This window comes from Oncorhynchus masou, chromosome 16 (assembly GCF_036934945.1).
Source record: "Oncorhynchus masou masou isolate Uvic2021 chromosome 16, UVic_Omas_1.1, whole genome shotgun sequence".
Taxonomy (NCBI): Eukaryota; Metazoa; Chordata; class Actinopteri; order Salmoniformes; family Salmonidae; genus Oncorhynchus; species Oncorhynchus masou.
The window spans coordinates 7,411,069-7,678,497 of NC_088227.1; the positions used below are offsets into that span (position 1 = coordinate 7,411,069).

Consider the following 267,429-nt stretch of genomic DNA (forward strand, 5'->3'; position numbering starts at 1 on the left):
GAGCGGGAGGTTTTACCGACATAACCGAGCCCACATGGACATTTAATATTGTAAATAACATGGGTGGTGGAACACGTAATAATGTCATTTATTTGGAACCGTTTTCCTGTCTGGGTGGCAGAAACATTCACACTTCATCATGTTGTTGCACTGTGCGCATCCTCTGCATTTATAGCTGCCATTTGGAAGAGGGCGTTAAAGAGTGTGGCCGGCAGTTGGCATGAACCAATTTATCGCGTAAATTGCGACCTCTCCTATACACAATAAGTGATGGATTTTTAAATTTGTCCGGCAAAGCTGCGTCCCATTCTTTAGCTTTAGCGGGTCCTTTATGTAGCAGTTCATCTCTGTTTTTCCCAATGCCAAATTAAGAGCTTTATCCACACATTGTGGCAAATAGCCTCTTCTTAGAAACCTCATGCACATCTTCTCTGCTTTTTCTATAAAATCCTCTGTGGAGAGGCATATACGGCACAGTCTGAAAAATTGGCTTCTTGGAAGTCCCCCTGCAATAGAGTATTTCAGTTAGTTTCTTTTCTATACAGAGTTGTAAACAGGGTTCCATTTGATTTCTCAATCCACATATCGAGGTAATGAACACGTTGAGTGTCACATTCAATAGTGAATTTGAGATTGGGGTCAATGTCATTGAGTCGTGACATAAAATCTGACAGCTCTTGTTCAGTTCCTTCCCATATGCAACAAAAATGTCGTCAATATATCGATACCACTTCAGGACTTCATTCAAAAATAGATTTTCCTTTTCATTATCAACAATACGTTCTTCAAAAAGACCTATATAGAGGTTAGCATAACTAGGAGTGAATGTGGAGCCCATCGACGTTCCATTCATTTGGAGGTAGTATTCATCATCAAACCTGAAATAGTTGTACGTCAAAACATATTCAGCTCTAGAATGAAGTGTGTTGGTCGGTATTCATTAGTATCTCTGTCTCCCAAATAGTGTGTTAGTGCTGCCCCCCCCCCCCCCCCACACACACACACGGGGAATGCTGGTATATAGACTCTCGACATCTAATGTGACCAGGATACAGTCTTCTTTTAAACCCGTTATTGGTGAGATCTTGTTTATGTAGCCTATAGAGTCTTTTACATATGATGGCAATGCACGTGAGTTTTAATAAAAGAGTCAACAAAGTTCGAGAACGGCTCTTGCATTGAGCCTATTCCTGCAATCACTGGTCTGCCTGGATAGTTGCCTAGTTGTGTTTTAGGTTTGTGTAATTTCGGTAAAATGTACAGGCATGGACGTATGGCACATTTGCAGCAAAGATATTCATATTCAGGTTTTGAGATGAGGTGGTTTAAAATAGGGCTCCAGGTTAGAGCATATATCCATTTGGAACATCTGCGTGGGATCAACACTCAGTTTTCTATAGAAACGTTCATTACTGAGTTGTCTCTGAATTTCTTCTTTATATTTTTCATAGTTAAAACAAGCACAGCACCGCCCTTGTCTGCAGGTTTAATAACCAAAGATGAATCTTTCATTAATTCATTAAGTGCCTGTTCTTCTGTTCTAGTGAGATTCTTCTGAATGTGGTTTGTTTGTCTCGTATATATTGACATGGCTTCTTGTTCGACTAACCTACAATAGGTATTAATCGAGGAGTTAACCATGGGACAGAATTTGTTTTTGGGCTTCAAATGGGTACAAGTTCTTTGATGTGTTTCTAGGCCCGAAACAGTGTTTTGTGAAAACACATGCTTAAGTTTAATCTTGCGAAAGAATTTAAACAGATCTACTTTCGTATTGAATGGTTTATCTGTACATGAAGGTACAAAAGAGAGGCCCTTAGATAAGACTGAGACTTGAGCTTCAGTGAGGTCTTTTTTGGAGAGGTTAATTATCGCGTCCTGCTGTAGCTCCGTGTCCACGGCCTGTGTTCCTGGTCTCCTCTTCGACTGCTTGCCTCTCCTACATCGTTTCTTTTCTTTCGTGGAGCCTTGTGTTGCTTCCTGGCTAAAAAAACGGACTGTGTGCTATGGTAGCTGGAGTCACTGTCTGTGGGGAATTCACTCTCAGTGGATGCCTCTGTGTCCAAGTTTCCATGTCCTCCCGCTGCTGCGTATGTGCGTCCCCCGATCAGTGGTGCGTCCCTACGTCTGCCTCTCCGTGCTCCTGTCCTTGGGCCTTCCCATGCGTACAACTGGTTAAGCTGGTAGTCCTCTATGTCTCGATGATATTTCTTGATCTTTATTGCTTGTAGAAAGTCTCTGTATTTTCCAATGGACTGGCTGATCGTGTTGTCTATGGCTATAAAATTAGGGCCTAGAATCTCCTTCATTATAACCTCATGTTCGCTAATCATAACTTCAACTTCTTTTGCTTCCTTCGACACATGTTTAACGATTAATAGCATTAAATCTAGTGAACATTTGTTGAGTATTGCTCTGACGAAGGCCGTGAGGCCGATACGTAAGCTTATTAAATATCAGTGATACTACCAAGAGCAGTGTGCGGTTTCCTATTTCCGACATTTAAAAATAAATAAAAAATATTGTTTTATGACAAACCATTTTCTACAAATCTATCAAGGGACCTTGAGAAGGTTTAAAAACAAAGGTTTCAAACCAATTCATGAATGTAATTGAATCTAGGTATGTTTAGCCTTTAACGTAATGGTATGAAAAACATTGGCTGAATATTATACAATGACTTATCAGTGGTAACAATTTGACCTCCACAGGAAATCTTCACTGGCAATTCAAGAATATACTATATAGCCTAGAAATCTGGTTAAACTATCATTATGACATCATGGATGAATTCTAGAATATACTATATAGCCTAGAAACCTGGTTAAACTATCATTATGACATCATGGATGGCCAGTCCTTGTATTCATAGTGTAGTGAATTCAGGTTGTAGCCCTGAGCTGAACTCAAACCTGGGTCCAGCGACTGTCAAGTCAAAACCTTATAACTGTTATGCAAAGATGTCTGAGCTTCTTGACGAGGTCGGTAGGTGTTGGGTTACGGTTGCTACAATAGCTTTCTCTATGCATTTGAGAGTGGTTACATTTCTCCAGCCCCCATCCCTCAGCTGTTTACCAAACCAAGTCTCTGGGCAGCCATTTTGTTGCTGTTTAATAAAAAAACATCAATCAATCAACTAATCTGCAGTTCAAACACTGTTTAGGTAATAAGATGATGGGGTTGGAGAAATGTAACTAATTTCAAATTCATAGACAGACCTATGGATGCAAGGGCTGACCATCCACGATATCAACATCATAGTTTAAAACCATGTTTTGAGGCTATACAGTGTTGATTTACATAGTTTCTAAACATTGGAGTAAAATAAGCTTATTTAGGGTTCTGAAGGGGTACAACAGCTGAACTAAGCTCATGAGGCATGTGTTATATTCTCAAATACTCAATGGCTATATATAAATTATTTAACCCTTTCACACGTACCATCACACGGGTGTGATCATTCTACAGTGGTCCCTGAAGTGTACGATTACACCAGTATGATTAGAATACTCATTTAGAATGCTCGTTTAGAACGGCAGTTTCGAATGACCAACAATCAGTGTTTGAGCTGGCCACACTTTTTTCAGAAACTATTTACACAAACACAGTCCTTACAAAGTTAGGTCCAGAATGTCAGCAGTTCATTTTTGGATGCAATGTTCAGATATTCACAGAAGTGTATATATAGCATAACACAATCATCCTAACAGGAAAAATGTAGGCTACATTTGTCCTAGCGCTGAGGAAAGACTGACCCAACACAAGCAGTCATATTTTCTAACTCTCGGCTGACATAAACTACAATATGAATTAGCTAATAGCAATTACTATGTATAATTAATCACATCACGGGTGAGCTCACCATTGATCGAAATAACTAGGTAAAACACTTTATAGAAATCGAAAGTAATCCGACGATTAGTTTCAGCACAGCCATGCATTTTTCCGAAGATAATAAGAGAAGACGAGATGAGTTTGGTCTGTTTATAGTATGCATGTTGAAGGGGTGTGTCATCTACCGTCGTTCACATCCCACCATTAATGTCTAGAAGTCCTCAAAAAATTTGTGAACTCTTACTCACCTCATTTTGTTATAACATCTTTGGTCAAACAGACGTGAAACCCAGAATTCATTGTATGTCAACAAACATGGCTACACAGCTGGAATTAGCTTAGCTCATCATAATCAGTACAACCTTCAAAAATGTATTTTACACACATAATATGTGCCCATTACAATCTGTGCAAGAATCAGAATGCATGATTTGTCACCTCGAATTGAAAACGTGAATAAAACCATAAATACACAAATAATTGCCACACAAAACATTGTCTGATGGTGATTTATTGATACAAGTGGCTGGCACGGCAGTCAACCACGTAACCTCCCACTCTGCTCCAATCAGTGTTGTTGTTTATGTAAGTAACTAGTGAGCTAAGCTTTAGCATTAGCAATCTCTTTCAAAAGGAGACAACTCACAAATGTGGAAATTCTGGAGATTCTGAAAAATTCTGAAAAAATTCTGACAATGAGTCTGAGTATGAAAGTCAGGCATCAGATTCTGACAGTGAGGAGCTGCCCCCTAAACCTTGTAGCCATTGAGAACCCTGAATCTGAATTTCCCTTGTCCACTGACGAAGTCCCGGTGGTGATGGAGGCAGACCGAAAGTGGATGAAGTATAGGAGTTCTGTGGTAGCTGGAAGGCCACCAGTCATTTCACCCCTCCTGGCCCTGCTGTTTGCTTTGAAGAGTCCCAGTCTGGAGTGCAACGCCCCTTGCCATTTCCCTCTGAGGCAGAGTTCTTCAAGTTGTTTCTGACAGAGGAGTTGGTGGGAAACATAGTAGGAGACCAATCGCTATGCCTTGGAGCTACATGAGAAGAGAGAGCCAGGAGTGAGGGGGAAACTCGCTAAATAGGTGACAACTACAATTAGTGAAATGTATACCTTCCTGGTCACAGTCCTTCTCATGAAGAACTCCCTAAGAGAATACTGGAGCAAAAGATCCTATGTTTGCAACTCCCTTCTTTGCCCCCGTCTTTTCCCAAGACCGCTTCCTAGTTCTGCTGCGATGTCTGCATTTCGTCAACAATGCTACTGCCCATCCTATGTGACCCATTATACAAAATAAGAAATGTTCTTATCAGCCTGACATCAGCATTTGGTCAGGTCTTTGTGCCATACAAGGATCTATGCATTGATGAGACCCTGATGTTATGGAAAGGTAGGCTGGCGTTCCGTCAATATATTCCCTCCAAAAGGCACAGGTTTGGTGTCAAGTTCTTTGTCAAATCGAATCAAATCAAATGTATTTGTCACATACACATTGTTAGCAGATGTTAATGCGAGTGTAGCGAAATGCTTGTGCTTCTAGTTCCGACAATGCAGTAATAACCAACAAGTAATCTAACCTAACAATTCCAAAACTACAACCTTATACACACAAGCATAAAGGGATAAAGAATATGTACATAAAGATATATGAATGAGTGATGGTACAGAACAGCATAGGCAAGATGCAGTAGATGGTATCGAGTACAGTATATACATATGAGATGAGTAATGTAGGGTATGTAAACAAAGGGGCATAGTTTAAAGTGGCTAGTGATACATGTATTACATAAAGATGCAGTAGATGATATAGCGTACAGTATATACATATACATATGAGATGAGTAATGTAGGCTATGTAAACATTATATTAAGTAGCATTGTTTAAAGTGGCTAGTGATATATTTCACATCAATTTCCATCAATTCCCATAATTAAAGTGACTGGAGTTGAGTCAGTGTGTTGGCAGCAGGTACTCAATGTTAGTGGTGGCTGTTTAACAGTCTGATGGCCTTGAGATAGAAGCTGTTTTTCAGTCTCCTGGTCCCACCTTTGATAAACCTGTACTGACCTCGCCTTCTGGATGATAGCGAGGTGAACAGGCAGTGGCTCGGGTGGTTGTTGTCCTTGATAATCTTTATGGCCTTCCTGTGACATCGGGTGGTGTAGGTGTCCTGGAGGGCAGGTAGTTTGCCCCCGGTGATGCGTTGTGCAGACCTCACTACCCTCAGGAGAGCCTTACGGTTGTGGGTGGAGCAGTTGCCGTACCAGGCGGTGATACAGACATTTACATTACATTTAAGTCATTTAGCAGACGCTCTTATCCAGAGCGACTTACAAATTGGTGAATTCACCTTCTGACATCAGTGGAACAGCCACTTTACAATAGTGCATCTAAATCATTTAAGGGGGGGGGTGAGAAGGATTGCTTTATCCTATCCTAGGTATTCCTTGAAGAGGTGGGGTTTCAGGTGTCTCCGGAAGGTGGTGATTGACTCCGCTGTCCTGGCGTCGTGAGGGAGTTTGTTCCACCATTGGGGGCCAGAGCAGCGAACAGTTTTGACTGGGCTGAGCGGGAACTGTACTTCCTCAGTGGTAGGGAGGCGAGCAGGCCAGAGGTGGATGAACGCAGTGCCCTTGTTTGGGTGTAGGGCCTGATCAGAGCCTGGAGGTACTGCGGTGCCGTTCCCCTCACAGCTCCGTAGGCAAGCACCATGGTCTTGTAGCCGATGCGAGCTTCAACTGGAAGCCAGTGGAGAGAGCGGAGGAGCGGGGTGACGTGAGAGAACTTGGGAAGGTTGAACACCAGACGGGCTGCGGCGTTCTGGATGAGTTGTAGGGGTTTAATGGCACAGGCAGGGAGCCCAGCCAACAGCGAGTTGCAGTAATCCAGACGGGAGATGACAAGTGCCTGGATTAGGACCTGCGCCGCTTCCTGTGTGAGGCAGGGGCGTACTCTGCGGATGTTGTAGAGCATGAACCTACAGGAACGGGCCACCGCCTTGATGTTAGTTGAGAACGACAGGGTGTTGTCCAGGATCACGCCAAGGTTCTTAGCGCTCTGGGAGGAGGAAACAATGGAGTTGTCAACCGTGATGGCGAGATCATGGAACGGGCAGTCCTTCCCCGGGAGGAAGAGCAGCTCCGTCTTGCCGAGGTTCAGCTTGAGGTGGTGATCCGTCATCCACACTGATATGTCTGCCAGACATGCAGAGATGCGATTCGCCACCTGGTCATCAGAAGGGGAAAGGAGAAGATTAATTGTGTGTCGTCTGCATAGCAATGATAGGAGAGACCATGTGAGGTTATGACAGAGCCAAGTGACTTGGTGTATAGCGAGAATAGGAGAGGGCCTAGAACAGAGCCCTGGGGGACACCAGTGGTGAGAGCGCGTGGCGAGGAGACAGATTCTCGTCACGCCACCTGGTAGGAGCGACCTGTCAGGTAGGACGCAATCCAAGCGTGGGCCGCACCGGAGATGCCCAACTCGGAGAGGGTGGAGAGGAGGATCTGATGGTTCACAGTGTCGAAGGCAGCCGATAGGTCTAGAAGGATGAGAGCAGAGGAGAGAGAGTTAGCTTTAGCAGTGCGGAGCGCCTCCGTGATACAGAGAAGAGCAGTCTCAGTTGAATGACTAGTCTTGAAACCTGACTGATTTGGATCAAGAAGGTCATTCTGAGAGAGATAGCGGGAGAGCTGGCCAAGGACGGCACGTTCAAGAGTTTTGGAGAGAAAAGAAAGAAGGGATACTGGTCTGTAGTTGTTGACATCGGAGGGATCGAGTGTAGGTTTTTTCAGAAGGGGTGCAACTCTCGCTCTCTTGAAGACGGAAGGGACGTAGCCAGCGGTTAGGGATGAGTTGATGAGCAAGGTGAGGTAAGGGAGAAGGTCTCCGGAAATGGTCTGGAGAAGAGAGGAGGGGATAGGGTCAAGCGGGCAGGTTGTTGGGCGGCCGGCCGTCACAAGAAGCGAGATTTCATCTGGAGAGAGAGGGGAGAAAGAGGTCAGAGCACAGGGTAGGGCAGTGTGAGCAAAACCAGCGGTGTCGTTTGACTTAGCAAACGAGGATCGGATGTCGTCGACCTTCTTTTCAAAATGGTTGACGAAGTCATCTGCAGAGAGGGAGGAGGGGGGGGGGGACGGGGAGGAGGATTCAGGAGGGAGGAGAAGGTGGCAAAGAGCTTCCTTGTTATGTACTTGAGTGAAGACCCAAAAGCGGTTTTAACAGAAAACAGAGTTCTTTAATGAAAAAACAGGAATGGCATAAATCCTCTTCCAACGTAGTCAATGGAACAAAAAGAACGTTAGTATAATGCAGGATGCACCTGCCAGGCAGACTCCGACAGGATAGGACAAGGTGGAAGCAAACGCGACGACAGCTTGCTTGGCATCAAAAACACAAACAAGAATCAGACACTGAAAGTAGCAGGAACAGAGAGAGAAATAGAGACCTAATCAGAGGGGAAGAGAGAACAGGTGGGAAAGAGTGAAAGAGCTAGTTAGGGCAGATGTAGAACAGCTGAAGAATGAGAGACAGAGAAGGTAACCTAAAAAGACCAGCAGAGAGAGACAGAGTGAAGAGAAGACAGGAACAGACATAACAAGACATGACAGTACCCCCCCCACTCACCGAGCGCCTCCTGGCGCACTCGAGGAGGAAACCTGGCGGCAACGGAGGAAATCATCGATCAGCGAACGGTCCAGCACGTCCCGAGAGGGAACCCAACTCCTCTCCTCAGGACCGTACCCCTCCCAATCCACTAGGTACTGATGACCACGGCCCCGAGGGCGCATGTCCAAAATCTTACGAACCCTGTAGATGGGTGCGCCCTCGACAAGGATGGGGGGGGGGGACGAGCGGGGGCGCGAAGAACGGGCTTAACACAGGAGACATGGAAGACCGGGTGAACGCGACGAAGATAGCGCGGAGAAGAAGTCGCACTGCGACAGGATTAATGACCTGAGAAATACGGAACGGACCAATGAACCGCGGGGCCAACTTGCGAGAAGCTGTCTTAAGGGGAAGGTTCTGAGTGGAGAGCCATACTCTCTGACCGCAACAATATCTAGGACTCTTGGTCCTACGCTTATTAGCGGCCCTCACAGTCTGCGCCCTATTACGGCAAAGTGCCGACCTGACCCCCTTCCAGGTGCGCTCGCAACGCTGGACAAAAGCCTGAGCGGAGGGGACGCAGGACTCGGCGAGCTGAGATGAGAACAGCGGAGGCTGGTACCCGAGGCTACACTGAAAAGGGGATAGACCGGTAGCAGACGAGGGAAGCGAGTTGTGGGCGTACTCTGCCCAGGGGAGCTGTTCTGACCAAGACGCAGGGTTACGAAAAGAAAGACTGCGTAAAATGCGACCAACAGTCTGATTGGCCCGTTCGGCTTGACCGTTAGACTGGGGATGAAAGCCGGACGAGAGACTGACGGAAGCCCCAATCAAACGGCAAAACTCCCTCCAAAATTGAGACGTGAACTGCGGGCCTCTGTCGGAAACGACGTCAGACGGAAGGCCATGAATTCGGAAAACATTCTCGATAATGATCTGAGCCGTCTCCTTAGCAGAAGGGAGCTTAACGAGAGGAATGAAATGAGCCGCCTTAGAGAATCTATCGACAACCGTAAGAATAACTGTCTTCCCCGCTGATGAAGGCAGTCCGGTGATAAAATCTAAAGCGATGTGAGACCACGGTCGAGAGGGAATGGGAAGCGGTCTGAGACGGCCGGCAGGAGGAGAGTTCCCAGATTTAGTCTGCGCGCAGACCGAACAAGCGGCGACAAATCGACGCGCGTCACGTTCCCGAGTGGGCCACCAGAAACGCTGGCGAATGGAAGCGAGCGTACCCGAACGCCGGGGTGGCCGGCTAACTTGGCAGAGTGGGCCCACTGAAGAACGGCCGGACGAGTAGGAACGGAACGAACAGAAGGTTCCTAGGACAAGCTCGCGGCGACGGAGTGTGAGCGAGTGCTTGCTTTACCTGCCTCTCAATTCCCCAGACAGTCAACCCGACAACACGCCCGTCAGGGAGAATCCCCTCGGGGTCGGTGGAGACCTCAGAAGAACTGAAGAGACGAGATAAAGCATCAGGCTTGGTGTTTTTGAGCCCGGACGATAAGAAATAACAAACTCGAAACGAGCGAAAAACAGAGCCCAACGAGCCTGACGCGCATTAAGTCGTTTGGCTGAACGGATGTACTCAAGGTTCCTATGGTCAGTCCAAACGACAAAAGGAACGGTCGCCCCCTCCAACCACTGTCGCCATTCGCCTAGGGCTAAGCGGATGGCGAGCAGTTCGCGATTACCAACATCATAGTTACGTTCTGACGGCGATAAGCGATGAGAGAAAAACGCGCAAGGATGGACCTTGCCGTCAGAGAGAGCGCTGAGAAAGAATGGCTCCCACGCCCACCTCTGACGCGTCAACCTCAACAACAAACTGTCTAGAGATGTCAGGTGTAACAAGAATAGGAGCGGATGTAAAACGATTCTTAAGAAGATCAAAAGCTCCCTGGGCGGAAACGGACCACTTAAAGCACGTCTTAACAGAAGTAAGGGCTGTGAGGGGAGCTGCCACCTGACCGAAATTACGGATGAAACGACGATAGAAATTAGCGAAGCCCAGAAAGCGCTGCAGCTCGACGAGTGACTTAGGAACGGGCCAATCAATGACAGCCTGGACCTTAGCGGGATCCATCTTAATGCCCTCAGCGGAAATAACGGAACCGAGAAAAGGGACAGAGGCGGCATGAAAAATGCACTTCTCAGCCTTCACATAAAGACAGTTCTCCAAAAGGCGCTGGAGGACGCGTCGCACGTGCTGAACATGAATCGAGAGAGACGGTGAAAAAATCAGGATATCGTCCATGTAAACGAAAACAAAAATGTTCAGCATGTCTCTCAGGACGTCGTTAACTAGTGCCTGAAAGACAGCTGGAGCGTTAACGAGGCCGAAAGGAAGAACCCGGTATTCAAAGTGCCCTAACGGAGTGTTAAACGCCGTCTTCCACTCGTCCCCCTCCCTGATGCGCACGAGATGGTAGGCGTTACGAAGGTCCAATTTGGTGAAAAACCTGGCTCCCTGCAGGATCTCGAAGGCTGAAGACATAAGAGGAAGCGGATAACGATTCTTAACTGTTATGTCATTCAGCCCTCGATAATCCACGCATGGGCGCAGGGACCCGTCCTTCTTCTGAACAAAAAAAAACCCCGCTCCGGCGGGAGAGGAGGAGGAGACTATGGTACCGGCGTCGAGCGAAACCGACAAATAATCCTCGAGAGCCTTACGTTCGGGAGCCGACAGAGAGTATAATCTACCCCGGGGGGAGTAGTTCCCGGAAGGAGATCAATACTACAGTCATACGACCGGTGTGGAGGGAGAGAAGTGGCCTTGGAACGACTGAACACCGTGCGCAGATCGTGATACTCCTCCGGCACCCCTGTCAAATCGCCAGGCTCCTCCTGTGAAGAAGAGACAGAGGAAACAGGAGGGATAGCAGACATTAAACAGGTCACATGACAAGAAACATTCCAGGATAGGATAGTATTACTAGACCAATTAATAGAAGGGTTATGGCGCACTAGCCAGGGATGACCCAAAACAACAGGTGTAAAAGGTGAACGAAAAATTAAAAAAGAAATGGTTTCGCTATGATTACCAGAGACAGTGAGGGTTAAAGGCAGCGTCTCACGCTGAATCTTGGGGAGAGAACTACCATCTAAAGCGAACAAGGCCGTGGGCTCCCTAACTGTCTGAGAGGAATGTCATGTTCCCGAGCCCAGGTCTCGTCCATAAAACAGCCCTCCGCCCCAGAGTCTATCAAGGCACTGCAGGAAGCAGATGAACCGGGCCAGCGGAGATGGACCGGAAAAGTAGTGCGTGATCCAGAAGGAGAGGCCTGAGTAGTTGCGCTCACCAGTAGCCCTCCTCTTACTGATGAGCTCTGGCTTTTACTGGACATGAGGTGACAAAATGACCAGCGGAGCCGCAGTAGAGACAGAGGCGATTGGTGATTCTCCGTTCCTTCTCCTTGGCCGAGATGCGGATACCCCCAGCTGCATAGGCTCAGCATCCGAGCCGGCGGAGGAGGGTGGCAGTGATGCGGCAGGTGGCAGTGATGTGGAGAGGGGAGCAACGGAGAACGCGAGCTCCTTTCCACGAGCTCGGCGACGAAGATCAAACCGTCGCTCTATGCGAATAGCGAGAGCTATTAAGGAGTCCAGACTGGAAGGAACCTCCCGGGAGAGGATCTCGTCCTTAACCTCGACGAGGAGACCCTCCAGAAAACGAGCGAGCAAAGCCGGCTCGTTCCAGTCACTTGAGGCAGCGAGAGTGCGAAACTCAATAGAATAATCCGTTATGGATCGATTCCCCTGACATAGGGAAGACAGGGCCCTGGAAGCCTCCTCCCCAAAAACAGAACGGTCAAAAACCCATATCATCTCCTCCTTAAAGTCTTGATACTGGTTAATACACTCAGCCCTCGCCTCCCAGACTGCCGTGCCCCACTCACGCGCCCGTCCGGTAAGGAGAGAAATGACGTAGGCGATGCGGGCTGCGCTCCTGGAGTAAGTGTTGGGCTGGAGAGAGAACACCACATCACACTGAGTGAGGAATGAGCGGCACTCAGTGGGCTCCCCAGAGTAACACGGCGGGTTGTTGATCCTGGGCTCCGGAGACTCGGAAACCCTGGAAGTGGGCGGTGGATCGAGGTGGAGTTGGTGAACCTGTCTTGTGAGGTCGGAGACTTGGACGGCCAGGGTCTCAACGGCATGTCGAGCAGCAGACAATTCCTCCTCGTGTCTGCCTAGCATCGCTCCCTGGATCTCGACGGCGGAGTGAAAAGGGTCCGGAGCCGCTGGGTCCATTCTTGGTCTGATTCTTCTGTTATGTACTTGAGTGAAGACCCAAAAGCGGTTTTAACAGAAAACAGTTCTTTAATGAAAAAACAGGAATGGCATAAATCCTCTTCCAACGTAGTCAATGGAACAAAAAGAACGTTAGTATAATGCAGGATGCACCTGCCAGGCAGACTCCGACAGGATAGGACAAGGTGGAAGCAAACGCGACGACAGCTTGCTTCTGGCATCAAAAACACAAACAAGAATCAGACACTGAAAGTAGCAGGAACAGAGAGAGAAATAGAGACCTAATCAGAGGGGGAAGAGAGAACAGGTGGGAAAGAGTGAAAGAGCTAGTTAGGGGAGATGTAGAACAGCTGAAGAATGAGAGACAGAGAAGGTAACCTAAAAAGACCAGCAGAGAGAGACAGAGTGAAGAGAAGACAGGAACAGACATAACAAGACATGACATTCCTAGGGTTAGAGGCAGATGCTTGGAATTTAGAGTGGAAGAAAGTGGCTTTAGCAGCAGAGACAGAGGAGGAAAATGTAGAGAGGAGGGAGTGAAAGGATGCCAGGTCCGCAGGGAGGCGAGTTTTCCTCCATTTCCGCTCGGCTGCCCGGAGCACTGTTCTGTGAGCTCGCAGTGAGTCGTCGAGCCACGGAGCGGGAGGGGAGGACCGAGCCGGCCTGGAGGATAGGGGACATAGAGAGTCAAAGGATGCAGAAAGGGAAGAGAGGAGGGTTGAGGAGGCAGAATCGGGAGATAGGTTGGAGAAGGTATGAGCAGAGGGAAGAGATGATAGGATGGAAGAGGAGAGAGTAGCGGGGAGAGAGAGCGAAGGTTGGGACGGCGCGATACCATCCGAGTAGGGGCAGTGTGGGAAGTGTTGGATGAGAGCGAGAGGGAAAAGGATACAAGGTAGTGGTCGGAGACTTGGAGGGGAGTTGCAATGAGGTTAGTGGAAGAACAGCATCTAGTAAAGATGAGGTCGAGCGTATTGCCTGCCTTGTGAGTAGGGGGGGAAGGTGAGAGGGTGAGGTCAAAAGAGGAGAGGAGTGGAAAGAAGGAGGCAGAGAGGAATGAGTCAAAGGTAGACGTGGGGAGGTTAAAGGGCCCCACAAGGGTGCGTTCTGAGCCCTCTCCTGTACTCCCTGTTCACCCATGACTGCATGGCCATGCACGCCTCCAACTCTGCTTTTTTACAGCCCGCCAGGATGCTCTCGATTGTGCATCTGTAGAAGTTTGTGAGTGCTTTTGGTGACAAGCCAAATTTCTTCAGCCTCCTGAGGTTGAAGAGGCGCTTCTGCGCCTTCTTCACGATGCTGTCTGTGTGGGTGGACCAATTCAGTTTGTCTGTGATGTGTACGCCGAGGAACTTAAAACTTACTACCCTCTCCACTACTGTCCAATCGATGTGGATAGGGTGGTGCTCCCTCTGCTTTTTCCTGAAGTCCACAATCATCTCCTTTGTTTTGTTGACGTTGAGTGTGAGGTTATTTTCCTGACACCACACTCCGAGGGCCATCACCTCCTCCCTGTAGGCTGTCTCGTCGTTGTTGGTAATCAAGCCTACCACTGTAGCGTCGTCCGCAAACTTGATGATTGAGTTGGAGGCGTGCATGGCCATGCAGTCATGGGTGAACAGGGAGTACAGGAGAGGGCTCAGAACGCACCCTTGTGGGGCCCCAGTGTTGAGGATCAGCGGGGTGGAAATGTTGTTACTTACCCTCACCACCTGGGGGCGGCCCGTCAGGAAGTCCATTACCCAGTTGCACAGGGCGGGGTCGAGACCCAGGGTATCGAGCTTGATGACGAGTTTGGAGGGTACTATGGTGTTAAATGCTGAGCTGTAGTCAATGAACAGCATTCTCACGTAGGTATTCCTCTTGTCCAGATGGGTTAGGTCAGTGTGCAGTGTGGTTGAGATTGCATCATCTGTGGACTTATTTGGGCGGTAATCAAATTGGAGTGGTTCTAGGGTGTCAGGTAGGGTGGAGGTGATATGGTCCTTGACTAGTCTCTCAAAGCACTTCATGATGACGGAAGTGAGTGCTACGGGGCGGTAGTCGTTTAGCTCAGTTACCTTAGCTTTCTTGGGAACAGGGACAATGGTGGCCCTCTTAAAGCATGTGGGAACAGCAGACTGGGATAAGGATTTATTGAATATGTCTGTAAACACACCAACCAGCTGGTCTGCGCATGCTCTGAGGACGCGGCTGGGGATGCCGTCTGGGCCTGCAGCCTTGCAAGGGTTAACACGTTTAAATGTTCTCCTCACGTCGGCTGCAGTGAAGTCGGCGGCTGCAGTGAAGGAGAGTCTGCAGGTTTTGGTTGAGGGCCGTGTCAGTGGCACTGTATTGTCCTCAAAGCGGACAAATAAGTTATTTAGTCTGCCTGGGAGCAAGACATCCTGGTCCGTGACTGGGCTGGTTTTCTTTTTGTAATCCGTGATTGACTTTAGACCCTGCCACATACCTCTTGTGTCTGAGCCATTGAATTCTGACTCTACTTTGTCTCTTTACTGACACTTAGCTTGTTTGATTGCCTTGCGGAGGGAATAGATACACTGTTTGTATTCAGTCATGTTTCCGGTCACCTTGCCCTGGTTAAAAGCAGTGGTTCGGGCTTCCAGTTTCACGCGAATGCTGCCATCAATTCACGGTTTCTGTTTTGGGAATGTTTTAATCGTTGTTATGGGAACGACATCATCAATGCACTTTCTAATGAACTTGCTCACCAAATCAGCTTATTCGTTAATGTTGTTGTTGGACGCAATGCAGAACATATCCCAGTCCACGTGATGGAAGCAGTCTTGAAGCGTGGAATCAGATTGGTCGGACCAGCGTTGAACAGACCTGAGCGCGGGAGCTTCTTGTTTTAGTTTCTGTCTGTAGGCAGGGAGCAACAAAATGGAATTGTGGTCAGCTTTTCCGAAAGAAGGGCGGGGGAGGGCCTTATATGCATTGTGGAAGTTAGAATAGCAATAATCCAAGGTTTTACCAGCCTTGGTTGCGCAATCGATATGCTGATACAATTTAGGGAGTCTTGTTTTCAGATTAGCCTTGTTAAAATCCCCAGCGACAATGAATGCAGCCTCATGTGTGATGTGAAGACAGGATTTGTCCAGGATATTATAGTTTACACAGGGTCCACCACTGACATTAAACATTATGAGGGGCTTTGGGTGTCAGGGTCCGTGGTGATGACCATGCTGGCTCCTCATCTCGGCAAGGGACACACTTTGTACGTGGACAATTGGTACAGCAGTCCCACACTCTTCCAGCATCTGCTCTCCAACAGCACAGGGGCCTGTGGCACAGTCAGGTCGAACAGGAAGGGGATGCCGGCATTCGGATGCAGGAAGATGCAGATAGGGGAGATGGAGTTCCAGGAGAGCGGTCAACAGCTGGCAGTAAAGTGGCATGACAAACGAGATGTCCATGTCCTCTCCACTGTCAGCAACCATGTCGGCCACAGGGAAGGTGGATGTTACTGTAATTTAATTATACCCATGTGTTTTCATTAATTGAATTCCCTTAATCTATTTTATGAGAATTTGTAAGATTCTTGTTTGCATAAAATAGACGGAGACCAGTCTTATCAATAATAGGTAACAGAATTTATTCTCAGAGCGCGCTGCCACATTACCACAAGCAACAGTTTATATACAATAACATGACGTCATTTCATTGCTCCTAAAATGAATCTCCTCCTCCAGACTGGGTCAAAGGGAACTTTAAAGGTTCATTCTGAGTTCATTCTGACCCCCCAGCACATACACAGGACACACAACACAACTGAATTAACTTTTGACCCCTCAACATTATCGATCACCACTTAGTTGACAGTTCTAATTAACAGAAAACCTAGGAATGCACTCACAGCCTTATCTAAAACACCCCAGAGCTAAGTTTCGTCGGTTCAATCATAGGTTAAACTCTTGATACTCCCCATCCCGGATCCGGGATCGTGAATAAAGCCTTAGGCTCATTAGCATAACGCAACGTTAACGATTTCTGAAAATTGCAAATAAAACGAAAATAATGCGCCTGCTCTCAAGCTTAGCCTTTTCTTAACAACACTGTCATCTCAGATTTTCAAAATATGCTTTTGAACCATAGCAAATCGATCATTTGTGTAAGAGTATTGCAAGCTAGCTTAGCATTTTGAGTAGCATTTAGCACGCAACATTTTCACAAAAACCAGATAACCAAATAAATAAAATCATTTACCTTTGAAGAGCTTCGGATGTTTTCAATGAGGAGACTCTCAGTTACATAGCAAATGTTCAGTTTTTCCTGAAAGAATCTTTGTGTAGGAGAAATCGCTCCGTTTTGTACATCACATTTGGCTACCGAAACGAACCGAAAATTCAGTCACCAAAACGTCAAACTTTTTCCGAATTAACTCCATAATATCGACTGAAACATGGCAAACGTTGTTTAGAATCAATCCTCAAGGTGTTTTTTCACATATCTCTTCATTGATATGCAGTTCGTGGAAGCCTGCTTTCCCCTCAGAATCGCATGGAAAAATACCAGCAGCTGAAAAAGACGCACCAATTTCGACGGAGGACACCGGGCGGACACCTGGAAAATGTAGTCTCTTATGGTCAATCTTTCAATGATATGCCTACAAATATGTCACAATGCTGCAGACACCTTGGGGAAACGACAGAAAGGGCAGGCTCATTCCTCTCGCATTCACAGCCATATAAGGAGACAATGGAAAACGGAGCCTCAAAAATCCTGCTGATTTCCTGGTTGCCGTTTCATCTTGGTTTTGCCTGTAGCTCCCGTTCTAGGGCACCCACAGACAATATCTTTGCAGTTCTGGAAAATTCAGAGTGTTTTCTTTCCAAAGCTATCAATTATATGCATAGAGTTTCAAGAGGTTAAACCCCTTACAATGATGATCTGTAAAGCTACCTTATCTGCTTACTTAATCCACAACCCATTCGCTTCTGCCTCGTTGGAATGGTGTTCATTAACTTTAATTACTCCTTGTCCCTTCTTATGAACTCATATTGGTTAATCAGATATAATAAAACAGAGTATAAGTTTACTTAGTTACAGTTCCATTTAAAATGATTTGTTCAGTCATTTAATCATAATTTTCCTAACAGTGGACCACCTGATGGGAGAGAGAAAGATCAAAACAGATTATGTGCTAGATTATAACCTCAAAATGGGGGCCGTGGATAAGGCGGAAATGATAAACAGCTTTGTGGAATACACTCGGAAAACATCCAAGTGGTATAAGAAGATATATTTCAAGCTGATCGACACTGCTGCCCTCAACGGCAGCATAGTTCACTGCCAACTAACGGGTGAGATGATTACTGAACAAGGTATTTTTGGTAATTGGATGTACAGTTCACATACAAATCCATTATGCAATTATAGTGACAATATCTCACCCACCTACCCACTGCCTCATCATCCTCTAACTTTCCTCATCCTCCCCACTCCCTCAGAGGTAAAGTAATTATCTACCAAAAATACAGAGAGAACCTCATGAGAGAGCTGCTGGAGGAGCACCACACCCCTCGGCGCCCATCCACTGGGGGTCGTCCTGCTGTAGACAATCCCCTACGCCTCACTGCACGGCATTTTCCCTGCAAAGTCCCTCAAAATGCTTCTCAAGGTAGTCGCACACGGAGGCACTGCAAAGTCTGCCTGTCTGGCGCCAGGAGAAGTAAGCAGAGGAAGATGACAAAATACGTGTGTTTAGCTTGTGATACACCTCTAAGCATTTCACTATGCTTTGAGGAGTATCACATGCTCAAGCATTATTGAGCACATCTGCAGCAATAAGTGACTGACTGACCTGACAGGTGACTTGACAGGTGACCTGCCATACAACTATGCCTTTAGAGATGGGGGTGGAAATGCAGTAGTTGTTCAGTCACTGCATGGATATTAAATATGGGTTATGCATATTCAGTTTTTTGTCCTCTAGTAAAACAAGTTGTTGAACCAACTACCAATACTACAATAAAATAGATGACTATTACATATTGGCATATGTGTTTTCTTGCTGTGTTTTCATCCAGTAAAACTGTTAAGGAGTGTATGTTAGCGTACAAAAGCTGTCCTCATTCTTCAGCTCCAAAGATGTCCAGCTCCAGTTATGATATTAGCAAATAATGTTTGTGGTTTCTGAAAGTACAGAATAAAGAGGAATTATTCATTAGAATACAATATAAGGATATAGCAATAAAACAATACTACAAAGAAGTAAGATAATAAACACTGCTATAAAAAATTGTTTATTGCATTGACAAAATTACAAATTTGAGTTATAACAGTAAGAAACGAACTTTTGAGCTCCACAAGGGGGCAAGGCAGGGCAGAACAGAGCTATGCTGAATAGACCAAATAAAGAAACCATGGTCATATCTTTTATTTATTTAACTAGGCAAGTAATTTAAGAACAAATTATTACTTACAATGATGGCCTACACCGGCCAAACTCAGACTACGCTGGGCCAATTGTGCACTGCACTATGGGACTCCCAATCACAGCCAGCTGTGATACAGCCTGAATCTGAACCAGGGTGTTTGTAGTGACGCCTCTAGCACCGAGATGCAGTGCCATAGACCGCTGCGCCACTTGGGAGTCATAAGGCCAGGGTAGCTTCGAAATACAACACAAGATAAAACTTCTCTGACACATTCAGCATTGTTTTACAGAGCTAATAGAAGAATGTATCTACATAAGCACAATTGACTATAACACCATAAAGGTTATAAAATGAGTAACAGTATCTCACGTGTCCACGGTTATAAAGAATATACACAAATATATTATGCTCCATACATGCAGTACGCTACAATAGAAATGTGGAATGGAAAATGGAAAAATGTGAACACGTGTGCAGATCCTGTTCTGACGGGAGATGAGCAAATGTCTGCAGACGTGAACTGCACAAACAATTGGGAAGTGCTTGGGGAATTTTGTCCGTGTCAGAAATGTCCCAAAAATGTAATTGTCCGCAAAAGTAAAAAGGACTATTTTTATGTGAATGAATGAGGAGGCGGAACACACCTAAATTAAAACTGTTTTTAGAAAATAAAAACTTGTTAGAAAATCATTTGAAATTGAAGTTGAAACAGCCTATAAAAATAAACAAGTTGCGTGCTTTAGTTTGAGGGCAGCGCGGATAAAATGTACTGTTATGTATCAATCACATTCTGGAATGGAGAGAACATTCTATCACGTGCATAAAAAAACTCACGCATGAAAGGGTTAAAAGTCCAAAAACGGATGTTGCAATTGCATATTTCCCCTTTAACACCACACATCAGTTCAACAACTGCAGAGTTTGTGCCTTGGTATTTAAGACAGTACTTACTAGTATTAATCAGGGCCCGGTTTCTCAAAACCATCTTACGACTAAGTTCACCATTGGATGCCTTAAGATGCATTTGGGAAACCGGGCCCGAAATCCAATTCCCTCCTCTTCTTCCAATGTGACAGTCATCTTCCCCTCTTCCTCTTTCACTCCAAAAACTGCATCCTCCTCCTCTTTCACTCTGAACGCGTCTTCCTTTTCTTTCATTGAAAATTCTTCTCTTCTTCTTTCACTGTAACAGCCTCACCAACTTGTTTTTGAAACAGCCTCCTCTTCCTCCTCTTTGATGAGAGCTTCTTTCTCCGTCCAGCAGCCCCCCTCTTATTTAGCAGGAGGAGAGTAGCTTAGTGAACTCATGGTCGGAGATGTTAGCTAGCTAGGCCAATGCTAACTTAACCAGCCGGCTAGCTGACTAATAACAACACTGTAAATATGAAATTAAATCGGATAACTAACTAGACGACAGAAGTGTGTTTAAAACACGGTGGCTAATAAACACTAAAGCATGTAAAGAGCTTTATTGGTTCGTCTATTTTGTCTAACAAGCTACGGAGGTAGCTGACTAACTGTTGCTGCTGTTGAAAGAAGCGTTCCGTCCTCTAGATTATACCTCACACTAGCAGCATTGGCTTAATTAATGTCCCACATCGCCATCTGCTGACTGGAGTGGGTAATGCAGTTGAGTAAAATGTATATTTTATCTTCAGTCAAAAAGTTAAAGTGTAGGAAGCATGAGTTTTTACTCACCAGAGTAACAATACCGTGTGGTTAAAGACTTAATAAGCTGGTTGTAGTCACTTCATGGTTACGTATAATTACAAACATGTTTTTGTGTTATTACATATTTATTAACACATTTCGGGAAATCTTCTAAACTACCCACAATGCCCTATTTCCCAAGGTCATATGGATGATCAACTCTGTGCTACCGAATTTGTATGCTAGTGTAACGGTGTAATGAAGTTACATTTTTAAAATATATTAACCTTTATTTAACTAGGCAAGTTAGTTAAGAACAAATAATTTTTTACAATGGCCGGCCTACCACGGCCAAACCGTAACCCAGAAGATGCTGGGCCAATTGTGCACAGCCCTATGGGACTCCAAATTTACAGCCTGTTATAATACAGCCTGGTTTTGAACCAGGGTCTATAATGACACCTCTAGCACTGAGATGCAGTACCTTAGACTGCTGTGCCGCTGGTGTGTTTACATTACACTCACTGTAATACACTCAGCGATAAAGGTATGGGATTCTGGGTAATCCACAGCAGATTTTTGGACAATTTGAAAATTGAATGGTCCTGGGATAGAAATGTATAAAGTTGACATTACATCATACAATCCACCTTTTAAATCATACATTAGTAATGTTTTAGTAACTACTGTTGTTGGTTTGTCGTCAAATAAGCCACTCTTTATGTTTTTGCTGAATCTCAGTTTTCCATGTAGGTTATATGCTAAAGTTCCCTCTTTCAAGTTGGTAGCTAACTGGAAAATGCATATTCTGTAGGAGTGCTATTTTTACACTGAAGACTACTGATCATTCATCCACACTGTGTGTCCAGTCATTGCAGGTAATTTAAAACAAATGTATGAAGTATATGTTTTATAAACTCATGAACATTAGCCGGTTTATTAGCCCGGTTTTGTTAGTTGATGTGTATTATACTTCCTTGCCACCAGAGAGGGACATTGAGTAATTTTTAAGGTTAATTTGATATATTTTGATGCTAAAATGGATGGTAGTTTACTCTGCTGTAGTGAATATGAGACACATGGAAATAATGTATTTATTTTTATTATAGCAAATTAGGAATTTTTGGGAATTGTTAAATCCACTATACGATCACAATGATTTTTTTTTTTGATAGACATTTCAATTGTTTTTTTGTTAGTATATTACAGGGCAGATTTATGTAGAATTGCTGTGGGAGTGCTATTTATATCCCGTCACTACTAATCATTCATCCATACTGTGTGTGTCCCATCATTGCAGCTTTGGAAATAAAATAACTGTCCATTCATTGCTCCTTCCTGTGTTGACTCACTGACTTGAGGGACGGGACTAGGAAGGTCACACTAGGTCCATATCTAGCTCAAGTTTGCAAATGTTAACCACACCTCATGCTTTTCATGAACTGTGTGGTTGTGTTATCTAGTGGGAACCCGTTAGCAGGGTAGGCTCTGGTGCCTTCTTGCCGTGGGCTCAAAACGCCAGAGGAAATCAACTCGATTCATTTTGTCGAACAACCACCTGATTGGTTTGGTATTGGGCTTGTTCGACATTGCAGCCGAAAGTGCAGGTGACTGCTGACTGACTGGTCTACAAATAACCTTGCATCATAAATAACTACTCATTATTATTTATAAATCAGTCAGCCAGTAACTGTTAACCCACAATGCAGCATGGATGTGATGCCCTCGAACACAGTCAGTGGTTTAGTAGATGACATAAAGGCTACGCTGTGCACGCGCTACAGTGTGGGACGTCATCTATAAAAATGTGGCTGTTCTAAACTCTGTGTTGCTCAAAGCCTTGAGTAATGAACCTATTTTTGACACAACAGGCTGAAAGCGGCAATGCTTCAGGAAGCTTTGTTTCCCCATCACTACTTTTCAGCATGTTCTCTGTGAAGTAGACTACGGGAGTTTTGCAACTTTTTCCACCTTGGCTTACTGCGCTAGCTGACTGACATCTGGAATCTATCTATTTTGGATGTTACGGATTTTCCCTGCCATCATTCTGTATGTGTCTGCTCTTTTGATCTGCAGTCATGTTTTAGTTGAGTTTTGTTAGTTGGGTTCAGCCTGGTCTCCGGTAGTTGGTGTTCCAGCTCACTGACCATAGCTCATTGGCTAAATAGTAATGTTAGCTAGCTGGCTAAGATAACTGCATTTTGCTAACATTCTTTGATATTTGGTTAGATGGCGTTATGTATTTCCAAAACTTTGATTTACTTTAATCACTCAAGTCATGAGTGTAAACGATTGGATTAATTTGAAGTTCTACATTTTAAGTTATTTCTGTTGTGGTTTACATCATAGGGAATAGGCTGGTCCTCCATATTACATCACACCTGACTTTGGCATTATTCTGAATTCTGATTGGTTTAATTTGAAGTTCTACATTTTAAGTTATTTCTGTTGTGGTTTACATCATAGGGAATAGGCTGGTCCTCCATATTACATCACACCTGACTTTGGCATTATTCTGAATTCTGATTGGTTTAATGTAATAACTCCAACATCCAATGCCAAGAGGGTGCAAAGCTGTAATCAAGGCACATGGTGAATACTTTGAAGAATCTCAAATATAACATATGTTTTGATTTGTTTAACACTTTTCTGTTTACTACATGATTCCATATGTGTTATTTAATGGTTGTGTTGTCTTCACTATTATTCTACAATGTAGACAATAGTTAAAATAAAGAAAAAACATTGAATTTGTAGGTGTGTCCAAACAATTGACCGGTACTGTGTATGCATTGTGAAGGAGAACTGATTCTAGATCTGTACAAAGGCATTACATCAACAGCAGGAACAACTGTGTGTGTTAAAAAGGCCCAGGTGGATTGAATTGAGCTATTTAAAATGACATATTTTAATGTCAAATTATTTGTTCTGTTTGTCAATACAAGACAGGGACCGTGGAGACTTGGACTATTAGTGGTAGATTTGAGGGAGAATTTGACATCAGTTGGAATGGTGAGGGACCCTTTCACTACAGCCAATCAGTGAGCAGCTTCCCTTCCCCCACATCTCAGGCAGTTCTGTTACTCACAACACTTCTCCTGCTTTCCTCAACAATGGCCTTGACATTTTTTACAATTAGGAAATAATGTCATTTTTTACTCGTACCTCAGCCAGCATTGTGAATGGTTGTCGTGCCCGGGGTGTTGTGGAGGAAGAAGTCAGGCGCAGGAAACAGAGAGTTCAGGGTAGCGATACTTTTTAATTCACCACACCGGTGAAAACGACGCCACCCAAACAAATGCTCCAAAACACGGAGAACTAAACAGTCCAGAAAAACACACATACACGGACAACCGTGACTTACAGGCACAATAGTACACAGAAAATAATCCCACACACCCAGCAGGCGGGCCGGCTGTATAATAAAGCCCAACCAAATAACCTAACTAAACACAGGTGTAACTAATACAAGGGGGGGAAAGGATCAGTGGCAGCTAGTAGGCCGGTGACGACGACCGCCGAGCGCAGGAAGGGGAGCTACCTTCAGTAGGAGTCGTGACAATGGTTTCTGATGCCATACTAGACCATAGCAGTAAATCTAATACGTAGGTGTTTTTAGTCATGCATGAAACTTCTGGGGTGATTCTGTGGTTATAAGTTACTGACCTTGGAATACATTTCTGGCCATGCTGGCAGGGTCTGAATCAAACCCAATGTCCACCAGGCACACTGGCATGGTGTGAATCAAACCCAATGTCCACCAGGCACACTGACAGGGTCTGGATCAAACCCAATGTCCACCAGGCACACTGGCATGGTGTGAATCAAATTAATTACCTCAACACCGTGTCAGCACTTTCACGCTGGCCGACTGCCCTCTAGCTGCCAAGCTGTCAAAGTACAGCAATGTGTGTAGGGGGAAGAATAGTAAGAGTCGAGCATCCGCAGCAGAGTGCTGGCTGTATGTCTCTCTTCCTACCTCCTCGCCCCCACGTTTCCATGGCATTGCGGCGGGTGGTCTCTCACAGGCAGCCAGTATGCTTTTGTTCCATGATGGGGGGTGGAGCTGCGGGCCCTTTGATGTGTTGTGTGTGTCAGCCACACACACATGTACACACACACACACACACACACACACACACACACACACACACACACACACACACACTGGTGCTTTACACTCCACAGTGGACTGACTGCCTTTCCCTTGATGTCACCCAGCAGCATCCTAGGATATGAGAACAAGTTCATCATCTCAAACCGCTTTCCACCACCTGGTCCCATGTTACCTCGGTGCGCACAGCATCCTGGGAATGCTCGCCCATCACAAACCTCATCCAAAGCATGCATTATTTAATATAAGCTCGGTGAACAAGCAGTAAAGCTAGGTCACGTGAACTCTTTTATGTTGATACGAAGAGGTGAATTGGCATGTAGTACGTATCTATGTCACGCTGCTGCTATAGGCAGCGTGAAGCATTTGTAGAACGTCGACTGTGCAGCTGCAGTGTCAAAGGGTATCACAGTATGTACTGCATGTATCTTTGCTCCTGGTCAGACCACAGCTCATGACACTAGTCCTCATCCCTAATATTTCCTTGTGTGTCCACCAGGTGAACGAGAAGGACAAGCTGCTGACAGAGAGGAACCAGCTGAAGGAGTGTATGGGTGAGCTGTGGGAGAACTTCTCCTGTCTGTCCCAAGAAGTGTGCAGGGACGTGCAGCTGAGCCCCGAGTAGGTCCAGTCCCTGAACCAATACTGCCCGGTCCTGAAGCCCGGCACCAACACCATCGACATTACCGGCAATGCTGCCTCCAACAGCATTGACCTCACCACCCACTCCGGATCAGCCACCCCGGAGCCCAGCTTCCTCAAGTCCCCCGGGCCCTCAGAGAGCGAGCTTGACTCGGTCATGGGGAATGGGGCTGACGGGGGGCCGGGCAGCAACGAGGCCGAAGGCCAGGAGCCGAGGTTATACATGGAGGCGGGGCTCTCGTTCAATGAACAGTCCAATCAGACAGTGACGGTAGACTTCTGCCAGGAAATGACTGATAAATGTACAACCGATGAACAGCCGAGAAAGGACTGTACTTAGTAAACGGTGGTTTTAATATCTGTATTTTTATTTTTTAATTTTGATTTTCTTCTGACAAACCTCTTTCTCGGGGTTGTTGAGATGGTCAGCCTTGGCCAGTGTTCTTTGAAAATATTTTTTGTTTGTATGTCTTTTTAAAGGTTGACACTACAGTTGTCTTAAGAGCAGCAATACTGTTCTCCAGGTATTCTCCTCTCTGTAACCATGACAGAGTGGGAACTTCTCACACAAAACTCCTCTTACAATGGTGCTACACCGTGTCCAGGCAGGCAGCGATCTCCACAGTGTTCTTTATCCATGTATTACAGTCACAGGGATGGGCAAAGTTCACATCTTCAATTCAAACCTCAATGGACCTAACAGCAGCTCCCTCTGTCTCTCGATCAACCTACAGTTCTCCCTGTCTCTCCTCTCTCTATTTCTCTCTCTCTGTCTCTTTCTCTCTCTCTTTCTCTCTCTCTGTCTCTTTCTCTCTCTCTTTCTCTCTCTCTCTCTTTCTCTCTGTCTCTTTCTCTCTCTATTTCTCTCTCTCTGTCTCTTTCTCTCTCTCTTTCTCTCTCTCTCTCTTTCTCTCTCTCTCTCTCTGTCTCTCTCTCTCCCAATCGCTCTTCTACTCTGTCTATTTCCTATCAATCTATTTCTACCTCTTAAAACACTTTTGCTCTCTGTATATTCTCTCTCTCTCTCGGTGGCCCTTGTCACAGCAATTCAAACTCAGGAAGAAATCTTCTGAATGTTCGATATGATTCATGAAAATAAGAATACAGCTTCTGTACATGAGAGATTTATGAAGCAGTTAGACTGTAAATGTTCATATGCAAAAAATGTCTACAGACAAACAATGTGTACAGACAGTACCTAAACATTCCTCCTTTGCCTTCCGCAGCACTGAAACGAAAGAGAAAAACTAACGATTTGACAGGTGGTTAAATAGCTATGTTCTCACCAGGGTTGGGGTCAAATCAAATCAAATCAAATTTTATTTGTCACATACACATGGTTAGCAGATGTTAATGCGAGTGTAGCGAAATGCTTGTGCTTCTAGTTCCGACAATGCAGTAATAACCAACAAGTAATCTAACTAACAATTCCTAAACTACTGTCTTATACACAGTGTAAGGGGATAAAGAATATGTACATAAGGATATATGAATGAGTGATGGTACAGAGCAGCATAGGCAAGATACAGTAGATGGTATCGAGTACAGTATATACATATGAGATGAGTATGTAAACAATGTGGCATAGTTAAAGTGGCTAGTGATACATGTATTACATAAGGATGCAGTCGATGATATAGAGTACAGTATATACGTATGCATATGAGATGAATAATGTAGGGTAAGTAACATTATATAAGGTAGCATTGTTTAAAGTGGCTAGTGATATATTTACATCATTTCCCATCAATTCCCATTATTAAAGTGGCTGGAGTAGAGTCAGTGTCAGTGTGTTGGCAGCAGCCACTCAATGTTACTGGTGGCTGTTTAACTGTCTGATGACCTTGAGATAGAAGCTGTTTTTCAGTCTCTCGGTCCCAGCTTTGATGCAGCTGTACTGACCTCGCCTTCTGGATGATAGCGGGGTGAACAGGCAGTGGCTCGGGTGGTTGATGTCCTTGATGATCTTTATGGCATTCCTGTAACATCGGGTGGTGTAGGTGTCCTGGAGGGCAGGTAGTTTGCCCCCGGTGAGGCGTTGTGCAGACCCCACTACCCTCTGGAGAACCTTACGGTTGAGGGCGGAGCTGTTGCCGTACCAGGCGGTGATACAGCCCGCCAGGATGCTCTCGATTGTGCATCTGTAGAAGTTTGTGAGTGCTTTTGGTGACAAGCCGAATTTCTTCAGCCTCCTGAGGTTGAAGAGGCGCTGCTGCGCCTTCTTCACGATGCTGTCTGTGTGAGTGGACCAATTCAGTTTGTCTGTGATGTGTATGCCGAGGAACTTAAAACTTGCTACTCTCTCCACTACTGTTCCATCGATGTGGATAGGGGGGTGTTCCCTCTGCTGTTTCCTGAAGTCCACAATCATCTCCTTAGTTTTGTTGACGTTGAGTGTGAGGTTATTTTCCTGACACCACACTCCGAGGGCCCTCACCTCCTCCCTGTAGGCCGTCTCGTCGTTGTTGGTAATCAAGCCTACCACTGTTGTGTCGTCCGCAAACTTGATGATTGAGTTGGAGGCGTGCTTGGCCACGCAGTCGTGGGTGAACAGGGAGTACAGGAGAGGGCTCAGAACGCACCCTTGTGGGGCCCCAGTGTTGAGGATCAGCGGGGAGGAGATGTTGTTACCTACCCTCACCACCTGGGGGCGGCCCGTCAGGAAGTCCAGTACCCAGTTGCACAGGGCGGGGTCGAGACCCAGGGTCTCGAGCTTGATGACGAGCTTGGAGGGTACTATGGTGTTGAATGCCGAGCTGTAGTCGATGAACAGCATTCTCACATAAGTATTCCTCTTGTCCAGATGGGTTAGGGCAGTGTGCAGTGTGGTTGAGATTGCATCGTCTGTGGACCTATTTGAGCGGTAAGCAAATTGGAGTGGGTCTAGGGTGTCAGGTAGGGTGGAGGTGATATGGTCCTTGACTAGTCTCTCAAAGCACTTCATGATGACGGAAGTGAGTGCTACGGGCGGTAGTCGTTTTGCTCAGTTACCTTAGCTTTCTTGGGAACAGGAACAATGGTGGCCCTCTTGAAGCATGTGGGAACAGCAGACTGGTATAGGGATTGATTGAATATGTCCGTAAACACACCAGCCAGCTGGTCTGCGCATGCTCTGAGGGCGCGGCTGGGGATGCCGTCTGGGCCTGCAGCCTTGCGAGGGTTAACACGTTTAAATGTTTTACTCACCTCGGCTGCAGTGAAGGAGAGACCGCATTTTTCCGTTGCAGGCAGTGTCAGTGGCACTGTATTGTCCTCAAAGCGGGCAAAAAAGTTACTTAGTCTGCCTGGGAGCAAGACATCCTGGTCCGTGACTGGGCTGGATTTCTTCCTGTAGTCCGTGATTGACTGTAGACCCTGCCACATGCCTCTTGTGTCTGAGCCGTTGAATTGGGATTCTACTTTGTCTCTGTACTGACGCTTAGCTTGTTTGATAGCCTTACGGAGGGAATAGCTGCATTGTTTGTATTCAGTCATGTTACCAGACACCTTGCCCTGATTGAAAGCAGTTTCACGCGAATGCTGCCATCAATCCAAGGTTTCTGGTTAGGGAATGTTTTAATCGTTGCTATGGGAACGACATCTTCAACGCACGTTCTAATGAACTCGCACACCGAATCAGCGTATTCGTCAATGTTGTTATTTGACGCAATACGAAACATGTCCCAGTCCACGTGATGGAAGCAGTCTTGGAGTGTGGAGTCAGCTTGGTCGGACCAGCGTTGGACAGACCTCAGTGTGGGAGCTTCGTTTTTTAGCTTTTGTCTGTAGGCAGGTATCAGCAAAATGGAGTCGTGGTCAGCTTTTCCGAAAGGGGGGCGGGGCAGGGCCTTATATGCGTCGCGGAAGTTAGAGTAACAGTGATCCAAGGTTTTTCCGCCCCTGGTTGCGCAATCGATATGCTGATAAAATTTAGGGAGTCTTGTTTTCAGATTAGCCTTGTTAAAATCCCCAACAACAATGAATGCAGCCTCCGGATAAATGGTTTCCAGTTTGCAAAGAGTTAAATAAAGTTTGTTCAGAGCCATCGATGTGTCTGCTTGGGGGGGGATATATACGGCTGTGATTATAATCGAAGAGAATTCTCTTGGTAGATAATGCGGTCTACATTTGACTGTGAGGAATTCTAAATCAGGTGAACAGAAGGATTTGAGTTCCTGTATGTTTCTTTCATCGCACCATGCCTCGTTAGCCATAAGGCATACACCCCCACCCCTTTCTTACCAGAAAGGTGTTTGTTTCTGTCGGCGCGATGCGTGGAGAAACCCGTTGGCTGCACCGCTTCGGATAGCGTCTCTCCAGTGAGCCATGTTTCCGTGACGCACAGAACGTTACAGTCTCTGATGTCCCTCTGGAATGCTACCCTTGCTCGGATTTCATCAACCTTGTTGTCAAGAGACTGGACATTGGCAAGAAGAATGCTAGGAAGTGGGGCACGATGTGCCCGTCTCCGTAGTCTGACCAGAAGACCGCCACGTTTCCCTCTTTTTCGGAGTCGTTTTTGGGTCGCTGCATGCAATCCATTCCGTTGTCCTGTTTGTAAGGCAGAACACAGGATCCGCGTCGCGAAAAACATATTCTTGGTCGTACTGATGGTGAGTTGACGCTGATCTTATATACTGTAGTTCTTCTCGACTGTATGTAATGAAACCTAAGATGACCTGGGGTACTAATGTAAGAAATAACACGTAAAAAAACAAAAAACTGCATAGTTTCCTAGGAACGCGAAGCGAGGCGGCCATCTCTGTCGGCGCCGGAAGTACTAGGGTCAATTCCATTTCAATTCCAGTCAGGAAGTACACTGAATTCCAACTCTCTTGAAGGCTTTTCAATGAGGAAAATGTGAAATTGGAATTGCAATTTGGTTTGCTTTCTGAATTAACTGAAATGGAAAAGGAATTAACCCCAATCCTGGTTCCCACACATCAGCAATACAATTGTAATTGGATGTTGTAATGGTAACTTTCAAGTGCTTGCTTGGGCAGAACGTATAATGTATATAGTATGGAGCATGGTGACTGTCACAGTAATATTATACAAGTAGAGGCTTAGACGTTTCTTTTCACTGGGGTTTTTGCTAAGGGGAAATATTTGCTTTGCTGTTTCCTGCCCAAAGGAAAATTCCCCATAAGGGTGGGTGTCCTTAAACTCAGGAAATCAGCTTGACACGCACACAAAACACACACACACACACACACGTACATTCATTTCAGAGCCCCTTGCATGACAATTGGATGTTGCTGGCACGGACCGTGTAAGTATGTTATTAACCAGTGGCTCAAGCCACATCCATTCAAAATTTGACAAATGTGAAAACGAGTTTCAGCTTGTTGTGTTTTTGAGGAAACTTTATTTCTCCTTATCTGTGTTTGAAGATGCTATATGTACGATGGGGAAAACTCTCACAGGCACCCTTTGGATTTCTTCAGTGTTATATGTTTCAATGTTGCCAAGGAATGTGTGAGTAGACATCTTCTCAAGCTGAGGGATAGCTATTCTGTCTGCAACAACAACAAAAACAGACACAAAGTATTTCTATTTACCAAGGATGCTTTCTCCTAATGGATCTGGGCTCAATTCAGGCTCTTTCCTTCCAGCACCGGATGCTCAGTTATAACTAGTTCTAATAGCACTTCATAGAGAAGCTATACAGTTTGTCAGGAAAGAGCGATAATATAACTGTATATATTGAGGAGTCTGCAAATTCCCATTGGCGTTACTCTGCTGCCCCCTGTTGGACACAGTTATGTAGTTCTCCAACCAGTCCTGACTGAGAACAAACCGTGTGGTATTAAGAGTGCTCTGTGTTTTGCGGTGTGGTTGCTAGTCTGATTATTTGGCCATACACATAGGTTTCCCTAAGGTTGCGGCGAGACTCATATACAGTCTCACACAGAGAACCACAAGCATACGCACAAATATGAATACATACACACACACACACCATGCATGTCGTAACGGCATCCTTGCTCGAAGGCTTCAGTCTCGAGCAGTTGTGATTGCCTGTTGAAATTGTTGTTTGCGAGGTTCTTTTTCCACTTTGCTCTGATTCATAAACCGTCACTGAAGTGGAACGGTATTCATCCCCATTATTAGATACAAAACATAAAACTAAAGATGGGTGGATTCAAGTGGACATTTGTGCAAACCATATGCAATTCCGACTTTTTCGTACTCGTTTTTTTGAAGTAAAAAGTGAAAAGCATGACGTTCCACCAGAAAAGCACTCATTAGGCTACACTTTGACAAATGTCATATTTTGGGAAAATGTATTGAAATGCATCAGGTTTATATTGTCCTCCATCAAAGCTATACCAATAGATATCCTTCTATCTGTTTGTAGATGTCCTTATAATGCTATTATGATTACTGTTGATGTTCTGTGCATAGCATATTTCTGGTGTGTAGGCTACTGTGCGTAACATTTCTAATTCCTCATCATTGTTTTTTGCTCTACCAAAAGAGCCCCCTGGATTCATGTAAAGGCTGGTTGGGTGGATGCAGATACATGAAGAGTTTTTAAAGCAGCACCATCCCTCCAGTCATTTGACAGTCCAGTCCATACCTCTTAGCCCTCTAGCCTTGAGAGAGCTGCTCCATGCCTGATATGCCATGTGTGGTGTTACTATGGTGACCAGTGGTTGAAAGTAGAGCACCCCCCCCCCCCCCCTCCTCCCCCAAGCATTCCAGGTGAAATAAGCTTGTTGTGTCATCATCTCAATTGTCTGGTTTAACTTTAACCAGGATCAGTCATTGCTCTTGTATATCGTCTCAGGGTGCCAAGTGTTTTATTTCTCAATTTCTGAATTTGAAGCAGATGTTTGTAACTTTTAGCTGGTTTTTATGTTTGCTTTGATGTTTTTGGCTTTGCTATGGGTGTGTGAAAGTATAGCTTTAAACTCTGGTTTTATATTCCCGAAGCTTATTTCTACCAATGCAAATACTGTGTAATGAGCTTGGCCCAATACAGATCAACCCCATCAAGAGACTGCAGAGAGTACACAATACATTGGAGTACAAATATGAATTATGTTTTGGTAATACATTTCATTATTGGTTGGATTTCTCTCAAGTTCTTTACCTCTGCAGTTTTTTTACAAGCCAAACACACAACAACAACAAAAATCCATGTAATTTGATTTGTTAACTGGCTTTGGTTATTAGTTGGTGGATATTTTCTTGTTTAGTTTAACTTTTGTTTGTTTTAGTTTTTCTGTGCTGCTTCTCTGGGGAAAAAAAACTGTCTCTCCAACTCCAAAGGTTGTTGTTTTGAAAAGACCAACAAAACTTGCCTTTTTCACAAATTGCTCAACTTTATAATACAGTATACTGGTATCCTGATTACATGCACAGGCCGAGACCATTTTAGGAGTAAAAGAAAAGTTAAATATGTTTACAAAAAAGTTGTGTTTATTCAATTTGCCATGTATATAGAAATTGGTGGCTTACAATTGGACTGATGGTTAGTGTTTTTACGTTTGTAAACAGAAAACAGTGTTTCCTCAACTTGTCTTTTCATTCAACTGGGGATGTTTCAGAGTTACACGGATACAAGTGCACCTCCGATTTTTGCCTTAGAACTTGCAGAGGCCATAGTTCACATTCAAGTGAAGTGAGTGTATGCAGGGGCCTACGCCCCCCATTTCTGAGTAACCACCAGTGCGGACGTTCTCACACTTATCTACCTGTGAAATCCTTTTTGTCCATAATTGGTCAATGACTGTATCAGCAAACTGCATCAGGTGTTTTTTTTACATGCTTTTTACACAGATTATATGGATTATTGTATTAGTAGATTTTGGTGCATCATTTTTTTAAATGTAATAACTCTTAAGCTTGTAGTCACAAAGTTGTTTTTCTCTCCCGTTTTTCTAGAAGACTGTTTTGTGTTAATATTGTCAATTTGAAATAACTGCTATTTGCTTATTCTCTACTTACCTTGTTCATTTTTAAATGCTACACAACCCCTAATGAATTCAAATGACTTTAACAACCATTGTAAATACGGTGTTGCGTAAACCCCCTTTTCATTAATTTCAATTGCTAGTGTTATATAAATGACATTTTTGTCTAGACACCATTTCTGTTTATGAAATAAAGAATCATATCGTGTACATTATTTTTGTCCTTTTTTTTATATCTGCAAATGCAAATAAATATTGTTTACTTCGTTGTATTCTTTCACTAAATCATAATCTGTACTTTTAAGGTGTAATTCGAAATTAATCAAAGGCATATGGACTATCTGATTAAAATCATATCAGATTTGAAATAAGGTGTAAAGTAGTCACATAAGAAGAGGGCCCAAGTGTTTCTTGTCCCTTTGGACAGTGAGAAAGATGGTTTGGGAGGCAAAGAAAAGTCCAAGAGCCACAGTTGGAGAGTTACAGAATGCCACCTCCAAGCCAAAAGGCTATTTGGAAGGGTTTCTATTTTTTTTTTTAAACGCCTGTATTGTGAGCAACCAACAATTGTAAACACCTGAAGTTTGCTAAATGGCATTGGCACTTGGGTTGGAACCAGGTACTATGGTCAGATGAGATTAAAATAAAGCTCTTTGGCCACGCCCACCAGTGATCGGTTTGGCTTCGAAAGAAGGATGCATATGCAGAAAATACCCCATACCTACTGTAAAATATGGTGGTGAATATTTGATGTTATGGGGCTGTTTTGCTTCCACTGTTACTGGGGCCTTTTGTTAATGTCCATGGCATCATGAGCTCTGCCAAGTACCAGGATATTTTAGACAAAAACCTGGTTTCCTCTGCCAGGACACTGGTCGCAAGTGGACCTTCCAGCAAGATAATCACCCAAAACACACCACAAAATCAACATCTCAGTCTCTGGACTTGAACTTCATTGAAAACCTGTGGTTTGAATTGAAGAGGGCTGTCCATAAGTACAGATGAAGGATATCAAGGGTCTGGAAAGGTTCTGTATGGAGGAATGGTCTAATATCCCTCCCAATGTGTTTTTCAATCTCATAAAACATTATAGAAAAAGGCTCAGTGATGTGATCCTTGCAAGGGGAGGGTGCACAACGTATTGAAAATGGGTGCCAATAATTTTGACACATACCTTTTTGAGATTTTTTCATATTACTTGTTAAACAAAATATTGTTCTCTGAGCAATTGTATTAGTATAAAATAAAATCATATTAAAATTCTCTTCAGCATACAATATAGCTCAGTATTTGTAATTATATAATTTTATACAGTCATTGTTTATCAAGGGTGCCAATAATTTTGGATGTGACATATTTGCATTTGAATAGTTGTACATCAGATCCTAGAAAAGCATTATGTATAAGCAAACAGGTTATAGATTTCTCAACGATATCAAGAAAGTTGAAGATATTGTATTACATTTTTTTGTAAAGCATCCAATGCAGGGTTCACAGAACATTTCAAGATATTCATCAATAAATTCACATTTTGTTCAATTTGAAGAGCACTTCCATCTCCAACTTTACCATCGTTCTGTAGGATAAACAATATCAAAGTGCTTTAATAAATAATCCTATTTACATTTTGAGATCAAATATGTACATGGTGGAGTTTATCATCATATCCCACAATGTTTTACATGTATTATCAATCAAAATGTTGAATTCTCATCTTATGAGAAGACTGTCTTTTAGCAAAATGTCACTACAAGTAGCTTGCAGTCATATCACTTTGACAAAAAAATATAAAATTCCACGAATGCAATTACATTTGATGCCACAGATATTTCTTGCAAAGATTGCATGTGACATATCAAAAATGTGAAATTAGAACTACCCAAGCAAACATACACTGAACAAAAATATAAATGCAACATGTAAAGTGTTGGTCGCATGTTTCATGAGCTGAAATAAAAGATTCCAGAAATGTTCCATTACGCACAAAAAACTTTAATTCTCTCAAATGTTGTGCACAAATTTGTTTACATCCCTCTTAGTGAGCATTTCTCCTCCCATTTAATCCATCCACCTGATAGGTATGGCATATCAAGATACTGGTCAAACAGCATGATCATTACACAGGTGCACCTTGTTCTGGGGACAATAAAAGGCCACTCTAAAATGTGAAGTTTTGTGTCACATCACAATGCCACAGATGTCTCAAGTTTTGAGGGAGCGTGCAATTGGCATAATGATTGCTGGAATGTCCACCAGAGCTGTTGCCAGATAATTGAATGTTCATTTCTCTTCCCATAACCCCATCACCACCATGGGGCACTCTGTTCACAACGTTGTCATCAGCAAGCCACTCACCCACACCAAGCCATACACGCTGTCTGCCATCTACCCGGTACAGTTGAAACCGGGATTCATCCGTGAAGAGCACACTTCTCCAGCGTGCGAGTGGCCATCAAAACTGAGCATTTGCCCACTGAAGTCAGTTATGACACCAAACTGCAGTCAGGTCAAGACCCTGGTGAGGATGACGAGCACGCAGCTGAGCTTCCCTGAAACGGTTTCATCAGCTGTCCAGGTGGCTGGTCTCAGACGATCCCACAGGTGAAGAGGCCGGATGTGGAAGTCCTAGTCTAGCGTGGTTACACATCGTCTGCGGTTGTGAGGCCGGTTGGATGCACTGCCAAATTCTCCAAAACAAGATTGGAGGGGGCTTATGGTATGGGTAGACATAAGCTACCAATACTTCGATGAGATCCTGAGGCCCATTGTCGTGCCATTCATCCGCCGCCATCACCTTATGTTTCAGCATAATACATGGCCCCTTATTGCAAGGATCTGTACACAATTCCTGGAAGCTGACCTCCAGTTCTTCCATGGCCTGCATATTCACCAGACATGTCACCCATTGAGCATGTTTGGGATGCTCTGGATCAACGTGTATGACAGCGTGTTCCAGTTCCCGTCAATATCCAGCAAATCCGCACAGCCATTGAAGAGGAGACAACATTCCACAGGCCACAATCAACAGCCTGATCAACTCTATGCGAAGAAGATGTCGTGCTGCATGAGGCAAATAGTGGTCACAACAGACACTGATTGGTTTTCTGATCCACGCCCCTAATTTTTTTTTTTAAGGTAGAGTATCTGTGACCAACAGATGCATATCCGTACTCCCAGTCATGTGAAATCCAGATTGGGGCCTAATGGATTTCTATCAATTGACTGATGTCCTTATGTGAACTGTAACTCAGTAAAATCTTAGAAATTGTTGCATGATGCATTTATATTTTTGTTCAGTGTAACTATACTAATGCGTTTACTGCTCATCCACAATACACATGTTATTATGAATACAATTAGAAGGGGAATGTTGCTTCGTGATCAGTGTCCCCAGATCCTTCTGGTCCCTCAGCCAATTATCACTTTTTCATGATTGAAGACAGTTCCAGAATCATGCTCTGAAAGATTGAAATATGCAACATGAGTTAGTCAGTAGTTATTTAATCCGAATCTTAGCCTTAGAAACACATGATGAGAATCCTACAATGCATCCTCCATTAAAAAAAATTGTGTTGTGTAATAGTTCTACTTACCATTGACATTCTTCGTCCACTGGCTGGAGGCGGGGTCATAGGTGGGCTCTCTCCTTGGGCGATACGCTTGGCCTCTGTGTCCGTCCCACTCCCGGAGTTCGGGCTATCAGAAGGACTGTCCAGGTTGGTCTGTGAGAGTCCTCGGGACATGAAACTAGCCTTCCTCCCCGTGGGATAGTGACCACTGTCAGGTGAATCACTCATGTCACTGTAATCCTGCAGAGCGCTGACCCGGCTCTGTTTGCGTAGCTGTTTCCACAGGGCTGCTGGTATCTCCATATGGCTGGCCATAAGGGAAGGCCGTGGCTGTGCTCCGCCGTGCCTGGGATGGCCTGAGCCTTTAGGCCCGTTGGAGTCGTCACTGCTGCATGAGTGGTTCCTCTGGTCCAGAGTGTAGTGGTGCTCCACAGTCCTCAGCTGTCGCAGGGACTGGAGCTCAGTCTGTCTGAGGTACTGCTCTGAGTCGTTGGTGCCACCACTATCGTTGTGAGGAGCTACCGAATGCAGGTACAAGGGGATAGCATCCACGTGGCTGTTAGGGACCATTGTGTAGGCCGTCTGAGTGAGTTGCATCATCTTTTGGGGTGATGAGTTTGTGAGGACACACACCTGCTGGACCATGGAGTTTTTCTTGGACCTGAACACTAATAAGCTTTCGTCATCTGTACCTTTATTTCCATACAGACTTTGCTTGACTTTTTTCACTCCCAGGTGGAATATCTCGAGGAGATTCAAGAACAAAGAAACCCCAGCGATGACGAGCATGAAGATCATGAAAATGTTCTTCTCAGTTGGTCTGGACACAAAGCAATCCACACTGTTCGGGCAAGGCAATCTCTCACATTTGTACAAAGGATCCAATCCAACTCCGTACAGCACATATTGTCCCACTATGAAGCCAACCTCCACCACTGACCTCGTCAAGATATGGAAAACATATGTGCGCAGCAAGGAGCCCCTGAGTGGAGCTTTCCTTACTCTCTTCTGTTCCTCCAGCTTCCTCAGCTCCCTCTCTATCCTCTGTCTGTCCTCGTGAACGGGCTCAGCGCCCTCTAGCTCCGCTTTCAGGAAGGCTTTTTTCTTGTGTCTCTCTTTTTCAAGGGCCCTCAAACGGTACAGTGCATGTCCCATGTATACCAGAGAGGGAGAGGACACGAAAATGATTTGTAACACCCAGTATCGGATAAGAGAAATGGGGAATGCATCATCGTAGCACACGTTCTTACACCCAGGCTGGTCCGTGTTGCACACAAACTCACTCTGCTCATCGTCCCAAACATCCTCTGCTGCCACACCAAGAACGAGCATCCGGAATATAAAAAGGATGGTTAGCCAGATTTTTCCCACGATGGTTGAATGAATATGTACCTCTTCTAAGATACTCCCCAACAAGTTCCAATCCCCCATCTTCTGAGTCACATATCCTTATGCTATAAAAAAGATTTTACATACATGAATTTCCACTGGGCCATGATATTTTATAAATACCTCACAGGATAAGCACATTTTTCATAGTTTAGTGTGTATATTTTTCATGATTCCAATGCAATTGTCCTCTTTCAAATGTAGACTGTTCAAGCATGCAATGTCAAAATAAAGGATTTAAGAGTAAGAAACAACTTACATGTCAACTCGGTTGTGTGTTCCACTTGCTTCAGAAATACCTGAATATTTGGTAGAATGTACGTTTAGTTTCCACCCATTGACGAGATAGGCGATCTCTGAGAATCGCTACAGTGAGTGTATCGCCAATCTGTTGCAAGCAGGATTCATAGATTGCGAGGATCGATCCACCAAGCGACGGGACAATGGCCTGGGGCTTGTTTTACCACACAGTTGTTGATGGCAGGACATGTAACGTTACCAACAGCGCCAATCAGCTGACGGCCTAGCTTTGAATTTCCAATACATGTCAAATGCATGCTATTTTTACTTTCCAAATAGCTCTTGATCTTCACTGTATGCTGGTGTTATGTTTATATATGATCTAAATCTGCTAACTAAATGTTTTCAAATGACCAAGTCAAACAATCTATTGGGCCAGACAGAATGCTCAACGAGTCATGCCCCATCTCATAGTTCACTGCACGGTGGGCTATTTGAGGCACTGGACTAGTCTGGCAACAGACCAACCAGACCTCCCCAAAAGTACTGTTAATTAAATAAATGAAAACTGTTAACAGATGACACAATTAGAACAACATATTCACATGGTTTCCATTGATATTTAGTAGCCCATTTAGATTCCTAGAAATGAGTTAACAATTTAATCATTGGAAAGAAAAATCAATTATGGAATGTATTGAATACTTACTTTTACATTGCGTGGTACTGTGTGGTTGCAATAGCCACCATTAAAGGGATTGTCCACCCAAATTATAGCATGGCATATTGGTTTCCTTACCCTATAAACAGTCGATGGACAAGGTGTGACAGCAATCTATGCTTTGGTTTTGTTTACCTGGCCGTTTCAAAGGCTAACTTTTTAGCATTTGTGGTACAAATCCAACGCAAGTCAATGTTACCTACATTAGCGGCCAGTTAAACAATACCAAAGCCCGGATTGCTGTCATACTTTCTCCCTAGACTGTTTACAGGGTAAGGAATCCAAAACATATTTGTGAAATATCCCTTTAATACACCCAAATGTGAGTCTCAAGCCCATGATCCCATTCCATGACATTAATTTCTCATGAAAGAGAAGGTGTCCTTACAATCACTCTGCTATAACCAACTTCATTCAACTTTGTTTCAGTGAGCTAATGCAAGTACATCCCTAGGCACTAACCTCAATTCCCATACTTCGTGGCCCAGTTTCTGGATATTTATATTAGAGCATGTATTACCTTGAAACATTGCCCTCCAGAAGGATTCATTATTAATGAACAATATCCCATGACAGCTGTTGCAGCAAAAATAAGTGTGCTGAACTATGACCATGAAGCTTCCATACTTTTGGCCAGAAGATATGCTGCCTGTTGCTAATAAAACCTAAGCAGCAGTTGAGAATGTGCCTAAAATATGCTGTACTCATTTGGGTGGTAAGTAGTCATTGAGTTCAATTTCCATTAATAAATCAAAACCAAGTTAAATAAATACACTTTATTTACAAAAACCAAAATATGCACAATATACAGTGTACCAGGTAGTCACTCATCCAAACCAACCAACCAAAAATCTGACAGGAAATGTTCCCCTTAAAATCCTTAATTTCTATAAACATATCACCTTGAATCGTACATAAAATGGAACGTGTAAGCCTTATTTATTCATTTAAACTGACCATCTTGAAGTCAGTACAATATATATCCAAAATAGAATACTGTTGACATACCGTACAGTAAAATGTACTTTCTGCCATGTGACCATACAGCATTAAATAAGATATAAATGTGACCTGAATTGTAGTTCCAATCTTTATTTCCAAACACCCCCCCCCAGACGCTGTATAAAATGTAACTTTAGTACATATGACAATGCTCCATAAAAGTATCAGAGACAACTCGCCATTTACTGCTAAAATGTGTCAATTAGTTCAGATTAAATGTATGATTACAGCAGTGTTTAACTCCACATACGATATAAACTTGCTGGGGCATATTAAGAGTTGTGAAGTTGATATGGGATATTGCCCAGGATCAACATGGTAGATTAGATTTAACGCAAACAAAAAGAAAAAAATACTAGTGCAGATGTACCAAAACAGCTTATACGAGCTGTATTCATTTAGGCTGTGGGGAGATGATACATTGAAGCCTGTGTGGATGTTACCTCAAGGATATTCTGATCCTTGCTGACCACCCATCAAACAAACAAAAAATAAAAAATTCAGTTTGAGATCTAGTTGGTTTGGCCTTCATATGTTCCAGGGCCATCAATTACAGGGATCAAATTCAGATGATCTGCTTCTGCTCATTCGTCAAATGGGAAATTCGAGCCTTGACCTTACGACATCTGAGTAAAAAAAAAAGCATAGTACATGAAATCTTCATTGAATGAAGAAAAATTCTACGATTCTGGAAAGTCAACTTGCCATCTTCTTCTTCTTAAAAAGCTTCATCAGCTGGGAAAATCTCTCTGCAATCTAAAAGATATATATATATTTTTTAAATACTCAAATATACAGAACCGACATTAATGCTCAGCAATAACTACTAGTCTCAAATCAAAAACATAGAATTCCATTACTATGAAAAAGAAAACTCCAAACACAGCATACCTGAGCGGGTGTCTTGTTCATCTTCTCCGATAGGGAAGAGAAAGTATCTGGAGAGGCACCTTTCATCTTCAGCGCGAGGAGAATATCTCGGTCTTCATCCCTTTAAAAGAAAATGAAGGTTTTCAGTGAACATCATGACACTTGACCTTGAAGACTCCCCAACAGCTAACATGCAAGATGGTACGTAAACAAAAAGGCATGAATGTTAAAACCCAACTCACCTTGTCCAAGTCACCACCACTGCCCCCTTTCTTATGATGATATTCTTGGCAGACAGGCTGTTGGGTGATGGGGTAGATTGGGGTGGAGTAGTGACTTTACTTCTCTCGCTCTTGGAGCTTCTAGTCTCCTTTCCTTTGGCCCTTTTTGAGGACTTCTTTTTATGCTTGATCTTCTCAGAGATCACCTCCTTTTTAGGCCGCTTTGCTTTCATTTCGACGTGGTGCCTTGTCCGCTTTTTCCCCGTCTTACCCTTGCTGTGGTCCCTCTCCGGTGTGTCTTCTATGATGGTGAGGCATGGTGAAGATAGCGCAGATGCTGTTTCGGTGCTTGTGGAAAGGTAGAAAGGAGGACTGGCCTTCGAAAAATGGGTTTTAGAAGGAGTTTTTCCTTGGTCTTTGCCATGTTGTTCTTCTCCTGGTGGTGTTTGAGGGCTTGAGACAGCCCTTGGATTGATGTCTGCACTTATGGGGTAGATGCCTGGGTTGGTGCAGTTGGCTTGTGGGCTTGTGGAGTTGACACATGGGTAGCTTGAGTTTGTGTCTTTGTTGGTGGAGTTATTTCCTGGGTAGGTAGAGTTTACACTTCCTGGGCTTGAAGAGTTGACTCCTTGGCTTGTTGATTTAATTCCTAGGCATGTGGGGTTGACCACTAGGCTGGTGGAGTTGTTGCCTAGGTTGGAGAAGTTGATGCCTGGGTTGGTGCAGTTGATGCCTAGGTTGGTGAAGTTGACACCTGAGTTGTTGGAGTTGATGTCTGGGCTAGTGTTTGCATGCCGTATCCTCACAATGAAATGATCATTTGACTTCTCCATCACTACTGCCTGCATGGGCAAGTGAGGCTTGAAGTGAAACAGGGGGTTAACAGGAGCCTCCCTAGTCCTGCCACCACCGCTTGACGCACCGCTGGAGTTGTCTGTGTCCAGAGCAAGGTGAATGTCCTGCTCTGTAGCGTCTTCCCCATCCATAAGAGCATCCTCACTGAAATGTGCACTGATGACACTATCTGGAGCAGACATGGGCTCCACGCTGGCTGGGTGCAAGAAGCTGAGGTGACTGTCAGACTTGAGAGGCGAAGGAATTGTGAGTGAGACAGCCAGATCTTCTGCCAAAATGGAATAAGATCTCTGCGAGAACACACTGGACTGCGATGTCATTTTGTCTTCTGGTAGGCTGGAGGGCACCTCTAACATGCAACTCTCATCCAACAAAGCTGGATTTAGTGGAATTTGGACTTTTGAATTTAGAGAGGAAAACTTGCAAGGTGAAATAGAAGACCATGTGGCAATGACTTTAGAGGGAGTACCAACTTTGGTTGTGGTACAAACTTTGCTTGGGGTGGTAACGCCTCGGAAGCGCTCTCCTTTCCGAGGAGTACCAAGAGGCCAGCCCTGATTGTCCCCAGCTGAGACATTAGTTTCTAGCAGATCAGACCCTTGTAACAGACACTTGAAGATCTCTCCCATCTGGGAGTCTGTCACCAGGTTGAATGTTAGGTTTGAGGCTTGCTGTTCTGTGAGGATTTCGAAGTCAGACTTGTCATGGAGTGAGCCATTTTGAGACAGCCGGCGAACATAGGCAGCTGTTTTCTCAGCAGACAAAGGGCTGTTTGATGATGAGATCTCTAACCCGTGTTGCAAAGGAGGTTGCATAAGAGGATGATCTGAGGTTTGAGGCTCTGATTCCTTGTCTTCTTCAAATGACATTTTAATATTTTTGCCTCTTCCAAGACCGGTTTTGCAAGGGGGGAGAGTCTGAGCCCTGGTTCTTTTTATGTTGGGTTCAACACACTCTGTTAATTCCTCTCGCGGTCTTTTACTTGCCGATGTTCTGGACACACAACTAGTTTTTTGTACCGCTCCCTGCGGTCTTTTAAGTTTAGAGGCTGTGGACACCGATGACATCACTGGCTGCTTGGGGGACTTCACTGGCTGCTTGGGGGACTTCACTGGCTGCTTGGGGGACTTCGCTGGCTGCTTGGGGGACTTCGCTGGCTGCTTGGGGGACTTCACTGGCTGCTTGGGGGACTTCACTGGCTGCTTGGGGGACTTCACTGGCTGCTTGGGGGACTTCACTGGCTGCTTGGAGAGACTCAAGTCCCTTTTTTCAGCTCCTGCAGACTGGTTTCCATTTGAGGATTTGCAAACACTTCTCAGAGCAGTCTGAATTTCCTTGAATAAGAAGTCTAACTGCACATTCACAAATTCCCACAGTTTCGACTTCATATTAAGTGGTTCCTGGTCAAAGATGCGGTTGACAATGCCATTATTTGATAACTTACTCAAAACAGACATTATGTTGTTCTTCAATTTCACTTTGAGGTCATCTTCTTGGCTGCATAGTTTAGTAAAGCTGACACTATCAACAAAGTCTGTAAAAGAGTCAAGGGACATGTCCATAACACCACAGAAGCGTTCCTTAGAGAAGGTTGAACGAAGCTTCATGTACTTTTTCCTGCATGCATAGCGGATCTTTACAAACATGGCCATAACCTCCTCCACGGTACACAAGGCAGCTTTGGGTAACAGAGGTTGAACCGTTTTATAGCGAGCTTTTGACATGGGGCTTCCAACTGGTGAAATCAAGGTTTTACTTAAGAGTTTAGAATTCCCTTTCTCGTCAAGCGACTTCTTGGAAAGCCTAGGGGATGACTTGGGAATTTGTTGACTTTTAACCGTGCTTGTGGGCCTAACCGTTTTGGCTGGAGAACTTGGCGTGAATGGAGTTTCTTCCCCTTCACTAAGAATTTCACCCTCTTCCAATTCATCCTCAGGGCTGGAAGAACGGACAGAAGCCCGATCCACAGCTTGTTGTGTAGCACTTGCAATGGAGCGGCCAGGATTCTTGTTCTCCATATTCACATCTAACTTCTTTGAATTGGGATCCCCAGCAGCAATGGTAAACTCTGTCAAATACAAGATTTTTGGTTTCATTAGCTAAGTAAAAGGCATAACCTGTAGGCCTATGTTGACAAAGTAAATTCAGTGTCATGGAATTAGGCAGATGATTACAAACATAGGCTATTGCTGCATCTTCTTAACTTTGACAATAATTAAACATTTTCATAAAATTAATAAAATCTTAACCATAACCATGGTGACATATCTTAAAGAGCAACTCCACCACTTTCCAACGTCATTTTATCATCTCCAGGACAATACCATTGTCTACACGTGAAAACAACTTTTGAAAGTTCTACCCGATTACATCATTCAAAATGGCAACATTTTAAACCTGAGATTCGCTGTGATGTGGGGAGCAAGAAAATACTCTTCCCTCTGGCTAGAGACTCCTTGCAGACTTTGAAAAATCAACTTAAAAAAAATATTATAATAATCCCACCCTGTTATGTCACAGAGAAGCATTTTTAGGACCTTTCCCATCTTTTTAACAACATATCATTGAAACGCGCCTTAGATGTACATGTAGACTCTGGGTATGGTGCTGTAATGAATACGAGGTTCATTGTCATTTAAGTGATGAATTGTCATCTAAGTGATGCTTACCTTTGCGAAGACTCTTGACGTAAGCAGGTTTGCTGTGACATGGCGGCTGATGGCTTTTCCTCATTGGACGGACTGGGCTTGTGAGTGGGCTGATGGCATCTGGAATACCTTTAAGGCTGCCCAGTGTAAGCATCATCGAGTTCTCATCATGGGCCAATGGAATGGAGCTAGAGGGCTCAACATTCATGTCCTCATTCTCTGTGTGACTTGGCTCAGAATTGAGGGACTTCTTTGGCGTTTGTGACAAGCCACTGTTGTGCTGTGCTGATGGTGAAACCTCTCCCGTTGTGCTGCTCACCTTAGACACTTCAAAACCGCTCAACGGTGAACCTTGTTCCACAACAGTCCTCTCTTTCTCACACTCCAGAGGTATCTCTGTGGCATCTTCAACGATCTCAGATGTAATGCAGATCTCTGGAATTACCTCCATGCTAATCGTACTGGAAACACCATGCTTGGAAAGACCTTGCACCTCTGCTGTCACGTCTAGACTAGAGGTTGAAATAACAGAGGCAGGCAGTGGCAATTGCAGAGATTCCGATGGTTCTTTTCCTGGAACACCTTCAACAGCAGGATGTCCCACGCAGACAGCAGCGGGTGGAACATGTGTCACAGTTTCAACAGCTTGACTTTCACAGACCAAAGCACTGGGAGTTTTACCGTTTGGCTTACACACCCAATTCTCAGTAATAAGAACGACATTTTCCATTGAATGGTCAGGGGTAAATCCGTTAGACGATAGGCCAGTGTCAGTATTTAAATTGTTTCCACAATTCCCAGCCACAGTAGGAGCAGTGACAGCAGCAGCAGTAAAATCATCAGACTCACTCACTTTATTCGCAGAGGCACATTCTTCAGGTCTGCTTTTCAGTGGCGTTCTCAAAACAATGGCACAGTCTGGAGCTGAAACACTAACCCCCTGAGAGGTTCTGGTGTGGTGGGTTCAGTCCTCTGATCCACTGTGGCCTCCGGCAGCTCAGGCTTACCTTCAGAGACACCTTGGACAATAGTGTCTCCCACTTCTAACTGGCACTTAGGTTGCTTTTTGGCCACTGTGGCCTCAGTCAGACCTTTGTTAGCATCCTGACAAGGTTCTTTGTCTGTATGTCTAAGGTCAATACTTCCAGGTTCTGAAGACATTGGGATTTCTGAAGAGGGCTGTACCACTGGGTCCTCGAAGACCTCGTCGGTCTCTACCACACTGCTGTTGATTTCGTCTAAGATGAGTAACTTGTCTAGATCAGGCTGTCCACTGTCTTCCGCTGACTGGTCTTCAGGAACTTCCTCAGGTGGTGTGCCCTCCCGTTCCTTGGTTTCAGCAAGCTGTCTTGGTTTTTTAACTGGTGACAGGGTAAGATTCAGAGTTTCCATGAAACTTAACTTTCTGTTTGGACCGGTTTCCTCTACAGAGCTTTTCGCAGCCACTTTAGCTTCAGATGGAAGAAATTCAGACTTTTCACCTGTCTTTTGCCCCCCGACTTTACTGTCGTCCATTGTCTTGTCCTTACTGCGTCGGCCACTTTCCTTTGTTCTTCTTCTCTCTGTACAAGTGCTTTTTCTTTCTCCTGATTTTTTTGATGTATTCTTTTCTTTTCTGACCTCATCCTCTCTTCTTCTCTCCTCTTTCCTTCGACGGTCCCTTGGAGGACTTGTCCCTCCCTTGCGATTAAAAGATTCACTGGATCGTTCAGTGACACTGGCTTGGTTCAAATAGGCATGCTTTCTGTTAGAGGAAATGTCTTTAGTACCTCTACTATGCCTATTACCATCACCCTTATCACGCCTGAGCTCCTGATAATGCCGACTAGAACCTTTTGATTGATAGGCTGCACAATCTTTAGACAATCCTTCGGAAGTGCGTTCAGAGGAAGCAGTGCAATGCAAAATGTCCGAGGTTGGATTTTTGGCCCGCTCTGATCTCCTGCGTACCTCAACATCTGAGAGACGAGGGCATCTGCTTGACTTGGAGTTATATTTTCGCTGCTCATTTGAGTCGGACAGCCTCGGATTTCCACCTCCGCCTTCTCTGTGCTTGGTTTGTTTCGGCTCAAGTTCACGTGTAGGGTGTCTATTCACAGAGTCCTGGCTGGAACTACCAACAGTGCGTTTCACTGGAGCTTCTGAATCTCCTTTAGCGGTCTTTGAAGTGACAGGAAGAGGTGGTCGGAAAACTGTTGCATCAGAGGGGGTTGGAGGGAGAAGGGGGTGGACCACATCTCTGTCTTTACAGAGGAGCTGGCTAAGATCCTTTACAACACAATCCTGTCTAGGACCCGGGGGTTGGCTTGGTGGAGGCTGCCCTGTAAGATTCTGTCTAGTTGGAACTAGTGGTTGGCTAAGTTGAGACGGCCCCGTAGGATTCAGTCGGGTTGGAACTTGTGGTTGGCTAAGTTGAGATGGCCCCGTAGGATTCAGTCGGGTTGGAACTTGTGGTTGGCTAAGTTGAGATGGCCCCGTAGGATTCAGTCGGGTTGGAACTTGTGGTTGGCTAGGTTGTGACTGCCCCGTAGGATTCAGTCGGTTTGGGACTTGTGGTTGGCTAAGTTGAGATGGCCCCGTAGGATTCAGTCGGGTTGGAACTTGTGGTTGGCTAGGTTGTGACTGCCCCGTAGGATTCAGTCGGTTTGGGACTTGTGGTTGGCTAAGTTGAGACGGCCCCGTAGGATTCAGTCGGGTTGGAATTTGATTTCTCAGGCAGTTCATCTGAGATTGATGGTGAACTACAGGACCCCTCCTTGGCCTGAAACTAAAAGTTGAAACATAATTTACTCACATGCCTAGATTTACAGATAGTTCATAGAAAGTATACATTTGACTAATGGGTACATAGAAAATGTGTATTTTTTGTTCTTGCCTGTCCCCGTTGGAGATCCCTAAATAACTGTGAGTACCCTGCCAACTACGAATTACCACTTCACAGGTGTATATGAAGGTCCAAGACACTTACCTTTGGCTCAACCTATTTATCTCCTCATCCTTCCGCACAACCTCCATTTTAGCTGTCTTGATGAGCGCACAGATGTTCTTCTTCAGGCGGCTGTTCTCGGTGTTCAGCGTTGTATTCTTCAAAGTGAAAACGCATGTCAAGCACGTAAGTGGTAACACTAACTTACACTAAATGTAATGTAATTAGTTCTGGACAAGAGCGTCTGCTAAATGACTAAAAATGTAAATGGGATAATCAATGTAATAATTTTGCCAATTTTGCATCGCGACAGAATCACATTCATGATTGTCAAGGAACATTTTTATTTGTACAATACTATTATTTCAAGTACTGGTTATTATTATTTCAAGGGGTACTACTAATACATGAGTGACACTTAAGACTTTCTATTACAAACCTGTGTTTCAGTCTGCTGCAACCTTCTCATTAACTCATCAACTTGGCTTTGTGCTGCATTGAATCTTGTCCTCAACTGTAATGAGATAGGGGGTACTGATGGTTATTAATTTCTAATGGGAAAAGGAGCTGTGTACCAGCATTCCATTTAAGACAAACCCAGGGGTTTAAAAAAAATGCATATATGAATTGGATAAGCATTATGGTACACACCTCATTGTAGGAAGACTCTCTGTCCTGCTGTTCCTCTGTTATCATTTCTTCATACAAATCCATATATTTCAGATTCTGTGGTGAGAGGAGTGTGTAATTCCTTTCTGTAATAAGATCGCACAAATACAAAGTATGTTATCAGTTCTCTTTTCAGCAACGTGGGTATCTTTTCTACTTATATATATTTTTTACATCTGACAGTCTCGTAAAGAACCAATGTGTGCGTTTGAGTGATGTTTACCTGCGCTCGAATTCATCTTTGGACTTTCTAAACCAAAATAAATATCCACAGAGTCTTCATTGAAAGCTGCTGTGGTATCTGTGGGGTAAAAGTATCCCAAAGTTATCCACATATTGCACTTCTGTAATTTCATCACATGGAATAATATTACTGCAGAAATGCCTTGTATTATTGGATACAGTACAGATAATATGCTTATGTAGTAAGGGATCCACATAAGATAGGTATGTGTATTTTCTTTGAGTGCATAAATCCGGTATGGCTTGACCCTTACTGAACAATACAAGAGAGAATAGGAGAATTCATACTTTTCCATAAGAGTGCTTTGTGACAGAACAGTTATACAATAAGAATACAGATCAACTCATGGCAGTAACTACACTGAACAACAATATAAAACGCAACATGGGAAGTGTTGGTCTAATGTTTCATGAGCCGAGATAAAAGATCTTTGAAATGTTCCATATGCACAAAAAGCTTCTCTCAATTTTTGTGCACAATTTTGTTTACTTCTCTCGGCTACAGCCAATTTTGTGAGAAGACCGATTTTTAGGGAGCTGACAAACACTGCTCTAGCTCTGTCAACTTTCACCGTAGATGTAGAAGTGCGCCATAGGCAGATACGGCAGATTGAGACGCATCCAATGAGACGCATCCAATGCAAAAAAACATCTCAAGCTTAAACTGATTTTTTATGGGGATTGTTTTTTATTATTATGCTAATTCGATTTTCAACCTTAGGGGGATGTATTAAAGTATCTGTGACCAACAACTGCATATCTGTATTCAGTCATCAGTAATCCACAGATTAGGGACTAATGAATTTATGTAAATTAACTGATTTCTTTATATGAACTAACTCGGTAAAATCTTTGCAATTGTTGCATTTATATTTTTCTTCAGTGTACTTTAGGGAAGTTGTACCATGTCTTTCAGAAGCCCATCTGTAAATAACCCACCCAACTACCTCATCCCCATATTGTTATTTATTTTTGCTCTTTTGCACCCCAGTATCTCTACTTGCACATCATAATCTGCACATCTATCACTCCAGTGTTAATGCTAAATTGTAATTGTTTCACCACTATGGCCTATTTATTGCCTTACCTCCCTAATCTTACTACATTTGCACACACTGTATATAGATTTTTCTATTGTTTTATTGACTGTACGTTTGTTTATCCCATGTGTAACTCTGTTGTTGTTTTTGTCGCACTGCTTTGCGTTGTCTTGGTCGGGTCGCAGTTGTCAATGAGAACTGGTTCTCAACTGGCCTACCTGGTTAAATAAAGGTGAAATAAAAAAAACACCATCTATGGACAGTGAAATAGGTTGTAGCATTGTACTCACTATGGTGGTCTTGGCTGAGGTCACCATACACGTCATCCATCAAATCCCCCTCCATTCTCCTGATGCTCAATCAATGGCTCAGAGATGTACCTGGAAGTAGCTGGAAGAAACGATGCATAATTTGTGAGGCAAGCCATGCATTACTTGCAAAAGAGTCCAGATATCTTGAAATTGGTGAGGTCGATTGGAAAAGTGATCAGCAACACATTTGGACCTTCTAGAGACTAATGCCTGGATTTTAAAAGAAGTAACGTTAAGTTATCTTGTAGCATGATCACACAACTAGCTAGCTCTTATAATTATCAGTAAGCTTTCTAAATGTCAACTACTTTAGCTAGTTATTCACAGTAAGCTGCCTAATGACAACTAGCAAGCTACCTAGGATCTAAGAAGCATAACGTTACAAAACATGTTACTCTGGCTGGAATGGCTAGCACAAGGGCTTCTGCTGGGTTGGTGGTAGCTACTAACTAGTACCAATGCCTAGATTGAGTAGCTAGTAAGCTTGTTTAGTTAGCCAGTCATTTAGTTAACAACAAAACAATTATGTTTGTAGTTCATTGAGCAAACTTAAAATCAGCTATGTCGGCTCCTTGTAACGTCACATGCACCAAGGGCAAGGATATGATGGAATGACACAAAATAGTTACCGTTACAATACTTTAGCTAGCGGACTGACTCAAGCCAGCTAATGTTAGCTAGCTATGGGACCCACACAAACGTACCCATCTACAAACTCAAGACACGGAGGAACATTAAATCATGAAAAAACCTTGGAATGTGAATTTACACAAAATATCTACTCACCATATGACAATCGATTCTAAGAATGTTGTTTAGCATGTTATTATTCTTTATCATGTGTTTACAATCACTGTCGCGACGACTCGACAACCTTCTTCAGGGAGCAGGAAATAACGACATTTTCCCGCGGTCTCTGCAAGACACATGCAGCGCCTCTTCCGGGACTTTGAAGCATTCAAAATAAAATGATTAAATAAAAAACAGCCTGTTGTTTAGGCCAGACGCAATCAAAGCCAAAGTCAATAAAATACTTTCTAATCATAGGACACCACAGTTTCACACCTCGAAAACGCTGTCATTAAATTGTGAATAATCTTTAATTGGAACCTCCCAATAAATATATTTATAACTATGTCCTTGTTCTATCTGTGCTGTTGGGTGTCTTTTATGAAATTTGTTTAGATTTATCCAAAGCAAAAAGCATCTATCTCAAGTAGGTATGCCTGTCGCTTCCATTGGCGTCATCTAAGCGACATAATTTGGACAATCGCCCGAACCGGAAGTGTTTCTGATTTTCTCACATGTGGACTGGATTTTAACAGTAACGGGAACGTGCTTGCTGTGTTGTGATACAACCTAGATAGACAAGTGATGTACCTCACGATTTGGTCAACGAGTAATATAACAACCTATTACAGTGTTTACCCATTATCGTTCATTTCCCTGTGGATCTCTATGTCCTAAACGACAAATGGTACGATGGAAAATTTAGAATTGAGCCTGTCATCACTTGGTACCATATCCAGACATATTGACAAAAGTCACAACGAACTCAGCAAGTATTTAACTAAACAGGTAAGATACTTTTCTCCTTGACTTGTTAAAACCATAGTGTCTGTAATATGTCTCTTTATATGACTTATTGATAGGGGATGCATCCTATCTGCATATTCCACCATCTTATATATGCATAGATTAAACGTCTTATTAACCATCCAAGAAATTGCACCACGCTGACACACCATCTTAATGAATGCAAATGTAACCCAATTACAATTGTCTTTTATCAGGACGCTATTTACATGACATTGATGGATGTCGCTTGAGATTGGAGGGTATAGATTTAGCCAATGCTTGTCTACAGTTGCCTGGAAAGTCCTAATGACTTCAATGTCAATCTTGACTTTCACCTGACATGTCTTTCTGTTTGTCTGTAGATATGGAGCCAGCAGGACAGACAGAGCATCCTGGCATGTTTGTCTCAGCTGCTGTTGGAGAAGGACTACACATTGCTGCTCGCCCGCCACCTCCGGCCGCTGATCCTGGACCTGCTGGAGAGGAACGCGCAGAGGATCAAAGCAGACGGCAGAATCAACCATGATCTCCACGAGCGCCTGTGTGTGGCGCTCAGCAAACTCCTCGGCGTCAGTCCCGATGCACAGGCGTAAGTGAACCCTCTGTGATCTCCGACGTGACGAACACTTCATAAACACTAGTTATCTTTTCTATTCTCGTCTAAGTGCTTGAAGTGGCATGAAAAAGCTGCCAATACTAACTTTATTTTTTACTGTACCAGAGTTTGTATTTTAGTGCTGGTATTCTGTATGAGGGGCTTGTACTCAAGCAGTAGAAAATTCACAATACTACCGGCCCACTTCAACCACTACTTCCACGCTGTTACACTCCCCTCTTTTCTTTCTCAGGTTTGCTGCGAGGTACTTCAACGACGCCCCTCCAGTGTTCCAGAGGCTCTTCTTCACCAGTGAAGAGTCCTCGTCTGTCCAGTATGGCCCCAGGAGGATGAAGCTGCGGGACCTAATGGGTGCTACCCTCCGCTTCCTCCAGAGCGACTGTGCCAAGTTCCGAGTCCTCTGGGACTGGAGTGCGTGTGTTTCTCAACTGCTCACCAGCGACATCATGGTTCGAGGGTGCGTATCTACCTTGTTCACCGAGTCTATCCTCTCTCGGGCCTTGCGACAGGCTAGCGTCCTGTCCGGAGGGGGTGTACTTGTACATCAAGCCGCCTCGCACCTCGGAAACGGGCTGAATGCTTTGATTGATGCTTTTACAACCGTCTGTTTGTTCAAATGAAGTCAACTTGAAGATGCTAACAGCGGTTGTCTGGGTTATTTCCTGTGTAGTTACACTGCCCAGTGTCTGGCCCTGGTGTCGCACATGACTGACAATCAGAAAACCATTTTTTTGAGGAAGGTGCTGTCGAGTGACGAGATTCAGCACATGAAGATAAAGTAGGTTAATTTCTGTTTATATTATTACAATATGTTGCAAATGCATGAATGATCTTTTCAGCGTATAACCTTTGCTTGTATTGGTTTATAAACATCTAGGTCACTGGAGGAAACTCAGCAGTTTGAGGTAGAGAAGGCCCTTGTCCTGGCTAATCAGGGCACTGTGATGTGGCACCAGGAGAAGGGGAACAAATTCACCCGGGGTCAGGTGGGATCAGAAGACCTGTCCCAGACTGTGGTGGCTGTCTGTGGGGTGGTGCTAACTAGGATCGCCCCCAAACAGACAGAACAGGTAAGACTTCCTGTTGAAATTAAGGGGCGATTTTTCTGGACACAGATTAAATCTAGTCCTAGACTAAAAGGCAAACTTAATAGGGAATCTCCATCAAATTCTTTATAGTTTTGTTAATTTGAAGAAGTGTATTTGATATATGGTTCAAACAACATTGGTAGTGTTGATTTGATTCATGGAAATATATTTCAAAATCTAGGGTAACCTAAAGGATCTGGTGCTGGTGGATTCGACCTGTCGCAACCTGCGGAGACTGGCCATGGCCGTGGCATCCCAGAAGGCTGTCCTTCTGGAAGGGCCCATTGGATGTGGTAAAACTGCCCTGGTGGAGTTCTTGGCTGCCGTGACCGGCCACACCAAAACACCAGAGATTCTCAAAGTTCAGCTTGGGGATCAAACTGACAGCAAGGTATAATATGGGCAACCTATGAAATCTTTTTCCAGTATCAGTCCATGTAGAGGGAGAGTCCAATGACCCGAGTATGACCTCAACCTCCTGAGAGCTTTCTAAACGTTCTTTGAACGGTAGCAAATAGGAATTGTCTCATCTCTTTTGCGGTCTTTTTTTTTTTTGCAGATGTTGCTCGGGATGTATCGCTGTACTGAAATCCCAGGGAAGTTTGTGTGGCAGCCAGGCACCCTGACACAGGCTGTCTCTAAAGGACACTGGATCCTGTTGGAGGACATTGACCATGCTCCTCTAGATGTGGTGGGTATTTGCACACCTGAATCGCACATGGAATTACATGAAGTGGCCTGTGCGGTTATTGCCGTAGGAGTGGGTTCAAGCCTGCAAGGTATTTTCTAGTATGTCATCCTATGAGTTTGTATGCCTTGCAGATATCTGTACTCCTTCCCTTGATGGAGAATAAAAAGCTGGTGATCCCAGGACGGGAGGACTGCGTCGAAGTGGCCCCAGGCTTCCAATTCTTTGCTACCAGAAGGTAAGAATATGATTATATGTGGCCCCACATGTGACTCTATAAATGTCACCCTCTTTTTAAACACAGAAACTAACTGATGTTTGTGTTTGTTTGTAGGATGTTCCACAGTGCCGGAGGTTGGTACAGACCACAGAACACCCACGCAGCTCTCTTGGACAAGTACTGGACTAAACTGCAGATGGGAAACATGGCACGAGAGGAGCTGAAGAAGGTGAGACGACTGAGGACTTGATCGAAACGGAGTCCACATCGATTTCCTGTGGTTTTGTATTTTGACCGTTTGTATCAAGCGTAGTTTCTGTAGCACGATGTACTACGGTACACATAATGCTCAGTACACTGATTCCGTTTCACCTTACTATACTAAAAGATGTCCCTGAAGCTACCAGTAGTGTTATTCTTTGTCTGTGCAGGTTCTGGTGAACAGGTACCCTAACCTGACGGTTGTTGTGGAGCGCCTCCTGGATATTTACTGCCAGCTGACTGGAGAGAGTGATCCTGACCCGGTGGCACTGGGCCACACAGACAGCCTGCAGCCCCCAGAGGTGTCCCATCACAGGCTGGAAGGCAAGACCACATCCCTTGAGGGGAGGGGACTGTCCCTGAGGTAATGCCCATTAACATGCTAACATTTTTAAATCTTAATATTTTGAGACCTGATACATGTTGAAGCTGGGGAAAAAACTGTTAAAGGAATGATTTACCCATTTTTAATGTTTTTTTAGTTTTTTTTAATAGTTTTGTTGCGTCTCTGAGTGATGTTCTATTGATACCCAGGGTCATTTCATGTTTTAATGTTTATCTGAGCTTCTTCCCTTCGTATAATGCAAAACGTGTCATACTGGGTGTATTTCTGCCCGCTTAAACGGCTAGCTCAGATACACATGAAAACCTGAAATTAAATTTCTTTTAAGCTTCATTTTATACTTTGTAGCTACTTACATTTATTAAAATGTCTTGTGGAAATGGATTTAACCAATCACAGCTAACAATGCCAACCCTCAAATTCCCACCAAGGGTGTCTACAACAATCTTTTTCCCCTGCTTTGAAAGATGACACAGTCCATCTGTCTATATGCCACTGTTAGCTCATGAACTTGTGATAAACTCATTGCCATAATTCCCTAGCTATTCAGCCCCTCCCATCATATAGAGAGTCAAACCCAGCAAGCCCCATCCATCCCACCACGTGTCCCAGAGCAGAGGAAGGTTGTGTGGTTTACATTTGGCTCTGTTGCGTCCTATTGGGAGATGAGATGACCAGCCAGCCCTGAGGACTTTAATTAGCTTTCCACTGGGTGCTGCTGCCTGCACTCTATGGCCCATTGATTGGCCCTGTCTTTCTATAGAGCTTGTTTCACTCATGCTAGACGTCACACCAGGACAGCCCTTATCATTAGATAACTAGTTCCAGCCTGACCCTCTCATTTGTAGGAGATCCCTCGTTGTTGGCAGCACACTTTTCCATATGGCCTCTGTGGCCCTCTTCAATGTGGTATATGGTTTAGCTGCATGGATCAATGCAATTAACTTACAGACTGAATGTATTTTTTCATTTGCAAAACTTAGCCTGGTCCTAGATCTGTATCTAGCCTGCTCCTAGATCAGTATCTAGCCTGCTCCTAGATCTGTATCTAGCCTGCTCCTAGATCTGTATCTAGCCTGCTCCTAGATCTGTATCTAGCCTGCTCCTAGATCTGTATCTAGCCTGCTCCTAGATCTGTATCTAGCCTGCTCCTAGATCTGTATCTCGCCTGCTCCTAGATCTGTATCTCGCCTGCTCCTAGATCTGTATCTCGCCTGCTCCTAGACCTGTATCTAGCCTGCTCTTAGACCTGTATCTAGCCTGCTCCTAGACCTGTATCTCGCCTGCTCCTAGATCTGTATCTCGCCTGCTCCTAGACCTGTATCTAGCCTGCTCCTAGACCTGTATCTAGCCTGCTCCTAGACCTGTATCTAGCCTGCTCCTAGATCAGTATCTCGCCTGCTCCTAGATCTGTATCTCGCCTGCTCCTAGATCTGTATCTCGCCTGCTCCTAGATCTGTATCTAGCCTGCTCCTAGATCTGTATCTAGCCTGCTCCTAGATCTGTATCGAGCCTGCTCCTAGATCTGTATCGAGCCTGCTCCTAGATCTGTATCGAGCCTGCTCCTAGATCTGTATCGAGCCTGCTCCTAGATCTGTATCGAGCCTGCTCCTAGATCTGTATCGAGCCTGCTCCTAGATCTGTATCGAGCCTGCTCCTAGATCTGTATCGAGCCTGCTCCTAGACCTGTATCGAGCCTGCTCCTAGACCTGTATCGAGCCTGCTCCTAGACCTGTATCTAGCCTGCTCCTAGACCTGTATCTAGCCTGCTCCTAGACCTGTATCTAGCCTGCTCCTAGACCTGTATCTAGCCTGCTCCTAGACCTGTATCTAGCCTGCTCCTAGACCTGTATCTAGCCTGCTCCTAGACCTGTATCTAGCCTGCTCCTAGACCTGTATCTAGCCTGCTCCTAGACCTGTATCTAGCCTGCTCCTAGACCTGTATCTAGCCTGCTCCTAGATCTGTATCTCGTCTGCTCCTAGATCTGTATCTCGTCTGCTCCTAGATCTGTATCGAGCCTGCTCCTAGATCTGTATCGAGCCTGCTCCTAGATCTGTATCGAGCCTGCTCCTAGATCTGTATCTAGCCTGCTCCGAGATCTGAATGTCCTTAAGCCAACTCCTCTGTCTATCATTGTCATATTTATGTAACCTCTGCACTATATTTTACAGAGACCTGCTGAAATGGTGTGATAGGATCAGCAGTAACTTTGACAGCACCTCGTCTGCCACCGCTCAACATGTCTTTCTGGAGGTAAGCCTTGAGTCACCGCACGGGCTGGCATTCCAGTGTTATCGCCCGCCTGCCATATTTACTTTGCTAATGAATCTTTCTGCCTTGAACCGGCTTAAATCAGATATCATTATTCACCACTGATCATCAGGCAAACTGTAACTTAGAACTCTGTGTGGAACTGAGGAGTTATAGAGACTATTATTAGATTAGATTATAACCCAGTCTTGGTTCAGAAAGAAAATCCTGCAGCTGCGCTAGCACTCGATGTCTTTCACACTTTTTCATAGCTGTTTTGGGTTAGCCTCGCGAACCAGAATGTACTGCTGATCGGGGTGGTTGAACAAGGCTAGTTTAGGATAGACTATGGATAGATTCATTGGCATAGCACAACGTATCTTTGAATGGAAAAATCAATGTAGCTGTAAAAGTCTCAGAAACATTGAACAGTTTGAACCCCCCTCCCCCGCTCTTCTTTACTGTACTGTTTTGTGTCTTTCCCCCTTTAAGGCTCTAGACTGCTTCACGGCCATGCTATCCCGACCAGAGAGTAGGCTACGCATGGCTGAGGTCATCGGGAGCAAGCTCAACATCTCCAAAGAGAAGGTAAGTGCAGCACCACTGGAAATGTCGGGCAGTGGCCCGTCAAGGTGGGCCATTTGGGACTCAGCCATTGTGACTGTTTGTTGTTGACTGTTGACGTGATGGCCGTGTGCCCCACAGGCCGCACATTTCTGCCAGATGTACAAGCCTGGCATCTCTGGGACGGAGCTGGAGGCCTTGGTGGGCAGAGTGACCCTGGAACGGAAGCAGAGCGAAGTGGTCCGCATCTGCAAGTAAGTCAGCAAACTGTGTGACCTAAAATAACATTTGGTGGCATCTGATGCATCCCAATTTGTTTAAGCCAGTGAAGTAGCCGGCCGCACAAGGGTTAGTAGTCAGTTATTTGGCTGGCAGCTGGGGTTTATGGAACGCACTGGGTCAGGCTGCCAGTATGTGCACGTAATCTCTCTGTTTTACACAATCTAGTCACTGTGCCAGGCCAAACACTTACCCAACCTGGGGAAACAGCCAAGTAGACTCCCCGCTGGTTGATGGAATAAACTTTTAATCGATCCCTACAGATGTCGGATCTTAACTTGATCCCACTTTTGTTGCTGAGAATTTTCCTGCTGCATAGGGAATTCAAGTGAGCCTATTGATTCCCGGGAAAGGTGTCAGTGTGGCTCTGATTCCGGCCCACACCCTTCTGGCACAAATAGCTCAATTCCCCTGATTTTACTTGATTTATTTACACCCTTCAAATATGGACAGTCCAGGGATATTTTACCCCCCGTTCCGGCTAAGAAATTACCACGACAGACACTTTTGGATAACATAAATAGGACACAAATAAAATAATAACAATAGGCTACACCAACATTAGTTTCCATTCACTCAGTGTCGGGTTAAATTGACACGGTAGAAAATCTAGCGCGTATTGATGTTTTAACAAGCTGGCGATGGTTGCAATAGATCCCTTGTTGTTTGATTATATTCTAATAGGTTACATTCTGTAGGCTACCCGTCAACCCGGGGCTCTCCAACCCCATTCCTGGAGAGCTAACCTCCTGTTGGTTTTCAATCCAACCCCATTCCTGGAGAGCTAACCTCCTGTTGCTTTTCAATCCAACCCCATTCCTGGAGAGCTAACCTCCTGTTGGTTTTCAATCCAACCCCATTCCTGGAGAGCTAACCTCCTGTTGGTTTTCAATCCAACCCCATTCCTGGAGAGCTAACCTCCTGTTGGTTTTCAATCCAACCCCATTCCTGGAGAGCTAACCTCCTGTTGGTTTTCAATCCAACCCCATTCCTGGAGAGCTAACCTCCTGTTGCTTTTCAATCCAACCCCATTCCTGGAGAGCTAACCTCCTGTTGGTTTTCAATCCAACCCCAGTTGTAACTAAGTTCATTCAGTTGGAGTGAAAACCAACAGGACGGTAGCTCTCCAGTAACATGGTTGGAGAGACCTGCGTTAGCCTGTCCATTGTCACATATTGAAAGGTGTAAAAAAACAACAACAACAACCTGATAATAGGCTAGTTGATGAGCTGATTTGGGCCATCAGTCGATTGACAGGTGTAGTGCTACTGTAGAAAGATAACATTCCCTCCCAGTGTGGATGCTCATCCACGTTTCATAGTCTTGTGTATCATTTGTCAATATAGTTTTGATCTTAGGCGTGGATTGAAGGCCTGTATTGTGTGAAAGCCTGTATTAATGTTTCGTAACGCTGCCAAGATGTTTATGCATTTGAATCGATCCAAAGACGATTTTGTAGAGCTGAAGCATTTTTCATTGTGTAAATTATTAGAATATTTTTTTTACTTCTTAAATGAATGCTATTTGCTTGCAGGCCTAATGTAAGCTACACTATATCGCCCAGCGCTGGGCGCGAACTCATGTGGCTCGCAGTTGGAGCGCGCGCTTTGACCACAATGCTACAGCAGGCACAAGAATACTGATTGAACATAGGCGGGTCGTTTAAAAAAAATGATTTTGTTTTAAGCGTTCCCCAAACCATAGATCCAACCTTAACCACTCGGGATGAATGCCTAAACTGTTAACCTTTTCTGAGTTGTTTTTGTTTTAACCCTGTAACTACGCGGAATGAATGCGTCAAAAATAGACCTTCATCCATGAGTCAAAGGTCAGTGGGCCGGATTTGAACCGACACCGACTTTTGGCATATGTGTGCCAGGGGGAAACCGTTAATTTATTCTGCCTGTTGCTTGTCTTCAACATACAGTGCCAGTCAAAAGTTTGGACACACGTTTGGTTTTTCTTTGTTTGTACTATTTTCTACATTGTAGAGTAGTAGTGAAGACACCAAAACTATGAAATAACACATATGGAATCATGTAGTAACTGGATTACTTTCCTCCTGCAGCGAAAGGGGTCAAATTAAGGGCTGACATCTTCAAATCAAATCAAATTTGTCACATACACATGGTTAGCAGATGTTAATGCGAGTGTAGCGAAATGCTTGTGCTTCTAGTTCCGACCATGCAGTAATAACCAACAAGTAATCTAACTAACAATTCCAAAACTACTACCTTATACACACAAGTGTAAAGGGATAAAGAATATGTACATAAAAATATATGAATGAGTGATGGTACAGAGCAGCATAGGCAAGATGCAGTAGATGGTATCGAGTACAGTATATACATATGAGATGAGTATGTAAACAAAGTGGCATAGTTTAAAGTGGCTAGTGATACATGTATTACATAAAGATGCAGTGGATGATATAGAGTACAGTATATACGTATACATATGAGATGAATGATTTAGGGTATGTAAACATTATATTAGGTAGCATTGTTTAAAGTGGCTAGTGATATATTTTACATCAATTCCCATCAATTCCCATTATTAAAGTGGCTGGAGTTGAGTCAGTGTGTTGGCAGCAGCCACTCAATGTTAGTGGTGGCTGTTTAACAGTCTGATGGCCTTGAGATAGAAGCTGTTTTTCAGTCTCTCGGTCCCAGCTTTGATGTACCTGTACTGACCTCGCCTTCTGGATGATAGCGGGGTGAACAGGCAGTGGCTCGGGTGGTTGTTGTCCTTGATGATCTTTATGGCCTTCCTGTGACATCGGGTGGTGTAGGTGTCCTGGAGGGCAGGTAGTTTGCCCCCGGTGATGTGTTGTGCAGACCTCACGACCCTCTGGAGAGCCTTACGGTTGTGGGCGGAGCAGTTGCTGTACCAGGCGGTGACACAGCCCGACAGGATGCTCTCGATTGTGCACCTGTAGAAGTTTGTGAGTGCTTTTGGTGACAAGCCAAATTTCTTCAGCCTCCTGAGGCTTCTTCATGATGCTGTCTGTGTGGGTGGACCAATTCAGTTTGTCTGTGATGTGTACGCCGAGGAACTTAAAACTTACTACCCTCTCCACTACTGTTCCATCGATGTGGATAGGGGGGTGTTCCCTCTGCTGTTTCCTGAAGTCCACAATCATCTCCTTAGTTTTGTTGACGTTGAGTGTGAGGTTATTTTCCTGACACCACACTCCGAGGGCCCTCACCTCCTCCCTGTAGGCCGTCTCGTCGTTGTTGGTAATCAAGCCTACCACTGTTGTGTCATCCGCAAACTTGATGATTGAGTTGGAGGCGTGCGTGGCCACGCAGATGTGGGTGAACAGGGAGTACAGGAGAGGGCTCAGAACGCACCCTTGTGGGGCCCCAGTGTTGAGGATCAGCGGGTGGAGATGTTGTTACCTACCCTCACCACCTGGGGGCGACCCGTCAGGAAGTCCAGTACCCAGTTGCACAGGGCGGGGTTGAGACCCAGGGTCTCAAGCTTGATGACGAGTTTGGAGGGTACTATGGTGTTAAATGCTGAGCTGTAGTCGATGAACAGCATTCTCACATAGGTATTCCTCTTGTCCAGATGGGTTAGGGCAGTGTGGTTGAGATTGCATCGTCTGTGGACCTATTTGGGCGGTAAGCAAATTGGAGTGGGTCTAGGGTGTCAGGTAGGGTGGAGGTGATATGGTCCTTGACTAGTCTCTCAAAGCACTTCATGATGACGGAGGTGAGTGCTACGGGGCGGTAGTCGTTTAGCTCCGTTGCCTTAGCTTTCTTGGGAACAGGGACAATGGTGGCCCTCTTGAAGCATGTGGGAACAGCAGACTGGGATAGGGATTGATTGAATATGTCCGTAAACACACCAGCCAGCTGGTCTGCGCATGCTCTGATGGCGCGGCTGGGGATGCCGTCTGGGCCTGCAGCCTTGCGAGGGTTAACACATTTAAATGTTTTACTCACCTCGGCTGCAGTGAAGGAAAGTCCGCATGTTTTGGTTGCGGGCCGTGTCAGTGGCACTGTATTGTCCTCAAAACGGGCAAAAAAGTTATTTAGTCTGCCTGGGAGCAAGGCATCCTGGTCCGTGACTGGGCTGGTTTTCGTTTTGTAATCCGTGATTGACTGTAGACCCTGCCACATACCTCTTGTGTCTGAGCCGTTGAATTGCGATTCTACTTTGTCTCTATACTGACGCTTAGCTTGTTTGATTGCCTTGCGGAGGGAATAGCTACACTGTTTGTATTCGGTCATGTTTCCGGTCACCTTGCCCTGATTAAAAGCAGTGGTTTGCGCTTTCAGTTTCACGCGAATGCTGCCATCAATCCACGGTTTCTGGTTTGGGAATGTTTTAATCGTTGCTATGGGAACGACATCATCAACGCAAGTTCTAATGAACTCGCTCACCGAATCAGCGTATTCGTCAATGTTGTTTGACGCAATACAAAACATATCCCAGTCCACGTGATGGAAGCAGTCTTGGAGCGTGGAATCAGATTGGTCGGACCAGCGTTGAACAGACCTCAGCGTGGGAGCTTCTTGTTTTAGCTTTTGTCTGTAGGCAGGGAGCAACAAAATGGAGTCGTGGTCAGCTTTTCCGAAAGGAGGGCGGGGCAAGGCCTTATATGCATTGCGGAAGTTAGAATAGCAATGATCCAAGGTTTTACCAGCCCTTGTTGCGCAATCGATATGCTGATACAATTTAGGGAGTCTTGTTTTCAGATTAGCCTTGTTAAAATCCCCAGCTACAATGAATGCAGCCTCAGGATATGTGGATTCCAGTTTGCAAAGAGTCAAATAAAGTTTTTTCAGAGCCATCGATGTGTCTGCTTGGGGGGGAATATATACGGCTGTGATTATAATCGAAAAGAATTCCGTTGGTAGATAATGCGGTCGACATTTGATTGTGAGGAATTCTAAATCAGGTGAACAGAAGGACTTGAGTTCCTGTATGTTGTTGTGACCACACCACGTCTCGTTAACCATAAACCATACGCCCCCGCCCCTCTTCTTACCGGAAAGATGTTTGTTTCTGTCGGCGCGATGCGTGGAGAAACCAGCGCACCGACTCGAAACCAGCTGGCTGCACCGACTCCGATAACGACACACTATGATAAACCAGCAAATATTCCAAGCCTCCGCAATCGACTAAAAACACGTGGATTCTTCCTTTCCAAACCTATCAGATCTATTGTACCCGACTCTAAAAACCCAGAAAAAAGCAAATGCCCATTTGTTTTTGCCTCCATGTTTTCAGTGAGAAACAGACATTTGCTGCCACGCGACCCTCTGCGGTGCTTTTGGAACAGCTAGCTGTGTGCGTTACCAAGGGAGAACCCATCCTCCTGGTTGGTGAGACGGGCACGGGCAAGACGTCCACTGTGCAGTACCTGGCTGGACTCACTGGTGAGACACAACACTGCTAGGAAGCTCCTCTCACAGACAACATGGTACAATACGGAAATCCACTAACTACCACCTCTGTTCTCCTCCTGTCCTCGCTCCCTCTCCTCTCTCCAGGACACAGGTTACGGGTGGTGAATATGAACCAGCAGAGCGACACAGCTGATCTGCTAGGAGGGTAAGTGAATTACAATAGAAGACCTAGCAAATCCTTTTCTTATAAGACCGTTTCACCTATACCAGCATATTCAGACTGGGAAAATGCCTGTGTTGGTACTGAGTACGCATATTCTCTTCCCCGATCTGCAGTTATAAACCAGTGGACCACAAGCTGATTCTGCTGCCCCTGCGTGAGGCCTTCGAGGACGTGTTCTCCCAGACGTACTCCCGCAAGCAGAACCTGACCTTCCTGGGCCACGTGCAGACCTGCTTCAGGGGCAAGCGCTGGCCGGACCTGCTCAAGCTCATGGACCACGTCTGCAAGTCGGCCCTCGGCAAGTCGGAGCTGCAGGAGAAGAACAATGGTACCGTCAGACACTTGTTGTCTGTGTCCTAAGTGGCACCCTATTCCTTTGGGGATCTGGTCGAAAGGAGTGCACTATTTCGAGAATAGGGAGCCATTTGGGGAACAACGACAGAAGTACCTTAAACCCCTGTCATCTTGAATAGCTTAGCCTTACTCTCACTGTGACAGCGATGTGAGTGTTGCCTCAGGCTATTCTCAGTGTGTGGTTTTGTTGTGTCTCCTCCAGCTGCCTTACTGCAGGACCAGTGGGAAGCCCTGGCCGTGAGGCTGGCTCAAACCCAGCAGCAGATCAGAGCCTGTGAGACCACACTGGTCTTTGCCTTTGTGGAGGTAATGGCTTACCTAAAGCCTCTCCTTTCTTATATACACACACACACACACATGCTACACATCCCTGTTGCTCACCAACCTGTTATTATGATGCTAAACTCTGTGTGTGTCTATCTTTCCACAGGGGACTCTGGCCCAGGCGGTGAAGAAAGGAGAGTGGATCCTGCTGGATGAGATGAACCTGGCTGCAGCAGAGACCCTGGAGTGTCTGAGTGGCCTGCTGGAGGGCACCGCCGGCTCTCTGGTGCTGCTGGACCGCGGAGACACTGGTGAGGCTCCCACTGCTCGCCATAGCATGTTATGACAATTTATCAAATCACATTGTATTGGTCGCATACATGTGCAGTAATATCTAAAAGAAAAGTCACAACAACTACCTTACACTTGTGTATATAAAGGGATGAATAACAATATGTACATATAAATATATGGATGAGCGATGGCCATGCAGCAAAGGAAAGATGCAGTAGATGGTATAGAGTACAGTATATAAACTCAGCAAAAAAAGACAAGTTCCTTGTTCAGGACCTTGTCTTTCAAAGATAATTTGTAAAAATCCAAATAACTTCACAGATCTTCATCGTAAAGGGGTTAAACACTGTTTCCCATGCTTGTTCAATGAACCATAAACAATTAATGAACATGCACCTGTGGAACGGCCGATAAGCCACTAACAGTTCTTAGACAGTAGGCAATTTAAGCTCACAGTTATGAAAACTTAGGACATTTAAGAGGCCTTTCGACTGACTCTGAAAAACCACCAAAAGAAAGATTATCGGGGTCCCTGCTTATCTGCGTGAACGTGCCTTAGGCATGCTGCAAGGAGGCATGAGGACTGCAGATGTGACCAGGGCAATAAATTGCAATGTCCGTACTGTGAGAAGCCTAAGACAGCCCTACAGGGAGACATGACGGACAGCTGATCATCCTCGCAGTGGCAGACCACGTGTAACAACATCTGCTCAGGATCGAACATCACACCTACGGGACAGGTATGGCTCAGGGGTCCTGTGTGGCTCAGTCGGTAGAGCATGGCGCTTGCAACGCCAAGCGTCGTGGGTTCGTTTCCCGCTAGGGCCACCCATATGTAAAAGTAGTGGCCCCAGCCGACTTGTAAGTCGCTTTGGACAAAAGCGTCTGCTAAATGGGATATATTATATTATATTAGGTACAGGATGGCAAATGGCAGAGCTACACCAGGAACGCACAACCCCTCCATCAGTGCTCAGACTGTCCCCAATAGGCTGAGAGAGGCTGGACTGAGGGCTTGTAGGCCTGTTATAAGGCAGGTCTCACCAGACATCACCGGCAACAACGTTGCCTATGGGCACAAACTCACCGTCTCTGGACCAGACAGGACTGTCAAAAATGTCTCTTCACTGACAGTTTTGTCTCACCAGGGGTGATGGTTGGATTTGCGTTTATCGATGAAGGAATGAGCGTTCCACTGAGGCCTGTACTCTGGAGTGGGATCGATTTGGAGGTGGAGAGTCCGTCATGGTCTGGGGCGGTGTGTCACAGCATCATCGGACTGAGCTTGTTGTCATTGCAGGCAATCTCAACGCTGTGTGTTACAGGGAAGACATCCTCCTCCCTCATGTGGTACCATTCCTGCAGGCTCATCCTGACATGACCTTCCAGCATGATAATGCCACCAGCCATACTACTCGTTCTGTGCATGATTTCCTGCAGGACAGGCGTGTCAGTGTTCTGCCATGGCCAGCGAAGAGCCCGGATCTCAATCCCATTTGGATCGGAGGGGGGGGGGCTAGGGCCTTTCCCCCCAGAAATGTCCGGGAACTTGCAGGTGCCTTGGTGGAAGAGTGGGGTAACATCTCACAGCAAGAACTGGCAAATCTGGTGCAATACTGAGTATCTGGTGTGGCCACCAGCTGCGTTGACTGTTACTTTTGATTTTGACCGCCCCCCCCCCCTTTGTTCAGGGACACATTATTCCATTTCTGTTAGTCACATGTCTTTTTTATTTATTTTAATTTTACCTTTATTTTACTAGGCAAGTCAGTTAAGAACAAATTCTTATTTTCAATGACGGCCTAGGAACAGTGGGATAACTGCCTATTCAGGGGCAGAACGACAGATTTGTACCTTGTCAGCTCGGGATTCGAACTTGCAACCTTTCAGTTACTAGTCCAACGCTCTAACCACTAGGCTACCCTGCCGCCCCTGTCTGTGGAACTTGCTCAGTTTATGTCTCAGTTGTTGAATCTTATGTTCATACAAATATTTACACATGTTAAGTTTGCTGAAAATAAACGCGGGTGACAGTGAGAGGACGTTTCTTTTCTTGTTGTGTTTACATGTGAGATGAGTAATGTAGGGTATGTAAACATTATGTATATCAAATCAAATGTTATTGGTCACATACACATGGTTAGCAGATGTTAATGCGAGTGTAGTGAAATGCTTGTGTTTCTAGTTCCGACCATGCAGTAATATCTAACAACTAATCGAACAATTTCACAACAACTACCTTATACACACAAGTGTAAAGGGATGAAACAAAATACTTCATAGTTTCTTTTTAGTTAGAACGCGAAACGATGCGGCCATCTCTGTCGGCGCCGGATGTATATGTGGATGTAAAGTGTCATTGTTTAAAGTGACTAGCGATACATTTTATTACATCCAATTTGTAATTATTAAAGTGGCTAGAGATTTGAGTCAGTATGTTGGCAACAGCCACTCAATGTTAGTGATGGCTGCTTAACAGTCTGATGGCCTTGAGATGGAAGCTGTTTTTCAGTCTCTCGGTCCCAGCTTTGATGCACCTGTACTGACCTTGCCTTCTGGATGATAGCGGGGTGAACAGGCAGTGGCTCGGGTGGTTGTTGTCCTTGATGATCTTTATGGCCTTCCTGTGACATCGGGTGGTGTAGGTGTCCTGGAGGGCAGGTAGTTTGCCCCCGGTGATGCGTTGTGCAGACCTCACTACCCTCTGGAGAGCCTTACGATTGTGGGCGGAGCAGTTGCCGTACCAGGCGGTGATACAGCCCGACAGGATGCTCTCGATTGTGCATCTGTAAAAGTGTGAGTGCTTTCGGTGACGAGCCAAATTTCTTCAGCCTCCTGAGGTTGAAGAGGCGCTGCTGCGCCTTCTTCACGATGCTGTCTGTGTGAGTGGACCAATTTAGTTTGTCCGTGATGTGTATGCCGAGGAACTTAACTTTCCACCTTCTCCACTACTGTCCCGTCGATGTGGATGGGGGGTGCTCCCACTGCTGTTTCCTGAAGTCCACGATCATCTCCTTTGTTTTGTTGTTATTTTCATGACACCACACTCCGAGGGCCCTCACCTCCCCCCTGTAGGCTGTCTCGTCGTTGTTGGTAATCAAGCCTACCACTGTAGTGTCGTCTGCAAACTTCATGATTGAGTTGCGTGCATGGGTGAACAGGGAGTACAGGAGAGGGCTCAGAACGCACCCTTGTGGGGCCCCAGTGTTGAGGATCAGCGGGTGGAGATGTTGTTACCTACCCTCACCACCTGGGGGCGGCCTGTCAGGAAGTCCAGGACCCAGTTGCACAAGGCTGGGTCAAGACCCAGGGTCTCAAGCTTAATGACGAGTTTGGAGGGTACTATAGGGTTAAATGCTGAGCTGTAATCGATGAACAGCATTCTTGCATAGATATTCCTCTTGTCTAGATGAGTTAGGGCAGTGTGATTGCGATTGCGTCATCTGTGGAGATTTGGGGTGGTAAGCAAAATGGAGTGGGTCTAGGGTGTCATGTAGGGTGGTGATATGATCCTTGACTAGTCTCTCAAAGCACTTCATGATGACGGAAGTGAGTGCTATGGGGCGATAGTCGTTTAGCTCAGTTACCTTAGCTTTCTTATGAACAGAAACAATGGTGGCCCACTTGAAGCATGTGGGCACAGCAGACTGGGATAGGAATTGATTGAATATGTCTGTAAACACACCAGCCAGCTGGTCTGCGCTCTGAGGATGCGGTTAGGGATGCCGTCTGGGCCGGCAGCCTTGCAAGGGTTAAAATGTTTAAATATTTTACTCACGTTGGCCACAGTGAGAGAGAGCCCGCAGGTTTTGGCAGCAGGCCGTGTCAGTGGCACTGTATTGTCTTCAACGCGAGCAAAGAAGTTGTTTAATTTGTCTGGGAGCAAGACGTCGGTGTCCACGACGGGGCTGGTTTTCTTTTTGTAATCCGTGATTGACTGTAGACCCTGCCCTGAGCCGTTGAATTGCGACTCTACTTTGTCTCTATACTGACGCTTAGCTTGTTTGATTGCCTTGCGGAGTGAATAGCTACACTTTTTGTATTCGGTCATGTTTCCGGTTGCCTTACCATGATTAAAAGCAGTGGTTTGCGCTTTCAGTTTTGCGCGAATGCTGCCATCAATCCACGGTTTTTGGTTTGGGGAAGGTTTTAATAGTCACCGTGGGTACAACATCACCGTGCACTTGCTAATAAACTCACTCACGAAGCCTCACAACAACATTGACGTATACGCTGATATCTGGAACATATCCCAGTCCACGTGATCGAAGCAGTCTTGAAGCGTGGAATCCGATTGGTCGGACCAGCGTTGAACAGACCTGAGCACGGTCTGTTCAACACTTTATAACACTATTCTATTACATGTAATAAATTAATATTCTCATGATTTTGGTCATAAAGTTGTTTGTTGATCATGACCTTGGAAATCACTTTGATGCTGACAGAATAAAACTTTTTGCACAGAACCCCTGGTTCGCCATCCAGACTTCCGTCTCTTTGCCTGCATGAACCCAGCGACTGACGTGGGGAAGAGGAACCTGCCCCTGGGCATCAGAAACAGGTGAGAACAAGAGAGAACCAGGCCTGGTGTGGGGCTGAAATGTCTTTAACTTACTGACAACCCTACTAATGGTGGTTTGACTTTGTGACCTTTGTCTTTCCCCAGGTTCACTGAGCTGTACGTGGAAGAGCTGGAGAATGAGGGAGACCTGCTCATCCTGGTAACTGACTACCTGAAAGGATTGAACCCTAATAAAAACGTCATCAACGGCATCATAAGGTCAGGGGTCAGAACACAGACTGTCGTAGCCATCACGTGGCTCACAAAGTCACGTTGAATGTCATGTCATATCGATTGCTGATTTGATTGATTCAATTTATTTTGTTGATGCAGCTTTTATCTGGCGGTGCGTAAGGAGGCTACCTCCAAGCTGGTGGATGGGACAGGACACCATCCCCACTACAGCCTGCGTACCCTCTGCAGGGCGCTGAAGTACGTGGCAGCCAACCCCTGCCACAGCGTCCAGCGCTCTCTCTACGAGGTAGGAGGCCAAAGGCTCTGTCACTGTTGATATCCTTAGTAACATGAACCAGAGGTTCAGACGTCACCAGATTCTCCATTGGTGTCTTTCTCCAGGGCTTCTGTCTGAGTTTCCTCACCCAGCTGGACCGCAGCTCCCATCCCATGGTCCAGAAGCTGGTGTGTCAACACATCATGGGGGGAAACCTCAGGTGTCTAAAGCAGGTAAAACAGCAGTCCCGTACAATGACTAATTAGGTCAGAAGACATTTTATGCGAGTGTTTTTGAACATTTTCAAAGGCACAATCTGGGGTCATTTCAAGTGCTTAATGAATCATGAGTTCAGGATTGAGCCGTGTCTCCTGATCTGTGTGTTTTCCCCCAGCCCATCCCGGAGCCCACTGGGCGACCCTGCATCCAGATGGAAGGCTACTGGGTTTCCCAGGGGGAGATGGAGCCAGCCCTGGACCCCAGCTACATTCTTACCACCTCCGTCAAGCTCAACCTGCGTGACCTGGCCAGGGTGGTGTCAGCCGGGTAGGAAAACCGACCTGCTGCCGTCAAATAACCATTTATTTAGTTGGGCCATTGAAGTTTCTGCGTTGTGATGCGTTTTCATGACACGTCAACGTTCTATGTCAGCCATGTTCTCTCCCCATTTGACATTTACATGGGAGATATTATATAAAAGTCCTATAAAACTGATGACTCTGGAAGAGCCTGTTCATTCATAGTAGCCGCTATCTGGCTGCTGTATTCAGGGTTGATTCTGTTTCTTTAAAGGGAAATTGTGTTGTCGACCGGAGCGTCACACGTGCTGTTGTTAGCGGAATATTAGTTGCGTCATCACTCGCTGCTGCCATAAAGACGACGTGGCTGGTTTTCGCACGTTGTCGCGTGTTTCCATGCCCGCGCCACACCGTCCTTGAAGTACTTGATTGTTTCTCGGCCCTTCATTAATTCCGTCCTCTCTGGGCACGTGGGTTTGCATTCCAAATGGCACCCTGTTCCCTACGGAGTGCACTACATCTGACCAAACCCCTGTACGCCATTTGGGACACGGCCATGACCGCTACTCTCGAGGCCGGGGGGGGGGGAACAATCATCTCCCCTTCCAAGAATTGCACAGTGGGACACCGCTACAAACAGACGGTGACCAAGCGCCAGTAGAAAGTGTTGTGTTTATGTATTTCTGTTTGTCCTTCAGGAGCCACCCGGTCCTGATCCAAGGAGAGACCTCGGTGGGCAAGACCAGCCTGGTCAGGTGGATAGCAGCCGCCACGGGGAACCAGTGTGTGCGGATCAACAACCACGAGCACACAGACATCCAGGAGTACATCGGCTGCTACTCCTCTGGCGGCAGGGGCCAGCTGGTCTTCAAAGAGGGTACGGCCAGTTCTACACTGTAGCCCTGCAGTGTCTCACACGGCCTGTAGTAAACACTCTGTTCATGAGTACGGTGTCATGTCTTGTGCCTCTGTGTATTCTTCCCCTATAGGCGTTCTGATTGACGCCATGAGAAAGGGCTACTGGATCATTTTAGATGAGTTGAACTTGGCCCCTACAGACGTGCTGGAGGCCCTGAACAGACTGCTGGACGACAACAGGGAGCTGTTTGTCGCAGAGACACAGGAGGTGGTCAAAGCTCACCCCCGATTCATGCTGTTCGCTACCCAGAATCCTCCTGGTTTCTACGGAGGCAGAAAGGTACGCGTCACTCAGGCCATAGTGGGATATTAAGATTCAATTGGAATAGTGTAGTTTGGTTATTTCAAGAAGGCACACAGATTTTCTCACTGAGTACGATGTTATCTCTCCCTTAAGAGAGCCAGAGCGTGATAGTGGTAGCAGTGTTAATTTCATTCATTCCGATTATACACATCGCCAGGCGACTGTCTTGCTTCCCCGTAGCTAACCAGTCACCGCCAGCCTTCTAGTTAACTACCCTTTGCCGGGTTAAGAAACACAAGCTGCTTTACAAAATTCAAAACCGATATCAGCATTGAGTTTAATAGTAAAACAACAGTGTAGCTCTGTGTTTCCCTCCCTTGAGTATAGAAAAGTAGGCGGTCTTTGAATTTGTAGTCTTGTAACCCTCCCACTTTCCCCACTGAATTTCATAGCCAGGATATGCAGCCAAATCTCCCTCTGTTCCTCAGAGAAAACATCTTGATTCTCGTCCTTACCATTCAAAAGATATGACTCATAATACCGGCGCTACTTTTCTTTTTTAGTCCTTCTATCGTTCATAAAGCATATCGTGGGCCATTCTGAAAACTAGGCTACTAGCGGACTCGGAACGTTAACCATTTGTTTAGGCTACGCCCGGTTCAGTCTTGTTACCTCATTAGCTAGGAATACCTAACAACCCAAGGCGCGTTCAGCAGGACGCAACGTTTTGGAATGTTCAGGTAGCATATTTCTTTCTGACATGTTGAATACGGAACAACTTTGGCTCTATTCATGGGATTTTGCAAAGAACGTGGCCCTGGTAACATGACCAGTAGCCTACACAGAAAGAAAGGAAAAGGGATAACAAGAAATGTATTGACTAAATCCCTCGAGCCAATTCACTATATCTGACTGGGTAAATCACTTTATGTTGAGCACTTGGTCCAGGACTCGAGCACTGGGACTTGGACTTCAGAGATGGGGACTCGTGACTCGACCGACTGTTGGTGACTCAGGGGACACACTTGCTCTCACTCTGCGCTTCTGTGTGTCCCTGTTTGTTTTGTATGTGATGTGCGGTATCTAAGCTGAATATATCATTCTTATATATGTTAGTCATTATTTCTTCTGTTGGGAAGAGAATAGAATGTTATGCAGAAAAGTATTGGTTGGACAAGGTTATGTATGTTTGTGCACATGGAATAACTAGACTAAATCATTATTGAAACATGATATTTTAGTCCGAATGATGTAAGACTGGGTGAAATCTAAAAAAAATAAAAATAAGTGTCAGAAACAAACTCTGCGGTGTAGTTTGACAGGCCGAGTCTCATCGATTGCAATGTAATCTTAACCCCCGTCAGGTGCTGTCCAGGGCCTTCAGGAATCGTTTTGTGGAGCTTCACTTTGACGAGTTGCCCAGTGACGAGCTAGAGACCATCCTCCAGCAGAGATGTAGCCTTCCTCCGTCCTACTGCTCCAAGCTGGTCAAGGTCATGCAGGATCTCCAGGTGAGTGTCACATATTTGAGCCTCCCTTTCACATGCTAACTCATTGCTTTGGGCGGTAAGTTAATGCTGTTGTGTGTGTGTGTGTGTGTGTAGTCTCTTCGCAGGGGATCCACAGTGTTTGCTGGGAAACATGGCTTCATCACCCTGAGAGATCTGTTCCGCTGGGCTGACCGCTATCGGCTGGAGGAGCAGACGGACGCCTCTCGCGATTGGCTGCAGCATTTAGCTGATGATGGTAACTTGGTATCTTACGCAAAAGGCACATTTTTGTTTTTTTGTCTCTTGCTTTTTCCGTGCTCTTTTTTTTAAATATCTTTTTTTATTTGATTGTGTCGATGACATCCACTTCATATAATGTAATCAAACCCTGTCTCTCTCTCTCCCAGGGTTCATGCTGCTGGCTGGGCGAGTGAGGAAGCCAGAGGAGGCCGCTACCATCCAGTCTATCCTGGAGAAACACTTCAAGAGGACGTTGAACCCTGACAACCTGTTCTCAGAGGAGCAGCTCACCACGCAGTTTAGTGAGTGGAGCAGAGCCTGGTTCACACAGACAACAATTGAACTACAACCCAACTGAGTGCATGACCCTGTTCGTTCACAGACAATTCCTATTGGAGGAGAGTGTCAACGACACAGGAAAGCATTCGACTAAAGCTATAATGTCAAAAGTGCAGAATGTGGTGTGGAGAATGTTCAATACAATGCACTCACAGGACATTCAATGTAAGAGTAACCACAGATTACCCGCGGTTGTACGTACTCAATATGTACTTCAGATGTTGAGAACACGAGGTGTCACTGTTGTCCATTATTTGGGGACAATAGTGTGTGAACATGAATATTGAGTGTGAAGTGGATGGAATGTATGTCACGTGGCGTTGTCCGTCTCAACTGGAATGACATTACGCACCTCCCTTTGCGTAACGTACTCAAATGATTTCCATCAAGTTTAGCCCGGCCATTTTTATAGGTCAGCGTGTCCAAAGAATTAATCTGGGTTATTGTGATTGGCAGGTCCGTCCGTGGACAGCATCGCGGGAGTGCCCGAGGAGTTCCGTCACGTGGTGTGGACGCGGGGGATGAGGAGACTGGCCGTGCTGGTGGGACGGGCCCTGCGCTTCGGGGAGTCTGTTCTATTGGTTGGAGACACTGGGTACGATTCATACGGAGTCCCTGATTGTCCATTTTGAATTAGAAATATAATTTCCAAAGCGAACATGGTAAAGTGAACGGCTCAGTAGTACCTACAGAATGACAAATCTCTGTGTCTACTTACCCGGAAGCCACTACATTAAAGTATTAGCCTCCAGAATGACAGATCAGTTAGAACGTACGTTCCCCCCCCTCCAGGTGCGGTAAGACCACCATCTGCCAGCTCTTTGCTGCGCTGGCTGGACAGAAGTTCTTCTCCCTCAACTGTCACCTGCACATGGAGACGTCTGACTTCCTGGGCGGCCTGCGTCCTGTCAGACACACTGGGACACAGCAGGTAGATGGATACCACACTGATATTGGGCACAATCTAAATGGAACTATGAGCGTATAAGTCTTAATGGAGCCGTCATAAACTCTTCATAAGGCATTTTTATCTTACTGAGGTCAAACAATAAATTCAATAAAATGATGCTGTATGGGTAAAGATCATGCAGTCACAAATGATAATGCAACAGATAATGCAGTCCCACTGATCCCCTCCCGTCGTTGTGCGTTGGTACAGGCGGACGCTGAGGACGGCAGGTTGTTTGAGTGGCACGACGGGCCCCTGGTCCTGGCCATGCGAGAGGGAGGGGTGTTCCTCATGGACGAGATCTCCCTGGCTGACGACTCTGTGTTGGAGAGACTCAACAGGTACACACCCTGACTATGCTCCAATATTGGCACTGGTATACGACTTAGGATCCTTCCCCGATACATGACTTCATTCTAAATGGAATGCTAGTGTGGATATGGGAATAGGGCCACTTCCTCACGAGAATTAGCGTATAGCACTTCATTAGACGGCATTGACCTCTAAGCTCTGACCCTGCTCTCTGATTGGCTCAGTGTCCTAGAGACGGAGAAGTCTCTTGTGCTGGCAGAGAAGGGAAGTGACGATGACGATGACGTGGAGGTGATTGCAGCAGGGCAGAACTTCCGCCTGGTAGCCACAATGAACCCTGGGGGAGACTTCGGGAAGAAGGAGGTGAACAGTCTATATTCTATTATTTTCTAACTCTGTCTCTAAAGGACCACAAGCACGTTTGTTTGTTAGGTGGATGATCAGTCCAACTTGTTAACATTTCTCTGCGTGTGTCCAGCTCTCACCTGCGCTGAGGAACAGGTTCACGGAGATCTGGTGCCCCCAGAGTAACAGCCGCAGTGACCTGGTGCAGATCATCCAGCACAACCTGAGGACTGGCCTCTCATTGGACGATAGCGACCACCAAGGTACTCCTCTCCTCCACACGCCACAGACATAATACAGCTATTCATCTAGGAGTAGCATTTGATAGTCTAGAATAGTCTGACTGCACATTTTATATAGTCTTCTCCAGTTTTGGTCGTGCTTTGCTTCAAATGTGTTGCACCCTCTGTGTTAATTTGGCACCAGTACTTTCAATATCCATTTTACTTCCTTTTTGTGGCCATCTCTCACCGTGACCCTTTGACCCCCAACCCAGGAGGACACATCGCCGAGCTCATGCTGGACTTCATCGACTGGCTGACCAACCAGGACTTTGGGCGGCGCTGCGTGGTCAGCGTCAGGGACATCCTGTCCTGGGTCAACTTCCTCAACCTGGTGTGTGAGCGCGACGCCGACGGCTTCATGACCATGGGGGAAGAGGGCGAGGAGGAGGCCGAGTGGGACCTCCGGCTGGACACGGTCACTGCCTTCATCCACGCAGCGTGCCTGGTCTACGTGGACGGCATCGGCTCAGGTCAGACACTGAGACACAGACTGTTGTTGGTGTGTGGGATTACAACAGCAAATGATCTGTTTTGCTTATGTGTGGCTAGAATACACAGCACGTGGAAGACGCTGGCTGCTGTTGTGAGAGGCTTAGTAACTACTAGAATCGTTTAATCACGCGACCCCTCCTATGGTGTCACAGGGACCACGGCGTCTGCTGCGGAGAACGCCCTGGTGGCGCGCAGGGCCTGTCTGAGCTTCCTGAGTACCAAACTGGCTGGGATCACCAAGCTGGACCAGGAGATGCTAGACGCGCTGAGGGTCTACGACACCAGCCTGTCCAGGGAGCCCCATTGGGGGGACGACTTCTTTGGCATCGACCCCTTCTACATCCCCTCAGGTGTGGGACGCTTTGATCCTAGACGAGAGCATGGGCCCATTGGTCAAAAGTGGTACACTATATAGGGTGCCATAGGAAGCAAGACTGGAGCGTGTGGTTTAATGGATCTGTTTTTGTAAAAAAAAACATCCTTCAGTTTGTGTCGTTGGTGTTGAATGTGTTGAACCTTTTTTCATCGATTTGTTTCCTTTTTCCATCCGTTTTTTTTTTTCGTCCTTTGATTCTGATCAGGCCCGGAGAGGGAAAGCAGGAGCCTGACTGACTATGCCATAGCCGCAGGCACCACAGCGGTCAACGCCCAGAGGCTCCTACGGGCCCTGAAGCTGCAGAGACCCGTGCTGCTGGAGGGTTCCCCTGGAGTGGGCAAGACCAGCCTGGTGGCCGCCCTGGCAAAGGCTTCTGGGAACCACCTGGTCAGGATCAACCTCTCTGAGCAGACTGTAAGACACTGTACACTAACTTTCACTGGGGCTCTTGTGTTAATATAGAAGGCTTTACTATTATGCCAATTTCAAATGTTACTTGAAAGTTTCTGGATTCATATTTTGTATATGTGTGTACTATATAGTATTATTATGTCATTTCTGAACCTTCAACTTCAGGTACATGTTGTTGTTGTATCGTTGTACTGGTATAAATTCACAAGATTGTGGAATTAAATGAGCAAGGAATTAACAACACAGTAAAGGACAAGTGGAAGCACTTTTAAAACCTATGTACGATGTCATATCCTTTCTGGACAGGATGTGACAGACCTGTTTGGGACCGACCTGCCTGTGGAGGGAGGAAAAGGGGGAGAGTTTGCATGGCGGGATGGCCCTCTCCTGGCTGGACTGAAGTCTGGACACTGGATTGTCCTGGATGAGGTGGGGGGGCTCTCACTGTTTTTTATTTTTTATTAACTCCCCAGCAAATAGACATTTGTATAAACTTACTTGAATTTGTGTTGTTTTAGGTGATATAAATTAGATGTTTCGGAGAAGAATGCGATTTTATGAACACGTCTATTTTTCTGTGTAGTTGAACTTGGCATCACAGTCGGTCCTGGAGGGGTTAAACGCCTGCTTTGACCACCGTGCTGAGATCTACATTCCAGAGCTGGGCATGAGCTTCCAGGTACAACACCAGAAGACCAAGATCTTTGGCTGCCAGAACCCCTTCACTCAAGGAGGGGGGCGCAAGGGCCTGCCCAAATCCTTCCTCAACAGATTCACGCAGGTAAGTGATTAAGAGCCAGTGTTTTAGATATATGTAATGATACGTTGAATAAATATTATGGTTGATTTGAATATATTTGAGTCATTTGGGGGGAAAATCAACAGACATTTCACCTGTTTTCTCAGGTGTTTGTGGATCACCTGACCAGTGACGACATGGAATTCATAGGAGACTCCATCTTCCCGAACATTGATAATAAGATCATCTCTAAAATGGTGCAGTTCAACAACCGGGTAGGTAGAGCAGTCCTGTTACACTGACTCCCCCTTCAGCCCTTTTCAACGTTTTGTTTTTCTGGCTCTCTGTGACCGTTGGGGAGGTGACATATTTGACCTCACAGCCAAGGACAATGCCCGCCAGCCTGTAGAGCTGCGGCCGATGTTCCTCACATTTAGTGCCATTTAGTGCAAAGTGACCAAAAAACACGTTGTCCTTGTCAAATCGGTCACGATAGTCCTTCTGATTTATGTTGAGGACTTGTTTGAGAGAGAATCAATTCTGTTTTTGTCTTTTCCACCTGTAATGTCATGAAATGACTGAGGCCCCGCCCCATTTCTTAGTTGGCCACCATATTTCTCCTAATCCTTTTTTGGCTGTCTTAAACGCCATTTTGTCTAGCCACTCATATTCCTTAACTCTGTTCCCCTAAAAAAGATTTCTGTTTTTAATGGACTGAGTTGTATTGCATTCTTATTTTCTCACAGCTGGTCCATGAGGTGTCTGTGGAGAGGAAGTGGGGTCAGAGAGGAGGCCCCTGGGAGTTCAACCTGCGTGACATGTTCCGCTGGTGTCAGCTGATGCAGGCCGACCAATCGCCAGGGTTCTTCAACCCGGGTCAGCATGTGGGGTTGGTGTACGCTGATAGGATGAGGACCGAGGCAGACAAAGCCCAGGTATGTAGACTACAACTCCTGTACATCTGTAGAACCTTTACTCAGTGGGTTTGTGTTCAAACTTCCTTTTTTATTTATTTTCTATCACTTGACGTGTTTTGCGTCTTCAGGTGCTGTCTGTGTTCAGGAAGGTGTTTGGTGAGGACTTCGAGCCCTACACCGGATCAAGACAATTCCACATCACTCCACTCAATCTGCAGGTCAGTCATGTTGCAAACTCCATCCAATTTTCGGTTGAAAGATATTAATATTATTATTGAAAGGTATTATCAAGAAATGTTTTGATTGTACTGATAAAATGGTGTCATTCAGAGCTAATTATCGAGACAGTGAATTGGCCCTTCTTCTCTGTCCCCCGCCTCTCTCCCTCTCGTCCAGGTGGGCTTCTCTGTGCTCCAGCGTAGCGGAGGTGCACCTGTGGCCCTGGACCCTCCTCTGTCCATCACCCACCAGGCGCTGCGGCCCCTGGAGTCCCTGATGAAGTGTGTGGAGATGGGCTGGATGGCGATGCTGGTGGGCCCCACGGCCAGCGGGAAGACCAGCCTGGTGCGCCTCCTGGCCCTGCTCACCGGACACCGCCTCCGCGTCATGGCCATGAACAGCGCCATGGACACCACCGAGCTGCTGGGAGGGTTCGAGCAGGTAGCCAATCACAGAGAGACTTTTGAGAGGATCCGTTTAAGCAAGGCGATGAGCAGATTATGTGATCAAGACACCTAATGAGTAGTAATTAGGAACACAAGGTGATTTGTAGATCAGTGATTCCGTGCAGTCCGACTGCAATTTAGTCAAACACGCACACTATACACGCTTCTTTGTAGGGCCAAGTTCTTTGTAGAGTTTGTGAGCTCTTAGTATTGAGTGTTGAGTTATAGTGTTGGTTGAGTTGGGATTGCAGCACGGGTCGGGTCGGCTTCCGTTTTCCTTCCCGGAGTGCCGAGTTGGGTCCGTTCTCTTTCCAGGTGGACATCGTGCGGCCCTGGCAGCAAGTGCTGGAGAACGTGGACTACATCGTCGCCATGGTGACGCGGCGGGGCCTGATGTCGCTGGACGGGGCCGGGGTGCAGGACACCGAGTTCCTGTTGAAGACCTGGAGCCTGTTCTACCGCTGGCTGAAGGAGGAGGGGCTGGAGAGGACCGGTGGGGCGGTGACCTCGGAGGCGCTCAACAAACTGGAGGTCATCATCCTCCTGCTGCAGAAGCTCAACACCAAACTCAAGGTGTTCACAGGTACCGGTATATTTGTGCACTTTATTTTGATTGAAGAACACAAACGGGCAGGAAGGGACAAGTGCATCTCCCTCCAGGTCATGTCAGAACCAGGCAGCTCCCTCTGGAACAGACGATCATTATCATGATGACTGAGTAGTTGATTAATGAAATGTTTGACGCAAGTAGTAAAGAAGGACGACACTGGGTCGTTGTACACTGGGTCGTTGTACACTGGGTCGTTGTACACAGGGGCTGTGGGGAAACTCACCATAGCATTTTGCTCACGGCACATATCGTTGCTCGAGGAAATTATCTACCCGTCTTCATGTGATAAACTCTGGTTGAGTAGTGTAAACTCTGTTCTGTGTCCCCACCCTCTCTCTCCAGACATGTCCAAGCTGCAGATGGACTTCACCCTGCTGAAGGAGCGTCTGGCCCAGCTGCAGGACGGCTGGAGTAACGGAGGCTTCGAGTGGCTGGACGGCATGCTGGTGCAGGCCCTGCAGGCTGGGGATTGGCTGCTCATGGACAACGTCAACTTCTGCAGGTGAGAAATGGCCTGCATCTGAAATGATCACATTGAAGGAAAAGATACTGTTATATTTACAGGGAGTTCCTGAACCCCTTGGTTTGAGTTGACCCTTGGTTTGAGTTGATCCTTGGTTTGTGTTGACCCTTGGTTTGAGTTGACCCTTGGTTTGAGTTGATCCTTGGTTTGTGTTGACCCTTGGTTTGAGTTGATCCTTGGTTTGTGTTGATCCTTGGTTTGAGTTGACCCTTGGTTTGTGTTGATCCTTGGTTTGTGTTGACCCTTGGTTTGAGTTGATCCTTGGTTTGTGTTGATCCTTGGTTTGAGTTGACCCTTGGTTTGTGTTGACCCTTGGTTTGAGTTGACCCTTGGTTTGTGTTGACCCTTGGTTTGTGTTGACCCTTGGTTTGAGTTGATCCTTGGTTTGTGTTGACCCTTGGTTTGAGTTGATCCTTGGTTTGTGTTGATCCTTGGTTTGAGTTGACCCTTGGTTTGTGTTGACCCTTGGTTTGTGTTGACTCTTGGTTTGTGTTGACCCTTGGTTTGTGTTGACTCTTGGTTTGTGTTGACCCTTGGTTTGTGTTGACTCTTGGTTTGTGTTGACCCTTGGTTTGTGTTGACCCTTGGTTTGAGTTGACCCTTGGTTTGAGTTGACCCTTGGTTTGTGTTGACCCTTGGTTTGTGTTGACCCTTGGTTTGAGTTGACCCTTGGTTTGTGTTGACCCTTGGTTTGTGTTGACCCTTGGTTTGTGTTGACCCTTGGTTTGAGTTGACCCTTGGTTTGAGTTGACCCTTGGTCTGATGCAGGATGCCACCAGAGTGTGTTGTAGATGGTAAATGGCTGTTGTCTTTCTGTTTGTGTTAAGTCCCTCTGTGTTGGACCGTCTGAATGCCCTGCTGGAGCCCGGCGGCTGTCTGACCATCAACGAGCGCGGGGTCATCGACGGAACCACCCCCTCCATCACCCCACACCCCAACTTCAGGTACAATACAAAAGGTTACACACACACACACTCTGTTTGGACAGTCCGGTCTCAACTCATCACGTCTCCCCATCTCCTTTAGGTTGTTCCTGACCATGGACCCAGTTCATGGAGCGATCTCCAGAGCCATGAGGAACCGAGGGGTGGAGATCTACATCCCAGGGGAACACGAGGGGGTCTGCTGGGACACGCTGGACCTGAAGACTGTACTCCACACCGCCGGGGTGACCGGAGACTGTGTGTCTGACCTGCTGATCGAGATACACACCGACATCAAAGCTAGCATCTGGGGTAAGCCCTGGGCACTGCGAGAAACCTCTCCGAAAGATGGAGGATATCAGTTAGATATCAGCTGGGGTTGGCACGTTGCTCGTTTCTTCCAAATCAAAGGTATCCGTAGGAGGAGTCATCTGATCCGAATCTCTCTGTCCACCCAGACTCCCCTGCGTCATGCGTTTCCTCCCTGCTCCACGCTGCAGCCCTGCTGTCCTGCCAGCTGCAGAGAGGGGTGGACCTGCCCAGTGCCCTACAGCACGCCTGTGGTGAGGCTTACTCCCTCTGCCAGCGCACCAATGCCAGCCAACAGGTACCAACCAACACCACCTTGTCTATTATAGACCACCGTATGAAACTCTCACCCTCAGCCAATCAGCCTCTCCCTGTTACTCTGTGATGTAGGATACCCCGGCGACCAGTCTAGATCTACGTAGTGACATCCCACTGTCCAATACGACTTTTATTCTCCTACATTTATATTCTATCATACTTATAAGCTTTACATGTTTTGTCCCCTGCTCTGTGTTGTTCCAGCAAGCCCAGGAGGTGGTTGAGCGTCGCCTGTCCATCCTGGACACAGAGGACTGGGGCAGCGGGCTGCTGTGTGCCGGGGTGTGGCCCGACGGCTTCCCCTCCGCCCTGCTATCCACAGAGGACTCCTGCTTCTCCTCGGTCCTCCGCGACGGACAGGTCCTCTCCTTCTGCCTCAACACGCTCAGCATGCAGGGCAAGAGGTGAGACTCGTAGGTCACAGGTCGGGGTGCCAGGAGTTTTTACTGATCATATGATCAGAGGCCTGGAGAAACAGATTAGAAGTAGGCCCCAGAGTTTTACCGGGTCTTATTGTCGCTATAATGCAAACCTTTTGGATTGACGTGTGTCACCAGGAGCCGTCCGCTCAGCCTGTGTGACCTCCAGAGGGCGCTTCAGAGCGGGACAGCGCTGCACGAGGGTCTGGTGTTCTCCGGCGGCGTGGTGGACCTGGTGGAGGACGGTGATGCCCTACGCCTGCTACCCACCGCCGTCAGGCTGCTCATCGAAAGGGCCTCGCACTCCGACTGGATGCTCCGCACCGCCTGGCTCTCCAGCCTAGCCAAGAGCTACAAGCACGCGCCTGGTAGGAGAGCTCCACTCACGCCATTATTCCTTAGTTAAACAAAACAATCCTTTATGGAGCTTTGTTGCTGCCTACCAGGGGTGTGCGTTTGGTGTATGTTACTGCTTGTGTCAAGGGGACTACTCTGTGGTCAGTGGAGCTTTGTAGCCGTCTGTCTGTGGTGCAGGTTACTCTGAAGGACTGAGATCCGTTTGTTGTTTCAGAGGTGGCACTGGTGCAGCTGGAGGCAGGGAACAGAGCTCTGAAGGCCATGTTCAGCAGCAAGCTGACTGTGAAGGGGAAGTGCCTCACTGAGCTGCTGCAACCACACAGCACAGGTAGGCTAAACAAACTCAATTCCTCAATGTATACGTTAGATACCGATTGTACAAAAAAAAAACTCCCAACCCTCCAGCTCTTTTGCACAGATCTTACATACCATAACTCGCATCAAAACAATCCCTTTTCACAAATTTGCACAATTGACGTTAATGGTCACGTCTGTTCTTGTTAGATGACTACAGGATTCTGGTGGACATGCGTTGGAACAAGCAGTACCTGGACATTCTGGCCAACACGTGCAACTTTGAGGACGAGGAGAGGTACATGGAGTTCATGGAGGCTCTCAACGCAGTGGCCAACAGGTATGTGTCCGGCTGTGTCCCATATTGGACCCTATTCCCTATGTAGTGCACAGATTTTTTTGGACCAGGGCATATTGGGCTCTGGTCAAAACTAGTGCCTTTCACATATAGGGAGCCATTTGGGATTCAACCCTCCGTCCGGTCGTCTGGACGTTTAGTGACTGGGTTTACACCGGGGGCTGTGGTTGCTGAGTAACCTGGGTGTGATGTGCGTCCTAACAGGATCATACTGTTGACGGACAGAGAGGAGAGGGCTGCGGTGGGGAGCTGTGCTATCAAGACATCAGCACACAACAGCGCGTTGAGGCTGGCCACTGCTTTCTCCAAAGGTACAGCATTCGTCTGGACAGTACGCCATGTTGAACAAAACCCAGGGGAAGTCCTCGGTCAAGTATATGGGAATTGGGGGGGGGACTGTGGAAATATGAGTTTTAATATTGATGGAGTTTTGTTTTGACCGTTAAAGGGACGGTGGACATTGGTCGTCTGCCTCACCCAGTGTTGATGCACCTGCGCTCCTTCTTTGACCTGTGGGACACCTTCACACTGCAGGCCGTGCAGACTGGACAGCCCTACATATCTGACCACCTCATGTTCGAGGTTCGTCGTAATACCGTCGTAGTCATTGCAGTTGCGTTTTAGTTGCTCTCGTTCAGCAACCGTCGTCAACCTGTGTGTGTGTGTGTGTGTGTGTCCACCACGGAATGAAATAGAACGATGGTAATTAACAGGATCTATGGTGTCCACAGATCCTGCAGCTGCTGCAGTGGAGAGACCGGTTCTGGCAGGTGTGCAACTCGCTGCCTGCCGACTCCCAGGGAGTGTCGGTCCTCTCGCTACACTGGCAGTGGGTGCAGAAACACCTGATCCTCCGGCTGCCACAGCTGCTACTGGGAGATGGCACCCATGAGTGAGTGACGTCTTCCTTTCTTTCTTTCTTTTTTTACCCAGGAGTTTCGAATCCTCCGACGGACTTTCTGGACATTTAGAATCAAACACTTTGACTTGACAGAAAAAGTTGTCACGTCACCTATTTCCTACATCGTTCACTACACTTGACCGGAGTCAGCGTACTAACATAGGCAATTTGTGGAGGCAGACTTTGTGTTTTCTGGCTGCAATGTAATGACTGACAACTGCCCTGTGCTGCCCTGCTGTTCCAGTGGTCAGCAGGAGCTCCAGACGGTGTCGGCTGCCATCCAGACCGTCCTGTCCACCTCTGTTACTGTGGCCACCGCCCTGAAGGGGATCCAGAAGACCCTGGGGAAACCCCTTCCATTCAAGGTACAGAGGAAGAGAGCTTTCAATCCACTCTGACAAACACCTTTACACAGCCCTAACTGTTATTGGCACTCAAGTGGAATAGAGGTGCTAACTGAAGTTGAAAAATCTCTGATTTATTTTACAAGTTAAAACATAACGGTATTTGTCAGACACCTTCATCGGGTAGAGTTCATGGAGATCGTCCATGTGACATGAAGCTGTCTCCATCTCCCATAGCTGGAGTCTGTGGCTGAGTGTGCTTCCCAGCTGAGGGTCCTGAGCAGGGCCCTGGACGTGGGCGACCTGAGGCTGGACAACACAGCCTCCCTGTGGAGACAGGAGCTGGTCCGCCTGCAGGGAGCCGCTCTGGGCCTGGACACCAAGGAAAGACTGCTAGAAGCCTGGGGCCTGGTCCTGCTAGCCAACAACCAGCTAGAGCCCCAGAACTCCGGTAACCTGGTGCTGCAGAGTGAAGTGTCTATGTGTCGATCTGTGTGTGTTTGCATCTGTGTAACTATTCATTATTCCATTCTATCCAGGTGTCCTGGAGAGGCTGGTGTCATGCGTCCAGCAGCAGCAGGATCACATGACCTCGTGCGGCCTTCTGGAGGTACGCCCCTCCTCCGTGCATGACGCGGGGGACCAGGGGGACAGCGCGCCTCCCTGTAGAGAGGTGCTACAGCAGCTCAGCCGCAGGGCCCAGCTCTGGCCTCTCATGGAGGAGCTGGCCGTCCTCAACCAGCTCAGGCTCAGCACCGACCTGCTGCAGCTGGCTCTCACACAGGGGTAAGGGAACGGCCAAACTGGGTCAATGGAGGAACTTCATGACGGACGGAGGACTTGTCTCCCTTTACTGAATCAGATTTAGAATCATGCCTGAAAGTATGAGGCATTTGAAAAGTGTCATCTTTGGCATATTAGACACCTCACACACAAGCAGCAATAATGCCATCAAAAATATGTTTGTCGTGCCATGTAGTTGTATCGATAACTAACCTGTGTTTACTTTTGCCCACAGGGACAGGGAGTCAGAGGACAGCCTGCGTCGCGAGGTCTCCCAACACCTGCGCTTCTGTCTCCAGTCCACCCCCATGAACGTCACCCAGCTCCAGCCCCTCTGGTTCCTCCTCAGCAGTGACCGGGTCAGTGGTTCAACCAGTTTACCCTCAGTGTAATTGATTTATCATGTTGTTGTATTGTCCTTCAAGAGGACATCCCTGTACCTGTGCCTCAAACAGAACAGAAGAAGTGGTTTTGTGTCATGTGTTGTTGACTGTTGTGCCTGCCTGCATTTCCCCTCCCAGCCTGTGGAGGAGCTGCAATTTGTGTGGTGTGATCTGCTGTCGGAGGCCCTGTCGGCCCTGTGGAGCAGCAGTGTGACCGCTGACCCCGAGCGCTGGCTGAAGTGGGACCCCCTGTGTCCTGAGGGCCAGATGATATCATCCAAGTCACCTCTGGGACCTGATAAAATGGTAGCTAATGTAACATGTAGGATATTAGAGAGGCTCACAGCTTGCCAAAACAATCTCAATGTGTGTTGATGTCAATGATGTTGGTTTGATTTGTGCATCAGGATTTGGACCCATTTACATCACTGAATTGAATTCCATTTCCTGCCATTCCGATTCCAATATGTTACTTCTTAACCTTCTTACTCCTTAACCTCAGTTGTACCACATACAGAGCCGGCTGGTTAGTTAATTATTTAATTGAATTGGAGTTTTCCATAAATGAGGCATTCACTCTCCTTGCGTCACCTCTAGGGTCCTGACATGCTGAGCAAAGCAGTGTGGTCCAGGTGCATGTTAGGGGTTCTTAGCAGCAGCGAGACAGGGGGACGTTGGGACCCCACGGGGACGTCCCTCCTGTCCTCGTCCCGGGTCACCCTGGGGGAGTGGAGGGAGAGGACCGAGCAGCTCCAAGACGTCACCGCCGTGCTGTGGAACAACATGGCTGTCCCGGCCCTGGCCGAGTTCAGGTACACGCGCTGGAGAAAGACACGCGCACCCCAGGCTTATAGAGAGGAATCACCGCATACGACATAGAACGCCGACCTACCCTTACCCTTACCTAGCCCTTACCCTACCTATATCAAGAGTGGTGCACACAATCTATGGTTTTGGTGCATATCTACAAGGCCTACTACTAATATCCATTTGACTCGGCTAGATTATCTCTGCCTCATCCTCTCTTTGTTGGTTCTCTCAGGAGAACTGACCTGCGGCTGCAGGGCGTGGTGCTGCGCAGGCAGCTACAGGCCCTTTCAGAGCTGCTCCCCCCGGGGCTGCAGGAGGGCTACACCGAGACCTGCGAGAGCCTGGTGGAGGACCAGGACCCTCTGGTAGCTGCCCAGGAGGTCCAGACCGCCCTCAGGGACTTCCTGCCCCCCAATCTGCTCCCCGAAGGCCTGCTGGACGCCCTCCTCACCTGCCTGCAGCAGTTTGTCCAGAACAGGGTCCAGGGCTCCATCCGCGTCCAGGGCTTCAGCCAGCTGGTCCGCTCCGGGGTCTTCTGGGTCAACATGGGCCTGCTGCAGATCAAGACCTGGACCCCACAGACCATCTTCGACCCGGCCGTGAAGAGGGCCTACAAGCTGGACTACGCCCAGGAGGAGGTGGGCCACTGTCAATGCAGCAGTCTCTGAATCCAGTTGAATCCAGCAGTCTCTGAATTCAACCTTGTATAGGGTAGTAATGACAGGAGATATTATTTCTCTGGTCTTGTTTTAACATTGGAGTTGAGGGTCATTCTCTTCCCCTATTATGTGACGTTGACAGAGCCCCTTTCTTCTCTTTCCCAGCTGGCTTTGCTGCAGGAGGAGTGGCGAGGACGCAGTCTGTCCTCTCAGCTGCTGACCGGAGCTGAGCTGGAGGAGAGCAGCACCACCGACGGCTTCCAGCATCCTCGCATCAGGTGAACAACCGTCCACAGTATCGGAACTCAACGTGTCCACAGACACCATGGCAATATATGTTCTGGTTGACTGGTTTTTACCAGATGGGGTCTTTTTAAACGTCATTGTCTCTGTGTCCGCAGGTACCTGTGGATCCGTATGCAGCAGGTGAAGGAGCAGATAGCAGAGCTCTCCAGGAAGCAGGCCTGCAGGCCCAACGAGCCCCAGTATGGCAGGCTGTTCCAGGAGCTGCAGCACTACCTCTGCAGCATCGGCCAGCCGGCCGCTGTGGAAGACCTGCTCTCCCACCTGCTGAAAGCCCTCCAGGGGAGTGGCCCCAAATTCAGGTCGGGGACTCAGAGCTTGCTGAAGGAGGAGGCTGTGTGGCAGGCATCGCAGCACCGCTTCGCCCAGAGGCTGGTGGAGGAGTACCCGCTGTACCCTGACGTGGTGGGGCCCCTGAGGACCGCCATCCTCCAGCTCCGGCACGGCATGAGGCTGGTGGCATCCCAGGTGGACTCCTCCCTAACCCCCATTCCTGGCCTGCCCAAGCTGGTGTCCTGCCTACTGGCCTTCCCTTCCATCTCCCCCAGTCTGCCCTCTTACCTGGCCAGGGCAGACTACCTGTGCTCCAGGGGCTGCATGGATGTTCTGAGGGGCCTAGGGAAGCTCTTGCCCCAGCCGGACCCAGATCACGTGGTCCCAGAGCCAGGGACGTTACTCCTGAACGCTCTACTGTACCTGCAGTGTCACGCCCTCTCCACAGGCCAGCTCAGCCAGGACACACTCAAACTCTTCAGACACATCTGTCAGGTGGGCGTCACACGTTTTGATTGGATAGCATTAGATGTCAACTTTTTGATTGGCTTTTGTTGATCTTATTCATTGATAGTCAGGTGGACCAACCAGTGTTCATGTTGTTTGTCATGCGGTATGTCCAGGCTCTGGTGAACGAGTGGGACGAGCAGGAAAGACGTGCGCGGGAGAAAGAGCAGCTTGAGGCCAGTCTGTACCGTCACCGCAGCAGACTCCACGGAACGGGCCTGAGCGAAGACGAGCAAGAGGAGAGAGACTTCAGACGCTGCTTCCCCCAGTTTAACAAGGTACAGTCACGTCAGGGCTAGCCAATGGATCCAATGTAATCTCTCTTTAGTTTGTTACATTTCACTATCACCTAGTCAACTTTTGCAACCATAAACAACCTGCCTCTCTAACTCTCTCTCACTTTCTCTTCTGTCTCTCTCACTTTGTCTCTCGCTCTCTCTTTCTCTCATCTCTCACTTTCTCTTATCTCTCTCTCTCCTCAGGACTTTTCTGACATCACTGCCCAGCCCAGTCTAGAAGGACCGGCAGACAGGGGAGAGCCAGAGGAGGAGGAAGTGACCGAAGATCCCAGCGAAGCTGGCTGCCTGTCTCCAGCCTGTATGAACACTGTGGTACAGGTCCATCAACGCCTCTGTCTGGGCTACACCCAATCACTGTGGTACCAGGCCAGTGCTCCAGCCATTCACAGCAGAGATCACATCCGAGCTCTGGTTTCCTCCTATCAGACCACAGCCCCTGTGATGTCACGCTTCTACCATCTCATGGGTGGGTAGGACACTTAGTCATGTCATGTCTGTATTTATATCTACACAATTACACAAAACCTGAAATTGAGAGGTGTCGGGACTTTTAAGCCCTTCCTACAGGCATGTTATCCTATGATTTAACTGAGTCCTGCTCTTCTCTTTAGAATTGAGAGGTGTCGGGACTTTTAAGCCCTTCCTACAGGCATGTTATCCTCTGATTTAACTGAGTCCTGCTCTTCTCTTTAGAATTGAGAGGTGTCGGGACTTTTAAGCCCTTCCTACAGGCATGTTATCCTCTGATTTAACTGAGTCCTGCTCTTCTCTTTAGAATTGAGAGGTGTCGGGACTTTTAAGCCCTTCCTACAGGCATGTTATCCTATGATTTAACTGAGTCCTGCTCTTCTCTTTAGAATATTTCCATAACTCTACTGTTTACAACTTTGTCTAAATCGGTATTTCCCCCGCGTGGCCCTCAGACTCTGAGATGGACCAGCAGATGACAGGCACCCAGCTGCTTCTCAGCGCCCTGCTCCAGAACACTGTCCAAGGGACCCCGGGGCCCCAGGGCCTGACCCTCCAGCCAGACGGGCCCTATGACTTCTACCAGCAGCCCAACATGAGCGAGGCCCGCCTGTGTCTGCCTGTACTGGAACAGCTGGCCCTGGCTGTCAGACAGAGGCTGGAGGAGTGGCCCGAGCACCCTGCCCTAGTGCAGGTAAGAACCATGAGTGACCCAACCTATGGGCTTATAAAGTGTCTCGTATCTCATATCCCCATGTAAGGGTTTGGTGAACTTAGTAGTTGAGTGCTATTTTAAATGAATATTACTTGTTACTTAATCCAAAGGCTTTCACAAGAGAGAAATTTAACATGGGTTTGGATTCGAAATGTTGAACGGTTGAACGGTGAGATATTAAAGATATTAAAGACACGATAGATCAGACACATAGTACAGTGCCTTGCGAAAGTATTCGGCCCCCTTGAACTTTGCAACCTTTTGCCACATTTCAGGCTTCAAACAAAGATATAAAACTGTATTTTTTTTGTGAAGAATCAACAACAAGTGGGACACAATCATGAAGTGGAACGACATTTATTGGATATTTCAAACTTATAATATCCAATAAATGTCGTTCCACTTCATGATTGTGTCCCACTTGTTGTTGATTCTTCACAAAAAAATACAGTTTTATATCTTTATGTTTGAAGCCTGAAATGTGGCAATAGGTCGCAAAGTTCAAGGGGGTTGAATACTTTCGCAAGGCACTGTATATAAAGGCGTGAGATCTGTAGAAAGACAGAGCGGCTGTGGAATGTGCTGGGTGGACGGAGATCAAAGGATTGCTGGGAAGCAGATGAACATCTGTGGATTAGGCGAAGGAGAGGTTGAGGTCAGATCCCCTGAAGGGAGTAATATGGGTTTTACTACCCTCTTCCAGTTTAACCATAAGATGTAAGGATTGGAGAGAAAGAGGAGTGTCTTAAGATACATACATACATACATACATACATACATACATACATACATACATACATACATACATACATACATACATAACATACATACATAACATACATACATACATACATACATACATACATACCTGTGATGGTGAGAAATGTCTGGTTGTCTGAATTACAGCTGTCACGACCCTTTTGGGAAGAATTAAACTTGGTTAAAGTGTCTGTAGTGTCCGTGAGTTATTTACTCTGATAAAATAAGAACCTAACAGTAGGTTAATGCATCGTGCCACCAGCGTCAGTAAGCATTCAGGTGTTTAGTGTTGCTGAGCTTGTCTCCGTCTCTCTGTTCCAGTTGACGGTGGTGATGGAGAGGATCATGGCCTTCAGTCTGGCCAGCCCACTGGCCAAGTTCCTCAACGGCCTGGAGATCCTGCTCAGCAAAGCCCAGGTGCGTCCTCCTGCCACTACTGCTGTTATTCTCCCTCTCTTAGCCTAGTCCTAGATACAGTATGTTTATGCTGACTATAGGAGTTGGCAAGAACCATACAAACAGACCTGTGACCAGGCTATCCAGCGGCGGCAGGTAGCCTAGCTGTTAAGAGCGTTGGGCCAGTAACCGAAAGGTCACTGGTTAAATCCCCGAGCCGACCGGGCTCCATACCCACTCCCCAAATGTCTCCCTGAGCCCTAGTCAGAAGTAGTAGCCTTATAAAGGCAATGGGGTGCCATTTGGGATGCAGGGCCATCTCTTCCTACAATGGCCCTAACCCTGTTCTAACTTCACCCCTTTGCCCTCCTCAGGAGTGGGAGAACAACGCCAGCCGCAAGGTCTCTCTAAGGAGGGAGTTGGAGCCTGTCACTAACCTCATCATCCAGTGGCGCAAACTGGAGCTCAAGTAAGGAACAGCGGGCAGGCAGGGTTACACTCCTGGTTATGATACTTTTTTTTCTTCTTCATCATGCGTATAATATCATTTTCTGTTAAGAGTTATTGTGGTGTAGACGTGGTGAGCAATTGGGATGTATTTTGACACTATGGGAGAAAAATGGATCCGGTTTCCCACAACCCGCTAGACTTTAAGGTCTTTCTACTTTCTTTCTACGTGTCAACAGCTGTTGGTCCAGCAGTCTGGACAACGCCTTGAAGCGTCACACAGAGAGATCCACCAAGCACTGGTTCTCCCTCTACCAGCTGGTTGAGAGGTACCTGGAGGAGCAGAGGATGGACACCGGCACAGGTATGAAAATGTTGGGTCACATTCATATGGTACCGAACGGAAGTAAACAGACGAAAACAAGGAAGGGACTACCTGGACCTGTCCAATAAGAAACACACATTTTTTTTTTGTTTCCGTTGGGAAAAAAATGTTTGGACGCCGTTTTCCATTGCCCTAATGAACAGTGGAGTATCAGCCAGCTAACTCTCCCTGTCCTCTGTTGTCTCCAGTAGAGGGCGATCTGTCTCTGGAGAGTCTGTCCCTGTCCACGGTGTCGTCCACGCTGCAGGCCTTCATGGAGGGTTCCACGCTAGGGGAGTACCACACACGGCTGGCCATGCTTCTCAGCTTCCACTGCCACCTCCTCCTGGCCCCCAGCCAGCACGGACAAGGTGGGACCCAACCCAGCGTCCCCTCGCATGCATACTTTTACAGACACACAGTAGTCTGCGCTAAGTCCGTTGACTTGGTGTTCACCTTTTTCAAACATGCAGATGTAGTCCTGACTAGGAAGTCCTTCCTGCTTTCACAGAAACTCTCTGCAGTCTCCTCTGGAATCTGCACAAGTACTACACACAGTTCTCAGAATGCATCCAGACCAAAGTCACTCAGCTCCGCCAGCCCATTGAGAAGGAGCTCAAGGACTTTGTGAAGATCTCCAAGTGGAACGACGTCAGTTTCTGGTCCATCAAACAGTCGGTGGACAAGACCCATCGGTAAGACTGCCTGTTGAATAAAAGATCCTCATTTTCTTGTGTATTAAAAAAAAATGACCGTTACGCCATACCATTTGACCTTTGATCCCCATCCAGTAAATACATGACAATATCCACCACTCTTATGGTTTCCCAGCACCCTGTTCAAGTTTGTGAAGAAGTTTGAGGCAGCGCTGAGCGGGCCGTGTGCCCCGTCACTGATGGAGCAGGGGGGCAGTGCCAGCCTGGACAGTGTGGATGCCAACCGAGAGAACACCCCGTTGCACAGGCTTCACCATGCCCTGAAGAACGCCCTCCCTGGCAAGGCCAGAGACCTACCGGTGCAGTACAAACCACCCTCTAGCCACAATCACTCGGATCACACAGACGAGTGGCAATAATATACAACGTCAATATGGCATCAAAATCAGTGTTCTGTTCTGACACAAAAACATTATTGTTCTGAATCATAAAATGACAGTTTGGACCAGAATTGCTCTCCACAAAGAGCGCTTTCATTACATTCTGATGAGGTTGGCAATGACTGTGCTTGTGTGTTACAGGGTGAGTCCCCAGAGGAGGGCCCTGCAGGTGTGGAGCCCTCATCTCTGCAGGGCCGTCTTCCCCTCCTCACCAGGAAGATGAGGAAGATGTGTGTGACCCTGGTGAAGAAGAACCCCCTGCCCGAGCTCTCTGAGGACCTGGACGTCTTCACTGGTAAGAGCTGGAGAAAAACTATGGCCTCTCACAGGTTCTAGATGAGAAGCGTCTGCTTGTGTTGCCTCGTTGAGAATCCATCACGAATGGCAATGAGAAAAACAAAAGAAATCAAAGGTTTTGGATGAGAAGCTGAAGTTCTACTGCCTCGGATTAGATTGTGGGAAAAGTCCCTCTATGATTATAGTTTTGACTATAGACATGTGTTTTTTATTTCAGGGGAGATCATCAGCAACCTGCGTGACCTCCAGAGCCTCGCGATCGACCTGAAAGCCGAGAAGGAGAAGCAGAAGTCCGAGGTCAAACACATCCTCCAGCAGAAGCAGAGGGCCCTGTCTGACCTCTTCAAGATGCTGGCTGAGATCGGTGAGTCCCTCCACATAGAGACTTTGTATCCCAAGTACATCTTTATGTCAGTGATGCTGATGCTGTACAGTATTTTATGACCGACGGGGGCTCTGCTGTCTTTGTGCAGGTCTGTCCTACCGTAAGGGCCTGAACTGGAACAGGACAGCGGACCCAGAGGAGACCCTGTGTCTGCAGCCGCTGGAGCTGCACACCGCCCTGGCAGCAGTCAGGACCCAGGAGCAGGCGGAGAACAGGTAAGACAAGACGCACCCACCTGGCTGCTACACACCACATGTTACAAATATTATACTTTGAATAGCCGTGCGGCACGTCACGGAGTACCTGGTTGACTGTGGCACGGAACCGTGTCTGTTTCAGTTTGTTTACTGAGATGAACGCCGCGTGGGACGGCTGTCAGAGGTACTTCTACCGCTCGTGGGCCCGCAGAACGGCCATGATGACTGCTCTCCAGAGCGCTGCTAAGGTGAAAGACTGACATGGAACGACCGACCGGTTGACTTCGTTGCAACTGCGAAATATTGGTTATTTTGTGTGTTCTAAATGGGGCCTAAAACACTGAGTTACGTGCCAAATGATAAGATATCCATGGCCTTAACGGCGTCTGAAAAACCGTGACGTAGTTTGAACTGTGTGTGTGTGTGTTCCAGGAGCTGGGGATTGGGAACATTGATCGGTGCCGAGGCTTCTCCTCCCACCTGTTCAAGCTGCTGCTGAGACAGAGGCGACTCCTGGCCAAGCTCACAGAGCAGTGGGTCCACCTCAGGTTAACTTTACCTTCTAACCTATGACCTTACTCCTCGGAGCTTACAGTTTGGCTAGAGGATCTGTGTGTCTCTTGGTATGGGTGCGTCCAAAGTGGCACCCTATTCCCTATATGGGACCTTATTCCGCATCGGGCCCTGGTCAAAATCAGTGTACTATATAGGGAATAGGGTTCTATTTGGGAGACAACTTGAGTATCTCTATCTGTAGTTGTCCTTCTAACACTCTTTTTGGCTTGTATCCTCTAACACATGCAGGAGGCTAACAGTCAGTGTTCAGGGCATCCAGGCTCACCTCCGGGCCCACAGTGAGGATGCTGGTGGCCTCCCCCCCCAGGCTTCTCTCCAGGCCTGGGTGATCAAGGCCCAGGGCCTGTCGGCGCAGTGTGTCACCCTCCTCCAACAGCTCTCCTGGCTGCTGCAGTGTTGCCCCGAGGGGCCCCAGCAGACGGACGGGTCAGGCGGGCAGAGGGAGCCCACCCTGAGGTGCCCGTCCCCCCTGGCGTCTCAGAGGCAGCCCCCTGGGTGTCTGCTGAGGAGGGGAGACCCGGCCTGGAGCCAGCTGAGTCAGCGCGTGGCGGACATGTTGGGTCAAACGCAGAGCCTGAAGGAGGAGCTGGATGCAGTGGCACTGCAGTCCACACAGGGGGCGCTGCACTCCTGGTAAGGCCAAGGAGCACAAGATAGTATTAGAAATACTGATAGTACTAAACAGGAACTTAACACAGATAAGACCATTAAGCTTGGGTCTTCATGTCTTTCCTCCACATCTCCCCAGGAGCCACTTCTCTGTGTGTTGCTCGGGCTATGACCGGCTGGGTTCCGTGACGGCACAGATGCCCGCGGTGGAGCAGCTGTTCACCACCCCCGAGGGCACGGCCGACACCCAGCCTGGGCTGACCCGGGGCTTGCAGTACGTCAGAGGAGAGGTGGAGGCCGCCCTGACTGAGTTCACCACCTGGAAGACCCAGCTACTCTCCCTGGGCCACGAACACACAGGTGAAAACAGACCGATCATGCTTAGTTAATCAATCCGTCACATGTATATTATAATGTCCGTTTCAAAAAATATATATATATTCCATTGGTATTACACTGGTGTTAAAATTGTATCACAGTGTTATTACATTGTTAAAATAATTTCCCCTCCACCTCTTCCCCCTCCCCCCCTCAGATTACCAGCAAACATTCTGCTCAGAGTTCTCTGCTGAACTTGAAAAGGCCATCAACACAGTGCTGGTTGCCGTGCAGACCCTGGTGAAGAGGAGGGAGGGGGAGCAGCAGAGAGAAGAGCAGACAGACACCAAGAGAGGTGAGGAGAGACCCCTGCTGTCTTCCTCCAATAACACACCTGGGCCATATTCGCTAGGCACCAAACAGAAGAAAACGGACTGAACCTGGGAGGGGCTTTTCTTTGTGTCCTTGTGTGGTTATTGCTGGAGAACTGTAGGGGAAATAGCTGTCTAAAAAGCAAACCAAGCAAGCCAGAGTGAGACTGGGCCAAGATTCATTAACGTGATCAATCCTAGGGTCCCGTAAAGTGTGTTGATCATTGATAGGACAGGAAATGACATTCCCAATCTGCCTGTTCCAGAAGGTGAGGTGGAGGCGCCCCAGGAAGACCTGCTGAAGCCTGGTCACCTGAGCCGCCTGCTGGAGGAGGAGCTAGGAGCCGAGGTGGCGTCTCTCTCCCTGGGGGAGGTCAGCGACACGCTGGAACAGCTAGTGGAGAGACTCCGCGTCCACCGAGACTCCTGTCCGTCTCACCAGCTCCAGGTGGGTGCAGTCAACACAGCATATACTGTAGCCTATACCGCCCTCTAGTGATATAATACTGAAACGCAACGGTTCTGTAAGGACGCCAACGATGTCAAAGTCGCCATAGGAGTTCATTACTTCTTTCTCCTGAGGTTTTCTGAGCGATGATGTCGTTTCAGAATACTTTGTGATATTCAACGTCTCCGTTGACCTGCTGTTTTTCTCCTTTGTCCCGTGTGCTGTGTGTTTAGGAGCTGAGTGAGGCGTGCAGGCTGCTGGCGCGCCTGGAGCCCATGCTGGGGCTGTACTCAGAGCTGGTACGCTACTACCTGGCCGTGTCACTGGGAGCCCACAGGAGCACTGGGAAACTGCTCTCTGTCCTGGCCGGCATCTTCACTGAGCTCGCCCAGAAGGTAGTGTACTGTATCCATTCTACTGGGATCTGCTTTAAAACATACCATCAGGTTCTCTGTCAAACTTTTTTTCAACATTTGATTTAAGTAGTGAAAAACATTAGGACAAACTGTGGTTTCAGTACCTGTTTATTTCTACTGTTTGGGTAAGTTACCTACACTGCAATGGTGCCTACAGTACAGCAGTTACTTTTTTCTGGTTGATTGTCCTGTTGTCTTGTCCTGCAGGGCTTCTGTCTACCCCAGGAGCTGATGGAGGGAGGGGATGGAGAGGGGGCCACAGAGTTCCATGACTATGAGGGCGGTGGCATCGGAGAGGGAGAGGGCACCAAAGACGTCAGCGATAAGATCGAGAATGAAGAGCAGGTGATGCCTACAAGAACGACAATATAATGCAGACACTATAAGATCTATGTTTTTTTGACTAGCGTTACTCGTGAAAGGCCGAATCCTAACTTCCACTAAAGTCTATTTTCACTTAGTCGTGTATTGATGTCAGTGGGAGACTAAGTAAAAACATAGTTATAACATTTTGCTAAAATGGCTGTTTCTGTCGTAGGTGGAGGACACATTCCAGGAAGGCCAGGAGAAGAAGGAGGAGGAGCCTGACAAGAAGAACATTGAGGAGGAGGACAACGCCATCGAGATGTCTGAGGACTTTGACGGCCAGATGCATGATGGAGACCAGCAAGAGCCAGGTGGGAAGACGGACCACTTACCGCACACAGCCTCATGGCAGTCTGAACTTTCTCCTGGGTCATGTTCATGAGGCAGCAACGGGAGAAAATTTAAACATTAAGGGACTACCTCGAATTTGTCCAATTAAAACGCTCATTTTTCATTGTCTGTTGCAAAACAGTTTTCTGTTGCACGCCCTAATAAACCCAACCCTGGTCTCACAACGCAAAACGCTCTTGGTTATTCCTTTTCAGGTGAAGATGACGAGGAAGAGTCTGACAAAGAGGAGGATGAAGATCTGGATAAGAAGATGGGTGACCTGGGCGAGGGCCAGACGGACACGCTGGACGAGAGGATGTGGGGTGATGATGAGGATGATGATGACGAAGAGGAGGGCAGTGACAATGAGGAGGAGTCAGGCCAAGGAATGGACCAGGTACGGGGAGAGAGAATTTGATTTAAACTGTTCACATATCAGACGGCGAGTGCAGTATCTACCACTTGCCACCAGTCAGCATGCTACTGTATTCGAGTGCAGTATCTACCACTTGCCACCAGTCAGCATGCTACTGTATTCGAGTGCAGTATCTACCACTTGCCACCAGTCAGCATGCTACTGTATTCGAGTGCAGTATCTACCACTTGCCACCAGTCAGCATGCTACTGTATTCGAGTGCAGTATCTACCACTTGCGACCAGTCAGCATGCTACTGTATTCGAGTGCAGTATCTACCACTTGCGACCAGTCAGCATGCTACTGTATTCGAGTGCAGTATCTACCACTTGCCACCAGTCTGCATGCTACTGTATTCGAGTGCAGTATCTACCACTTGCCACCAGTCAGCATGCTACTGTATTCGAGTGCAGTATCTACCACTTGCCACCAGTCAGCATGCTACTGTATTCGAGTGCAGTATCTACCACTTGCCACCAGTCAGCATGCTACTGTATTCGAGTGCAGTATCTACCACTTGCCACCAGTCAGCATGCTACTGTATTCGAGGGCAGTATCTACCACTTGCCACCAGTCAGCATGCTACTGTATTCGAGGGCAGTATCTACCACTTGCCACAAGTCAGCATGCTACTGTATTCGAGTGCAGTATCTACCACTTGCCACCAGTCAGCATGCTACTGTATTCGAGTGCAGTATCTACCACTTGCCACCAGTCAGCATGCTACTGTATTCGAGTGCAGTATCTACCACTTGCCACCAGTCAGCATGCTACTGTATTCGAGTGCAGTATCTACCACTTGCGACCAGTCAGCATGCTACTGTATTCGAGTGCAGTATCTACCACTTGCGACCAGTCAGCATGCTACTGTATTCGAGTGCAGTATCTACCACTTGCGACCAGTCAGCATGCTACTGTATTCGAGTGCAGTATCTACCACTTGCGACCAGTCAGCATGCTACTGTATTCGAGTGCAGTATCTACCACTTGCGACCAGTCAGCATGCTACTGTATTCGAGTGCAGTATCTACCACTTGCGACCAGTCAGCATGCTACTGTATTCGAGTGCAGTATCTACCACTTGCCACCAGTCAGCATGCTACTGTATTCGAGGGCAGTATCTACCACTTGCCACCAGTCAGCATGCTACTGTATTCGAGGGCAGTATCTACCACTTGCCACCAGTCAGCATGCTACTGTATTCGAGGGCAGTATCTACCACTTGCCACCAGTCAGCATGCTACTGTATTCGAGGGCAGTATCTACCACTTGCCACCAGTCAGCATGCTACTGTATTCGAGGGCAGTATCTACCACTTGCCACCAGTCAGCATGCTACTGTATTCGAGGGCAGTATCTACCACTTGCCACCAGTCAGCATGCTACTGTATTCGAGGGCAGTATCTACCACTTGCCACCAGTCAGCATGCTACTGTATTCGAGGGCAGTATCTACCACTTGCCACCAGTCAGCATGCTACTGTATTCGAGGGCAGTATCTACCACTTGCCACCAGTCAGCATGCTACTGTATTCGAGTGCAGTATCTACCACTTGCCACCAGTCAGCATGCTACTGTATTCGAGGGCAGTATCTACCACTTGCCACCAGTCAGCATGCTACTGTATTCGAGGGCAGTATCTACCACTTGCCACCAGTCAGCATGCTACTGTATTCGAGGGCAGTATCTACCACTTGCCACCAGTCAGCATGCTACTGTATTCGAGTGCAGTATCTACCACTTGCCACCAGTCAGCATGCTACTGTATTCGAGTGCAGTATCTACCACTTGCCACCAGTCAGCATGCTACTGTATTCGAGTGCAGTATCTACCACTTGCCACCAGTCAGCATGCTACTGTATTCGAGTGCAGTATCTACCACTTGCCACCAGTCAGCATGCTACTGTATTCGAGTGCAGTATCTACCACTTGCCACCAGTCAGCATGCTACTGTATTCGAGTGCAGTATCTACCACTTGCGACCAGTCAGCATGCTACTGTATTCGAGTGCAGTATCTACCACTTGCCACCAGTCAGCATGCTACTGTATTCGTTGTTTAGTAATTGTTCTTCTTTTTGTCTTCAGGGGGAATCAGAACTGGTCGCCAAGGACGACAACCTGGATGCAGCAGACCCCAAAAAAGACAAGAACAAAGATGACAAAGACCAAGAGTTGGACGAGGAGGAGAAGGAGAAGATCAACGAACAAGGGGACGAGGTAAGCTTTAACTAGGACACAATGTTGACTTCGAAAGACCAGTAGTTTGGTCAAACTGTCCCTGGCTGTGTAATGAGCAATCGGCCAATAAATCTCAGGCTGTAGTTGGGTGTGTTTTAACAGGACTGCCAGACCGTATCTAATTTGAGTTTTTCTGTTTTTGTGTTCCAGCGGGAGTTTGATGAGAACGAGGTGGACCCGTACCACGGGAAGCAGGAGAAGAAGCCTGACCCGGAGGTCATGGACCTGCCTGATGAACTCAACCTGGACCAGGAGGAGGAGCAGGCTGGGGACGAGGGGGATGGAGAGGGAGAGGGTGAGGCTTTAGCAAGGGTCAGGGGTCAACAGGGGAGGAGAGGAACATACCTGGGTTCAAATATTATTTGTCTTCTTACAAATACTTTCAGTGTTGGAGTGCCAGGTAGGCAGGGTTTGCACTTTGGGACTATTGTACATACACAGCCCTGATTGGCTGATAGGTCTAGAGCGCACCCCCTTACCCAGATGAACAGTCATTGATCTATTATAATCAGATCACATTGTGACATCATGATATGGGCCAAAAAATAGATCTTACACAAAAATGGCATTATCAATTTCGGTGTTATTTTGACCTCCACGTGGAAATATCTTTAATAAAACAGGACAATTGTGTTTTTAACTTTACTGCCCCTTGAAGCGCAGCTAAATAATTTGAAAGAAAACAAATACTATTTGAGAGACACAGGTGGAGACACCACAGAACCAGTGTGTGATCATTGTTTATTTCCTCCAGAGGAAAACCCGTTGGACATTGACGAGAAGCCCATGGAGCTGGACGAGAAGGAGGTAGCAGAGAAAGATGAGGAGGGAGGAGCGGAGGAGATGGCTGAAGATCAGAAGGACAAACAAGGAGAGGAGGAAGGCCAGGAACCCAAGACTGAGGAGGAAGAGGGAGGTGGAGGAGAACCAACAGAGGAGGACAACGAGTCACCCGAGGAGGATGAGGAGGAGGAGAAGGATGAAGGACGGGAGGCAGGGAAAGAGGAGGACATGGCCATCCCTGCAAACGAAGGCCAGAAACCAAAGGTTGTTTGACGAAGAGAAGAGACCTTCTTCACATTGGGGATTCAGATGTACCGAGAGCAGGTAGTTTTGCTAGTCGGGTGTTTAATGCCTTTCTTCGTCATTGCCCACAGGAGGAGGAAGAGGAGGGTACGGGTGAGGATGAGGAGCAGCCAGAGTCGGCAGAGAGGAAGGAGCACAACACGGACGGTCAGACGGGAGAGGAGAACGTCCAGAGTGAGACGGCCGTGGAGCTGGCAGGAGAAGCATCCGAGAGAGACCAAGCTAAAGAGGTACATACCCACCTCGCCCAAGCCATTTACAGCCCATGTCTAAATCCACACATTTGACCCTCTTGTTTTGTTGTGTTGTTGTCCAGGAGCACGGTACCGGAGCAGCTGATGCCAGTCAGTCAGAGGGGCACGAGTCCAAACTCATGGCAAGGATGTCCTCTCAGAAACAGAGCCAGAGCAAGACACAGGTATGTCTGGTCAACGAATCTCTCCGGCCCGGTGTCAAACTCATTCCACGGAGGGCCGAGTGCCTGCGGGTTTTCGCTCCTCTCTGGTACTTGATAGATGAATTAAGATGAATTAAGGTCAGTAATTAGTAAAGAACTCCACTCACCTGGTTGTCTAGGTCTGAATTGAAAGGGAAAAACTAAAAACCCACAGACACTCGGCCCTCCGTGGAATGGGTTTGCTCTGCAGTGTGTTCTTGAGTTGAAGTGAGACCGAAACATTTCAAAACGGGCTCAAAATGCGTTTTTTTGTGTGTTTTAAGATGAGCAATATATTTCTAAATGGGTTCTAATTCCGACCTGGCTGTTCCAGAGCTTCAAGAGGAAGCCTGGGCGTGCGGACAACGAGCGCTCGACGGGCGACTACAACGAGCGTATCAGCAAGCGCCTGCGAACAGTGGAGAGCAGTACGGAGAAGACGCAGGAGAACAACCAGACTGATGCCCAGCGGGAGTCGGACCTGTACGAGCACATCAAACAGGGAGAGACGGCCTACGACACGCAGACATACGGTGAGGCAGCGATCGCACCACAGAACACTGAGCTGCACAGACATCCATCCCGCGGAGTTCACTTCACACTTTTATCCTCGCCCTCGAAGACGACTGACGGTAACGTTCTAAAACCATCGTGTCTCTTGACATGTTACAGATGTTGCCAGTGCAGACCAGCAGAAACCAGCCGGAGCCCCCCAAGAGGAGGACCAAGAGGATGAGGACATTGCAATGGATACAGAGGAGCAGGAAGAGGACCTGCAGGCTGTTGAGGCCCACGAGTTGAAGCCAGAGAAGCTGGAGTCGAACAGAGCGTCGCAGAAAGGTGCCCCAGCCATCTACTCATCTCGTGTGTGTGTGTGTGTGTGTGTGTGTGTGTGTGTGTGTGTGTGTGTGTGTGTGTGTGTGTGCGCTTGCCTGTTGTTAATGTGTCTTACTGTGTCTGTTCTCCACTGTAGGTCTAGACAGCGGAGAGCTGGAGGCTCAGAGGCAGTGTGAGGGGGACGAGGAGAGGCCAAAAGACACACAGGGTCACGGTGGCGAGGAGCACCCAGAGAGGAGCACAGAGTCTACCTTCCACACCGTCCCAGAGCTGCTGATGGACACACTGCAGGTACCCGAGAGATGATCCGAGACCTGCTTTGTGCTCTACTACTAAAGAAACGGATCTGCCAGAAAGCTCTGGCTCTGTATAAGATTAGTTGAATGTCTTGTGTGTCCCCAGAACCCAGTCCGCGACCCAGAGGAACTGAGGAGGGAGATGGAGCTGCAGCTGGAAGCCTGGATGAAACAGGCCCCTGGAGAACGGGAGGAGGTACCAGCACTTTGGATGTCCTGCAAAACATTCCTAATAACGGACATTATTTACCCTGTCATTCTCTGTTCCCATTACCTACCACTCGAAGTTCAGATCTCTGTGTGTAACTAAGCTGTGTAACTCGTGCCGTGGTCTTGACCTACAGGAGAGTGCAGCGGCAGCCATGTGGCACCAGTACCAGACGTTGACCTCGGCCCTGTCCCAGCAGCTGTGCGAGCAGCTCCGTCTCATCCTAGAGCCCACGCAGGCAGCCAAGCTCAAGTGAGTACCTACCGCAGCCCCTAGACGATCATTCAGGGAGCATGGTCATTGGTCAACTATTAGACAACACTCACAGACTAGAACAGGAACAGGCTTTTGCAACCTTTTCTATTCATTCATTCATTTCAAATTTTTTTATTTTTTAATTTTTAAATAATTTCTTTTTCTTTAAAATCTCAGTACAAATATTAGCACTTTTTTCAATTTATTCTGTTTTCTCGCTGTGTCACAGAGGAGACTTCCGCACAGGGAAGCGTTTGAACATGCGGAAGGTGATCCCCTATATCGCCAGTCAGTTCCGTAAAGACAAGATCTGGCTGAGGAGGACCAAGCCCAGCAAGAGAGAGTACCAGATCTGTCTGGCTGTGGACGACTCCTCCAGCATGGTGGACAACCACTCCAAACAGGTACAGTAGGCCTTCTTAGAGGGATGAGAGGATACAATAACCTTAGAGCGCGGGCCAAAACCGATATTATTTCGCCCCTCCAAAGTTTTTAGCAAAATAAAATAATCAAAATCACCAGGAATTAAGCTAAAAATGAGTTTAATTTAGGAAATCTGTTGATCAAGTATTCTCACAACAACAAAAAAAGAGACCTGATTGTGTCTCAATGTAATGAAGGTATGAAATTATCATTTTCAAATACTATCTTTTTGGTCCCCCGAACAGCCGCTCCCAGTCTAGTTGCCTTAGTCATTTTTCTGAATCCCAAATGGCACACTATTCCCTTCATAGTGCACTACTTTTGACCAGGGCCTCATAGGTGTCTGTTCAAAAGTAGTGCCCTATATAAGGGAATAGAATGCCATTTGGGAAACAGACAGTGTCTCATTAATGTCTCACCTCTGTCTCCCGTGTGTCACAGCTGGCCTTTGAGTCCCTGTCTGTTATTGTCAACGCTCTCACTCTCCTGGAGGTCGGGCAGGTGTCCGTGTGCAGGTGAGAGGAGCGGCCCTCTGTAGATAAATGAATATTGATGTCCAGGTGTTGCTCTTCCCCAGACAGTGCTGTTACATTTGTGAAATGTTTTGGTTGTCACCTCAGCTTTGGTGAGACGGTGCAGCTGCTCCATCCGTTCCAACAACAGTTTAACGACCAGTCTGGCGCCAGGATACTGAGGCTCTGTCAGTTCCAGCAGAAAAAGACCAGGATAGCCCAGGTTGGGTCCAGCTTTTTTCTTTTTTTGTTGTTTTTTGTGCTTGATATCTTTGTTTTCATGAACTGAACGCCTTCCAGGCCCATTTGTTTACCGTCTGTGATATTAGAACGCATCTATTTAGTGGGCTACTCTTGTTTGAGACTGACCGCCACATTGTGCTCATGTCCTTCAGTTCCTGGAGACCTCAGCCAACATGTTTGTAGCAGCTAAGCAGCACAGCCCTGGATCCATGAACACAGGTAATGCATTGCGGTGGTGCAGAAGCTCCCTTTCACTTGATCAATGCAATAAGAATGTTTAATATGATTACCGTACAAGAGAATGGCCTCCCCTAGTCCGTTCTTCATTTGCTAATGTATTCAAGTGGGTTTAGAGCCCACTATCCCTGACAGTAATGAGTTTACATATTAATCGATGCCTGCTGATTGCATCGTACTCTGAGCCTGTGGGGTTCCGTGCCCTGGTTGTATTTGATGTCCAACAAACAAGCCCTGAGGGAAACAGTGGGAGAGTAGGGGAGGAGCAGAGCACAATGACTGTTATTCAAAGGCAGGGTATTGTTCCTGCTACAGTGGCCCCCTGGTGAAGCTAACATGACCTCTATGGAGCCGTGGTGAAGATCAGAGCTGGTATCTGAGCTCTCACTGCTCTCCCTCTGCGGCCCAGAGGACTGGAACCTGTACACAGACACCCAGGGCCATTGTGGTGCCAGTGTAAACTGACCTCCTCCTCTTTCTCTCTCGTCCCCCCCCACACACACACACACACACACACACACAGAGACAGCCCAGCTGCTGCTCATTGTGTCGGACGGCAGAGGGCTCTTCCTGGAGGGGAAGGAGAGGGTGACGGCGGCTGTGCAGGCGGCTCGCAGCGCCAACGTCTTCGTCATCTTCGTGGTGCTCGACAACCCAAACTCCAGGGTAAGGGACTTAAGCTGGTTTAGATGGAATCCATGTTATGTATCAATGACTGTGGATGGTAATGCATCATCACTACAAGATATGATATTCATATAGAACTATTCCCTTAAATATTCCTATTGGTGTTTCCTTTTTTCATTTTTCGACAGGATTCCATCCTGGACATCAAGGTGCCCATCTTCAAAGGTCCAGGAGAGATGCCTGAGATCCGCTCCTACATGGAGGAGTTCCCCTTCCCTTTCTACGTGATCCTGCGGGACGTCCACGCCTTGCCAGAGACCCTGAGTGACGCACTGAGGCAGTGGTTCGAACTCGTCACGGCAACCGACCAGTAGAAGCCATCTTAGAAGGCAGCAACCAACCGCACAACGGCACTCTGCTGCTAGCCTCTCGACAGCACACGGACTCAAAAACAAAACAGGACTCGCAAAGAAAGACGGACTTGGCCGCTGTGTATGTGCCTTTTTTTAATCTCGTTAGATTTTTTTTTTTTACTGTCATTTCAGTAGACTGTAGAGTTTGATAGCGACTTCCGCCATTTAGTCCTTGACTTCAGACCAGGGGGATTCTGGAAGTTCCTTCGTAATGTAATAAGCATCACTTTAACTTGCACGTCTGTAACAAATGATAGATGAGGATACAAAATGTGATTCCCTTCTGTGTAAACAACCTCAGTGAAGAGATACTCTTTCCCCTGTGTAGTATATAACCCCTTCATGTTGTGTGGGATGTGTTCGGTGTTACATGCTCATCATCAAGTCATTCTACTTCCATGTGAACACCTCAACTGATAATGTGTGGAGCTGGCAGTAGTGCTGTGATGAAGTTGTTTTTGGACAACTGTTTTGCAAAGAGCAGAAGAAGAAGAAAAGCACCCCTTTTCGTTATGTCGTGGCAAAACAAAAGCATGCAGATATGGTCTTGATCCATTTCGAAAGTAATCCCAAAATTGTGCCTTGAAGAAATGTTATTGCATCTCACTTAACGCCCATGTGTTTATAGAATAATCCGTTGGTTACATGGAAAATATCATTCTGCCCCAATTGTGTTATTCATATAAAGCTCAACCCTCTCTCATTAAATGTCAAGGTTTTGGGAAAATTTAAGCACAAGGACTGCTAATAACAATTTTGATAAACGCTCCAATCGATGCCATTTCTCTGGTCTAAGAGGCATATCCACTACATCGTACTGTAGATAAGGTTCATTCACTGACATGAAGACACCATTAGGAAATGTCATTGCTGTGGCCATATGGAACACAGATGTAACGCAAAGTAAACATGTGATATTCATGGAAGTTTTTTTTTCTTCATACCATCCATAAATCCATCATATGACATGATACATTGTAAGATGATAATAAACTTTTTAATCTGTGTATTTGAGCACATTGTTTTATGTGATATGTACTGTATTTGGTAGTAGCCAATGTACATACAGTATTGGTTTATGGCCCCTAAAGAAATAGATGTTCAATAATACTCCACCCCACAAGAGGGCGACATTTATATTTATGTTGACTGCCAAAACAGGTCAGCTGTGGAGCTGCCTCTACAACCATGTTTGCTACAATTCACATCATGGCTAGCTCAAGGTTACCCGCGGCAGCACTTACATTAAAACAGGTAATACATATTTTGTCGGTTTCATGACCTGTAAACCATGCGGTTCGAGTACTACTGCCAACTACATAGTATTCTCTTTCATTCACATTTGGGAAATAGCCATGGCAGCATGATGAGCTAGTTAGCTAACGTTAGCATTTCAGCAGCAGCTCTAGTTCATCTGACAATTTGGTGTTACGTGTAATATCCTCACTGCGTCGCTAATACTATGCCTTTTTTTGTTAACGCTTTCTCCTTCAGCAGATTGCTCTGCTAATATGATTGTTGATAAATTAGCCAGGTAACTTGCTAGCTAGCTTGCTTGTTTTGCTTCCTCTGGTCTATTTCTACAGTTCATACAGAGGCAGAAAGTGTTGAGTCTCTACAGAAACATGATGAGAACCATCAGACAAGTGCCAGACGAGGGAGACCGAAAATACCTGCGGGATTGGGCGAGAGATGAGTTCAAGAGGAATAAAAATAGCACAAATCAGGTGAGATATGGTCTGAAATTACGTCATTCTGTGTTCAACACCTGTTCTTACCTTCATGGTCTCCGTATGTCTAGGACGCCATCCGAATGATGATCACACAGGCAAACATGCATCACGATGAGCTACAGTCATCCCTTGCATTGGCTAACGTTAAGAAGTAATGTCACCTGTCTGGGGCGGAGGTAATCCACCGATTTATCCTGCAAGTGAATGCCAGAAGCTTTTCTATGCTGCCTCAAATGGACTGTGAAAGCCATTGGAATCAGTACGTGGACAGTACTTACTGTGGAAGCACCTTGACATTTGGCCAGACCAGCTCGTTGTAGGTTCATAATGTGATTTGGACCATATGAAATCTGTCATGAGGAGTCCCATATCAGATGATTGCCATCAACATGTCCATGTCTAGCAGTGGTGACGCTTTCAAATCACTTTTGAGGAAAGCTGTGCGAGCCATGTGTGATATGCCATTTGCAATCATGTCTGACATAATACCCTCGGTCTCATGTTGGGCTATTGTAAAGCTGTTTGTGTCCACAGGATCCTCATGAAATGGTTATGTACATGTTGAACATAAAACAATGACAGTTGTTTTTTACAAAATCAATTTGATATCTATTTTACTACACAGAATGTGTGTTCATATCAACAAAGGCATCAATGTACACGACCTCACACCTGAACAGGACAAATGTCACACATGAGCACTAACTAACACACTGTTTGCACAGGTCTATTTCAGAAGATTCAAAACAGACTTTCCACCATGCAAACAGGTTCTTCTTAACAGTACCTAATTTTAGTGCTAAGGACAAGCGGTAGGGTGTTATGGTTTTTCCCATTAGAGAAACAGACAGTGGGTTGGAGTAAAGGTTATGAATACTGAAGTTTTCTTAATAGTTAAGACATTTTTATTATTTTTTATTTTACCTTTATTTAACTAGGCAAGTCAGTTAAGAAGAAATTCTTATTTTCAATGACGGCCTCGGAACAGTGGCCTGTTCAGGGGCAGAACGACAGATTTGTACCTTGTCAGCTCGGGGATTCAAACTTGCAACCTTTCGGTTACTAGTCCAACGCTCTAACCACTAGAGTATTCTCTTGAGTTCTCTTGAGTTCTGTTACACTTATAAATCACATCTGTATGAAAGCTTGCAGTAGCGTATTCTACTGATATTTTAAGCATCCTGGTTACCTCAACTATTTCCTCTGTCTGCGTTTGTCTTTCTCTACTCTCTCATTTGAATGCACGTTAAGAACGTCACAAGAAAAATATGACCCACATTTTCCACAAGCAAACCTCCAGAATCGTTCACATAACAGGCTTTCTCATCACAGGATAAAAAGCACTGGAGTATTGGCATGTTGACTTAATGACCGCGTGACATTGTGCCCAGGTGTGTGCGTGTACCAGTTCTGTGATGGCCCCATGACATAATACATTATACATAACTATCAGTAAGTCTACTAGGGTTTTTTACAAAGCACAAACACAGGAGCTGCCCAAAACAAATGAATAACAAGACCACATTATACTGAATAGTCTGGCATGCCATAACATGCCTTTAAAATAAGTTACTATACAGCTGATTTTCTACTGTTGCATGACATTATTTACCAAAAGTATTAAATATGCTAAATTCAGTCAATGACAATTGTTTTGGTCGGTGGGTCCAGTTGATCCAGGGTCTGTAATGAGCTCAGATGATGATTTTTGCTGTTCTGAAGGTGAAGCTCTATACTCTGCAGTGGTGTCCCTGCGTTAGCTGTCGTCGTGCCTGTTAGTCCTGAGTGTGCGTAGCTCGTCCTCCAGGTAGGTGATCCTCTCCACCAGGGCAGCCCTGTCTGCCTGGGCCCTCTGGTCCGCCTGCCACCTGGCCTCCTGGATCTTCCTCTCATACCAGTGCTCCATCTGGGTCGACACCGCCTCAAAGAAGTACTGTGTCACCTCCAGGGCGTGCATGTTCTCCCTCTCCTGTGCAAAGCCCTCCCCCCCACCTCTCTCCACGGTTCTCTCCCCAAACACCCCCAGAGTCTGAGTCCCCTCGGTCTGCCCCACCGAGGCCCCCTTGGCCTTAGTTCTGCCCTGGGAGTGCCTCTTGTGGTGCTTGCCCTTGTCCCTGCCCCGCTCCCTGTCTCCATCCCTCTCCCTGTCGCAGTCCTTGTCCTGCCTGGTGCTGCAGCGGCACTCGGTGGCTGGGGACAGGCTGCTGGCCCGCTGGTTGTTGCCGCCTCTGCTCGGCGCCAAATCCAGCAGTGCCATGTCCTGCAGTCCCTGGTATGGCCTGCGGGGGTCAGTAGAACACAGCGAGCGTTCCTTGGGCCGCACCACTTGGGGAGATGAGGACAGGGACTTAGCGGCAGTTGGGGAGGAGATCTTTTCTCGCTTGTGATGTTTACCACCGTCTGGGAGATTTCCGAGAGCCAATTATTAAGTGAATTAGAATTAAAAAGTCAACCTTAGAGCACGGCACACAATAAATCATTTATGATTATTCAAATTAGTTGCCATCTTCAAATGCAGTGTGATAGATTAGGATGATAAATGAATTAACCTGCCAAAGGCAACTTTATATTTTGAGCATTTCTGTGAAAATGTTCTATTTGGGCAACGTTCTCTGTTATTTACTTCTAAAAAAAAAAAAGGGTATGACCTAAGAATAATATATTTAGATTACGTAACGTTTACATAAGCCTGTATCTGTGTTAAATGAGTTCTCCCTCCATTGTGTGTGTGCGTTCGTGCATGTGCATAAGAGTAGTAATTCGGAGAGCTGGCTATTTCACTGAGTTCTGTTTTGAACTGTACCTGGAGAGCTGTCCACCTGAACCCCAAAGTTGTGATTGGCTGAGGGGTCCTCTGTGGGGGGCGCGTTGGGGTCTCCCTCGGTGAGGTCAGTGGTGTGGGGGGCCAGACACTCGATGCTGCACCCAGGCCCTCCTGCAGGCAACAGAGTGAGGCTCCCAGGGGCCATCGCACACAGGCCTTCAGCCATGGACGAGGACTGACGCAGCTTGGCGTTGCGGGGGTCTCCAGTGACACGCACCTCAATGTTCTGGAGCTTGGCCAGGCACCAGTTTCTCAGCTCACTCACCACTGATGCCTGCTGGAAGGGCAGGCCAAGACAAGACAAGGTTTCGTGATGGAGATACAGCAGGGTAGATACAGCGCCTTCGGAGAGTATTCAGACCCCTTGACTTTTTCCACATTTTGTTAGGTTACAGCCTCATTCTAAAATGTATTAAATTGTTTCCCCCCCTCAATCAATCTACACACAATACCCTATAATGACAAAGCAAAAACAGTCAAGGGGTCTGAATACTTTCCGCACTGAACAAAAATATAAATGCAAAGTGTTGGCCCCGTGTTTCATGAGCTGAAATAAAAGATTACAGAAATATTCCATATGCACAAAAAGCTTATTTCTCTCATTTTATTGCACAACTGTGTTTATATCCCTGTTCGTGAGCCTTTCGCCAAGATAATCCTGACAGGTGTGGCATATCAAGAAGCTGATTAAACAGCACACTCATTACACATTGTGCCAGGGAAAATAAAAGCCATCAAAAATGTGCAGTTTTGTCACACAACACAATGTCACAGATGTCTCAAGTTTTGAGGGAGTGTGCAATTGGCATGCTGACTGCAGTTATGTCCACCAGAGCTGTTGCCAGAGAGGTCCAGGACCAAGTTTGGGGAAACCCTGTTCTAGAGGAGGATGAGCTGGCCAATCAGCTGTCTACATGGGTGAATATTTTTAATGACCGGTATACACCCACACCATTCTGTTGTTGGGGTACGCACAGACCATTCCAACATAAAAGTATGCTTTTTAACATAGTTTTCCTTCCCAAATGGTTTTAATTAGCTATTTCACTCATATAAGTCATTACAGATCATACTTCATAGAAATCTGGAAACACTGGACAGTTACTTTTTAAAGCAATGTTAGCTATGTTAATATTTTAACGACAACCTTGAATTAAAAAAGTTTAATGACAGCACGTGACGGTATAGGAACTAGTGTTAAGTCCATCTGAGACCCGCCTCTCTTGCGGTGGTGAGTGAGTTTGACACTGCTGTTAGTAATTACCTGTCTCTTCTCCCCCTCCTGTCTCTCCTGCATGGCCCTCTGGTCGATCCTGTGTTGGCACTCTGTCCTCTCCGCTGAAACTCTCTCTACTGTCATCTTATCTAGGGCACGGATCTAGAACCACACAATCACAAACCACATAGTTAAATGCCAGAGCCTGATAAAGCTGTCGTGGTTAATGCAAGACGTCGGTTGTGAAACAAAAGCTGCTTTTGACTTTAGTTACATTACACTTCATTAATTGTCAAAATCAGCAAATTATGAATGCATGCCTGCCCCACATCCACTGCTGTGACTTCAGAGGCTTGTGGGATGTAGGTCGAAAACCATCATTTTCAGTTTACGTTGCAAAAAAACTGAAAACGCCCTAATGAACAGGACCCTGGTCTACTGCGTACCTGATGTTTGTTCTTGCGGTCCAACTGTCCCATCTTGTTGTTCATCAGGTCCTGCACCGTGTGGATCTCCGTCTTCATCTCCTCCTTGGTGGCCTCCAGCTGGTTCTCCAGCTTGATGATCAAAGGCTCACAGCGGCAGCCATTGATAGGCGCCTGGGACATAGAAACCAACCATGGGCACTGATCCACTTGATAGCAGACACAAACTCAGTCTGAAATAGTATTAATTACTAAGTATGTAAGTCTTGTCCGAGCCAGAGTGGCCCATAGGACAGGAGCCTATCATGTTTCTGTAGCGTGAGGCAGCTAGATGTACAAGTACACCTCCTGGACAGGATGTTAGTCTGTCGCAGGGCCTTGCTCCGACTGAAATATGTGTCTTCTACATAGAAGAATAGAGCAGCAAAGCCCGTTGCAAGGTTTCAACATGACAGAAAATCAGTAGCTACTTCCACAGTGCTGTCACAGCAACACACTTTAAATGTGAAGCGAAAGCATGAAATCATAGCATCACATGAATAATGTCAAACAAAAGCACAGGCGTCTGTGTGCTCTTTTCTATCTACCTGCATGATCTTGCCATCCTTGCCGCGGTACAGAGTGTACAGCTGATAGGCCTTGTAGTTGTGAGGCGGGGGCTGGGGGGAGGAGCCACGTAGTTGGCCCCGCCTCTTCTTTCCGTGTTTGTTCTCTCTCCGGCGGAGGGGGTCGGAGAGCGAGGGCTGCAACGACATCACACCGCATCACATATTCCATCTGTTTAAATATTGATAACGTATCTCACCTGGGTAAACATGTGCGGGTTGTTTTAGAAGGTTAAGGTAATAGCTGACCTTCTCTTTGAGCTTCCTGTTTGTGCTCTTGCCGGCGCCCGCCTCGACCACCTCGTGTTTGCGGGCGACGAGGTCGCTGCTGTGGGTGTCGTCAGCAGCAGATGCACTGTCCTGTGAGGCACAGCAAAAATCGAACATCTCCACATCTGTGTTATAATATGCTGCCGCACATGGTAAGAGTGAGACGGTTAGCTGTACTGCAACTGTACCTTCCTGAGGAGCATCTCATCCCTGGGCACAGACTGTGCTCGGCGCTCCGCCTTCAGCTTGTCCCTCCTCTTCCTCACAATCCTGTCTCGGGTGAAGCTCTGGACCTGAATACACGCAGGGAGAGCAGTGTGAGAACTAAGGGCCAGTCGTATTATTCACTGTACGTTTACTGATGGCCATTGATTGGTTGAAGGTCCTGTTTTTTGTTTACTTCAGCCTGTCCCGCTCTTTACATGGAGCAAATGCAAATTCTTCAATTAGTGAATGTTTCTTGATATAGCTACAGCTAAAATGGCACAAATAATGCTCAATAGTTTAGCCTCTCCATTTCCCTATCACTTCCAAGTGCCAGTGCCTATCAAGATCTATAGCAGTCTCCCATGGACTCTGCCCATACTTGCACTTGACGCAGAAACACCTTTACTGCCAACCCACAGGAATGATGTCAGGTAGTCGTTATGGAGATAAAAACGCCAGTCAAACACCTGAAGTATCGTAATTCAAGTCCAAACAGAGTCTGCAGATTACGTTTTTTCTATATAAATATATAGATAAGGTTGGTATGTGAGGTGTGAAAGTAAAATAATAACACTGCCTGGGTGCCCCTGTTGGACAGACTGGGTAAACCTGTACTCACCTGAGGTGCTTTGGTCAGAAGCAGAGCTATGTCTGGGTTGTTGTGGTCTTTGGCCTGATCCAGTGCAGTCTGGCCTGCCTGCTCACACACAGAGACAAGAGGCGAGGCAAGTCAACCAGGGCTACATCGCCTAGTTAGAGATACATAATTCAACTGGCTATGGCACTATGTTCATTGCCTGGCTACCCAAACTCCTTGCTCTGGCCAAACAGACGTTAGCTTCTTCTCCGCAATGGGACTGGAACTGAGTACCCTCCTGACGTTTTCTAGAAAGCAAACACATTCTAACCATTCTGATTGGTCCCAGAAACTGATGTGTCGGGCCAAAGCCAGAACATAAGTGGGTAAAGCTGCATTTTGAAAAAGTGTCATTGGCTTTCATACTCTTAAAGATTAGCCGATCGCTGATGACTTGGTTTCGTACAACAGCTCTCGTTTTGACGTCACCACAAACGACTTCAACGACGTCAGTCTCAGACGGACGACTGTAGCGAACGTAGAGCAGCGGAGGAATTCAGTTTGAGTCGTCAGGCAACGAAGTGAAGGGTAAATATAAATAGATATTTCCAAGTGGCTATTTCAGTTGTCAGTATGTCAAAACGACATTTCTTGAACAACATACTGTTGTTACTCATCAAGGTCTGCATGGCTTTACTGTGACTGAGGAAAAAACCACAGCCATGGTTCCAGAGCAGCTTATTCACCAAACAGAATGTGCGGGGACATTAGTCATGATTAAGACGGCCTTTAGAAATGCATGACTGCTCCAGAGCATAGTGAACATAGCACCTTTTTTCCCCCTAAGAGTATACTATCTAAAACCTAAAATAGTTGTTTGGCAGTCCTCATATGAGAACCCTTTGAAAGAACCCTTTTTGGTTCCAGGTAGAACCCTTTTGGGTTCCATGTAAAACCCCTTTCCACAGAAGGTTCTACCTGGGAACCAAAAAGGGTTATCCTATGGGGACAGCTGAAGAACCCTTGTTTTTCTCCTAAGAGTGTAGAACAGAGCCCGGTCCGCGGGCCCCTCCACTCACGTTGTTGCGGATGCTGCTCTCTGTTCCAGCCTCTAGCAGAAGACGCACTGTTTTCTTATGATTCAGCGCTGCTGCAACATGCAGCGGTGTGTCCCCAGCCTGGCCCAGAGAGAGAGGAAGAGAGAGAGAGAGAGAGAGAGAGAGAGGAAGGGAGAGAGAGAGAGAGAGGAAGAGAGAGAGAGGAAGGGAGAGAGAGAGAGAGAGAGATATACGAGAGAGAGAGATATACGAGAGAGAGAGAGAGAGGAAGGGAGAGAGAGAGGAAGGGAGAGAGAGAGTGAGAGAGAGGAAGGGGGAGAGAGAGAGAGAAAGAGAGAGAGATACAAATATACAAGTCAGAACATAAAAAGAAGGAAAAGCCCTCTTGTGTGAAAGTAGTGTCAGTCACATGCTCAGACCAACCTGGTTCTTCTCTCCCACGGAACAGAAGGCTCCCAGGAGGATGCGGAGCATGGACACGTGGTTGTAACGGGCCGCCACATGCAGACACGTGTCACCCACCTGGAACACAACGAAGAGAGACCACCACCGCCAAGCGCGGCTTGAGTTTCCTTTCACGCAGACGATGGGAGAGCAGTCAATGGAGGAGTAGAGTAGCGCTGCATGACACTGGGAAGTGGCTGGTGTGGCAGAGGACTAACGAACCGCATTGTAGAGCTACTTCCTCTGCTCAGCAGCTTTGTTCAAGTCACCCATGAGGGGCGATTATGCTCGAAGTGCGGAGCAGAGCACTCACATGCATACGTCGTTTCATAATTAAGTGACTGCAATGCAAACTGCTCTGTGGTAGTAGTTAAATGTCGAGCAGCTTCTGTTGTCAGCATGTTTCCCTCAGCAGTGGTTCAGAGATACCTGGGATTTGGCTACTTTGGAGTGCCATTTTTTATCATGCTACATTTTGTGACACGGAATTATTGTTGTTCACAAATTATAGGACGGTACAAACGGCGCCCCATAGACTAGCCAACCCATGGAGGAGGGGGACTTACATGGTTCTTGCTGTCGGGCCTGGAGCCACCTAACAGCAGGACCTTGGAGCTCTGAGCGTGGCCGTTCTGACAGGCCAGGTGGAGGGCTGTGTTCCCTGCCTACATGGACAGACAAACAGACAGACACCAGGGTTGTGTTTTTAATAGGGAGACAACATTTTGGAACAGGGTGAAACTGGGAGGTATTGTACAAAACTCAACTTGTCCAATTAGAGCGCAGCTTTCCGTTTGCAGTTCTATATCTCTGCACTACTGAAAACCACCCAGGTCAACACCAAGCACCACTAAAAGCTCTCCAGTCGTATAATAATCTGCAGTCACAGGACCTATAGGAACCACAGCTGTTTTATAACTACAGTATTGGCAGTATATTGGCAGTACCTTGTTTTTTGCGTGAACGTTGGCTCCGGCCTTGACCAGCAGTTTGACAGACTGGTTGAAGCCGTGCCACGAGACCTCATGCAAAGCAGTGTTACCGTCCTGCAATAACAAACAGTCGAGAGCTTCACACATCCACAGCCTGACCTCTGGATTGGTAACTATCATACTGGAACAACAGTGTGATTGTTACTCTTACAGTCAAAATAGCTAACATGGCAAGCTAAGTAGGAGATTAGTGAGCTAAGGTAAGAGGCTGCATGTCTCGGCCTAGCTATAAACACACTTTCTATTCACATGGACTTCCATGGGCTATGTATGAATCCCAAATGACACCCTGTTCCCTATTTAGTGCACTACTTTTGACCAGGGCTCATAGGGTTCTGGTCAAAAGTAGTGCCCTATATAGGGAATTGGGTGCCATTTGGGACAATTCCTATTTCTTTGCTGGGAATGAATGGGGGTTAAGCAGATTACAGGCGCAGTGTTTTCTCTATAGTTTTAGTGCTGTCTGACAGTTTGTTGGGGGTTTAAAATCCCTCTGTGCCTGTGAGTGCATTGGGCCGTGCATTAGCCGTGTGTGTGTGTGAGAGTGTGTGAGCGCTGTGTGTGATATGTACCTTGTCCTGTCTGTCCAGAGCACACCCTTCCTGGATGAGGGCAGAGATAACATCACTGTTTCCCACCACGGCTGCCCGATGTAAGGCTGTCTGCTCACCCTGCACACACACACACACACCCACAATGATCAGTTAGGGATTTACACAACAATGATGAATTACTAACACAAAAAATGACCATGATGTTACAACAATCATCCAACATGGCAGTTTGACACCAGCTAGGCCTCCATACTATCACAGTCTACTACAGTGGGCATCCTCCATACAAAGCAGTGAACACAGCAGCATCAGGCAAAAGCACTCAGTTCAGACCAGCTCATTTATGCTCTACCATAAATGGAATTCCCACAAACATGGAGAACCCCCTTCTAACAGCAGCTCAACAGAGTGACGTTTTGCAGACCGGGTTCGACGTGTCACGGGAAAGGGTGGGAAGAAAGAAGAGCAAGAAGAAGCGCTGATCCCTGTGAGCGGGCGAGGTGGGGTTGTGGTTTGTTCATTCCAAGTGAAGATAACCAAGAGGCGTGCCCAACAACCAGAGGACGTGCAGTAGTAGAGGATTGGGAGAGTGAATATTTTTCCACGGGCTCAAAGTAGCTTTTCTCTAACCTTCTTCACTCTCCCTGACCTTCCAGTCTCTCTCCCAGGCCCAGGTCCAGCAGCCTTCCTCCACTGCCATCTCTCTCTCTCCCCTCCTCTCCCTCCTCCTTGTGACCACTCCCCCCCGTTGGTGGCCGAGGACGCGCTGTGGCCCGTTCGGGATCGGGAGCTCATTGACCAGATGGAGAGAACTTGGGAGCGCCAGAGCTTTGGACCATTATCTGTGGCTGTGGGACTGCGGAGGGGGAGGAGGGTTGACCTGCACCCAGGGGGCGAGCCCCGTAGAGGTCTGCTGCATGGCTCAAGCTGGCAATCCAAATAATCCCACTCGAGGCCACTGGAGGTCATTATACTACTAGCAGACAGTGTTAGAGAAATGGAAAGGGCGTCCGCACGCAGGAGAAACAACACTGCAATCAAAACACACACCAGGCAGCCAGACTCAGAATCTCCATGCAGATGTCATGTCGTTCGTGCGCTTCAAAAAGTGCCCTGGTTCACACGTAAAGGTCTATGTTACATATTCTGGTGTTTGTTTGTGTGATTGTACAAATATTACATGGCGTTAAATGGGTGTGATGTTCATTTGGGAAGATGGTGAGCGACACTAATGCAACGCCAGCGAAAACCAAGCGATGGTCCACACACAAATCCATCATCACAATCATGACTGTGGTGCTAACTGGAAACATGGAAAGAGGGCAGTGCAAATGAAAGGCAGTGTACAAACAGACAGTCTCTGGGTACTTGCATCGTCCTGGATGTCCAGATCGCAGTCGGCCTTCAGGAGAATGCGCACAACCTCGGTGTGGCCCTTATAGGAGGCCAGATGCAGGGGACTTCTGCCGTACTGTGGACACAGAACACACACTCTCACACACAGAAGAGAGGGCCACAGCAACTGAAGACAGACACACCAACTGAAGAGAGAGAAACCAAGTGAAGCCAGCCACACAACCAGACAGTATATCAGTGTCCCCAACTGAAGCCAACCAGACAGTATATCAGTGTCCCCAACTGAAGCCAACCAGACTGTATATCAGTGTCCCCAACTGAAGCCAACCAGACTGTATGGGACAATGTGTCTACAGTTCAGCCATACCCAGTGACACGTTGTGCTGTCATCATGGCACAGGATTTAGCCGCATGCAATCTGTCTGTCATTGCCACACGGGTCATTTGAATAACGAGTTGCCAGTAAACAAACAAATATTTAATCCACATACGGTTTAAACAAGCTTGAATGGAAGGGAACCTATATAGCTGCTTATGGATAGGCCTCCCACATCCTCCGACTCTTAGGCCCAGACTTATGGACCTGCAGCCTGCTATGGAGCAAATGTGTATTTATAGTTTTGGGAGGTTTCTCTTTCTATGGTAATAATGGATTGTTTGCCAGGTTAAATCAGTGATACTACCCGACGTTACGATCATATGCTGTATTGGATTAGATGAGGTTAGAAATTTAAAGGCGGGATACTCGTCATGGGAAGGTTCCTTTTCTTTTAACAACTGAAAGGAATCCAAACTGTTGCTCTTTAGGAAAACTAGATTTCCATCTTGGGAGGTGTGTTTACTAAATGATTCTGTGTTTGGTTAATGATGTTTGTCTCCCATTAGACACTGTAGACACAGAAGCCTATTTCACTTCCTCAATATCCCCAGAATGAATCTAACAAATCTTTTAATACATTTTGACGTTTTTGCCGAGGATGTTTTAGTTGTGCAATTTTACACCTAAGGAGTTAAGTACCAAAGTTCTCAAGTAATAAAATAGCGTGCGACGTGTTCTCTTATGTAAACAAAGTCGGAGCTGCTTGGCAGGTCTGTCTCACTGTCTGCTATTGGATGTATAGCAATCACCGCAGCTGTTCACCCCATCGTCAAATGAAAACCCAACTTTCACCCGTTGTGACGCACGGATGTTCCAAACTCAGTTTTAAGACGAGACTGACTTTATGACCCAAATTATCCTATTTACACTGTAGTCAATTTTGACACTAGAATAACTTTTCTGACTCTAATCGAAGCCACGTAGGCAGTTTTCAAAACGATTTGTTGCTTTTTCTGAAGGCAGTCGCTCTTTAACAGGCTTAATTGGGGTTAAGCTAATGTGAACAGATGCTCTCAGTAAATCTTAAAGCATTATTTCAAAACACCGAACCCTATCTCCACATAGGCTACAGGAAAGGAATTGTCAAAGACTCCAGCCACCCTGGTTATGGACTGTTCTCTCTGCTACGGCACCGCAAGCGGTACCGGAGCGCCAAGTCTAGGTCCAAAATAGCTTCTACCCCCAAGCCATAAAGACTCCCGAACAGCTAGTCAAAGGGCTACCCAAACCCCTCTTCTAAGCTGCTGCTACTCTCTGTTTATTATCTCTGTACATATTACCTCAATTACCTCGACTAACCGGTGCCCCCGCACATTGACTGTACCGGGACCCCCTGTATATAGCCTCGCTATTGTTATTTTACTGCTGCTGTTTAGTTATTTGTTCTTCTTATAGCATTGTTGGTTAAGGGCTTGTTAGTAAGCATTTCACTGCAAGATCTACACGTACTCAGAGCATGTGACAAATAACATTGGATTTGATTTTGATTTAAAGCACAGCGACAATCTGGAAGTGAGAGAATAAAATGCAAACGGTCTGTCTGCCCGAGGCAGAATCCCTCTCCTGTAACTGGCAGCCCTATTGAATCATCCACGTTAATTCAATGTAATTAGAGATCAGGTGTGCAATCACAAAGAACCACATCAACACAACCCCCTTATCAACGCCTAATCCTCACAGCCCTCCATTAAATGGGTAGAGACGGGAGAGACCACAATCACTTTAGCAGGCGAGTATTGCCTGATATATGGGTGCGGCTCGGCACTGCCTGGTATTCACTATGGCCAGGCAGGGGTTGAGTTTCACTGGGCCAGGCTTGGATGTCTGCCATGGAAGCGTCTCAGGTAAACAGAGTCAGGGCCCAGCCAGGGTGAAGTCTATTATCCCAGGAGACTGTGAATGGAAAGGGCCTGCTCTCTGCTCTGTGGCCTGGTACGACCTTCGATAGACTCACGACTGGTTCTATTCTAACTCCTCTCTTTCTCAAAAGAGTTTCTCTTCCACAGACCTAAAACATCCATCCAAAACGTGACACTTTACCTCACATTCCCCAATACAATACCCTCCTCACCTCCCCTCCTCTTCCCCTGAAGCACCGGAATTTCCAACTGAAATATAATCCTCATGTTTCTAGTTTTTTTTTGTTACTAGGGAACCCAGCCAAAAGGTGAAAATCCAGCTGAACGTAACATTATCAAAGAGACAGGTAGACCTGATAGAAAAAGGACAACTTTCATATATTCAGTCAGTAATGTATTCATATTTCACTCATATTCAGCTGTTAGTGTAAGAATTGCAGTTCATTTGCTGAAACAATGAAAAATGCAGCATTCTTGACAAATTAAAGACGATTGAAAGTCTTCTTTAACCCACGACTCTTGTGCGCTCTTAAAGGGGCACACGGCATTTAACTTGAACATCACAGAGAGCAGAAAAAAAAGCTTCTGCCCAGAGATGTGTTATTGAAGAAGTACATTTATGATGCTCAGGAAAAAAGGCCTCTGCCTTCCTGTCTTATTGGCCAGTATCACATTGCAGTCTGTCAAGAGAAAGACTGGAGATCTGAGGAAGGCCTGACCTAAATACTATCTCCACACCTCAGGTTGGTCTTAATTACCAGAGCTGCTCTGACAGAGACACAAAGACAGGCTATTCACTTCACAGACAGATAGGATAGCTACTCCCGCACATTACTTCAATCAAGCATGTCTGTCTGTGACTCTCACAGCAAACACCCAGGTGTTAATCTGATATATATATATGAATTTTGTCAATCTCGGGCATCTTTATACTGTATTCCTCCTCTGCTCCTTTCAGTGAAGTGGCTTGGGGCTACATGGCATGTTTAAGAAATGTTCTCTCCCAGCGTTGTGTGGTGTGACCTCAGAGGTTTACACTGTGTTGCGTGTGTCAGCGTGTTTACCCAGATCTGTGCTCCCACAGCTGTGGTCGCGGACAGCCAGATGGATAGATGGAAAAGCTCCTTCGCACAAGTGACACACACACTGTAAAATCAGCATCAGAGAGAGTCCCTCATGGCCGTGTTCATTTGTAACCTCCTCTTCCTCTCCTAATACTTCAAAATTCCAACTCCTCCTCATTCCTGTAAAATACAGCTACTCTACCAGTCCAACTAATCTGCCCCATGGTCATTGCCCTGGTGGCCCAATGAGGCTGCAGTTGAGGCTGCAGTACCCACACAAACCCACCCATATTGGCTACACACAGAAACAGTACAGAGCAGTGGAGGCTGCTGAGGGGAGGACGGCTCATCAAATGGCTGGAACGGCGCAAATGGAATGGCATCAAACACATGGAAACCATGTGTCTGATACCATTCCACCTATTCCACTCCAGCCATTACCACGAGGCCATCCTTCCCAATTAAGGTGCCACCAACCTCTTGTGGTACACAGTACACGTTTGACAGAAAAAAAACCTGGTTCCAGCCTGTGTGACCGCCGCTACTTGTCATAATAAACACATTGAAAAGACAAAAGTCTTATGAACACACCAGAAGACAACCTCCTCTAATCCACTCACCTTGGTGACGGCTACTTTTGCGCCCTTGTTGATGAGCTGGACCACATTGTCGGCCTGGCCCTTGTGCGAGGCTACCAGGAGGCGCTCGGAGAGTGCGAGGACCGCAGCCGCGTCCTGCTGGCTCATGTAAGCAGGGCGAGTGAAGCACTGTCTCCAAGACGCAGTGCTCCAAGGAAGGGAGGGTGGGCTCACACCAACCCTAAGTCATGACCGTCACACACACACACAGGTAGTGGGCAGAAAGAGAGGAGGAGAGAAGGAGAAGAGAGAGGGCTCGGACCTCCGGACACAACCAGGTTGGCTCCCTCATGTCATCCTCAGCGCCTGGAAGAGAACAGGAAACACGTGTGTGGTGATAACAGGCAAGCGCGTGTCACATGGTACAGTAGTAGAATGGCAAACAGGAAGCCAGGAGGGAATGGGGGAGAATATATTGAGATTGTAATTGCTGCTAGCTATCTAGTTTCCAGTTTAATTAGTCGTATGTACGGGATACACATGGAATACACTGTCCAATGAAATGCTTACTTGCAAGTTCCTTACTGACAATGCAACAACAATAAGAAATGTAAAAAAAGATAAGTAGTCTGATGGCCTGTAGATCAAAACTGTCTCTGAGCCTGTTGGTATCAGACTTCATGCCCCGATACGTCTACCCGACAGTAAGGGAGTGAACAGCTTATGACTGGGGTGTGTGGTGTCTTTGATGATTCTGCAGGTCTTCCTCAGATACTGTTTTGAGTAGATGTCCTGGATGGGTGGGAACACAGTCCCAGTGATGTACTGGGCCATATGGAGGGCCCGCTGGAGGGCCTTGCCATCGTGGAAGGACCAATTCCCCTACCAGGCCGTGATGCAACCGGTCAGGACGCTCTCGATGGTGCAGCAGTATTATTTGGAGAAGACCCAGGCTGGCATGTAGAATTTCTTCAGCCACCTCAGGAAGTACAGGCTCTGTCATGTCCTCTTGACAAGAGTGGTGGTGTTGTTGGTACATGACACGTCCTCTGTGATGTGGACGCCGAGGAACTTTAAACTGCTGACTCTCTCTACTGCATGGAGTATGGATGCGGATCAGAGCATGTTCCCTCCTCTGCTTCCTGAAGTCAACAATAAACTCCTTTGTTTTGCTGACGTTGAGGGAGAGGTTGTCCTGGCACCATAATGCCAGTTCACTTACCTCCTCCCTATAGGCGGACTCGTCCTTGTTGGTTATCAGGCCTACAACTGTGGCGTCGTCAGCAAACTTGATGATGGAGCTGGAGTCGTGCAAAGCCACGCAGTCATGGGTGAACCTTACCAATCCTCACAGCCTGTGGTCTGCCCATCAGGAAATCCAGGATCCAGTTGCAGAGGGTGGTGTCCAGACCCAGGGCTCTAAGCTTGGTTTCGAGCTTGTGGAAACAATAATGTTGACTGCTGGACTGTAGTCAGTGAACAGAATTGTCACATAGGTGTTCCTCTTGTCCAGATGTGTTACGGCTGTGTGAATAGTGATAGAAATGGGATCTTCCGTGGATCTGTTGGAGCGGTAGGCAAATAGAAGTATGTCCAGTGTACCTGACATGCTGGCCTTGATGTGGGCCATGACCAGCCTCTCAAAGAATTTCATGATGACCGATGATAATTATTTCGGCATGTCACCCGGTTTTTCTTGGGCACTGGGATGATCTAACCCACTATAGTCAGCTGTGGGAATTGGGAAAACAGGCTAGTTCCTGTTTGGGGAGACAGCAGCTGTACACAGTAGATCTGTCTGTCAAATGAGTTCATACAGGTTGAATAGGGGTTAAGGATTGACATTGAGTACTTTCTACACAAACACTGTTTGTTTTCACTTGTATGCCATGTCATTAGACATAAAGCTATAAACAAAAAGCTAATAAAAACAGGTTTAACCAACCACATACAGGAGTCAGACTTCTGCGGTGGTTCGCTGAGCGAGAGTTGGTGTGACCGCAGGCAGAGTGACTCACAGGAAAAAAGGTTGTCTTTCCTGGAGTTCCTACTACCATCATTACAACCCGTCAATGTGTCGAGCTGTCAAATCACAATGTTTTCAACTGGCTCAGAGGAACTAATGAATTGATGAAACACACCAGCATCTGGTGAAAAACCACTATAGTCCATTGAATGTAGCTTATTAGCTCAATTATAAGTCTGATCATCTGCCAGGCTGTATTCAGGCATGCTTGTTGAAACTAAATTAACTGCCGAGAACATTCTCCATGGTTATTTAAGATGAAGTATTGTGATGGCCCTGAATTTTTCTGAACCGTCTCATTGCTTCTCCTTCCAATAGGGCGCTTTCCCTTTAATTCCCAATTAAATAGCCAGCATCAGCTGCGCAAAAGTGGGGTTGTGATGGAGACGACGTGAATGAGTTCAACCCTAAGTTCCGTGTTTTGTAGCCTAATAGAGTTTACCCAGGATCCACTCTTTGGCAAAAGGTCGCAAAGTTCAAGGGGGCCGAATACTTTCGCTCAGCAAGGAAGAAGCCACTGCTCCAAAACCACCATTAAAAAAAGCCAGACTACGGTTTGCAACTGAACATGGGGACAAAGATCTTACTTTTTGGAGAAATGTCCTCTGGTCTGATGAAACAAAAATAGAACTGTTTGGCCAGAATGACCATTGTTATGTTTGGAGGAAAAAGGGGGAGGCATGCAAGCCGGAGATCACCATCCCAGCCGTGAAGCACTGGGGTGGCAGCATCATGTTGTGGGGGTGCTTTGCTGCATTAGGGACTGGTGCACTTCACAAAATAGATGTCATCATGAGGAAAATTATGTGGATATATTGAAGCAACATCTCAAGACATCTGTCAGGAACTTAAACCTTGGTCGCAAATGGGTCTTCCAAATGGACAATGACCCCAAGCATACTTCCAAAGTTGTGGCAAAATGGCTTAAAGACAACAAAGTCAAGGTATTGGCGTGGCCATCACAAAGCCCTGACCTCAATCCCAGCTCTGCCAGGAGGAATGGGCCAAAATTCACCCAACTCATTGTGGGAAGCTTGTGGAAGGCAACCCAAAACATTTGACCCAAGTTAAACAATTTAAAGGCAATGCTACCAAATACTGATTGAGTGTATGTAAACTTCTGACCCACTGTGAATGTGATGAAAGAAATCAAAGTTGAAATAAATAATTCTCAACTATTATTCTGACATTTCACATTCTTAAAATAAAGTGGTGATCCTAACTGACCTAAAACAGGGAATTTTTACTGGAATTAAATGTCAGGAATTGTGAAAAACTAAGTTTAAATGTATTTGGCTAAGGTGTATGTAAACTTCCGACTTCAACTGTATGTAAATAAGGTATTTCTGTTTAGTTTTTTTAAATCAATTAGCAAAAATGTATAAACCTGTTAACACTGTCATTATGGGGTATTGTGTGTAGATTGATTTATTTAAAAAAAAATCTATTTTAGAATAAGGCTGTAATGTAACAAAATGTGGAAAAAGTCAAGGGGTCTGAATAATTTACAAAGGCACTGTGTATAAATTATAGCATTTTAAAAATATATTTTCCGTTATTATTTTCCCCTAACCCTACCATCCCTCCCCTAATTGGAGTAAACTAATGAAACTAACAACAACACTTAGGCTTCTACTTCCAGCATATACATACTATATACATTTTATCAACACTGTATAGTTAACTAACCACTAACCCTACCATCCCTCCCCCAATTGGAGTAAACTAATGAACAACAACACTTAGGCTTCTACTTCCAGCTTATACATACTATATACATTTTATGGAAACAGTATATTTTTACAATAGTTATCCTTTGTTTGTTTTTAGTCCCATATTTCAGCTCCACTCATTACATAGATGAGTGGTTAATCGGCACGGCCGATTTAATTAGGGCCGATTTTCAAGTTTTCATAACAATCGGTAATCATCATTTATGGACGCAGATTATGGCCGATTACATTGCAATCCACAAGGAGACTGCGTGGCAGACTGACCACCTGCTATGCAAGTGCAGCATCAAAAGGACCTTGTGGCTGCAAGGAGCCAAGGTAAGTTGCTAGCTAGCACTAAACTTATCTTATAAAAAAACAATCAATCTTAACATAATCACTAGTTAACTACACATGGTTGATGATATTACTAGTGATATTATATGATATTACTATTAACTAGCTTGTCCTGCGTTGCATATAATCAATGCGGTACCTGTTAATTTAAATTATCATTGAATCACAGCCTACGTCAACTTTGCCAAACGGGTGATGATTTAACACCAATGTACCAATGTACCTAACCATAACCATAAACATCAATGCCTTTCTTAAAATCAATACACAAGTATTTATTTTTAAACCTGCGTATTTAGTTAAAAGAAATTCATGTTATCAGGTAATATTAACTAGGGAAATTGTATCACTTCTCTTGTGTTCAGTGCAAGCAGAATCAGGGTATATGCAGCAGTTTGGGCCGCCTGGTGCACAGCACTGTTTATGACTTCAAGCCTATCAACTCCCGAGATTAGGCTGGCAATACTATAGTGCCTATAAGAACATCCAATAGTCAAAGGTATGTGAAACACAAATGGTATAGAGAGAAATAGTCCTATAATAACTACAACCTAAAACTTCTTAACTTCTTAATTGGGAATATTGAAGACTTATGTTAAAAGGAACCACCAGCTTTCCAATGTTCTCATGTTCTGACCAAGGAACTTAAACGTTGGCTTTTTTACATGGCACATATTGAACTTTTACTTTCTTCTCCAACACTGTTTTTGCATTATTTATACCAAATTGAACATGTTTGATTATTTATTTGAGACTAAATTGATTTTATTTATGTATTATATTAAGTTCAAATAAAAGTGTTCATTCAGTATTGTTGTTATTGTCATTATTACAAATGTGTATATATATAAATCAGGCCGATTAATCGGTATCGGCTTTTTTGGTCCTCCAATAATCAGTATCGGTGTTGAAAAATCCTAATCGGTCGACCTCTAGAAAAAAGTAATCAATGTAAACTGTTGTTTTCAGGATGAAACCACAGGATTATGTCATCATTGTAACCAATTTTCAACATAGACAAACCTTGTATAAGATATGTTGAATTTGTATTGTACCTAGATATTGAATTGTGTTTGGTTGTCAACGGAGCTGTATCTTCTGCTTGGATAGTTCCATCTTTGCCACTGACTTAGTTCTGGCTTTAATTGCAGTTTGTCTACAAATAAATAATTGATATGTTGGATTCACGTCTCCATCTCAACCAAGAATCAAAGTTAAAGAATAGAACTAAATATAATATAATCAAACTTTAAATGCACATTTAGTCCTATTCTTTAACTTTGATTCTTGGTTGAGACGTGAATCCCACATGAATTATTCATTTGTAGACAAACTGGAATTCGTTGACAACCAAACACAATTCATTATCACTTTTGCAATACAGTAAATAGCCACAAGTTAACAAATGATACGTTGGACTCACCTCCAACTAAACCAAAAATAAAAGTTAAAGAATAGGATTAAGCCAGTGGCTCAGATGAAACTATCCAAGCCTTAGATGTCCTTTAAATGTTGATATTTGGTTGCGTTGTCAACCAAACATATTTCAATATTACTTTTATAATACAGTAAATAGCCTAAAGGCTATCTTATAAACTAATTTAACAGTATTTATTCAACCGTAAAATGAGTAACACCTCCATGGCCACATTTTGAGGTTAGCCTACTGTAACTATAAATGTATTCTTATGCAATCATAGAAAACATGCATGTTCAAGAAAGCATGCAAAGGTCGCAGGTCAGTGGAGAGATTCACAACTGTTGTAAAAATCTATACAGAACCTGAAACAGCATGGATCACCTGCACTATGTACTTTTAATGTAATCTCGACTACAATCCACGTAATTTGTTTGTGCTGTTAGATGAAAGCACAGCGATAACACATTAAAGCTGCAATATGTAACTTTTTGGGTGACCCCGACCAAATTCACATGGAAACGTGAGTTATTGATCTGTCATTCTCATTGAAAGTAAGTCTAAGAATCGATAGTTCTTAAGTTTTTGTTTTTACGTCGGGTTTACTTTCGGGTTTGTACACCGAGCTTCAAACAGCTGAAAATACAATATTTGGTGTTATGTAAAATATATTTCACAGCGGTTTAGATTCTCTACACTATACTTGCTTGTTTTGTCCCATAAACTGAAATTAGGCAAACTATTAGAATTTTAGCAACCAGGAAATGAAAGAGAGATTTTTGCACATTGCACCTTATTGTTATTGTATAAATACAAAATATCTGACATTGTATTCCCATTTGAACTTTGTTGTGTTTTTAAATGTTTGAAAGCGCAGTGATAACACATTGTGAATTCAACAAATAAAGGTTGAAATCTCTTTGATCAAAGTCTCAACCAAATACTACCAAAACGTCCACGTTGAAATGATGAGGTGTGCTTGCATGTCCTTACATGTCTTAACATTACTCACTATTTGATTGCAGAGCTTCCAATTCATGCTATTTGCTATTTGTGCTGTAAGTGGAGGCAATTATTTGAGTATATTATGTTCCCCCTTTTGCCACGCAACATATAGGCTAGGTCTACAGCAGGTGAATGAAATTCAACGATTCAAGAAGTAAGTTAATGGGCTGGTAAGTCTTAAATGACACATTCCAGGGACGGCTGTAAATCTATACCACGAAAGAACATTAGGCTTCCATAGAGGCAAAGTAGAGTTACATGACGAAAGAGCTCACCATGTCTTTGTGTAATCCTGGAAAAATACAGGTCCCTGCACTAGTTACCCGGTTTATTCTCCTGATGATGGACCTCCCATGTCTGTGTCTGAGACGTACGGCAGATGATCCTAATTCTGTCTACTGCTTGGTCCATCGCACCTCGTCTAAGGTTTCAGACATTCCCGTTTCGCAGGCAACACCGAACCAACCAAAAGAACCAAACAAGTCGGCTGTCATGTCTTAATAATAGTTTGGATAAGCTGGTCTATGTCTCCCTCAGCCCCCCTGCCGACTTCAACAGATTGTCTAGATAAAGCTCTTCGAAAAGCGAAATAAATCAAACAAGCAGACTATACTGTAGCCATATAGACCATAAGTCTGTTGATAACACTTCAAAACATCTGTTTCATCAGAGACATATGCTACATACCTTCCTAATCTCCATATACTAAGAGTAGTGTCTCTCTGTCAGATCTTCTGTCATGAAGGGACTGGGCATGCTCAGAGCAGGCAGGTCCCTCTGATCATGCCCCGGGGCTACAGATCAGCGGGGCCCACCTGCTCCTCTCTCACTGTGGCTTTAATCAAGCTTCTCACAGTCCCTCACATCTCTAGGCCTGGCCCTTAATGAACCAGATGAATGTTGATGTGTATGATACAGCGCTGCGATTAAAGCAAAGATAACCGTCGGGTGTCTCTAATCCGGAGTCTATTGAATCTATACGCTGTAAAGCCTCAAGATGGCTGGATCATTACACAGCAAACGGCACCCACCTCTGTGTTATCTGTGGCTTCTGTCAACCATTATAAAAGGAAGGGGCCAGGGCACCTCTTCACCAGTCAGTTCCTCTCTCAGTTCACTTTAAATGGCCCTGCCATAAAGGACTGTTGTCTGGGGAGTTCAATGGTAAAAATCTAAGTGAAAAAGATTGCACAAGACAGGAATGTCCCAAATTGTATCCTTCTGGGCAACTTACAGGTCCAAGGATACGACTACGAAACATGAGACAAACCTGAGCTAACTATTAGCTCAAACGGCTATCTTCCCAGAGGAAGTGAGAGACACCAAGAAAAATCAGAACAATTTCTCTGGAACATTGTTCAGTTTCAATCCGGAGAGGAACATGCACGTCTCATCAGATTCCCCTGAGTCGAATTCACTTTGACAACTACTCTAGTGGCTCTGTTGAAATTATTCCTCTGCAAATAGTTGTCACACGCATGTTTTGCATGTGTGACGTACACTGTACATCCTACTAACAGCGTTCTGCATGACTAAACATATGAAAATATATATTTAGAAATGAAACTCTACTCTTCTTTTAATGACCTGTTGCACAGTGAATGCATTGCAGGCTATTCCTGTTTCATATTTTGCAAACATCCAGGATGCATCACAGATGCCAGGTTAAAATAATAGATTACTGAAGCCATGTCCTTTCTATTGTACACCGGTGGGACCTCGTTTAAAAAGAGTTAGATCTAGGCCATAGTCAGGCCAAGGGGATCACACCAGGATGAGCACTAACACGTCTAGCAAACATAGCAGACCCAAAAACATCTGGGGTGTTTAGAAAACACTGTGCCTTTTCTGTAACCCTTCATTACCTACGATGCATCATTTTCACGTTTACTGTGCCTTCAGAAAGTATTCATACCCCTTGACTTATTCCACTTTTGTTTATGTCACAGCCTGGATTCAACACGGATCAAATCCATTTTTTTCCTCACCCATCGACACACATTGTTTTGCAAATGTATTGAACATGATACAGAAATGTTTCATTTACATAAGTATCCACACACCTTGGTCAAAACATGTTAGAATCACCTTTGGCAGCTATTTACAAATGTGAGTCTTTCTGGGTAAGTCTAAGAGCTTTGCACACCTGGATTGTACAATACTTGCACTTAAAATTCGTCAGGCTCTGTCAAGTTGGTTGTTGATCATCGCTAGTTAGCCATTTTCAAGTCTTGCCATAGACTTTCAAGCCGATTAAAGTCAAAACTGTAACTAGGCCACTCAGGAACATTCAATGTGGTATTGGTAAGCCACACAAGTCTCCATTTGGCCTTGTGTTTTAGGTTATTGGCCTGCTCAAAATTTAATTTGTCTCCCAGTGTCTGTTGGAATGCAGACTGAACCGGGTTTTCCTCCAGGATTTTTCCTGTGTTTAGCTCGATTCAGTGTATTTTTATCCTAAAAATAACCGAAAAGAGGCTGGTTAAAATAAATTGGCTCTTCTGCCCTTGAGAAAGGCAGTTAACCACCACAACAATTGCTCCCTGAGTGCCGACGACGTGGATGTCGATGAAGGCAACACCCGCACCTCTCTGATTCAAAGGGGTTGGGTTAAATGTGGAAGACTCATTTAGGTTGAATGCATTCAGTTGTGCAACTGACTAGGTATTCCCCTGTCCCCTTTCTTTGCGAGGCATTGGAAAACCTTTCTGGTCTTTGTGGTTGAATCTGTGTTTCAAATTCACTGCTCGACTGATGGATCTTACAGATAATTGTATGTGGTACAGAGATGAAGTAGTCATTCAAAAACGTGTCAATTTTTAATAAAAAAATCTAAAACCATAATTCCACTTTGACATTATGGGGTATTCTGTGTCGGCCAGTGACACAACATCTCAATTGAATCCATTTTGAATTCAAGCTGTAACACAACAAAATGTGGAAAAAGTCTAGAGGTGTGAATAGTTTCTGAGTTTCTAATCTTCTGTCACTTGAAAATAGAAGCATAGTAAATATTTTTTGTTCCCTAAACATTTGAATCTGACCAGGGGAATATCTTCCATACAAGCATTACATCTTAAATCCATTAGAATCAAATGGAGAACATTACTTTTTATGAAACCAATATTGAAAACAATTACTGGAGTCCAAGAGCAGATTTTCTTGCAATATCAACCAATATCTCATTCCACAAACATCTATGTAACTCTCAATGATGTCATCATACTGAAGCGTCTGAAGGAGGAAGCCATTTCCTCTGTCTAGATCTTACAGGACAAGACATTCCAGAGCTTTCTATCTAGGAATGGTGAGTCTCTGAAATGTCCTAAGGGGGGGGGGGGTTAAGAAAAGCAAGGCAGTGATTATACCCTTACAAATCTGCAGAATGCCATGCATGGATAATTCACACACAGATTAAGACACATTGAAATGTTTCTGATTGACAAGGGCTATTTTAACATGTCAACTTGACATGGAAAAAAAAAGTCACCTTTCGTTGGCTATTTAGAAGAGAATGCCTGTGCACAATGCAAAACCACTTGTATTCATCAGGAATGCACTGTAACTAGTCAAAGGGGAGTTCTTTTCTGAAATACATTTTCTTTGAATTAAAATGGTTGCTAAATGTACTATGGTAACATTTACATGACTCCCTCCTGCCAGGTGAGAAATGAATAAGATGAAGTAAGGAGAAAGTCTCTCCCCCTCTGCATTCTCGTGGATCTCCATAAGAGGTCTGTTCAGCCATATAGCCACACACAAAGGCTGGCGGAACAGGGATCCTCACAGGCAGCTAGGCAACGGGGCTTTTGTGCAAACCATTCAGGATCTCAGGACTCGGTTCAAAACTAAGAAATACCAAGCTCTCTTTGATTTTCAGAACCATTTTTAGAGGGAGGAGGCCTAAGGACACAAAGTATTTTTTTTATACAGGCATGTTTCGAGACTGCTAGATTTAACCTTCTCCCTCAATGTAGTTTGATCTATCCCTGGATTGGCATCTAGTGAATCTGAGGGAAAGTCAGGTCCCCAGGCAGTTTCCATCCACACCAATGGGAAGATGGGTGGACTTGTCAGGGATAGTCTCTGAGGTGATATACTCAAGCATATTAATAAATCCTCTTAAATGTAAAGTTCCCTGTTTAGGGGACCTGCGTGGTTATGGTACCAGCTCCGATCAAACATTTTAGCTTATAAATCAATCTGTGGATACCGTAGATCAAAATGGCTAGCATTGAGCGATAGCCCTGGTTCCCACGGACACAGTAGTATAATTAAGCCTGTGTGATGTAGGATGTGAAATCTGAAACCACTTGTAGCTGGGATGTCTCTCCTACCGTTTTATTCGCTCTTCTGACTGTCCATCAACTCTTGGCTGAACCCTATGTCACAAACCTACAATCCTTACATCGTAGAGCAGCAGGAGAGAGTGGTTTCATCATGGTAGCACATTCAGAGATCGATTTATAGCCATTCATGTCAAATAGATTTGAAACAAAACACTTTTGGTTTGTCATAGACATAAAGTTCAAGAAGTCAAGCTAGAGCTCTGTGAGACGTTCACAGTAATGGGGGCAGACGTTGTGATCAAGATAGACTTTTAGAAAAGACGCACATTGTCTCAAACACTAAACATAGAAATATGTATTTTACAGCGAAGGAAGGTGAAATCTTATAGTTAGTAGTTTCATAATTTGATTATACTATATTTAGAAAGCATATGTAATTTTAAGCATTATTCATACAGTTTTGTTGAATAGGAAATACATCAACTATTTTTTTCAGAACGGTGAGATTTTAGCCTTTTTTGTAGTATGTAGTATTACTAGTTATTGTTTATGGATCAGCATAAATAATTACTTTTGGGGATTAAGTAGATTACATTTTCGATTACATGTAATCACAGTTAAATGGTTATAAAGGAGGCTGCCCACCTCAACTAGCTTGACCACGTTGCAATGTCTTAGGCCGCTGTTTATTCCTTGAGCTGTCAAATAGCAGCGAAAAGAGGTCAGCCAAAATACTCAAGCATAACTCTTTCAACCCTGGGGCACTGTCATGTATTAGCCAACACTGTAGTTCTGACATCAGACATGCCCTCGAGACTGTAGGCTACTTGTTTTAAGAGTTTGAGGAAAACTTTGCAAGCGTGAAGGACTACATTCATAGACGCACCAAGAGACATAAGCCGTACTGTAGCTGATGATAACTCATTCAGCTAATGCTTGGTCCATCATCGTTGTGCCATTTTTATCTTTGGCATAGACAGCGTATTCTCCTGTCAAACAGACGGGTGGCTGAAACTGCCCATACTTTGTGGTTTTCTGATGGTCTGACCCACTGAAATTAACAAATGTCAAATCTGGTTAAGGTATTGACCGAGTTCATGTCTGCACCAAATGTATGCTTCCTAAATGGCACCCTAAACTATACTACTACCCTATACTACCATATTGTAATATACTACTATAGTATACCACCACTATACTACTATACTATAGGACTACCCTATACTACCATATTATAATATACTACTATAGTATACCACCACTATACTACTATACTATAGGACTACCCTATACTACCATATTATAATATACTACTATAGTATACCACCACTATACTACTATACTACTACCCTATACTACCATATTATAATATACTACTATAGTATACCACCACTATACTACTATACTATAGGACTACCCTATACTACCATATTATAATATACTACTATAGTATACCACCACTATACTACTATACTATAGGACTACCCTATACTACCATATTATAATATACTACTATAGTATACCACCACTATACTACTATACTACTACCCTATACTACCATATTATAATATACTACTATAGTATACCACCACTATACTACTACCCTATACTACCATAGTATAATATACTACTATAGTATACCGCCACTATACTACTATACTACTACCCTATACTACCATATTATAATATACTACTATAGTATACCACCACTATACTACTACCCCATACTACCATATTATAATATACTACTATAGTATACCACCACTATACTATACTACTATAGTATACCACCACTATACCACTATACTATACTGATATACTATACTATACTACTACCCTATTATAATATACTACTATAGTATACCACTACTATACTATACTACTACCCTATACTAGCATATTATAATATAATACTATAGTATACCACCACACTACCATACTACTACCCTATACTACCATATTATAATATTCTACTATACTACTATAGTATACCACCACTATACTACTATACTATAGGACTACCCTATACTACCATATTATAATATACTACTATACTACTATAGTATACCACCACTATAGGACTACCATATACTACCATATTATAATATACTACTATACTACTATAGTATACCACCACTATACTACTATAGGACTATACCACTATACTACTACCCTATACTACCATATTATAATATACTACTATACTATACTACTATAGTATACCACCAATATACTACTATACTATACTACTACCCTATACTACCATATTATAATATACTACTATACTACTATAGTATACCACCACTATACTACACTACTACCCTATACTACCATAGTATAATATACTACTATACTAATATAGTATACCACCATTATACTACTATACTATACTACTACCCTATACTACCATATTATAATATACTACTATACTACCATATTATAATATACTACTATACTACTTTAGTATATCACCACTATACTACTATACTACTACCCTATACTACCATATTATAATATAGTACTATACCACTATAGTATACCACCACTATACTACTATACTATACTACTACCCTATACTACCATATTATAGTATACTACTATAGTATACCACCACTATACTACTGTACTACTACCCTATACTACCATATTGTAATATCCTACTATACTACTATAGTATACCACCACTATACTACTATACTGCTACTATAGTATACCACCACTATACTACTATACTATACTACTACCCTATACTACCATATTATAGTATACTACTATACTACTATAGTATACCACCACTATACTACCATATACTACCATAGTATAATATACTACTATACTAATATAGTATACCACCATTATACTACTATACTATACTACTACTACCCTATACTACCATATTATAATATACTACTATACTACAATATTATAATATACTACTATACTACTTTAGTATATCACCACTATACTACTATACTATACTACTACCCTATACTACCATATTATAATATAGTACTATACCACTATAGTATACCACCACTATACTACTATACTATACTACTACCCTATACTACCATATTATAGTATACTACTATAGTATACCACCACTATACTACTGTACTACTACCCTATACTACCATATTGTAATATCCTACTATACTACTATAGTATACCACCACTATACTACTATACTGCTACTATAGTATACCACCACTATACTACTATACTATACTATACTACTACCCTATACTACCATATTATAATATACTACTATACTACTATAGTATACCCCCACTATACTACTACACTACCATATTATAATATACTACTATACTACTATAGTATACCACTACTATACTACTACCCTATACTACCATATTATAATATACTACTATACTGCTATAGCATACCACCACTATACTACTACCCTATACTACCATATTATAATATACTACTATACTACTATAGTATACCACCACTATACTACTATACTATAGTACTATACCACTATACTATACTGATGTACTATACTATACTATACTACTACCCTAAAATGAGAAGAATATAATTATATATTATGTTGTATACTAGTAATAGTAGTATACTACCATATTATAATATACTACTATACTACTATAGTATACCACCACTATAATACTATACCACTACCCTAAAATGAGAAGAATATAATTATATATTATGTTGTATACTAGTAATAGTAGTATACTACCATATTATAATATACTACTATACTACTATAGTATACCACCACTATAATACTATAGGACTATACCACTATACTATACTGATATACTATACTGATATACTACAGGGTGCCATGTGGGACACACACAATGTTATTACATATTGAAGGGAATCCTTATTGAACTGATTTTAATTATATTCACGACACTGCAATATGGCATGGTCTAAAGAAGGGCCGGGCAATATGGACAACATAATATATAATTATATTCTTCTCATTTTTGCCCGTATTGCATCATGACCCTAAGATTGCAAGAAATTAATTCTAAGTGGTTTTAATGGGCTTTTTTCCATTCGGATTGTTTTATACTCAACCAAACTAGGACAAAGCTGACAGTAAAGTAGTCCAATTTGTAGAACTTGTAGAACTTAATTTGTTTAGCACTGTATCAAAATATTGTTATAGACGGTATTGTAAGAAATAGAAGTACCTTAAAACCAGAGGAAAAATAACTCTAGACCACCTTTACTCCCACACACAAAGACTCGTACAAAGCTCTCCCTTGACCTCCATTTGGCAAATCTGACCATAACTCTATCCTCCTGATTCCTGCTTACAAGCAAAAACTAAAGCAGGAAGCACCAGTGACTCGGTCAATAAATAAGTGGTCAGATAACGCAGATGCTAAGCTACAGGACTGTTTTGCAAGCACAAACTGGAATATGTTCCGAGATTCTTCCGATGGCATTGAGGAGTACACCACCTCAGTCACTGGCTTCATCAATAAGTGCATAGATGACGTCATCCCCACAGTACCCCAACCAGAAGTCATGGATGACAGGCAACATCCGCACTAAGCTCAAGGAGCAGGACTCTAACCCGGAAGCTTATAACAAATCCCGCTATGCCCTCTGACGAACCATCAAACAGGCAAAGCATCAATACAGGACTAAGATTGAATTGTACTACGCCGGCTCTGACGCTTGCAAACTATTACAGACTACAAAGGGAAACACAGCCGAGAGCTACCCAGTGACATGAGCCTACCAGATTAGCTAAATTACCTCTATGCTTGCTTCGAGGCAAGCAACACTGAAGCATGCATGAGAGCATCAGCTGTTCCGGAAGACAGTGTGATCATGCTCTCCGTACCCAATGTGAGTACCCACTATTTGCATATACCCCCCCCTTCTCTTTTACGCTGCTGCTACTCTCAGTTTATTATCTATGCATAGTCCCTTTAACTCTACATACATGTACATATTACGTCAATTACATCGACTAACCTGTGCCCCCGCACATTGACTCTGTACCGGTATCCCCTGTATATAACCTCCACATTGACTCTGTACCGGTACCCCCTGTATATAGCCTCCACATTGACTCTGTACCGGTACCCCCTGTATATAGCCTCCACATTGACTCTGTACCGGTACCCCCTGTATATAGCCTCCACATTGACTCTGTACCGGTACCCCCTGTATATAGCCTCCACATTGACTCTGTACCGGTACCCCCTGTATATAGCCTCCACATTGACTCTGTACCGGTACCCCCTGTATATAGCCTCCACATTGACTCTGTACCGGTACCCCCTGTATATAGCCTCGCTATTGTTATTTTACTGCTTCTCTTTGATCATTTTTTATTTAAATTTAAATGTTTTACTTACCTATTTTTTTACTTAACACTTATTTTTCTTTCCAACTGCATTGTTGGTTAAGGGCTTTTAAGTAAGCATTTCACTGTAAGGTCTACAACTGTTGTATTTGGCGCATGTGACAAAACATTTGATGTGATTTGAACACGATATATCGCCCAGTCCTAGTCCAAAGTTAAAAAGTCTAAAGTGTTTTAACACCTCTAGATCGGCTTTATTTTCCAGCGCTTAATCTTCAATGGAACTTAAGCAGTCAGTCGTCAGTTGGTAGGTGCCAAGAACGATAAGTGAGGAGAACTGCACACCTCCTGAATAACTGCACAGCACTTGATATCCATGAAGCACGTCAAGAAGACCCACAACCGCTATTCTGGTTGACAGAAACAAACGGTTCCCCAGGGAGTCAAGCGTAATGTTTTCAGACACCTGGCAACAGAAACAGTACGGGGAGCCAGCCAACACTGCCGGGCCTTCATGTACTGCAGAGTGAGTCAGAGCGATGCTCACCTCCACCTGGGACATGCACACAGCACAGCACAGGATGGAGCCGGTCCAAACAACAACATTACATCCACACAGGATGGAGCCGGTCCAAACAACAACATTACATCCACACAGCACAGCACAGGATGGAGCCGGTCCAAACAACAACATTACATCCACACAGGATGGAGCCGGTCCAAACAACAACGTTACATCCACACAGCACAGCACAGGATGGAGCCGGTCCAAACAACAACATTACATCCACACAGCACAGCACAGGATGGAGCCGGTCCAAACAACAACATTACATCCACACAGGATGGAGCCGGTCCAAACAACAACATTACATCCACACAGCACAGCACAGGATGGAGCCGGTCCAAACAACAACATTACATCCACACAGGATGGAGCCGGTCCAAACAACAACGTTACATCCACACAGCACAGCACAGGATGGAGCCGGTCCAAACAACAACATTACATCCACACAGGATGGAGCCGGTCCAAACAACAACGTTACATCCACACAGCACAGCACAGGATGGAGCCGGTCCAAACAACAACATTACATCCACACAGCACAGCACAGGATGGAGCCGGTCCAAACAACAACATTACATCCACACAGGATGGAGCCGGTCCAAACAACAACATTACATCCACACAGCACAGCACAGGATGGAGCCGGTCCAAACAACAACATTACATCCACACAGGATGGAGCCGGTCCAAACAACAACATTACATCCACACAGGATGGAGCCGGTCCAAACAACAACATTACATCCACACAGGATGGAGCCGGTCCAAACAACAACATTACATCCACACAGCACAGCACAGGATGGAGCCGGTCCAAACAACAACATTACATCCACACAGGATGGAGCCGGTCCAAACAACAACGTTACATCCACACAGCACAGCACAGGATGGAGCCGGTCCAAACAACAACATTACATCCACACAGGATGGAGCCGGTCCAAACAACAACATTACATCCACACAGCACAGCACAGGATGGAGCCGGTCCAAACAACAACATTACATCCACACAGGATGGAGCCGGTCCAAACAACAACGTTACATCCACACAGCACAGCACAGGATGGAGCCGGTCCAAACAACAACATTACATCCACACAGCACAGCACAGGATGGAGCCGGTCCAAACAACAACATTACATCCGCACAGCACAGGATGGAGCAGGTCCAAACAACAACATTACATCCACACAGCACAGCACAGGATGGAGCCGGTCCAAACAACAACGTTACATCCACACAGCACAGCACAGGATGGAGCCGGTCCAAACAACAACGTTACATCCACACAGCACAGCACAGGATGGAGCCGGTCCAAACAACAACATTACATCCACACAGCACAGCACAGGATGGAGCAGGTCCAAACAACAACGTTACATCCACACAGGATGGAGCCGGTCCAAACAACAACATTACATCCACACAGGATGGAGCCGGTCCAAACAACAACGTTACATCCACACAGCACAGCACAGGATGGAGCCGGTCCAAACAACAACGTTACATCCACACAGCACAGCACAGAGTCGGTCCAAACAACAACATTACATCCACACAGCACAGCACAGGATGGGGCCGGTCCAAACAACAACATTACATCCACACAGCACAGCACAGGATGGAGCCGGTCCAAACAACAACATTACATCCACACAGCACAGCACAGGATGGAGCCGGTCCAAACAACAACATTACATCCACACAGCACAGCACAGGATGGAGCCGGTCCAAACAACAACATTACATCCACACAGGATGGAGCCGGTCCAAACAACAACATTACATCCACACAGCACAGCACAGGATGGAGCCGGTCCAAACAACAACATTACATCCACACAATGAGACATATAACAAACGAGCTAGAATGAACGTGTTTGTGCTCTAAGTCGCTGCCGGCTGTCTCTAACATTCCCATCCGTGAGGGCACTTTCTCCCTCCATTTGTTTAAGCTCACATCCATCCACCACAACAACAGTACGTCTTTCTTTAGCATGCTCTGGGGCATAGGCTAGCCTAACACACAGGGATTTGACCTCTTGAGTTCTGGACCAGCTGTAGCTCTCCTCTAGAGATCTCCCTCTACTCTTACATAAACCTTTTAGCGCCGATGGGGAAAGAAAAAGAAGGCCTTGCTTGTGTTGTTTTTTTAATGTTTCAGGTCATCTGCTGGACCAGTTTCACTAACTCAGTGAGCCGCCAGCTTGGCTGGGACACTTATTGCTTGGGTCAAGCATCTTTGTTGTTTGTAATGAAGTAAGCAGAGACAAGATTCCTGAGTTTGACCCCAAAGGATTGTGATCAATTTGATTTTCTGGGCAGCAAATTTAAAAAAAAAAGAAAAAACATTTGACGGAAATACAACTTGTAGCTGTGGCTTCTGTGGTCATGCTCCATGCTGGAGTGGTGTTCCCCAGCGGAGTATGGAACCGGGATCAGTGACGTGATTGGACAATGATTGAGACGAGCACACAGTCCAGAGCAGGATTGGCTCCCCAGTCCCCAGTATTTAGTCAAACTCAGCCATCCGTCTTTCCCCACACCCACTTCCAGCAAACAGAGGCAGAAACAGAGAGAGGGGGAGACAAAGGCAGAGAGAGGGCAGAGAAAGGAGATGGCAGAGAGAAGAGAGGGCAGAGAAAGAAAGGGCCAAGAGAAAGAGTAAGCAGAGAGAGAGATAAGGAGAAAGAAATAGATTAAATCAAAACTTTGACCCTTTCGCTAATCCCAAGATCTATTTCAGAGCTCATAGCCCCGGTTCCTCCAGGGGTGGCGCCTTGGAAACCTCTGACACACACAGATCAAGGAGTTTATTTCTGAATCAGAGATTTATGGTCATCACTAATCACAAAATCGAAATAGTCAGATAGTCAGTTTAAATAGTCTAAATACAGATCATATACTTTCAAATGACCCACTTCCAAAACTCGTGCATCGTGAGTGTCAGCCTTGAAGAGAGACTCCTGGGCTGATGTTACACTGAGATAGTCGGGACAGTGATAATTAAGCTGTTCTGTGTGTTACTGATGCCTGCCAGATGTGAGACTGGAGATAACGCTAACAGCACCTCGAAGAAACTCAACATCAAAGGTATTACCAGGGGTCGTAACCTCTATAGCAAGCCAAGACTTCAGCCTCATATGCAGACATTGACAATGAATAAGTGAGGTTTAGGATGTTGTCACAAGACCAGCGCTGCCATAGTAGTATACACACACTTCCAGCTGTGGGAAGATACTGTACTGACCAAAGACTCTAGACTCTGGCCAATCTAGTTATCATAATCATCTGATTTGGATTCATTGTCCTGGACCACTGAACAGAAAAGGCCCCTTGTGTTAGTCAGAGAGAGGCCAGTCAAACACATCTCTCTCTCTCTCTCCCTCTGGGTAATTCAACGGTAATGGAATCACGCTTTGACTCAGATTTCTCACTTTAAAATGTATGCCAGACAAAAAACACTGATTTCAAAGTTTAACAAACCATACAACTCTATGCACAAGGACTACTTTGAACACAAACAATTTTCCAAAAACACATTTACTGGAAGACAAAGTTTGATAACAGAAAATCTACATTGTTTTTTAGGCGACCACCTTTTCCCCAAAAAATTCTGTTCAATACATATGTAGGATCTTCATTTGAGCCAGTTTCTACAGAAGAAATATTATACTGCAGCAACAGGAAATGTTCATTATTATATGGATTAGAACTCATAGAATTTATTTTGTATTGGTTGATACATTTTTCATTAGGACAAATCAAGTCTGACATTTTAAGGGGGAAATTACAAACTTTAAAAGATTTTGTACAAGTTCTCATTTCCTGTAGCGCAGGGAAATTCTCAGCAACAAGAGTGATCAAATTAAGATCCTATCTGTATCTGCTCCGATTTCGTTTCAAAGATGTCTGCAGAAAGAATGGAGTGTCAGCTATAACATTACACTTTGAGTTGGAAACAACTCTTTTGGTTATCGAACTAGAGGAGGTGAAGTGGATTTACATTCGGTAACGGAATTACATCATGGATCCCTGATCTGTACTACACAGAAATGCATCATTATGGATATGAATATCATTCTCTTAAATGGTGATGTTTCCTGAATAAGGCACACAAAGGTAGAAATATGCATCATCCTTATTTTGCATATTTGGATATGAGCCTATTATTGTAATGAACTCCGCCCCCAAACAAGACCACATTTGGTTGGTCCGGACCAGACCAAATCTGAAACAATCATAGACAAATATGTTTCAAACGTTTGGAAATCACGGTACAGCAACGTAGAGTACAGTGGAGTACAGTACAGCATAGCACAGCACAGTACAGTAGAGTACATACAATAAGATATGTTCAGTAGAGTAGGGTATAGAACAATACAGTACATAATACTGTACTATAGTCTAGTGTGCTCTACTGCACTGTACTGAACTACCCAAACTCGTGAAACATAGACGTCCATGATTGGTTCAGATTGGCTCCGGCCAGGGTCAACTGACCAAATTGCAACTATTTTTCAACGTCCACGGACGTCCGTTGTCGGTCGGTGCTCAGTGGGTGAGAATGCTTGTTACAGTAAATGGAAAGAGGTTAGGTGGTAGGTGTCCCGGGAGGTGTCAGTAAGAGCCGGGAGAGGTGACATTAACCGGAGAGAGAAGAGAGTGGCAGTGAGAGAGAATGAGAGGGAGGTGTTGTCCAGACTGTTTTCACAGTCTTGCTTTGGCCACCAGACGACAGAAAGCGAAGGGAAAAAATGATGAGCTGAACATAACAGTATGCCAGTGGAAGGGAGGACAGTAGCAGGTCATTTCTGTTTACTGTGATTTACCATTGTGACCAATTCAATGGCAGTAATTCTGTTACTGAGTTTTAATCACTTAGTTTTTTTTTAATAGCTTTGGTACTATTTTCACAAGTATATGGTAAAATTTCACTTCTCTTAGTACAAAAATCAAAATAGATATTCAAAAAGGCTGTTTAAAATAACTTTAAAGCCCATTTTCAATTGACTAAGTACAACACACAACACTCACACAGTAACCTTTCTTTATATGAAATACCTTTCAGAAAAAGTAATGGCCTTTCACAATGCAATGCTCACAATACTCACAAATGTGTGTTTGTAAAGTATAAACAAAATGACATGTAAGATACATCATAACCATACATAATGACTACTCGTTATTACTAATTGAGCCACAATTGGCCACCATATAAAAGTGTGTGTGTGAACACTTGCAATTTCTTTCAACACGGCGCAAGATAGACGGCAAGAGAGAGGAAGAAATCAAAGAGCTTGTGGGAAAGGGGCCCATCAGAGGGGGAGGCAGACGGCAGGGAACTGCTGTGTCTAATGAAGTCCGAACCATAGTTGTTGACCACTTTGTAAACACTACAATTTCAAAGGCGGTCAAATTTAGTACAACCAATCATAAAAGATACATTCAATCTTGAGAACATTTTGCCAAGAAAACTGGTAAGTCTGAAGGATATGCACTATGCGTTACCATTACATTTACAGTAAATGAAATTGTACCGCATGTAAATTCACAAAACATGTTTCAGTATGATCTATTGACAGTAGACTCTGTTCGACCCTCAGAATTGACAGAAGACCCCATGGTGTTGTCTGTGGTCGTGTGTTGACCGACCAGCAGTGGTGGAAATGCTGAGGGCCAGGAATGACATACGGCTGTCCGAAATAAAGAAGGCCTTTGTGAAGAACGATGACACTCCATCAACCTACCAACAAACCCGCCTTTTGAAGAGGCACCAGGTATCTATGAAACCCATTTACCCGGTGCCTTTTGAGAGAAACGACGACCGGGTGAAACAACAGCGGGCAGAGTATGTTCAAGTACAACACTATATACTGTATTACTGATACTATTTTATGCACATGCTACTTCACAACATCATAATGGAACTATACTGTAAAAAAAGTATTTTTAAAGGGTGATTGTGTGTGATGCTACTGTGAACCATCACAAGTATACACTACATGACCAAATGTATGTATCAAGGCGCCATCATCAGCTCATTATGTAGTGAATGAGGATGAGAATTTATGGCCAAATGCTCAAGACAGGCTTGATGCAAATGAATGCGTGCATTACATTTCATTAGACATTAGACCTACTGTACGTGGCAAATATATCTGAAAAATGACTGATTACACATTGGGTATATATTATGGAAATTATAGATTTTCTGTCAATTTTGTTGGGTAATGTAAGTCTATTGCTTAAAACTAATCTGCTGTAATTTACAGTACTATAGCATATTACTTTCAGCATTTCTAAGGGTCGATTTGAAACGTTTATCTTGCATTATATGCTATTGGATTAACTGGTAGTTAAAATGACTCAATTGAAAATATATTATACTGTGTTTTGGTGATTAACCCAATGTTCTATTACATTTCCCAATAAACTTCTAATATGAATCAAATGGTTGTGTGATGAGATGTTTACATCCAAACGCACAAAATGACAAGTTTTGGATGAAAGACGGGCTGCTTCAAGTCGGACCAGTTTTGTACTAAAAGTTGTGAAAATGTACCACATACTTGTGAAAATAGTACCAGTACCAAAGCAATAAAAACAACTAATAATTCATTACCAAACTTTATATCAGTGAAAACACTAATTGGTAGGTCTACCTTTATTGCTTACTTATGGAAACTGTCATTATCCTCCCTCATGAGGGTGAGAAATTAGAAGATATCTTGGATATGTGGAGTTTTGGTAATATAATTACAAGGCAATGTTTCTTCAACTTACAGTCCAGAAGGCAAAGGATTTCTCCAACTATAAATAAGTGATATTTTTGGCCAAGGGTATTTACTTCAGCATTATTATGTTTTGATGTATTTCAAAGACCCGCTTTCCATCTGTTGACCAGAAATCAAAGCTTTTGCTTATTTAAAAAAAATTGTAAGATGAAAAATGTTTTATATATATATATATATATATATATATATATTTCTCTAAGACAGACTCTTAGCTTTCCTTTGACACGCTCCTATGAACTTCACGTTGGTGCTCATGGGTTTGTTTATATGGAAATGCCCCTCTCCCCGCACACACACTAGCAATTGCACAGCAATGGGCCTGCCAGCCTTGTCACCCAGTCTCCAGCTGCAGAGGACTAACAAATGTTTGTGTGAAATGAAGGCTGAGGCGCAGACTGAAGAGACGACCCACTGCTTTGTTTGGAGCATCTCCTTTCAGCCTGCCTCTGAAAAGAAGGACCAAACATCAATATGTTTCAGCAGCGTGGGGTGGACCATCTCAGACCCACTTTTTTTAAAGGACCTCTTGGCCGCAGAGACTCAATGTTGCTGTTTCAAAGCTTATGTCTACACATTTTGCCAATGCTTATGCTGTGTTCTTCATGCTATGTGAGTGACTGAAACATAAATAAATCAATGGTGCCCCCATGTCAGACTGTCTTATTTTGGTGATTGTTAGATCTCAAAGAATCTCATTTGAAAATACACTGAACAAAAATAAACGCTACATGCAATGTTTTGGTCCCATGTGTCATGACCTGAAATAAATATCCCAGAAATGTTCCATTGGCAGAATATTTTTTATTTATCTAATTTCTTGCACAAATTTGTTTACATCCCTGTTAGTGAACATTTCTCCTTTGCCAAGATAATCCATTCACTGGACTGGTGTGGCATATCAAGAAAATGATTAAACAGCATGGTCATTACATAGGTGTACCTTGTGCTGGGGACAACAAAAGGCCACTCTAAAATTAGCAGTTTTGTCACAACACAATGCCACAGATGTCTCAAGTTTTGAGGGAGCGTGCAACTGGCATGCTGAGTGCAGGAATGTCCACCAGAGCTGTTGACAGAGAATGTAATGTTCATTTCTCTACCATAGGCCACCTCTAACCTTGTTTTAGAGAATTGGGCAGTGCGTCCAACCGGCCTCACAACCGCAGACCAGGTATATGGCGTAGTGTGGGCGAGTGGTTTGCTAATGTCAACATTGTGGATAGAGTGCCCCATGGTGGCGGTGGGGTTACGGGCAGGCATAAGCTACGGACAACGAGCACAATTGCATTTTATCGATGGCAATTTAAATGCAAAGAGATACCGTGACGAGATCCTGAGGCCTATTGTCGTGCCATTCAACCGCCACCATCACCTCATGTTTCAGCATGATCGTGCACGGCCCCATGCCGCAAGGATCTGTACACAATTCCCGGAAGCTGAAAATGTCCCAGTTCTTCCATGGCCTGCATACTTACAAGACATGTCACCCATTGAGCATGTTCGGCATGCTCTGAATTGACGTGTATGACAGTGTGCCAATTCCCGCCAATATCCAGCAACTTCGCACAGCCATTGAAGAGGAGTTGGACAACATTCCACAGGCCACAGTCAAGCGCCTGATCAACTCTATGCGAAGGAGATGTTGTGCTGCATGAGGCAAATGGTGTTTGCACCATTTACAGACGGGTTTTCTCATCCACCACTCCTACCCTTTAATTTAAGGCATTTGTGAACAACATGCCTATCTGTATTCCCAGTCATGTGAAATCCACATATTAGGGCCTAATGAACTCATTTCAATTACCTTAAATTAAATATAACTTGGAATTTTCGCATGTTGCGTTTATATTTTTAAGTATACTTATTCCACTTTTTTTTTTACATTACAGCCATATTTCAAAAGAATATTATACATTGTACTCATCAATCTACACACAATACCCCGAAATTACAAAGCAACAACAGGTTTTCGATTTTCTTTTGTGTGCAAATGTATAAAGTATTCAGACCTTTTACTCAGTACTTTGTTGAAGCACCTTTATCAACAATTACAGCCTTGAGTCTTCTTGGGTATGGCGCTACTTGCTTGACACAGCTGCTGTATTTGGGGAGTTTCTCCCATTCTTCTCTACAGATACTCTCAAGCTCTGTCAGGTTGGATGGGGAGCGTTGCTGCACAGCTATTTTCAGGTCTCTCCAGAGATGTTCGGAATATGGCTGGGACACTCAAGGGCATTCAGAGACTTGTCCTGAAGCCACTCCTGCATTGTCTTGGCTGTGTGCTTAGTATTGTTGTCCTGTTGAAAGGTGAACCTTCGCCCCAGTCTGAGGTCCTGAGCGCTCTGGAGCAGGTTTTCATCAAGGATCTCTCTGTACTTTGCTCCATTCATCTTTCCCAATCCCGGCCACTGAAAAATATCCCCACAGCATGATGCTTCCACCACCTTGCTTCACCGTAGGGATGGTGCCAGGTTGACTCCAGGAGACACGCTTGACATTCAGGCCAAATAGTTCAATCTTGGTTTCATCAGACCAGAGAATCATATTTCTCATGGACTGAGTCCTTTTAGGTACCTTTTGGCAAACTCCATGTGGGCTGTCATGTGCCTTTTACTGGAGTGGCTTCCGTCTGGCCACTCTACCATAAAGGCCTGATTGGTGGAGTGCTGCAGAGATGTTTGTCCTTCTGGAAGGTTCTCCCATCTCCACAGAGGAACTCTGAAGTTCTGTCAGTATGACCATTGGGTTCTTGGTCACCTCCCTGACCAAGGACCTTCTCTCCCAATTGTTCAGTTTGGCCAGGCAGCCAGCTCTAGGAAGAGTCTTGGTGGTCTCAAATTTCTTCCATTTAAGAATGATGGAGGCCACTGTTCTTGGCGACCTTCAATGCTACAGAAATGTGGAGCCTGTCTTGGAGCTTTACAGACTATTCCTTCAACCTCATGGCATGGGTTTTTGCTCTGACATGCACTGTCAACTATGGGACCTTACAAAAAAAACTTTTCACTTTGTAATTATGGGGTAGAAAATGTAGATTGAAGAGGAACATTTATTTAATCCATTTTAGAATAAGCCTGTAACGTAAGAAAATGAGGAAAAAGTCAAAGGGTCTGAATACTTTCCGGATGTAATGTATAGCTCCATTATCTTTTCTACATACTTTATCTGGTTTTAGTCATGGAAATTTACACTGAAAACGTTTTACCATTCTCAACATATGTATATATATATATACTGTATGTTTTTTCAAATAGTTTTTGGAGTGGTGGCCTGTCGCTGCTAGATTAATATAGGCGAAACACCTTAAATCCTCTGCGCTAAAACACTTAATGATCGCAGATGTGGATGTGCTGAAAGAGCAAGGAGCTGTGGATAATGACAAGCATTTACTGTACCAATAAAGAGGTTTAGAGCACCTGCAAGGCAAAGGAGTAAAGAAATATATTTTTATTGTCCCACCAGGCTATTCACTTGCTCATTCAATGGCCTACTATTTATGTCAAAAGGTGCACTTCTGTTTTACAATCACATAATTCCCTACAATGTAAAAAAATAAAAAATACACAACATAGCAGTAATAGGCTAGTAACCCATCATTAAATGGCCCCTTCTTTCCTCTCCCTTCTCATTTATCTTGTACGTTGATAATAGGCATTGTCTCACCACCTGGGAAGTGAAACTGTAATCAATGTAAAAAGAATCTCATCCATATAACACTATCTGGTTTCCTCATCTCATATAGGTTTAATGGGCCCCCAGCCCCAGACGTCCATTATGGGTCATCCTTTCCCAGTTACACACCTGGTGCCGCGCTGACCTCTCCATCACACTGGCACGCTAATCAGCTCCCCAGGGAACCTAAGAGACGGCCAGGCGGGGGAAACAGCTAGGCAACTCCTACACACACTGACTGCATGATGAGCGCTTTCATGATAGACACAAAACTGAAGACACTGGCTACACTCCAATGCACAATTAGGTGAGGGCTATGCATCACTCTCAGACAAACATAATTCAATCACACATACTGTATTAAGATTGATTGGATAAAATGGGGATATTATTTACAGCACAATGCATGATCGCATAATTTCCTTCCGTTATGATCCCTTTATGTCACAGTTTTAATGTCTCTTGTCACATATTTAATATGTAAAACTGAGTAGTTGGTTCTGGTTTATCTCTGCATTAAAATTTTAATATGGTTGAGGAGAATTCTGATTAGTCCTCATAAAGGCGTCCGAATGCTTCCCAGCCGAAATGGTTCGGAAGAGTTTGTTCATATAATATGACAACATTTTGAAGTGTTTTATTTATTTTCGAACTTCGTTAAAAGTTTTTTCAGCTGTTCGGGCACACTACATCTTTTTTTCTTGAGGCAAGCCGAAGTCGGTAGCTGAAGTCTACGGCCCTTCGTTGGTAATTGGTCAACAGTAAGGATTCTTCAGTAAATTCTTTGTCATTCTATAAGAAATGAATGAAATACTGCACCAAACATCTTAGTCAGATGTAAAATTGCATGACTAAGACCTTCTCGTCAAAAACATCAACTCGAGAAATCTGTCATTGATTATCTTTTATTAATTCTGACTTTTGAGGAAGTGTATACTGGCTACAGCGTCTCTAAATGGACAAACAGTACTATTGCCGCTTTTTTTCTAGTTTTTCAAGTGAAGGTCTTTTAAAGGAGTAGCCAGTATATCCTTCCCCAAAATAATATGAATCTGAAATAATTCAAGAAATCTGTCATTTAATTTTCACAAGGAGATCTTAGAGATCGCGCAATTTTACATCTAACCAAGAAGAATACCTTTAAAAAAAAAGTTTTACTCTCTCAAAGTTACAAGTACGCAGGCACCTAGCACTGTTTGGTTAGCATGTTTCTGCAGTGCACATGAGATGGAGTTTGCTTCCATCTCACCGTCCCACACACAATGGCAGACCGAAGGGAGGGTGGTGCGGCATCCTCCAGATGCTGTTATTTTATCTAAAACATCAGGTGTACGCCGACTCCAGCCAAGTCATTCTTGCAAAGATTTAAAGTACAATTGTGTTTTATCTCCAGTACTTTGCCATGATTGTCAGTTATGTAGCTGCTCTACTGATAATCTCAGTGCGCCCTTGCTGGGATGACACAACCAATCTACTGTCGGGGAATGCCAACATCCCAGACAAACACATCGGTTCACCGTTCCACGGGAGCGGACAGTACACAGCATACTTTACCATAATGTTCTGAATAATGGCCAAGTGTACCTTGCTCCCTATTCTACTGAATCGCTTAGGAGTCCAACATGGACACAAGTCCAACATATATCGGAAACTGCTAAACTACAACAATATTAGCCTATCACTTGTGCATTATGCCCAGCATAAACTGCCTTTTATTTGTGCGACTTTTTCAAATCATAGTCGCCCACCTCATGTAGCCTAACCCATAGGCCTATATGTTTTGATAAGGTTTGTATCACAACTAAAGTGGCCAAATAATAACTTCTCAAAATTAAGCACACAAATCCGCTTTACAAGGGGTTTAGAGCCTAACTGGCATACATAAGCAGAGATTGAGTTTCAAGTTTGGTGGAAGATAATTTTCACCATAAAAATGTTCTCAATTTTGATAATGGTGTTTTCCCGCTCATGGAACATTCGTGCTTATAACCTACTGCCATGTGCGCATTGCTGTACTCTATTTTGGTTAAGTCAGGGTGTGACTAGGGTGGGCAATCTAGTTTTCCTATTTCTTTGTTTGGCCTGGTAGGTTCCAATCAGAGGCAGTTGTCTTTGATTGGGGATCATACTTAGGCAGCCTTTTTTCCACCTTTAGTTTGTGGGATCTTGATTTTGTATAGTTGCTGTGTAGCCTGCAGAACTTGACGTTCATTTTGGTATTTTGTTGTTTTTCTTTGTTCATTTAAATAAAAGTAAGATGTTCGCCTACCACGCTGCAACTTGGTCTCATTCAAACGACGAGCGTAACACTAATAGTCTATTAACATTTTAAGGTAAATGTTCTGTTACGTCAGCCACATTGTTTAAAGTTTTTTTTAATGCTAGTGGTTGGATTCATTTGGGATCTATTGCATCCCACAACTGTGACAGACTATGTTTGGAATATTTATTTATCGCATAGAATAGGTTGACTTTTGTACTATGGGTGATAGTAGATTGACATAGGCTAGTCCTTTTGCTGTTCATGAGGCCTCCTCATCTTGTTGGCTGATGAAAAGTAAATGTGGACAGTTCTTCCAATATCTTCAATATGCACCTCCAAATTGGATAAGGACGTGCGCAGTTGCGTCCCGGATGTGTCGGTCTTCACTTGTAGCCTGTGAGAAAGACCCAATCAAGTGATGGAGAGCCATGTGAGTGAGGGGTGCTTATGTGCACAACAGCCGCTGGCCGCAAAAGGTATGTATTTTTTGGGGTGCATTACAGCCACAAAGGCATTATCAAGTGCTTGTCAAATTGTGAATGAGAGACTAATGAAGAGTGTACAACTGAGCAGAGAGGCCTCCCAAGTGGCGCAGTGGTTAAGGGTGCTGTACTGCAGCGCCAGCTGTGCCACCAGAGACTCTGGGTTTGCGCCCAGGCTCTGTCGTAACCGGCCGTGAGTGGGAGGTCCGTGGGGCAATGCACAATTGGCCTAGCGACTCCTGTGGCGGGCCGGGCACAGTGTTTCCTCTGACACATTGGTGCGGCTGGCCTCCGGGTTGGATGGCGCTGTGTTAAGAAGCAGTGCGGCTTGGTTGGGCATGACTTTCAACCTTCGTCTCTCCTGAGCCCGTACAGGACTTGTAGTGATGAGACAAGATAGTAGCTACTAAAACAATTGGATACCACGAAATTGGGGAGAAAAAGGGAGAAAAATAAATAAAACATTCTTTAAAAACTGAGCAAGCGACTTCTAGTCACATCATGCAGCCCAATGTTTGTAGAACAACTAAAGTTACCTTAATAACTCTAAATTAAGCATATAGGAGTACCTATTTCATTAACTTCTCAACACATGTGCGCACTTCCTCTAATCATTTGGAGGAAATATTTATATTTCATTCAGCTTTGTTCAATTGTTTTCTTCATACTATAAAACAATGCTAAGAATTCTAAAACGCTTGTCTGCTAAATGAACTAGTGTAGCCCACAGCCATTTGGCATAGCCAGATCAGGATCTAACATAAGGACAACTCAGAGTATGCTATTCTGTTCTTCTGAAATAGACTAGATGTTCTTCATATCATGCTTCTTTAGACCTGTCCAAAATAATGTGTTTATTGTGAAGGTCTAGGCTATATTACATGGATTTATTAGACTTTTTAAAATGTAGATGTTCCAAAGGTGTGTGGAAGCCAGGAGAGCTAAATATGTTTGTAAATTAACAGTCAATTACCGTGAGACCAACAGTTATTTGCTTGACAATCACCGACTGACAATTTGGTCACCGCCACAGCCCTGTCCCCGACTCTGCTTCTGGCACGCAAGCTGTTTTAAATAGTTCCCCGCCTCCAGTGCAAGCGCAAGGGATAGTTAATTGTACTACCGAACCGCACCTAATCAAAACGTCCTAAACCCAGCCATCAGAAAACACTGAATTTTCCTTTTTTTCAATGTGTAAATCCTGCTCGAGTCATCTGGGACCCGCAAGCTAATTCCAAGCGGCTACTAGGGGGGGGGGGGGGGGGGGGAGGGGGAGGGGGGGGGGGCACTTGAAAATTCGCAATGTCATTCCAAAAAGTGATCAAATTACAACATCTTCACACCGACTTCCGCTGCCTTCCAGAGACATGGCTCCATCTGCTGCTTTGTGCCTGTCTACAATGTTATCAGGAGAGGCAGGATTGAAGGAAGAGGGGGTCTGATTTATATGAAAGAACATTTCCATTGTAAACAAATTGATAACGTGACAAAGAACTATTATTTATGGGGCGGCATGGTAGACTAGTGGTTAGAGTGTTGGACTAGTAACCGGAAGGTTGCAAGTTCAAATCCCTGAGCTGACAAGGTACAAATCTGTCGTTTTGCCCTTGAACAGGCAGTTAACCCACTGTTCCTAGGCCGTCATTGTAAATAAGAATTTGTTCTTAACTGACTTGCCTAGTTAAATAAAGGTAAAATAAATATGTATTGGCCTAAACGTTACACTGTCCCCAAATGTCTTCTACCCTTATTGGAATGTACACACCACCTTCCACCAAAAGTGTGTTTTGTTATTGGTTTAATAACATGCTTAGGGAATGTGATTTTGGCAAAGAGGTCATCTTAGTGTGAGATTTTAACATTCATTATGAAGACAAGTCTTTGTAGGAAATCCCTGAAACGGATCACTAATACCTTTGAACTCACACAGCTAGTTAAAGGGCAAACCAGGGTGACTAAAACACGTCTGGTGTTCAGTAATAAACCAGAGAGTGACTAAAACACGTCTGGTGTTCAGTAATAAACCAGAAAGTGACTAAAACACGTCTGGTGTTCAGTAATAAACCAGGGTGACTAAAACACGTCTGGTGTTCAGTAATAAACCAGGGTGACTAAAACACGTCTGGTGTTCAGTAATAAACCAGGGTGACTAAAACACGTCTGGTGTTCAGTAATAAACCAGAGAGTGACTAAAACACGTCTGGTGTTCAGTAATAAACCAGGGTGACTAAAACACGTCTGGTGTTCAGTAATAAACCAGGGTGACTAAAACACGTCTGGTGTTCAGTAATAAACCAGAGAGTGACTAAATCATTCAATATGGTAACTGGGCTGTCTGATCATAACCTGACACTCATAGCCAGAAAGCTTTCTAAGTACAGGTTTAACCTCTCTACTGTTAGAAAGCCTGATCCGCTCAGAATACCTAAGAGTGAAATAGATCATTTTGAAAACTTAATTAAGGGAATTATCTGGAATGATCTCTTGTCCTATACAAATTATGTGGAAGCTGATAGTCAGTCAGGTTTCTGTCCACAATCCAAACTACAATAAATGGCTTCCTAAAGAAGATCTAATACAAACCTGGCCAAAAGAGCACTCTTCCTTGGCTAAATGGAGAAATCTGGAAACTGATGAAAGTAAGAGATCATGCTCTAAAATCAACTCTAAAGTCCAAATTAGAGGGAAAGTGTAAATGTATCTGGGAGAATCTAAAAAGGTTAACAGGGAAAGACCATAGTAACACTGCAAAAAGACTAGAAATCGATGTGAATGACAGGATGCAGTCGAAATGGCAACAGCCTTCAATTCCTACTTTGTTGACTGTCAAGGTACTGACACAGAGCCCCTCCACTGGTTTCTTGGGCTCAGCGCCAGTGAATGTCACTCAACCTGATACTGTTAACCATGAGGTTCTTGCAATGGGAATGTGAATGTTTGTGCTTTTCTTAGAACTCATTTCTGTCTTCTATTCATGTGCTGTTCTAATAACCAATTTCTGTGTTCATGCAAGTGGCTGACTGTACAAATCCTCACTATCAGTAGCTGCAATTTGGCACTACGCCCAGACCGTGTTTTGAGAAGGAATGAAAGATATCTCCGTTTCAAGGACTCAGTTTAGAGAGAAAGAAGCCTCGTGAGGTGTTGGTCTGTCACATGTTATGAACCAGTATTGGTTGGTCACATGAATGAAACAAAAGTCATGATTAATTAATTATGCTAAATCATGCGAATATAACTTGTCCGTGTATAGTCGTATATAAGACAACTTTTGGGTCTGCCCAGGTAGAGCTCCTGATTGACATGTGTAAAATGGTGCATTGAGTTGGTTGGAACCTCTCCAGAGCTGACAATAAACAATTATTCATTTAAGCTTGACTTTGTATCCCTGTGTATGAATTTCCACGACATTCTCATCACAAAACTGTCCAAGTTCAACATTTCCCACGGTGCCTTGAGATGGATGAAATCATACCTTGAAGGCAGAACCCAGTGTGTCAGAGTGAGCAATGAGCTGTCTCCCACCCTCAGCTATGATGTGGGCGTGCCCCAAGGGTCAATACTGGGGCCCCTCCTGTTCAGCTCGTACATTAATGACCTGCCTTCTGTCTGTACTTGGTCTGAAGTTCAAATGTATGCAGATGATGCAGTGATATATGTGCATACAAACAACAAGCTGCACACTAACTCACTAATATCATGGTCATCTTACAAAGTGGCTTAGTGACTCATGTTTGCATCTCAATGGGAAAAAAAAACAGTCTGCATTTTCTTCACAAAGAGGGAAACTGATGCCTCTGAGACAGATGTCTGTCTATGTGTCAGGGGAGAAGCTCTAGGTGATATACAATTTTAAGTACTGTACCTTGGCATAATACTTGATTCCAATCTATCTTTTAAAAAGCAGGTTAAAAAGGTAACTCAAATAACCAAATTCAACCTATCTAATTTCCAATTCATATGAAATTGTTTGACTACAGAGGTAGCAAAACTGTACTTCAATGCTATGATACTCCCCTACTTAACATACTGCTTAACTAGTTGGGCCCAAGCTTGTTGTTCAACATTAAAACTCATTCAGTCTGTATACAAACAGGCTCTCAGTGCTTGATAGAAAGCCCAATAGCCATCATCACTGTTAGATCCTCAGAGGGCATGAGCTCCTGAGTTGGGGAAAAATTTGTGCAATATTAAAGATCCTAAATGGTCTGGTTTCCCCTCCACTTAGTACTTTAGTCAAACAGAAAACCCAAACCCATGGCAACAGATCCAAAAGGTCTGCCATGAGAGGTGACTATAGTTCCCTTACAGAAAAGCACCTTTAGTCAATCTGCTTTCTCTGTGAGAACTTCCCATGTCTGGAAGACACTGCCATTAGACACACGCAACTGTCGAACCTTCACAAAAAAAAACATAAAGACATGGCTAAAGGTCAATCGGACTTGTGAACATAATTCCTAGCTGTGTATTGCCACTTTCCATGTTATCTGTAGCTTGTGAGGTGTGGAACCACTTTGCAGCTTTTATATATTTAGTTTTTTTGCATTTTGTGCCATTTCTCTGACTGTGTTCTACGTGTTGCTTGTCCTATGTTGCACCTGCATTGTTTGTCTGTATTGTTAATGCAATTGCTTTCAATGACCTGCCCAGCGACTGCGGTTGAAAATTAGCCGGCTGGCTAAAACCGTCACTGTTCCTCAAACGGTGCACTGTCCATGTAAATAAAACTCAAACTCAGTATGTTTTGGTGCTGTATTTCTCAATGAAAAAAATGTGCATGAAAATGAGTCGTCTCTCTCGTTGAAAGACAACAAAGACTATGGAAGAATCCCGACTGTTGACCAATCACCGACGAAGGGGCGTAGACTTCGGCTCTGAACTTCGCCTTGCCTCTAGAAAAATGCAGTGTGCCCGAACAACCAAAAACGAGAAGAAAAAACATCTTCATAATATACGCACAAACGTTTCCGGTTGGGAAGCATGCGGACCTTCTTCTGATAGAGCTGTGACTCAGAAATGTCTACCAAATCTGTCATCACTAAGGTGTTCAGCAGCTCCATTTTTATTACCTTTATTTAACTAGGCAAGTCATTTAAGAAAAAAAATCTTATTTACAATGACTGCCTACACCAGCCAAACCCAGAGGACACTGCCCTATGGGACTCCCAATCACGACTGGTTGTGATACAGCCTGGATTTGAACCAGGGTGTCTAGTGACGCCTCAAGCACTGAGATGCAGTGCCTTAGACTGTTGAACCACTCAGATGCCCAAGGAATGCTTCAGAGACTGTCTCAGAGTTCCCTTCCCCAACAATATGTTTAACAGAAAATTACAGCATTTGACTTCTCATGTCCTTATTTCTTACCATCCATAAAAACACATAAAACAATCTAGCTGGAGGAGGCCAGTGTAATGAGGGGAAAGAATTTTGTTTGTAGTTCAAGAAACACAGATCAAATCTACTTGAAACAGACAGTTAGCCCTTGGAGGGTGGATGACGCTCAATCATGCACCTATTTACATAAATGCACCACCTTGGTGTGTCTTTCTAATGATGAAAGGCAATAAGCTTAACTATTCTGCATATGAAAAACAGTGAATGTATTTTCCGCTTCAGAATGGATTACTTAACAATCTAAAGCTTTCCAAGAAAAGAGTCAAAAAACAGAGTCATTTCTTTAAATTTATATAAGCTTTCTTTCTATTAAATTGGGGTTTGTACAGCCTAGGGGATTTCTGCTAATGATTTCCTCTTAGCACGGTAATTAAACCTCGACCTGTAATTGACTCTGACAATAATAAGGCCCTTACAAGCTCTGCTTACAGTCCACGGAGAAGCCAAATGTGGCTGCCTGTGTATATCTCTCTGATATGCCTGTTTTGTTTTTCTTCAACTTTCCCCTCAATTTAAAACTACTTTCTCCCTCTCCTTCACCCTGATAGGCAAGGACATATACTGAAATAGATAATACATTATTTTATTCATATAGACCTAGATAACCAGTATATGGCATTGTCGTTGGTACCCCTTGGGCACGTGGAGTTCTACTACCTGTCTGGGACCAGGGATGTCCCGCTAAACTGTTCAAAAGGCATCCATTTTGGTCTCTAATTATCAATAATCCAAATGGCCAAGAAATGTAATTTGACCAACGCAGCATAGGCTACACATAGTCCCAGATTTGAACATGATTAAATAAAGGAACCCAAGAAATGATTTGATCTGCTCGGGGAATAAAATACATCATAGCAAAAAGTATCAGATATTGAGCTCATACCAAAATGTTCCGCGCGTAATTCGCCAGACGAACTCTCCGTCCGATTACAAATCCTTGGAAGATAAACCCGATTCGAAGCACGAGAAGCGGTGCGGGCTATTTACATTGAAAGACAACGAGAAGCTTGAGGGGACTGTCGATGGCTCCGTGGTTTATCCATGCAGAAAGTAAAAACAGATGGGACGGGAGCGACGCGCACTGAGACCCAACTCCCAAGTAAACTCAATCCGAGCTTGTCTTCACACTACCACTCGCTCTGTCCAATTTGCATATCAATAGATCTCGTGACAGCCTCTGTTAATGAGGTGAAATGAAGGAGCGCTGATACAATCCCCCTATTTGGGAAGAGAAGCAGTCCATCGGTTCTGCACCCGGCGCCACCCTATGGGACTGCAACCCTCTCACTGGCCTGTCACTTTATTTCCTACTAGAAAGTGAAAGGCAATTCCGGTTATTTCTGTGCTATCCTCAACAGGCTACTCATGTCATACTATGAAATGCATCTTACTGGGTAGACTAGTTTATCATTAACCAGCAATGACCAACATTTTTTTTGGGGGGGGGGGGGTGTATACAAGCAACTAAATTAGGTGAGTGGGGTATGCGAGATTATCCAAATATGGATCATCATTTTTACTAAATCTGGGCTACACTGTTAAAATGAAGTGCGTTCTAGCACTAAAACTAGTGGCAACTGAGCTGCCACCACCTTAGATGAGCCGAAACCTTAACTTTGCTGGAGTATTGAAACACATGTTGTGAGACAGATGGAAGGTGTGCTGTAACATCCATCCTGAGGTGTTCTGATACAACAGCTTCTGTGAGAGAGTGTGGCAATCACAAGTTCAACTTTTTTGAGAGGTGGGTATCTTTCTATCTCCTCACATTCCAGAAGAAATGGTGTGAAATAAAATAAAAGTTTGGGTGTCCTACCCTTAGTGAAGGGATACAGTTTCATACACAGAAACCACATCATGGAGAGTGGCAGCCTGTCCCCATGATGGCAGGTTCTTAAGAGCCAGCGTCCGCCATATCCTTTCACAGACGATGTGAGCCAAGCTTGGGAGGTTATTCAAGTGCCACTGTTAATAAGAGCGTGAGCGTGCACAGATATCTCTGCCTGTGGTAGAGCGAGCCCTTTGTGATTCCTGCTCTACGCCCTGGAGATGTGGAGATGGTTGTAACCTGACCTACCAGCAGCTCTCATCCATGGGAGCTGTGAGAGATTCTTGTGTTGGGTTGACCTGTAGCATTTACATTACATTTACATTTAAGTCATTTGGCAGACGCTCTTATCCAGAGCGACTTACAAATTGGTGAATTCACCTTGAGGCTAACGGTAGCACAGCGGCTTTGTTTGACCACATTAGGCAGGGTTATAGCTGTCCGCCTAAGCTGCCTTGGCTTTGACCTTATATAGATATATAATAACAATAAAATAAGGTCATACATATATATATATATATACTTTTTGTATTACCTTGATGTGTGCAGATAGTAGTTAAGAAGCATGAGCACCCTAACAGGTACAAATAGAGTCGTACAGTGAAGTACTTTTCTATTATATTATTTCCTCACACAGGTAACAGACACTGAGTGTACAAAATATTAGGAACACCTTCCTAATATTGAGTTGCACCCCCCTTTGCCCTCAAAACTGCCTCAATTTGCCAGGGCATGGACTCTTCAAGGTGTCGAAAGCCTTCGACAGGGATGGTGGCCCATGTTGACTCCAATGCTTCCCACATTTGCGAGGGGTGGCAGAGTAGCCTAGTGTTGGACTAGTAACCAAAAGGTTGCAAGATCAAATCCCTGAGCTGACAAGGTGCTGTTCTGCCCCTGAACAACCACTAGGCTATCATTGGAAATAAGAATTTGTTCTTAACTGACTTGCCTAGTTAAATAAAGGTAAAAGCAATTTTTAAAAATCAATAAAAGTTGGCTGGATGTCCTTTGGGTGGTGTACCATTCTTGATACACACAGGGAAACTGTTGAATGTGAAAAACCCAGCAGCATTGCAGTTCTTGACACACTGCAATGCTGCTGGCACCTACTACAACACCCTGTTCAAAGGCACTTTTGTCTTGAATATTCACCCTCTGAATAGCACACATACATAATCCATGTTTCAATTATCTCAAGGCTTAAAAATCCTTCTTTAACCTGTCTCCTCCGCTTCATCTACACTGATTGAAGTGGATTTAACAAGTGACATCAATAAGGGATCATAGCTTTCCCCTGGTCAGTCTATGTCAGTCTATGTCATGGTAGAAGCAGATTTATTTTACATTTATTTTTACTACACTAATTACATTGGAAACCAGTTTATAATAGCAATAAGGTACCTTAGGGGTTTGAGGTATTTGGCTACAATAATTACTATAGTATATACTATTGTAAACTGTAAATACTACAGTATAATAGTCATGTCCAAAACACTACAACAAATACCACAGGTTTCACTATAGTGTTTATTCTGCAAAAACACTACAATAACCTTACGAAAAAAGATTGCAGTCAGAGCGCAGTACAGCTGCAGCACTGTAGTATAACTGTAGGTATAAACGGGTTCGAGCCCTGAATGCTGATTGGCTGAAATCCGTGGTATTTGAGACAGTATACCACGGATATGACAAAACATGTTTTTTTACTGTTCTAATTATATTTGTAGCCCGTTTATAATAGCATTAAGGTACCTCGGGGTTTTGAGATATATGGCCAATATTCCACAGCTAAGGGATGTATCCAGGCGCTCCGTGTTGGGTAGTGCATAAGAACAGCCCTTATACTTGGTATAGTGGCCATATACCACACCCCCTTGGGCCTTATTTGCTTAATGCGGTATAACTGCAGTATGCTGCAAATACCGCGTCCAAAATAACAGTCCACTGCAATTTCCTGCGGTTTCAAAACGGCATTTTTTTTGTAATGGTGAAAACTATAGTAAAGTCTGCAAAAACACTACAGTGAAAACCTATAGTATTTAACCATAGCATACTATCGTTTTTTTCTCATGTGGGCGAGCATGAACAGCATGGCGTGTGGCAATTTTAACAACAATTTTCACGAATACTGCTATGTAATTTCAAATTCTTACATTGTTTACTTTGTACTGGCTAAGCAACAGGTAAAGAAATGTCGACGTACTGTAAACACAGAACATTCACATGAACATATGACGCACTTAGCTACTGTTTTTACTGGATTGTGACGTCCCCTCAACAACAAGGTGGATGAACACTTGCTACTCATGGCTATTCAACACGTTTAGAGAAGAAAAACGTACCTTGTCGACATAATTGATGTGAAATTATTTCGGGTGTATGCATCTGACAGACAACGCAGCCTAGCAAGCCTATTCACAAGTAATTACTAGAGAAAGTTCAGCTCAACATTATTTAATGGAGTGCAGATATATCACCGCTCTCACGCGCTATCTGGTGGTGACTGGGTGAGTCTTCTTAAAACTGTGGGCAAGTACACTATGCGTTTTTATTCTTTCTTGTGGTAACAGGATTTTAGGAGAGCAGTATAGTAAAGTCTAGGTGAAGCCAATTAGTCTGATGCCAAAGGAGCTTCCTCTGCTTGTTTCCTTTTCTTCGTCTGGCAGGTAGCCTAGTGGTTAGAGCGTTGAGCCAGTATCCGAGAGGTTGCTGGATTGACTCCCCAAACTGCACAAGGTACAAATCTGTCATTCTGCCCCTGAACACTGTTCCCTGTAGGCCGTCATTTAAAAAGAGAATTTGATCTTAACTAACTTGCCAAGTTAAATAAAAAAATCTGCACCGATGTGGAAGAACCTGGAAGCACACCTGTTCAGGTGAGAAGTGAAGTGGCAAACGTTGAAGACTGAGAATTTCCTCAAATGGATTCTGCACATTGGAATATCCTGCACTGCCTGTGTTCTAGGACTGACGGGTGACATAGTTCTGCTTTAAAAATGTATATTGACATTTCACACAGAATGCCTATTACTTTTGAGAATGCCACATTCGTCTCACTCTTGGACACTCACAACAATTAGGAGTGTCCAAACACTGACTTTGAAAAGTGCATATAGTTTTATAGGTTTCCCTGAAAGACTAGATCTAGGGCAACACTATTCATACATTGACCAGCAAGTGTCAGCAGAATACAAAGAAACAGCATGGCAGCAAGGTATACTGAACAAAAATATAAACACAACATGCACCAATTTCTCTATATTTTATTGAGTTACAGTTCATACAAGGAAACCAGTTATTAAAAAAAAATCATTAGGTCCTAATCTATGGATTTCACATTACTGGGAATGCAGATATGCATCTGTTGGTCAAATATACCATTAAAAAAAAGGTAGGGGCGTGGATCAGAAAGCCAGTCAGTATCTGGTGTGAGCACCATTTGCATCATGCAGCACGACACATCACCTTCACATAGAGTTGATCAGGCTGTTGATTCTGGCCTGTGGAATGTTGTCCCACTCTTCTTCAATGGCCGGGCAAAGTTGATGGATATTTGCGGGAACTAGAACATGCTGTCGTACACGTCAATCCAGAGCATCCCAAACATGCTCAACGGGTGACATGTCTGGTGAGTATGCAGGCCATGGAAGAACTGGGATATTTCAGCTTCCATGAATTGGGTAAAGATCCTTGCGATGTGGGGCCGTACATTATCAAGCTGAAACATGAGCTGATGGCAGCGAATGAATGGCACGACAATGGGCCTCAGGATCTCGTCACGGTATCTCTGTGCATTCAAATTGCATTGATAAAATGCAATTGTGTTGTCCGTATCTTATGCCTGCCCATACCATAACCCCACCACCATGGGGCACTGTGTTCACAACGTTGACATCAGCGAAGCGCTCACCCATACAACGCCATACACGTGGTCTGCGGTTGTGAGGCCGGTTGGATGTACTGCCAAATTCTCTAAAATGACGTTGGAGGCGGCTTATGTTAGAGAAATGAACATTCCATTCTCTGGCAACAGCTCTTGTGGACATTCCTGCACTCAGCATGCCAATTATATGCTCCCTCAAAACTTGAAACATCTGTGGCATTGTATTGTATGACAAAACCACACATTTCAGAGTAGTCTTTTGTTGTCCCCAGCACAAGCTGCATCTGTGTAATGATCATGCTTTTTAATCAGCTTCTTGATATGCCACACCAGTCAGATGGATAGATTATCTTGTCAAAGGAGAAATGCTCACTAACAGGGATGTAAACAAATTTGTTCATACAATGTGAGAGAAATAAGCTTTTTGTCCACATGGAACATTTCTGGGATATTTTATTTCAGCTCATGAAACATGCGACACACACTTTACATGTTGAGTTTATATTTTTGTTCAATGTATTATTTATATATTTAACCTTCATCTGACCAGGAAGTCCCTTGCGATAAGAAATCTTGTCAATGAAGACTTGGCCCTGGCCAGGACAAAGGCAAACCAGCTATTAGAGGAGAAAGGCTCTGTGCTGTGTCATAATGCCCTTTGTGCCCATACAGGACAAATAATATTGATCTGAAGGACAGAATGTATGGGAACACAAGCATTGAAGCAGAATAACAACACCTGCAGTGGGAATTCATATGGAAACACAAGTCAGTCAAGGACCACCCCCTTCATAGTACTTTGCCAGTTGATCTGGAAAGATACCATTAGGAAAACACTGTGCCCATGGTGTTTGTTTGTGATATATATGTGTGTGTGTGTGTGTGTGTGTGTGGACATATATATTTTTTAACAGCACCGGGTGTCCTTTCAATAAAGTATGAAAGCTAAAGTAGTCTCTCAAAGTGTCTCTTGTTGAAGATAAATGCGAAAATTAAGACAAACTAAAATAGTGAGAACCAAACGATTGTAGATTCAGTATTAAGTGTATGATTGGCCATTTGATTCTGTACATATTCTGGTTCAAGATAATAATAATAATAATAATAATATATCCCATTTAGCAGACGCTTTTGTCCAAAGCGACTTACAAGTCGGCTGGGGCCACTACTTTTTTACATATGGGTGGTCCCAGCGGGAATCGAACCCACGACGCTTGGCGTTGCAAGCGCCATGCTCTACCGACTGAGCCACACATAGACATGAATCTATCATTAAAGTATAGACAGGCCTTACAACCTTGGCATGGATAATGTTATTTTTCTCGCCCATATTTTCTACTCCAGTTTCTCAGAGAAGCATCTGAGTTCTCTTCACTTTTTCTACAAGGGCTGCTCCAATAAATTCATATGTTCCATTCTTTTGATCAAATCCTGCACCTGAAAGAACACTGCCTGATCCTGCCCAGACAATTGCATATGGTTTATTTACATATAAGTAAATGAGATTTTTTAAACTTTTCAATCTACATTAAAAAACATGAGCTGACGCACACCCAGAAAAATAAGTGTGTGGAGGTGCTGACTAAAGGCGAATAAACTATAAACTATCAAAATAAAGAAAGTCGCACACTCAATGTATAAACTCCCAGAAATGTAATGGGTATTTACCAACGTTTCGGCATCACTGTGCCGAGCTGTTAGTTTGTTTTGCCAATATCTCATTTGTTGTCAGGTTAAGGTTTCTTTTATTTTCAAATATCAGTTTTACAGTGATGCCGAAACGTTGGTAAATACCCATTAAATTGCTGGGAGTTTATATATGGAGTATGCAACTTTCTTTCTTTTGATAGTTTATAGTTTGTTCGCAATTAGTCAGCACCTCCACACATACTCATGTTTCTGGGTGTGCGGCCAGCTCATGTTTTTGAATCGAATACTCATATTAACCACATCAACCTTACTATGTGTGACGTAAATGGAGTATGTAGTATGCTTATTGGTCATAGTATGTATATAGTTAGTTTTAAAAGAAATCCCAGACGTCATACTACATTCCCCAAAATACAAAGTCTACAAGCAGTGGACAGTATTTCTGTGCTTTTAGGGCCCATAATGCAATTCTTCGTGGCTTCACAACATTTTCAGATTTGAAGAAAATGGTGGAAAACATTTTCAGCTACCCCTTTAAGGGATGGGCCGTTACCGTGGTAACTTGGTCACTCCATTGTCTGATGAAAAAAATATCTGACTGCAATCTCTTCCTAGCACCAGGCAGTTGCAATAAACTCAAACTAAAATTGAAAACAATCTAGCGGGTGAACAAAACGATGTAACTGGCAAAGAAACACTAGAACAATGTCACACCTCAGTAGCCTTTCTTGTCAATTCAACCAACTTCTACATGTGGGTTTTTCATATATTTTTTTTACTGTTCCCAGATGCTTTGTGTGACCACCCGCCAACGTGGCTCGTAAAATAGACATTCTTATTTAGCGGCCAATTACAAAATCTACCCACATTTGGAGGGTGGCGGGTGTCAATATCCAACCCTGATTATGTGCTGTCTTTTATGATGATGTTATAAAATGGGAGTCAGCTATGGAATGGCCGGCCACATTAGTAATGCACACATAGCTAGACATTTCCTGCTGGGCATTCATTGATTTTGAATGTGATATCAAAAAATGATGTCATGTATTTTTTTGTGAATCATTTGAGGGGGATTTAATCAATTGAAGATTAAAAAACACATAATCCTGTGCACTCATTTTTCTCTTGATGCAAATTGGCAGGCTGATGTGGGGGACATCTGGCTGGCAGTCCAGAGACAGAGTCGACTGGAGGGCAAAGAGGTAGAAGGGAAGGGCCCTGGGGTACTATAGAGATGACATTAACCACAGCTGCACAGCCCTCCCTTTAATCCTATTTCACCATGGAGCTATGAAGGGGCACTGCAATCCCATTAAAAGTGTTTCTGAATAAATAGCTAATATCCTGCTTTGGCTCAAATGATAGAATATGCTCTCAGTAAATTTTGAGTACAGTTTTGTTGAATAGATTTTGAACATAATCACAATGATGTATCAATTTCAATTAAAATGGCTTTATTGGCATGGGAAACATATGTTTACATTGCCAAAGCAAGTGAAATAGATAATAAACAAAAGTGAAATAAACAGTCAAATGAACAGTAAACATTACACTCATAAGAATAGAGTTATAAAGATGTGAAAATAGTCAAAGTACAAAAGGGAAAATAAATAAACAAATATGGGTTGTATTTACAATGGTGTTTATTCATCACTGGTTGCTGTCAAGCCTGCTCCCGCTCTCCCTCTGGCGCTCGAGGGCACTAGGCTGCCCTTCATTTTATGCATACTTGTCACCATCATTATGCGCAGCAGCAGTCATTGGACTCACCTGGATTCCTTCCCTTCGTTGATTGCCCCATCTATAACTGTCTGCTCCCCCGTTTGTTCCCTGTGTCTGCATTAATGTTGTTATGTCCAGACGCTGTCCTGTTCGTGCTAATTAAATGTTCATTAAATGTTCACTCCATGTACTTGCTTCTCGTCTCCAGCGTCGACCCTTACAGTTGCCCTTTTCTTGTGGCAACAGGTCACAAATCTTGCTACTGTGATGGCACACTGTGATATTTCACCCAATAGATATGGGAGTTTATCAAAATTTGATTTGTTTTCAGTGTAATCTGTGGGAAATATGTATCTAATATGGTTATACATTTGGCAGGTTAGGAAGTGCAGCTCAGTTTCCACCTCTCTCTATCTCGCATGCACGCAAATATAAACAATTTACAAAAAATATAAACACAACATGTAAAGTGCTGGTCCAATGCTTCATGAGCTGAAATAAAAGATCCAAGATATGTTCCAAATTCAGAAAAGCTTATTCCTCTCAAATGTGCACAAATCTGTTTACATCCCTGTCAGTAAGCATTGTATCCCTGTCCGTGAGCATTTCTCCTTTGCCAAGATAACCATCCACCTGACAGCTGTGTCATATCAAGAAGTTGATTAAACAGCATGATCGTTACACAGGTGCATCTTGTGCTGGGGACAATAAAAGGCCACTCTAAAATGTGCCGTTTTGTCAAGCAACACAATGCCACAGATGTCTCAAGTTTTGAGGGAGCGTGCAATTGGCATGCTGACTGCAGGAATGTCCCCCAGAGCTGTTTCCAGAGAATTGAGGAGGTGCTGAAGATAATTGTCTGTAATGAAGCCCTTTTGTGGGGAAAAACTCATTCTGATTGGCTGGGCCTGGGTCCCCAGTGAGTGTGCCTGGCTCCTAAGTAGGTGGGCCTATGCCCACCCATGGCTACACCCCGGCCCAGTCATGTGAAATTCATAGATAGTGGCCTAAGGAATTTATTTGAATTGACTGATTTCCTTATTTGTACTGTAACAGCAAAATATTTGAAATTCTTGCATTTTGCATTGATATTTTTGTTCAGTATATCTTAATGGAGGGAAAGAAAGAAAGTGTGTTGATAAAGTTTTGTCGTTCAAATCCTTTACAGTTCTACTACTTCCTGTTTACGTTTTCATGTGACGTCACACGACTGACATTCTTCTCTGTTCGAACAGGTCGCTCACCAAATTCGTGGAACAACAAACTTGTGCCACGTCAGGACTTCCTTTCTAGCTAACTAACGCATATGACAGCTGTTTAGGGTAAACTGCATACGACTTTTGGCACTCGTTGGGCTTTACGGAATACATTGCTCGCATGTTTTGGACGAATCAAAAGTCAGTATTGGCTAGTGTTAGCTGGATGTGCGTGTGTCAGCTGTCTCTCCTAAACAGACGCGAGCTACATTTTGAGTCCATTTGTTAAAATGGAGAACAAATATAACCTCAAGAGCCCAGGTAAGTTCGTAAATGACACAGACTACAATATGTCGAACTCGCTAATGCTATTTAGCCTAGCAGAAAGGATTTGGCTTTATTCGCTTTGGGTTTCCCATCATGAAGAAGTGACTCCACCATAATGCTGATAATATCTAGTGTTAGCTAGCTTGTTTGACTGTATGTTTAGTAAACTATTTGCCCAATGATATTTGAATACAAATGACAATGTTATAATATTAAGAAATAATCTAGACGTCATGGCCTTTTACAGGGTTTCTGTCCCTTAGTAGCCTAACCTCAACTTCACGGACGATAATTGAAGTCATTATATACTATTTTCGTGTTTCTGTTCATTTGATCAGACTTAGTGGAGTCTTTGAGCATAGATAAAAATCAAAAGTTGGTGTTAAGTTATTTGTATTCACTAACACCTTACCCAAAAAGACAGTAATCACTCAAATAGTGAACCTATATCAGACACCTCTGGGGTTGACATTGTTATTCAGCCTCTGACTGGCTTGCCTGGTACAAGGACACACACGTGCACACTGGAGGCAGGTGCAGAATTATCTTAACATGAACAGCCGAGTGGGTTGGAACATGTCACTTTTAACCACAGCTAATCAGTTACACTAAGCTCCATGTGTTCAGTCGGTTCTGTGGTTTCCTCACTAGCTCAAATTAGACATGGTTTCTAGATTTCATTTTCTGCCTTCTTTGGCCAGCCTTGGGCTGTGTCAAGAAATATGTACCGAAACCTTGTTTTTGCATAAAGCATTTTCTGGCCCGTAGTTCCTGTCCTCCATGCTAGATCAAGTATAGTGTGGAGGGTTGGGGAAAGATTTAAAAATTCTCTGCTCAGAATATTGTAGATCAAAGTTGTCTTGTCCTTGCGTACCCGGTGTGGGCTGCATTTAAGGTCTTAAAGGAAGGGTTTACAAATACAGCTTGGGTTAGCTAGTGTTTGGATTTTGAGAGGGGGTCAAAATAAGGCTGAGGCTATAGTTGAGTCAGGGTGTTGAGAGAGGATCAAATAAAGATTTGCTTCCAGTTTTGAAAGGTGGTCAAGTCAAAGTAAGGAAATGGCTACACCACTTTCTGGTAGTTTATGCATTTACAGTATCCCATTTTTTTGTGTGAATAAGCAAATGGAGAACCTATGCTTAGAGTATCACTGTCTCCATTTTTCAATAGCTTATTGTTGTAAGGTGAGCGTGACATTGTCTCTGAGACATGTCCCAAAAGCTTGTAGAGCTGACTTGTGTTAAGAAATGTCATTAGAAACCCACAATGAGGGCCTCCCGAGTGGCGCAGTGGTCTAAGGCACAGCATCACAGTGCCAGGATTTAGAGACCTGGGCAATGATGGAATTGTCTGAGTTTACTACTGACCACTCCCCCTTCCTAACCTAGAGGAGGTTTATGTCCCAAATGGCACCCTATTCCCTATATAATGCACTACTTTTGATCAGAACACTATGGGCCCTGTTCAAAAGTAGTGCACTGTGTAGGGAATAGGGTTCCATTTGGGACACATACTATGTGGAGCCCTTCTTTAGCTGCGTCTCATAATAACAATGAGTGGGTGTGACAGAAGAAAAGCCTCTGCTGCCACATGGGCCTCCTGACTCCTGCGGTGAGCAGGGTGTCAGTCAGTAGACCTGTGGGATAGGATTATAATCCTGTACACAAAATCTTACATAACGCATTTTAGTGTTTGTAGGCAACTGGGGACGATTCAGACAGGTTGGGTCCTGTGAGCAGGGAGACACCGTTACATAATGACTTTTAACCAAATTCATAATAATACAATAGGATTTAGACAATTCCATCATTGCCCAGGTCTCTGAGTTTACTACTGACCACTCCCCTTTCCTAACCTAGAGGTTTATGTCCCAAATGGCACCCTGTTCCCTATATAAGTATACTACTTTTGACTAGGGCTGGGAATTGCCAGTGATTGCCAGATATTATTACGATATTTAGGTGCCAATATGATATGTGTTACGATTTTATAGCAATATTATGTGTGTGTGTTGGGGTTTGTGTTTGCATAATGTGTGTGCACAGAGTCTGTGCAAGAGAGTTAGTTAAAAAAGGGTCATTGCAGGTAGTCCGGGTATCCATTTGATTAGCTGTTGAGCAGTCTTGTTTAGCAGTCTTATGGCTTGGGGGTAGAAGCTGTTTAGGGTCTTGTTGGTTCCAGACTTGGGGCACTGGTACCACTTGCCGCACGGTAGCAATCTATGGCTTGGGTGGCTGGAGTCTTTTTGAAGAAACGTTGGGCCTTTATCTGACACCACCTGGTATAGAGATCCTGGATGGCAGGGAGCTCAGCACCAGTGATGTACTGTGCCGTACTCACCAATTGAAACTTATTTTATTGTACTGATCAACACCATTTGCATAGAAGTAGCAATCTCTTATTTTAAGACTAAGTAATGATGTCATTCATTAAGTTGATTTGCCCACCCAGTCTGTTGAGCTCAGTTAGGGAGAGACATGACAGCCAAAAGGGGAAACTATCTTTGGATGTGAGGGAAAGGCGATTTAAGTGAATTAATGTTTTTGTGGACAATCCGCTTTGAAATGGTTTCACAAACAAACAAAGTACTAGAGCAGTGAATCCCGACTGAGGACAAAGATCCTGAATGAGTTCCTCCTCGTCTTTCAGGTTGCTTACACTTGACACTTACATGCGACTTCTGCTCTCAGAATATGAAGATCACATTGAAAAAGACTGGTCTGATTGTGTTCATATCTGGTTGACCACTTCAGGAGGTGATCAGGGATGCATTGTGTGTGTATTTCTCCTCTGTCTCCTCAGAAAACTAGTGTTCTGGGACAGAGAGGCATCTTTTCATTAAAACATTGGAGGAAATACGTCAGTAGTATGTGAGGAACGTGTTTGCTGGCCTCATAAATTCTAGTCAGCTAGCTAATATTTAGGGAAAAAAATGTTAAACCCTTTGCAATCCCTTTAGCGTTGCTTGCTGGCTAGCTACAGAGGTTACAGGTGCCATTATTTGTTGTGTTATAATATTTAGCCTATTCCACCGTTTTGTAGAATGCATACTGCAATTTTGATATCACGGAGGAAAAGAGAATCCAGGCACACTGTGAATACGGTAGACGCATTTTAAATGTAGGTGTAGATGCATGATGCGTTCTGAATTCCATGATCGGAACTATATGATCAGGATACTGAAGCTGCATGAACTGTCAAGTCTAGAGACGGTCTCTGTTGCAACTTGCCACCGTGTCTGTTCCTCTTTAGGGACAGTCACAGCACAACTTCAAATCAAATGTTATTTGTCACATGCGCCGAATACAACAGTTAAAGACCTTACCGTGAAATGCTTACTTACAAGCCCTTAAACAACAATGCAGTTTTAAGAAAAATAAGAGTGGACCTAGACTTGGAGCTCCGGTACCGCTTGCCGTGCCGTAGCAGAGAGAACAGTCTGACTTGGGTGGCTGAAGTCTTTGGCAATTTTTAAGGCCTTCCTCTGATACAGCCTGGTATAGAGGTCCTGAATGACAGGAAGCTTGGCCCCAGTGATGTACTGGACAGTACGCACTACCCTCTGTAGAGCCTTGCGATCGGAGGCCGAGCAGTTGCCATACCAGACGGTGATGCAACCGGTCAGGATGCTCTCGATGGTGCAACTGTAGTACTTTTTGAGGACCCATGCCAAATCTTTTCAGTCTCCTGAGGACAATGTGTTGTCGTGCCCTCTTCACGACTGTCTTGGTGTGTTTGGACCATGATAGTTTGTTGGTGGACACCAAGGAACTTGAAGATCTCAACCTGCTCCGCTACAGCCCCGTCGATGAGAATGGGGATGTGCTCGGCCCTTTCCTGTAGTCCACTATCATCTCCTTTGTCTTGATCATGCTGAGGGAGAGGTTGTTGTCCTGGTATCACACTTCCAGGTCTCTGACCTCCTCCTTGTTGTAGGCTGTTTCATTGTTGTTGGTGATTAAGCTTACCACCGTTGTGTCATCTGCAAATTTAATGATGGTGTCGGGCTTGGCCACACAGTCATGGATGAACAGAGAGTACAGGTGGGGACTAAACACGAACCCCTGAGGCGCCCCTCTGTTGAGAATCAGTTTGGCAGATGTGTTGTTGCCTACCCTCACCACCTGGGGGCAGCCCGTCAGGAAGTCCAGGATACAGTTGCAGAGGGAGGTGTTTAATCGCAGGGTCCAAAGCTTCCACAGGGAGACAAGGGAGAGTTACATTTATCCAGCAGAGCAAGCAACTGATCCAGTTAAGAAAGAAACGTCACTGTCTGTCTGCAACACATCTGGTTTATGTGTATCAGCAGTGGTGTTGCATGGTATACCAACATATACTAGAACATGAAAAGTGGTTTGGTACTAGAATTTGTTACTTTCGGTACTTCTGTCAAATGTGTCTCACATCATCTACTGATTGGAACAATCAAGTCTGTCGCAAGCACACCGCGCATGCCTCTCGCCTACTCCACTTACTCATACATTGCTAGAGCATTGGGAGTCTGGGCTGCAACATGTTAGCTCCCCACTCATGCTGCACAGAAATGAACACACTTGAATATTGCGACAAGGCATGTTGAATTGTTGAAACTGTTAATTACTGTTTGCGAAACAATGCCCATACAGGCTTGAACACTTTAAAATGCAATAAGATACTCATAGCTTCCAGCTTTGTAGGCTAACATTCCTTGCTAGCCTACAGCTGAAGGAAGCTAACATCAATTCACTACCGAAATACTTTGTAAAGATATGCTGATTTTTAAAGCTGTTTGTCCCCAAAAACTTTATTGATTCACTTAATCGTCTCTCCCTCACATCCAAAGATACTTTTGTCCGTGACATGTCTCTCTCCGTCCCTCACCTAACTCAACTGACTGTGTGGGCATGTATCCATGACATCATTATTGGGTCTTAAAGACAGCATGTAATTTCATAAAATAAGAGATTGCTTCTTCTAGGCAAATGTTGTTAAGCAGTACAATAAAATCAAGTCCCAAATGGAAGGAAATAGAGATTTAGAAGGCAATAGAGATTTAGCATTCAAATAAATGATGACCTTTGTTTTTACCAACCTAACTACATAAAAGTCTAATTAATTGTATGATTGTATAATTAATTCATTAATGCATACATGGCTGTCTGAAATGTTGACATCAAATTTCAGATATAATGATATTGAACTAAAAGAAGCCCAACAATTGAACAGAGCAGTAGCTCAGATTATCTGTCTGCATCAAGTGTCATTTTGTGACTTTGGCTAAAATGCCTTTTTTCCCCTGTGGTATAATTTTTTTAAATTGTTTTGGTATCGAGTATTGTGATACTAAACCTGGTATCAGTATTGAAGTCAAAATGATGGTATCGTAACAACAGTAATCAGATGTGAGTATCAGTATTGATTTAAAAGCCTGAAGCCTCAGTAAGAGCACTTGTGCAAGGCTTGATGTCACTGTTGTCCAGATCCGGGTTAATATAGGATTTTGAAACTTGATTCTTACTGAGCAAATGATGCTATACTGTTATTAAAGGTTCAATGCAGCCTTATCTCAATGTCAAATCATTTGAGTTACAATTAAGTACCTTACTGTGTTTTAAATTAAAATGGTAAAAAATAAACATAGCTTCTTAGCAAAGGGCAATTTCTCAAACAAGAATTTTGCTGTTTGGGAGTGGGCTGAGTTGGGAGGGGAAAACTGAAAATTAGCTATTATTGTCAGAGAGGTTTGGAACTCTCTCATTGATCTATTAACTAATTTACCACATGGTGATGTCAACATGGAAGGCCAAAACTCCATCCCACCAAAGCAGGCTGAAATTTCAGGCATTCTTTTCAAATTTCAGGCATTTTTACACTAAAAGGGCATTATCAGAATTTCCCAGTATTATTCCATCCTCATAGTATGGAAATTTTAAATAAAACACAGGATAACCCAGTTTGGGTGCACTGAGCCTTTAAGGATTTCCTAAGGTCCTGTTAGTTCTTTGTCCTACCTAGTGAATTATTACGATACATCATGCTTAACCGATAGCCTGACTCTCACTGCAAAAGCCCCTCACCCCATAGTGGCTTTAATGAGGGATGGCTGAGTTGTTTAGCCTACACGAGGGTGCATGTTCGCTGTTGGAGGATGTCCGAAAACAGCATATCTCCTCTTTCTGTCCCCTGGGAAACACAACGAGTGTGGACTCTACCAGACTGCTCCAAGACGATGTCGATTCGACCGCCCACATACAAAACAATGCTTTTTATTTTCTTCAGGCTTTTCTTTTCCCCGCCATAACCAAAAGAAGTGTTTTTGAAGCCTGATGCAGTGCTTTCAAAGGGAGCCAGTGTTTATTCCCCAAACTGAAGGAATTGGACTTAGTAGGGACATGGGCTATATGTAAACTTTTAACTCTGAATCTGGGGAGTTTGATGCATAGCCTTATTTTTCACGAGCTATATTATAATAAGTGTAAGGTTATGTAAAAAGTAGTGTTGGGGCCCGTGTTTATTCCCCAAACCGAATGATTTGGACTTAATGATGGGTGGTTCTTGAAGTGCTCAGTGGCCCTTCAGGTTGTAATATAGCCCGTGAACAATAAGGCTCTGCATCAAACTCCCCAGTTTCAGAGTTAAAATACATATAGCCTATGTACCTACTAGGTAACAAATGGGCAATGGCAACTTCATGACAAAGTAGGCTAAATGTTCAATATTGGTATGAAGTGTTATGCTATATTTTATGTTCATCACAATAGCAGGGCAATATCACGGTAACGGAATTGCGCTGAGACTCTTTCACATTAAAATGTATGCCAAACAAAAACAATTGATTCCAAAGTTTAACAAGCCATAGAACTCTATGCACATGTACCACTTAATAATTTACACTGAACATTGGACCAAACAACACATTTTGGAAACAGAATTTAGGTCAAATCTCTCTCACTTTGTTGACCATCTTTTCCAAAAACTCTTACAGTGCCTTGCGAAAGTATTCGGCCCCCTTGAACTTTGCGACCTTTTGCCACATTTCAGGCTTCAAACATAAAGATATAAAACTGTATTTTTTTGTGAAGAATCAACAACAAGTGGGACACAATCATGAAGTGGAACGACATTTATTGGATATTTCAAACTTTTTTAACAAATCAAAAACTGAAAAATTGAGCGTGCAAAATTATTCAGCCCCTTTACTTTCAGTGCAGCAAACTCTCTCCAGAAGTTCAGTGAGGATCTCTGAATGATCCAATGTTGACCTAAATGACTAATGATGATAAATACAATCCACCTGTGTGTAATCAAGTCTCCGTATAAATGCACCTGCACTGTGATAGTCTCAGAGGTCCGTTAAAAGCGCAGAGAGCATCATGAAGAACAAGGAACACACCAGGCAGGTCCGAGATACTGTTGTGAAGAAGTTTAAAGCCGGATTTGGATACAAAAAGATTTCCCAAGCTTTAAACATCCCAAGGAGCACTGTGCAAGCGATAATATTGAAATGGAAGGAGTATCAGACCACTGCAAATCTACCAAGACCTGGCCGTCCCTCTAAACTTTCAGCTCAAACAAGGAGAAGACTGATCAGAGATGCAGCCAAGAGGCCCATGATCACTCTGGATGAACTGCAGAGATCTACAGCTGAGGTGGGAGACTATCCATAGGACAACAATCAGTCGTATATTGCACAAATCTGGCCTTTATGGAAGACTGGCAAGAAGAAAGCCATTTCTTAAAGATATCCATTAAAAGTGTTGTTTAAAGTTTGCCACAAGCCACCTGGGAGACACACCAAACATGTGGAAGAAGGTGCTGTGGTCAGATGAAACCAAATTTGAACTTTTTGGCAACAATGCAAAACGTTATGTTTGGCGTAAAAGCAACACAGCTCATCACCCTGAACACACCATACCCACTGTCAAACATGGTGGTGGCAGCATCATGGTTTGGGCCTGCTTTTCGTCAGCAGGGACAGGGAAGATGGTTAAAATTGATGGGAAGATGGATGGAGCCAAATACAGGACCATTCTGGAATAAAACCTGATGGAGTCTGCAAAAGACCTGAGACTGGGACGGAGATTTGTCTTCCAACAAGACAATGATCCAAAACATAAAGCAAAATCTACAATGGAATGGTTCAAAAATAAACATATCCAGGTGTTAGAATGGCCAAGTCAAAGTCCAGACCTGAATCCAATCGAGAATCTGTGGAAAGAACTGAAAACTGCTGTTCACAAATGCTCTCCATCCAACCTCACTGAGCTCGAGCTGTTTTGCAAGGAGGAATGGGAAACAATTTCAGTCTCTCGATGTGCAAAACTGATAGAGACATACCCCAAGCGACTTACAGCTGTAATCGCAGCAAAAGGTGGCGCTACAAAGTATTAACTTAAGGGGGCTGAATAATTTTGCACGCCCAATTTTCCAGTTTTTGATTTGTTAAAAAAGTTTGAAATATCCAATAAATGTCGTTCCACTTCATGATTGTGTCCCACTTGTTGTTGATTCTTCACCAAAAAATACAGTTTTATATCTTTGTTTGAACCCTGAAATGTGGCAAAAGGTCGCAAAGTTCAAGGGGGCCGAATACTTTCGCAAGGCACTGTATATATCTGTTGCAAATGAAGATTCAACTATGTCTGCAGAAACAGTAGGACTGTCAGCTTTTTGAGTTTTAATCATTTAATAATTCATAAGCCAAATAGATATCAGTAGAAACACTAAAATGTAGGTCTACCTACTTGTTTTTTTTGTGAACTTTCATCATCCTCCCTCATGAGGGAGAGATGTGGGGTTTTGGTAATAGAATTACAAGGCACAATGCAAAGTTTCTTAAACTTACACAAGATTGATGTATTTCTAATACCTTAAGACTTTTTTCCTGGTAGGTGTTTTCTTAGACTCCCTTTCCATCTTTGAACAGAAATCAGAGCCTTTGCTTTTTCCTAATATTTAGGATAGAAAATGGTTAAAATGTGCAGTGCCTTCAGCAAGTATTCACACCCCAGGCCTTTTACTGCATTTTGTTGTGTTAACAGTCTGAATTTAAAATGAATTAAATTGAGATTTTGTGTCTCTGGCCTACGAGACACGCACTAACCAATAATGTCAAAATGGAATAATGTCTTGAGTCAATAAGTAGTCAAACCCTTTTTGTTATGGCAAGCCTAAATAAGTTCAGGAGTAAAACATTTGCTTCACAAGTCACATAAGTTGCATGGACATGCTTTTTGAATGACTACCACAGTTCTGTACCCCACACTTATAATTATCCGTAAGATCGATCAGCACAGATTCAACCAATGCCTTGCAAAGAAGAGCATCTATTGGTATAAAAAAAATACATTGAATATCCCTATGAGTATGGTGAAGTTATTAATTACACTTTGAATGGTGTATCAAGACACCCAGTCATTACAAAGATACAGGCGTCCTTCCTAACTTAGTTGCAGAGAGGAAGGAAACCGTTCAGGGATTTTACCATGAGGCCAATGGTGACTTTAAAACCGTTAGTTTAATGGCTGTGATAGGATAACACTGTGGATGGATCAACATTGTCGTACAGAATAAAACAAATATTTCAAAAACATCCATCCTGTTTGCAATAAGGCACTAAAGGAAAACCTTTTTTTTTTAAATGGTAAAGAAATTAACTTTATGTCCTGAATACAAAGTTTATGTTTGGGACAAATCCAACACCACACATCACTGAGTACCGTTCATATTTTCAAGCATGGTAGTGGCTGCATCATGTTATGGGTATGCTTGTAATCGGCAAGCGCTAAGGAGTTTTTTAGGGGGATAAAATTAAATGGAATAGAACTTAGCACTTGCAAAATTCTAGAGGAAACCTGGTTGTCTGCTTTCCAACAGACACTGGGAGACATTCTGTATACCATACACAATGTATATAGATACATTTTTTTCTACTATGTTATTGGCTTGTTTATTGTTTACTCCATGTGTAACTCTGTTGTCTGTTCACATTGCTATGCTTTATCTTGGCCAGGTCGCAGTTGCAAATGAGAACTTGCTCTCAACTAGCCTACCTGGTTAAATAACGGTGAAAAAAATAATAATAATCACCTTTCAGCAGGACAATAACCTCAAAAACAAGACCAAATATACACTGAAGTTGCTTACCAAGACAACATGGAATGTTCCTGAGTGGTCTAGTTACAATTTTGACTTAAATCGGATTGAAAATCTATGGCAAGACTTGAAAATGGCTGTAAAGCAATGATCAACCACCAACTTGACAGAGTTTAAATATTTTTTTTAATGAATAATGTGCAAATATTGTTCAATCCAGGTGTGCAAAACTCTAAAACCTTGTTCACTCTGCAGCCTTAATGCTCAAATCGGTTTTGTTTTTCAAATCAGTTTTTAAATATCGAATGTCCAAGTTGCAAGTGACCAAATCCGATTTGTGTGTATTCAGACAGCATTCATTTTCTGACATGGTTACGTTAGTTGTCATGGTAACGACGGGTTTGTGTGCAGTGATGTAGGCTGATTGGTGGTGCTAGTGCTTCCTATCAATCAGAAGTTATGTAGCAAGCTAAGGCGACAACAATACCTGCCATGGATGTTTCCCAGTTGCTTTGAAGGTTCCAAATCATAGTGTAAGAACACTTTTAATGCTTCAAAGGATAAGGTTATCTAACTTTCAAAAGAAGTCCTTTTTGGCTAGCCACAGCAGTCAACTAAGTAGCTGTTTAGCTTTCTGGCACATTCACTAATTTGTTTGTTATCAATTAGCAAGCTAGTTGGCTACCACATACACGTTCTTGTCAAACTGTCAGAGTAGCTCGCGAGCAACAAGATATGCCAAATAACCGTCTAAAAACCACCTGAGGGCAAATAAATCAGATTTGTATCCGACTTCAAACGACCTAAGAAGGTGATTTGAAATGTGGCTTGAACTATCCGATTCCATGTGCTTCTTGGCTGTTCAGACGGCAGGGAAAAAGAACGCATTCAAATCAGAAATGCCCCCCAAAAAATGAAATGAGTCACTTCAAGCTGCCAACGTGAACACTGCTTTAGAGACTTACCCAGAAAGACTCACAGCTGTAATTGCTGCCAAAGGTGATTCTAACAAAGGTGATGTATTGACTTGGGTGTGAATACTTATCATTAGGAGAGATTTCTGTATTTTATTTTCAATACATTTGCAAACATTTCTAAAAACATGTTTTCACTTTGGCGTATTGTGTGTAGATGGGTGAGGGGAAAAACATATATTTCATCCATTTTGAATTCAGGCTGTAACACAACAAAATGTGGAATAAGTCAAGGGGTATGAATACTTTCTGAAGACACTGTGTGTGTGTGTGTGTGTCTTTATCTAAAAAATATGGACTGTTAGCTTTTATTTAACACCCGATTTGACATGCTTCTATAAACTTCACATTGGTGCTCATGGGTCCTTTACATGGAAATGCCCAACAGCTGTCTCATCTGTTTAATCTGGAAATCAACCCTACAAAAACCTGTTTTGATTAGTCAAATAAAATCCCAATTTAAACCCCTCAGTATACAGTATTTTCATAGTGACTGCTCATCCCACCAGCCTACTGTATCAACCCTGGTTAATCAGGGTGTTTCTGAAAAAAGCTCAAAATATGATTCAGCCAGCTGCTGAGAGAGACGACCACTATGTGGGAGTTGGAGGAGGGACCCATATTACCCAATGAGATCTGGGACAAGCTACTGTTGACAGCTGCCATGGCCCGGGGATCAGGCCCATGACTGGAGGGTTTAGTGGCACAGACGGTGTCTGAGCCGCCATTGGCATTGCTATCAAAGCTTGGAGCTTTGATTGCTATACCATATCTCAACTGTCATTTTCACACCGCTCAACCACTTCTTTGTATTTTTTTTATTTAACCTTTATTTAACTAGGCAAGTCAGTTAAGAACAAATTCATATTTACAATGACGACCTACCCTGGACAAACCATAACCTGGACGACGCTGGGTCAATTATGCGCTGCCCTATGGGACTCCCAATCACAGCTGGATTGATACAGCCTGGAATTGAGCCAGGGTCTGTAGTGACGCCTCTAGCACTGAGATGCAGTGCCTTAGACCGCTGTGCCGCTCGGGAACCCTAAAAGAAGTCCCAAGTGTAAGATTTTGTCTGCCACTGCACAACAGGAGAGGTATCAACTTATATATGGTTACAACCATGAACAACAATATCCACACGTAGCATATAGACTCCCTCACTTATTTTTAGACCAGGAAATACACCTTTTTCTGCTCATAAGCACACTCCAGGGATTTGTGCACATGGTCCTCCTTCTCCGCAGTAGCCCCTTCAGTGCATCATCTGTTGCTGCTGGGGAGAGAGAAAGGAAGGGTTGATAGCTCTGCAGGCTTGTTGTGTGAAGTCCTGCTGGGGAGTCGTGCTCCAGTTTGGACAGTGTTAAAACTCAGTGGCTGTCAGGGCAACTTACACCACGCATCACCCTTGCTGACTCTTCTGGTCCAGGGTTTCTGTGGGCCAAATGCATTAGTGCGTTAGGGAAGAGGTTGTAGTTCGTACACATACTAACACACATTCCACTATACTGCCCAAACCATATAGGCTATTTTCTACAATGACTTCTTGGCTCCCTACAGTCTTTTGTCAATATGTGACCGACCGCCTCGATTCGTTCATATGTAGCAACATTATGAAATATGTGTTTTTTTTTTACATCAGATAAAAGTAGAGACTCAGCTAGCAAATGGTATATCATACACTGCAGTTGAGGAACAATTGGAAAGTAATTCTGCTTTGAAAGTAACCCTACTTTTGAGAAAATGGCACTTGAATGTTTTGGTACACCGACTGGAGAGCTCTTCTTTGTCTACACCCATTCAGGATCGTTCACACCCTCTTAAGCCTTAATCCCACCCTTCTCTTTAAGGATTCACATGTGAGGCCATGTGGTAAACACACACTATATCAAATAAAATCTAAATGTATTTGTCACGCACAGGATACAGAAGGTGTAAATGGTACAGTGATAGTACTTGCATAGTAGCAATATCAAAAACAAAGTGTCCAGATAAAAAAATTTTTATAAATATTTTATCGTTAGTAGGTGACGCTTACCCGACACACTTGTCTAAATTGATGGGTCATGTGAAGGAAATGCTATAACCACCCCTCACCCACATCTAACTAAGAGGATGGAACACTATTGTCTAGACGTGCAGGTTCATGAAATAAAGTAGATGGCCGTAATCACCCCCAGACACACCTGCTAATTTTATGGGTTTGGACATGTAGCTAGCTAGCTAAACAATGAACTGGCATAACCCCAACTCATACTACTACTAATACAAACATTGTCATAGCTGTAGTATGAATCTGCAGTAGCTAAAGCTAACAAGCTAGGTTCAATATTAAGTAGCTAACATTAGGCTATAACTAGCAATGCAAATGGTTTACATTATCTCAGCCAATCATGGCTAGTGTGAAGGTTCCTGTCTTTTTCTATGGCTAAACCAACTAGGCTCGTAGTTTAACAATTTTATTTGTATTTATGGATGGAATACAAGTTTGATATTAAGGCACACCAAAGTTCACATGATCCAGAAGGGATTAAGATAAAAAAAAATGTTTATGTTCACATGCTGCTCCTGTGAAGTAGTGACGTGTGACATATGCCTAGTTTCCTGAAACAAGTCACATACATTTGAAGTCAGAAGTTTACATATACCTTAGCCAAATACATTTAAACTCTGTTTTTCACAATTCCTGACATTTAATCCTAGTAAAAATTCCGTTTTAGGTCCGTTAGGATCACCACTTTATTTTAAGAATGTGACATGTCAGAATAATAGTAGAGAAAATGATTTATTTCAGCTTTTATTTATTTCATCACATTCCCAGTGGGTCAGACATTTACATACACTCAATTAGTATTTGGTAGCATTGCCTTTTAAATGGTTTAACTTGGGTCAAATGTTTTGTGTAGCCTTCCACAAGCTTCCCACAATAAGTGAATTTTGGCCCATTCCTCCTGACAGAGCTAGTGTAACTGAGTCAGGTTTGTAGGCATGCTTTTTCAGTTCTGCCCACAAATGTTCTATAGGTTTGTTGTCAGGGTTTTGTGATGGCCACTCCAATACCTTGACTTTGTTGTCCTTAAGCCATTTTGCCACAACTTTGGAAGTATGCTTGGGGTCATTGTCCATTTGGAAGACCCATTTGTGACCAAGCTTTAATTAACTTTCTGACTGATGTCTTGAGATGTTGTTTCAATATATACACAATTTTCCTGCCTCATGATGCCATCTATTTTGTGAAGTGCACCAGTCCCTCCTGCAGCAAAGCACCCTCACAACATGATGCTGCCACCCCCTTGCTTCACGGTTGGGATGGTGTTCTTCAGCTTGCAAGCCTATCCCTTTTTCCTTCAAACAACAATGGTCATTATGGCCAAACTGTTCTATTTTTGTTTCATCAGACCAGAGGACATTTCTCCAAAAAGTACGATATTTGTCCCCATGAGCAGTTGCAACCCATAATCTGGCTTTTTAATGCCGGTTTTAGAGCAGTGGCTTCTCGCTTGCTGAGCGAAGTGGTTGAAAAACAAGTTTTAATGACTCCAACCTAACTGTATGTAAACTTACGACTTTGACTGTATGTACTGTTATTCCAGTGTAGTCTCCAACACTGACAGCTTTGACAGCTTTGTTGTACTGTGCTTGCTTTCTGTTGAAGCTTAGTATCGGTTGTTTTTTTATTACAGATTTCCAAGCTGTAGTTAAGGATTGTTTCTCCACTGTTGATTGTCGACGGAAATGCATCTGCTGGTGTATTCTACCAGATGACTTCTAAGCTTGATTTAAAGTGTCAATAGGAAATGCATCTGCTGGTGTATTCTACCAGATGACTTCTAAGCTTGATTTAAAGTGTCAATAGGAACCACTGGCATCACTAAGCTGACATCTGGATGTAAAAAGAGATTTCTCAGGACAGTCATTCTCTTTGGAAAATATGATTTCCCCCATTGCTTTGGTCACACTGTCAACTGTCATGTCATTCGCTCACAAAGGTTTCATGCAAACCATCAAGTAGTTATTGATAGTCTTATGCACTTATTAGCATGTTATAAAGTTGGGAGAGAGAGACAAATCCATATCGTGATAAATTGCCTGAATTTATGTGATAATGATAAATAGAATTCTATGTTTATTAACATTATTGTGCACCTTATTTTTTTGTTATCCTTTAACTACTACCTGTTTTGACAGTTGTAGCCATCAATTGTCCTATTAACAATCACCCATATTAGCAATTGTATTTCATTTAAAAATGTTTCTAGTATATGCTGTTTATCGTAATGAAGGACATCAGCAAAATTATTGCCGTAGATGATTAGTGTCGGTAATGTTCGGTTTATCGTCCCAGCTCTATGTCAACCTCCTCTTCTGATTAATCTCATCTTGTGTTTACACCCCAAAAAATGTTCAGGAAGCTCAATTTGATCTGGGTTCCTACTTCCTACCGTCTGTGACCCTGTTGTCTGTGGGTAAACACTTAGAGGAGGGGGGGAGAGTTTAATCAGTGCATTCTTATCACTCACACACACACAGACTTTCCTTCATTTTTGTTATCTTTCCAGTGCAGGATTACAGAATGGTACAGATAGTTACATCTTTAGAGTGTCTGGCCAGAGGCGGGATCAGATCTGGAACACATGCCCTGGGAGGTGTGATGTCAGAGCCTTTGTTCCACTGCCTTAAACTGCTTTCCTTCCCCTGCTCTCTGCCCTACAGTCACACAGGGGTCTGAAAAACATTACTAGCTGTCAAATCCTTGCTTCTTCTGTCCTTGTTTCCTCAATTCCTTTAAAAAAAACCTTAAAGCTCATTGGAGGAGCAGGTACAAGGGAGGGACCTTGAATCGTCTCCACCAATCAATGTGCTTTGAAAGGAATGGAGGAAGCAAGGATTTGATTGGTGGTAAAGTTTTAAGACAGTCAGACTGGCCAGGGTTTCCTTCCATCCCGTTGGTCCCCACTCCTCCTGAGCTCATTTCACAGGCTTACTTTTAGTCTTCTATATTTGGAATTCCCATTGTTAGAACCTATGCTGCCAACATGCACATGGCCAGTACATTCATAAAAAGTGCCTACCACTACCTACCAATGCACTACTACTACTATTTTTAAAAAGGTCTTGACATAATCTCCAACATTTGCAACATTGTTTCAATATTGAAATTCGAACTCAACCAGTGTTCAGTGAATGTAGAAAATGGTATGGTTTGGGAAATAATCTTGCTTTTTAATGCTGTTAGCTAGCTCATTGTTAAAAAGCAATAATACACTTGAGTCCATGTGTTATGACATCGTCACAGCTATGATAAAAATGTCATGACACCTGGCCTTTCATGTATTGTTGCTGAATTGTCCCTGTAAAATAAACGTAATAAATAACATGTCACCTATACAAACTCCAGCTCTTTTTGGTGGTCATTTGAGCTGGATAAGAACAATGGTCCTGCAACCTGGCTAGTGGGTCTTTTTCATTTTCTTGTGACCTTAAGAAGATTAATTGAGAAGGTTGGAGACGTCAGAAGGAGCGTTTTCTCCTAGCAACGGAGGGTCCATATCAAAGTATGTGAACCGGAGCATGGAGGGCACTTCTCGAATGCGTACTCAGTTTGTACATATTTTGAAGCATGCATCGACACAAAGTGTGCAAAGATATGACGCAACCACATAATAAATTATGCAACATTTCTTCAAATCAATGGCGCCCATTATTTGAGCTGAAGAAAAATAAATACACTCCGACTTCAGAATGAAATGTTACGTATTCACATAGAATATTGTAGTCAAGCAACATATTACATCTTGATATATTAATAAATACATGCTGAGTTAATTTTGACATGTTTACCTACCTGTAGATCGCAAGCCCATAATAAGTCAATTGGGCTAACTGGCTAGCTACTACTGTTAGCTATTGTAGCTAGCCAGATAGCCATGAAGAATGGGTATCTACCTTGCATACTATTCATTTTAGGTCATTTTTGCCTGTTAAACTATCTGGTTAGCTACATTATTACGATTCACATATATAACTAGCTGATAGTTATGAAGTAAAACGTTTGCTTTGTGAAAATGTTGTTTCGTCTCTATTGACGGGTAGGGTAGCCTAGCTGACAAGGTACAAATCTGACGTTCTGCCCCTGAACAGGCAGTTAACTCACTGTCCCTATGCCGTCATTGAAAATAAGAATTTGTTCTTAACTGACTTGCCTAGTTAAATAAAGGCAAAAAAATGTATTTTTATTTTTTAATTGACCTGGCTGGCAGACGGTTCAGTGAATGGGTAGTTAAATCCATAGTAAGTCAATAGGGCTAGCTAACTTGCCATGAAGAATTGGTAGCTACCCACGAAAAATGTACATCTACCGTACATAACATTAGCTTTAACTTATTTTTGCCTGTTTAACTAGCTGGCTAGACAGATTATTACGATTCCCATATCTAGCTGACAATTATGACGTAAAACGTTTGCTTTGTGTGTATCTTGTTTCGTCTATTGTTTCATTGTCTTGGCTGAAAGAAGGTTCAGTGAATGGGAGGTATAGTGTGAGGTAATAGAGTAGGGGGAGTGCGAGTGCTTCTCAAGTGTTATGCAATATCCACCCTCTCATCCTCACAAGAATGTATTCGAGAACATTGTCGGAGAATGCACTTGGAGCACGGTAGTATGCATATTGAGAAACACCCACTTTGTCCTGAGATAATATGTGGTCATCAAAATGTCCTAGTTCACTTCATGCCAATCAGTCTGACCAGCAGCAGAGGTGTAATAAGGCTGCTGGTCATTAAATCAAGGAGAATATGTCCTTTATGGTTATAGAGCCGTATTGCAAACATCTGTATAAAAGGGACTGGTCCAGATGAATACAGTCCGGAGGCATCAACGTTCATGTCATAGGGGTCAATACACACCGACAGATGTTTTCAGCTGTTGAGAGCACATCATGTCTGAAGTTGACCCTGGCTTTACTGCTTGACCCTACTGCTATACAAATGTGTTTACTTCCTCTTCCATGAGCCCTAGTTACATGGAGTTTAGCTTGCACAAATTTGGCATCATGTGTGCTTCCTGTTTCCAAGCCAGGCAGTCTCCTCATATAGCCTAGGCTACCCATTTGCAACTGATGGGTTTTCAGTCTCTCAGAGATTTTTAACTCATCCAAAGCTGGATTTGTGTTGACATTTGAATGGACACCTGCTGAATGGCACAATCCGTGCATTATTTGTAATGATTTTATGATTAACATTTTAGATTTTTGGCAGACGTAGATGAACAGTAATTAACACACTCAGCACCACACAATGTCAAATCATCAAATCTGATTGATTACCACGGTTTTCGGTGACATGCCACATTTTGCTGTTGTGCCTTCACCACACTGTCTGTGTGGACCATTGACCAGTGATATGTACACCGAGGACCTTAAAACTTTCCACCTTCTCCACTGCTGTACCATACTGTCTGTGGATAGAGGGGTGCCCTTGTGGGGCCCCAGTGTTGAGGATCAGCGGAGTGGAGATGTTGTTTCCTACCTTCACCACCTGGGGGTGGCCCGTCACGAAGTCCAGAACCCAGTTGCACACGGCTGTGTCAAGACCCAGGGACTCAAGCTTAATGATGAGTTTGGAGGGTACTATGGCGTTGAATGCTGAGCTGTAGGCAATGAACAGCATTCTTACATAGGTATTCCTCTTGTTCCGATGGGATTGGGCAGTGTGATGGCGATTGCATCGTCTGTGGACCTGTTTGGGCGGTAGCAAATTGAAGTGGGTCTCGGGTGACAGGTAGGGTGGAGGTGATATGATCATTGACTAGTCTCTCAAAGCGCTTCATGATGACAGAAGTGAGTGATACAGGGCGATAGTCATTTAGTTAATTAAGTCCTATATAAAGAGCTCCAGCCCATGAGAAAGCAAACACAAAAAATAATAATAGAATGGTATAAATACTTTTTCCACTGGAAAATACATGCATTGTAAGGCGATAAGCGTAGAGGTTTGAGCTGGTTTGACAGACCGTGTGTGTTGCAGTTGCTGGTTCGAGTCAGCACTGTAACCTTTGTGGAGCCCAGTCTGTCTGTGTTAGCCTCCCCTCAGCCCAAGCACAGGGCTCGAGAAGCGCTTCGCATCTTAAATCAGGAGTTTATCCTGCTGTAGTGTCTGTTTATGGATGGATATGGGGATGTAGAAAGACAGCTGGAGAACCTGGGACATAGCATGCCAGTGGAAGTCAACTGCAAGCTCTGTGTCTGCTGGGATAAAGAGTGAGAGGATATCTGCTAGTCATTTTACCTGGGGCTTACTGGGATGTTTGTTTGTTCTCTTCGCCGGATCGGTGCTAGCTGTAAAGAGGCTGATGAAGGAGGCTGCTGAACTGAGGGACCCCACAGAGCACTACCACGCCCAGCCACTGGAGGTGAGTCACACCTGGGACACCAAAACTCACTCGGGCTCATCAGCACCACAAACATCCCTGCCCTCCTCATTATCAACATAGTGTGTCATGGGTGTGTGCTTCCCTATATGTTTCTTACAAATTGACAAACAACCCCACACAAAACGCATAGAGAAGGGTGTGTTCTCTAGCTAGCTGGACCAATCATTGAAATGTGTTAATTTGACTGACTTGTTTTGCACCCGCAGGATAATCTGTTTGAGTGGCACTTCTCTGTCCGCGGACCCCCAGACTCGGATTTCGACGGTGGGGTTTACCACGGCAGGATCGTGCTGCCTCCGGAATACCCCATGAAGCCCCCCAGCATCATTCTACTCACAGTAAGCACCCAATAAACACACCCTCATATACACACACACTTATGAAGATATCCCCCTCTCTCGATCAATCACAGCCAATTATGTGTTAGTTGAAGTAACGATGAAGGGTAGCTAATCAAATGATCAAGGCTGGAAGATGGACAGCTATAGACATCTGGCCATAACCAACAGCCACATCTGGTTACATCACACCGAGCCACTACTGTCAGAACAAGACCTAGCTGTCTTTGCACGGTCATTGCCCTGTCACTGAGGTTTTGAATGGTTCTCTGGTGATGCACCAATAATAACCTGAAGAACCAATGACGGGCTGATAAAAGCCAGTGGATCCGAAAGGTTGTGACAGTCTTTATGCCCAGTCTCTTTTATTTTTTTCTTGTCTCAGCTCAGGCTGGCAGGTTTTTCTTGGTCTTTGAAGGCACTCTTTCTTTTTCTTAACATCTTTCTCTTAACATCCCATCCCTCCCATCAACCTCTACCACCCCCCTCTGTCGGTTTTCACTGTCTATTTGTTGCTTGTTCAGCCAAGTTGTCATAGGATCTTGATTACCATATCGCTGTCTATCATAGAAATCCTATAAATCACTACGCCATATTATATGTGTTCTATATGTAATTTTATAGTTATGCTTCTTTTTCAGCCCAATGGGAGATTCGAGGTGGGGAAGAAGATCTGTCTGAGCATCTCCGGCCACCACCCAGAGACATGGCAGCCATCTTGGAGCAGTAGGTATCCCTGTGGAACAGGTGTCACTGTGCCTGCTTTAACAGTATGGCTTCCTTCCTCACTGGCACTCGAGTTTGGATCCTCTGTCTCGCAAACACACGTGACTGCCCGCTTGATAACATCTTAGCCAACTACGCTACCGAAAACCTTGCAGTTCGGTAGTGCGAGTAGAGAAATGTCTAGCATAAGAGTCAGGTTACCAATCCAACACCGTTACACCTACAGCTATAGGCCGCCTCTAGCCTGTTCCCCCTACTCCTCCAGCTGCCACACCAAAACTTAGCCTAGCATCCCCACTCACTTGCTCTCTGCCTGGCGGGTACCAACAGGAAGAAATGAGACATAGCTGACATAGTTCCCAAAATGTTTTGCATACGGGATGATTTCTGTATTTTTGAATGTTTACATATCTTGAAAACTTGATTGCTGACAAGCAAAATATTTTGGGACTATGTCAAAAATGGACTAATGATACAAATACCAAAAGATTGTTTTTGGATGGAGTTTTCCTTTAAGACTTTTCGTTTGAATTTAAATGAAGGCAGATATGCAAATGTTGTTGTTTTTTTGCTCAACTTTGTTCTACATTGTTCTATCATTGGGCTTTTCTCCCACAATTTAAGAAGTCAAAACTGGAAGCGGCTGAAAATAAGCCTTCATAGGAGAACAAAGTAAATAAGATAAAGTTTTACTTGAAATATAGATTTGACACGCACGTCTTATTCACTCGCAATAATCTGTGTTGGCAGCAGGCAATCTGCTTCGTACCTTAAATCGCATATTTCCCATTTCTGGCGTGATTTCAGGTACCACCATTAAGTCATCCCTTTTCTGAGTATTCTCCTCATGTCACTCCATACCAAAAACATGAAAATGTTATCAGATAGAATTCAATGGGAGAATCTAGATGTTCCACACTGCATTTATTTCTATTACTTGAGGGGTATTTTGGATGAGCCAAAAAAAAGCTTAGTCCATAGTAAGGTTTAGGGAATTAATAACAGAATTTAATCATGTGGATAAACAGGTTGTGACAGACAACCTCCCCCTTTTGCCCTCCAGGGTCACATGGCAAAACAATGAGGCCATGCCCCAGAGATTGGACCTCCCCTGCTGGGTTTTTGATGTCTCAGATCCCCAGTACCAGCTCACTGTGGTGGAAAAGCTGGATAATAAGTTCCAGTAGAATCTCAAAGGCTGGGTCCCAAATACACTGAACAAAACCATTTCAAAGATTTTTCTGAATTACAGTTCGTATAAGGAAATCAGTCAATTGAAATCAATTCATTAGGCCCTAATCTATGGATTTTGCATGACTGGGAATACAGATATGCATCTGGTCACATATACCTAAAAAACAGGGATGTGGATCAAAGAACAAGTCAATATCTGGTGTTACCACCATTTGCCTCATGGAGTGCAACTCTTCTCCTTCACATAGAGTTGATCAGGCTATTGATTGTTGAATGTTGTTCCACTCCTCTTCAATGGCTGTGCCAAGTTGCTGGATATTGGCGGGACCTGGAACACGCTGTCGTACACATCGTTCCAGAGCATCCAAAACATGCTCAATGGGTGACATGTCTGGTGAGCATGCAGGCCATGGAAGAACTGGGACATTTTCAGCATCCAGGAATTGTGTACAGATCCTTGAAACATGGGGCCGTGCATTATTATGCTGAAACATGAAGTGATGGTGGTGGATGAATGAAACGATTATACAATCGGCCTCAGGATCTCATCACGTTATCTCTGTGTATTCAAATTGTCATCCATAAAATGCATTTGTGTTCGTTATCCGTAGCTTATGCCTGCCCATACCATAAATCCACCACCACCATGGGGCACTCTGTTCACAACGTTGACATCAGCAAACCGCTCGCCCACACAACACCATGCACAGTCTGCCATCTGCCTGGTTACAGTTTAAAACCAGGATTAATCTGTGAAGAGCACACTTCTCCAGCGTGCCAGTGGCCATCGAAGGTGAGCATTTGCCCACTGAAGTCGGTTATGACGCCAAACTGCAGTCAGGTCAAGACCTTGTTGAGGACGACGAGCAAGCAGATGAGTGTTTTGTGCATATGGAACATTTCGGGGATCTTTTATTTTAGCTCACGAAATATGGGACCAACACTTTAGATGTTGCATTTATATTTTTGCTCCGTATAGCACCCTATTCCCTTCATAGGCCTCTGGTCAAAAATACTATTAAAATACTATTAAAATACTATTAACTGCTGTTAAGAGTTGACAGACGGTATGAGTTTGCTTTTATTGTCTTTCATAACTTTTTTGTTTCTCCCTTTTTGTTTTTTCTCTTTCAGTCAGAACGGCACTAATAGCTATAATCGGATTCATGCCAACCAAAGGAGAGGGTGCAATCGGATCTCTTGATTATACCCCAGAGGAGAGGAGAGCCCTTGCCAAAAAGTAAGATTACATAGATTAGAGCTCTCCGCTGTTTACTCTCTTTCCAGTGCATTTACCCTGTGTGCACTAACGGATGGATGAGTGGTGCTGATAACAATGTTGTGAGAAGGGGGACACACACAACAGTCTGGAGTGAAATGTCTGTTTGCATTTTGTTTCAATGTGTCCCTAACCCTTACACGCATCATTACACAATACACACATTAGGCCTGTATGTATGTATGTTGGATACTGGTGTGGTACGCACTAGCTTTACATACATTTAGATGGACTAGCTGTACATGCAGAACCTACGGTGTTTGGCAGGCATTTGTTCAACAAAGTTGAGCGTAAAGCGTTGCTTATGCAAGCATGTCATGAAATTAACACCCTGGACACAGTGCATGTGCCTTCTACAAATAGCTATGCTCATTACCAGGGACACCAAGGCACCAGCATTGGACCTTATGAGATGGCAGCATTAGTGGCTGAGGGAAAGGGTCTCTGGCTGACACGTCTGGGCATCTTGATGCTCTTCTTCTCGCGTTGTTTACGGGTCTCTCCCTCTGAGGAAACTCGCACCGAGCTCTGACTTTGAGATGTATCAAGAGAGCAAAGGGTCCAGATGTTGCGTCCCAAATGGCACCCTGTTACCTTTTTTTGTTTGTTGAAAGGGCTCTGGTCAAAAGTAGTGCACTCTCAGGGGAATCGGGTGTTATTTGGACCGCAACCCAGCATCTGTTGTATTTAACATATCAGGACAGGGGTCTTTAACAACTGGCTGTTTAATTAACACATGAAGATGAGATGTGACACAGGAACATATCTCGGTCTATAAATACATACAGTGCACACCGTGGCTGTTTATCTTCCGGGATGAAAGAAAGGCCCGTTTCACGAAAGGCTGTCGTGGCTGCGGCTGAGAGAGCAACTTCGCTTTGATTCAGATCTCCCGTCTTGGTTGTCTCCGTGCCCTGTGGTAATTGTGAAAGCTGTCAGTCAACGTCGGGGCCAGGGGCACCCAGCAGGAAGCAGCGAAACAGGAGAATAATCCGTAGTTTTCAGAGTTGGCTCTGTTTCCTGACAGAAAAGTAAACTGATTGGGAAGTTTTGCCGGCTCCCAGACTGCTGTAATGACAAGTGTTGATAATAGTTAGAGGAGGAAAACATTTCAGATGGTTGTCTTTTCTGCCTATTAAAGCATGATTTTGGTTGGGGGGGGGGCAGCAACTCTTGGGATGTCATGCTTGACTTCGTTGATGGAATTGTAACTGTCAATATCGCTCTCCAAGCCACAGTTGAATATTTTCTTCACATAATGAGTTTCAATCCATACGTCTTGTCAAATTGTCTTGAGTCATCTTTGACTAACCAAAACTCCAAGAAGTTTCTCTAAGTTTTTGATTGTTGTGCTTGGACCTCCAGCCAAATGACTCTGAGCTCTATTTTAACAAACCTAGCGCAATGGTAAATCTTAGCGCTGGTGATAGCGTCATTGTTCAGTGTGTCAGAAATATTTGTTATTTTCACAACCGGAATTATGGGCTCAGTGGCGTGAAATTGCTGGGTTTTTGATGAATAAACAAGTTGTGTGTGTCGAAGCTTGGCCTCTCACTGGTCAATCAGAACTTGCGCCAAGGCTAAATATGTGGTTGCTTCATGTGGTGTATTTATGGTCTTTTATGTATTGCATTGTCATCACCTACAATTCAAATGTTGGTCTGTTATAGCCTAGTTCTTTAAGCAGCCTTCCCCGTGTTTGATAAATATGTTGAACATGTTTGCAGTCCACACTTATAATTGCAATGCTTCAATATGAACAGAGAATTTGATGTAAATGGCATGTTATAGAAGGGTCCAGACACTATTTAAATGTAGTTTTCATAGCTATTTTACTTGCTTTTGAGAAACTGACCCCCCCAACCAATGATTTAATTTCCTCATCTTCGTTGTGCAGTATGGGGGCGCTGAAAAAAACATGAACAAATTGTCATTCCGAACATTATCCGCAACGTTATATTCTATGGATAATAAGATCGTGGGAGCTGTTTTGTTAGAATCTCTCCTGGCTCAAAGTAGAGGAGATATTGACTGCATCACTACTTGTCTTTGTGCGATGTATTGATGTGTCACAAACGATCTGTTCAAACAGCTAACACACAGCTCAAACACCCATACAAGACATGCTACCCGTTGTCTCTTCACAGTCCCCAAGTCCAGAACAGAGGCTAGGAAACACACAATACTATATAGAGCCATGACTACATGGATCTCTCTTCCACCTCGTAACTCAAGCTAGCAGTAAAATTTGACAAAAAAAAACAACATAAAACAACACCTCAAGGAACCACACTCACTTACACACATTGCAATATTGTACATTTTATATTGTACATTAGTAATATAGAAGCAATGTACATGTGTATAATGCACAATGTCTTGTATGATGTTGGCTACTGTTTTAATATGATGCATTGTTTTATTCCTGTTTGGACCCCAGGAAGAGTAGCTGCTGCCTGGACAGATCGTACTAAATAATAAACGAAAACAAATCCAGGCCCTCTTTTTGCCTAGAGGACTGCTGGGGTGAATTATTTCCCATCATTTATACACAGAGTTTATATATTGAGTCACATGTTCTCTACCCGGCTTGTCAGATGAATCCATTTGACTACAGGAACACAAAGAAAGTTCAATGTAAACACTTCTGTCCATAACTCACACTCGCTGACCTTCTGACAGATCCCAGGACTTCTGCTGTGAGACTTGTGGCTGCTCCATGCACTTAGCCCTCCTGTCTCCCTCCCCCACAAACCCCAGCCCAGAGGACCAAGAAGACCAAGAGCTTGCCCAGCAGATCAACTTCAAGGTACAACTGCCTACCAGTCACAATCCTACCCCAGCCACGGTGTGGTGTTGTTTATTTATAATTGAGTCTAGTCAGTTTTCTTCTAAACCTTTTACCAGATGTCAGAACTGGATGAAACACGTGTTCCCATGTCTTAACCCATTTGTGCAGTCAAATACAGCAAAGATAGGGCTTTGCACCCGAGGAATGTTGTCTCAGCCCGCTGACAAGAGCTGGAGTACATTGTGTGTGACAGCAACCGTCAACTGTGTGTTTGTTCCTGCAGGCAGAGTCCAGGCAGGGCAGTGAGAGCACAGGGGCAGAGAGTGAGCCCCCCACAGAACCCCAGGGAGAGACATCCTCCTCGGGGAGACAGGAGGAAGAGGAGAACGCCCAGGCTGAGCAGGTGAGGAATGTCATCAGTGTTACAGTAGCTGGTGACGGACTGTGAGATCAGCCAATTTAAAATCCGGCAGCACTTTTTCCTGCTCCTGACATAGGATCCATTCAAGTCCCTTTCTGAGGCACTGTGAAAACAGACAGTTGGAAAGCGAGAGCGAGACGGCTGGTGGAGGAGATTACCCTGCACCACAAACCTCCCCACCTACACATATTTTAATAAGCAATCTCTGCCACCTACGTGGGCAGAGAAACAACTGCATACTGAAGGTATTTGCTATTCTAGGGGATTATTCATGTATTTGCTATTGAAAGAGGTTGATATGGTTGCGTAGTTGGCATGGTTGCACACGAATGTGCCACCTTGACGCAGACGACGTCCCGAAGACCGTTTTCTCCGGCGATTTTTGTCGTTCTTATTCCCGAGCCATTAAATGAAAGAGTTATTTATGAGAGGAGTGGCGGGGGTGTCCTGGGGGGGTCCCCCGACGCTCCAGAATGGGGTATAAAAGGGAGAACATGGCAATGTCGTTACCCCGTAAATGATCCCTAATCTCTCATAGTGCTTTATGTAATGTCGTGGCTCCACTGTGCTGCATCAGCCTCTGTCACTCACTCAGGGAACAGCACTTTTTTTCCTTTAAAAAAAAAATCAATGTGTTTAATGGCTCGGGAAGTAATCAATCTGTATGATGACGGTGCAGGCAGCACTCTGCTCTCTGGCCCTCCAGGTTCTTCACTGTGCGCCAACCCGCTGCCAGTGAGGCATGATGCCCCTTTCGAGCAGTCCCCTATGACAACACTCATGATAACTGATGTTTTCTTATAAGCCGATTTTACAGCTAGATATCAGTGTTATGATGTGTCATTTAGTAGCACCATTATTTATTAGGAGAAGGTGATAGCAATTTTGAGATTGCTGTTTCCAAGCATGGTGAAGATGAATGAAGGGATTATGTTTCTTCATACTTCATACAATAGGGTCTATGTGGATTTGGATTCAATCCCACTGAACTGACCTGAGTAGGAGAGAAAGAACGGGGATAGTTCAAATAAAAAAATGGACTTACCATCTGCTGCTGGATGCGGTAACAAACGACCGATGTAACCTCTGGCCGGGAGAGGGACCATTCTGGTCCTGTGGTTATCCCACACCTTGACTGCATCATCACGGTCTGCCTTGCTCTTCCTATGTCAAACTGAACAGAGTGATAATGGCATGATTATAGGCCGTTGTTCTCTACTCTGTCCCCCAGTGTCTGTCTCTCTACGCGCGCGCCCTCCCTGGCCTGCAGCCATCCCCTAACCAGGAGGCGTGAGATTGAGCTTTCTCTCTCTGTGTAAAACCTGAGCTGTACCCTATTGCTCTTTGTTTAGTCATCACCCTTTAAAGCAACTTTAAATAAGACTGTTTCCCCTTTAAAACAATCAACGGTAGCCTTTTTAGTTGCTATGACCTTAGTGTATTTTCATGGCTGCAACTTAAGTGTTATTCCCAAGACCAACTGTGAACCAATATGCACATTTGCTGAGAAGCTCATGAATTAAACGCGTTTTGCTGTGTAGTAGCACCATGTCTCTGGTGGTGGGAAAAACCGATGTGCTTCTAGAAAGATGGCCCATAGTGTGTGTGTGTGTGCTCATGCAGTGTGTGTGTGTGTGTGCTCATGCAGTGTGTGTATGTGTGTTGGTCCACTGTCTGATCCTGTATATGATATGCTGTGCTCCTTGCAGGCCGAGGCGGCTCCACCTCCCAGTGAGGAGGAGACGAGTCCACCAGCCTCCAGCACCCACCAGCGCCGGGCCCAGCAGCAACAGAGAGACCAGATAGAGCCACCCAGCAGGCCCACTTTCCCCCACACCGCCGCCCCCCACCCTCCTCAGGACACCAGCCATACGGGCTCTGTGGTGCTCATTGTGGTGCTCGCCCTGCTCCTGGCTGCCCTCATCTTCCGCAGGGTCTACCTGACCAACGAGTACAAGTTTGACTACGAGCTGTGACAAAACTAACCTTAACCTCCCCAGCCCCACCACCCCCCTGAGTCGAGTGAGTCAACCGCCCCTCCTATCACCTGACCTGACACCCTAGCTGGCAACAAACTGACTTTCTCTTTACCGTGGGCTTCAAAGAGGGCTTGGTTTACAATGAGGGTAACTTTCATTCCTGTGGAGGATGGGGTTGACTCAACACCACAACACCTCCCAAGGTGTCTTCTATTACCTTGAATTGACTCTAGAGTGTACTACATTTTTTAGAATGGGAGTATTGTATCTAAACCTTCCCAGAGGAGAGACACTGTATCAGACCTGGGTTCAAATACTATTTAAAATATTTCAAATACTTTGTTTTTGCTCTAGCCTGCATGGGATGCCAGTTGTTTTTTGTTTTGGAATTATTATATTGGGACATGTAGCCAGGCAAGCTCAAGCAACCACAGATAAAGTATGTGAAATTATTTCAAATAATATTTGAACCCAGGTCTGATCTAGCTCTCCTTTTTAATTTGTCAGGCATCTGTTTATCATAGGAATTGCTGATTTGCTCTCAATATTTAAACAAGACAATACTGTCATATAACATGTAAACAATGAAGGCTATTAAATTGTTTGTCTCAAAATTATTATTTAATTGTGCAAAGGGAAGTAATATGATTAACATTTTGTATACAGATAAGATGCTGACAATTTCTGCTCAACTGTTATGTCGTTTACATATCTGACTGCCTAGCCAATGCTCTGGCTGTTCCTACTTTGCAATAGCAGATACAACCTAGCTAGTATACATACTCTGTCAATCTTATAGCCTGAGTGCCAGTCTGTTTCTGCTCTCTTGACAACTCCTTGTCACTCAATTTCATGAGCTTAAAGGAAAGGGAGATTTTAAGAGACTGTACGACTATAGCCTATCTTTTTAAGTCCTCAAAAGAAATAGGATTGGGGACTAATGCAGAGGTTTAAATGTTGTGTGCACATTTTACTTCAGAGCAAATAAAATGACCAGAATAGGGCCTCTCTGAGTTTGAAACATGTAAGACAGCTTGATTCATGTCTCAAGATGTAATTTAGACATATATCCATCTCTTCAGACTGTATTTGAACCATACATACAGTGGGTTTGAACATTGTATCAGAAAATAAATGCCTTGGAATTTTTTTCATTTCTTTCTGTGTCATGACGGATGGCTGAAAGTAACACTTAGTTATCCATCTCTGCACAAACCATTCAGTAATCTGGAGAGTTGATACACATAAAGGATCACATTTCATCAACCAGTAAGTTTTATCTAAAATATGTACAGTGCATTTGAAAGTATTCAGACCTTGACTTCTGACATTTTGTTAAGTTTCAGCCTTATTCTAAAATGTATTAAATAGTTTTTTCCCTCATTGATCTACACACGCTACCCCTAAATGACAGAGCAAAAACAGAGTTTTAGAAATGCTTGCAAATTTACTTAAATGAGACACAAGTATTCAGACCCTTTACTCAGTACTTTGTTGAAGCACCTTTGGCAGCGATTTAAAGCTTCAAGTCTTCTTGGGTATGATGCTACAAGATTGGCACACCTGTATTAGGAGAGTTTATCTCATTCTTTGCAGATCTTCTCAAGCTCTGTCAGGTTGGATGGGGAGTGTCGCTGCACAGCTATTTTCAAATCAAACTTTGTCACATGCGCCGAATACAACAAGTGTAGACCTTACCGTGAAATGCTTTACAAGCCCTTAACCAACAATGCCCTTCAAGAAGAGTTAAGAAAATATTTATGTAAACAGAAGTAAAAAAATATATAAAAAGGAACGCCATAACGAGGCTACATACAGGGGGTACAGGTACCGAGTCTGTGTGCGGGGGTACAGGTCAGAGGTGATTTGTACATGTAGGTAGGGGGGAAGTAACTATGAAGCTGTTAAGCAGCCTTTTGGTCCTAGACTTGGTGCTCCGGTACCGCTTGCTGTGCGGTAGCAGAGAAAACAGTCTATGACTGGAGTCTCTGTCAATGTTATGGGCTTTCCTCTGACACCGCCTATTATATAGGTCCTGGATTCCAGGAAGCTTAGCCCCGGTGATGTACTGGGCCGTACGCACTATCTGTAGCGCCTTACGGTCAGATGACGAGCAGTTGCCATACCAGGTAGTGATTCAGCAGGTCATGATGCTCTTGATGGTGCAGCTGTAGAACTTTTTGAGGATCTGAGGACCCATGCCAAATCTTTTCGGTCCTGAAAGGGAAAGGTTTGGTCGTGCCCTCTTCATGATTGCTTTTGTGTGTTTTGACCATGATAGATCGTTGGTGATGTGGACACCAAGGAACTTAACTCTCGTAGGGATGGTGCCATTTTCAGGTCTCTCCAGAGACGTTCGATCGGGTTCAAGACCGGGCTCTGGCTGGGCCACTTAAGGACATTCAGAGACGTGTCCCAATGCCACCCCTGCGTTGTCTTGGCTGTGGTCTTAGGGTCGTTGTCCTGTTTGAGAGGTGAACCTTCACCCCAGTCTTCATCAAAGGTTCTCTACTTTGCTCTGTTCATCATTCTCTCGATCCTGACTAGTATCTCAGTCCCTTCCACTGAAAAACATCCCCACAGCATGATGTTGCCACCACCATGCTTCACCGTAGGGATGGTGCCAGGTTTCCTCCAGACGTGACACTTAGCATTCAGGCCAAAGAGTTTAAACTTGGTTTCATCAAACCAGAGAATGTTGTTTCTCATGGTCTGAGAATCCTTTAGGTCCCTTTTGGCAAATTCCAAGCGGGCTGTCGTGCTTTTTACTGAGTGGCTTCCGTCTGGCCACTCTACCATAAAGGCCTGATTGGTGGTGCTGCACAGATGGTTGTCCTTCTGGTAGTTTCTCCTATCTCCACAGAGTAACTCTGGAGCTCTGTCAGAGTGACCATCGGGTTCTTGGTTACCTCCCTGATCAAGGCCCTTCTCACCCGATTACTCAGTTTGGCTGGGCGGTCAGCTTTAGAAAGAGTCTTGTTGGTTCCAAACTTCTTCCATTTAAGAATGATGGAGGCCACTGTGTTCTTGGGGACCTTCAATGCAGCATAAATGTTTTGGTACCCTTCCCCAGATCTGTGCCTCTACACCATCCTGTCTCTGAGCTCTATGGACAAGTCCTTCAAACTCATGGAATGGTTTTTGCACTGACATTTACTGTCAACTGTGGGACCTTATAGACAGGTGTGTGCCTTTCCAAATCATGTCCAATCAATTTAATTTAACACAGGTGGACTCCAAGTTGTAGAAACATCTTAAGGGTGATCAATGGAAACAGGATGCAACTGAGCTCAGTTTTGAGTCTCAATGGATCTGAATAGTTAAGTAATTAATGTATTTTTCAGGGGTTTTTGCAAACATTTCTAAAAAACTGTTTTCGCTTTGTCATTATGTGGTATTGTGTGTAGATTGAGGAAAACATTTAATTGAATCGATTTTAGAATAGGGCTGCAACAGTAATAAAATGTGGAAAAAGTGAAGCGGTCTGAATACTTTCTGAATGCACTGTATATTAGGATATGCACTTGCTGTTGATATACTTGATTCCATGCCTGTTATATTATAGTTACATGCGTAGTGCTTTCTGAGTTGTTACTGAGAGGTTTAATAAGAACAGGCGCCATATATCTACGTTGTGGTTTTTCGACAAGCGCCAGACACCTGTGAGAATTCTTACATCAGTTGATCGAGGATTCCCTGTGTCATGTAAACGTCTTCCCACCGTGAAATGGTTGCCAATCAACTTCACACGGACACCCTGGAATGTGGTCATGTCATTATACTGTAGCTAAACAAGAGCTGTTGCTGAAGCTGCGCGCTCGGTGCCTTGGTTTGGAGCGCTTGGAAACCAACCACTGTAGACCGTGGACCAATCAGGGAGCAATAAGCGGGACAGGCCGCTTGGACTCGTGAACAGTGGTTATTACTTATTCAACCGGCAAACTGCCTCACTACAATGCTTGCGAACAAAATATGCTATAATGCTCAAACCATTGCGGACGTGGATTAAAGGGATCGCTTCACTCATTCGAAGACTGAGTTTTCACACATAATGCCTTATATTAAGTTTTTGTTCTTACTTTTTTGCATGATACTTATCGGGGAATGCCGAAAGCACAAAAGTAGGAATAGGCGGTGGTCCGGCGCGGTGGAATCTTACAAGCATGGCGCGTAAGTACCTGGATCCTTACCCGTTTTGAGAGTCCATCCAAATGTGTTTCCATCTTTCACTCTTTCGTTTGCACTTTAAAACAACTGGAGGTCTTCATGCCATCCCCTTTCTTTGTTTCGTTGGTTAAATTCCACACTTGTGGAACCCTACGTTCCGTTTGATGTAGCCTAATACTGGGCTATTTATTCGACCACATTTTTTTTTACATTGAAAATGATTTATGGCTCGTTTCACTAATGTTAAACCCGTTATAGTCGTTAACACGGAGACTGTATGCAAATATTAGCCTCGGTGGGGTGGTCTCGACTCGAACACGCACGGTGCCCGTGCGTAAAGATGATCCAGAGCGCAGTGCGCATATGATGGAAGGATGCAATCAATGGATGGACTCTGCATGAGCAGAGATGTCATGAATCATCACTATCTGCAAGCGTGATCATCCATGCCATTCATCTGAACTTTGCGTCATTATTCTGCATCGTGCTTCACTGACTTGTGCCGTTCTCCCCTTCAGATGACCAGTGATGTGTTCCGTCATTGTTAATAATCTTATCTGTGAAATGAGACGCGATCCCACTGCGAGACTGTTCAATGACACAAAGCTCTCAAATGCACTTGAAGTAGGCTTCAGTAAGGGCAGAACATGGTTCATATAATCTGCAAGATTTAACAGTTCCATGGGGACAGTGGATTAATCGGATTCTCAGGATCCCCCGCTGTATTACAAGTAGCTAACCAATTATGTTATTCTTGTATATTTAGTTATAACATGAGACATTTTTGTCCCGTAGACAGTTATAGGATTACAATTACAAATCAACCCCTATAGCATGAAGTGGCAGGGGACAATGTGCGGTTCATTATTAACTCTTGTGTTGTCTTAACATTCTGTATACTCCCCTTGTCCCAAGGGTAAAAAATGACCCACCTTCACTAAACCCCTAAAATAAAGCATCTTAGTTGAATTTTAAACCCCAAATCTATTTTGCATGAAGAAACAACCTCCTCACAATGCAGAACGATTGCATTTAAATCAGTGGACATCACTGGTTTTTATTACAACACACCCTTCATAATAGTTTTTTTTGCTAAAGTAGAGGTTAGTTATTATTATTGCTAAATGTACTGCATAGGTGTAAACATTACTTTTTTTAGCAAGAGGTAGCACTTGTATAGCCTAAGAAAGTAGCAGATATGTGCTGAAAGTAGTTTTGAATACATTTTATTGAAGGGAAACAATAACAGTCTTTAACTTTTTTGGCAACTTAGTCATATTCTTATATCCACTGTACAAGGAGGAACTCAACGACAAAATACTAGTCTTCTCCCATTTTTTAACCATTGCCCCACCCACAAGGTGTATAAACAACAACAACAAATAAGAATAAAATAGGATAATTGATACAACAACAAAAAACGTGAAGAACATAAATCAATCAACTGTAATTAGCACACGTAGGACAGTATGCAAGTGTGTGTGCATGGACTTTGCAGATGTATTTCTCACATGTGCAGCACATAGTATTTGTTTTACAGTCCTTTGGGGGGCAGAATTGGCATGTCCTCCTCTTGCCTGGCTCAGCTGCAGCCTCAGGTGGATCAGGACAAGATTCAGCCCCCTGAACAGCTTTCACAAGCGCTGCAGAGGCTGCTGTGCGGGGGAGGTGCTCCCTCCTTTGAATGTGTGGGGTTACAAGTGCCTTTCCCAGCGGCTCCAGGAACACCCTCCTCTTGTTCCGCTTATCGGGCATCCAGGTAGTGTTGATCTTGTTCCATATCACGAAGGCATTGTATGAGGACACATCGATGATGTTATGGAAGATAGGGCCAGTGGGCAGTCATCCTCCTGCAGCTGTAAGTTCCAATCACCTTGCCCAGGTTGTCCACACCTCCTTTGTTGTGGTTGTAGTCCAGGATGATGGCTGGATTCCTGTCCTCACGATCACTGATCTCAGCTGTTTTGTGCAGTGTGCTCAGGAGGACCACATTCTTGTTCCTCTATGGGAGGTAAGAAACTAAAGTGGTGGTGGGGGTGAAGGCAAACTTTGATGAGAAGGCCTCTCTTCCCCTTGTTGTGAGGAGTGCAGGGGAGAGCTTAGGCTTGTTCTTTCTAACTGTGCCAACCATGGTGATCTTCCTCTTCAGGAGCTGCTGACTGAGTTCATAAGAGGTGAAGAAATTGTCACACATGACATTGTGCCCCCTCAGTCCATCTGTGACATCAAGCACAACCCACATCCGCTGGTTCCTCTCCAGGCCTCTGGTGGTCGGCTTCCCTGTGAAGACTTGCATCTTCCAAACGTAGCTGGATTGTGCGTCAAAGGCCACCCATATCTTGATGCCATACTTTGCTGGCTTGCTGGGCAAAAGAGATTACTATCAGTAATTAGTATCAGTGTCACAGAAAACAATCACATAAATCAAGGATATTACAGCAATACATAACAAAATTAACACTGAAAATCACTTACATTACAGATATGAAAATAAAAATGTACCTCTGAATGGAACCAGTTGCTCATCCACTGTTACTTCAGGCCCAGGGTTGTAGAGGTATGGCAGATGCTCCACCCACTTCTCCCAGACTTGCAGGTCTTGCCTCATGGTTATCAAATCATAACATTCTTGAGAATGTGTGAAAGACGTTCAGTTGCATCGTGGCATGGAAAATCGCCCTTCCACTCTCTGCATTGCAGAGACTACATGTAGACTCGCCTCGGGACCTATACACACCCAATGTAGGCACGCAGGTCAATCTCATCCATCCCTTTCCAGTTGTCTCCATATTTACGGAAACCCTCCAAATCTGATTTACTACCTGTACGTGCACTCATGGCTTCAGCAAAGAGAGAACTGGGGAGACTGTCATCTGCAGCACCTTTATAGCCTCTGACTGCATTCCCCATTAGTAAACAAAAAGTCATCCAATTTCAAGTTGAAAAAATATCATTTCTGGGGTTTTCTCTGCTGTTAAACATAGTGGCTGGTCATGTTTTACCCTTTAAGACAACACAAAGGTTAATTGTGCAAAATCATAAACACCAAGTGTGCATACCTGGATACACTGCGAAGGCTGGCACGGTCTAATTGGTTGTCTGATGGCCTAATTTGCCTCCATTTACTCAATAATTGCAACCCCTTCTATTTTGGGAGAGCCTTGAACAGAAATTGGCCCTGGCATTTCTAACACACCGGCCCATTCCTTTCCTTGACGCTCCCACACCGGCCCCAACACAGGCCCAATTCTTTCCATGAGGCTCTCATTATTAGCCTAAACCAAATTTGGAGCTACAAACCCAAGTTAGACATGCCGTCTTGGGCTAAAAATGGACCAGCCCATTTGGCATTTGCTTGAAATGCCAAAAGGCCAGTCCGCCCCTGCCCTTGAAACTGGTGCAAAATGCCTAAATAGATGGGAGTCTGTTCGGAAGTCTTCCCTGTCTTCCCTTAACTTTATACCCACAGAACATATAATGTTTACAGAGTATGGAAACGAACTTCCACCCATATTATCCTCAAACGACAAACGTATCATGTGGGTTAGATAAACTCACTTTGACAGCAAAGCATGTTTCTCCTGATTCTCTGAGGGCACATACACCCACACACATTGCGGTTATGCTCATGCAGACAAATGGCCCATAAACAGTAAAGCTCAAGTCTCAATGCTGATTTTAAAAAAACACCCGACACCACACCTTGAACATGACAGAAATAATGTTTTTTTAAGGTCAGGGCCCGGTTTCCCAAAAGCATCTTAAGGCTAAGTTCATCGTTAGAACCTTCGAAGGAGCATCGCTAAATCTCAGATCTGTTTCCTAAAACCATCGTTATTAACATTGTACTTGGAAACGCTTGTAATCTAATGCCTGCCTCAGACTACTTGTAGAACAGCTCTACGTCATTTGATGCTTTTTTGGCCTCCTATTAATGTGTGGATCATCCATTTTGGATGGTATGTTACGAATTACAATTCGTATGATATTGTACAATTTAGCGAAATCTACGATATGTTACAACATTTCTAAACATATGAAATGTTACAAATTCTAACATGTTGTGGCTAACATTTGCTAACACACTAAGTCGCAGTAAGTAGTTGCCCAGGATGAGATTTGAACACACAACCTTTGGATTCCTAGACATTTGTATTATATGCCTGCCCGTCTGCCTGTCCAGCCATCCAGAGTCAGCCTAACCAACCACCGTCTTTTTGTTTTTACCTTAGGTAACCTTGTATCTTATGTAACCACACCAAACATAACATCATGCTAATTTGGGTGTCCCGGATTGACGTTTACTATGTTACATCTAGTCTATGAGACCAGTCTGGAATGATGCATTGTTTAAACACCAGTAAACCTAAATTCAATCACTATCAGGAAACCTGGCCCAGGAATGTTAACCATAACTTCCATTGCTGTTTAGTCCATTGCGCAACATCCATATCTTGGTTTCAGATTTCCTGCCAATTGATCATATTTAAAAAAGTCACACATGTGTTGTAAAGTCTGTGTTCTTACTCTTATTCATTCTGGGCTCGGTTTCCTGTTAGAGATGGAACCTATAACTGTGGGGCGGCAGGTAGCTTAGTGGTTAGATCTTTGGGCCAGTAATCGAAAGGTTGCTAGATTGAATCCTCGAGCTGACAAGGTAAAAATCTGTCGTTCTGCCCCTGAATAAGGCAGTCCACTGTTCCTAGGCTGTCACTGTAAATAATAATGTGTTTCTTAATTGACTTTAAAAATAAAGCAATGATCCGTCGTGTACTCCACACACAGAGATACATACAAAGCTCTCCCTCGCCCTCCATTTGGCAAATCTGACCATAATTCCATCCTCCTGATTACTGCATACAAGCACAAATGAAAGCAGGAAGCACCACTATAGATCAATAAAAAAGTGGTCAGATGAAGCAGATGCTAAGCTACAGGACTGTTTTGCTATCACAGACTGGAATATGTTCCGGGATTCCTCCAATGGCATTGAGGAGTACACCACATCTGTCATTGGCTTCAGCAATAAGTGCATCGATGACGTCGTCCCCACAGTGACCGTATGTACATACCCCAACCAGAAGCCATGGATTACAGGCAGCACCCACACTGAGCTAAAGGCTAGAGCTGCCGCTTTCAAGGGGCGGGACTCTAACCCGGAAGCTTATAAAAAATCGTGCTATGCCCTCCGACGAACCATCTAACAGGCAACGCTTGTTTGAGTCGTACTAGACCGGCTCTGACGCTCGTTGGATATGGCAGGGCCTGCAAACCATTACAGACTACAAAGGGAAGCACAGCCGGGAGCTGCACAGTGACATGAGCCTACCGGACGAGCTAAACTACTTCTATGCTCGATTCAAGGCAAATACCACCGAAACATGCATGAGAGCACCAGCTGTACTGGAAGACTGTGTGATCACGCTCTTCGCAGCTGATGTGTGTAAGATCTTTAGACAGGTCAATATTCACAAGACCACAGGGCCAGATGGATTACCATGACGTGTACTCTGAGCATGCGCTGACCAACTGGCAAGTGTCTTCACTGACATTTTCCACCTCTCCCTGACTAAGTCTGTAATACCAACATGTTTCAAGCAGACCACCATAGTCCCTGTGCCCATAAACACTAAGGTAACCTTCCTAACCTAGCCATGAAGTGCTTTGAAAGGCTGGTCATGGCTCACATCAACACCATCATCCCAGAAGCCATAGACAAACTCCAATTTGCATACCGCCCCAACAGATCCACAGATGATGCAGTCTCTATTGCACTCAACACTGCCCTTTCCCACCTGGACAAACGGAGCACCTATGTGAGAATGCTATTCATTGACTACAGATCAGTGTTCAACACCATAGTGCCCTCAATGCTCATCATAAGCTAAGGACCCCGGTACTAAACACCTCCCTTTACAACTGGATCCTGGACTTCCTGACGGGCCGCCCCCCAGGTGGTAAGGGTAGGTAACAACACATCCGCCACGCGGATCCTCAACACAGGGGCTCCTCAGGGGTGGGTGCTCAGCATCTTCCTGTACTCCCTGTTCACTCATGATTGCACGGCCAGGCACGACTCCAACACCATCATTAAAATTGCCGATGACACAACAGTAGTAGGCCTGATCACTGACAACAACGAGACAGCCTATAGGGAGGAGGTCAGAACTGGCCATTTGATGCCAGGACAACAACCTCTCCCTCAATGTGATCAAGACAAAGGAGATGATTGTGGACTACAGGCAAAAGAGGACCGAGCATGCCCCCATTCTCATTGACGGGGCCGCTGTGGAGCAGGTTGAGAGCTTCAAGTACCTTGGTGACCACATCACCAACAAACTAACATGATCCAAGCACACCATAACAGTCGTGAAGTGGGCATGACAAAACCTATTCCCCTCAGGAGACTGAAAAGATTTGGCATAGGTCCTCAGATCCTCAAAAGGTTCTACAGCTGCACCATCGAGAGTATATATATATCCCATTTAGCAGACGCTTTTGTCCAAAGCGACTTACAAGTCGGCTGGGGCCACTACTTTTACATATGGGTGGCCCCAGCGGGAATCGAACCCACGACGCTTGGCGTTGCAAGCGCCATGCTCTACCGACTGAGCCACACAGGACCCAGTATGGTTGACTGGTTGCATCACTGCCTGGTATGGCAACTGCTCGGCCTCCGACCGCAAGACTCTACAGAGGGTAGTGCGAACGGCCCAGAACCTCACTGGGGCCAAGCTTCCTGCCATCCAAGACCTCTATACCAGGCGGTGTCAGAGGAAGGCCCTGAAAATTGTCAAAGACTGCAGTCACCCTAGTCATAGACTGTTCTCTCTGCTACCACACGGCAAGTGGTACCGGAGCGCCAAGTCTAGGTCCAAGAGGCTTCTAAACAGCTTCTACCCCCAAGCCATAAGACTCCTGAACATCTAGTCAAATGGCTACCCAGACTATTTACATTGCTCCTCCCCCCTCCCCTCTCCACACCACTGTCACTCTCTGTTGTCATCTATGCATAGTCACTTTAATTAACTCTACCTACATGTACATACTACCTCAACTATCTGGTGCTCCCGCACATTGACTCCGTACCGGCACCCCCTTGTATATATATTGTTATTTTTTACTGCTGCTCTTTAATTACGATGTTACTTTTCTCTTATTCTTATCCATATTTTTTGAAACTGCGCTGTTGGTTAGGGGCTTGTAAGTAAGCGTTTCACCGTAAGGTCTACTACGCCTGTTATATTCAGCGCATATGACTTTTGATTTGATTTGAACTGGAATGAGATAAACTTTATATGATCTTTCACCCTCTCTACTCTGATAGACATGAGCCAGCGCTGCACTCAATCATTTATTTACTCGCCAGAAGGGTTTTGAAGGAACTGCAGCACCCCGGATCAATTTAAATACATCTTCAGAAATAAATGAAATAATTCAGAATAGTCTACTACACCACAAGAAGGCCTATTATTTAGCCTCAGAGGATCAACAGTTTATTTATTTTTAAATAGCCTAGTTGTGGATTGGTGCCCAGTAAAGAGTCAGGATAGTCCTCATATTGCAGCCTAAAACATGTGTCTCAACACACCTAGGCAATTATTGATGGGTTCAAGACAAGGTGGTTTTTATTGATCTCAGATTCCCAGTTTGTCCGTGTCAAAGTAGCCTGCCATTTTGATCATTTGTTCAGTATTAAAAAAGATTCTGCCAACATCTCCAGTCATGTAAAATGAAGTAGAATTGCATGAAATGCGTTTACACAAGGCACACACACACACACACACACACACGTTTTGTTCCGGCACCTCCCGATTCACAAATTAAGCACTGAGGTTAGGGATAAGGGGTTAGGGGAAGGGTTAGCTAAAAGGTTTAGGGTTAGGGTTAGGGGAAGGGTTAGCTAAAAGGGTTAAGGTTAGGGTTAGGGGAAGGGTTAGCTAAAAGGTTTAAGGTTAAGGTTAGGTGAAGGGTTAGCAAGTAGGGTAAGCTAACATGCTAAATACCTAAAAAGTAGTTAGTATTTGCTAATTAGCTAAAATTTTACATGATGAGATTCAAACTCACAACCTTTGGGTTGCTAGATGTTCGTGTTACATGCCCATCCCTACCAACCACCATCCTTTTGTTTTTCCCTTAAGTAACCATCTGTCTTATGTTACCATACCCTATGTAACACATCATACTACATTGAGTGTCTTGGATTTACGTACAGAATAATACGAAATGCTCTGGGACCAGGTTGGATAGGTCTATCGATTGCACATACAGTGCCTTGCGAAAGTATTCGGCCCCCTTGAACTTTGCGACCTTTTGCCACATTTCAGGCTTCAAACATAAAGATATAAAACTGTATTTTTTTGTGAAGAATCAACAACAAGTGGGACACAATCATGAAGTGGAACGACATTTATTGGATATTTCAAACTTTTTTAACAAATCAAAAACTGGAAAATTGGGCGTGCAAAATTATTCAGCCCCCTTAAGTTAATACTTTGTAGCGCCACCTTTTGCTGCGATTACAGCTGTAAGTCGCTTGGGGTATGTCTCTATCAGTTTTGCACATCGAGAGACTGAAATTTTTTCCCATTCCTCCTTGCAAAACAGCTCGAGCTCAGTGAGGTTGGATGGAGAGCATTTGTGAACAGCAGTTTTCAGTTCTTTCCACAGATTCTCGATTGGATTCAGGTCTGGACTTTGACTTGGCCATTCTAACACCTGGATATGTTTATTTTTGAACCATTCCATTGTAGATTTTGCTTTATGTTTTGGATCATTGTCTTGGTCTTTTGCAGACTCCATCAGGTTTTCTTCCAGAATGGTCCTGTATTTGGCTACATCCATCTTCCCATCTATTTTAACCATCTTGCCTGTCCCTGCTGAAGAAAAGCAGGCCCAAACCATGATGCTGCCACCACCATGTTTGACAGTGGGGATGGTGTGGTCGGGGTGATGAGCTGTGTTGCTTTTACGCCAAACATAACGTTTTGCATTGTTGCCAAATAGTTCAATTTTGGTTTCATCTGACCAGAGCACCTTTTTCCACATGTTTGGTGTGTCTCCCAGGTGGCTTGTGGCAAACTTTAAACAACACTTTTTATGGATATCTTTAAGAAATGTCTTTCTTCTTGCCACTCTTCCATAAAGGCCAGATTTGTGCAATATATGACGGATTGTTGTCCTATGGACAGAGTCTCCCACCTCAGCTGTAGATCTCTGCAGTTCATCCAGAGTGATCATGGGCCTCTTGGCTGCATCTCTCATCAGTCTTCTCCTTGTATGAGCTGAAAGTTTAGAGGGACGGCCAGGTCTTGGTAGATTTGCAGTGGTCTGATACTCCTTCCATTTCAATATTATCGCTTGCACAGTGCTCCTTGGGATGTTTAAAGCTTGGGAAATCTTTTGTATCCAAATCCGGCTTTAAACTTCTTCACAACAGTATCTCGGACCTGCCTGGTGTGTTCCTTGTTCTTCATGATGCTCTCTGCGCTTTTAACGGACCTCTGAGACTATCACAGTGCAGGTGCATTTATACGGAGACTTGATTACACACAGGTGGATTGTATTTATCATCATTAGTCATTTAGGTCAACATTGGATCATTCAGAGATCCTCACTGAACTTCTGGAGAGAGTTTGCTGCACTGAAAGTAAAGGGGCTGAATAATTTTGCACGCTCAATTTTTCAGTTTTTGATTTGTTAAAAAAGTTTGAAATATCCAATAAATGTCGTTCCACTTCATGATTGTGTCCCACTTGTTGTTGATTCTTCACAAAAAAATACAGTTTTATATCTTTATGTTTGAAGCCTGAAATGTGGCAAAAGGTCGCAAAGTTCAAGGGGGCCGAATACTTTCGCATGGCACTGTACATGAACGTGATGTCAATATTTAGCCTAATTAAGATTATTATTATCTCGAGTTTTATTTTAGAAATGTAGGCCTATCCATGCTTTGCTTGTTTATAATATTGCTCACTTTTTAGGCTATTTATATATTTATTTAACTAGGCAATTCAGTTAAGAACAAATTCTTAACTGAATTGCCCTGTTCCAAATTCGGGCCCTGTTCCTTTCGTAATCTGACTGTTGTGGTTTGAAGGTCATTTTAAAGGTGGTTGGGTGGTTCTCTGTAAGGAGTAAGGACTGGATGGAGACAGATAGCTGTTATCCACCAATATTTTCAGAAGTAGCCTATTGATTGCCGTTTTCTTTTGCAGTCCCCTGACTGGAAAACGGATGGTTGATAACACCAAATCTCGCAAATTGAAGACGGACAACCTGCTGCGAGTGGATGACCATGATTTCACCATGAGACCTGCCTTTGCAGGTAAGGACATGGTTCTAAACATCTTGTTGACTGATTTAACAAAAGTAGAATCCAGAGCCTTCTAAACTCGGGAAAGGGGCCCTGATATCACTGTTCAGATCAGGGGTGCAAAACTGTTCCTTGAGGGCCGCAGTGTATGTCTGTTTCCATGTGTGTACTTCTTGTGACCTCTCTGGGCAACCAATGAATGTCTCTGAACTTTAATTAAGTGCCAGTGTGGAATGAGGGAAAAACACAGCAAGATTGTGGCCCTTCTTGTGACCTCTCTGGGCAACCAATGAATGTCTCTGAACTTTAATTAAGTGCCAGTGTGGAACGGGGGAAAAACTCAGCATGATTGTGGCCCTTGGGGACTGGAGTGGTGCTACTCTGGTTGAGATCTTGAACGGCATTGAAGCATGTCCAGCAGAGAACGTACATCTGTGTGAAGAAGTAGTCTCATATCAATACACATAGGAGCTAGTGAGATATGACACTTTGAGAATGAATTCCTCTGTAGCAATCCATTCGGTATCCACACCTGGTTTGACATGTTTGCCAAAGTGTAAGGCAGGTATAGGAGGAGCTTTTGAAATGCATGAAATGGGATGCTGCATATTTCCCTGGTGAATAATGTACTGTATGTAGTGTTACTGAACTTGAGTGGCAGCTCAGACACAAAGAATTTCAAATAGGGGATCCTACATAAAACCCTTCAGTGTATCTGTAAATGGACACGCAGACACAGCCTCGTGTCCCGGAATAGAGAGCTTTGGGAGATTCAAATTGTCTGTCTTATACAAACATTATGAAAAGTTGACTTGTGTAAGCCTGTGAAAACTGTCTGTATTAATTTGGGTGGGAGATGTATAGCGGTGGCTAGGTTTTCTTCCCGAGCTTCAAACGGAAGCAGGCGCACAAGTGAAAGCCTCTTACACAGCGGCTTCCCGCTCACTGGAGGAATGTTATCTGTGTGACATTGTGGCGTGCCAGCATGAGGTCTCTTTCCAAAACACAATCAGAGAAATCCCACTGGGAAGGAGCAACTGCATTGTCCCATTGCACACAATGAACAGCTTTGTGTGGCATAATTTTCACAGAGAGATAAAAGTTAATTGTTTGTTTAGAATTAGGGCTGTGCGAATGTAGTTTTTTTTTCCAGAGACAACAAGTATGTGAGGTTTTGCATTATGCATACAGTGCTCTGCAGGTGGGAAGGCATTATGGGGAGAAGGCTGTAAATATCCCCAGTATAAAGGTTAGAGCTGTTCCCATGTGTTTCAGGTTATGACTGTAGGGAACCCCTGCTGCTCAATTACCATTTAAACTTTTATAAATAGCAGAGAAAAGGAGATTCACTTTTATTTCCATGTCAGTTGTCTGCACAAAACTACCATGAATATTCCATTCTGTGGATCCTTGGAGGTTTGGATCCTGACTGGTTTCTGTTTGAAAATCCACCGTCTAAACAACGTTCGGATACGGAGACATGGAGATTTGCTGTTGCAGTGAATGTCATATTTGTCACACAGTACAGCAAGTTCAAATGTCCCGAGGTTTACCGATAAACGTAAGTATAAAAACAAAGTATTTGAATCATCTCCCATTGGGTAGAAAACACCATCCGAGGCGTGTAAAGACCTGTCCATGGCTTTAATTTGACGTTCTAGCTTCACGATCTTACAGCAAGTAGTGAGTGTATACATTTACATACCGGTCCCCTGTGGGAATCAAACCCACAACCCTAGTGTTGCAAGCACCATGCTCTACCAACTGAGCCACATGGGACCACCATTTAATCAAATTTGCGTTACAGAGAGAGCTTGTCCCCCCCCCCCCCCCATTTTATTCCTATGATTTCGAAGAACATCAGCCAAAGCAATTCCATCTTGGGGATTTCCTTCAGGAGTGAGCAGTGGTGTCTAATGCATAGGCTAGCCTTAATCTGCCAGTGCTACCAATAGTTGATTTACAATTGCTAAAAGGGGAGCACTCCAGTGTCATTATGTGAGATAGATGAAAGGGCTTTTTCCCCCCATTCAGCATTCATGTCATGTCTATTTAAGGTCTTATGACAGATTTGGTGATCTTTCCTGATCTGCTGGTATTTTACGGGAAGGTTACATCATTTTGCTGTGCAGAGATTCGGATAGCTAGCGGTTGTCCTGTGTATGAGAAAATAGACTGATGAGATGCTGCTGATCAACTGATTTGCCATGGGGGGGGGGTTCTGTGTATGAGAAAATAGACTGATGAGATGCTGCTGATCAACTGATTTGCCATGGGGGGGGGTTCTGTGTATGAGAAAATAGACTGATGAGATGCTGCTGATCAACTGATTTGCCATGGGGGGGGTTCTGTGTATGAGAAAATAGACTGATGAGATGCTGCTGATCAACTGATTTGCCATGGGGGGGTTCTGTGTATGAGAAAATAGACTGATGAGATGCTGCTGATCAACTGATTTGCCATGGGGGGGGGTCTGTGTATGAGAAAATAGACTGATGAGATGCTGCTGATCAACTGATTTGCCATGGGGGGGGGTCTGTGTATGTGAGAAAATAGACTGCTGAGATGCTGCTGATCAACTGATTTGCCATGGGGGGGGGTTCTGTGTCTTTGAAGTCTTTATGCTGGCTGAGGAATAGCTCCCTCTGTCATGTTGACTTCTAACAGAGACGTTCTTGATGACTCAATGAATCCGCACAGAACATAGATTTTTCTACTTATGTGCTCCACTGACAACTGTTTACCAGACCATACTAAGGACCCACTCTATGAAGAGGCTGAGTAGTTCAGACAATTTCCGATGACATTCTCGATCACACAGAGCTGTGATCTGATCAGTTATTGATACATTATATGGCTCTGATTGAACATTTAAGATTTGCATCATCAGAATATGTTTTAAGAGAGCTTTAACAAACAAGTAACTGCTAGGGGGAACAGGGAAACTGATATGAATTTAAGTTGGAGGTCAAACGCACTGTGAAAAGGTCAAACACACAGTGCTCCGTCCTCTGGACATGACCCCATAATGACCCATAATGATTGTTCTCAGCAGTGGTCTTTTTACAAGATCACATCTCCCATAGCCTCTACAAAATAACCAGTGGCTCCGCAATGGCAGGAGGAGCAGATGGAGAGAGCACATGTAATCACTATGAATGAAAGATAAACATTTTCTTAAATAACAGCCCAATCCCCCACTAGCATGATCTATTACAGGGGTAGAGGCTATGGGAGGCCTTTCTCCCAGCAGCTGGCAGGTGTGGCGAGCAGCATTGTCCGCACAGGTGCTGGGAGGGGAGCTGGGGCCTGGGTCCCAGTTTAGGATCTGATGGATGGCATATGGTGTGAGCGAGGGATGACAGCGCACCCAGCTGGCACAAGGCGAGGAGTTAATATCCTCTCTTCCAGGCAACAGGCGAGGGGAGGCTGAGTGAAAGGAGACTTTAGTTACTAGCGATTACATGAGGGTTCAGAGGCTGGTACTACAGCAGCTAGCACAGATTATAAACTGGGTGGTTCGAGCCCTGAATGCTGATTGGCTGATAGCCGTGGTATATCAGACCGTATACCACGGGTATGACAAAACATTTATTTTTACTGCTCTAATTACGTTGGTAACCAGTTTATAATAGCAATTAAGGCACCTCGGGATTTGTGGTATGTGGTCAATGTACCACGGCTAAGGGCTGTGTCCAGGCACTCCGCGATGTGTCGTGCCCAAGCACAGCCCTTAACCGTGGTATATTGGTCATATACCACACCCCCTTGGGCCTTGCTAAATTAGACAATGGCAGGCGATCAGGACATTACCCACAATGCATAACACACAAATATGTATTATACATTACTTGCGCTTCTTATGTGAACCTTTAACATGGGATGGATGAAACTGTGTGCCATATAATTGCATATAGAACTGATTCATGGAATGTATGTGCTGTGAAAATAAACATGACCTTATATGGAGTTATTTGGATTCAATATCCTGGCAAATCCTAAAAATCTAACCCAAATCTATCACTCAAGACTCATCCACTTCAATCAAATGAATACTTCAACACGAGTGTGTGGTATTGCCCTCAATACTGAAACGAAAGGGTTTTTAAAAAATGAGCTGAAGATATCTGTAGCTGTAATACCGTGTAATACCAAATCTTTCTGGGATTGTGGTAGTGATGAAAGGAAAAGTAACCTACTAGACAGAACAAGGAAGAAGTACGGAGGAAATATCAGCGCCTCTATACTGGCGGAAGGAAATCCAAGTTAAGACGTCCATCTCAGACAGAGAATCTATTTTTTAAATCGACACTAGTAGAATAGTGCTGCACAGTTTTCACATTTTGTTGTGTTTGTCTGAAATGTTGACACGTTCAATGTATTTTTCTACTGATCTACACAGCCTACTTCACAGGGTAACAATTGAAAGTGTCAACATTTCAGACTCAACACAACAACATTTGTGCAGGGGTTCACATACTTTTTTTTTACTGCACTGTATAGTAGAATTGTTCTGTTTCACTCTAGCTTACCCTAAATCATGTTTTGTGATTATGGCTACTCTCAAGGGGAAACTGTCTTTCCACCTGAAACAGAATCCTCAGAAATATAAGAAGAAGAAGGAAAATAATCTCCTTCTTGTGACTGTTGTTTTGCAGGCCCTGCTGTCCCTGTAGGGGTGGATGTTCAGGTGGAGAGTTTGGACAGTATATCAGAGGTGGACATGGTAAGTGAAGTGATAATCATACAAACATCAAACCTTGTAACATTTCAATGAACTTGAACCGTTATTACTACAGATCAGTGGAACATTTGAAGAGGTTTTTGTTGATACGGCGTTTAAATTCAACGACTGCTGAACGCAATGGGATGCAGGCCATTCCTATAACAAATAAAGAGACACCCGTCAGTGTTAAATAAAAGTATTTTAGAGTCGGTAACATCAATGATTGTGCAGCCCACCACTTCCATTGAACCAAAGAAAATGAACATATCCTTCACAATCTGCTAATAAGTAAATACGACTGTGAAGCTGTTTTGGGAGGGGGGGGGGCACTGTTTTGGAGCTGATGAACTCAAATGAATTATATTGGTCATGCTTCTTAATCTCGTATTCTCAGATAATCCAAATGATAGGAGCACAGTGCTAAAAACAATGTTTTGTCTTCAAAATGACCTTGCAAATGACCATGTTCCACCACAGTAATATAATAACATGGGCCCGCTGTCCTAAGCTATAAATTGGAGCCAAACTGCCATCCTGATGTCCTGTAAGCCTCTATGTGAGCATTTCAATGTTTGTATATAATTGTATTAAAATATACTGGGCAAATTATTGCTTTCAGACTATGACTGTCCTTAATGCCAGACTGATGGAGGACAAAGGTTCAGTCATCCATATCAACCATTTTAATATCATTATGCAATGTTACAGTGGACTAATATTTGTTGAATGTGTCCAAATGTGATGTTATACACACGTTGTATGTAACGACAAAGGTACTGATTACTTCATTGGTGCTATTATTTCAAGTTGTATTATTACTGATCTAATACATAGTGTAATGCTGTGAAGTGAATGGAAAAGGGGGGGATCTGCTGTGGTGGATGCAGTGGTGTAGTCGGCAGGAAATAGACCCTTTTGCCTAGCAACATGTACAGATCAAGAGGCAGAGAGGAAGGGAAAGGATCATCACTAATGTCAACTCTGACTGCCCTCTCTGGACATAATATGACATAATATGTTCCCTGCTCGTACTAGGGACATACACTGAGTGTACAAAACATTAGGAAAACCTGCTCTTTCTTTGACAGACTGACCAGGTGAATCCAGGTGAAAGCTATAATCCCTTGTTGACGTCACTTGTTAAATCCACTTAAAAAAGTGTAGATGAAGGGGAGGAGACAGGTTAAAGATGGATGTTTATGCCTTTAGACAATTGAGACATGGAGTGTGTATGTGTGCCATTCAGAGGGTGAATGGGCAAGACAAAAGATATGAGTGCCTTTGAACTGGGTACGGTAGTAGGTGCCAGGAGCACCAGTTGGAGTGTGTCAAGAACTGCAATGCTGCTTTTCCCTTGTGTATCAAGAATGGTCCACCACCCAAAGGACATCCAGCCAAATTGACACAACTGTGGGAATCACTGAAGTCAACATGGGCCAGCATCCCTGTCGAACACTTTCGACACCTTGTAGAGTCCATGTCCCAACGAATTGAGGCTGTTCTCAGGGCAAATGTTGAGCGCAAACTTGAACGTTGTGAAAATCCTGTGCAACGTCCAGCGCGCTTTTACTGTGAACACTGAGACTGTACCCACTTTCAGTTAGTTTTAACAGTGGCTATATAGGCTACTGTGGCTATTTGATCATAATGTAGGCCTACCAGGGCCTCCCGGGTGGCGCAGTGGTCTAAGGCACTTCATTGCCGTGCTAGCTGTGCCACCAGAGACTCTGGGTTCGATCCCAGGCTCTGTCGCTGCCGGCCGCGACCGGGCGGTCCATGGGGCGACGCACAATTGGCCTAGCGTCGTCCGGGTTAGGGAGGGTTTGGCCGGTAGGGATATCCTTGTCTCATCACGCACTAGCGACTCCTGTGGCGGGCCGGGCGCAGTGCACGCTAACCAGGTCGGCAGGTGCACGGTGTTTCCTTCGACACATTGGTGCGGCTGGCTTCCGGGTTGGATGCGCGCTGTGTTAAGAAGCAGTGCGGCTTGGTTGTGTTTCGGAGGACGCATGGCTTTCGACCTTTCAACTCCCGAGCCCGTTACAGGAGTTGTAGCGATGAGACAAGATACTAAACAATTGGATACCATGAAATTGGGGAAAAAGGGGGTAAAATTCAAAAATAAATAATAATAATAATAATGTAGGCCTACCAGAGTTGCCTACCATCAAAAACAATGGAGAAAATGCATCCCATAACATTTTAAAATGGAAATAGCTGTTCTATCATTAAGCCTACAGTAGCAGCCGATTTGTGTTGTTCAATGTAGACCTACATTCCATGACACTTTTGAAAAAAACTTACAGGACATCAACCTGTTTATTCACTTGGTGACTGAAAATTCTGTTGTGATGTTTGATGCAAGAAACCACTTTACAAAATAAAATGCATTAATATTGTCATACCATTATTACAGAGAAACAGAAGTATTGTGCTACCCCCTGCCTATTGGCTACTTAGCTTATTCAAGCCTGTCTCAAAATACACACTGCCCCTTTAAGACAACAAAAAAGCTCTTTACCCGACTCGCTTTTCAAAGATATCTAGAAATGTACATGTTTTGTGCTCTTGGCTACATGCAGCTCTGGCTTTGATCTCAAAACAAGCGCATCTACTCACGACTGCTCATGCTGTAAGCACAATCCAGTTCAAAGTAAATGGCATGGATCCATATACATTTGGAAAGTATTCCGACCCTTTGACTTTTTCCACATTTTGTTATTTTATAAAGCCTTATTCAAAAATGTATCAAATTGTTTCTACACACAATGTACACACAATACCCCATAATGACAAAGTAAAAACAGGTTTAGACATTTTAGCAAATGTATTAAAAATAAAAACTGAAATATCGTATTTATATAAGTATTCAGAGCCTTTGCTCAGGACTTTGTTGAAGCACCTATGGCAGCGATTACAGCCTCGAGTCTTCTTGGGTAAGACGCTACACCTGTATTTAGGGAGTTTCTCCCATTCTTCTCTTCAGATCATCTCAAGCTCTGTCAGGCTGGATGGGGAGCATCGCTGAACAGCTATTTTCAGGTCTCTCCAGAGATGTTTGACTGGGTTCAAGTCCGGGCTCTGCCTGGGCCACTCAAGAACATTCAAAGACTTGTCCCGAAGTCACAGCTGTGTTGTCTTGGCTGTGTGCTTAGGGTCGTTGTCCTGTTGGAAGGTGAACCTTCACCCCAGTCTGAGGTCCTGAGCTCACAGGACCTTTCATCAAGGATCTCTCTGTGCTTTGCTTCGTTCATCTAGTCTCCCAGTCCCTGCTGCTGAAAAACATCCCTGCAGCATGATGCTGCCACCACTAGCCTTCACCAAAGGGATGGTGCCAGGTTTCCTCCACATGTGACGCTTGACATTCAGGGCAAAGAGTTCAATCTTGGTTTCATCAGACTCGTGGTCAGAGCCCTTTAGGTGCCTTTTGGCAAACTCCACGCAGGCTGTCGTGGCTTTTACTGAGGAGTGGCTTCCGTCTGGCCACTCTACCATAAAGGCATGATTGGTGGTGCTGTACAGATGGTTGTCCTTCTGGAAGGTTCTCCCATCTCCACAGAGGAACTCTGGAATTGGAATCAATGGAATTTACCACAGGTGGACTCCAATCAAGTTGTAGTAACATCTCAAGGGTGATCAGTGGAAACATGGTGCACCTGAGCTCAATTTCGGTGTCATATCAAAGGGTCTGAAAAATGTAAAATAAGGTTTTAACATAACAAAATCTGGAACAAGTCAAGGGGTCTGAATACTTTCCAAATGCACTGTATCGTGTCTGTGACTATCATTAAATGTGAAGACTGTTATTTTATCAAATTAATTCTCTATGTGTAATTATTATTACGTGATTAAACTAATAATGTAAACTTTAATTAATTTGGAAGTCGGGGCACCATGGGAAAATGTTTATAGAGTCTCTATTTCCCGAAACGACTCTTCAGATATTTTCACATCTAATCAATCAGTATTCTATTTATGAATTATTAATTGTTACCTCATTCGTCTAATTCCAAACATTGTACAATTCTTAGTTATCTACACGAACCCTGGTTTCCATAATGAATCAGCTACAGTGCCTTGCGAAAGTATTCGGCCCCCTTGAACTTTGCGACCTTTTGCCACATTTCAGGCTTCAAACATAAAGATATAAAACTGTATTTTTTTGTGAAGAATTAACAAGTGGGACACAATCATGAAGTGGAACGACATTTATTGGATATTTCAAACTTTTTTAACAAATCAAAAACTGAAAAATTGGGCGTGCAAAATTATTCAGCCCCTTTACTTTCAGTGCAGCAAACTCTCTCCAGAAGTTCAGTGAGGATCTCTGAATGATCCAATGTTGACCTAAATGACAAATGATGATAAATAAAATCCACTTGTGTGTAATCAAGTCTCCGTATAAATGCACCTGCACTGTGATAGTCTCAGAGGTGTGTAAGAAACAGTGCGGCTTGGTTGGGTTGTGTATTGGAGGACGCAGGACTTTCGACCTTCGTCTCTCCCGAGCCCGTACGGGAGTTGTAGCGATGAGACAAGATAGTAGCTACTACAACAATTGGATACCATGAAATTGGGGAGAAAAAGGAGTAAAAAAAATTAAAATAAAATAAACTTTCCTTGAAGTCACAATGTCTTTCGTGGTTGTAGGTAGTTAGACTGGATACTTCAGAGTAACATTCAGAAATATTCTCATACAATAGTGGATTCGGCGGTTGTCGGTATTCTCATTCTAGGTTTACGTCATTTCTAGCTGCAGACAAGTAATTTGTGTCGTCTAGAATTTCTCCCTTATTCTGTAGTGATCGATAGTCTCAGAGTTGAACCATTTCCAGTCGTGTCGCCAACTACCTGCGGTCTGGTTTAATGGCCTATAGGGTTGTAACCATTCCAATGTGGGGATGACGTTCTCTGACTACAAAGCATTACATGGGCTTGCTCCTACCTATCTCTCTGATTTGGTCCTGCCGTACATACCTACACGTACGCTACGGTCACAAGACGCAGGCCTCCTAATTGTCCCTAGAATTTCTAAGCAAACAGCTGGAGGCAGGGCTTTCTCCAATAGAGCTCCATTTTTATGGAACGGTCTGCCTACCCATGTCAGAGACGCAAACTCGGTCTCAACCTTTAAGTCTTTACTGAAGACTCATCTCTTCAGTGGGTCATATGATTGAGTGTAGTCTGGCCCAGGAGTGGGAAGGTGAACGGAAAGGCCCTGGAGCAACGAACCGCCCTTGCCGTCTCTGCCTGGCCGGTTCCCCTCTTTCCACTGGGATTCTCTGCCTCTAACCCTGTTACAGGGGCTGAGTCACTGGCTTACTGGGGCTCTCTCATGCCGTCCCTGGAAGGGGTGCGTCACCTGAGTGGCCATCCTGTCTGGGTTGGCGCCCCCCCTTGGGTTGTGCCGTGGCAGAGATATTTGTGGGCTATACTCAGCCTTGTCTCAGGATGGTAAGTTGGTGGTTGAAGATATCCCTCTAGTGGGGTGGGGGCTGTGCTTTGGCAAAGTGGGTGGGGGTTATATCCTTCCTGTTTGGCCCTGTCCGGGGGTGTCCTCGGATGGGGCCACAGTGTCTCCTGACCCCTCCTGTCTCAGCCTCCAGTATTTATGCTGCAGTAGTTTATGTGTTGGGGGGCTAGGGTCAGTTTGTTATATCTGGAGTACTTCTCCTGTCCTATTCGGTGTCCTGTGTGAATTTAAGTGTGCTCTCTCTAATTCTCTCTTTCTTTCTCTCTCTCGGAGGACCTGAGCCCTAGGACCATGCCCCAGGACTACCTGACATGATCAAATCAAATCAAATCAAATCAAATCAAATTTATTTATATAGCCCTTCGTACATCAGCTGATATCTCAAAGTGCTGTACAGAAACCCAGCCTAAAACCCCAAACAGCAAGCAATGCAGGTGTAGAAGCACGGTGGCTAGGAAAAACTCCCTAGAAAAGCCAAAACCTAGGAAGAAACCTAGAGAGGAACCAGGCTATGTGGGGTGGCCAGTCCTCTTCTGGCTGTGCCGGGTAGAGATTATAACAGAACATGGCCAAGATGTTCAAATGTTCATAAATGACCAGCATGGTCGAATAATAATAAGGCAGAACAGTTGAAACTGGAGCAGCAGCACGGCCAGGTGGACTGGGGACAGCAAGGAGTCATCATGTCAAGTAGTCCTGGGGCATGGTCCTAGGGCCGCGGTTCAGTTGAAACTGGAGCAGCAGCACGGCCAGGTGGACTGGGGACAGCAAGGAGTCATCATGTCAGGTAGTCCTGGGGCATGGTCCTAGGGCTCAGGTCCTCCGAGAGAGAGAAGGAGAGAATTAGAGAACGCACACTTAGATTCACACAGGACACCGAATTGGACAGGAGAAGTACTCCAGATATAACAAACTGACCCCAGCCCCCGACACATAAACTACTGCAGCATAAATACTGAAGGCTGAGACAGGAGGGGTCAGGAGACACTGTGGCCCCACCCGAGGACACCCCCGGACAGGGCCAAACAGGAAGGATATAACCCCACCCACTATGCCAAAGCACAGCCCCCACACCACTGGAGGGATATCTTCAACCACCAACTTACCATCCTGAGACAAAGCTGAGTATAGCCCGCAAAGATCTCCGCCACGGCACAACCCAAGGGGGGGGGGGCGCCAACCCAGACAGGATGACCACATCAGTGAATCAACCCACTCAGGTGACGCACCCCCTCAGGGACGGCATGAGAGAGCCCCAGCAAGCCAGTGACTCAGCCCCTGTAATAGGGTTAGAGGCAGAGAATCCCAGTGGAAAGAGGGGAACCGGCCAGGCAGAGACTCCTTGCTGTCCCCAGTCCACCTGGCCGTGCTGCTGCTTCAGTTTCAACTGTTCTGCCTTATTATTATTCGACCATGCTGGTCATTTATGAACATTTGAACATCTTGGCCATGTTCTGTTATAATCTCCACCCGGCACAGCCAGAAGAGGACTGGCCACCCCACATAGCCTGGTTCCTCTCTAGGTTTCTTCCTAGGTTTTGGCCTTTCTAGGGAGTTTTTCCTAGCCACCGTGCTTCTACACCTGCATTGCTTGCTGTTTGGGGTTTTAGGCTGGGTTTCTGTACAGCACTTTGAGATATCAGCTGATGTACGAAGGGCTATATAAATAAATTTGATTTGATTTGACTTATCCTTTGGTAGATTTCAAGTTTAAACCACTTCACACACTAGCATCACCCGGCATTTTTTGGTCACAGAAATTCAACCATTTGCAACCTTAGCTTACACCGTGGTTTGTGTGGTCTGGTGTGAATTGCGCCACGAGTGGGTTTTATATATTTCAGAGAAAAGGACGGTTCATGACGCTGACGTAATGTCTATGCTCACGTGGGCGTGGCCATTGATTTGGTTAACTTAATATGAAAAACCCATGCTCTCATTTAGAAGGTTACCATCACATTACATCTTTTCACAAATAGTTTCCTGTTTAATCACATCCGTTTCACAATATTTAGATGTAAATCTGACAGCTTGGAAATGTACACTTTAAGAGATACAGTTATGTGTGTTTCCTGTCCTTCATGAGATCACCACATGAAACACAATCTTCATAACTGTCCTCTAAGTGTCCACGGACCATTCTCACATTCTCAAAAGTAGAAATATTGTTTAATTCTCCCATTTTGTGGATTAGGAGTTTGGCCAAGAGAGGTTCTTTGTTCTGGTAGACTCTCTCAATACTGCATGGCAGTTTCTACCAGGTATTTATGACCTGTCATAAAGTCATAAAACTGGAGAGAGAGAGAGAGAGGAGGGGGGCTATAATCCTCCCTCAGGGCATTTCATGACAAATGTATGCTACTCCGATGCATTCTGCCTACAACAAAATCTCTTGCATAGTTTTGTTTCGGTATGTTGCATTGATCGTGGTTAATACTGTGTTGATTCAATCACAATTGCCACAGTAAAGGGAAACCCTGATAGTGTTAACAGGGAAAACTCTAGAACTGTGGTCACCCAACTTTTCTGAGTCAAGATCACTTTCTGCATCAAAATACAAGCCGCGATCTACTTCTCAGAATTTTATTTAACATTACTTAAAAAACTTAAGCCTATACAATATTAACCAATTAAAAACAGTACTGTAGCAAGTAAGTATGTGTAGTAAGCTATAGGCCCAATATAATATCACTGCAAATTAACTGTGCAAAATTGCCCTACTAATTATTGTTCGGGCCATTTTAAGTTTGAGGTAGGCTATATGATCACACCGGTAATAGATCCATTGTTGTATTACTTGTGAGGCACAGCTGAGAGAGCATACATTTAAATAATGAGCTTTTTATTTGTATTTTACAGGGCTGATGGGGCCTGCATCTAATGGTCAGTCTCATTGGAGGTAGAGAGCAGCAGACTGAGGGTCCGCCTCTCAACATCCCGCCGCTCTCCCTTTCCTCCACTGACACTGGCCAAAAAGGGACAAAGTCTTACAGCTGATGGTGACTCGAGTCACACCGCATGCACAAATGACTGTAGTTACTCCCATGAACAGAGAAACTCAAATAGTCCTCAAAATTAAAAAAGGCACAAAGCCACTAATAATAACAACACAAGCCTAGAGATACACTTTCCTACTCATTCATTACTGCTGCAGTGTTTGTTGTAGTGCTGAGTGGAGATAGGAAGAACGTGCATTTTATGGCTTATAATAGTATTGAATACAACGTTTTGACAGTGATGAGTAAGAACTTAAACATGAGCTCATTCATAAGAACAGCATCGCTTTGCTGTATTTGTTCACAGCATCTAGCTAGTCATGTTTTTAACCGTTTAAAAATCTCACAGTATCAATTTTGCTGTAGCTTTCTTTTATGCCTGCTACGATACTGCAGACACGGTAATCTGAGCCATCAGATTGGCCAGTGGTAGGCCTATAGTGCACTTGATTTGCTCTCTGGGCCCTCAGGGAAGGTACCTTCAGATGCATGAAATGGTTAAAAATGGCAACAGGTCGCCTACCCGATGCGCAAGGCAGCTGAATTGGTTGCACCTACCATCAACAGACAAATAGACAAATAAAGAAAATAGCAACACAAGGCTTTATTGTTGAGTTTATTACAGAAATGATTGATTAGGAATGCCTTGGAGATCGACCGGTTGGTGACTACTGCTCTAGAAAGTTGAGTGAAGGGGCAGCCTCTGGGCTACTGCGCGTGTGAGCAGTTTAGAGGGAACATTTGGCGCAACTCAATATTAGTAAGGTGTTCCTAATGTTTGGTATACTCAGTGTATATCTGATCATAAATATACACTATAATCCAGGGAGAGGGTGAGACCCTGGTAATCACAACATATACAATCAACGGCTTTATCTACAACTCTAAATCCAGGAATGGGTTCAGAGGATTTATACAAGGCTTCAACCAACTAACAAATTAATGTTTCGGTGACCTGCAGGACTTCACCATGACCCTGTATCTGAGGCACTACTGGAAAGATGAGAGGCTGTCCTTTCCCAGCACAACCAATAAGAGCATGACGTTCGACGGGCGCCTGGTCAAGAAGATCTGGGTGCCTGATGTGTTCTTCGTCCACTCCAAGAGGTCGTTCATTCATGACACCACCACTGAGAACATCATGCTCAGGGTGTTCCCAGATGGACACGTGCTCTACAGCCTCAGGTGAGGAAACTGGAAGCAGCAGCTTCGTTTTGTGTCATTTCGACGATGACAGCGCAGAACTCAGTTGATCCACATTTTCCCAGCACACATTTACCCATTTCATAGAATCATACTTAACTACGAGGATGTAGCATGTTGACATTTTTGTGTTTTCGTCGTCGTGGATATAAAGATGTTGTGTTTGAAACCCAAGGGTGACGGTTACTGCTGCCTGTAACATGGACTTCAGTCGTTTCCCTCTGGATTCACAGACCTGCACCTTAGAGCTGGAGAGCTGTAAGTAGTGGTACTCTGACTGTCTCACACTGTGTTATGAAGGGATTTGGTGTGGCGGTACAGTACATTAGGCAGATTTCAATTAGAAATCCATTTCTGTTGTCTCCAGATGCTTACACGGACGAGGACCTCATGCTGTATTGGAAGAGTGGGGATGAGTCCCTGAGCACGGATGACAGAATCTCTCTGTCTCAGTTCCTCATCCAGAAGTTTCACACTACCTCCAGACTGGCTTTCTACAGCAGCACAGGTAGAACCACAAATAATCTCTGAGGGATGGATAAGAAAATGTATTGTATAAAAATAACACATTCTGTGTACAAATGATGACTGGATGTTGCAGCATTTACTTCTCAAGAAGTCAACATTCATTTGAATAACAAAATTGAAGTATATTATCTAACTGTTTGTACGGATATTTGTTTGTGACAATTTCACTGAATCCAAATACAGTCCATTGTTGTACAAATACATCTTTAAGTACTTCAGAGAAGCAAAACCCATTTCATATTTTTGGTGATATCTCACGTGTCTTTCACTTCTTCCCTCCAGGCTGGTACAACCGTCTGTACATCAACTTCACCCTGCGACGCCACATCTTCTTCTTCCTGCTCCAGACCTACTTCCCTGCGACTCTGATGGTCATGTTGTCCTGGGTGTCCTTCTGGATCGACCGCCGGGCCGTCCCGGCCAGGGTCTCATTAGGTAAGATACACTCTTAGAAGAAAATGTTCTACCTAGAACCTAAAAGGGTTCTTCAGCTGTCCCTGTGGTGGGGAAACCTTTTTCTAACAGTGTAGATGGATTGGTTGGTTCATATCTATGAGGATACTTCCTTGAGTCTCGTGTTCACACGGACGTTGTGGTTGTACTTTGCTCCAGGTATCACCACGGTGCTCACCATGTCCACCATCATCACTGGAGTCAACGCCTCCATGCCCAGGGTTTCCTACATCAAAGCTGTGGACATTTACCTCTGGGTCAGTTTTGTGTTTGTGTTCCTATCGGTGCTGGAGTATGCTGCCGTCAACTATCTGACAACGTTGAGGGACGGGAAAGATCGGAAGCTCAGGGAAAAGGCCAGAGAACAGGTAAGGCTCTTACTATGCTTTACTGCTCTTCTTTATGTCCTTTCAGCATTTTTCCTAGTCTGATCTCTCTTTATTTCTCTTTATCTCTCTTCGGTCCTACAGTCCCTAGGCCTGGCGAGAGAACAGGTAAAGGTCCTCATCATACCACACTGAACTACAAGTCCTTTCTCCTACTCTGATCTCTCTTTCTCTCTCTCACCCACCTGTCTCTCTCCCTCCCTCCATCTCTCTCTCTCTCTCCGCCCTACAGTCGCTCCCCTGCACATGTGGTATGTCCCACATCGGGACCATGATGGCGGACGGGACCTACAGCGAGTCCGATACCAACAGCCTAGCCGGGTACACCAGGGCCCCAGCTCCTGAGGACCCCCCGGAGAAGCAGGAACGCATGGTGGTGCACATCTCCTTAGACAACGAGTCCACGGCGGCAACCAAGAAGAAGACGGGCTTCCGCAGCTTCAGTTTCATGCAGAACACCCACGCCATTGACACCTACTCCCGCATGATCTTTCCTGGATCCTACATCATTTTCAACCTCATCTACTGGTCTGTGTACTGCTGAGGCTCTCCCGGACAGCCTTGTTAGAGTCAGCAGAGAGACAATCTACTGATGTTGCTGTACCAGATGAAACAGGACCGTTATTTAACTCTGACCGACAAAACTGATTGACTCAAAGTGGTAATGACCTCCGTAATGCACATTGAGGTGATGGGAGTTCTTATAACACCTGTACTCACCAGCAGCACTCACAAAAGGTTTTCACAGATCTCTAGATGGATAACAACATTCTATCCTCACCATCAGCTACAACCATGTTACTACTTGACTCAACTGTACAGCTTTCCTTTTTTTGCTATATAAACTATTTACGCAACCACGCAGGTCCAAGCACAAACTATGATGAATTTTATACTCATGGCACTGTCAAAGCAGGAAAACTGTGTCTGTATTACTGGCAGTATACGTACTTCTGAAAATGGACTCAGTGTTGCCCAAGCTTGCTTCCTTAAGCAGAAAACAGAAAGCTTGATCCATAATGTGAGGGTTTGACCTCTTAAAATCGACTATGTTGATTTGGCAAGCATCAGTTGCTCATGAGCACATTGAAACACAGCCACAGACTCATGTCTTCTAGGAATGCACCAAGTGTTATTATTTTAACAGCTGATCATGATTGAGCAAACCACACAAAAATCGAAATCTACAGTTATATAAGCTGGCAGATTTTCACTTAGATTACAGTATTTCAGTATTTATTTAATTATTTATTAATGATCTATTTATTCAATTATTTATTCATTTTAGGCCTATCAATTTACTTACATAATACATGTTTAGTGCAACTAATATGCCATTATACCTTAAGTTGTTAAAAACCATGCATGGGGCTTAATAGGTTTTTTCATGGTTGGCCACAGAAATTGTGAGGGTGGGTACCATTAATGAATGCTTATGTGAACTATCATTCAGCTTGTTTCAGGAACTCAATGTTATCCACCAATTAAAGAGTTGTTTCTGTTTGTATATTACTCAGAAGGGGGTTTTCAAGACTTATAAACCTTTACGATGTAATGAACTTGAACAGCCTTAAGTGAACTGGTTTCACGGCGAAATCTTTTGTGTTTGTTTGTTTGATTGACTGTTTGGATTACAAGTGTCTGCATATTGCTTTTTATATCCAGTATTCTATCCAACCAGTATATTAGTACACATGGTATTTGTATGTAGTATGTAGATAGCCACAAGCATGAGCTGGATTTACTAGGCATCCAGATTGCCACTGTAGATATGTCAGCCTGTTGGACAAATGCTCAACCAACGCAAATCACCTCATACAGATGCTTGTTCACAAGCAACTACTGTAGACTGATTATCGTCTCGTCAAAACATTTAGAATGTATGCTTTTTTTTTGGAGCAGATTTCTAAATAAAGGCTTTAAGCTAAAAGCATGTTTGCAGTCAATGTGTTTGAGCATGAGTCGTGACCATACATATTTTGCTTGCCTGTTCTCAATCTAAAGAAAAGTCTGTAACCGTTATCTTTCAATTGCTGGAGGCAAGGTTGCAAAGTTCCAGTAACTCAAAATTCCCAAATTCTTTCAAAAAATCCCCAGATGGAAGATTCCCTGATAAGCAGGAAATTTGAAAAATTCTCCAACCAGGATTTCGGGAAAACCTGTGCATTTTGGGAAAGCTGCTGGACTTTTGCAACCCCAGCTGGATTATGTCCTTGTTTCCTTATGGATGAGGCAACATTACTAAGGACTATGAGATAAGATGACTGGAAATACAGCATTCACTTTTAAGAATAATGTGTTTCTGAGACAATCTTGCCATGTGATGTACATCTGTCTGTTTGTAATCCAGATTTTAGAGAGCATTCATAGCTCGTTTAATCCCCAAACAAACAAATCAAATTAGCCTCAGTGAGAATGTCTAAGCTGCCCCCACCTACACAGCCGCTATATGTGTCTCTACACTGAGTGTACAAAACACTAGGAACACCTTCCTAATATTGAGTTGCACCCCCCTTTGTCTCCAATGCTTCCCAAGTTGGCTGGATGTCCTTTGGGCGGTGGCCCATTCTTGACACACACAGGAAACTGTTGAGCCTGAAAAAAAAACAGCAGCGTTGCAGTTCTTGACAGACTCAAACCGGTGCTCCTGGCACCTACTACCATACCCCATTCAAAGGCACTTAAATCTTTTGTTCACCCTCTGAATGCCACACATACACAATCCATGTGGGATCATAGCTTTCACCTGGTCAGTCTGTCATGGAAAGTTCCTAATGTTTTGTACAGTCAGTGTATATTACAACATAACATTGTAACATAATGGAGCTACAGTACAGTTGCCCATTGCCTACATATCCCTTTCGGCAGGGTATGCCTGATATAGCATTGACCAATCAAGTGAGGCCCAGTGGTTGACCTACTGAACATCATAGATGTCATGTGATATGGATAACTCATTCTGTCACGTCCTGACCTTAGTTCCTTTTGTATGTCTCTATTTTAGATTGGTCAGGGCGTGAGTTGGGGTGGGCATTCTATGATTTGTTCTTGGGTTTATATTTCTATGTGTTTGGTCTGGTATGGTTCCCAATCAGAGGCAGCTGTTAATCATTGTCTCTGATTGAGAACCATACTTAGGTAGCCGGTTTTCTCAGTCTTGTTTGTGGGTGGTTATTTTCTGTTTCAGTGTTTTCAACTTACGGGACTGTTTCGGTTTTCCTTTATTCGCTTGTTTTCTTCGTTCAGTGTAATAAATATGACGAACACTTACCACGCTGCACATTGGTCCGATATTTCCTACTCCTCCTCAGGCTAAGAAGAGATTCGTTACACATTCAGCAGAAAAATGACATCACTGTCATTGAGCCACAGCACAGTTTGATCCATTGTCCCCTGTCTGCAGATAAACAACTGCTGTTTCTGGTTAACTGGCATTTATGCAATATGCTAAACCCTGTTATGTTACAGTGATGCCTGTTACATGGTACAAATGTTGTCTATTGTTGACTCATCAGATGACCACTGTCTGTGGTCCTCAGTAAACCAGTAACAGATGGTGAGGGGGCTTGGATGCCCATTTGTAGTGAGGATTGGATGCCCATTTGTAGTGAGGATTGGATGCCCATTTGTAGTGAGGATTGGATGCCCATTTGTAGTGAGGATTGGCAATCCAGTCCTCACTACAAATACACCCTAATACAGAGCTTAACTATTATGATTAGGCAACTCTTTGTGTGTGTGTTGGTTCTATCCTTGTGAGGACCTGAAATCCCCAAAAGTCACTACAAGGATAGTCCCTATGAGGACAAAGGCTACTTTAAAGTTAGGAGTGAGGTTTAGGGTTACAATTATGGTTAGGGTTATAATTAGTGTTAGGGTAAGTGGTTAGGTTTCGGTTATTGGTTAAGGTTAGGGTTAGAATTAGGGTTAAAGTTAGGTTTAGGGTAAATACATTGTAGGTCCTAACGAGGATAGAAGAACATAATGCATGTGTGTGTGAAGAATTTGTGTTGAAAAACATTACAAACACAAATTCCCTTTACAGATTAATGATAAGATCATGTTGAATTGTTCAATAGCTAAATTGATACTCATAGAACCATTATGTGGGTTTGGAATTCAGTAGGGGATTTTACCGTTAATTGCTTTGTTAATTCCATTGTTTACCCAAGTTACCAAAGTTGATGAAATCAGCTTGAAGTATAATATAATATATTATAAGTATAACGTAATTCATATTCATACAGTATATTGTAAAAAATATTTAACAAGCATCTACAGTAAATATTATACTATTGTATTGTGCCATGCTCACTGTCATATTCAACAGAACCATCATCATCAGTTGACAATTGGTTAGTGCAGATTAATTTCTAATGAAGAGAGATGAAAAAAGAAAAAGCGATGTAATGTCATGCGGTTGGCTTTGCATCAAGTGCTGCAATCTTCCGCCCACCAAATCCAGATGAATTATGTGTGGGGAGAAGTGATTGGGGAGGTGGGAGAAAATCTATCAGTTCAAACCAAATTAAACAGCCACACATGCTATGAAAGAACTGCAACACCATTCTAAATGATTTATGTCATGGGAGACATGTTGGATTACCTCTGTGATAGCTGATGTGTTGAGCTTTCTGAAGCTATGGCTACTTTGGTGATAGACATTGGTAGCAGTAGATAGGGTGAGTTTCCCCCATGTGCAAATCACTTTAAGCATCTGTAAAAGCATTTTATAATTCCAATCAATTGTTCATTGCATTTAAAAAAAAAAATCCTTATTAAATTAGATATATACAGTATCTCATAAAAGAAGACCTTGCCATCAGGTACTTTTCTATCTGGTAGGTAAGACAAATTTCCACTCTAAGACTTGACCATGCCGCCCTCTATTGGTTGAAAGGTATGCAATAGAATGTTTGTTCAAATGAAATCCAAGTGTTCCCTGTAGTCTTGTGTGTGCCAGTGCTCTGGAACAGCAGGTGGTGGTGCTATAACACTATGCATTGCACTTGTAGTGTACACTGCGGTCATTGAGAACTACTGCATTTTACATCCTGATATCTTGAATACTGGGTTAGGGTTAGGGTTGAAACGGGATGTGGACATTCATCTAGGGGTTAGGGTAAGGGTTTAGTTGAGGCTGGTTTAGTGTTGAACCGGGATGTGGACAGCTAGGATTCAAATCAAATCAAATTTTATTTGTCACATACACATGGTTAGCAGATGTTAATGCGAGTGTAGCGAAATGCTTGTGCTTCCAGTTCCGACAATGCAGTAATAACCAACAAGTAATCTAACTAACAATTCAAAAACTAATATCTTATACACAGTGTAAGGGGATAAAGAATATGTACATAAAGATATGAATGAGTGATGGTGCAGAGCAGCATAGGCAAGATACAGTAGATGGTATCGAGTACAGTATATACATATGAGATGAGTATGTAAACAAAGTGGCATAGTTAAAGTGGCTAGTGATACATGTATTACATAAGGATGCAGTAGATGATAGAGTACAGTATATACGTATACATATGAGATGAATAATGTAGGGTATGTAAACATTATATTAGGTAGCATTGTTTAAAGTGGCTAGTGATATATTTTACATCCTTTCCCATCAATTCCCATTATTGAAGTAGCTGGAGTTGAGTCAGTGTGTTGGCAGCAGCCACTCAATGTTAGTGGTTGCTGTTTAACAGTCTGATGGCCTTGAGATAGAAGCTGTTTTTCAGTCTCTCGGTCCCAGCTTTGATGCACCTGTACTGACCTCGCCTTCTGGATGATAGCGGGGTGAACAGGCAGTGGCTCGGGTGGGTGTTGTCCTTGATGATCTTTATGGCCTTCCTGTATCATCGGGTGGTGTAGGTGTCCTGGAGGGCAGGTAGTTTGCCCCCGGTGATACATTGTGCAGACCTCACTACCCTCTGGAGAGCCTTACGGTTGTGGGCGGAGCAGTTGCCGTACCAGGCGGTGATACAGGCTGCCAGGATGCTCTCGATTGTGCATCTGTAGAAGTTTTTGAGTGTTTTTGGTGACAAGCCGAATTTCTTCAGCCTCCTGAGGTTGAAGAGGCGCTGCTGCGCCTTCTTCACGATGCTGTCTGTGTGAGTGGACCAATTTAGTTTGTCTGTGATGTGTATGCCGAGGAACTTATAACTTACTACCCTCTCCACTACTGTTCCATCGATGTGGATAGGGGGGTGTTCCCTCTGCTGTTTCCTGAAGTCCACAATCATCTCCTTAGTTTTGTTGACGTTGAGTGTGAGGTTATTGTCCTGACACCACACTCCGAGGGCCCTCACCTCCTCCCTGTAGGCCGTCTCGTCGTTGATGGTAATCAAGCCTACCACTGTTGTGTCGTCCGCAAACTTGATGATTGAGTTGGAGGCGTGCGTTGCCGCGCAGTCGTGGGTGAACAGGGAGTACAGGAGAGGGCTCAGAACGCACCCTTGTGGGGCCCCAGTGTTGAGGATCTGCGGGGTGGAGATGTTGTTGCCTACCCTCACCACCTGGGGGCGCCCGTCAGGAAGTCCAGTACCCAGTTGCACAGGGCGGTGTCGAGACCCAGGGTCTCGAGCTTGATGACGAGCTTGGAGGGTACTATGGTGTTAAATGACGAGCTGTAGTCGATGAACAGCATTCTCACATAGGTATTCCTCTTGTCCAGATGGGTTAGGGCAGTGTGCAGTGTGGTTGAGATTGCGTCGTCTGTGGACCTATTTGGGCGGTAAGCAAATTGGAGTGGGTCTAGGGTGTCAGGTAGGGTGGAGGTGATATGGTCCTTGACTAGTCTCTCAAAGCACTTCATGATGACGGAAGTGAGTGCTACGGGGCGGTAGTCGTTTAGCTCAGTTACCTTAGCTTTCTTGGGAACAGGAACAATGGTGGCCCTCTTGAAGCATGTGGGAACAGCAGACTGGTATAGGGATTGATTGAATATGTCCGTAAACACACCAGCCAGCTGGTCTGCGCATGCTCTGAGGGCGCGGCTGGGGATGCCGTCTGGGCCTGCAGCCTTGCATTTAAATGTTTTACTCACCTCGAATGCAGTGAAGGAGAGACCGTTGCAGGCCGTGTCAGTGGCACTGTATTGTCCTCAAAGCGGGAAAAAAGTTATTTAGTCTGCCTGGGAGCAAGACATCCTGGTCCGTGACTGAGCTGGATTTCATCTTGTAGTCCGTGATTGACTGTAGACCCTGCCACATACCTCTTGTGTCTGAGCCGTTGAATTGAGATTCTACTTTGTCTCTATACCTACGCTTAGCTTGTTTGATAGCCTTACGGAGGGAATAGCTGCACTGTTTGTATTCGGTCAAGTTACCAGTCACCTTGCCCTAATTAAAAGCAGTGGTTCGCGCTTTCAGTTTCACGCGAATGCTGCCATCAATCCACGGTTTCTGGTTAGGGAATGTTTTAATCGTTGCTATGGGAACGACATCTTCAACGCACGTTCTAATGAACTCGCACACCGAATCAGCGTATTCGTCAATGTTGTTGCCTGACGCAATACGAAACATGTCCCAGTCCACGTGATGGAAGCAGTCTTGGAGTGTGGAATCAGCTTGGTCGGACCAGCGTTGGACAGACCTCAGCGTGGGGGCTTCTTGTTTTAGTTTCTGTCTGTAAGCAGGGATCAGCAAAATGGAGTCGTGGTCAGCTTTCCGAAAGGGGGGGGCAGGGCCTTATATGCGTCGCGGAAGTTAGAATAACAGTGATCCAAGGTTTTGCCAGCCCTGGTGGCGCAATCGATATGCTGATACATTTTAGGGAGTCTTGTTTTCAGATTAGCCTTGTTAAAATCCCCAGCAACAATGAATGCAGCCTCAGGATGTATGGATTCCAGTTTGCAAAGAGTCAAATAAAGTTAGTTCAGAGCCATCGATGTGTCTGCTTGGGGGGGAATATATACGGCTGTGATTATAATCGAAGAGAATTCTCTTGGTAGATAATGCGGTCTACATTTGATTGTGAGGAATTCTAAATCAGGTGAACAGAAGGATTTGAGTTCCTGTATGTTTCTGTGATCACACCACGTCTCGTTAGCCATAAGGCATACGCCCCCGCCCCTCTTCTTACCAGAAAGGTATTTGTTTCTGTCGGCGCGATGTGTGGAGAAACCCGCTGGCTGCACCGCATCCGAGAGCGTCTCTCCAGTGAGCCATGTTTCCGTGAAGCAAAGAACGTTACAGTCTCTGATGTCCCTCTGGAATGCTACCCTTGCTCGGATTTCATCAACCTTGTTGTTAAGAGACTGGACATTAGCGAGAAGAATGCTAGGAAGTGGGGCACGATGTGCCCGTCTCCGTAGTCTGACCAGAAGACCGCCTCGTTTCCCTCTTTTACGAAGTCGTTTTTTTGGGTCGCCGGCAGGGATCCATTCCGTTGTCCTGGTTGAAAGGCAGAACACAGGATCCGCTTCGCGAAAGTCATATTCTTGGTCGTACTGATGGTGAGTTGACGCTGATCTTATATTCAGTAGTTCTTCTCGACTGTATGTAATGAAACCTAAGATGACCTGGGGTACTAATGTAAGAAATAACATGTAAAAAAACAAAAAACTGCAATGTTTCCTAGGAACGCGAAGCGAGGCGGCCATCTCTGTTGACGCCGGTTAGGGTTGTGGTTGAGGGTTAGAGTTAACCCCAACCTTGGCTCCAGCTCCAATCTTAACCCTAACCCTAGCTTCATGTCCACATCCCAGTTCAACTCTAACCCTAGCTTCAACCCTAGCAGCCTGTTTAATAAAAAACACAAACATGGGTTAGGGTTGAATCTTACATAACTTGTAGCCTATGTAATCTGAGGCAGATTAACTTTATTTGAATGCCACATACAGTAATAGGACAGCTCATATCATGACACCATGTGCATCAGAGAACATGAAGTTAGTAACTTACAAATCTTTTCTGCAGAGAAATATTGGCTTTGCCCTGTGGTGCTGCCCTAAACCATAAAAAAATGTCTACATCCCTTTTACTATGTGTGGTGCTGACAGCCAATCCCTAAATTGTGTTGATGCGCCCTTGTGACCCTGCCTGGCCTGAACAGATGCTGCGTTTTAGTATGTTAATCTCAGATTTCAGTTTGGCACATAATAGTATTACGCTCCCTGTGTTTTAGCCTATTCAGACACTTCCAGGTTCTGTCCTGATCCTGTTTGCAGGTCGGGATAGTCTAATGATACAGTAGCATCAGGAGTATACTTATAGTACTATCAGGAGTACACAATGAGCGCAGGAGTGCAGGTGCATACTGCTACTCCTCCATAAGGAGTATAGGAATATACTGCTAATCTTCCTTAAGGAATACCGAGTACAAGAGGGGGAATAGGCTTTGTCATGCCCTCTGCACAACTGTCTTGGTGTGTTTGGACCATGGTAGTTTGTTGGTGATGTGGACACCAAGGAACTTGATGCTCTCAACCTGCTCCACTACAGTCGGTGAGAATGGGGGACTGCTCGGTCCTCCTTTTCCTGTAGTCCACAATCATCTTCTTTGTCTTGATCATGTTGAGGGAGAGGTTGTTGTCCTGGCACCACACGGCCAGGTCTGTGACCTCCTCGATGTCTCATTGTTGTCGGTGATCAGGCTAACCACTGTTGTGTCATCTGCAAAGTTAATGATGGTGTTGGAGTTGTGCCTGGCCATGCAGTCATGAGTGAACAGGGAGTTCAGGAGAGGACTGAGCACGCACTCCTGAGGGCCCCCGTGTTGAGGATCAGCGTGGCTGTAGTCAATGAACAGCGTTCTCACATAGGTGTTCCTTTTGTCCAGATGGGAAAGGGCAGTGTGGAGTGCAATAGAGATCTGTGGATCTGTTGGGGCGGTAAGCAAATTGGACTCAGTCAGGGACAGGTTGAAAATGTCAGTGAAGACACTTGCCAATTGGTCAGTGCATGCTCGGAGTACACGTCCTGGTAATCCGTCTGGTTCTGCGGCCTTGTGAATGTTGACCTGTTTGAAGGTCTTACTTAGATCTGGTACAGAGAGTTTGATCACACAGTCGTCCGGAACAGCTGGTGCTCTCATGCATGTTTCAGTGTTACTTGCCTCGAAGTGAGCATAGGAGTAATTTGGCTTGTTTGGTAGGCTCGTGTCACTGGGCAGCTCTTGGCTGTGCTTCCCTTTGTAGTCTGTAATAGTTTGCAAGCCCTGCCACATCCGACGAGCGCAGGAGCCGGTGTTGTACGATTAAAGCTTGGTCCTGTATTGACGCTTTGCCTGCTTGATGGTTTGTCGGCGGGCATAGCGGGATTTCTTATAAGCTTCCGAGTTAGAGGTCCCGCTCCTTGAAAGCGGCAGCTCTACCCTTTAGCTCAGTGCGAATGTTGCCTGTAATCCATGGCTTCTGGTTGGGGTATGTATGTACAGTCACTGTGGGGACGACATCATCGATGCACTTTGATGAAGCCAATGCCATTGGAGGAATCATGGAACATATTCCAGTCTGTGTTAGCAAAACAGTCCTGTAGCTTACTTAGTACCTGCTTCATCTGACCACTTTTTTATTGGCAGTCACTGGTACTTCCTGCTTTAGTTTTTGCTTGTAAAGCAGGAATCAGGGGGATAGAATTATGGTCATATTTTCTAAATGGAGGGCGAGAGAGAACTTTGTATGCGTCTCTGTGTGCGGAGTAAAGGTGTTCTAGAGGTGTTCTATTAATTAAAGTCCCCGGCCACTAGGAGCGTTGCCTCTGGATGAGCGTTTTCCTGTTTGCTTATGGCCATATACAGCTCATTGAGTGAGGTCTTTGTGCTAGCATCGGTTTGTGTTGGTAAATAGACAGCTACGAAGAATATAGATGAAAACTCTCCTGGTAAATAATGTGTTCTACAGCGTATCATGAGATACTCTACCTCAGGCGAGCAAAACCTTGAGGATTCCTTTGATTTCGTGCACCAACTTTTGTTTTTCAAATACACATAGACTGTCACCCCTTGTCTCACAGTGGCTTGCGAAAGTATTCACCCCCTTGGCATTTTTGTATCATTAGATTTACACAACATGCCTAATACTTTGAAGATGCTAAATATAAGACCAAAAACAGAAAACTTGAGTATTTACCCCCCCAAAGTCAATACTTTGTAGAGTCACCTTTTGCAGTACTTACAGCTGCAAGTCTCTTTGGGTATGTCTCTATAAGCTTGGCACATCTAGCCACTGGGATTTGTGCCCGTTCTTCAAGACAAAACTGCTCCAGCTCCTTCAAGTTGGATGGGTACCGCTGGTGTACAACAATTTTAAGTCATACCACAGATTCTCAATTGGATTGAGGTTTGGGCTTTGACTAGGTCATTCCAAGGCATTTAAATGTTTCCCCTTAAACCACTCGAGTGTTGCATTAGCAGTACGCTTAGGGTCATTGTCCTGCTGGAAGGTGACCCTTCATCCCAGTCTCAAATCTCTGGAAGGCTGAATCAGGTTTCCCTCAAGACTTTCCCTGTATGTAGCGCTATCCATCTGTTGAATTTATTATGGATTTATTATGGATAAATGAATAAACAATATCCCCATTTTAAATAGAATTGTATCTAGGTAAACTTATACTCTGTTTTATAAGTAATAGACAATATGAGTTCATAAGAAGGAATTGTGTGACAGGACAAGGAGTAATAAAAAGTTAATGAACACCATTCCAACTAGGCAGGAACAAATGGGTTGTGGACTGTGTAAACACATAAGGTCGTTAGCCTATGGTTGACCCAACTGAAACTTAGCTCTGGGGTTTTTAGATAAGGCAGTGAGTGCATTCCTAGGTTTGCTGTTAATTATAACTATCAGTTCAGTGGTGATTGATAATGTTGAGGGGTCAAAAGTTATCTGGGAGTGTGTTAGTAAGTTAGAATGAACTTTTCACCTTACTTTGTCCCGGTCGAGAGGAGGTGATTCTGTTAAAGCAGTAAAATGACGTCATGATCTGTATATAAACTGCTGTATGTGTTTAAGTGGGAGCGCGCTCCGAGAATAAATTCTATTACCTATTATTTAAAGACTGGTCTGCGTCTATTTTATGCAAACAAGAAATCTTACAAATTCTCATAAAATAGATTAAGTTTCAATTGATGAAAGCACATTGGCATGATTAAATTATAGTAACACCATCATTCCTTCAATTCTGACCAGTTTCCCAGTCCCTGCCGATGAAAAACATCCCCACAGCATGGGGGGATGAGAGGCAATGGGTTTGCGCCAGACATAGCGTTTTCCTTGATGGCCAAAAAGCTATATTTTAGTCTAATCTGACCAGAGTAACTTCTTCCATATGTTTGGGGAGTCTCTTTTTTTTTTAAATTCCACTTCACTAATTTGGACTATTTTGTGTATGTCCATTACATGAAATCCAGATAAAAAGCCAATTAAATTACAGGTTGTAATGCAACAAAATAGGAAAAACGCCAAGGGGTGTGAATACTTTTACGAGGCGCCTGTTCTATCCTGCCGAAAGCATAAAACCCGCCAGCTGTATGTTATTCATGTCGTCGTTCAGCCACGACTCGGTGAAACATAAGATATTACAGTTTTTAATGGTAGGATATACATGCTCGTAGCTCATCTATTTTATTATCCAATGATTGTACTTTGGCCAATAGGACCAATGGTAAACTCGCCGTCATATCCTTACAAGGCACCCAGATCTACGTCCCCGATTTCTCCCTCTCTTTCTCCTGCGAAAGACGGGGATGAGGGCCTTGTCGGGTGCCTGGAGTAAATCCTTTGCGTCTAACTCGTTAAAGAAAAAGTATTATTCCTGTACAGGGTGAGTAATCGCTGTCCTGATATCCAGAAGCTCTGTGTCCAGTTCGAGGTGAGTAATCGCTGTCCTGATATCCAGAAGCTCTTTGTCCAGTACGGGGTGAGTAATCGCTGTCCTGATATCCAGAAGCTCTTTGTCCAGTACGGGGTGAGTAATCGCCGTCCTGATATCCAGAAGCTCTTTGTCCAGTACGAGGTGAGTAATCGCTGTCCTGATATCCAGAAGCTCTTTGTCCAGTACGGGGTGAGTAATCGCTGTCCTGATATCCAGAAGCTCTTTGTCCAGTACGGGGTGAGTAATCGCTGTCCTGATATCCAGAAGGTCTTTGTCCAGTACGGGGTGAGTAATCGCTGTCCTGATATCCAGAAGGTCTTTGTCCAGTACGGGGTGAGTAATAACTGCCCTGATATCCAGAAGCTCGTTGTCCAGTACGGGGTGAGTAATCGCTGTCCTGATATCCAGAAGCTCGTTGTCCAGTACGGGGTGAGTAATCGCTGTCCTGATATCCAGAAGCTCTTTGTCTAGTACGGGGTGAGTAATCGCTGTCCTGATATCCAGAAGCTCTTTGTCCAGTACGGGGTGAGTAATCGCTGTCCTGACATCCAGAAGCTCTTTGTCCAGTACGGGGTGAGTAATCGCTGTCCTGATATCAAGAAGCTCGTTGTCCAGTACGGGGTGAGTAATCGCTGTCCTGATATCCAGAAGCTCGTTGTCCAGTACGAGGTGAGTAATCGCTGTCCTGATATCCAGAAGCTAGTTGTCCAGTACGGGGTGAGTAATTGCTGTCCTGATATCCAGAAGCTCGTTGTCCAGTTCGAGGTGAGTAATCGCTGTCCTGATATCCAGAAGCTCGTTGTCCAGTACGGGGTGAGTAATCGCTGTCCTGATATCCAGAAGCTCTTTGTCCAGTACGGGGTGAGTAATCGCTGTCCTGATATCCAGAAGCTCGTTGTCCAGTACGGGGTGAGTAATCGCTGTCCTGATATCCAGAAGCTCATTGTCCAGTACGGGGTGAGTAATCGCTGTCCTGATATCCAGAAGCTCTTTGTCCAGTACGGGGTGAGTAATCGCTGTCCTGATATCCAGAAGCTCTTTGTCCAGTACGGGGTGAGTAATCGCTGTCCTGATATCCAGAAGCTCTTTGTCCAGTACGGGGTGAGTAATCGCTGTCCTGATATCCAGGAGCTCGTTGTCCAGTTCGAGGTGAGTAATCGCTGTCCTGATATCCAGAAGCTCGTTGTCCAGTACAAGGTGAGTAATCGCTGTCCTGATATCCAGAAGCTCGTTATCCAGTTCGTGGTGAGTAATCGCTGTCCTGATATCCAGAAGCTCGTTGTCCAGTACGAGGTGAGTAATCGCTGTCCTGATATCCAGAAGCTCTTTTCGGTCATAAGAGATGGTGGCAGAAACATTATGAACAAAAACTAAGTTACAAATGATGTAAAAAAAACACACACAAAAGCACAATTGGGTAGGGGACCGTAAAACGGCAGCCATCTCCTCCGGCGCCATTATTGCTCCTCCAGCGACAATTGAAAACAATTTATGAGTTGAAATTCGAATTTAATTGGCCACACCTCCCAGGATGTAGAATTTGAATTTGAGTTTGAGAGATAGAAAGTAGAATTGAATTCAGTGCAATTCAATGAAATTCAACTCCGTCATAGAACATGAGAGTTTCATTGAATCTGACACTTCCAGATACCAAACAATATATGACTTTTGTCTGGAAACAATGTTCATATTCTTTTAACCTTAGTGCTTAGAATAGCCTTACTACATGACCAAAAGTATGTGGACACCTGCTCATCGAGCATCTCAATCCAAAATCATGGACATTAATATGGAGTTGGTCCCCCTTGTATTTTTTTTAACAGCCTCCACTCTTCTTTCCAGTAGATGTTGGAACATTGCTGTGGGGACAAAACATCATTAGTGAGGTTGGGCACTGATGTTGGGCAATTAGGCCTGGCCTGCAGTCGGCATTCCAATTAATCCCAAAGGTGTTCGATGGGGTTGAAGTCAGGGCTCTGTGCAGGCTAGTCAAGTTCTTAAACACCAATCTCAACAAACCTGTATGCAGTAGCGTTAAGATTTCCTTTCACTGGAGCTAAGGGGCCTAGCCCGAACCATGAAACACAGCCCCAGACCATCATTCCTCATCCACCAAACTTTACAGTTGGAGCTATACTGTCGGGCAGGTAACGTTCCTCTGGCATCTGCTAAATCCAGATTCTTCCATTGGACTGCCAGATGGTGAAGTGTGATTCATCCCTCCAGAGAATGTGTTTCTACTGCTCCAGAATCCAATGGCGGCAAACTTTACACCACTCCAGCCGATGCTTGGCATTGCACATGGTGATCTTAGGCTTATGTGCGACTGCTCGGCCATGTAAACCCATTTCATGACGCGACCGACGAACAGTTCTTGTGCTGACGTTGCTTCCTGAGGCAGTTTGGAACTCGTAGTGAGTGTTGCAACCCGAGGACCGGGGATTTTTACGCGCTATGCGTTTCAGCCCTCGGCGGTCCCTTTCTGTGAGCTTGTGTGGCCTATCACTTTGCAGCTGAACCTTTATTGCTCTTAAACGTTTCCACTCCACAATAACAGCACTTGAAGTTGACCGGGGAAGCTCTAGCAGGGCAGAAATTTGATGAACTGGTAGCAGGTAGCATCCCACGTTGAAAGTCACTGAGCTTTTCAGTAAGGCCATTCATCTGCCAATGTTTGTCTATGGAGATTGCATGACTGTGTGCTCAATTTTAGACATCTGTCAGCGACGGTGTGGTTGAAATGGCTTTATTCACTAATTTGAAGTTGTGTCCACATACTTTTTTATATATAGTGTATTCCCACCAACCATTTAGTTTGTTTGGATTATTTTGGGGTCAAGGCTTTGGGGTCAACATGAGGGTTAAATCAATGTAGTCTAGAAAATGTTGTATTTTCCCCATATTTAAAATATAAGTGATTAATGAAATACAATAATTTACAATATTCACATACAGTTTTTGTTTTCCTTGATCATTCATTTTAAGAGTTTGTCAGCAAAATCTATTGTTTCATCAATATTTCATGTGCATGTAGCCTATATAACGACTTGTTTTATGTACAAGATGTATTTATCATCATTAGTCATTTAGGTCAACATTGGATCATTCAGAGATCCTCACTGAACTTCTGGAGAGAGTTTGCTGCACTGAAAGTAAAGGGGCTGAATAATTTTGCACTCCCAATTTTTCAGTTTTTGATTTGTTAAAAAAGTTTGAAATATCCAATAAATGTCGTTCCACTTCATGATTTTGTCCCACTTGTTGTTGATTCTTCACAAAAAAATACAGTTTTATATCTTTATGTTTGACGCCTGAAATGTGGCAAAAGGTCGCAAAGTTCAAGGGGGCCGAATACTTTCGCAAGGCACTGTATCTGTGACAACAGAGGCATATCTGTATTCCCAGTCATGTGAAATCCACAGACTAGGGCCTAGTGCATTTATGTCATTTAACTGATTTCCTTGTACGAACTGTTTATATTTTTGTTCAGTATAGAATAGAAGAGGCATTTCAATTGAATTGAATCCAATTATATTTCCTTTAATTCGAATTGCAATTCTGTGTCCTGTTGAATTGAAATATTTGAGCCATTCTCAATACAATTCTGAATTGAGCACAACCCTGCTATCAATATGGTATTATGAAAACAATGAGTGGACATTACTTTGAAAACAAAGAATAGCCGTTGTTTAAAACGACTGTCATAGGATTTACTTTATGAAATGTTTTACTGTATTTAAAGATGTTTGGCAGAGGGCATGTTAGCCTCGTGTCCGGTGTTCTGAGGTATTTCAGCCCACATGATCATTTGAAATAATTACGCCCTATAATAATAATAATATCATATAATGTGCTCAATTACGTAAATATGTTAGGCCAGGGACAGAACTGCCTTGTAGCTCACTCTCGCCTTTTAACCAGAGCTAACAGATCTGCTCTTGAGAGCCAGGAAAACCGGACGTTCTGCGCCATGCTCACACACATATACGATGGGGAAAACATCTGAGCCATCTGACGTGGAAGGATTTATAGGTTTAGGCGAAATTGCTTTCCCAACAGTGAGATTAAATACCTCGGATGTTTCAGTGTGTATTTGTGTCTATAGTATTTTTGGCGCGAACGGTACCAGGGATCATGCCTGAGGCACATAAAAAGTTCTCACTGTAGCCTTTATTTTCTGAAACTAGACTTTTGGACATCTGGGTCCAGAACGCTGTCAGTGTGGACACTATGCCCACGGATGTCCTCCTACTGCTGCTGCTACTTGCCTCGGTGGTTGGCGCATCTGTGAGGTCAGTTGGTCCAAGGGGGCATGTGCTTCAGAACTACAGACAAATCAGGTAGGCTACATGATTGATGTGTTTGAAATGGTCATAGACTAATATCAATCACCACAGGCAGCACGTGATGTGTTTTGCAAGATGCTCATGGACATGCATAGGATGTGCTAATGAATACTGAGAATTATGCTCTATTGTGAAAGTGTACTTGGCTGCTTCTACCTCTGCTGTGAGTATTATTGGCGGGTACATTTTTGGCAGGTAAGCAGGGCAAAAAGCGAGGGAGGACTGCAATCTATTTGTGCTACCACCAGCCACGCTCAAAATGACAATCACTTTCCCTCCCTGCTGTAAGTAGCATCATACCATTTAGATGACATTTAATAGCCTTCAAAACAGAAATTCATCTGAAATTGGTTCATATGCTTCTCTGTAGGGGACCTTATATATACATACATATATATACACACACACACACACACACACACACACACACACACACACACACACACACACACACACACACACACACACACACACACACACAGGTATGTGGACACCCCTTCAAATTAATGGATTATATAGGGTGTATACACTAATGGTCAAAAGTTTTATAAGACCTACTCATTCAAGGGTTTTTCTTTATTTTTTACTATTTTCTACATTGTAGTATAATAGTGAAGACATCAAAACTATTAAATAACACATATGGGATCATGTAGTAACCAAAAAAGTGTTAAATATAAAATATATTTTGATTTGTTTGAGATTCTTCAAATAGCCACCCTTTGCCTTCATGGCAGTTTGCACACTCTTGGCATTCTCTCAACCAGCTTCACCTGGAATGCTTTTCCAACAGTCTTGAAGGAGTTCCCACATATGCTGAGGACTTGTAGGCTGCTTTTCATTTACTCTGCGGTCCGACTTCACTGAACACTCCATCACTCTCCTTCTTGGTAAAATAGACCTTACACAGCTTGGAGGTGTGTTGGGTCATTGCCTGTTGAAAAACTAATGATAGTCCCACTAAGCCCAAACCAGATGGGATGGCGTATTGCTGCAGAATGCTGTGGTAGCCATGCTGTGTAAGTGTGCCTTGAATTATGAATAAATCGCAGACAGTGTCACCAGCAAAGCACCACCACAACATAACACGTCCACCTTCATATTTTACGATGGGAAATACACATTGCGGAGATCATCCGTTCACCCACACTGCGCCTCGCAAACACACTGCGGTTGGAACCAAAGATCTCAAATTTGGACTCCAGACCAAAGGATAGATTTCCACTGGTCTAATGTCCATTGCTCGTGTTTCTTGGCCCAAGGAAATCTCTTATTCTTATTGGTGTCCTTTAGTAGTGGTTTCTTTGCAGCAATTCGATCATAAAAGGCCTGATTTATGCAATTTCCTCTGAACACTTGATGTTGAGATGTGTCTGTGAAGCATTTATTTGGGCAATTTCTGAGGCTGGTAACTCTAATGAACTTATCCTCTGCAGCAGAGGTAACTGGGTCTTGCATTCCTGTGGCAGACCTCATGAGAGCCAGTTTCATCATGGCGCTTGATGGTTTTTGCGACTGCACTTGAAGAAACTTTCAAAGTTCTTGAAATGTTCCTTATTGACTTCATGTTTTAAGTAATGATGGTCTGTCATTTCTCTTTGCTTATTTGAGCTGTTCTTGCCATAAAATGGACTTGGTATTTTACCACATAGGGCTATCTTCTGTATACCCCTCCTACCTTGTCAGAACACAAGTAATTGGCTCAAACGCATTAAGACAGAAAGAAATTCCACAAATTAACTTTTAACAAGCACACCTGTTAATTGAAATGTATTCCAGGTGACTACCTCATGACGCTGGCTGAGAGAATACCAAGAGTGTGCAAAGCTGTCATCAAGGCAAAGGGTGGCTATTTGAAGAATCTCAAATATAAAATATATTTAGATTTGTTTAACACTTTTTTGGTTACAACATGATTCCATATGTGTTATTTCATAGTTTTGATGTCTTCACTATTATTCTACAATGTAGAAAATAGTAAAGAATAAAGAAAAACCCTTGAATGAGTAGATGTTCAAAGAACGTTTTACCGGTAGTGTGTAATATATATAATGAGGAGGGAATTATTTGAATTAGATGCTGGCATGATGCATTTAGACTATAGCTGTTCACATCCATTGCTATTTGTGGTGAAGCTAGGCCTATATCCACATTTTTAGGTATAGGCTATTATTGTATAGGATATTCGTTTGTTGACCTGAATGAGTAAAGTCATATTTTAAAAGTTTGTGCTGGGACTATTTATGAAAATGTCAGTATTTCACAATTCTGTATGTATTGAGATGTGTTATTTATGTAGCTGGGATTGGATCCTGATGCCTACTGCATTATAGAGGGTTTTGTTTGGTTGATGCAAGGTGCGTGGTTAGAAAAATCACTTAATCAGATTACGTAACCTACATTTATGGTTATTGCTGTGGCTTTGCTACCTGAAGGTTATCCGATTGGAAAGCAAAAGAGCAAAATCTCATTGTAATTAAAAGTGATTTTTAATACACCAATGATGTCACCGTATTGATTTGTTGATTTATAGGCTAGTTTATAGGCTAGTATTCCAGTCCTCAAGTAATGGCGCATTTCATAAACATCACTGTGGGAAAGTCGAAATGTTAATATGCTTTACTTTGCTGCCATGTAACTGGTTTCACATTTGTCTCCAGCGATTACAAGTTCAAATAGATCTAAAACAATGTTCATTTTTATTTTGTGAGAAAAAAAATGACCTACTTACCGGATTTGTTTGATATTAATAGTTATTAATTAATACTTAATAAATAGTAAGACATTTCTGTTCTATTAATGCTGTGTTTCTGTGAAGGGATGGTTTCCACTCTAGCTTCCTGCAGTTAGCCTGGGCATATGTTCAAGGAAATGGGTTTTGCTAGAGATAGCTTGAGCTGACAATGACTTGTTCTCAACGAGCCTACCTGGTTAAATAAAGGTTAAATTAAAAATAAAAAGAATACACATTTTTGTTGTATGCCCAGACAAACTCACCTGATTCAACTCACTTGAGGGCTTGATGATTAGTTGACAAGTTGAATCAAGTGTACTTGTCTGGGGATACAACCAAAATGTGTGCTGTTGGGGGTACAATTAACAGGCATTTTTGTAGGAGAAAATAGAGTGAAATTTCAAAGTGGAAATTACACACCTTTGAAACATTTTTAAACCTCAAATACACTACACGTTTTTATGTTATTTTTTATTTCACCTTTATTTAACCAGGTAGGCTAATTGAGAACAAGTTCTCATGTACAACCGCGACCTGGCCAAGATAAAGCAAAGCAGTGCGACACAAACATTAACACTGTGTTGCACATGGAATAAACAAACATACAGTCAATAATACAATACAAAAAGTCGATACACAGTGTGTGCAAATGAGGTAGGATAAGGGAGGTAAAGTTGAACATTTCCCTTTCAGGTAAACAAGGGAATAACAAGCCTTTGTTTTCTGAAACTGGACTTTTGGACTGATTGCAGTTATCCATCAACAGGGTGATCAAATGAAGATCCGACATCTGTAGTTCAATGTGGCTGTGCACGGGTATGCCACGCAGTCTCCTATGTGGTGCTTTGAATACAGCTGGCCCCTGTCCAGTCACATCGGAAGGACTGTAGTTAACTTTTCCCTGCAGTGCTTCTTCGCTGCAACCCTCACACCACATCATGTCATGTCTCAGTGCCCCAGGACTAAAGAGACAGCAGGTTTTCTAGTCACATCAGTGACCTTCTGTAGGAATAGATGTTGGTCGCAGCACGTTTAGCCATCAGCATGGCTTTTGCCAAGTGCTTGTCCTGACCAATCAAATCACTTCCTTTCCCAGTTCACCTGGCACCTCACACGCAGGACAAACTCCTCATCGTATTGGCCCAATGTATTCAAACTTCTGTGAACAGGCACTGTCTGTGTGTCTTGCGCTGTATTGCACAAATTACACTGCGCAAATGAGGGCCCACAGTCCATTTGGTTATAAAGATTACACTGTACTATGTTTAAATAGCGATGATCTCCTGTAGGCCTTGAGTTGATCCTTAGATATTGCATCAATTCACATTTGATGTGCCAGATGTCTGCTTAGCCACAAATGGATGTTCCAGCCTCACCCTTATCGTGGTGGACCAATCCCTTAGCACAATGGACCGGCAGGGGAACTCATTGAAGATCATTGCATTACTGACTCAGTCAGCGCCTGCCTAAAACAATCAAATCAACGATACTGTCATGTTATTTAAAATCCCAGAGGCATCTGCTGAGAGAGTTAAGATTACGTTGCTTCCTGAGGCTTATTGAGAAAGAATTGAGTAGATTTGTGTACACCTTCCACCTTTACTTTCCATTACAATACCTACAGAGGATCATAGTCCAATATTAATCCTCTCTGACCTTGTGAGAAGAATATGGCATTGATTTGTTTTAAACTGTTTATGTGGGTGATGATTCCAGCGGTTTTCTTATTTAAGCAACATGATGTTTGAAACATTATTTGAGATTGTCAAGTCAAAATAGGAAATGGCTTTGCATATCAGTGTCGGCTTGTTTTTAAGATTTTTAGGTCAACCACCTTTGAGGAGCTTCACTCAGGCCCCTGTCTTATTGCCGCCAGAGTTCTTTCTACTGAGGCTTTTCATTTTAAGACCAGGCTTAAGCTGCTTGGAATGTTTATAGCTTTGAGTATATAGGCATTACGAGCCTGATTCAGATGTAGGAAATGTACGCCTTTCCTACGCAAGCCTTTCATATGCACTTCTCAATAGTTGGTATTCAGACTTATCTTACGCAGGGGTATGTAACAGGATTTGCAGGCGTGGTGCCCTTGCACACGCTGAATAAATGTCATTAAACCACTGAAACCTATCCCACATGCTAGCCATCATATTTTCTCATGGAGTTTTCAGTACATTCAGTACGTTTTTTTAGTAGATTTATCTAAAGCCATCCCTTTAAATTTGGTGTACCTTTCATCTTCATTTTCTCAACAGACTGACTAGAATATATGGAGAGAACAGGTTCAGAATATTAGGGATCAATGAAAGAAAGCCATGTAAACACACGCATATTCATCTCCTTTTCAGCACCAGTTGGTAGATTTAAAAATACTCTGATCTTGTATATTATTTTGGGTTAGGAACATATTCATGAATAATACAAAAACAGGTTTGGAGAACCTTTACGCCCTAAATATATTGGTGAATCAAAAATACAGTGGTTTGATTCCTCCTGGAAGTTGCATTATTCAATTGTTCAATCTATGAAATATTGGAAGTTGAGGAAAGTTTGAACAGTAGTCCTATAGATCTACCTAATAATCTTTACTATAATCAAGGAAGTGTGATGACAACGGTCAAGTAGTCGGGAACCATGCGCCAGTCTCCAGGTTTAAACTTCTACGTGTGGACTGTGTTCCATAATGATTCAAATAAGGCTCCATGTCCCAAGTTATTGCACAATGTTATCATACTATTGCTATCGAAAGTGACAGTGGAAAGAAAGGTAAACTAATGATGTAGTGGAATGATGGAAAATGTAAAGAAACTAACACTAAAGTGATAAAAAAAGTTATAAAGTTATAAATGTATGTGGGTACAAAAAATGTCTAACTGTCCCAATAGGAGAACCCTTTGAAAACCCCTTTTTGGTTCCAGGTAGAATTATTTTGGTTCCAGAGGGTTCTACATGGAACACAAAAAAGTTCTACCTGGAACAAAAAAAGTGTTCTACATGGAACCAAAAAGGGTTTTCCTATGGGGGCAACCGAAGAAACCTTTTGGAACCCTTTTTTCTAAGATTCTATAAGTGACGGTGGCTACCGAGAGTGGCTAAAAAACAACAACATTTAAACAGTGAAAAGTCTGGGCATATAATTCACACATTCTAGAAATCCTAAATCAAATCAGTAGATTTGGCAATATACTATCATTTGCACATGGCTATACAGAAGCCTTTAGCTTGGATCTCCAAATTTCATCCAGCATTTTATAAACTTCACTGTGGAAAAGTTGATATGCTGTTAAGCTTCAGTTGACTACCATACAACCTGTAGCTGGGGAGACGTAACACAGTAGAAGAAAATTCAGGACACTAAAAGTAGTATGATATGTTATATTTGGTCGGCCTATTGTATGTATTCATTTGTGGATGTCCATCATTCATTTCGCATGATATGTTACGAATGAAAATGTGTATGATATGTTAATAAGTGCAATATGTGCAATATGTTATGAATTTGCAATACGCGTGATATGAATTCCAATTTTTGGTGGGTAATGTTAGCTATGCATTAAGGTTACGTTTTTTAAAAACCTTTGTTTATCTTGGTAAGTAAGTTAAGAACAAATTCTTATTTACAATGATGTTTAGGAACAGTGGGTTAACTGCCTTGTTCAGGGGCAGAACGACAGATTTTTACCTTGTCAGCACGGGGATTTGATCTAGCAACCTTATGGTTGGTGTTGGGATAAAGGGTTAAGGTTAGGGTTAGGGGAAGGGTTAGCTAACATGCTAAGTAGTTGCAAAGTAGCTCAAATGCTAAAGTTGTCCTTGATGAGATTCGAACACGTATGATAGATGTTCGCGTTGTACGTCCACCCACCCTCCTTTCATTTTTGCCTTAAGTAACCTTCTTTGTCTTATGTAGCCATACCAAACAAATCATATCATACTAATTTAAGTGTCTCAGATTTTTGTTTACTATGTTACTTCTAGACTATGAGACCAGCCTGTGCCATGTGACTGGTTTTACAGTTGTATCCAGCTATCATAAATTACAACTAGAATGTAGCCTATGGAGAAGGCATTCAGAATGGAGATCAATAAAATACAGTCATCAAAACATATGTGTTTCGGAACCCATTCATAGATTTAAAAACACTGATGTTTCACAATATGTAGGTTTAGGGAAGTTTTCATGGTCCCTTGGCAATCATGAAAAAATGGGTTGAGAGTCTTTACACACAAAAGAAAAGGAAAAAGGTGGTTTGATTCATTTAGAAAATTGCTACATTCAGTTCTTCAAACCATGGTGATGTTGGAAGATTAGTGTACATAGAATTATGATAGGGAGAATAGTGTACAATACCCTGGTCTATTGCCCGCACTCACCATGGAGCTGTGTGATGACACAGTCAAGTTTTGCATCATGCGCCAGGTTCAAACTGCTTGGTGTGCGCTTATTTAATCAGCCAACATGTCATTTTTTTTAACATTAAATATGGTAAACTGTTAGTGATCCCCAGCAACAACCAGCGTGACAGCATTTACAGAAGAAGAAGAATGAAACGAAATGTAGACTATACCAACTGGTGGGATCCAACAGTACTACTGACGGACGATATTGAAAGTGGCTAATATTTAACATGATAGAAATAGGAAACAGAGAAAGTCTGGATATATAATTAAAACATTGGAGAGTGACCGAAGGTTAGATTTTCCGCGACTGTTATTGCGTAATGCTTTGCATCATCACATTCACATGTACCCATTTGGCTTGCGTCTCCAAGTTTCATCCCTTGAAGTTAAAAGGCCATACAATTTCAATTCTGCATAATGGCACATTTCATAAACATCACTGTGGGAAAGTCAAAATGTTAATATGCTTTACTTTGCTGCCATGTAACTGGTTTCACAATTGTCTATAAGTTCAAATAGATCTAAAACAATTTTCATTTTTATTTTGTGAGAAAAAAATGACCTACTTACCTGATTTGTTTGATATTAATAGTTAACAATTAATACATAATAAATAGTAAAACATTTATGTTCTATTAATGCTGTGTTTCTGTGAAGGGATGGTTTCCACTCGAGCTTCCTGCAGTTAGCCTGGGCATATGTTCAAGGAAATGGGTTTTGCTAGCGATAGCTTGAGCTGACAATGACTTTGTGATAAAAACCTACAGCTGGCATTCCATAGACAATATGTGGTGTGTGTGACCCGAGATAGAGATAGCCTGGAAGAGTTTAGAACAATGCCTTATTGTCTCATCTTCCTGGCATCTGGGAAACTAAGCCGGGTTGGGGGTAAAACAAAATCCGTGCAGATAACCAGGAGATGAACCCAAGGTGGCTTATGATGCCAACCAATCAGCATGGGAAGGGTGGAACCAGCCCTGTATATGCATTTTTAGGTCTCCAAAATGAGATCTCTGTTTTTTTTTCATTATCAGTTAAGCTCTCGGCAACACACTCAAGAGTGTGGGGTCGCCGGCTTCATTATTGCAATAATTCATCGATATTAAATAAAGATGATAGTTTGAAGAAATTACCGTCTCTCTCAGTATGAACGTCCATGACCATTTCCAATCCCCATTTCCAAACAGCTTACTCGTTTACTTAGCTCTTATCAATAGTTCTTATCAATTTGTAAATTACAGTGCATATATCTGAAAAAATAAAATAGATATTCCACTTGGAATCAACAGGTTGCTCGGCCTTATTCATCGCTTAAAAGTGGTGGAATTATGAGGGAAATAAGTCAAAGTCAGAATGTGGCATATCTGTAGACACACCTTTGTCACACCTCCATTTCTGTGATCTCCACTCTGAACGAATAGCCGGTTGAAATGTGTTACCTCATGCCTAAATTCAAGGTCAGAATACGCATAGTGAGAAAAGTGCATAAAAGGGAATTAACTTCCATTTTAAGCATGAATAACTCAAAAGTGGCTTAAGTTATTGTATAATGATATGAAACTATATTGTTCTTCTACAAAGAAGGTTGTCTTAAATTGGAAATTCATTGGAAATCATAAATGGACCAAATCAGTCAACCTCTGACCTGACAGATTCTAAAGCAAGGCAAAAAGTCTTCTGTAAACTGAATTTGCTTAGTGTCTTTCTGACACCAATTATAGAATAAAACGTGTTTTATGAAATGTACAGTACCAGTCAAAAGTTTGGACACACAAAACTATGAAATAACCCAGAGCTACCTCTATTGCAGAGGATAAGTTCATTACAGTTACCAGCCTGGGAAATTGCAGCCCAAATAAATGTTTCACAGATTTCAAGTAATACACACATCTCAATATCAACTGTTCAGAGGAAATTGCGTAAATCAGACCTTCATGGTCGAATTTCTGCAAAGAAACCACAACTAAAGGACACCAATAAGACAAAGAAACTTGCTTTGGTCCAAGAAACACAAGCAATGGACATTAGACCGGTGGAAATCTGTCCTTTGGTCTGATGAGTTCAAGTTAGAGATTTTTGGTTCCAACCGCTGTGTCTTTGTGAGACGCAGAGTAGGTGAACGGATGATCTCCGCATGTATGGTTCCCATCGTGAAGCATGGAGGAGGAATTGTGATGTGTGAGGGTGCTTTGCTGGTTACACAGTCTGTGATTTATTTAGAATTTAAGGCGCATTTAACCAGCATGGCTACCACAGCATTCTGCAGCGATACACCATCCCGTCTAGTTTGCGTTTAGTGGGACGATCATTTGTTTTTCAACAGGACAATGACCCAGCACACCTCCAGGCTGTGATAGAGGTGATGGAGTGTTGCATCAGATGACCTGGCCTCCACAATCACATGACCTCAACCCAATTGAGATGGTTTGGGATGAGTTGGACCGCAGAGTGAAGGAAAAGCAGCCAACAAGTGCTCAGCATATGTGGGAACTCCTTCAAGTCTGTTGGAATAGCATTCCAGGTGAAGCTGGTTGAGAGAATGCCAAGAGTGTACAAAGCTGTCATCAAGGCAAAGGGTGGCGATTTTGAAGAATCTCACGTTTTCATTTGTTTAACACTTTTTTTGGTTACTACATGATTCCATATGTGTTATTTCATCGTTTTGATGTCTTCACTATTATTCTACAACGTAGAACATATTAAAAATGAAGAAAAACCCTTGAATGAGTAGGTGTGTCCAAACTTTTGACTGGTACTCTATATGTTATGAGGGAATCATATCATAATTCCCAGATTAAGATTATTTCTAGAGAAAAAGATTACATCAGTGAAAAAGATATGGCAGAATACCCTTTGCCCTTTTAATCCCTTAGGTCAATGCTAAAGTAGTGACTCCTCTAATAGCCTGGAGAATATTCTCCTAAAGAGCTTCTAACCTGCACACTCAAATTGAATGGTGCTCAGTAGTCCTAGCAGCTGCATGGACAAAACAAACATGGAAATGGCACCCTATTCCCTATATAGTGCACTACTTTTGACCAGGGCCCTATCCTACTGTACTTCCTACTTTCAAGCAATGCTTTAAGCAATGCACTGGTCAGCAACACTACCATCAAGTGGATGAATGCTGGTGCAAATTGATGGTAGTGTTATTTTCGAAGATGTCTCAACGCACTTGGGACTCGGGAACAACTCTTCAGATGGGCTGTTTGAATGGACTGTCATGTTGATACAGTGTCCTTTAGATCCCGTTTTTCTTGTTTTTGTTATAGATTCAAGAGAGAAGTACCATTGGCAGTAAAAGGACATCAAAAGGTTGGCAGGTAAGACTTCTTAATCAAAATACAGTCTCCCTGACAGAGTTTAGTCCAGAGGATCTATCACCACTGGATTATTTACTTGGTTATTTTTATTGAACAAAAATATAAACGCAACATGCAACAATTTCAAAGATGTTACTGTGTTAAAGTTCAGATGAGGAAATCTGTCAATGGAAATAAATTCATTAGGCCCTGATCTATGGATTTCACATGATTGGGAATACAGATATTTATCTGTTGTTCACAAATACCTTAAAATAAATTGGCCTCGCAATGGGCCTCAGGTACTCGTCACGGTATTTCTGTGCATTCAAATTGCCATCAATAAAATGCATATGTGTTCGTTGTCCGTAGCTTATGCCTGCCCATACCATAACCCACCTCCACCATGGGGCACTCCGTTCACAAAGTTGACATCAGCAAACCGCTCGACTACATGACGCCATACACTTGATATGTGGTTGTCAAGCCGGGTAGATGTACAGCCAAATTCTCTAAAATAAAATTGGATACAGCTTATGGTAGAGAATTGAACATTAAATTCTCTAGCAACAGCTCTGGTGGACATTCCTGCAGTCAGTATGCCAATTGCATGCTCCCTTAAAACTTGAGAAATCTGTGGCATGGATGTGTGACAAAACTGCAGATTTTAGAGTGGCCTTTTATTGTCCTGAGCACAAGGTGCACCTGTGTAATGATCATGCTGTTTAAGCCGCTTCTTGATTACCTTGGCAAAGGAGAACAGGGATGTAAACAAATTTGTGCACAAAATTTGAGATAGCTAATGAAACATGGGACCAACACTTTACATGTTGCATTTATATTTTTGTTCAGTATACTTATTTAAGAGTATAGCTTTTGTTAAAGTGGAACTGACAGCGTTTTAGCTAAATGAAATCTCATTAAAATCGGTTCATATACACTCACAGGAAGAATATGACAGTTTTCTAAGCGAGCACTTAGACATGGTCATTTTCACGTTTTCATAAATTCGTAAAATGTTTGGGTTCGACGTATAGTAGGGCATTTGTGAAAATTCTAAAGCAATATCATGTGGGAACGAGGGCCGTGCGTTTGCTGTAAATAAAACCTAATAAAAACATGTCTTGTCCAGGACCGGAGTCTACGCAGACCGGTGCGCCGTAACCAATCAGAGCTACAGTAGGCCTTCATGCAAGTGGGGACCACAGACCACTTCTCAGTTCCTATGCTTCCTGGCTGATGTTTTGGTCACTTTTGAATGCTGGCGGTGCTTTCACTCTAGTGGTAGCATAAGACGGAGTCTACAACCCACACAAGTGGCTCAGGTAGTGCAGCTCATCCAGGATGGCACATCAATGCGAGCTGTGGCAAGAAGGTTTGCTGTGTCTGTCAGTGTAGTGTCCAGAGCATGGAGGCGCTACCAGGAGACAGGCCAGTACATCAGGAGACGTGGAGGAGGCCGTAGGAGGGCAACAACCCAGCAGCAGGACCGCTACCTCCGCCTTTGTGCAAGGAGGAACAGGAGGAGCACTGCCAGAACCCTGCAAAATGACCTCCAGCAGGCCACAAATGTGCATATGTCTGCTCAAACGGTTAGAAACAGACTCCATGAGGGTGGTATGAGGGCCCAACATCCACAGGTGGGGGTTGTGCTTACAGCCCTACACCGTGCAGGACGTTTGGCATTTGCCAGAGAACACCAAGATTGGCAAATTCGCCACTGGCGCCCTGTGCTCTTCACAGGTGAAAGCAGGTTCACACTGAGCACAGACGTGACAGCCTGGAGACGCCGTGGAGAACGTTCTGCTGCCTGTAACATCCTCCAGCATGACCGGTTTGGCGGTGGGTCAGTCATGGTGTGGGGTGGCATTTCTTTGGGGGGCCGCAAAGCCCTCCATGTGCTCGCCAGAGGTAGCCTGACTGCCATTAGGTACCGAGATGAGATCCTCAGACCCCTTGTGAGAACATATGCTGGTGTGGTTGGCCCTGGGTTCCTCCTAATGCAAGACAATGCTAGACCTCATGTGGCTGGAGTGTGTTAGCAGTTCCTGCAAGAGGAAGGCTTTGATGCTATGGACTGGCCCGCCCGTTCCCCAGACCTGAATCCAATTGAGCACATCTGGGACATCATGTCTCGCTCCATCCACCAACGCCACGTTGCACCACAGACTGTCCAGGAGTTGGCGGATGCTTTAGTCCAGGTCTGGAAGGAGATCCCTCAGGAGACCATCCGCCACCTCATCAGGAGCATGCCCAGGTGTTGTAGGGAGGTCATACAGGCACGTGGAGGCCACACACACTACTGAGCCTCATTTTCACTTGTTTTAAGGACATTACATCAAATTTGGATCAGCCTGTAGTGTGGTTTTCCACTTTAATTTTTAGTGTGACTCCAAATCCAGACCTCCATGGGTTGATAAATTTGATTTCCATTGATAATTTTTGTGTGATTTTGTTGTCAGCACATTCAACTATGTAAAGAAAAAAGTATTTAATAAGAATATTTCATTCATTCAGATCTAGGATGTGTTATTTTAGTGTTCCCTTTATTTTGTTGAGCAGTGAAGTAATCATGCATTGAACTGCATCCATCTATTCTGCAAACAGAGCCTTACTGTACGTCATGGAATTTTGAGTCAAATGTAACCTAATTTTAAACCTCTTATAAAGTTGGTTTTGTTGCATATTACTAAGAATTGTATATTTTTTACTGACATTGATCGTTTGTTTAATTTCTGCAAAGTTGTTAAAACGCTGTCAGTTCCACTTTAAATTATACTCAGAGAATAAAATAGTCGGCTTTGTAGCCTTTTACCAAGCCCTGTGCAATCTAGCCTCACATGCTGACCACACCGCTTATGTCACGTGCGCGAGCGTTAAAAAATAAATGTACACATACATGTTATTCAATCATTGCACCCACGCTGCTTGCGAGCGTCTGCGTAGCACTAAAATAGAACTTGGTTGTATTTGTGATGCTTGACGCGCTGCAAGTACCCGCCTCTCCCGTCTCCTCATTGGTTTTTAGGAGCATATACACATTGCAATGATTGAATAACGTGTATGTGTACATTATTTTGCGACGCTCGCGTCGGTGTGGTCAGCATGTTATCCTTAGCATGGGCAGGGTCAAGGTAAGTTCATATGCCCTGTGATGCATAGTTCCAACTTGATATGAAAAACACTGCCATAATTAATTAATCCTCATGAATATAAACATAATTCTATGGATATTCTGATAAGATTATATTTTGTAAGCCCTTTTGCCTTCTGATTGTTATTATTATTATTATTGTTATAGGACAAATACATGTTGTATGTAGGGTACCATTCGATAGGATGGTTGGTTTTCATATAGCCTGAGTGCCAGTCTGTTTGCGCTATCATGACAACTTGTCACTCATTGTCATACCAAACATGTTTGGTATGACAGTGACAGCAGTGGAGTTGGCAAGAGCACAAATTGATCCAGGACAGAATAGCCTTGACAGTATGCTAGAGGTTCAGAGACAATGAAAATAAGTGTAATTTGAAACCGTTTGTTTCATTAGTCATGTTTTTGTCCCCTCCTCACAGCCCTATACTGAGAAGGATTCCAGATATCACCAAAAACACCATGAGTAATTCAGAACAGCTCCTAAGCATAAATGATCACGACTTCACAATGAGGCCTGGCTTTGGAGGTGAGGGTTTTTTAAGTGCTTTATTGCGAGCCTTACAAATCTATCATTATCCTCATCATCCTACTGTACAGTTCACCAATATTTTCTGACATACTTTCAATTCTTACTTAATCATGATTTATCATTAAGTCGTTGATAAATCATGCATTGATGTCGATGACAGATTTTCTGAAAAGTTACAGCTGTTTTACTCAAGTGAAGATATAGGCCTTTATCAGTTCTCATAAGCGGATATACACGATGCCTCGTGCTGCAGTGTGCCTTGAATTGATGAGATAACAAACTGGGATTATGTCTGCTGTGATTAATTACGCTGTAGTAGCACCAGTATGGAGCTCAGGGTTTCAATAACACTTCTCTGACTTCTCTAATCTGAAGCCTTCTTGGGACCCGAATCCAGCTACTGCTTACTGATGGTTTCATCCCAAAACACCAATAAAAGGGGATACATTGAGATGTAATTTAAGTCCAAAAATGATTAAGATTCCAGAATAATCTATACAGACAGTGAATCGTAACAGACGTAAACAAAAAATGCAGGGTTATAATTCCGCGGTGGTGTTTAAAGCCAGTGAATAGTTGATGTGTGATTGCTCCATGTGATATGACATATTTTACAGCATACTGACTCAACCATGTATTAACAATATAGATGCAATATGTCTGACATATCATCTTGTGTGAATCTGCACTTGAGCATGCAACAACATTGCCACATCATTTTGTACTAAGAGGCAATATAGGCTCTTATAACTGAGTCGTGTCTTTGACTGTTTTACATTGTGGTTACACGTACATACAGTATCAGTCAAAAGTTTGGACATACCTACTCATACTCATCAAGGGTTTTATTATGTATTTTCTACATTGTAGAATAGTAGTGAAGACATCAAAACTATGAAATAACACATTTGGAATCATGTAGTAACCAAAAAAAAGTGTTATATTTTAGATTCTATATTTTAGATTTTAGATTCTTCAAAGTAGCCACACTTTGCCTTGATGACAGCTTGTGTTTTTTGCAGGGCTCTGGATGAAAGGGACTAGAGGAGAAAAAGCTCATGGTTTTTAATAGAATTGTCTGGATAAACATGACCCTTAAATACAGCTTCATAATCGCAGGATAATAGTCGCAGGATTTGCTGTGATTAATCGCGATTTCTGTGATTAATTGTGATTTCAGAAGTGTGCTAAAATTGAACTCTAATTTAGGATTTTTTTTTATAAACATAAGAATATTGACATCTTGATTTTGCTCAAAGTAACGGTAAGCTAAACCCAGTAAATTGATAAAGCACACTTTCTTTAACCTCGATCTTAACTTGTTTTGACGTCGCATTGTTGTCTTTAGCTGTATAGATTTATGGATTTGGGATGTTTTCAGCTCATTTGAACACTGTTTTTTAAATGAGTGCCCGACATTTTTCAAAATGGACCTCAAGTTAACTGATTAGTGACAGCCCAATGGAATTAGTTTACTTATGTGTTACGTGTTTTCCTTTGAATTAAGATCAGATTTGAGTTGTGTATCTTTGCAGGACCTGCTGTTCCAGTTGGAGTTGATGTTCAGGTGGAAAGTCTGGACACCATCTCAGAAGTTGACATGGTAAGTGGTTCAATACTTTCTGTGAGCTGTGGTGTAAACCAAAATAGAGCATCCAAGATGCATAGATCATCCATGATTTGAGGATTTGGAAAGAAGAAGGCAAGACAATATGTGATGGCTCTGTTGAAATACTAGCATTGTCATGCTCTGTGTTTCAGGACTTCACCATGACCCTGTATATTAGACACTACTGGAAAGACGAGCGCCTCTCTTTCCACAGCACCACCAATAAGAGCATGACCTTTGACGGGCGCCTGGTCAAGAAGATCTGGGTGCCAGACATGTTCTTTGTCCACTCCAAGAAGTCTTTCACACACGACACCACAACAGATAATGTCATGCTGAGAGTCTACCCCGATGGCAAGGTGCTCTACAGCCAAAGGTAATTCACCGAGTCAAACTATAGTTTTGTTCTCAGTTTAAAGCATACTGGTGTAATGGAAGAGGTTTAGTGAAACATACTTCTGTGATGATGAGTAACATTGACTGAGACTGGAAGACTTGATAATAATGGATCGGATTTATATAGCTTCTTTCTACCTACTGAGGTACTCAAAGTGCTTTACATAACATGGGAGAAAATCACCTCACCCAGGGGCGGCTCTAGCCTTTTGGGGGCCCTAAGCAAGATTTGGTTAAGGGACCCCCACCTACATTTTACATACAGGAGCATTTACAGTACGGTTAAGTGCCTCAATCAAGGGCAAATAGACAGATTATTCACCTAGTGGACTCAGGGACTCAAACCAGCAACATTTCTGTTACTGGCCCAACACTCTTAACCGCTAGCCTACCTGCCGCCCATAGGGCTCTGGTCAACAGTAGTGCAATTTGCCAAAAATACATTTTACTGGGCCCCCTCTTGATAGTGGAGAGAAATAGTTTACATTTAAAGTTCTACACATTTTGCCATTGGTTAGAGAGAACATTTTGCAGTTTTATTGCTAATTTCTTGCAATTTCCTGTAATTACTTATGCCATGCTAACATGATCTGAGTGAGAATGACTAACAAAATCAATGGGGGCTCCCTGGAGATCAGGGCCCCTGGGCATGTGCACTGCGTGCCTGTTTGGTATTTGGTCATGATAGTTGGCTAGACTAAATACCGATCTAACAATTGTTAGATGACATGGCCTAAGTGACTCTCAGTGACAGACATAATAAGAGAAAAAGTAATTTTGCACACATTTTGCAATAGCACCTTGTGTATTCTACTATTCTTACTCCCAATAGTAAGTTGAGACCCCACTGAGTTCCTAAAAAATTGTAATGTTTTTGGTCAGGCCCCGTAGTGGCCGGGGGCACTAAGCAACTGTTTATGTCGCTTATGCCAGGAACCAGCCCTGACCTCTTCCACCACCAAGGTTTTAGCTAAGCAGATACCTTTGTGAACTGTAGTGAGTACACTAGCTTGTTACGTAAAATTAATCCAGAAAAAGCCGACAAATGATGGGTGAAATCTAGTTTGCTCGGTCTGATCACTATTTGGATTGGAATCAACTGAAGAGAAGTGTGTGGTGTTGTAAACACTAGTCTTTGCCAACTGGCAATTTACCCCCAAAGTGATTTCATTACGCAAATCACATAGCTGCCAGATGAGGCAGGCTAAATTTAAACCTTCCATTCTTCTTCTTTTTTCACCCATGAGCAATTTGCAAATGGTAAAGTGCTGTCATGCCGTTATTGTGGGATCTATATCCTGGCCAAGTGTGTCTATATATTTAACTTGACCAATAAATAGACATGCAGTTTGTATCATCACAACACCATTTAATGAATGTGGTGATAAACTGTTTGTCAGTAAAGTATAGGCAAGTTGCAGGCAGAAAGTGAGTTTGTCATTTTAGTGAGTAATCAGAATGCTGGACCCAAGAGAGACACTGAATTTGTAATCCAGTTGGTCCATTTGAGAGTTTAGTCAACAAGAGCCAGTATCAAGATGTATAGCGCCCGTCCATTTGAGAGTTTAGTCCGTAGCGCCCTCTGCTGGCAGTCAAAACACACTGCATACAGTCTTCTTGACACCTGTGGACACGGATAGTCATCAACACTTCCTTCACTGGTGGAGTCAGCGATCCTGCTCCCAAAACTCTGGTTCTGGGACTGTGAAGTCTGCCCTGGTAGACACACAGGCCGTCTGTAATCCCAATCTTGCGGTGGATTATAGGATTTCTCTGTCATTACGGATGTATAGGATTTGTGGAGGGACAGGGTGGTGTGTGTTCTACTTTAGATACAATGCAGGCTCATCATTAGGGTTAATCTCTCTGGGGGTTGGAACCAGAGATTTGACAGACAGAAACAGATTGGGAAGGGGATTAAATACCTGTTTACTATACGTGGACCTCCCTCCCAGAGGATCCCGTGTAGCAGCGGGTCTCTTCTATACTGAGCTGGATTATCTCTGCTATTTTCATGTATTCATCCCTGCCCTGGGGGCTCCAAATCTCCTCAAACAACGGACTCTGTGTGTACTGTATGTGTCTGAAATATGATATACAACAACACATATTCACCCACATCCCCCAGCCTATTTCTCGTTGTATTATTGTATCGACATTACTCAGTGTATTTCTTGACCTATAGGACAGTCCTTCCAGGATTCTGCGATCTGAACAGTATTATTATTATAATAATTTTAACAATTCCTGCATATTATTTGTGGGCTTGTTAATTTGAACAATCACTTCACTAGTTCTGCATAAAACAGTCAAATCATTGCAATATTAGCGCAAGCAACTGAACCATCACTGCAGTACAAAAAGAGGGATCGCAATTTCTACCAATCGCCGCACATTTACCCCATAATATGGTCCCATCAAGCCACACATCAACACACTTTTTCCTTTGTCAGTGCATTTTCATGACAAATTGGACAAAATCATTTCATTTTGCCATGCAAAATGTCAGCACTGCTGCAGCAAAATCAAGCATTTTTGTCTGCAAAATATACATGTTTTTTCCTGTGAAAACCCCGGAGAACTACTGATCTTAGCCCGAGTGCCAGTCTGCTTGTGCTAAAATGTCAACTCCTTGTCACTCATTGTCATGGCAAACATTGGCCTTGTCAATGACAGCAAGAGCGCTGGCAAATGCACAAACAGATCTGGGACCAGGCTGTACTCAGCTGTCTGTGTTGTGTGTTCTCACGCAGGGTGACAGTGACATCAATGTGCAGCATGGACTTGAGTCGCTTCCCTCTGGACACACAGACCTGCTCCCTGGAGATCGAGAGCTGTGAGTCTCTGCTCGGATGACTTCACTTCCATTTTGACTCTCTCTCTCTCTGCTGTCACATTCAATTATATAATATTATGCACCTGTTCATAGACTCTTGTTTCAAGTGGTGGACACTGAACAACACGCCCCTTTCTTCTTCAGATGCGTACACGGATGACGATCTGATGCTCTACTGGAAGAAAGGGAACAATTCCCTGAGCACTGATGAAAATATCTCCCTCTCCCAGTTCCTCATCCAGGAGTTCCAAACCACCTCAAAACTAGCCTTCTACAGCAGCACAGGTACAGCACTGAATGCTGAAACAGCACATGCTGTTCACTGTGATTTATCAAGGTTGGGTTTCTGTTATGCTAATACAATGCATTGTATATAACATATGTAATAATCTTATCCTCTTCCTTCCAGGCTGGTACAACCGTTTGTATATCACCTTCACCCTGCGACGCCACATCTTCTTCTTCCTGCTCCAGACCTACTTCCCTGCGACTCTGATGGTCATGTTGTCCTGGGTGTCCTTCTGGATCGACCGCCGGGCCGTCCCGGCCAGGGTTCCTCTGGGTGAGTTAGCCCTTAGTAGTCCAAGATTTTAGCCAACGCTTGTTCGAAGCTTATTATGATTCTGTCTTCTACAGTGTTGATGTTTCGTTATTACAAAGCCTAAACACCACTGATATTCTGCTTTCGGTAGCATATCCTGCTGTGTCCCTAAGTTTCAATCTTTCTGAACAGACGTTGTGTGTTGTGCTGTGCTCCAGGTATCACCACGGTGCTCACCATGTCCACCATCATCACTGGAGTCAACGCCTCCATGCCCAGGGTTTCCTACATCAAAGCTGTGGACATTTACCTCTGGGTCAGCTTTGTGTTTGTGTTCCTATCGGTGATAGAGTACGCTGCAGTGAACTACCTGTCTACGGTGCAAGAACGGAAGGAAAAAAAGCTACGAGAAAGGGTAGGTGCCATTTGAACCATCCATGGGTCCAAAGCGTCAGTTTCTCAGCCTGTGAAATATGCCCTGGGAAGAGTTTACCATTTAACATTCCTCTGGAAAAAGTGTAAGCCAGATGTGTACAGTATGCGCTTGTCGGATGGAAAATGTGGGTACTGTAGCTCGGGATCAAACCCAATCTCTGTGTCTGTCTGCAGCTGCCCTGCACCTGTGGCATGACCCACCCGGGCATGATGGGCAGCTACAGCGAGGAGGACATCAACAACACGGGGAACTATGGCTGCATGCTCGAGGAGAACGGCGCCATGAAGCAGCAGAGGATGATGGTCCATCTGGACATTGAGGAGAACAACCAAATCACAGGACATGTGGGCTCCAGTGCCTACAGCAGCATGTGGGTCGACACCCACGCCATAGACAAATACTCCCGGGTCATCTTTCCTGGGTCGTATACTCTGTTTAACATCATCTACTGGTCCTGCTACCTCTAAAGATGCACAGAATGGAACGGAGGTAGTTTTTCCAGATATAGAACTTTCAAAACACAGGAAGTGTCACAGTATGTTGCAACACCCTTTATACTGTGACACTTTCTATGTTTTGAAAGTTCTATATTTTGAAAATGTGATTGCTGACATGCAAAGCATTTTGGGACTGTATCAACAGTGGACTAACGCAAATACCAAAATATAGTTTTTGAGCGGTATTTTCCTTTAAGTGAGGGAACAAAGCTATACCAAATAATTTCTGTAACAATAAGTACATTATTGTGCAGTTTAAATGAGAGTAGCATCCAGAATTGCATGTCTTGGCAACTTTGTAAAACGTTAATGCAATGTCTATGAAAACAGTGTCCAAATGGTTATTTCAAACTGTGCTATATAATTTCAGGGTATCATTTTGTGTATTTTGGTTTCAAAATGGACCATTACACCCATTTGATGTGTTCCCCCTTTTCTGGATATGCTTGAATATGCATTGGATAACAGTACTTGTACAGTGTTTTAGCATGAATCTGTGAACTGGTTAAACATTATTCCATGCATTTCTTTCCGTTTCTGCGCACCCTTCTCATTTATTTTAGTGTTTGATTCAACATGTGGGACAGGTTATTGACATTTTTACTTTGTCATTGATTTAAATGTTTTCTTCTAATGTCTGTTTGTGAATTCTGTACATTATTCTTACATTTAGTTAATAGGCTACATATTTCTTATATGATGATTCACGTGCAATGAAATCTACTGGACTAACAGATTGAAGAAAACCCAAAATATTATTATCAGTAGACTTTTGTCAGATTAATTATTACATTTCCTGAATGGAGATATAAAACCCCCGGTTCTATGCTAATATGAGTGAGACGGGATTCACGGCTCTATGGGCTCGAAAAACCAATCGCGCAACATCTGTTGGAGACAGACGGGTCAAGTGGCGAATGAGGTGAGCCCCTCTCCTCCTCAGGAGGTTGAAAAGATTTGGCATGGGCACTCAGATCACGAAAAGGTTCCACAACTGCGCGGTTGAGAGCTTGACTGGCTGCAACACCACTTGATATGGCAACTGCACCGCCCTTAACTGCAAAACGCTACAGGGGGTGGTGCGGACGGCCCAGTACATCCAGGATCTCTATATCAGACGGTGTCAGAAGAAGGCAGCCAAACAATGCCAAATACTTCAGCCCCGAAGCCATAGACTGTTCACTCTTGCTACCTTCCGGCAAACGGTACCAGAGCATCGTCTCTTGGAACAACAGGCTTCGAGACAGCAGCCATAAGACTGCTAAATAGTTCATGAAATGGTTACCCGGACTATCTGCATTGATCTGCATCTTGCACTGACTCTATGCACACCTGGCTTCGTCGAGCATGTCTGAGATGTCTCACATTAGAATATAGCCAACTCCCGTATCAGCAGAAATGCTCTCTGAAGCCAGGGTAGTCCCAAGAACATCACCCCCTCAGTGAGTGTACACCAACAGAAGATGCAGTGACATCCAGAAGGTAAAGTAATAAAGGTATGAGTTGTGGTCCAACATGCCACAACACAAATCTCTCTTAAGGAAATGCCTTACAACAGTGCCCAAGAGGTAGCCATACCTCCGGTGGAATAAGCCCAGTTTAGTCAGGGCGGCGGGTGGAAAGGCATTAACTCAATTTTAAGCGAGACAATTTTAATTGCCACTGTCCTTAGGCATAAAGGCGGGTTTGGGTAAGAATGTTACCCTTGATAACTCTGGGGCAAACTGTAGGCATGAATGGTGGACTGCGTGCAGCTCACTCACTCACTAAGTGCAATCAGCAAAGATGTCTTGTATGAGAGATATTTCCAGCGGCTCAAAAGTTTGCTGTGAAATCGGCCCACGCACAAAAGAAAGATCCCAAGATGGGGCTAAAGGCTTGGAGACTGGGCGTAAACGATGCTTTCCCTTCGTAACAGATGGTGTTTCCGTACTGTGTTGTCCTCGAAGCCTATATGACAGGCAGAGATAGCGGCTAAATAGACCTTAACAGTGAACTGTTTTTCGGCCACACCTAACAAAATGAGGGATAATACTTGTTCCCTCACTCTGTTTAGAGTGGGGAGTATCAAGCATAGAGGAGGAAAAGCGTAGAGAATTACCGCTTTGCCAAGTGTGTGCCAGCGCGTCCAATCCCAGTGGTGTATTTCCTGCTATCGCCAAGAACAATAAACAACACGTCTTTGTGCTGTGAAGAGATCTACGGCAGCTAGACCGTATCACTCCCAGATCTGGTTCACCACCTGGGGATGGAGTCTACCCGTAACAGGTTCCCTCTGGACAACAAGTAATGAGAGGAGTCGTACGTAATGAGAAGAAGTGTGCCCTGCTCCACAGTCTTGACAGCTAGTCTGTGTCGATGCAGAGCAAGTGACACCCTGGTGTGTTGATGTATGCCACTACAGTCGTATTGTCTGTCCTGACAAGGATATGATAATATCGAAGGAAGAGCAAAAAGTTGATCAGTTTGAATAAAACACTGTCAGCAGTTTGAGGTCATTTATAGTGTGGCAGAGCTGTGGGGACCCTCGTGCACTTCACCCCACCCTGTTCATGATGACACTACCCCTAGGGGAGTGCGTGAGAAGAAGATCGAGGGGCTCTTCCAGTTATGGAGCGCTGAGAGACAGTCTGTGACAGTGGAGGCTCCTCAAGAGGAGGACCATCCTCCTCAGTGAATCTAATTTATTTATTTATTTTGTGTAACATTAAAAAAGTTAGCCTTTTTTGATAAAATGATACAAAATATATTCACAAATAATTGATTCAAACACACTGTGTTTGCAACGAAGGTCTACAGTAGCCTCAGCAGCACTCTATAGGGTAGCACCATGGTGTAGCTGGAGGACAGCTAGCTTCACCCTATTCAATAGACTTACACGGTAATTATGACAACTTATGGAGGACATCCTCCAACCCATCAGAGCTTTTGCAGCATGAACTGACATGTTATCCACCCAATCAAAATATCAGAGAATGAATCTAGTACTGAAAGTATAAGCTACAGCTAGCTAGCACTGCAGTGCCTAAAATGTGGTGAGTAGTAAACTCACCAAGAGAGAGAAAGACAACGGTTTTGAACAAATTAATCTCTTAAAAAAAGAAGTGCAGGTCGGGACACGAAGTGAACTGTTGGATGCCCCTCACTGCCGCTGGAGACGTACCCCAAGGTAGGACATCCCTTCTTTCCCGAGGGAATTAAGTGGGCGGGATCTCGATGAGGCAGCAGCGAAGGACCGCTTCCCTGTCGGCCTCTGTTAGGAGAGTCGAACTAAGGGTTCGCAGCCTGGTGCATTGCTGAGGGTTTTGCGTTGCAGACAATCCTGGTGCCAGCGTGTTGCCCTCTCCCTACAGCAAGGCCTTGGCTCATGGAAGGGGAGAGTGGGTTACCCAGATCTTGGGGACAAGCAGAAGTTAAAGGCTTCGCCTACCTTACAAAGATCTTGTGTATCGATTATGATGGTGACAGGCCTAAACAGTTCCTTCGGTGTGATAGGACTATGGAGGAAATCTGCCTTTTCCTTGTGCGAGAGGCTGGACATGTTGAGCCACAAGGCTCCACCACCGCAAGGCTCATGGCGCGCCCACAACCTTGTATGACGACTCTGGAGGCCCGGAGGTTGAGATCTGCAATGACAGATCTCGTCCCACAGGTACTGGATGACTGTGCCTTTGTCTAAGATATTGCCTATCTCTAGCAACAAATTGGCCTGGTAAGCCAACAGTAGGGACATTACGTTCAATTCACATACAGAACATGCCGCAGATATGTAGACCTTTTGGAATATGGAGGCGGTGAAACGCTTCAGGGAGAGCAGTGCTGGTCATTGACGAGGACCTGGGGTTGAGGTGGTTAGCCAGTGACGGCTCGACAACCGGCGGCTTGTCAAAGCCCTTGTCCTCCTCCACGATCTTGAGTCTGACCACTGTCCGTCTGCAGACATCGATAAGTCCGAATCTGTCATTGGGTATCCTAGCTCCGCTGAGGTAGGAAGAGGGCCTCAAGCCTGGGGCTTCCTCTTCCCCCTCTTCTTCCTCTGGTAAGATGCCAGTCATTTCCTCATCATCAAACTTGTCAATGACAAGGTCCCCTTCCCCTTCCCCCGCTGCAAGCTCATCAAACAGTGGTTTGAGGTCCTCTGGGTAACTCTCTGCTACCTCCACCCATGTGGGTTGAGGTTGCGTGGTAGCAGGCTGTGAGGGTGATAGGGCCCACAAAAGGACTGCTCTTCACAGCCTTCACTTGAGGGCGGTCTTGGGAAAGTCCATACCGTGCACAGGGTGCACGGGAAAGCGAGTGCTGACTTAGCATGTTACCCAGCTTAGCTAAGTCTTCCGGCGAGAGCTAGCCTGTTGTAATGTTTTTAGCTAGCTTTCGAGCTAGCTAGACAAGAGACAGGAGCTAGCAATGTTACCTTTGCAGGTAGTAATGCTG

The 267,429-nt window shown here is 44.1% G+C and overlaps 8 protein-coding genes and 1 long non-coding RNA gene across 14 annotated transcripts; 6 read left to right on the forward strand and 3 right to left on the reverse strand.

Annotated features, from left to right (window-relative positions):
* Positions 1 to 30,697: 30,697 nt before the first annotated feature.
* LOC135557164 (uncharacterized) lies at positions 30,698 to 33,601 on the forward strand. Its single transcript, XR_010458186.1, has 2 exons — positions 30,698 to 30,741; positions 31,951 to 33,601. It is a non-coding gene; the product is annotated as an uncharacterized LOC135557164 (long non-coding RNA).
* A 3,209-nt stretch (positions 33,602 to 36,810) lies between these two features.
* Positions 36,811 to 38,391, reverse strand: LOC135557165 (gap junction alpha-10 protein-like). The gene is made up of 2 exons (XM_064990373.1): positions 36,985 to 38,391; positions 36,811 to 36,849 (listed from the first exon to the last, which is right to left on the reverse strand). The coding sequence occupies exons 1-2, from the start codon at positions 38,389 to 38,391 to the stop codon at positions 36,811 to 36,813; spliced, it is 1,446 nt and encodes a 481-aa protein (XP_064846445.1).
* Positions 38,392 to 40,077: 1,686 nt separating this feature from the next.
* Positions 40,078 to 51,248, reverse strand: LOC135557392 (CASP8-associated protein 2-like). The gene is given in 12 exon segments (XM_064990615.1): positions 40,078 to 40,938; positions 41,018 to 41,068; positions 41,204 to 41,303; positions 41,425 to 44,326; positions 44,928 to 45,842; positions 45,845 to 47,673; positions 47,875 to 47,990; positions 48,272 to 48,346; positions 48,484 to 48,587; positions 48,725 to 48,802; positions 50,075 to 50,174; positions 50,882 to 51,248. Coding segments are annotated over 11 exon segments (6,234 nt in total). The 5' UTR covers positions 50,130 to 50,174; positions 50,882 to 51,248; the 3' UTR covers positions 40,078 to 40,929.
* A 140-nt stretch (positions 51,249 to 51,388) lies between these two features.
* On the forward strand, positions 51,389 to 105,892 carry LOC135557393 (midasin-like). 2 transcript variants are annotated; one of them, XM_064990616.1, is made up of 101 exons: positions 51,389 to 51,673; positions 52,036 to 52,262; positions 52,522 to 52,746; positions 52,960 to 53,067; positions 53,167 to 53,359; positions 53,559 to 53,768; positions 53,937 to 54,068; positions 54,200 to 54,303; positions 54,400 to 54,514; positions 54,717 to 54,910; positions 57,062 to 57,143; positions 57,633 to 57,728; positions 57,846 to 57,958; positions 63,225 to 63,373; positions 63,488 to 63,548; positions 63,680 to 63,894; positions 64,123 to 64,226; positions 64,351 to 64,495; positions 68,943 to 69,039; positions 69,145 to 69,258; positions 69,373 to 69,520; positions 69,616 to 69,723; positions 69,885 to 70,036; positions 70,707 to 70,885; positions 70,998 to 71,206; positions 72,535 to 72,681; positions 72,775 to 72,916; positions 73,068 to 73,202; positions 73,696 to 73,834; positions 74,032 to 74,170; positions 74,399 to 74,529; positions 74,725 to 74,863; positions 74,979 to 75,108; positions 75,342 to 75,599; positions 75,774 to 75,971; positions 76,203 to 76,411; positions 76,715 to 76,837; positions 76,992 to 77,189; positions 77,315 to 77,422; positions 77,894 to 78,082; positions 78,193 to 78,282; positions 78,461 to 78,724; positions 79,045 to 79,312; positions 79,682 to 79,841; positions 80,690 to 80,806; positions 80,889 to 81,097; positions 81,244 to 81,392; positions 81,617 to 81,816; positions 81,970 to 82,199; positions 82,403 to 82,516; positions 82,693 to 82,822; positions 83,045 to 83,151; positions 83,289 to 83,422; positions 83,572 to 83,732; positions 83,986 to 84,106; positions 84,323 to 84,536; positions 84,625 to 84,871; positions 85,104 to 85,227; positions 85,390 to 85,557; positions 85,849 to 86,063; positions 86,294 to 86,699; positions 86,886 to 86,998; positions 87,122 to 87,791; positions 87,920 to 88,081; positions 88,286 to 88,568; positions 89,026 to 89,264; positions 90,366 to 90,461; positions 90,815 to 90,909; positions 91,127 to 91,251; positions 91,461 to 91,622; positions 91,763 to 91,946; positions 92,083 to 92,266; positions 92,489 to 92,642; positions 92,862 to 93,008; positions 93,118 to 93,244; positions 93,369 to 93,474; positions 93,659 to 93,774; positions 94,031 to 94,435; positions 94,551 to 94,771; positions 94,947 to 95,084; positions 95,367 to 95,548; positions 95,782 to 95,943; positions 96,172 to 96,309; positions 96,503 to 96,641; positions 96,876 to 97,057; positions 99,160 to 99,291; positions 99,463 to 99,607; positions 100,067 to 100,359; positions 100,470 to 100,628; positions 100,715 to 100,816; positions 101,169 to 101,367; positions 101,507 to 101,674; positions 101,808 to 101,962; positions 102,074 to 102,163; positions 102,312 to 102,427; positions 102,660 to 102,834; positions 103,295 to 103,368; positions 103,474 to 103,588; positions 103,761 to 103,827; positions 104,369 to 104,511; positions 104,661 to 105,892. In XM_064990616.1, the coding sequence occupies exons 1-101, from the start codon at positions 51,578 to 51,580 to the stop codon at positions 104,844 to 104,846; spliced, it is 16,638 nt and encodes a 5,545-aa protein (XP_064846688.1). In that variant the 5' UTR covers positions 51,389 to 51,577; the 3' UTR covers positions 104,847 to 105,892. The 2 variants fall into 2 exon arrangements, with proteins under 2 accessions (XP_064846688.1, XP_064846689.1); XM_064990617.1 differs by having other exon boundaries at positions 91,464 to 91,622.
* A 150-nt stretch (positions 105,893 to 106,042) lies between these two features.
* Positions 106,043 to 107,204, forward strand: lyrm2 (LYR motif containing 2). Its single transcript, XM_064990623.1, has 3 exons — positions 106,043 to 106,139; positions 106,472 to 106,612; positions 106,687 to 107,204. The coding sequence occupies exons 1-3, from the start codon at positions 106,074 to 106,076 to the stop codon at positions 106,771 to 106,773; spliced, it is 294 nt and encodes a 97-aa protein (XP_064846695.1). The 5' UTR covers positions 106,043 to 106,073; the 3' UTR covers positions 106,774 to 107,204.
* LOC135557394 (ankyrin repeat domain-containing protein 6-like) lies at positions 107,204 to 160,641 on the reverse strand. 5 transcript variants are annotated; one of them, XM_064990620.1, is made up of 16 exons: positions 160,511 to 160,641; positions 121,069 to 121,392; positions 117,163 to 117,261; positions 115,809 to 115,907; positions 115,192 to 115,290; positions 114,811 to 114,909; positions 114,224 to 114,322; positions 113,822 to 113,920; positions 112,785 to 112,862; positions 112,147 to 112,251; positions 111,938 to 112,048; positions 111,671 to 111,826; positions 111,105 to 111,257; positions 110,707 to 110,820; positions 109,422 to 109,719; positions 107,204 to 109,018 (listed from the first exon to the last, which is right to left on the reverse strand). In XM_064990620.1, exons 2-16 carry the CDS (start codon positions 121,192 to 121,194, stop codon positions 108,375 to 108,377), a joined length of 2,379 nt encoding a protein of 792 aa, XP_064846692.1. In that variant the 5' UTR covers positions 121,195 to 121,392; positions 160,511 to 160,641; the 3' UTR covers positions 107,204 to 108,374. The 5 variants fall into 5 exon arrangements, with proteins under 5 accessions (XP_064846692.1, XP_064846694.1, XP_064846693.1 ...); XM_064990622.1 differs by lacking the exon at positions 160,511 to 160,641 and adding an exon at positions 157,224 to 157,599 and having other exon boundaries at positions 109,422 to 109,716; XM_064990621.1 differs by lacking the exon at positions 160,511 to 160,641 and adding an exon at positions 157,224 to 157,599.
* A 5,977-nt stretch (positions 160,642 to 166,618) lies between these two features.
* Positions 166,619 to 196,304, forward strand: LOC135557397 (ubiquitin-conjugating enzyme E2 J1-like). The gene is made up of 8 exons (XM_064990625.1): positions 166,619 to 166,940; positions 186,333 to 186,406; positions 186,634 to 186,765; positions 187,407 to 187,491; positions 189,820 to 189,925; positions 192,647 to 192,773; positions 193,039 to 193,158; positions 194,886 to 196,304. The coding sequence occupies exons 1-8, from the start codon at positions 166,910 to 166,912 to the stop codon at positions 195,150 to 195,152; spliced, it is 942 nt and encodes a 313-aa protein (XP_064846697.1). The 5' UTR covers positions 166,619 to 166,909; the 3' UTR covers positions 195,153 to 196,304.
* Positions 196,305 to 199,134: 2,830 nt separating this feature from the next.
* Positions 199,135 to 227,415, forward strand: LOC135557399 (gamma-aminobutyric acid receptor subunit rho-2-like). The gene is made up of 10 exons (XM_064990627.1): positions 199,135 to 199,325; positions 209,540 to 209,649; positions 214,296 to 214,363; positions 223,794 to 224,017; positions 224,211 to 224,293; positions 224,403 to 224,543; positions 224,846 to 224,998; positions 225,176 to 225,384; positions 225,487 to 225,510; positions 225,635 to 227,415. The coding sequence occupies exons 1-10, from the start codon at positions 199,207 to 199,209 to the stop codon at positions 225,944 to 225,946; spliced, it is 1,443 nt and encodes a 480-aa protein (XP_064846699.1). The 5' UTR covers positions 199,135 to 199,206; the 3' UTR covers positions 225,947 to 227,415.
* A 29,180-nt stretch (positions 227,416 to 256,595) lies between these two features.
* On the forward strand, positions 256,596 to 262,965 carry LOC135557398 (gamma-aminobutyric acid receptor subunit rho-1-like). Its single transcript, XM_064990626.1, has 8 exons — positions 256,596 to 256,677; positions 258,216 to 258,283; positions 258,442 to 258,665; positions 261,439 to 261,521; positions 261,666 to 261,806; positions 261,931 to 262,083; positions 262,281 to 262,477; positions 262,672 to 262,965. Exons 1-8 carry the CDS (start codon positions 256,611 to 256,613, stop codon positions 262,963 to 262,965), a joined length of 1,227 nt encoding a protein of 408 aa, XP_064846698.1. The 5' UTR covers positions 256,596 to 256,610.
* Positions 262,966 to 267,429: the final 4,464 nt, after the last annotated feature.

Coding starts and splice junctions, on each gene's coding strand:
- LOC135557394 (XM_064990618.1), bottom strand. CDS start 116,759: ATGACCTCCAGTGGCCTCGAGTGGGATTATTTGGATTGCCAGCTTGAG. Junction 112,863..113,821: donor AGAGCAGCATCCGCAACAAC/GTGAGTGGAGGG, acceptor GTGTGTGAGCAG/GCAGGCCAGACTGCACTGGA. Junction 112,252..112,784: donor TTCTGACCAAAGCACCTCAG/GTGAGTACAGGT, acceptor GCGTGTATTCAG/GTCCAGAGCTTCACCCGAGA.
- LOC135557399 (XM_064990627.1), top strand. CDS start 199,207: ATGCCTTATATTAAGTTTTTGTTCTTACTTTTTTGCATGATACTTATC. Junction 224,294..224,402: donor CACCTTAGAGCTGGAGAGCT/GTAAGTAGTGGT, acceptor TGTTGTCTCCAG/ATGCTTACACGGACGAGGAC. Junction 224,544..224,845: donor GGCTTTCTACAGCAGCACAG/GTAGAACCACAA, acceptor TCTTCCCTCCAG/GCTGGTACAACCGTCTGTAC.
- LOC135557165 (XM_064990373.1), bottom strand. CDS start 38,391: ATGGGGGATTGGAACTTGTTGGGGAGTATCTTAGAAGAGGTACATATT. Junction 36,850..36,984: donor GTGGACGAAGAATGTCAATG/GTAAGTAGAACT, acceptor TCAATCTTTCAG/AGCATGATTCTGGAACTGTC.
- LOC135557398 (XM_064990626.1), top strand. CDS start 256,611: ATGAGTAATTCAGAACAGCTCCTAAGCATAAATGATCACGACTTCACA. Junction 258,666..261,438: donor AAGGTGCTCTACAGCCAAAG/GTAATTCACCGA, acceptor GTTCTCACGCAG/GGTGACAGTGACATCAATGT. Junction 261,807..261,930: donor AGCCTTCTACAGCAGCACAG/GTACAGCACTGA, acceptor TCTTCCTTCCAG/GCTGGTACAACCGTTTGTAT.
- LOC135557393 (XM_064990616.1), top strand. CDS start 51,578: ATGGAAAATTTAGAATTGAGCCTGTCATCACTTGGTACCATATCCAGA. Junction 57,729..57,845: donor TCAACATCTCCAAAGAGAAG/GTAAGTGCAGCA, acceptor TGTGCCCCACAG/GCCGCACATTTCTGCCAGAT. Junction 64,227..64,350: donor TGGTCTTTGCCTTTGTGGAG/GTAATGGCTTAC, acceptor ATCTTTCCACAG/GGGACTCTGGCCCAGGCGGT.
- lyrm2 (XM_064990623.1), top strand. CDS start 106,074: ATGTTTGCTACAATTCACATCATGGCTAGCTCAAGGTTACCCGCGGCA. Junction 106,140..106,471: donor CAGCACTTACATTAAAACAG/GTAATACATATT, acceptor CTATTTCTACAG/TTCATACAGAGGCAGAAAGT. Junction 106,613..106,686: donor ATAAAAATAGCACAAATCAG/GTGAGATATGGT, acceptor CCGTATGTCTAG/GACGCCATCCGAATGATGAT.
- LOC135557397 (XM_064990625.1), top strand. CDS start 166,910: ATGGAGAACAAATATAACCTCAAGAGCCCAG. Junction 187,492..189,819: donor ATGGCAGCCATCTTGGAGCA/GTAGGTATCCCT, acceptor TTTCTCTTTCAG/TCAGAACGGCACTAATAGCT. Junction 192,774..193,038: donor CCCAGCAGATCAACTTCAAG/GTACAACTGCCT, acceptor TTGTTCCTGCAG/GCAGAGTCCAGGCAGGGCAG.